This window comes from Budorcas taxicolor, chromosome 17 (assembly GCF_023091745.1).
Source record: "Budorcas taxicolor isolate Tak-1 chromosome 17, Takin1.1, whole genome shotgun sequence".
In the NCBI taxonomy this organism is placed as follows: domain Eukaryota; kingdom Metazoa; phylum Chordata; class Mammalia; order Artiodactyla; family Bovidae; genus Budorcas; species Budorcas taxicolor.
Window position 1 is genome coordinate 13900756 of NC_068926.1, and position 288358 is coordinate 14189113.

General features: G+C 39.9%; 1 protein-coding gene across 1 annotated transcript; it reads right to left on the minus strand.

Moving 5' to 3' along the window:
* Positions 1 to 55951: 55951 nt before the first annotated feature.
* Positions 55952 to 164871, minus strand: HHIP (hedgehog interacting protein). Its single transcript, XM_052654847.1, has 13 exons — positions 164590 to 164871; positions 158406 to 158598; positions 151328 to 151484; positions 150415 to 150616; positions 96757 to 96908; positions 96205 to 96378; positions 95469 to 95612; positions 87205 to 87326; positions 84347 to 84470; positions 82925 to 83055; positions 79538 to 79619; positions 59861 to 60009; positions 55952 to 56145 (listed from the first exon to the last, which is right to left on the minus strand). The coding sequence occupies exons 1-13, from the start codon at positions 164869 to 164871 to the stop codon at positions 55952 to 55954; spliced, it is 2106 nt and encodes a 701-aa protein (XP_052510807.1).
* Between the last annotated feature and the right edge of the window lie 123487 nt (positions 164872 to 288358).

Sequence of the window (288358 nt, forward strand, 5' to 3'; positions counted from 1 at the left end):
CGGGTCGTCATGATCTCCTATCGCCCCCTCATTTCAATTCTCCTTGTTCATTATTGCTTTCGAGAGATGTGTTCCTGAATTTCTAACCTTGGTGGGAATATTGTCAGATCCGTGAATGGACTCAGGGTGACTACCCAATTCTCCCAAGCCCTTTCTTGAGGTAAAGCTTCTGACGTACTTTCCAAGTGTCCCCACGTGGCAGTCCACCTCTGCCCAGGCCAGCCAGCTCGGACACAATCTCTGGTTATGGTCCCAGCTTTCCTGATGCCCTCTTATCCAGTCCTCCTCTGTCTGCCCTAGTTTGGATATTCAAAATCTTTAGCTTGGTAGATTACGTTAATGCATGTGTGTGACAGTTGCTCAGTGGTGGTCGACTCTTTGTGACCCCATGGACTGTAACCCTCCAGGCTCCTCTGTCCATGGGATTCTCCAGGCAAGAATCCTGGAGTGGGTTGCCATGCCCTTCTCCAGCGGATCTTCCTCAGCCAGGGATCAAACCTGGATCTCCTGCATTGCAGGCAGATTCTTTACCATCTGAGCCACCAGGGAAGCCCAGATTGAGTTAGTAAGTTCAGCCAGTGTTTACTCTCCCCCTCATCATCCTATGGGTGGAGAATCCCGCTGTGCCCTCCGGACTCTGAGCTTGGCCGTGAAGCTTAGGCTAGCGTGGTGTGGACAGAAGGGACAGTGTGCTAGCTCTGAGCCGAGGCTTCAGGAAACCTTGCACGTTCCTGCCATCCAGCCATAGAAGAGCGTCGCACAGGGAAGCCATCGCTCGTTCATCCTGGGTCCTGAAATGAAAGACCCAGGAAACACATGTGAATCAGCGAAGCCCAGCTCAGTTAAAACCAGCCCTCAGTTGACCCGCAGATGCATGAGTGAAAAATAAATGTTTGTGGTCGGAAGACACCAAGGTTTTGGAGGAAATGAATATTTGTTGTTATAAACCACAGAGATTTTGGATTGTTTATTACTGTGGTAAAACCTGCAGATATATCTGAATTTCTCAGAACCTCCTTCCTAATCTTCCAGTCTCCAGTCATACCTTCCGACCGTCTATCCTTCACTTTGGATTAAATAAAAATTCTTCAGTAGCTCTTATGTCCCACAGGATAAAACACCAAGATGGAATAAAAGACTTACCTGCTCAGCCTCCCCTCTCACTTTTTTCTGTCTTGCTTTTTAAACTCTAGCCATACCTCACACCCTTATGTTCCTATGATTCACATATTTGAATTATATTTGTCTATGTTCCCTTTTGCAAATGCTGTCAATTCTGAGTCCAATACGTCTGTCTGATCCCTCTCAATCCAGCACATTCACCTGCAAAATCCTGATAAGTTTTCAGCGCTGCCACATCTGAGCATCTTCCCCGGCTCTTTAAAGCTCTGAAAACAATTTGTACAATTCCAGGAGAGAACATTTTCTTTTGAAATAGATTATTTTTTTTTAATCTCTCTCTCTGTTAGATTGTGAACAATTTGCTGATACAAAGTTTCTCTTTGTGTTTTTACTCTCAGGACTTAACAATAAACGAAGCAATAAATGTTTAGTTGGTTTGGAAATTTAATCTGCATAATGTCTCTATCATCCAGTTGAATCACTTACACTGAATGTAAGTGGTTCTCACCAAGATGCTACTTCTCGAACTATGCTTGAATCCTCGAATGAACACTCTCAGGCACCCAATGATCAGGTTAAGAAATAAGGCATTTCTGGCCCCCTCCTTCTTCTCTTTCTGGTTACTACAACATTTTGGCAGAGAAAAGCACTGTTCTGACTTCTAACACCATAGATTTCTTTTGCCTATTTTAAAACAATACATGAATGGAATCACAGATGCACTTTTGTGTCTGGCTTCTTTTGTTCAGCATTATAGTTTGCAAAGATTCGTTCAAGTTGTTGTGAACAGCAGTAGTTCATTTCACTGCTGTATAGCACTCCATGGCATACATATAACACATTTTACTTATCCATTCCACCATCAATAGATATTTAGATTGTTTCCGGTTTTTGACTCTTATGAATAAAGGTATTATGAACATTTTAATCTGTGTCTTTTGGTGTGCATATACGAATTTCTACTGAGTATAAACCTAAGAGTGGAATTTTGGGGCCACAGGGTATGTATACATTCACTTTTGACAGATACTTCTAGACTCGTCTTCAAGGCAATTGTACCAATTTGTGTCCCCATCAGTGGTGTGTGAGAGTACTTATTTTGCATCCTCACCAATTCCTAATATTTTCAGTCTTTTTAATTTTCGTGATTCTGGTAGATGTGCTTTGGCTTTAATTTAGGCATAACTTTTTTTTTTGGCCTTGCCATGTGGCATGCAGGATCTTCCCCAACCAGGGATCGAGCTCATGCCCTTTGCATTGGGAGTATGGAGTCTTAACCATTGGACCACCAGGGAAATCCTGTTTTGTTTTTAATTTGCCTTTCCCCAATGACTAATGACATTGAACACTTAAATAATATGTTTATTTAATATCTAGATATCTTTTGTGAAATTCTTTTTTTTTCTATCAGATTACCTTTTCCTTATCTAATATTTTAAACTATGTTTTGCTTCTATCTTCCCAAGAGAGATTCGCTTATAATTTTCCTTTGTTATATTTTTATCAAGTTTTGAGTCATGGTTATTCTGGTCTCATAAAATGAGTTGAAAATGTTCTTTCTGTAGTCTCTGGAAAAGTTTATTTTTAATGTATTTTATGGAAGTATAGTTGATTTACAACGATGTGTTGTGTTAATTTCTGCTGAACAGTGAATTGAATCAGTTATATTCTTTTTCATATTCTTTTCCATTATGGTTTATCACAGGATACTGTGTTATATAGTAGGACTTTGCTGTTTATCAATTCTACATATATGGAAAAAATTAAATGTGAGAGTTGTATTATTTCTAATTTCTTCTCTAAAAGTCAATATGTATGCACGCTAAGTCGCTTTAGTTGTGCCCAACTCTTTGCCACCCTATGGACTGTAGCCCGCCAGGCTCCTCTGTCCATGGGGTCTCCCAAGTAAGAATACTAGAGTGGGCTGCCATATCCTCATACAGGGGATCTTACCGACCCAGGGATTGAACCCCCATCTCTTATGTCTCTTGGATTGCCAGGCAGGTTCTTTACCACTAGCACCGTATGCGCAGCCCAGGAGTCAGTATGAAAGTGAAAGTGAAAGTCATTCGGTCGTGTCTGATTCTTTGCAACCCCATGGACTATACAGTCCATGGAATTCTCCAGGCCAGAATACTGAAGTGGGTAGCCTTTCCTTTCTCCAGGGATCTTCCCAACCCAGGGATCAAACCCAGGTATCCTGCATTGTAGCTAGATTCTTTACCAACCGAGCCACAAGGGAAGCCCAAGAATACTGGAGTGGGTAGCCTATCCCTTCTCCAGGGGATCTTCCTGACCCAGGAATGGAATAGGGGTCTCCTGCATTGCAGGCAGATTGTTTACCAACTGAGCTATCAGGGAAGCCCAAGAGTCAGTATCAGTTCAGTTCAGTTCAGTTCAGTCACTCAGTCGTGTTCGACTCTTTGCGACCCCATGAATCACAGCACGCCAGGCCTCCCTGTCCATCACCATCTCCTGGAGTTTACTCAGACTCACGTCCATCGAGTTGGTAATGCCATCCAGCCATCTCATCCTCTGTCGTCCCCTTTTCCTCCTGCCCCCAATCCCTCCCAGCATCAGGGTATTTTCCGATGAGTCAACTCTTTGCATGAGGTGGCCAAAGTACTGGAGTTTCAACTTTAGCATCATTCCTTCCAAAGAACACCCAGGGCTGATCTCCTTTAGAATGGACTGGTTGGATCCCCTTGCAGTCCAAGGGACTCTCAAGAGTCTTCTCCAAGACCACAGTTCAAAAGCATCAATTCTTCAGTATATACAGTGCTTAAGCTTCTGGGCCTGGGAATCAGACTGCTGAGACTGAATCATGGTTTTCTGCATTCTTATCATGTTGACTTTGGAGAATTTATATAACCAATTTGCTCCTCAGCTTTCCCATCTGTAAAATGGGGGTAAAAATGTACCAACTTTATAAAATTATTGTCAAGACTTTAATAAGAGTTTTACATGTCAAATTTTTAGTAATGCGCTTGGCCCATAGTAGGAGTTTAATAATAATTAGCTATTATAATTATTTATTCATCAAATCAGTCCTTTGGTTACAATACAGTCTTTCATAGAAGCTGAAGCTGTATTTTCTTTATGGTGTTGGTTCAACAAGAAGCCTTACGTGGGTTGAGGATCTAAGTACAACCTTCTAAATGGTATGCCAAAAATCAAATTCTTCTTCACACTTGGCTTTTTCTCTGTTTTGTGAAATATGAGGCCAAAAACATCAGAAGCTTTCTGTAGAAACAGTACCCAGAGAAAGACATGGATCTTAGTCATGGTACCTTCAGCAGTGTTGTAGGTGGGTGTGGGTCCACACAGCAGATAATCCAGTGGTTGGAAAGGAGTCAGGACTTTTGATTTTTGCTGCCTGGGTAACTGACCTCAGAGATTCACAGTTTTCCTTTTTAACAAAAGGAAGCCCAGCCTTCCCAGGGTGTGGTTTGAATTCCTGATGTGGCTGTTGTTAGGGACTCTAAAAATGCTGTGGAGCTTTAAAGCGAAGATAGAATCATTACTATGCAAATCTTTTTTTTTTCTTCTTTCAGCCTTTGTGCCCCTAAAACACCACTTAAGTGGGATGTCTTTTTTCATCTGGCTTAGAGCCGAGATTTAAGACACATGGTTCTCTGATTAACTCTGAAACCATTAGCACCACATCTTCATCAGGAAAACCACAGAAATTAGGGTTAAATGGGTCCCCTTGTGACTTTTCTCTTTTTCCAGCTTTACTGGTTTCTCTCTGCTTCCACTGTGTCTTCTCTCTGTCTGCTTTTTATTTGGGAACAAATTATCTGTTCCAGATCTCCACGCATAGTCTTATTTTGCATCGTTCCTGACGTATAGTAAGTACTTCATGTAGGCAGTGTTCTTCTCAGTCATTTTCTTCTGAGCAACAAAAGACAGAAAGATAACAAAAACTGCAGTAGATTCCTATTGTTTACAGGTGTCTGGTCTCCTGAAGACAATTGTTCCCCTCTACGTGCTCAATACAGCTACAGAAATCTCTGCCATTTCAAAAAATAATTTTTATAATGTTGTGCTTTCACGTAACCTCATCTGTTACAGCACAGATCGTGTGTGCATGCTAAGTTGCTTCAGTCGTGTCTGATTCTGTGCGACCTTATGGACTGTGGCCTGCCAGGCTCCCCTGTCCATGGGATTATCCAGGCAAGAATACTGGAGTGGGTTGCCATGCCCTCCACCAGGGGATCTTCATGACCCAGGGATCGAACCCATGTTTCTTTCTTCTAACCTGCGTCGGTAGGCAGATCCTTTACCACTAGCACCATCTGGGAAGCCAATCGCATTTGTGATCATGTGTACTTAAAATAGATCATCCCCTTTGTGCAGCTCCTACCAAGCTAAGATTTTATTATGGATACTAATCTTTTTATTTTGTTCTACTGATATATAACCTTTTCCTTCTATGTGTGTGTCCTGCTGCTGCTGCTGCTGCTGCTGCTAAGGCGCTTCAGTCGTGTCCGACTCTGTGCGACCCATAGACGGCAGCCCACCAGGCTCCCCCGTCCCTGGGATTCTCCAGGCAAGAACACTGGAGTGGGTTCCCGTTTCCTTCTCCAATGCATGAAAGTCAAAAGTGAAAGTGAAGTCGCTGTCGTGTCCGACTCTTAGCGACCCCATGGACTGCAGCCCACCAGGCTCCTCCGTCCATGGGATTTTCCAGGCAAGAGTACTGGAGTGGGGTTCCATGGCTTTCTCCGTGTGTATGCCCTACCTACATTTTTAAAATATTTTGATTACATAAGTATTATATGAGTACAGTCTCTTTTTAAAAAACTTAAGACATTATGAAGAAAACTAAGATCCTCTGATCAACACTTTCAATTTGGAATGGATCTTTTTCAGGTTTTTAAAAATATTTCTTATAAATGGGAACTGGTGGTTGGTTTAGGTGGTTTAGCCACTAAGTCATGTCCGACTCTTGTGACTCCATGGACTGTAGCCCGCCAGGCTCCTTTGTCCATGGGATTCCAGGCTCCTTTGTCCATGGGATTCTCCAAGCAAGAATACTGGAGTGAGTTGCCATTTCCTCCTCCAGGGGATCTTCCCGACCCAGGAATTGAACGCAGGTCTCCTGCATTGCAGACAGATGCTTTAACCAACTGAGCTATGAGATCCCACAAACCAAAATAATAATAATACTTGTTATTAGTATTAAATAAAGTCAGTGTCTGACAACTGTGTCATGTTCATCAGTTTTCTGGTTTTGTCCATGGATTTTTTTCTCCTGGACGTACAGTGACATTTTCATGCCTCGTTGCCTGCCTGATGATTTTCTTATTGGATTCTGGACACTGGATCTTACACTGTTGAGGTCCTGATTTTGCTGTCTTCCCTTAGCGAGTGTTGTGATAGTCCCAGTAAGCGGTAAGACTATGCAGTGCATTTCACTCCTCTTGATTCTCTGAGCGTTGCTAGGGAAAGTTTGGAACAGTCCTCACTCCAGTGCTAATTTTGCCCTAGGATAAAGTCTGGCCTCCCTGAGGTCTTTACTAAATGCTCTTCATGTTATGAAGTTTCTTTGCTCTGAGTGTTGAACTATTCCTAGCCTCATTCTGGGAATGCCTCAGCCCACTGCTTTCCTACTTTCAGCCTCAAGGAGTTTTATTCCATGCATGTGGAGATTGGTACTCTGCCAAACACTCCAGAGAACTCCTTTGCAGATCTTTAAAACGGTCTCTCCAGTTTCCTCATCTCTGGTATTCTGTTCCATAAATGCTAGTCACCTGGGTGTCCCTGAACTATAATCTCTGTTCCTCTTAACCCTGTTAAGATACTGAAGATACCGGGGTGTGTATAATCCCTCCCTTGAGCTCCCTAGACACTGTCACCTGGCAGAGAGCCAAGAAGATCCTAGGACTTACGTTGTTTGCTTCCCTCTTTCCAAAGATCACAGGCTAGTTAGTGCTGCCCACTGCCCAATGTCTGAACAGAGTCACTTTATGTATTTTGTCCAGTTTCCTTGTTATTTTCAGTGGGAGGGAAATTCTGTTAGCCCTTCCATGATATTTTTGCTTTCTATTAACCATATTTAAAATTATTTTATTCTTTTACTTTTTGGTCTAGAAAATGTCCTGTTCTTCTAGCGGTCACCCTTGAATTTAGGTTTCTTCCAACGAGGATATTGGATCAGAGTTACCACACACACTGCACAGACTGTGTACTTAATGACTGTAGGGAAAATCACTTACATGTACTTGTGCAACATTACAGCTGGTATACATTATAATCTATACATAGTCAATCCTATTTTTATTTTTTCATTACTATTGAATGATAGTTTGTATGGATATAGTACTTTATGTTCAAAATTATTTATCTTTAGATATATAAAAATAACACTTCATTAAAAAGTAGTCACCTATGTTACTTTTGATATTTTGGATATAAATCTGATTCTCCTTGCATTTTAGGTGATCCATGTTTCTGGTAGCTTTTAGGATTTTCTCTTTATCCTTGATATACTAGATATTCAGTGCCAGTACTCAAAGTATAGATTTTAAAATGTTTTTTTTTTTTCTGCTTGGCAGTCTGTTTTTTTGTTTGTTTGTTTTTGAGGAATCATGATGTTCTTAAGTTCTGAGAAAATTTTGTTATTATTACTTTATTTATTGCTTGTCCTATAATGTCTCTGGGGCTTCCCTGGTGGCTCAGTGGTAAAGAATCTGCCTGCAGATGCAGGATACACGAGTTTGATCCCTGGGTTGGGAAGATTCCCTGGAGAAAGGTGTCACAACCTACTTCAGTATTCTTGCCTGGAGAATTCTATGGACAGAGGAGCCTGGCTGGTTACAGTCCATGGGGTTGCAAGAGAGTTGGACACAACCTAGCAACTAAACAATAATTACAATGACAACAACAATAATCTTTCCGTTTGAAAGTGCATTCCTGCTTAGTTGCTTCAGTCAGGTCTGACACTGCGACCCAATGGACTGTAGCCTGCCAGGCTTCTCTGTCCATGGGATTCTCCAGGCAAGAGTACTGGAGTGGGTTGCCATGCCTTCCTCCAGGGGATCTTCCCGACCCAGGGATTGAAGCCACATCTCTTATGTCTAAGCAAATGTTGGTACTTTTGTATCTATTCTTGTCATTCAAATTTTTTTCATTAAAAAAAAACAACTTTTACTTTTTTTCTGTGGGCTACGATTCTTCAGCCACATTTTCCAGTTCAGTAGTTCTTTAATTTTGTAGTAAAAGAATTACTTTAATTGATAATTACTCCATATATTAGATTTTAAAAAATATTTTTATTTTAAAATAATTTTAGGTTTAAAAATGTGTTGTAAAGTTAGAGTTCCCATATACTTTCACCCAGCTTCCCTTAATGTTAACATCTTATACAATCATAGTCCAATTATCAAAACTAATACTCTAACATTGGTACAGCAGTGTTAATTAAATATAGACCTTCCGTGAATATTACCAGTTTTTTCCATTGATGTTCTTTTTTGCGTTGTGTTTCAGGATCCAACACAAGATCTCACGTTGTATTCAGTTCGTCACATCTTATTTTTCCCAACCTGTGACAGGGCTTCAGTCTTTCACTAAAAAATAGCGAAAATAGCGTTGTTGAGGTAGAATTAATACTGTAAAGCGCACAGGTTTAAAAAGGATAATTTTATATTTTTGCATATGTATACACCTATGAAACCATCACCCCAATCCAAATAACGAGCCCACCCATTGTTCCTGAGTTCCAGAATGTCCTTGGGTCCCCTTGGAATCCTACTCCATTGCCTTCCTTCACCTCCTGTGACCTGGCAACCATGGAACTGCTGCCTCTCACTTTAGTTCTTTTTTTCACATTTTAATGCAATTTTTAAAGTTTATCATCCATTTATAGTTATTGCAGAATATTAGCTATATTCCTTGTGTTGTGCAACACATCCCCGAACATATCTTACACCCAACAGTTCATGACACCCACTCCCCCTGTCCCCACTGATAGCCAGTAGTTTATTCTCTGTATCTGTGAGTCTCCTTTCTTTGTTGTTATACTCACTAGCTTGTATTTTTCAGGTTCTACATATAAGCGATATCATACAGTATCATTCTCTGTCTGACTTATTTCACTTAGCATAATGCCCTTCAAGTCCATCCACGTTGCTGCAAATGGCAAAATTTCATTCTTTTTTATGGCTTAGTGGTATTCCACTGTATGTATACACTACATCTTTTTTATTCATTTATGTGCTGATGGATACTTAGGTTGCTTCCATATCTTTGCAGTTATAAATAACGCTGCTACGAACATTGGGGTGCATATATCTTCTCAAATCAGTGCTTTGGGGTTTCTTATATATATCCGAGTGGGATTGCTGGGTCATATAGTAATTCTATTTCTAGTTTTATGAGAAATCTCCATGCCATTTTCCACAGTGACTGCAACAATTTGCATTCCCACCAAGAGTGTGGAAGGGTTCCTTTTTCTCTCAACATTTATTATTTGTGGGTTTTTTTTGATGATAGCCATTCTGACAGGTATGAGATGATATCTTATTGTGGTTTTGATTTCCACTTCTCAGACAATTAGTGACATTGAGCATATTTTTGTGTGCCTCTTGGCCATCTGCCTTTCCTCTTTGGAAAACTATCTATTCATTTCTGCCCATTTTAAATCAAGTTGTTTCCTTTTTGATACTGAATTGTATGAGCTGTTTATGTAGGTTGGATATTAACCCCTTACTGGTCACATTATTTGCAAATATTTTCTCCCACTCAGTAGATTGTCTTTTCCTTGTTTCCTTTGCTATGCAAAAGCTTTTAAGTTTAGTTAAGTACTATTTGTTTTTGCTTTTATTTCCTTTACTTTAGGAGATGGATCCAAAAAATGTATTGCTATAATTTATGTTAAAGAGGCTTCTGCCTATGTTTTCCTCTAGATGTTTTATAGTAGCTAGTCTTACATTTAGGTCTTTAATCCATTTTGAGTTTATCATTGCTTGTAGTGTTAGAGAATATTTTAATTTTGTTTTTTTACATGTAGTTGTCCAGTTTTCTCTGGACCACTTTTGGGAGAGAGTTTCTTTTCTGTATTGTATATTCTTGCCTCCTTTGTTGTAGAGTATTTGGCCAGATTAATTAATAATTAAACATTAAAATTAGTTTTAATTTTATGGAAATTCATATAAATGAGAAATCCCTTCGTGATCCAGTGGTTAGGATGCCACGCTTTCACTGCCTAGGGCATGGATTCAGTTCTGGTGGGGGAGCTAAGATCCCACAAACTGTGTGGTGCGGCACGCCCGAAATTTATATAAATGAAGTAATACAGTATAGTATATGCTCTCTTTTTTTTTTTTTGGTCTAGCTTCTTCCTTTCAGAATAATTAACCATACAATGTGTGTGTGCTTAATCACGTCTGACTCTTTGCAACCCCATGGACTGTAGGCCACCAGACTCCTCTGTCCATGGAATTTTCCAGGCATGAATACTGGAGTGGGTTGCCATTTCCTACTCCAGGGATCTTCCCAACCCAGTAATTGAACCCAAGTCTCCTGTGTCTCCTGCATTGGCTGGTGGATTCTTTACCACTGAACCACCTGGGAAGCCCATCAGTAGTTCATAACTTTTCATAACTAAAGAGCATTTCATTGTATTGATTGATATACCATAGTTATATATTCACCTGTAGATGGACATTTGGGGTTGTTTCCCATTTTTGGTAATAACCAAAATAAGCATAAAAATTAATTTAAAATTAAAATTAAAAACAAATTTGGCATGGACATTCCTGTACAAATGTTTTGTATGGGCCTATACTTACGTCTAGTCAAGGTTATGGTTTTTCCAGTGGTCATGTATGGATGTGAGAGTTGAACTGTGAAGAAGGCTGAGCGCCGAAGAATTGATGCTTTTGAACTGTGGTGTTGGAGAAGACTCTTGAGAGTCCCTTGGACTGCAGGGAGATCCAACCAGTCCATTCTGAAGATCAGCCCTGGGATTTCTTTGGAAGGAATGATGCTAAAGCTGAAACTCCAGTACTTTGGCCACCTCATGTGAAGAGTTGACTCATTGGAAAAGACTCTGATGCTGGGAGGGATTGGGGGCAGCGGGAGAAGGTGATGACAGAGGATGAGATGGCTGGATGGCATCACCGACTCGACGGACGTGAGTCTGAGTGAACTCTGGGAGATGGTGATGGACAGGGAGGCCTGGCGTGCTGCGATTCATGGGATTGCAGAGAGTCGGGCATGACTGAGTGACTGAACTGAACTGAACTGATACCTACATTTCTACTGAGTCAGTGGGTAGGAGTGGAATATCTTGATTGTATGATAGAGGTATGTTTAACAATTTAAGAAAACTGTCAAACTATTTGTGAAGTGGCTGTATTATTTTATTTTATTTTTTTTGGCTGTATTTTTTTAGATTCCCTCCAGCAGTTTATGAGATGAGATTTCCCCTTTTGCCACATCTTCACCAACAATGGTGTCATCAGTCTTCTTACTTTTAGCCCGTATAACAGATGCATAGTAGTGTATTATTGTAGCTTTCATTTACATTTTCTAAATGACAAAGGATGTTGAGTTCTTTTAAAGGTGTTTAGTTGCCATCTGCATATCTTCTTTGGTAAAAGATCTGTTCAAATATTTTGTGCAATTTTTGTTGTTGCTGTGTTTGTGTTTCTATAATTGAGTTTTGTGAGCTCCTTATTTATTCTGTATTCAAGTTCATTGTTAGTTAAATATTTTGTAAATATTTGATCCTCGTCTCTGTCTTGTTGTTTCATTCCCTTAACAGCATCTTTCAGAGTCAGACATGACTTAGTGACTAGAGCACTAAGTTTAGTCCACCTCCGCTGCCTGTTAATCCTCAGGTGTAGCCCTTACTATTCCTCTTCCTTAAGGGAAAACAAGGCTTTGACTGTCTTCTCCCTGTGTTAAACATACATGCATACTTTGACTGCTCAGCGTACTTCTCAAAATAGCTGTATATTTATTTTGTTGAGAGCAGTATTTATTGCTATTGTCTTTATGAATTGATAAGGGCTACGAAATAACCTATGACAGACAACTACTTGTGTCTTATGCTTCTTGGGGTTAACAACTTTCTTTTTGGGGGCATGGAGGATTATTTGCTTAGTTTTCTAGGTATATGTCCAGCTCCAAACCCTGCCAACTGAGCATCTGCTGACGCTCAGACATAACAGGCACTTATGATAAAATTTCACATTTTTGAAGGAATTTCACGGACAGGTTGTCCTCTGTTACTGAAGAGAGGTCATTCTAGGATCCCCAGCAGCATCAGTTCAAAATTCCTTTTGGCCTGAATTTCCTGTTTTCAGAATCCTATGTATTACTCTTTCTTCATGCACTCCTTCAGTTTGGTGGAATATAGCCTCTAATAACTTCCTGAGAAAGGATCTGTGGGAGACAGATTTATGAGACCTTACATGTCTAAAATATTCTTTTCCTCTGCCTTCATACTTTATTGATAGTTTCTTTGGATACATATGCCTAGGTGGTAAATCCTTTCCTGGATAATTTTAAAAAACATTTCTCAATTGTCCTCTGGATTCCAGTGTTGCTTATAAAAACTTGGAAGACATTCTGATTCCTGAATTTGTATATTTTATCTGCTTTTACTCCTTGGAATCTATCAACAAACCTTCCTTAGGTTAGCACCATCCCCCTGCCTCTGTTTTCAGTGGTAACTTCTGCAGTAACTCACAGACTTCTTGAAGATTCTGTGGTCTTCACTAGATTAGGACTGGTTTTTCTCTACAGGTAGCTTAGGAGTTAGTCTTCTTGAGACACATTTAATTCAGGTCCAGTGGCTTTCCAGCTTCAGATATTTTATAGTGTCCTTTCCTATTCTCACCATTCTTGTGTATTGTTGCCTTAAAAAACTTTAACCATATTTCGAAATGAACCCCCCAAAATGTATGTGCTCAATTGGCCATGTTTACCCATGGGTAGCGCTTCCTTGGTGGCTCAGCTGGTAAAGAATCTGCCTACAATTCAAGAGACCCTGGGTTGGAAAGATTCCCCTGGAGGAGGGCATGGCAACCCACTCCAGGATTCTGGGGTCACAAAGATTTGGACACAGATTAAGCGACTAAGCACAGCACAGCAGCCATGGGTATCCTGTTTGTTTGTTTTTTTATCCCCCACCACACACCTTGCAGAATCCTGGTTCCCTGACTAGGGATCGAACCTGTGCCTCCTGCAGCAGAGGCATGGAATCCTAGCCACTGGATCACCAGGGAATTCACAGCATTTTTTTTAAAAAAAATGATGTATGAAATATATAAAGTGAGCAAAACACACTGATTTTAAGTTTACAGCTTGATGGATTTTTACATCTATCTACCTACCTACCTTAGTTATCTGTCTGTACATCTATCTTAATCATTAGATAGATTAGGAGATAGATTATTTCTAGCATCCCCAAAAGAAATTTTATGTTCCTTCTGTGTCAATACCAATTCCCTCTTGTGATCTCTTCTGACTTCTATCACCATCAAATAATTTTGCTTGTTCTTTTGATTAATAGGAAGGTAATTATTATGCAGTCTTTTGTTTTTGGCTGATTTCATTCAACATAGCCTCTGAGGGATTTGTCACTGTTGTTACACATATCAGTAAAGCAGCGCTGTGCTGAAGCTGACTCATTTCAGCTTGCAGTTGTGTGCCTGACTTTCTGATTCTGTATTTTATGACTTCATGCTGATAACATGACATTAGCTATATTGGAAGTATTTATTCCATAAAAGTTAGAAAACACTACCAACCAGGACTTTTTTCCTCCTTAAGGAGCCAGTTGTTAAATGTTTTTGAGCATCACTGCAGTGGTTTTTCTTTTCTTTATATTGCTGTGTAGTATTCCATTATATGACTATAATATGTTACTTATTCACTGTCTTGTTGATGGATATTTTTGTTATTTCTAGTTTTGCCTATTATGAATAAAGCTGCTTTAAGCATTCTTATTCATATCTTTTAAATAACCTATGTATTTGTTTCTTTTGGAAGTATTTACACTTGGAAGTATGATCGCTGGGTCATGAATTGGGTAGATATTTTGTTTTAGGAGATACTGCCAAACAGTTTTTTAAAGAAGTTTCACCAGTTTATACTTCCACCACCAATGCAGTTTTTCCACATTCTTATTAACTCTTGGTTTATCAGTCTTTTCAATTTTGCTGGAGGTGTGATGTCTCTCATCATGGTTTAAATTTGCTTGCTTTGATGACTAATGAATTGGGATCCCTTTCCTTACATTCAGAATCTTAGCCGCTGGGCCACCAGCGAAGTCCCCCAAGTCCTTTAAATTTCCATGTAAATTTTAGATTCATTTGTTAATTTCCAAAAAATAGAGAGAGAGAAGAGAAAAAGAAAGATCCTTGCTTGGGTTTGGTTTTGGATTTTATTGAATCTATAGATAAATTTGGAGAGAATTAAGATATTAATGATCTTGAATTCTGCCAATCTACTTACATGGTGTGTCTCTTAATTTATTTAGGTCTTTAATTTCTCTTTAATATTTTGCAGTTCTTAGCGTAGTGGTCATATACATCTTTTGATAGGTTCATTTCTAGTTATTTGATTTTTGAATAACATTTGTATAAAATTGTGTTTTTAAAAATTTCACTTACCAAAGTTAGGTCCTAAAAAACACAATTAATGTTTATATATCAATTTTGTTTTTAGCGGTACTTTAAATTTGCTTATTAATTCTCATAGTTTTCAGATTGCTTTTGATTTCCATGTATATAGTTGTGTTTTCTGCAAATAAGAGTAGAGCATTTTTCTTCTTTTCTAATCCTCATAACTTTTGCTTCCCTTTCTTTCCGATTGCACTTGAGTAGGGCCTCCAGAACAATGCTGAAAATATTTGATAACGGTGCACATTTTTGTCCTTAACAGAGTGGTGCTGGCATCTGGAAGGGAGAGGCTGGAGATGCTGCTAAACATCCTACAGTGCATGAGCCATACTCCCACAACAAAGGATTATTCAGTCACAGTGTCAACAACACTGATTTGGAAAACCCTGGCGTAAAGGAAAGTAGACTAACAGCTCATAAACCTTAGGGCATGGCTGCTAATATTTATAACCTTGACCTTGAATCATTCGGGAAACATTAGATTATGATCAGCACACTCCAAAATGTAATTCCGTCTAGAAAAATTTACGTGAAAATGGTTAAGATTTGCAATGATTTGGGGCTTAAAGATCTGTTTCAATTGTCTAAACAAATTAATTTTGTGGACGATCTCATTTGCAAATCATGTCAAATGCAAGACGTATTACAGAAAGGCAAGACCTCTCTCAATTTTTATATTGTTCAGCGATAATTTACAAAACATTTCTGGCTTGCTGGTTTGATATTTGCATAAAGAGAGTATTAAAAAAAAAAGTTCTAAAACAAACTGCGGTTTGGACATCAGGGCCCCAGTGAACATTCTTCCTGTCTATAGAGACTTACATAATCATGGACATGGACCTCAGCAGCATCTCGCTATCAGCTGGGAGCTCACTCAGAAGGGGCTTCTCCTGCAGACCCATCATCTGTTTCACTTTCAGGGCAGAGGCATTCTTAACTGGGGCATGGAAGAGCCAACTACATTTTGGTGTAATTGCAGCAGGTTTCTGGAATTCTTCTGGATGGGCTGGAGGAGCTGGCAGGGAAGGTGGTATGGAAGGGAATTATGCAGAAGTTCAGGGAAGGATAAACTGTGCTGAAAATAAAAAGAATATGCAACAACATCTGGAAATTGATTGAAAAAAGGCAACAAATAAGAATGCATCTGGTGAAGAGAAAACAAGACCCAGATTGCCACGAATCTGGAAAGATCTGGAGACTAGAGAAAGTTCTATTTGAAAAAAAGAAGAAGAAGAAGACCCTGTGGCTATGCACCAAGAAGCAAACAAAGTTGTTTGGCTTCCTGACCCAGAAATCTCTGTCTGTATCACAGCACGCTTTCTGTTGTGAAATCCGCACAGGAAGGAAGCCGGAAGAGCCATAAATTCCTGTGATAAGAAAAGTGGTACTGCTGTGGCAGGACACAAAAGGTGCAGAGCTGAATGAAGGCTGTCTCTGGAGCTAACAGGTCATCTGTTAGGCAGAAATAAGCAAATTTCATTGTCTCTTTGCTCACTGCATTCCACCCATCTCCTCAATGGAATATCTTCTTGAGTCCTAGATCACAGTATCACCCAATGGCTCAGACAACACTGGCTTGTGAAGGGGCCTATGTGTATTTTTCGGTGTGTTTTTATAACACAACAGTGCATCATAACCACTTCAGCCGCACCGGTTATAAATCACGCTATCGTCACAGTCTCCGATCACGCAGAGCCGATCACGGTCCTCCCTGTCCATCTGAAGAATAAAGAGAGCCTAGCATTTTCCAGTGGACCTCGGTATCCTCACTGGAGTCACGGAGGGATGACTGTGTAGTGCAGTCTTCAGTTACAAAGTGAATGTCATATCAGTCTCCAGGGACGATGAGGTGAAGACCACCAGAGCTGCTGGCTGGTGTTTCTCGTGGAGACTCCAAACTAGGACAAAACGCCCTTCTCTGTTAGGATTGCCGTAGGATTGTTTGTCAAGAACCTGGTCCTGTTTCTCAGGAAGCTCACAGATTTCTTCCTGCTGTAGTGTTTTCATCCTTTGTTAGCAAGCCCTTTCCCCCTTAGTTCTTTTGGGAGAGGAAGCTTGGCCCACTCTGTAACACTGAGCCTTAAATTTCAGAGACGGATGCCTTTTGTAGTCCCTGTTATATTTACTAATCTGTGGAGAGGAGGAAGGCACCAGGAAAATCTTCTATTTGGAAAGCATTTTGCCTCTGAAACAAGAATGACGCAGTACAGTAGACAACCACTATTATGGATTGAATCCCTCCACCCCAAATTTGTAACTCCCAGTGCCACGTGGTTTATTTGGAATAAGATATTGAAAGAAGTAATTAAGTTAAAATGAGGCCATTAAGGTGGGCCCTAATACAATATGGAGCTTCCCGGGTGGCTCAGTGGTAAAGAATCTGCCTGCAATGCAGGGAATGTGGTTTGATCCCTGGGTCAGGAAGATCCCCTGGAGAAGGAAATGGCAACCCACTCCAGTATTCTTGCCTAGAGAATCCCCATGGACAGAGGAGCCTGTCGGGCTACAGTCCATGGGGTTGCAAAGAGTTGGACATGACTGAAGTGACTAGACAATACAACATGACTGGTGTCTTTATAAAAAAAGATTAGGAGACAGAGGGGCAATCATGTGAAGATTACAGAGAAATGGCTATCTGCAAGTCAAGGAGCAAGACCTCAGAAAAAGCCATTGCTGCTGGCGCCTTGATCTTAGACAGCTAGCCTTCAGGACTGGGGAGTGAGCACATTTTCATTGCTTAAGCCATCCATTTGGTGGGCAGTTCATTATGACAGCCCTAGCAAACTAGGGCTACACCCATAGACAGCTTGATGTATTTTTCTGGATAAACTACAGGGGAATATAGAAGTGAAGGGCGTCCCTGGTAGCTCAGTCAGTAAAGACTCTGCCTGCAATGCAGGAGACCTGGGTTCAATCCCTGTGTTGGGAAGATCCCCTGGAAGAGGGCATGGCCACCCACTCCAGTATTCTGGCCTGGAGAATCCCCATGGACAGAGGAGCCTGGTGGGCTACAGTTCACGAGGTCACAAAGTGTTGGACACGATAGAGCAACTAAGCACAGCACAGCACATAGAAGTGAAACAGAAAACTTGGGTTAGGAAGCAGGCTACCATTGTAGGCACCTGGGGCTCGTTCCCACAGGAGAGTCCTGGGATGGGGTACAGAACAGACCTCAGAGGTGTTGCTCTTAAACCCATATATCTAAGAGTAAAATCGCTGGGTCCCTTTAGCTCTTTGTTGAACGGTTTGAGGGAGCGCCAAACCAAAATTCACAAAGGCTGCATCGATTTAAACACCCACTAGCAATGTTTGAAAGTTTTAATTCTCCACCTTGTTATCAATATTTGCTATTATCCATCTTTTGTTATAGTCATTCTAGTGGTTATAAAGTGATATCTTGTGATTTTTATTTGCATTTCTCTGATGAGTAATGATTGTTGAGCATCTTTTCATGTGCTATTTTCTTTGGAGAAGTATTTATTCAAATCCTCTGTTAAATTTTTAATGAGGTTATTTGCCTTTTACTGTTTAATTGTAAGAATTATGGTTTGGGTACCATTTGTTGAAAGACTATTCTTTTCTTTATTGAATGGTCTTGGTACTCTTTTCTAAATCAACTGATCATAGGTGTATGGGTTTATTTTTGGATCTTCAATTCCATATGGTTGATCTGCATGTCTGTCTTTATGCAAGCACCGCAGTCTTAATTACCGTGGCTTTAAAATAAATTTGAAATTAGAAAGCATAAAGCTTCCAGCTTTGTTTTTCTGTAAGATTATCCTGGCTATTTTGAGTTTCTTGGATTTCTATATGAACTTTAGGATCAGCTTGTTAATTTTGTCAAAGGGAAAACTTCCTTTGCACTTAGTTTTTTCCTCTAAATGTGCAAGGATTGGTTATTGATTTGAGATCTTTCTTTTTTCTTAACATAGGCATTTATAGCTATAAGCTTTCCTCCAACAACGTCTTTAAGTACTTCCATAAGTTTTGGTACGTTGTGTTTTAGAGGCATTCATTGGGAAGTATTTTCTAATTTCCCCATGATTTCCTCTTTGAAACACTGTTTTTTAAAGACTGTATTGTTTAATTTTCACATACCTGGGAATTTTCCCAATTTTCTTCTGTTGTTGATTTCCTATTTCATTCTATTGTGGTCAGAGAATATACTTTGTATGAATTCAAGTCTTGTAAATGTACTGCTACTTATTTTGTGTCCTAACATGTGATCTCACCTGGAGAATGCTTCACGTACGATTGAGGAGAATGTGCGCTCTTCTGTTGTTGGGTGGTGTTCTATAGATCTCTGCTAGGTGTAGTTGGTTTATAATGCTATGTTGGTCTTTGATTTAGTTGTTGACCTTTTATCTAGTTGCTCCATCTTTTATTGTAAGTAAAGTATTGGAGTCCCCAACCGCTGTTGAATTGTCTGTCTCCTTTCAATGTTGCCAGCACACCAAAACATGTATTTTGGTGTGCATGTTATTTGGTGCAGTTGTCTTTTGAATCAGATAGGAGGGAAAAAAGCAAGTTATAAACAGAAATTTATTTAATCCATCTTTTATTTTCACCTATGTTGTTACCTTTGGCCACTGCCTCTTCTTGATGAGGGTGGAAGAGGAGAGTGAAAAAACTGGCTTAAAACTCAACATTCAAAAAACTAAGATTATGGCATCCAGTCCCATCACTTCATGGCAAATAGTTGGGAAAACAGTGGACATAGTGACAGACTTTATTTTCTTGGGCTCCAAAATCACTGTGGACAGTGACTGCAGCCATGGAATTAAAAGATGCCTGCTCCTTGGAAGGAAAGCTGTGACAAAGATGTGCTGTGCTTAGTAACTCAGTCATCCCCAACTCTTTGGAACCCCATGGGCTGGAGCCTCAGACTCCTCTGTCCATGGGATTCTCCAGGCCAGAATACTGGAGTGGGTTGCCATGCCCTCCTCCAGAGGATCTTCCCATCCCAGGGATTGAACCCAGGTCTCCTGCCTTGCAGGCAGATTCTTTACCTTCTGAGCCACCAGGGAAGCCCATGACAAAGCTAGACAGCATATTAAAAAGCAGAAACATCACTTTACCAGCAAAGGTCTGTAAAGTCAAAGCTATGGTTTTTCCAGTAGTTTTGCATGGATGTGAAAGTTGGGGCATAAAGAAGGCTGAGCACCAAAGAGTTGATACTTTTGAGCTGTGGAGCTGGAGAAGACTCTTGAGAGTCCCTTGGACAGCTAGGAGATCAAAACAGTCAATCCTAAAGGAAATCAACCCTGAATATTCTTTGGAAGGACTGATGCTGAAGCTCCATTACTTTGTCCACATGATGCAAAAGCCTACTTGTTGAAAAAGACCCTGATGCTTGGAAAGACTGAGGGCAGGAGAAGAGGGTGGTAAAGATGAGATGGTTGGATGACTCAATGGACATGAGTTTGAACAAACTCCAGGAGATGGTGAAGGACAGGGAAGCCTGGCGTACTGCAGTTCCTGGGGTAGTAAAGAGTTGGACAGGACTTCGTAACTGAAGAATGTTGTTATCTTTACTGGCACCTATTTTCTATCATATAGATTTTAGTCTCTGTCTAATGTCCTTTAATTTCACTTTAGTAAATTTTCTTTAGTATTTCTTGTAGGGCAGGTCTTAAGTTTGCTTATGGTTTCTCATTTCCTTTTTTCAGAAAGAAGACCATGTAACCATTCGAGTGGCTATAAAATCATTAGAAATGACTGATAAAATGATAAAATAATAATAACTCTTTATTACAAAAATATTTCATGTTCTTTGGAAACATTGTAGTTATTTTACTTTAAACCAGTTTTAAAAGTTCTCGTTTTACAAACTAAAAAAAAAATCTTCTGTAAGAGTGATGGAAAAACCCTTCCTGAGTGTAGCAATACTAATAATTAAATTATGAAAAGCATTTCAGTTTAAATTATGAAATAAATTCTTTGTGAAATCAAATCTGATCTGTAAACAATGGTATTTGCTTTAAAAACTGAACAAATAATGGAAAGCTTAGATAAAGGCACAGAACATAATTCTTGAATATTGAGTGGTACGATTGACTTTCATAATTCCTTTCAAAGTGTTTTATACGTATTAATTTAAACCTCACAAGTGTTCACTGGTAGATCATTTATCCACAAGTGTTGGCCTGGAAATTATTTATCCTAGAGTTAGGAGATGGAACTGAAGATACAACTAATGGAGTCTGGGGTCACAATTTTCTTACCAGAAGCAAATGTTTTTTCCTCTGAATAGTTCTGGACTTTTAGAAAGAATAGTGGACATTTTCTTAATAACATTTGCATTTATTTTATTTTAATTTTTTAATTTTAATTGGAGGCTAGTTACTTTACAATATTGTATTGGTTTTGCCACACATCAACATGAATCCACCACGGGTGTACATGTGTTCCCCATCCTGAGCCCCCCTCCCTCCTCCCTCCCCATACCATCCCTCTGGGTCATCCCAGTGCACCAGCCCCAAGCATCCTGTATCCTGCATCGAACCTGGACTGGTGATTCATTTCTTATGTGATATTATACATGTTTCAATGCCATTCTTCCAAATCATCCCACCCTCACCCTCTCCCACAGAGTCCGAAAGACTGTTCTATATATCTGTGTCTTTTTTGCTGTCTCACATACAGGGTTATCGTTACCATCTTTCTAAATTCCATATATATGTGTTAGTATACTGTATTGGTGTTTTTCTTTCTGGCTGACTTCACTCTGTATAATAAGCTCCAGTTTCATCCACCTCATTTAATCATGGGTGAAGTAGAATCCAGTGTAGGCCTTGGCACGTGAAGAGAGGTATTCAGTGGCCTTACATCGTAGAAACACGTCCATTTGTAGTGTGCAGTATTCACACACTATTTCTTTTTTATTTTATTTTTGTGTTTGGTAGTGGTATTCTAGGATTCTAGTTCTCTCTGATTCTTTTATTTAATTTTTTAAATCATGCAAGTGTGATAATGCATTTACAAAAGACTTGGACAATACAGAATAAAGTTTCACTATATATTACAATTATTTTTTAAGTAGACAAATTAAGGTTTTTAGTTGGAATTTCAGTATCAAACTCTCATTAATTAACAGAATGAATAGACAGAAAAGTAGAAGGATAGAGTAGCCCTGAAAAACACCATGAACCAATTCAACATAATTAAGATTTATACAATTTTTACACAACAGTAGGCTACAAATTCTGTTCAAGTTCCCGTAGACTATAAACCAGGAGACACTGAAATATATCTAGGGACACAAACCATGGTGCAAAAATTTCATGGTCTAAAGGTATTGAAATCATACAGAATCTGTTCTCTTATCACTGTCCACACACTGTCTCTACTCTTGTTCATTGCAGACTCTCATGTTTCCTCAATCAGGTAGGCAAAGGGCCAAGTTCACTCCTTCAAGTCACTGAGGAATTGATTGCTGTCATAACACATCAGTTGCTATCACTGGAGCCAAGCACGCATTGTAGATCTTACTTGAGAATGGTACTTTGCTCAAAGCCTTTCTGGAGAGTTTCTTCTCAGCGTGACTCATCAGGAAATTTTCTCAGATATTTAGGGGCTATCTGGGAGGTCCAGCCACTAATGATCTACCTTCCTGTTCAGACAGGATATTTTCCCTTAGCCAACTAAAGAAATCCCTTTCATAAAGAGTTGTCCTGCTGAGCTTTTGCAGGATTAAGTGCCTAGTTGAGTGCCCTCTACCAGGGAAAGCTGGAATGGATTTGGTTTATTTCTTAGCTCTGTGGAATCCATTTTGAAAACTGTCAGCCAAAGCAGATTAACAGAGCGATTACCATAAGCTATTTTGTGGATTTCATCCAAGTTCTGAGGGCTTGAACTCAAGTCTTTCTTGTCTTGAATGTCATGCATTTGAACAGGAAGGAGTAAAATGACCCGTTTTGGTGCATCTTGGCACTTTATTAAAATCAGGTCTAAGGCTAACCCAGTATGATTTTTTTTTCCCCCAAAGGAAGTCTTATTGAGAGAGGAGTTACTTTTCCCAAGATTGCTCCATCTAGCAGGTTACTTGAGGTCTAGTTTATTTACTTCCTCCACTAAGTGGAAGGACTTTAAAGCAATGTTGCAGACATGTCCCAGAAAGTTCTCTTGAAACAGAGAAATTAGAATTGTCAGTATTTGAGGCAGGTCAAGGAGTTTAACTGGATTATGCCTCTGGGTTTCTGTGACTACCTTACTCTACACTTCTCCCTGGGATGGAGTTTACTTTTCCAGGCAGACAATGCATTAAGACTGTGTGTTGGGGGACCTCCCTGGTGGCTCTGTGGTAAAGAATCCACCTGCCAATGCAGGAGACATGGGTTCAATCCCTTATTGGAGAAAGCCCCACATGCCACAGACCAGCTAAGCCTGTGCATCCTAACTATTGAGCCTGTGCTCCAGACCCTGAGAACCACAACTCCTGAGCCCACCACCCTAGAGCCCATGTTCTGTAACAAGAGAACCCATCACAGTGAAAAGCCCGCACACTGGAGGGTAGTGCTTGCTCACCGCAACCAGGGGAAAATGGGCGTAGCGGTGAAGACCCAGCACAGCCAAAAATAAATAAGTATGCAATTTATAAAAAGAATGTGTCTTTGTTTTTGGCATCATGTCTCAGTTACAGAAGTGATTTGGTCACAGATCATCGGCTGAACCATCTGTGGTTTTTTGAGTTGGGGAAGAAAGGGAGATGCTCTTTGGACTTGGACATGATGGAGGATAGAGTCTTCCAATTCCATCTAACATGGCAAGGGAGGAGAATGCAGCGCTGGGGCTGGTGGAAGAAGGTTGGAGTGTTTGGGCCTGAATCAAATGAAAATGCATGAAAAGAAATAAAAGAAATAATATTAGGATGTGGCAAACACTATGGTTGTGAGGGAAAGTCCATTGCTTCTATGAATTAAGATCTTATGGAATATTGGGTTCAAATTATGTTTTGCTTCAATTTTTATCACTGAATAAGGGCCTTTTGAGTCCATGGTTCAATATAAGTGGCATTTGGGGGCGATCCTGGCTAATTAAGAAATTAGTCAAGATGCTTTAGAAATCATGTCATCAAATACAAGTAGAAAATATTTTCGCAGCTATCTGAAAAATAAACCAGTGAAAAATGAAAAGGTCAAGTTGCTATAAACCCTTTGGCTTTTGTTATGGGCAGTTGCAAATAACATCACTCATTCTCAGATAACTGGAGCTTGAGTTACATAAAATAAGCCTTCGGAATTAAGCTGATGGGTGGTCTTTAGCTTGTTACTCCAGCACTTGGGTACCAATACTTAATATTCATGATTAAATCCAAGGAGAAAAATTCTTGAAATTACAACCTCCTTTTGTGTTTGGAGAAGAATCTAGTTACAGCTAAAATTTTCATTTTACCAACATGTTTTAACCTCACTTAACAGAAAAGGGGTTAGACTTCCAAGTACTATTCAATGTTTACCTTTGGTTCACTTGCTAGAGAATGTGACAGGTTTGCAGATGTGTTTCTAATGCAAAGATAAGGAACCTGTTTCTTTCTCTTGCAACACAACACCTCACAAAAGGCTCTCTAGTGCAGATCCAGCTGTTGGGAGAGTTTAGGCACAAAATCTCTGCAAACACGTAGTCTGTTGTCTCCTTGGCGCACCTATGAATGTCTGGCTTTCACAGACAGGTGCCCTTATTTATAAACTCTTCCCGTGAAGACAGCCAGAGGTGTGAGCTGTGCCTGTCAGGGTGAATGATGGGTGCAAAAGAGTACAGAGGAGTAAACAGTGGGACTGTCCTGAGTTAAAGCCTGGACTCTTCCAGTCCCTTGGGGCAGGACACCTGGAGCTCGTCCTGCCAGGTCACCCTAACAGGTTTTGTCAGATATGGCCCGTGGTGAGAAGTAAATAAATAGAGTATGCGTACAGTAGGGGAGGGCTTCCCAGGTGGTGCCAGTGACAAAGAATTTGCCTGCCCTTGCAGGAGACATGAGAGAGGTAGATTCGATCCCTGGATTGGGAAGATCCCCTGGAGGAGGGCATGGCAACCCACTCCAGTGTTCTTGCCTGGAGTATCCCGTGAACAGAGCAGCCTGGCAGGCTACAGTCCGTAGAGTCACAAAGAGTCGGACACGACTGAAGCAACTCAGCACACACACACTTGGAAGGGGAATGGGATGAAGGATGTTTGGGGAATTTAATCCAACCAGTGAACTTCAAAATGCCTCTCACGACTGAAAACGGAGCTCTCGGGCAGGGGTGGTTCTTTGATTGTTCACACAGGTTCACCCCCACGCCACCAGACATGCCTGCAACCTACTACCCTGCCAGCCTAACTTCTCCTTTCTGCCCCTTTTGCCGCTTGAAATTCAGGGTTGAAACCAGGGTGAGGTGGGGAGATAACTTGGAAAGAACCATTGGGTGGCTTTTGACACATTGGTTGGATCTTTCACAACGGCGATTGATCACGCATTGGTTTTCATGCTTGTGAAATGTGAAATTCTCTTTTCTCTTTTATTTTGAATTTATGGGACTGCTCATCAAATTCGAGAATTAGTGCCTGCTGGTTTAAATAAACCATTATAATAACATGACTCTGTATGCAGTTTGTCTCTTAAGAAAGGAAGCTTAACTTAGACACCATTACTAAGTTAATCTTTTTTATTTTTCTTTTTTAAAAATTAAAAGATTTTAAACTTTTTGGAAAGATTTTTTGATATGACCCATTTTTTAAAAAGTCTTTATTGAGTTTGTTACAATGCTCCTTCTATTTTATTTATTTATTTTTTTGGCTATGAGGCATATGGAATCTTACATCCCCAACCACGGATCGAACCTGCGTCCCTTGCATTGGAAGTTAAAGTCTTAACCACTGGACCACCAGGGAAGTCCCTAAATTTTAATTAAAAAAAAAAAATTGAAGTATAGTTGATATACAGTGTTTCAGGTTTACAACAAAACAATTATATATTTGTATATAAATATGTTTTTTCAGATTCTTTTCTATTATAGGTTGTAACAAGATAGTAAATATAGTTCCCTGTGCTGTACAGGAGGTCCTTATAAGCCAGTCTTTTTAGGTGGCAAAGCACTGGGCAAACAAGCTCCCCTTGTTGTAGAGGAAAGGGTTTATAGTTAGATATGTCTGATTTAAATTTCTGTTCCAGCCTCTATTACATATAAATGACCTTGGACAAGTGGTTATACGCTGTGCCTTAGTGTTCTGCCTCTGTGAGATGGGGTATTACTGTTTCTCTTTAGTGCTGTGATAGTGAGTCCATGGACTGTACCTACGGAGCACTCATTCTGATGCAGAGGGTGCCTCCATGCACGTTAGCGCCTCCCTTCAACAATTCATTAGAACCTCTTTTAAAACCAGGATTATACCGAGGGGGAAGAGAAGACGGGATGAACTGGGAGACTGGGACCGACATATGCACTCGTGGTACCATGTATAAACTAGATAACTAATGAGAACGCCGGGAGTTTACTCAGTGCTCTGTGGTGACCTGAATGGGAAGGGAGTCCACAAGGGAGGGCATGTATGTGTGTGGCTGAATCACTTTGCTGGATAGCAGTAACTAAGACAATGTTCAAAGCAATTATACTCCAATAAAAATTAATTTTAAAAAAAGAAAAACAAGAAAAACAAGGATTATCCGTGTTGCAGTGTCTCCAAAAGGTTCTCTTCTTGGTTGCTTTTTAATCACTGTAGAAAAAATTTCTACAGAAATTTCTGCAGTTTTCTGCTGTTTTTCACTCTCTCCTGGAAGAGAAGCTGAGTACAGAAAGCAACAGTTAAAAACAATGTTTGGTGACTGGGAAATGGATATAAACATGAGAAGTATCCTTATCAGGAAGATTTTTTCCCCCTTGTTCTTGGAACTTTGGTTTTCCCTCATTAAACCCATCTCTAGGGGTATAAGCATGACTTTTCTCCACCAATGTGTCAGACATTTGTGATGATATTGATGCCTGTGTGATAGAAATCTAATTTTGGGGATAATAAAGTAAGAATATTAGAGCTGGAAGAAATTATTCCTGTTAGTAAAACAGGACACTGATGGGCCCAGGAGGAATTTGGGAACCTAGAGATGTCACATGGTGAGTTCATGGCAGAGAAAGGATTAAAATCCAGAATATTAGATTTTTAACCCAAAGCCCTTTATTTCAGAAAGGGTGTTTCATTATAAATGTTTGTTTTTCTCTCAGTTGCTGCTCTTGGTGAACTGGGAAGATGGAAGCCAATATTAAGAAGCTGGGCTTTTTTTACTGTCCTTCAAGAGGTCTTCTAAGTGATTTGAAAGAGCAGAGTCAGGTGGATTCGAGTTGGAAAAAGAATGGCCCTCCCAGATTGGAATCCCCACAACAGTTTCTGTTTGGGGCAAATATTGGAACATCACACCTTGAGTTTCTCACTTATTCTACTCATCAGCACACTCACTGATTTTAAGGAGCAAAAAATTAATATAATTTGGGGGAGATCAGAAGGAATACTTCCCAAAGCTGTGTGAGGAACAGTCTCTTAGATGGACTTGTTTTGATTGCTGTATGAAACGAAATCATAGTGAGATTTCTCAGGCTTTACAACTATGAATTAAAAATTAACAACCAGTCTCTGGCCAAAATCTGCTCCCTAAGCTGTGTTCTGCATCTTGTTCCAAGAGCAGCACAGTCTGCCAAGCATACCGGATGGCGCATCGGCAGCGAGAACTGGAAAGGAGAATTCTGCCCTGAGTTTGAAGGTGTTATTTTTCCCATGGTTTGATTTGCCTGGCATTCTTTGCCTGGCTTTTTTTTTTTTTTTCCCTTTTCCTTTGCAAGGAAAGGGAGAAATGAGCATTGCTGACGAAGTCGAGCGGGCGCTGAGGCTGGCTGGCTTTATTACTTTTGGCAGATGAATGGTGTGATGTGGTTTTACTTCCTATTTGCAGAGCCTTTCTAGAAACCTGGGCTCTGTTCTCTGGTGAGTCCTCCTTGTCAGTTTATATATATTTTAGAAAGAGAAAATGAAAATGCAAAAGGTGGAATGGGATTTTTAAAAGCAGATGGTTAAAGAGAACCAGAGGACCCCATGGGAAAGCAGGGGCATCAGAAGGGATGGAGCAGAAGATGATGGTCAGCATCCAAAAACTACTTTTCTTTTTAGCACAGAATTTGTAGAATTTGCATGTGTTCAGTCTCCCTTGGACTGCAAGGAGATCAAACCAGTCAATTCTAAAAGAAATCAACCCTGAATATTCATTGGAATATTAGAAGGACTGATGCTGACACTCCAATCCTTTGGTCACCTGATGTGAAGAGCTGACTCATTGGAAAAGACCCGACGCTCGGAAACATTGAAGGCAGAAGGAGAGGGGGGCAACAGAGGGTTAGATGGTTAGGTAGCATCATGGGGTCAATGAACATGAACTTGAGCAAACTCTGGGAGAGAGAAAAGGACAGGGGAACTTGGTATGCTGCAGTCCGTGGAGCTGCAGAGTTGGACATGACTTAGCGATTGAACAAGAAGTCTCTCTCAGAAGCTAATAATGGTACGAGCAAAAGCATTAGCTACAAATGACATGTGTGGTACGTCCCAGCTTATCAGCAGCTTTTGGCACACATTATTTCATTTAAAAAAGAAAGGAACACAAAGCAAACTTTTGAGGATTCACAGTGAAACCCCCAGAGCTTGGGCCCAGGATGTGCTGTAGTATGGAATAGCCGAGGAGACAGTGGACCCAGCCTCTGGTGAATGGTTTGGGCTCAGCTCACTCATTAAAGCCTGGGATAAAGCACAAGCCCCTAGGCCTGTTTTCCTCATTTTTAATGTGATAAAATTACATTAAAGTTCTCTAGGAATCCTCCCAGCACTAATATTCTAATTCTGTGATCAATTTCTCTGGATGGGGAGAAATTTTTCATCTTAAACAAGGCACACTTTGAATGTTGCAGGACTCACTCTGCTCTTTGAAGAAGTCCCTTCTTGCAGCCAACAGTCCTTCTGAAGGTTTACACTTGATTTACTAAACCATTATCTTTTCAAGCATGCAGCTAGCTAAAAAAATCAGAGCTTTCATCACCCTTGCTTCTATTCTGAAATGAAAATTTCTCCCTGAAAAGATTTAAATAGGAGTGTGTCCTGCACTTATCGTGTCGCTACCTGACAATGTCACAAGTCTGGAATCCATTATTGGATGCCATAAGCCAACTCTTTTTAAAAAAGAATCTTCATACATTTTTCGTTCAATTTTTATTCAAGTATCAGTTCAGTTCAGTTCAGTTCAGTCGCTCAGTCATGCCCGACTCTTTGTGACCCCATGAATCGCAGCATGCCAGGCCTCCCTGTCCATCACCAACTCCCGGAGTTCACTCAGACTCACGTCCATCAAGTCAGTGATGCCATCCAGCCATTTCATCCTGGTTTGTCACCTTCTCCTGCTGCCTCCAATCCCTCCCAGCATCAGAGTCTTTTCCAATGAGTCAACTCTTCGCATGAGGTGGCCAAAGTACTGGAGTTTCAGCTTTAGCATCATTCCTTCCAAAGAAGTCCCAGGGCTGATCTCCTTCAGAATGGACTGGTTGGATCTCCTTGCAGTCCAAGGGACTCTCAAGAGTCTTCTCCAACACCATAGTTCAAAAGCATCAATTCTTCAGCACTCAGCCTTCTTCACAGTCCAACTCTCACATCCATACATGACCACTGGAAAAACCACAGCCTTGACTAGACGGACCTTAGTCGGCAAAGTAATGTCTCTGCTTTTGAATATGTTATCTAGGTTAGTCAAAACTTGTCTTCCAAGGAGTAGTGTCCTTTAATTTCATGGCTGCAGTCACCATCTGCAGTGATTTTGGAGCTCAAAAAAATAAAGTCTGACACTGTTTCCACTGTTTCCCCATCTATTTCCCATGAAGTGATTGGACTGGATGCCACGATTGAGTTATAATAGTATGTTAGTTTCAGGTGTACAGCGAAGTGATTCAGTTATATAGATATCTATCCTTTTACAGATTCTTTTCCCTTATAGGTTATTACAAAATATTGAGTAGAGTTTACTGTGCTATACACAATATAGTCTTTGTTGTTTATCTATTTTATATATAGTAGTGTGTATATGTTCGGAGAAGGCAATGGCAACCCACTCCAGTACTCTTGTCTGGAAAATCCCATGGACGGAGGAGCCTGGTGGGCTGCAGTCCATGAGGTCGCACAGAGTCGGACATGACTGAAGCAACTTAGCAGCAGCAGTAGCAGCAGTGTGTATATGTTAACTCCAAGCTCCTAATTTATCCCTCCCCCACTCTTTCCCCTTTAAGCCAACTCCTCTCTTTCTCTCTCTCTCTGACTCTCTTTTTTTTTAAGCCAACATTTCTTGAATGTAATTCTAAGCCTGGAAGTCTTCGATCTGTACACATGGAGCCTTGTCGTGTTACTTAAAAAGAAGTTTTTGTACAGTTAGGAAAATGAAGAGCAAGTGTGCAGAGAAGGAAAGGAAAGGATGAGTCAGCTGTGTTTCAGCAATGCTCTGGGGTGTGAGTGTGTGTGTCTGACTCGGGGAAGATGGCAATGATTGAGAGGTTGAGTGTTGCAAAATCAGAGAGAGTAAACATTAAAAGATAGGAATCTTGCCTCTTTAACTTGGGACATATGATTCTGCACACTTGTTCTGTGTCCATATACCTTAAAAGGATATCTTAAAACCTTTAAGAGCACACTCACTGTAGCATGAGAAACAAGGGAAAATACAACAAGAATATTGTCTTTAGTGGAATACCAGTTTCTGGGTTTGGTGTGTCTAGATCTATTTCAGAATCCACCTGCAATGTGGGAGATCTGGGTTTGATCCCTGGTTTGGGAAGATCCCCTGAAAGAGGGCATGGGAACCCACTCCAGTATTCTTGCCTGCAGAATCCCCATGGACAGAAGAGCATGGCAGGCTGCAGTCCATAGGGTTGCAAAAGGTCAGACACAACTGAATGACAAGCACAACACATAAATCTGTTTCTCCTTAGTTTTCAGGAAAAAATACAGCTTGTCGTTGGGAGCTGTATTTTCCATGTCCACCTTGTTCATTTTCAAGAGTAGCTTTTTATTGTAACTTTGAAGGATTCTGTTTCATAAGCAACCATTTTTAAAGTTAGCCTCTTATTTTGGAGTAGTTTTATTAATAGAGTTATAGAAAAGTTGCTCAGGCAGTACAAAGATTTCTTAAATGTCACTCACTCTGTTTCTCTGGTGTTAATGTCTGCATAGCCATGCTACATGAGACAAAACCAAGAAATCAATTTTGATTTGAACTAAATCCATGAACTAAACTCCAGACTGTACAGATTTCATCTGTTTTCCACTTGTGTTCTTTTTCTGTTTCAGAATCCAATCCAGAGTCCCACATGGCATTCAGCTCACCATGTTTTACAGAGGTGAACAGAAAGGTCTGGGGAAGACCCACAGTGCCTTTAAGAGCTATTGCCTTTTATCCGGATTTTCCCTCTTCTTCTAGAGGTAGTATTGCACAGTGCTTAGCTAGATTCTGCTTTTTTTAAAAAAAAATTATTTTATTGATGTATAGTTGTGTTGTTAAAGTAATGTACTAGTTTCTGCTCTACAGCAAAATGATTCAGTTATATATATATATATATATATGTATATATATATATATATATATGAGAAGAAAATGGCAACCCACTCCAGTGTTCTTGCCTAGAGAATCCTGTGGACAGAGGAGCCTGGTGGGCTGTTGTCCATGGGGTCGCACAGAGTTGGACATGACTGAAGTGACTTAGCACGTATGCATGCATTGGAGAAGGAAATGGCAACCCACTCCAGTGTTGTTCTTGCCTGGAGAATCCCAGGGATGGGGGAGCCTGGTGGGCCGCCATCTATGGGGTCGCAGAGTCGGACACGACTGAAGCGACTTAGCAGCAGCAGCAGCAGCAGCAGTATATATATATATGTATATACTCTTTTTCCGTTATGGCTTATCACAGGATATTGAATATAATTCCCTGTGCTACACAGAAGGACCTTATCGTTTATCTATCCTATATATAACGGTTTGCACTGGCCAACCCCAACCTCCCACGCCACCTCTCCCTTGCCCCCCGCCCCTTTGGCAACCACAGTCTGTCTTCTTATGTCTGTGTAGAGGCTGCTTTCCTGACCAATCACTGATCCCCCAAGGTAGCTTTGGCTATTCATCCATGGTAGTGTCATTTGCAAAACTCTGTTATAACACTCATCAGGCTGGGCTGCAATCTCACTCACACATACTGGGAGTTGTTTGACATTAAAGCCACATCGGGGGCTGAGAGGAAATGCTGCCCATTCAGGCAATGTCGTTCGCTTCAGCTGGCTTTGGTGGCATTGAGGAAAGGAGTCTTGAGACCTTTGCTTATGGCTAGACCCTCAAACTATAAGCCCCATGAAGTGAGGGATTGTTTCTGTTTTGGTTACTACAGGCTTTCCAGGTCCAACTGGTGCCTGACCCAAAGGAGGCTCTTCATAAATATTTGCTGAATGAACAAACGCATGAGAAGGTGAGAAGCTGCAGAGCTGAAGGAACACCAGCAGAGACAGGGAACACCACAGCTGGCAAAGGAAGGGCGTTTGGCCCTCTCGGTCCCCACCCAGGTGGCCTTGGCAGTGAGAAGGAAGGAATCCTCCTCTCCCGTGGGGGGCAGCTCTGAGTTCTTCAGCTGTTCTGAGTTGGAAGGCTCCCCTCACTACATCACACCTGGCTATATTTCAAAGATTAATGAACAGCGTCTTGTCAGGTTTAATATATTGCACTCGGGGAGTTTACTTTGACGATGTAATCATAAATTCCCTGAGCTGCGAATTACACCTTAAGGACTTAAATGAAGTCCTGGTGAGACCCAAAGAAACAGGAATCACCGTAAAATGTAAAAAGTGCCAGTTTTGAGAGAAAACTGTAAATTTTCTAGGACATTAGGTTTCAAAAGAAGGATTACACACAGACTAAACAAAGTAGAAGTCATAAAAATTTAAAGACACCACAAAACATAACAAAAATAAGATCCTTTTTAGTTATGACAGAATTCTAAAAGGAAACTTACACCAAATTATGCCACCCAAGCAGAGCCATTAATTAACCTAATGAGAAAATATGTTCCATTTCCATGGCCAAAACATGTCAGGAAGCCTTTGACATTTTAAAATAGGAAAAAAGAAAGAGAGAGGTGGGGGGGGGGGGGGGGTGGGGGTGGAGGGAGGGAGGGAGGGAGGGAGAGAGGAAGAAAGAAAGAAAGAAAGAAAGAAAGAAAGAAAAAGGTAGTTGCACCATTCTAAAAAGGTTTAAACATTCACTTATCAGTTCAGGAAATCTAAGGTACTTTTCATAATATTCTCAATGACCCCTCTGAGAAATTCTTGCAATTGTTGCATAAATAGAATGTGGATTACAAAAACAGTATTGGGAAAAAGAATTTGAAGTCAAGGGAACCATCAGGAAACCAAGGATCAGTGTCTGAAGTGGAAGCTTAGCCACTGACCTTTGGGCAGAACTTCAGAAGATGAACTTAAGTAATGTGGACAGAGAGAAAACAATGACCTCCCTTCGACCCCCTCCCCACCAAACCTACACTGACCCGAGGAAAGACTCAAGCAAAGCTTGGAGATAGAAAAATATGTATTCTGAAACAAACCAATGACAGCGAAAATTCCCCACGTCAACTTCCCTTTCTGCTTCCCAGTAATTCTATTGGTTCTGTGACTCACGTTGCTTCCATTACAACCGAAGTCGTTTTCTCTCTGGAGGGCCGTATTCCACCCCCTTTCTTCCTGGGCCGTTCCTTGCCCCAAATCTCTCTACCAGCTCTCAGCCTTGAGCCTAGTTACGAGGTTTAGTCCTGGGGTAGTTCACTGATGATCTCTTTTTCCCTCCTGAGACACAGAGATAATACTATTTCCCATATATTTTTCAGAAGTTATTTTAAGGATTAGTGAGGTCATGTGGGTAGTGCTTTGAGGTCTTCAGATGAAAAGGGCCAGAGGAGGCCAACATATCATTAGTCAGCTTTATTCAATTGCTGTACATTCTTATACCAGTGTAGTTATAGTGGAGAAGGTATTAGGCAGGGGTTTATGTATTTCTCCCCAAGATTACTCTTAAAACTGAAATTGCAAAGTGGTCCCAGTTGTGAAAGTTGAAACCAGGGTAGGTAACGAAAGCTGTAGGCCTGATTCCCAGGCGTCCTGGACGGGGCTTTGTGGCCTGGACAGGCTCCAGGTTCTACCTTCTCTGGTGACCTGGGGGGCAACTTGCCCTTGTGCCCTTTCAGAGGTGATAGACAGTTAACAGAGTCCTGGCAGCTCTGGAAATATTGCCTCGAGGTCTGAGGTCAGAGATGTTTTTCCAGCTTATGCTGGGAAGGTAGTCTGATTCCTACCAGCCTATTGATGTTGCCAGTCATTTTAGGAAGGAGATTCTCCACTTGACTGACTCCATTTGAATAGAAGAAACGACTCTTGAGTCCACCCTTTTTCAGCCTGAGGTATCACTGAGTTACCCATCCATCTCCCTTCGGGGAGAACCCCAAGGCCACTAGAAATGTTCAAAGATGAGCCTATGCTATGCTGCGCTTAGTCGCTCAGTCATGTCTGACTCTCTGAAACCCCATGGACTGTAGCCCGCCTGGCTCCTCGGTCCATGGGGTTCTCCAGGCAAGAATACTGGAGCTGGTTGCCATGCCCTCCTCCAGGGGATCTTCCCAACCAGGGACTGAACCCAGGTCTTCTGCACTGCAGGCAATTCTTTACCATCTGAGCCACCAGGAAAGCCCAAAGATGTGCCTAGACTTCAGGAACTCCAGTGCTCCTTGGCCTGGTGTCCACACTGGGGTATTAAGAGCTTAACTTTGAGGATTCTGAACTTGTCCAAAGATCATATTATTGAACCAGAAGATCTTTAAATGAAGGTTGAGGGGATTCATCATTTTAAATGTGAAAAAAAAGCTGATGCTTTTTATATGGTAGTTACAGTCTGATGATGAGAGGGAAACCCATCATCATCATTTCAATTCAACTCATCATTTCAACTTGGAAATGAACTTAAACTCTAAACTCTAATTTGTGTTAAATACATCAGACGTATGGACTCAAGACTTGTTGATTCTGAGATCTAGATTTGGAGGCAGTGGCTAAAATTCTTTAGTTCACTTGAGTGAATCTTGAGACTCTCTTCCCTATCAGACTTCAGGATGAATTTCCTGGAGGAAATGAAGACATTTAGTGCTGAGCACCACCAGGGAAATGTCTGATCTGGTAGGTCTGAGGTAGGACCTGAGAATTTGCCTTTTTCACAAGTTCCCAGGTGATTCTGGATGCTGCTGGTCTGGGGTCATGCTTTGGGAACCATTAAACTAAAGGGTACAGGCGTGTAGAATCTGGAGTCTAAACTAGACTATACCACGTATGGTCCTGAACCAGGACATTGACATCACTTGGAAGCTGGTTAGAAATGCAGAGTCTCAGGCCCCAACTCCAGACATTTTGTATTTAAATCTGCCTTTCATAAGATGTCCAGGTAATTAATAGGATTTCCCTGATGGCTCAGACAGTCAAGAATCTGCCTGCAATGCAGGAGACAAGGGTTCAGTCTCTGTCGGGAAGATCCCCTGGAGAAGGGAATGGCAACCCATTCCAGTATTCTTGCCTGGAGAATCCCATGGACAGAGGAGCCTGGTGGGCTATGGTCCACAGAGTCAGAGTCAGACAGGACTGAGCGACTAACACTTTCACTTCCAGGTAATTAATATGGACGTGAAAGCTTGAGAAGCACCACTCTCAAGCTCCCTGTACTTGACTATCCAGTAACCTATAAACTGTTCTTAATTCTCAGGCGGAAAGCTCTCTGAGTGACATAACTTTCCATTCAAATACAGCCCTGATTGACAATAACCAAGGACTCCAGGAGAATCAGCGTAGCACAATAAAAAGAAAACTCATCTCTCACTCATGTCTCATCAAAGAATGAATTGGGACCTATAAAAATGGCCAATGAACAAATCCAAGATGACTTCAGTACACAGACAAGCTTGCTTGTGTCACAGGAACCAAAACCCCAGGAGAGAGTCTATACTTCTGAAATCACCTGTGGGGCAACTCCTTGTGAGCAAGAGTCCCCTGAACCAGGCGGGAGCTCTTGGGTGTTCACCTTTTAGCTCCGTTGTACAATTCTATAGAGCAGAAATGTCAACGCCTCTCTCAGCAGGGCCAGCCACAGCTCTCCCTGTGTGAAGGCAGGTGTTCAACATCAAATAACACTGCCCCGGACCTGAGCAACCCAGAGGAAAATGTAAATGAAACTAAACAGTTATGATAAGAACCAGTCGAGCACCCGGTCCACCCTGCCCCCAACTCATCCCACCCACCTCTCTTCTTTGCTCACACAGCTGAAAGGCCAGGAGTTGTCCTTAGAATTTCAAATACTGTTTGGGAAAAACAGATCCTACAAACGTCAGAAATCAGGGCAGATGAATTGACGGTCGTGGCCACAAAGGATTTTACCCACAAGAACCCACCAAGCTATCCAGTGAAGGAGACAGTGAGCAGCCTGAAGTTTACTACATGGGCAGATCTGTCTTCCCAAATAATTAGTGCATCTTTCATGGATTTGTTCTAGCAAGTCATTCATTCAATAAGTGTATATACCTAGTGGTAGGGTCTACAGGAAATACGAAATGAAACACCTTGTAGGGGGAATAAGTGTGAAGATAAAGTAGAATGCAAGGTTGAGAGTGTTCAGGAATCCCTGCAGAGAATCTCTGGGTGGATGGGAGAGAACCTTAGGGTACCAGTCTCTGAGATGAAGGAGATGGGGGCCACAGCAGTATGAGCAGAAACTGGTGACTGGAGTTTGGATGTACTTGTCTCTTGAGGTCACTCCGCTTTGATTTCCAATGGAAACCAGATTTCCAATGGAAACCAATTTTCCAGCCCCCGTGTAAGCAGTTTGACTACCCTGGGCCAATATGCTATGAAAAAGCTAAGACTAACCTCCATAGAGAGACCACAAGAGTACAGGAAGGAGAGTGCTATCTTGCCAAGCCTGTTGGGGCAGCTCCACTCACCTCCTGAGAGCAAGGTCATGAGAACTTCCAAGCAGAAGATACCCAACCAAGCCTCTCCTCAATTCCTGTCCTAAAGAAACTTTGAGATATAAGAGAATGATTGCTTTTGCTTTAAACCACTAAGTCTGGAGTGATGTGTTGCGTAGTCATTGATACATGGGCTTCCCAGGTGGCCCTAGTGGTAAAGAACCTGCCTGCCAATGCAGGAGACGTAAGAGACGGGGGTTCGATCCCTGGGTCAGGAAGATTCCCCCCCTCGCCCCGGAGGAAGGCATGGCAATCTACTCCAGTATTCTTGCCTAGAGAATCCCATGGATAGAGGAAGCTTGGGGGCTATAGTCTACAGGGTTGCAAATAGTCAGATATGACTAAAGTGACTTAGCATGCACACACGCATTGATACACAGAACAGATAAGAAGGAAATGAACAGGTTGATTGCATACAGAGTAACCAGGAATGAGAGCTACTTTAAATGGTGGGGGGGCGGGGGGGGGGGCGTGGGGAGAGGCATAGAAATCCCATCTCAGGAGGGAGAGGTGAAGAGTTTGGAAAAGGGCATCTCAGGCAGAAGAAAACACCAAAATATTAAGGGGGGAAAGGACTGATCCTTGTTATGGAGGCCAAATGAAGAATAAGGTTGGAGATACAGGCAAGAGAGTTATGCAAGTTCCTGGAGGGACTCCTGAAGAATTTGGTTTTCACTGGAGAACCCTGGGGTGACTTAAAGCCACCAGCTAACCCTAGTTCATGCCTATTACTCCAGCTGCCTTGGTTCCAAGGCTCTCCCCTCCAGAGGCCACCCCACTCCCTTTGTGTATGATATCAGTCCAAATCATGGGCTATCCAGTGGAACCTAAAACCTAGTGTTATCAAGAGACAGTACATCCACACCCCAATCACCAGTTTCCACTCTTCCTGCAGTGTCCCCTTTATCTCAGAGATTGGCACCCTCTTCTCTACGGGGCTTGGTTATTCTTGGACCACTGGCCCAAAGCGGGTGTGCAGTCATTCTTTAGCTGAATGTTGAATGAATGCCCAAATGTCAGGATAAATGGTTGGGTCAACTCAATTCTTTCACAAAACTAAAACATATCCTTTGTGAAATGGTCTTTCCCCTTTGACTCACCCACTTTCTAAAGGATATATTAATAGCTACACAGGGCAGCAAGACATCTCCCCTTACCCCTTTCTCCCTAAAAACTGACCTTTCTCCAGTGCCGTTTGGTTCTCAATGGAAAGACACGGACATTCTGAACGTTTCCTGTGTTCCCAACAGGTTCTGGGCTAGCCTTCAGTAACTATTCATCAGTGGATTGGGGCATTCTTATAAGTTATCGTTTATCCCTTACAGCACGAGCCTGGATATACAGTGTCTTCTGGTCCTAATGTCAGTTTTTATTGTGCAAATGAAAAGAGAAAGTATGTAAGAAGGAAAAGTCTCAGTTTGTCCCTCCTCCTTCCCTCCGTTTTCATTCTTTCATTTTTCTCTCATTATAGAAATGTAGAGGTGGGTTTGTTTTGTTTTTTCTCAAACTCGGGTAATCAAACTTCCCTTTCTCCCTTCATACTTGTAGTCAGTATGGCACATTGATATGAATCTTTTTTTGAAATCTAATTTTGTAGAGAGAACTCATTAGGGGAAATAAATCTCTATGAGTTCCTAAGTGAAAACAAGCAGAGGTGAAACACTAAAGCAAAATTCTAAGAGATAATCATTTCTCACAATGGAACAAGCGAATATATGAAGTAAGTCGTAAGTGAAGTTGCTCAGTCGTGTCTGACTCTTGGCGACCCCATAGACTGTAGCCTACCAAGCTCTTCCGTCCATGGGGTTTTCCAGGCAAGAGTACTGGAGTGGGTTGCCATTTAAAGAGAAAAACAAATATCATATATGGAGGCATACATGTTGAGTCTAGAAAGATGGTATAGATGATCTTATTTGCAAAGCAGAACTAGAGACAGACATAGAGAACAAACGCATGGACGGGGAGATTGGGATTGACATGTGCACACTAAAATGTATAAAAAAGATGACTAATGAGAATCGACTGCATAGCTCAGGGAACTCTACTCAGTGCGCTGTGGTGACATAAATGAGAAGGAAATCCAAAAAGGAGGGGTTATATGTATAGCTGATACACTTTGCTGCATAGCAGAAGCTAACACAACATTGTAAAGCAACTATTCTCCAATAAACGTTCATTTAAAAAAAGAGAAAAAGACAAGAGTATAGAGGCCAGTCTTCACATGCATCCATGATGAGGTAGGGGTGGAAAGTAGGTAATAAATACAAGTCCATGTCCAGAATGATGTTCCATTTGCATTGTGAGGGAAATGCATAGGCCCTCCACAATGGCTGTGTTGTAGTCAGCATGCCTTTGAAAAACCCTGTGAACTCTCTTTTTACCAAAGTTGGTAACGTCGTGAGTCCAGCTAGATAATGAGCAAACTTACCAACAAAACATGCTTTCACTGTAGTGTATGAAACTCATCATCAGAAATAAATGTTTGGAAATAAGATGAAAATAAATATTATTATTAACTTGGGAGTCACGTTGTGGGAGGCAACCCAAATACCTAGAAATCTGGAGTGATTAGGTCATTGTAATCTTAATCAGTTTTTTTTTTTTAAAGGATAGACAAGACTTTCCTGGCACTACAGTGGTTGAGACTTTGCTTCCCAATGTACGGAATGAGGTTTGATCCCTGGTCAGGGAGCTAAGATCCCACATGCCTGGCAGCCAAAACACCAAAACCTAAACCAGAAGCAATATTGTAACAAATTCAGTTGACTTTAAAAATGGTTCACATTTAAAAAAAAAATCTTAAAAAAAAAAAAAGAAATCTGGATAGGCAAATTGCAATAAACTCCAAGCCCTCTTTCCCCCTTTCTGTTTACTATTGAGACAATGACATGGTCTGTTATGCCAAAGAGATAGCTGGTCAGCCTGGTCTATTAGACTGCCAGTAAATTGATTTTGCATCCTTGAAACACCATTTTCACACATAGCACTTTCACTATGTCATCTCATTTGACGTTGGCAAAACTGTGGTAGTTATCGTTATCCTTGTGTCCATTTTATCAAATATGATCTACCTGCTGCTGCTGCTGCTAAGTCACTTCAGTCGTGTCCGACTCTGTGCGACCCCATAAACGGCAGCCCACCAGGCTCCTGTGTCCCTGGGATTCTCCAGGCAAGAACACTGAAGTGGGTTCCATTTCCTTCTCCAATGTATGAAAGTGAAAAGTGAAAGTGAAGTCGCTCAGTTGTGTCCGACCCTCAGCGACCCCATGGACTGCAGCCCACCAGGCACCTCCGTCCATGGGACTTTCCAGGCGAGAGTACTGGAGTGGGGTGCCATTGCCTTCTCCGATGATCTACATAGAGACGATGACTTCTTGCAAATGTTAGCCTTCTGGTGTCTGTTGAATGAAAGAACACTGGTCAGTGACTTCTGAGATTCAGACTCAGTTTTCACTGCTGGCCCTGCAACCCCATCACTGTGTCATTATCCAGTCCAAATTATCTTGGCCCTTGAACTATGAGTGCAGATTAATTTACATGCTGAGTTGCTAAATTGTGCAAAATTCTTTGCAACCCTGGGACAGTAGCCCACCAGACTCCTCTGTCCATGGGGTTCTCCAGGCCTGAGTACTGGAGTGGGTTTTCATGCCCTCCTCCAGAGGATCTTCCCAACTCAGGGACTGAACCCATGTCTCTTGCATCTCCTGCATTGGCTGCTGATTTCTTAGCACTAGTGCTACCTGGAAAGCCTGGTTAATTTACATAGTCATTGTTGATTCACAGATGTCCAGTTAGACTAGCATATGACCTTGAGTTACATTCTGAGGTCAAAGGGATATCAGAATGACTGTCTTGGCCCATCTGCCCCATATCCTATGGCCGAGGTTCTTCCTGAGAGAATGCTGTTGCTCTCTTTGAGGGCATCCTTCAAATTTACATATATTTCAACTTCAGTACCCACTTAGGGCTTTTCCTCTTACTCATGTCCACTAGAAAAAGAAGGCAACGTTTAGCTTAACCCTGTAATTCCTTAGTCTAACAGTTTGAGGTCCCTTCTGGAAGGAGTTGGACAGATAAATAAAATTTCCTAATAGTTAGAGAGCGATCTGTGGCAACATTGGAATGACCTGGGAGCTGATTAGCAGAGCAGACTGTCGGGCTCCACTTCATACTTAATGAACCACAAATTGATTTTCCCAAGATTCCCCAGACACCTGGTAAGAAAGGATATTAAGGTGTGAGAAGCACTGGCCTGAAAGACAGGGTACTCCTTAGACACAGCATCTGAGGTTGGAGAAATGAGCGCCTCCTTTTGGAGGTTTGATGTTCTGGTGGTTCGCCTTGGTGATGCCTGCTGTTCAAGGTTTTGGGCACTAGAGGGGGACATTGGGCTGCATGGCTAAGTGAGCAGGGTCTCTCTCCAGGAAGCAAAAGGGCATCTTGACATGATGCAAAAATTAAACCTTTTCTTTTTGAATCTCTTGTATGAAATTTAGTCCAGTTACCAAATAGTAACTGACACCTAGCATGAGCTATGTGCCAAGCATCGTGCTGGGGCACTTACATGAAGGCTTCTTTGAATCCTTAGAGGTACTATTCTTGATGTACTTTAAAGATGAAGAAATTGGAGCACTTCCCTGGTGGTCCACTGGTTAAGATTCTGTGCTGCAATACAAGCAGCGTGGGTTCAATCCCTGATCAGGGAATTAAGATCCCACATGCCATGCAGCTAAAGAAAAAAAAATTGAAGAAACTGGGGTTCGGGAGGTAGGGAAATACACTGATGCTCACACCACGGAGAAGCGACAGGAAGCGATAGAGCAGGGATCAGGCAAGGTCCTTCCGACCATGAGCCTGAGCTCTGACCCTGCACCCTGAACTGGCTCCTCCTTACTCTTCCCAGCAGCCCTTCAGGTCAGGCATCACAGCAACCAGTGGCGATCCCTTTAAACAATTAAAATAGAAGAGCAAGGGATTAAGGAAAATTCTCTACATTTTTAATGCACTTTTTGTGAGGCAGGAGAGCCCAAAGGTTATTGCACAGGCTTTATTCTGTCCAAAACAGAAGCCACTGGCTAGAGATGGTTAAGAGCCCTTGAAATGTGGCTGGTATGATGGAAAAAAATGGATATTTAATGTGTTTCATTCTAACTAGTTGACTTTTAAACTCTGATAGTTGATTATTGGAAAGCTTTAAACTGTTTGGAATAGCTTGGGGGTGTGACTCTACTTTTTCGATTGTCAAGTTTTTTCATTAAAATTTTTGGGTCTCTATATATAAAATGTATATGTAAGTATTAGGCATTTAGCCTGACTCTTTGCGACCCCATAGGCTGTAGCCTGCCAGGCTCCTCTGTCTATGGGATTTCGCAGGCAAGAATACTGGAGTGGGTTGCCATTTCCTTCTCCAGGGGATCTTCCCAACCCAGGGATTGAACTCGGTTCTCCCACATGTCAGGCAGATTCTTTACTGTCTGAGCCACAAACTGAATGATTTTGCTGTACACATGAAGCTAACACAATGTTGTTAATTAACTATTCTTCCAGTAAAAATAGAAAAAAGATTTAAAAATTCTGTGTCTGAATGAAGATGTGCCGTAAGTGTAGCATACACACTGGTTTTCAAGGACTCTATATAAAAAAAGGAATGTATTTATTAAAGTTTCATTAATAAACAACAATAATTCATATATCAGTTACATGTTGAAATGATCATATTCTGGGTATGTGGAACTACATAAAATATATTACTAAAATTATTTTCACCTGTTTCTTTTTACTTTTTTAATGTGGCCACTAGAACATTTTCGATGATGCATGTGGCTCACATAACCTTTCGGTTGGACCCTGCGGCTCCAGAGCCGTTTGTTGAGTTCAAATCCTTATTCTACCACTCAAAGCTGTGAGAACTCTGTAGGTTTCCATTTCGCTTGTAAAATGGTATAACAGTACCTACCTCACATGGTTTAGAAGGTTGATGAGTCAATATATGTTAAGTGCTCATTGGGTGACAAGTCTCCATAGGCCTTGTATGTTTCTGCACTTCTGATAAGCAGAATTTTGTTGTTTTGTAGACTAAGTTGTGTCAGACTCTTTGCGATCCCATGGACTGCAGCATGCCCAGCTTCCCTGTCCTTCACTATCTCCCAGAGTTTGCTCAAACTCATGTCCATTGAGTCGATGAGGCCATCCAATCATCTCATCCTCTGTCGCCCCCTTTTCCTCCTGCCTCAATCCTTCCCAGCATCAGGGTCTTTTCCAATGAGTCAGCTCTTCGCATCAAATGGCCAAAGTGTTGGAGCTTTAGCATCAGTCCTTCCAATGAATATTCGGATTTCCTTTAGGATTGACTAGTTTGATCTCTGCAGTCCTAGCAGAATGTTCTAAACTATCTTATCAAAGATGCTTGTATAGTAACAGCTAATCAACTACACTCCAATATGAAACCGAAATTTAAAACAAGAAATCTTGGACTCTTCACAGTTTGGGACAATATTTAGAAAGAGGCATCTGGAACACAGCCCTGTGTTAAGTGTTAGATATTATTACCGTTACCTGCCCCTCCCCCTACTTCCACTTAGTGCAGCTGAATCACTGCTAATTTCTGCCTTTTGTGTCCCCTTGTACTTAGGGAGAGAGCATTTCCTCACTCTCTCTGGACCTCTGGCACTCCCATTGGTTGCACCTTGTCACTTACCCCTCCTGGTGGTGTCTTGTTGCGGTCAAATTGTCAGAGCTGAATCTTATAGATCAGCTTGATGGATTTGATTTCCTCTCACCAAATATTGTTTCTTTTAGCTTATTCTCTTCCAGGAGAATTTTCTGGAACTAAATATTAAGGCACATGGTGGTTCTCTACGCCCCCAGTTCCTCCTGATTGTACCTTCTCTCATACAGAGGGCAGTTTGGCACATGAGAAGTGTCAACCAGCACTTCTCTCCACCAAAAATTCTATCTGTCTAGTGCTACTTCTTCACTTTTTTTTTTTTTTCCATTAAAAAAATTTGGGGCTGTACCACGCAGCATGCAGGATCTTAGTTCCCAGACTAGGGATCGAACCTGTGGCCCCTGCAGTGGAAGCACAGAGTTTTAACCACTCAACTACCAGGGAAATCTCACTGCTTCACTTGTTTACACTCAAGAGATGTGCATACACACAATCACAGAGGGTAGTTTCCACATATGCATGAGATTGATTCTGACTGTACTATATAACTCTACCTAGAGTTAAGAACTTTATTGGTTTTGGTCAAAGGACAGTGTAAAAAATTTCAGAGCAAAGAGTATATACAGTGTACTATTTGGAATAAGCTACAGGGTCAAAACAGAACAAAGCTAAAGGGAATGTGAAACATTTCAGTGTAAATTATGTATAAAGGATAATCACACAAACACATCACTGAAATGTTTTAACTGAACTCTCTGAATTGCCTTTAGCTCTGGTTTTTAAAGTAGCCAATATAAAAGGACACCTTACTTTTATAATGGCAACTGAAATTTAAATTTAATTAAAATTAAGACCCTGATGCTGGGCAAGATTGAAGGCAAAAGAAGGAGGTGGCAGAGGATGAGATGGTTAGATAGCATCACCAACTCAATGGACATGAGCTTGAGCAAACTCTGGCAGATGGTGAAGGACAGGGGAGCCTGGCGTGCTGCAGTCCATGGAATTGCAAAGAGTTGGACACATCTTAGAGACTCAACAGCAACAAATAAAATTAAACATTCATACCAGCCCCATTTCAAGTGCTTGAGGGCCAAATGTAGCTCATGACTACCATATTGGACAGTGCACATATGGTACATTTCTATCACAGGAAGTTCCATTGAGGAGCCTTGCTGTCAAATTACATAAATGTCTGAATCAGGCGGTAAGTATTATTCATTAGCAAACAGCATCAAAAGGTACATCCAAGGTATTTGGGACAGAATTCTAGACATGTTTGCAACTCTAAGCAATATGATTATATCTTGGCTTTAAGATACAGGTACAAAACATCAGCTATGAAAATTCAACACAACATAGAATTTGTTTTCTATTTTGTCAGTGGTTATACCTTCACTTAAATCTATCTGCTCACAGTGATATTTTCCTTTTTAAATGTTTTCTCTTGACAGAAATCGTCCACAGTTTTGTGATGACTGCATACCATCTTGGCATGATTGACAGAGCTTAAAACTAGCGTATACTTTATTTATGGTGCGTATTGCTTTTATAACCCAATTTATTTTGAACAGATTGATGAATTGCAAAGTACATAAAAATATTGTGCTTGTTTGTGTCATTATGATACTGTTGCTGAAAATCACATTGGCTATAGTAACAACAGCAACAATGGCTCTCGCATGACGGGGGATACCTGACTGCCAGGTACAAATGTGTACCCTGTGTTGTGTGTATATTCTACTCAACTAACTCAAGCCTGGAATAAAGATACAGGACATATGACTGTTTCCGTTTTGGTGACAGAAAGCCATTTTCCCACCAAGTTTTTGCATTATTACTATTCTGTCCTTGGAGAAGGAAATGGTAACCCACTCCAGTATTCTTGCCTGGTGAATCCCATGGACAGAGGAGCCTGGTGGGCTACAGCTCATGGGGTCGTTAAAAGTCGGAGATGAACAGCACATTCTGCCCTTGAAACCATCCTCTAGATCCTTGTGCTTCAAAATGTGGTCCAGGAACCAGCATTAGCATCACTTGGGAGTTTGTTAGAGGTACAGAATCTCAGGCACCCCCAGACTCTGTGTCCCCAGAAAACTAGAGGCACGCTAAAGTTTGTGAAACATTGCTTTAGACACCGAAGATAAGACATCAGTACTTCTGATGCCATTTCTGGGGCAAGGTGTTATAAACTGAATCATGTCTCCTTTCAAAATGCCTGTGCTGGAGTCCTAAGCTCCTATACTTCAGAAAGTATTCTTATTTGAAGTTAGGGCCTTTACAGAGGTAATCAAGTTAAAATGAGGTCATCAGAGTGAGTCCTAATCCAATAGGACTTGTGTGCTTATAAAAAAAAAGGGGGGGGAATTTGTATAAGACCCAAGGTGTCTGTCTACAAGCCAAGGAGAGGGAACAAAACCTTCCCTCCCAGCCCTCTCTGAGGAACCAGTACCTTGATTTCAGGCTTCTAGTCTCTAGAATTATGAGATAATAAAAACTTTTGGTGATTAAGCCACAAATTTGTAAGGGCAACCCTAGTAGACACTAAATGGTCACTCTTTCTTCTGTACCATGACTTGTCCACCTTTTAAGATGATGTTTCAGGCATTTATACTGTTGTATCTGCTCAGAATATGGTATCTATCAATCAGGTAGGGTGCCTACAGCAGTGCTCTTGGGAACACAGTTCCTGGAAGAGATCATTACGTTTCTAACAGGAGCAAAACTAGTCATCGAGGGCCCTGGAAGGAGTGGCAGCCTCCTTGTGACAGTGGGTTCTTCAGCAAGAAGAAAATGGTGGCCACATACCAGTGTGTGTGGCAGTCACTCAGTTGTGTCCGACTCTTTGCAGCCCCATGGACTGTAGCCCGCCAGACTCCTCTGTCCATGGGATTCTTCAGGCAAGAATACTGGAGTGGTTTGCCATTCCCTTCTCCAGGAGATCTTCCCAACCCAGGGATCGAACCTGGGTCTCCTACATCTCCTGCATTGGCAGGAGGGTTCTTTATCACTAGTGCCACCTGGAAAGCAGATCAGAGTGCTTTAGAAATCAGAAGAGAGAGAGCTGCAGGAGACATGAAAGGATTATTCAAGAGTAAATCATGCCAGGATGGGAGGAACAGGAAAAAGTGATTCAGAGAACCCAGCGAAAGCAACAAAGAACCATAGAGGGTAGAAGTGGCTGGAAGACTGGGAAAAAACTGAGTGTCTTTTCTAGTCATTTAGCTGCCACAAAATGCAGTGGAGTAGTTAATAAACTATCTAAGATGCGCAATTTCTAACCTGCAATTCACATGGATCCTGGGATTAGGAATGTCTAATGATAATCCCTGTTAGAGCTGATAGGAACTTGTCTATCAAGAGACAAGTTTTCCATAAGGAAACTGAGTCCTAAGGCAGTGAGTGACTTACCCAGCATTACTTGGCTGATTAGTTGGAAATACAAACCTGGGAACCCCATCTCACAGCCGAAGCCGGGAATTCCTGCCAGCACACCCAGCATACACTTTTGGAAGCTGTAGATCACAGAACAGTGTCTATGATAATCTAAATTGCTTTACATGAAGCACATGGATTTTGCATCAAGTAGTTTTAATTATAAGGCTATAAATATGTCAAAGATGTCATCAAATATCTGATGACGTCTTATTAAATTACAAAAGTGAGCTCAAGCAGTTTCTGATGTGGGCATAATCCCAAGAAGAATGAGTTTTATAGTCAAGTGCTACTCAGGCTTCTCTCCCCCTCTCCCAGTCCCCTACTTTCCCCCTTTTAAATTGTTTTAATCATAGAAACTATCATCGAGAAATCAAGCATAAATCAAATTATGAAAATATCAAAGAAATATTGTATCTAAATTATTCTTCTTCCTTTGATCCTTTCATTTCTTTAAATGCTGGTAGAATTTAATCTCCAGAGACCCTTTCAGACCTTCAAATAGGGGAAAAAATGTATTTTTTTTCTGATGAGATTGTGTAGTTGCTATTTTAAGCTATACTTCCATTGGAATTAATACATTAGTCTAAAATGAAATTCAAAAAAAGAAAAAACATGACTGTAAAGAAGCAAGTTCAGAGAACTCTCTCTCATATTAGTCGTCCAACTCCTGGACAAATTGGAAGCTGATAGGTTTAATAGTACAAAGGTGAGCTATGAGATCTCTTAGTGACAACTAGGGGAACAATGGCCTTTTCCATTTCCGCACATAACCCTGCAATTACTTAGGTGGTAAGTAAGGATCTCTTACTTTGAAGGTAGGATCCCTCTGATTGTATGTTGCTGTGATCATGCTGGGACTCTAGGCAATGGTTTCTTAAGGTATTCTCCTAAAGGAGATCGCATCATGTTCCTTTGTAATGCCACCTGTGATCTCTTTTCTCATCTGTGTCTAAGTCACTCTTACTAACATGTGTATCATGTATTTATTTTCCATCTTTTGGCCATGTTGCACAACATGTGGGACCTTAGTTCCCTGAGCAGGGATCAAACCTGAGTCCCCCTGCATTGGTAGCGCGAAGTCTTCACCACTGGATCAGGGTCTAAAAAAGGAAAACAGAAACTGCTCCTAGTATATTTATGACCAAGGGAATTTGATGCAGGGAATTAATGACACTGTTGATGGCAGAGGAGAAGGCAATCAAGGGACATGAAGAAACCCAGAGATATGGTTAGCATCAGGAAAAGAACCACTTCCATCTTTAGGCTGTTATGTACCTATTATTATTATCTTCCTCATGGCAAGTAGGCAGGAGCTGCTCTAGATCTGTCAGGGATTCTAAATAGAAGATATATCCTTGGGAGATTTATAATCTGGTTGGAGAGACCAGGCATGTGCAGAAAACAGATTATGATTAAGGGCTAAACCTCAGGGACAGAGTCTCAAAACTGGAAGGGCAGTGGCTAGAGGGAAAGAGACCTTCTGAGCTTCCTGGGCCATTGAGGGGGCTTCCCAGGTGGAGTTCGTGGTAAAGAACCGCCTGCCAATGCAGGAGACATAGAGATGCAGGTTCAAACCCCGGGTCGGGAAGATCCCCTGGAGGAGGGCATGGCAACCCACTCCAGTATTCTTGCCTGGGAAAGCCCATGGACAGAGGAGCCTGGTAGGCTACAGTCCGTGGGGTCACAAAGAGCTGGACACAATCAAAGTGACTTAGCATGCATGGGCCCCTGAGGAATGAGCTAAGGGATGCTTTTCATGGAGTTTCTTTGCCTAACTTCACACTTCTGGAGAGTAACCTGAGTTCGAGGACTCTGTCTGGGAATAAGCACCTGTAACACATTTTGTTCTCAGAACAATCTTCTCTTCTAGGGAAATAGCTTTACCTGCCAGTCAGGGATGTATTTGTTTAGGAAGAAAGGAGATCGAGATGAAAGCATTTTGCTCTTCTAAAGAATATTGGCAGATTTAAAATTCATGTTCAAAATAGCACAGCTGACCTTGTACAAATACTCTTGATACAACTGGCTGGAAACCAAATGGCCAGGTCAACGAGGTTTTACGGTATCTGCAATCGCCTTTTTTCCACATCTCTCCTCTTCTACGTGCTTCTTTCTCTCAGGACTCTTGACTGCTCTTTTGGATTCTTCACTTATTAATTTTTTACTTTTTTGAAAAGATCAGATCTAAGTCATTTACAACTTATAAATTTAAGTCAATATTTGTACCCAATGAAACTGACCCTTAACATTGCCATATATTTTGGGGAGTAAAATTTTGAAAATAGAACATGAAAAGTGAAAAAAAACAAGAATAGTTTGAACAAGTAGTTTGAGTATAGAATATTTAAAAATTAGTGTTTATGTACTCAATATGGATACTTAAGAAAAGCTTTAAAAATTCTAAAATAAAAAATAATTTTAAAATCGCACATGTACATTAGATCATAAGATAAAGTTTAATACATTTGATCATGTTAAAGGACACAAAACACAGCCAATCTAACCAAATTTCAGGCATGCATTTACATAAATATATTAAATTAAGAAAAGAAATTATACACTTAAACATCCTTTTCACCTAAAAATCATTAAATCCACAGATCAACAATAAAAACCAATTCTCTGCATTTATCACTTCAAGATACAATTGTTCTATTTTAAAGATAACACAAATACACTTGTTAGAATTTATATGCATTATACATATATTATATATTACATAGATAGTGTGTATACATATGTAGTGTTTGTACAGATAGATAAATATATATACATGGGTGTGTGCACACATACAGATACACACAGATGTATTTTAGGCCATCTGTACTATTACTGCTGGATTTTGATGTTGAACTGAATTAGAGCAGTTGGGTGCAATTACTGTCTTCTGCTTCAAATGCACCCATTGGGCTTACACTCTCCCATTATAGACATCCTTGCCTTTTCTATAGTACATAAACTGTGCTGGGCACTTCAATAAATCTTTGTTAAATTAATGAATGGATGGATGGCTGAATAATAGAAGATCAATCAAAAAGAACTAATAATAACTTGGTAAAGTTAAGTCAAATTAATGCAAATATAGAAGGATTATCTAAGCCGATGACTGTGCGTGTTACTTTTCCAAAGAACATTTATAGAAAACAACTAGTACATATATTAACTTGCTTTCTTAAATGTGTACCTGCTTTTGTTACTTGTTCCCACAGTCTTCTGCCTCTTATTAACAGAAATCCAGGCAAAGTATCTTCTGTGAGTAAGGTTATGGACAAATTGCCTTAATTGTCAAAAATCTAAAGGAAAATGAACAGCTAGGAAAGCCAAAACTTAGAACACTTTAGCCATTCTAAAGTTAAAAGATAAAGCTAACCATTCTTTAAAACTGGACAAAAGAATCACAGATAAAGCCAGGAAAGACATGGTTTCTTTACCAATTTCTTTTATGCTTATTAATTATAATGATTTGATAAATTTTTAAATTTTTTTTAGCTGGGTTTCTTTTAGATAGACTTCTTTAGCATGTCCTAGGGAATGAACTCCAAAAATCTCATAGAACCTCAGTATCATTTATCTTGTTACTCCATAGTTCTTGGTGAAATGCAAGTCCAAAAATGCCCTATGAATTGAATGAGATGTGGGAAATAGCTGATATAAGGTTGTCAGTTTGATTTCTCAATAATAGTATTATGAATGGAATGTATTAATGTGTTAATAGTATTAAGTTCTACTATACATAAACTCCTAATTTATTCTATGAAAATCATGTTTCTGATTTTAAAAACATAAGGTGAAGAAATACCCAACACACTTTTGGGCATAGACTGTACCAAATCTGATCACACATTGTTCATGTGAATGGAAACTCTTGGCTAGTTATTTTTTAGTGCAACGGGAAACATACAAGAGTTAGTTTCTAACTGTGAAGACAAAGCTTATTTTCTATTTAGCCATTATGATTTTCCTATCTCTGTTAATATTTTTTTTTTATCTTGTGTTAAAACTCTTTTTAAGTTAAAAATTTTTTAACTTGAAAGATTATAGTCAATTGAAATAACTGACCAAACATTTATATTAATTTGCTTGTGTATAAGTAATATAAAATCTATGTATGCAAAAAGATACCTTGACTAAAATGTGATGTTTGACTCTGTGATGTACATGAGAACTCATATTGAGTTGGCATCATTTTTTTTGTTGTTGTTAAAAGCAGTGACAAGTTTTAAGCTTAGGCTTTATGTTAATAGAAGGGATCATTATTTTTTATTGCTTTCAATCAACTTGTAGATGACCTATACAAAACAAGGAATGTATCTTTTTTTTGGGTGTATCTTGGGCTCACATTTAATGAAGAATCAAAAGAGCTCATCTGATAAATAAGTAAATCTCTTCATAGTCACTAGGGAAATAATCACTATGATTGAGAAGAAAATAGCACAATACTTTTTCATGCTCTCCTGATACACTGTACTCCCCAAAACAGTTATTTTAAGACAATTTTCAAAACTTATGAGTGGCTATTAAGAGGAAGAAGTGTTGCAACTGGTTAGGATTAATGTCCAGCAGGTTTTATGGTCATGTTTTTAATATTTTTAATATCAAAATGCTTCTATTATTAGATTTCTCACCTTCTCTGTATCATACTAATTATAAGAGGTATGACTAATTTGTGTTTGTGTGATAAAGAGAAAGAAGGTAAGATAGAATATATTTATCTAGGATATTCTAATGAGAAACTTTCTAGAGGTATTTTCTATAGTCATAACAGGCCCACTAATTTCTTGGAGATAATAAAGAAATGGGTACATTTTCAAGGCATGGAACTTTGGTCTGAGTTCTTTCCAAGTTCATGTTTCATTCCAAGGGTGGGGTCAAAAGATTCTGAAGTCTCCACTGAGGGACTATTTAATTTTTTCCTCATAGATTTGGGATAGTCTTGCTTAAGATTATTCAACCATCCATAGAGATGGTTGTTGTTTGAAAAGGAAATAGTCTCTATCTTTCCTTATTGTTAACTCACACTGTTGGACTGGGGACATTCTTTCTAGCATCTAAGATGGAACCCCCGCTGAGCTGGGGCATCTAGGCTGGGAGTCATGTACACTTTTTGTCACTTCTTTCAATGACTGCAATAGGTCAGTGTACTGTGTTTATAACTGTCTACTGTTCTTTATGATTTAGAGTTTGAACAAATGTGGTACTAGGAGAGGAATTTTTCAGGCAAAATCAATAGCAACCTGCTCTAAGATATCTTTGTTAGTGTCCTGAAGACATGTCTGTTTAGTCAAAACCAATAGAAACAGAGATGAGAGAGGTTAACAAGAAAAGGGATGTATGGCGGTGGGGGAAGAAAAAAGAGAGAGAAAGATATCATAGGTAACATTCTATAGAGATGCTCAGAAACTTTAATTTATTGAGCAGCCAAATATAAATGCCTATAATATACCTTATTTTTCCTCTTAAAAATTTAGTCTTAGTTTTTATGTTTCAAAACTAAAAGAAACTAATACAGTTTAAATTAACGTGTAATTTGAAAGACCCTAGATGCAGCATCCAACCTAAGATCCTAAACCTAGTAGATTTCTTTTTAGTTTATGATTTGGAGATAAAAACAATATTACGAAATTGTTAAAAATTGTTAGTACATTATTATGTAATTATTTTCAAATAAATAAATAGAGAAGTGCTTACTCTTAAATATACAAATGAAAAGGAGAATGGCTTTCTATTTAAGTAGTATGTGTAGGTTTCTTTGCTGTTCTTTAGGAGATAGTCATTAATCTGAGAAAACTTCTGAGTATTCTTTATGATAAAATAAAAGATATATTTTACAATAGTCATATTGAAGGGAAATTCCAAAAAGAAAGCTATAAATGGAAGCCCTTTTTATCATTATTCAAGTTTCTTAAATCTTCCTTTCTTTGCACTTTAATGATGTGTAAACTCATTTGTCTTCTTATTACCTCAAATAACTAGCAAGGAAACGAAGTTCTATCAACCAGAACGAGAGTTTGTTAGAAGCAGTGGCAGAAAATATTTGCCCCAACTCTTTATAACCACTATCATAGCACTTTACATTAAATTGATCCCCAAAGCTTAAGCTCTAGAATGGAAAAAAAGGAATAATAATTTACATTTTTATGTTTATTGTATCTTTATCGCCCATATCTATTTCATACAGAGGACATTTTCTTTCATTTTGATTATGTGCTTTTTTACTGAGTAGATATTGCCATTCATGTGATGAAACAATTATTTTTCCCTAGCTCATACTTTTTAACCAATTCCTACTTGCCTCTCATCACGAATTATTTAAGATCATTCTCAGTCACATATCTATTTAAAATCTACTTGAAAAGAAAGGTCAAAAGTGTTTTTTGAAATGATCACTTAGTTTAAAATATATAGGTCTTAATCTGCCTTTGCTATTTACTTCTTTCCTAGGAACAGAAAGAAATGATTCCAATGACTGTCTTTGCTGGGGTTTAATGTCAGTGGATCTGTTTTCTTTTTAGAAAATTTTGATCTTTTATTCTAATGACTCCCCATAGAAAAGGCAATGATACCTGGGGTACATACGTTTTTCTAAGTCATTTGAAACTCTTTCACTTGGGAAATGACTAAAAAAAAGCTGGGTCTGGTCAATTTAATCTAGATATTTTTCAATAGGAGAACTAACGGGCAATAGAACATCTCTTCTTTTATAAAGTTTCTTTCGGAAAAGACGGAAAGATTCAAGATGTCAGAAAAAATGCTGTTTTGTGTTTTTTTTTTTTTTTTAATTTGGCTGAATATATGGCAGTATCCTTATTGTTTTCAGTGAAACTATGAACAGGAGAATGTGTAATAAAACTGCACGATTTGACACGTTTAGACAGCTGGCTCCCTCACAAGAAGCTCACATTTTGTGAATGTCACCCACGTTGAATAAGAGATGAGGAGATGGTAGGGTCCATTTACAAAAATGGTTGTCAGGACATTTTTTTTTAATTGTAAAACTTTCTGTGATGGAATTCAGTAAAAGGGCTATGAAGAGAAAGCCACAGGGACAAAAGACTGCTATTAACCTACAGATGCGGGCTACGGCGGGGTTCACTCCGAGATTTGCCACACTGCTGGGCCAATGAAGTGTTCGTGTGACTAGAAGGGACCACCCCTTTTCTGGGGTAAGAGGGCAATTTGGTCTCCATGCTCATTTAATCCTGAGATGTCTTTGAATAGACTGTCCATTGAAATCTAAATTGTGCAAAATTATGCATGCACTTTTTAATGCAGGCTATTGTTCACTAAGCACTGAACCAAGACTTGTCAACCTATTTCCATTGGGCATGAGGTCACTTGAAACTTAAGCAATCATATATGGCAGACAAGAACAGGGTACTTAACCAAACTTTCTACTTGGTGGTTTCTCACTGTGCTTTCATTGCAAATCTCTCGCTTTCCAACAATAAACAAATATGAGTTGCAAGCTTTTGTTTATTTTTTAAATTGACACTCCTGTTCTTAAAGGTAAGGAGTAGGTTTGGGAAGTCAATCTGTGTTGTATAATCTGCCCTGCTCTACAATTTAGACTCTGGAGGAACAGATGTTAAAGAAGGGCAACTGAAAGTGGGGCCCATGTGTCATGAGTCGATGTTTCTTCAGTGGTGCAAAATGCCCTGATAATTCTTTATAATCCAAACATGGCAGGCTGACTTCAAAAACCACGAAGAGAAGCGTCTACCTGAGTTTCTGCAGTTTAAGTTAGAACATGGCATTTCTTGAAAAACCCCAAAGAACATTTACAGGATATTTATTCATACGTGAACCAGAGAGGATTTTCATTGAGTTCTGAAGGAATGTACACATTAAAAGTCATATTTGGCAAGAATGAACATATTAAAAATTCGTACAAGTGACAGCTTACATAGGCAAGATTTGTTCAAAACGAGTGAACTCTTTTTCCAGTGAGGTTTGACTCAGTGTGAAACCCACAACATTCTAATCACATATACTCTGACAGGCTTGCTATGGTGAAAAGCATTTTACGAATGTTTAATGCTGGAATTTTATAATGAGTGGCTGTTTTCTTGCTTTTTCATCCGTCGTTAATGATTACATGTTGGCACAAGGATACATTGCTAGATTAGATCCACAGCACATTAAAGACTGTTTGCTTTCTCACTCCCCTTCTTTCCAATTAAGTTGGTGAAAAATGTAACTTTAGTATTTTACAGGACAGGGTAAAGGTGTTTCATCTAGGTGATGTCTATATTATAAAAATAAAATAAAAAATATAAATATGTAACACAAACCCAGTGCCTATTGTTAAATAAACTATACAATAGAAGCAGACCTTTTAGGAAGATTGGTTTTAGAATATGCTGTTATGATTTAATTAGAACACACTTGAAAACTATCTTGAAATTAAGCTAGAGTAACCAGATTTCTCTGCCAATAAAAAGGTAAGTGCGTTAACATTCTATAATTGGATACATTGATAAAAATGCAGATTACAATTTTATACCATTGCCCACTTAGAAATTAATCAGGGCTGAAACATTCTCTCATATTACAGTCCTTTAATATTAATATAAAAATATGGCCTTTTAAAATTCAATCCATCAGATTGCACAGTAATGTTTTAAAACTCCATTGAAGTAGACTTCAGTGATTACAGACAGAAAATTCCTGGAAAGTCAAATAATCTCTTCTGGTGACATAAAAACGCCGTTACCAATTTACAATGGAATTTCCGGGGAAATTACTCCACACAAGGAAATACATATTTTTAAAACCCATCTGTTATGCAACCACATGCATAGGGGTTTTGAGTGTGTGTATATGTGCATATGTGAACAAACATGCCAATATACACACATGACCTGCACATTTCTGGAAATGACTTTTAAATTAATCAAAGAAAATGAAATCACAGGAGTGTATAGCAAGATAACAGTTGTTCTTTTTAATGACAGGATAAAAAAATAAATGCCCACTGGAAAGGAATAGTCAAACAGTCCCAGAAACTATACAATGTAACTTGTTAGATCCAGCAAATAAGATGTCATGTCAATGATCTGATCAAGAATACCTGCCCTGGTCACTCTGCGGAGGTTTCTGTCCACTTGTTCACACTGAGCACCAAGATATCCTTTTTTACAGAGGCACTTGTTGGGTCTAACACAGACACCACCGTGGCAACACGCTGGCTCACATTTTGCTGGAAGAAAAAAAAGAGCAATACAATCATTTTCCATTCTGTAGGTCAGAAACGGCACTGAATATGAGGCCAATAAATATTTGATGAGTAAGGGAAGGGAGGGAAAGAGAAGAGCAGTCCTAAAAATGACCCCAAAGCTAATAAATACAAAGAAAGAAGATTTTGGACTTCCAATTATTTGGGGGCCAGAATGCCGCATACAGTGGGAGATAATTCTAGAGAAGCGGATCACCCAGATCATGGGAAACAATTTCAATCCATTATAGAATTGACTTTATGTAAAACAAGGACCCTGACGCTGGGAAAGATTGAAGGCAGGAGGAGAAGGGAACAATAGAGGACGAGATGGTTGGATGGCATCACCGACTCGGTGGACATGAGTTTGACCAAGCTCTCGGAGACAGTAAAGGACAGGGAAGCCTGGAGTGAAGCAGTCCATGCAGGTCGCAAAGAGTTGGACATGACTTAGTGACTGAACAACAACATCGAAACAAGAATTTCAGTTCTTTAAAACTTCCGTTTCCCTAGGGCATCTCTAACAGAAAGTCTTCCAAGTACCTCTGGTTTCCATTCCTCCTGGCTAAGACCTCAAGGTGGGAAGGCCGTGGCCAGAGAGAAAGACCCAGAGGCTGGAACATCAACAGTGTAACAGCAAGAAATGGTTAGTTTTTTATTTTGGTTGGAGGGAGGATCCATTATGTGGATTCCCTTGGATTCTTCCCTTTCCTTGTTCCCAGGGGGTGCACGGTATACATCTCATTTCTGATTACACCTTGAAGCCCTTTCTTGGGGGTAGTAAGGTTGCCCAGTGAAAGATATTTTGAGCAGTCCTTTTCAGGGTACTCTCCAGCACAGGACTGCCTCAGAAAAGAATGTTTACCACTACAATATAGGTAGGGAATGTAAAGATTTACTGTTAAAATGAGGCGGAGACATAAAATTGAGCCTATAACTTAGTTTCTTACTGATAGGATGAATCTGGGGTGTGCAGCCACTGTAGATAGAATCAAATTCCTTGAATACATATTCTTATACTTCTCAGGGACAGTTCTTTTAACCTTTTCCAAGTGAAGTTGCTCAGTCGTGTCCGACTCTTTGCGACCCCATGGACTGTAGCCTATCAGGCTCCTCCGTCCATGGGATTTTCCAGGTGAGAGTGCTGGAGTGGACTGCCATTTCCTTCTCCAGACCTTTTCCAATGCATAATAAAAATCTGGGGGTCTGTGGCTGGTATATGGGAAAGAAACGACACGGAGAAAATAGACTACAATAGTCTTTTAAATTTGTGGGAGATGAGCAAACTATGTGAGTATATGAATAAAGTTCTTGGTTGGGTCAAAAATACCCAAAAATATATATTACTTTAATAAAATGATTCTGGTTTAATCTTATATATTCAAAGTATTTAAACTGATTTAATGAAAAGATGAAAAAATACTTTATGAAAATATAAATTTTCATTTATATCATATATTATCATATATCATATATTATTATTTCACTTATACATTATTATCATATATGATATATATGAAGCCACCTATATTCAAAATTATGTTTACCCTCAGCTTAACATACTGTTACTAGCAGGCACTCAAAAAATTTTTCTTATCCAATGACTTGAGGTGACCTAAGAATCAAATATAAGCAAAATATAAGTAAGGGATAAGACAGAATGGACATCAGGTAAAAGAAGTCGAGAGAAAAGATATTATCAAGCATCAGAGGAAGCAGGGGGAAGATATATCATCAGGAATTAGAATATTATTGCATTTAAACACTGATCCTCATTTTTTGGCCAACTAATGAAAAAATATAGAATATGAATATTTGTTTTAAATAATGTAATTATTTTATTTCTGTTGTTTCAATTATGATACCTTTTCCCTAGATATGTAACCATGGTATCAATCAGTCACATAATATTATTAGTGCTGAAGTAATTTAAGCTTAAAATGGATATTGTGACTTTAAATACTGTCTACTTTATTTTGACAATATATAAAGTAAGCAATGTATGGCTATAGTATTTTGAAACAAATACATGTTTAGAATAAAGAGAGATGGCCTTCATGAAAGATCGATACTTTTAAATATTAACATGGGACTTATAATTTTATCAGCAAGAGAGACTTTAATGTTTGAAATCTTTTGTAAATAACACGTATATCCTGGTTATTGAAAATGTTCTTTCAACATATGCGTCTTAAACTCTAGGTATCTAAATTAATCTAACTGTCTTCACAACAGGTAGAATTTAAAGACAACTGTGTGTATTTGTGGAAGTCACAAGTTAAAGGATAGAATAACCCTGGGATGAAACTCCTTTGCTCTCTGAGCGGCTGTACACCTAGCTGATGGTCGACAAGGGAGCGGCAAAAAGAATGAAGAAAATCTCATAAAATGACTCTAGACAACTGCATTTTCCCCTTTCCTATAAAAACACCAACTGAATCCCCTATTTTAGTGCACTGCAGCAGGAAGGCACGCAACAAATCGAGGGAGGGCCTATATGGAGTGTCTGAAAACTTCTGGTGCTCAGAAAGGGACTCTGCACACACAGGTCATTGGTGGTGGTGTTCAGTCGCTCAGCTGTGTCTGATTCTTTGCGACCCCATGGACTGCAGCACACAAGGCTTCCTGGTCCTTCACTAATCTCCAGGAGTCTGCTCAGACTCACGTCCATGGAGTCGATGATGCCATCCAACCATCTCATCCTCTGTCACCCTCTTATCCTCCTGTCTTCAATCTTTCCCAGCATCAAGGTCTTTTCCAGTGAGTCTACAGGTCTGAAATCTCAAATCCGGGACTGAAAGCCCCCAAGGATGATCCAGTTGGGCTGTTTTCACTTTTGATTTTGTGAGAGAAGTCTATTGTCTTTATAACTAACTTACATAAATGAATTATTTACATTAGGAAAATGGCAAAGTCTTCATGTATAAATTCAGAAACAAGCGGAGCATTACTGTTACTGTAAATGGCTACAGTTTTATCTTATTCACCTTTTTCCATGGGGGGACTGTATCTCTCGGTTTGTGGGATCTTAGTTCCTGGAGCAGGGATCGAACCTGGGCACCCAGGAAGCTTGCAGTCCTAAGCACTGGACCTCTGGGGAATTTCCCCTTTTCATGTTATAGCTGAAAAGTTCATACCCTCTTATCAGCCTCTCCCTATTTCCCCAACACTTTTCTGTTTTTATGAGTGTGACGTTTAAAAAAACAAATTCCACATATACGTGATATCATGTAGTATTTATCTACTGTCTGGCCTTTTCACTTAAGATACTGTACTCAAAGTCTATCTCCGTGTCGTCAAGAATGGCAAGATTTCCTACACGGCTGAATAACAGTCACATATGTATGTGTGTGTGTGTGTGTGTATGTGTATATATATATATATATATATATGTATATATAAAACATCTTCTTTATCCATTGACAGTCACTTACACTGTTTCCATATTTTGGCTACTGTGAATAATGTTGCTATAAACATGGGTGTGCAAGTAGAAATATCTCTTTGAAGTCCTTTTTTCACTTACTTTGGATAAATACTTAGAAATGGCATGTTGGATCATATGGTTGCTCTATTTTTCAGTAAATGGCTACAGCTTTGAACATTCGATCATTCTAGAAAAAATAACTAACGTTAAGGTCTTGAGTTCCTAGAGCTTGTCCCATGCCCTCTCTTTCCCAGGGACAACAGAAATACTAACCGATTCTGCAGAAGTCCCCTTCCCAGCCAGGACTGCAGCAGCACGTTCCAGTAGGAGTGCAGTAGCCATTCCGACAGAGCCGGGAGCACTCAGATGTTAGGGTCTGGGCGGGCTGGACCACGGCCCTGCATTCCTCAGGCATCAGAGGTCTGCATCAAAAGACAAAATCAAAAGTGCATTTTGGTTGAAAATCAGCACTGGAATAAAATCGACCAATTTTGTAGCTTACAAAGCATGTCTCTTCCTTTCTATGGAAATTTTACTTTTCAGTCACTCAGACAGAAAGGTCGTCGACTTTCTAAGAGAACATACATCCGTGAGAAAACAAAATAACCAGTTTTGAACCAAAGGGAACACATTAAACATGGTTAAGAAACTTTATCATGATCAAGATTCATTGATTAAAAATGTAATTACATTACACCAATATTTTGGTGAGGCTTCCCTGGTGGCTCAGCGGTAGAGAATCTGCCTGCAGTGCAGATGTGAGAGACACGGGATTGATCTCTGGGTGGGGAAGATGCCCTGGAGAAGGAAATGACAACCTACTCCAGTATTCTTGCCTGGAGAATCCCATGGACAGAGGAGCCTGGTGGGCTACAGCGCACGGGGTCACAAACAGCGGGACACGAATGAAGCGACTAAGCACACACACAATTTTTTGGCATCTAAGAATTTCTAGCAATTACAATTTAAAAAATGAAGATGTATGGATATGTTAAAGCTTTTTTTTTCTGCAGGACTCCAAAAGTTTTTAGGAATAGAAAAAATAGGAATATTTGGCAATATTAGGGGGCTGAAGGCAGTTATTAAAATGAGTGCTTGTAGCCTAAAAAGCTTTGAAATTGCTTTTTATTTCATTTTCATGTTTCTTTTGAGATACTTTTTCCCAGAATGACTGGTCTTGAAAGGACATAAATAATACATGTGTGTTTCTGGACTCACAGTTTAAACTCTCTATGCAATAAATGATCTAAATAGAGAGATTTTTATATATGTATGTGTAAATGTGTACATACATATTTTTATAATTTTATTTTATCCTGCTATAAAGAAAAAAGAATGCTAATAGTAGCAAACAAAAGTATCTTATCTGTCACGTAAAAAGTCACAGACTTTGTTTTAACTGCTCGACAACTGCCATCATTTAAAGAAGGACCAAGCTGCCTTCAGAAAATTGTCATAAGTCTTCATGTTTTTGAGTGAAAGGTTATCTTTCAAGGTGGTTCCCGCTAGAAGCATGACCCCAACTGCTCATTACCTCATCTTTGAGAAAAAATTTGCAATGGCCCTTTGCTATCAGTCACTGCTACCTGCACCTCAGTGTGGTGAGAAAGCTCTTTTCAGGGAAGGAATGTAAACAAATGCTTCATCACCAGTCAAATCACCACTGTGAAGAAGGCCAAGTCAGTTGGAGTCCTTAAGTACCATAACAAAGAAGGTGATAATTATGGGTCAGGACCACCATAGAGGTAAATGATACAGCTTTCTGAGAGAAGCAAATAATTAGGCCCTGAAGCCTCAGTTTTTTTGAGACAGGTTATCTTGTTATGCCCCATGGCAACGTGAACTGTGATAATAATTTGAGGTCTGATCTGAGACTGTTTCTACAATGACTCAAAACCATATTTAAAATATCCAGTGACTTCTTTAGCTCCTCTCTCCAATTAAAACCCACTCTCTGTTGAAAGTGTTGTTTGGGATGAACATGTACGCACTGCTATATATAAAACAGATATCTAATACGAACCTAATGGATAGCACAGGGAATTCTGCTCAATATTCTGCAATATTCTAAATGAGAAAAGAATTTGAAAGAGAATAGATACCTATATATGTACAACTGAATCCCTTTGCTGTATACCTGAAATTAACACAACATTGGTGCTCAACCATACTCCAATATAAAATAAAAAAATTTTTAAATAAATTACTGATTTTTGCAACTATTGTGACAATTCAGAAAACTCCCTTAAACTGACTCAACCTCTTATTTAAATCTAGAAGTGGTCCAGTTTATGTGAAGGTACTTGAGACATTCTACATTTTCACTCTGAACACACTACCTAATATTTCCCTTGTCTCTCCCCACCACCCCCTGCTCCAAGGAAGTCTTTCTGGGAGTAAGGGCAGAGGGTGATATGGTGGAGAAAACATTCAATGGCCAAGGAAAGTGAGGGAAAAATCTTTGCTTTCTTATTTTGAATAGCCCAAGTCTGCTCAATTTTTCCCTCACATAAAATTCTTGTTTGAGATACTATGGTGGCATTTTGACCATCAGAAGAGCAGTTCTCAGAAGTTGTTATGTTCTTCTGAATTACAGATCACCACATTTACTGAGTGATATTCAGTAAACAGGTATTGTTCACATTTTCCTGGTAACTGAGATTCTATTTATCTAGTTCTATTTAGGTTACCCACTCCAGTATTCTTGTGTTTCCCTTGTGGCTCAGCTAATAAAAAACCCACCTGCAATGTGGGAGACTTGGGTTCGATCCCTGGGTTGGGAAGATACCCTGGAGAAGGGAAAGGCTACCCACTCCACTATTCTGGCCTAGAGAATTCCATGGACTGTATAGTCCATAGGGTTGCAGAGTCAAACATGACTGAGTGATCTTCATTTTCACTTCATTTGTTACTAATGAACAAATGTTACATGTGAACTAATGATTTTCGTTTCACTTCATTTGTTCATGCTCTTTCCAATTTATTCAAGAAAAGAGACCCAGAAGTAGAGTGTGTCAGGAATATGTTACATGCGATGGAAAATGTTCAGTCAACATAGCTCACATGCTTCTTGATTATATGGTTTACACCTGAGCAGATGAATCTAAAGAGAAGACACCATGTGATCAAGAATGTAAGTGACTTTGATCAGGTACAACCAGAAGATGTTGCCTGTTTGAAGCAAAGTATAGGGTCATTGAGCCATATACACTGGGAACAGATAAGGCAGTCTGATGCACAGGGATTCACAAGTATGGTTTTTCGGGGCAGGATACCTGATCCTTTTTTCCTGGATGATCCTCCAATTAGACAGTTTGATTGATTTTCACCGAACATTTAAATGTGTGTAAACTCAGATTATGGAGGGAATTCTAATTTTTTTTTTTTAAATTTTGCTTAAGATAGAGCAGATGCTTATCTATCTGTAGATGTGACTGCTTCATGCTTGGGCTTGTTTATATAAAACTGTGTGGCTGTCATATATAAACATGATTCCCTTAAATTTTTATTTAATTACCTACAAAAATAACTTTATTCTTTTATGAAGTTGACCACTAACATTCCTCACTTAGCATGTTAAAATCCACCCCCTGCCTTTAAACTATTATTCTATTGGGAACCCTTGAACATGAAAGTGTACGTCAAACATAGCCCATCACTTATTGGACCTCACTTTCCTTAAGGAATGAGGAGTCCTATTTCTTCTTTCCCTTCCCCATTGAAATAAAAGTTTTCTGAATAAAAGTCTTCAAGCCTAGCCACTGACTGCCAGGGACTATACTTTTCATGGGGGGAAGACAAAAACAAAACAGTATCCTGATCCTCATGGAGACCACAGTGGGGAAGACAGATGGGCAAACACAAAAGTGTAAGGCAGTAGGATCTTTGTTATGATAGAGGGGAATATGAAGTTATTAGGAATACAGACAAGGGTGCAATTAATTTAGGGTTGAGGGATACTATGGAAAGATGATCTTTAAGCTACCAAAGCATTTTATCTCCTCAACTACTTATAGTCCTAGGAGGTAGGAAAGTACCATGGAATTTCAATATGTTTATTGAACTAAATGCATACAGTAGAAACTTTTTCAAATCTAGAATATAAATTCCACGAAGACCAATAATTCCCTCTCTTCTCTTATGTCTTTTCAGGACCCAGAAGAGTGCACAGCACATGTAAGATGCTTATTAAAAATCTGCTGAATGAATGAAATGAGTGTAATTTTAAAAGGGTGTTTGTAATTTTAAAAGGGTCTTTAAAATTCTATTGAGTGATGATATTAGGAACAGACAATTTAGGGGAGGCATATGATTAAAATTGAATCACTATACTTTTATATCATAAGCATAAAACTAAATTCACTGTATTTCTTTCTGTTGCCTAAATCAACTCAAGTCTTACAAAATTCTTCCAAGGCATAATTAAATGCACTTTAAATAAAGCATTTTTATACCAATTGTAATTGTAACAAATAAACAACAGGCTAAGAAGTAAGCAAGACATAAAGAGATATGATTGTTTTCTCCTCCAATTGGGAATTAAGTCAACACATCAAAATTCATTTTTCTAGTAATATATGTGACAAAGCCTGACAAAGATTGCTGGAGAGCTCAACCATTTCTTTTCTCTACACACACTCTTTGTCCTAGGGACATTTCTTCCTTCCATTGAAAGAAGTAAGTTTCCTTTACATGGAATAAATAAGAATTAAGAAAAGGAAATAGAAGAAGTAAATGTGAACTTTATTATTATTGTCACCTTGAAATAGACCATCTTGTATTTCAAAATTATTACATATACACACCTAGATGGGATCTAAACACAAATCTAGAGTATATTTCTACCTGTAATAGATAAACTCATTTTTCATTCTTAATTTTTATTGAACTGGGAATTTGGGCATTTTAATATAGGCCTAATAAGAACTGCTTAAATAGTATTTTCCTTTTAAACAGAGAAGTTTATTTTTTAAATAAAAGTTTTATTTTTTAAACTTTTAGAGCCTTACGTCTACTGAATGAAGTCTAAGATAGCTTTCAAAACAGGAAACTTACCTAAGAGGATATTTAGGTTTTTAATAAAGAATATATGGTATCCATTTGTTGAGTTATTCTCCATAATTCTCAGAAATTTAATTTAAATTTCCTAATTCGAAAAACACAATTCCTAACCCCTTTACACATGACAAATAATAAAACATTAAAGGGTTAGTGCAGAAATCTACCCAACATTTCCTAATCTATAAAGCACTGTTTTCAGAAGTGTAAGACATTTTCTTAGAAATCTACTTTGATTCATTTTGTTCAGTAGTACAAAGCTTTAGAAACTTTCTTGAAATAAAGGAGAAAATTGAGAAACTCAAGAAGTAATTTATAACACACATCATACCATGATGACTTTTTGTGACTAGCTAAGGCCAATGGTGACTGTCTCTGTGTAGTGGGTTAAAGAATGATTTTAATTTTAGGATCTTTAATTTAATAAGTGACTGACTCAATCAATGGGAAGTCTCTATCCATCTGTATGGATGCACAGGGATAAGTTCTGTCTTAGCAGGCCTGATCTTCAGAGTGAGTGCTGCAGAGACTGATCTACTGTGTCTTATATAAAGAGTAAAGTGTTCATTCTGAAATTTTTTTAAGGGGTTCAGATCTTAAATCCATGTTATTGTAAAACAAGGTACACTGATCGTGAGTAATACTCTTTTATAAGATTCTGAATTGTTGAAAGTTTCAGAAGATGAGCTTATTCTTCAGCTTCTCTTAGACAATGTTCTGCTTGAGGTGATTTAGGAGGTGATGTAAGAACCGTCTTACTTGTTTTGTTTTTTTTTTCTCGTGTGGAATCTTATTTCCCTGACCGGGGATCAAACTCAGGCCCTCAACAGTGAGAGAGCAGAGTCCTAACCACTAGACCACCAGGGAATTCCCTTATTCCTTTATCCACAGTCACGTTAGGACAGATGCAAAAGCGATCCCTCACAACTAAAACCTTTACAGGACTCTTTTCCTTTTTTTTGACAACTAGTCATCTTCATAATAGAAAGCAGAAAATTAAATTATGCAATTGTTGTTGTTTAGTCACTCAGTTATGTCTGACTCTTTGTGACTCCATGGACTGTAGCCTGCCAGGCTCCTCTGTCCATGGAATTTTCCAGGCAAGAATATAGGAGTAGGTTGCCATTCCTTCTCCAGGGATCTTCCTGATCTAGGGATCAAACCTGTATCTTCTGAATTGGTAGGAGGGTTCTTTACCACTGAACCCCAAAAATTATAAAATGGGGAATAATAAAAGGATCCTAATGGAAATTCTAAGGAGGAATAGAGAAAATATTTCTAGTCTACTATTTGCAATTGGAGAATTGTAGTATGTGTGACTTCAGCATTATTTACATAGTCCAAACTGAGCTTCTGATATCCACACCTCAATCTTGGCCCTCAGACTTCCCAGGTGGTGCTGATGGTAAACAGCCCACCTGCTAATGCAGGTGACATAAGAGATTCAGGTTTGATTCCTGGGTCAGAAAGATCCCCTGGAGGAGGGCGTGGCAATCCATCCAGTATTCTTGCCTGGAGAATCCCATGGACAGAGGACCCTAGAAGGCTACAGTTGATAGGGCTGCAAAGAGTCAGACACGACTAAAGTGACTTGGCATGCACACAATCCTGATCCTTCTACAAGAAGGGAGGAGCTTCTCTGTTTTAGTTAATGGCAGCTCCCTTTTTTTTTTTTTTGCAAGACTATTTTCATGTTTTTGCCAGTTCTCATGAGGTAGGCAAAACTGTTAAGTCCAAATTCTCATTACTCAGTGTGACACAGAACAGCAGGCCTAGCACCACCTAGGAGTTTGTTAGAAATGTAGAATCTCAGGCCCCTCCCCAGACACATAGAATCAGAGCCTGCACTTCACTCAGTTTATCAAGAGATTCACGTGCACAGTCAAGTTACAGAGGGACTTTTCTAATTTAGGGCCATTCTCAGCCAATGGTGATTAATGGGGGGCCATAAATTAATGTGGTCAGCAGCTCCCAGGACAGAATATTCTGGAATCTTTGACTAGACGGAATATGACCTCTGCACAAGGAGGCAGCCTTCCTGCACCACCAGATTTGATGGCTTAATGGATCGCCTCACTCTGGAAGCATTTGGATACGTAGGTGATAATCCATAAACATGCATTGGTTCTAAAATCCTGACTCAGCCCTTTCGCCTCAAAAAAAAATTAAGAAAATGGAAAACTTCTCATGACTGGTGAGATTTTTCCTATTTTCCCATTTGTATAGCTTGAGGCATGGGAATGAGCACTAGTATATCAATACTGTGTCATCTTTTAAATACTCATTTTAGGGTCTTTCTCCAAGGTCAACATACAAAGGAATTTTTGTTTATTTTCAGTCTGGATAATTTTTTTTGGTTTGAGTGGTCACTAAATTCTTCTTATTCATGTTGACATTTCTCTTTTCTAGGTTTCAGTTTACCCATGAGGAGTAGAAGTTTGGATTCCGACTACATATAACCATTTTGTAGCACCTGTTAAAATGATAATACACCATACAAATTCAATTTGGCTGTGAGGAATCTTATATATTCATAATACGATCCTATTCCAGGTCAGAGAACAGAGACTATGGAATCTGTTTCTGTGTAATCATGCAAAACTGGTTTCACAGGACTTCATGGCTATATAGATGGCAATATACATTTCCTAACAATATTTTTCAAGTACCGTTTGAGATCTATCAAAAAATTGAATGTTTTAAGAGCTACTTGCTTTCATTTCATTCTTAAGGAATGCCTTCTTTGATATTATATCACATGTAGGCCACTTAGAAAAATCTTTTTATGTATGTCCTCCGTAACCCTGATATTGGGATGAAGGAAAAGAAAACAAATTCAAGAATACCTCTGAAGTTATGTACATTATTGATCATATTAAACATTATTAATTTGTACTGTATATTTCTATAATTCAGGTTTAGAATGGGGAAAGCAGTGCTCTACCTTATTTCTCAAACCACTGCATTTTTCCGTTCTGAAAGGCACTGAAGAGTGGGGCTAGGCTTGGGCATTTTTCTCTGGGTCCAAGGTTGACTTTGTTCTAAGGTCTGTGACTTAACTGCTGAGCACGTGATCACTCAGACACAGGAGTGTCCATAGTGTGTCCAAACATTTGTTCCCCCATAGTGTCCACGCATTTGTTATCTATGTCTGTGTCACTATTACTGCTTGGCAGATAAGATCATCTATACCATTTTTCCAGATTCCACATATATGCATTAATATAACAATATTTGTTGGACTGCCTAGTGCTATTGTTGTTCAGTTACTCAGTCGTGTCTGACTCTTTGCAACCCCCTGGACTGCAGCACCCCAGTCTTCCCTGTCCTTCACCATCTCCATCTTCACCTTTGCTCAAACTCATGTCTGTTGAATCAGTGATGCCATTGAACCATCTCATCCTTTGTCATCCCCTTCTCCTCCTGCCTTCAGTCTTTCCCAGCATCAGGGTCTTTCCCAATGAGTTGGACCTTCACATCGGGTGGCCAAAGTATTGGAGCTTCAGCATTAGTCCTTCCAATGAATATTCAGGGTTGATTCCCTTTAGGATTGACTGGTTGGATCTCCTTGCTGTCCAAGGGACTCTCAATGGTCTTCTCCAGCACCACAGTTCAAAGGCATCAATTCTTCAGCACTCAGCCTTTTTTATTGTCCAGCTCTCATATCCATACATCAGTTCAGTGCAGAAGCTCAGTGTCTCTGACTCTTTGTGACCCCATGGATTATAGCACGCCAGGCTATCCTGTCCATCACCAACTCCCAGAGCTTACTCAAACTCATGTCCATAGAGTTGGTAATGCCATCGAACCATCTCATCTTCTGTCATCCCCTTCTCCTCCTGCCTTCAATCTTTCCCAGTATCAGGGTCTTTTCCAATGAGTCAGTTCTTCGCATCAGGTGGCCAAAGTATTGGAGTTTTGGCTTCAGCATCAGTCCTTCCAATGAATATTCAGGACTGATTTCCTCTAGGATAGACTGGTTGGATCTCCTTGCAGTCCAAGGGACTCTCAAGAGTCTTCTCCAATAACACAGTTCAAAAGCAGCAATTCTTCAGTTTTCTTTATAGTCCAACTCTCACATCCATACCTGACTACTGGAAAAAATCATAGCTTTGACTAGATGGGCCTTTGTTGGTGAAGTAATGTCTCTGCTTTTTAATATGCTGTCTAGGTTGTTCATAGCTTTTCTTCCAAGGAGCAAGCATCTTTTAATTTCATGGCTGTAGTGATTTTGGAGCCTCCCAAAATAAAGTCTCTCACTGTTTCCATTGTTTTCCCATCTATTTGCCATGAAGTGATGGGACCGGGTGCCATGATCTTAGTTTTCTGAATGTTGAGTTTTAAGCCAACTTTTTCACTCTCCTCTTTCACTTTCATTAAGAGGTTCTTTAGTTCTTCTTCACTCTCTGCCATAAGTGTGGTGTCATCTGCATATCTGAGGTTATTGATATTTCTCCCAGCAATCTTGATTCCAGCTTGTGCTTTATCCAGCCTGGCATTTCACATGATGTACTCTGCACATAATAAGTTAAATAAGCAGAGTGACTATATACAGCCTTGACATACTGCTTTCCCAATTCTGAACCAGTCTGTTGTTCCATGTCCAGTTCTAACTGTGGCTTCTTGACCTGCATGCAGGTTTTGCAGGAGGCAGGTGAGGTGGTCTGGTATTCCCATCTCTTTAAGAATTTTCCACAGTTTGTTGTGATCTACACTGTCAAAAGGCTTTAGCACAGTCACTGAAGCAGAAGTAGATGTGTTTCTGGAATTCTCTAGCTTTTTCTGTGATCCAACAGATGTTGGCAATTTGATCTCTAGTTCCTCTGCCTTTTCTAAATCCAGCTTGTACATCTGGAAGTTCTCAAGTTCACACACTGTTGAAGCCTAGCTTGAAGGATTTTGAGCATTGCTTTGCTAGCATGTGAAAAGAGTGCAGTTGTGCGGTAGTGTTAATGAGATTATTAGAAAGTTCACAAATACCTGCTCAGTTTTGTTCAATAGTTAAAGATGCAACCCGAATAAAAGCAGATACCGAAGCCACTTACACCTTCCGGTAATTTCATATTCAACTTTATCCTCTGAGATAGGGCTGACCTTGTTACTCCCAATTTAGAAGATTAGAACATGGATGAAAATATGAAATGACTCTCACACAGCCTAATTCAAGATAATCTGGAATTCTTTTCTAGCATAGATTTTTACTCAACTGGTCCTCTTCAGGAACAAAGGGAGCTAGGCACTGTATTTCAGGCCCTTTATTAACCTCCCTATCCAAACACCACCACCAAGATACACAAGTATCTAAAAGGGTGTGTGAATTGCCTTCATTCAACTTTATCAGCTTAACTCAATGCATTTATTTCCAGGGGAAAATAAGGAAATGAAAAGGTATATATTTCCTTGAAAGGAGAACCTAGGAGAAATGACTAATGAAACTAGATAAGGTTGTTTGCTTTTAGGGAGAAACAAAGTCCAATTTTATTAAATTGCCTTAGGTGTTTCTTGTACTATTTTTGTTATGTCCTTAATTCAGAAACTGGTCTACTATAATTATTAGAAATATAGGCATTTCACTTTAGTTCAGTGGACTTGTTCCTGAAAAATCTTGTATTGTATAATAAAAATAAGGTTTATAGGAAAAATAGAGCTGAAGCAGACGCTTCAAGATCTATGCAACTCTGTACCTAAGGCACTAACAAAAGTAAAATGTGGTGTCATGGAGAGGGTATCCCGGGGATACCAGAGTCACCTGCAGGTGGAGGAGAGAGTCACTCAGGGACGATCAGAAGCACACAAAATATCGTATATTAATGCATAAATGTGGAATCTAGAAAATGGTATGCATGATATTATTTGCAAAGCGTAAGTAGAGACACAGATGTAGAGAACAAATATATGGATACCAAAGGGGAAAGGAGAGGGGCGGCAGGAATTGGGAGGCTGGGATTGACACACACACACAGTTGACACTATGTATAAAATAGATAGGGGCTTCCCAGGTGGCTCAGTGGTAAAGAATCCACCTGCCTAGGCAGGAGAGTCAGGAGACATGGGTTCAATCCCTGGGTTGGGAAGATCCCCTGGAGGAGGAAATGGCAACCCACACTGTTCAGTATTCTTGCCTGAAAAATCCCACGGACAGAGGAGCCTGGTGGGCCACTGTCCATGGGGTCACGCAGTCAGATACGGCTGAATGACAGCATGCAAGTATAAAACAGGTAACTAATGAGAACCTGGTGTGTACCACAGGGAACTCTACTTACTGCACTGAGGTGACCTGGGTGGGGAGGAAGTCCAAAGGGGAGGCATACATACATACGTGTGGCTGACTCACTGATGCACGGCAGAGGCTAACACAGCATTATAAAGCAACTGCTTCCCTGGTGGCTCAGTGGCAAAGAATCTGTCTGCAGTGCAGGAGACCCGGGTTTGATCCCTGGGTTGGGAAGATCTGGAGGAGAGCATGGCAACCCACTCTAGTACTCTTGCCTAGAGAATCCCATGGACAGAGGAGCTTGGCAGGCTGCAGTCCTTAGAGTCACATGGCTGAAGCAGCAGCATACTCCAATAAAAATTAATTAAAACACAAACACACACACACACACACACACACACACACACAAAACGAAAACCACAGAAGCGAGGCTTTGATCTCAGGGGGAAGTGAAACCTGCCATGCAATGGCCCTGGGGTTGGGTGGGGGAACTCAGTGCCATGCTTCTTTCTTGTTTTAACTCAACTGGGGAGGCTCCTTCTGCCTGGACAAGTCAGGCTGAGGCCTTGTTCCTCTTGTCATTCTGGCTTTAGCGGCTTGGAAAGCTATATAATTTCCATGTTATGCAACCATCCTTTTCTTTTATAAGTGAGTTAATTAGTCTGAAAGGAAATCACAGCATAGCAGAACAGACTGCTGTGAAGCCAAATTATGGTGAGGTTTACCCACCTTGGTACATATTGGCTTCTGGACCATTAATTTGGCAATTTATAATATACCATGTTTTGACATAATTTTGTTGTTCCAGAGTGGCAATATTTATCTCTGAGAACATTGCTAATGTTTTAGACAATGTGTGCAATCTCTTGATTTAAGATAAAAATAAGCTCCTTAGAGAAAAGGACCAAATCCTCATGTATATTCTCCTTTCATAACGCATAATGGAGGCTACCCACTCCAGTATATTCTTCGGCTTCCCTGGTGGCTCAGCTGGTAAAGAATCTGCCTGCAATGCAGGAGACCTGGGTTTGACCCCTGGATTGGGAATATCCCCTGGAGAAGGGAAAAGCTTTCCACTCCAGTATTCTGGCCTGGAGAATTCCACGGACTGTACAGATCATGGGGTCACAAAGAGTCGGACATGACTGAGCAACTTTCACTTCACTTTCATAATACATAATACAATACCTTGCACACAGGAGACAAGCCAAAGATACCTGCAGACTCATTAAATCTCATGATTTAATCTTGTATAACTAGACTTACTCTGATAGGAAAGAAAATAAAAACTGAAAAATTAGGGTTCAATAAAAAGTCAATGCAATTGCATCCTAATATAAAGAAGGAACCAAATTCTGTTCAGAATTTTATATCCAAAATAAAATTTTTTAATTTAAAAACTTAGTGATAAAAATATTAGACACTAAATAAGAAACACTGGTGACCAATGTTTTAAATGGGAAGTAAGATTTGAAACAAGTTTCTATCCTTTAAAATAGCACAAAAATGTCAGCTTAAATTCTCTTTGAAGACTATCAGGATGCCAATTTTTCAAATTTTGATGTTACACCTTTCGATTCACTTGTCAATATTGATAAAAACGAGGCATTTAAGCAAGAGTTTTTTAAATCAAGTAAAGTGAATTAGTTTAAAAAAAATGATGCTAGGGTACAATATGTGTCTTTAGAAAGTGCATCTTCCTCTAGCAAGCATTTTTTACAAATTTATGTGGCTGTTCCATGCAAGATTAAATCTGTCTTTATCTTAAGAACTGTAATATCTGATAATATACTGTCTTACAATAAAAGTATGATATTCAGAAGGTCTGGTAATAACAGATTTCCACCATTGTCCCAGGCAGGGAAGAAACGTGAATATTGAAAAGAAATGCTTTTAATTATCCTTCAATAAAAAATAAATTATTAACAAAATAAACAAAAAAGAAAAAAAAGAAATGCTTTTAAAAGTTTTTGATTCATCAAATGAGTCTCTTTTTGAAGAATATAATTTTAGCTATTTATATTCTCCATTTTCTGCCTTTCTAACAAATGCCACTTGTAAGTGACAATTAATCAAGTTTTCATAGCAATCTGTACAATTACTCTAGGAATTGATATACCAACATTCAAAACTGATAGTATAAGGACGACTATATAATTAATATAGGGGCTTCCCTGGTGGCTCAGATGGTAAAGCTTCTGCCTGCAATGCGGGAGACCTGGGTTCGATTCCTGGGTCGGGAAGATCCCCTGGAGAAGGAAATGGCAATCCACTCCAGCACTCTTGCCTGGAAAATCCCATGGACGGAGGAGCCTGATAGGCTACAGTCCATGGGGTCGCAAAGAGTCGGACACGACTGAGCGACTTCACTTTCACTTTCATATAATTAATATAAAGCAGAAAATTCCCTTGAATACTGTGGTCACATGTGACATCTTCAGAAAATAGGATCTAAATATAAGAAGTCTTATAGTATAGGCTTTTAAAATAACAGGATCATTTCAATAAAAATTTTAAATAAATTATGATATAATATTTTGTATGTACCTTGAAATTGGTGATGGTGCTACATAGACTTGTATGGACTATTTGAGTGTCTTTAAGTATGTCTGTGTACATATATACACATACAACAAGTCTTGGTAAAGAATGAATAAAATTCCAGTTATCCTTAGCCCATTACCATATATTATGTATGCATTCTCATCCATTCATTAAAAGTTTATCCTATCCCATTCTTTTGTAATATATCTTTAAATTTTCAGATGCTTCTGGAAATTTAGGAAGGATTTGTTAGCTAAAACTATTGCACACCACAACATAAGCTATAGCATATTAAGAATACAATGTAAGCAGGCACATAAGTGTATGCCATTTTTGGTGATTGGAAATGTAGAAAAACCATAGCAAAAATGTGGACCATGCTTCCCTTGTCTTTTTTACTTCAAATCCACCACACTGAATGGATTTTTATAAGGCATATACTTGTTCATGACCTCTAGTGTTAAGAAATTCTGTCATGTTTGAAAACGAGTCCCTCTTCGAGCCTGTGTCCCTGTTAATAGCTGAAAGGTCAATGGAGCTGCTAAACAGTTTGTATTACTGTCAGGGTGGCCATGAAAACACCGCCTGCAGCAAGAGGACCTGGCAGCTGGGTCAACAGGCACTGCGGGGATTTATCAGCCTAGGGAGGCCACTTGCATAAAACTCCGACTGATGAGTTGGGACTAGACTGGCTTATTGGGCTAAACCCTCTCCATTATGCATGGCTTTCTTTAGGATGGCAGAGCTGCCTGCCAGCTCCCTGAGACATATGCGAAGGATAAACAGAACCAATTTCCTCTCATGAAGTGATTTTTTTTGGTGGAAAAAGAAAACCACCACTCTTCAGCATCCAGCATACTAAGTAGTAGGATGAAGATATTAAGAAAAAAGTAAACAAAGAACAGTGGGGGGGGCGCATATTGGGGAGGATACAGAAGAGCAGGGTTTTTTTTAATATTAATACCATCATATTTATTAGTTTTCAGACGTCCAAATAACCCATACCTAAACAGAAGAACATTGCAAACTGTTGTTACTAGCAGCAACAGTCCTTAAACAGCAAGGGTTTAGGTGAATTAGGAGTGATTTCAAGATGAGATTAAAAGTCATAGTTTTTCTTTTAGCAGCTGGTATATGAACAGTAAAACCATAAATACATAGACACCCTGGTTTAGGCATGAGGGCAGTTTTTGATATTGGTCATACAGAAGTCTGGAGATAGGATGTTTCTGTAAAATAACCTCTGAAGCTGGGAATTTGCATTGTTAATTTACAGACTTCTTAAGGGAATGGGCTGTGTGATTTGAGTGGGTATAATAGATAAGCAAGGTGTTAAAATAGAAAAAGACTGGGTACATGGTAATTAACTCAGTATGTTTAAGAATGATGTTGTTTTACAAATTCCTGGAGAAATAACCCTGGAAATATTTCCAGGTCAAAAAAGGGCCTTTAGTTTCAGTTCATCTGATACAAAAATTAAAGAATCTTTTTCAATAGTGTGAAAAGATTTGCATTCTATAAAAATGAAGCTTGGTAAATTCATAACTCTGTTAGAATTCTTTCATTTCTGCTCCTCAGGAGCACTTGTGTGATTCTGAAAGGATTTAACGAAGAACAAGCCTCTAAGACATGACCTGAACAATTGAAAACTAGACTCAGAGTTCTTCCCCTGGTGACTCAGACAGTAAAGAACACGCCTATAATGCAGGAGACCTGGGTTCAATACCTGTGTGAGGAAAATCCCCTGGAGAAGGGAATGGCAACGCACTCCAGTATGCTTGCCTGGAGAATCCCATGGACAGAGGATCCTGGTGGGCTAAGGTCCATGGGGTTACAAAGAGTTCTTTAAAACTCTGTGGACATCTTGACCCCAATTTTGACCCTAAAACAACCTCAAAAGTTGTGAGATCAATCACCTGAAATAATCCTTGAGTGCATGGAATGAGCACCAATGATACTAAAGAACAGCATAGGCTTTAAATCCATTATATTATCTTCACAGCGCTCTGTGAGGCAGAAGCAGAATGCTCACCTGCACTTGATAGACAGGCAGAGGAGCAGTGTGGTGGCGTCCACATTCCAAGATTCAGAGACAAGACCATCTGACTACTGGGCTTGCCAGGATCAACTAACTTCTTGTCTGAACCAGCCTTGGGGGACACTATTAAATGAAACTAACATGATGGCCCAGTTCCCGTGCTCAGCATTGACCTGCTGGCTGAAGGAGTCCCAGACCACGGCACGCAGAACCCAATACTCGAGGCTTCAGGGGACCTAGTGAGGTGGGCCAGTAAACTGGGAGATTGGCATTGACTCAATTCTAACTCCACTCCACCATGAGACTTAATTTTTCTACCTCTGAAGGTATCCCCATGCTAAGATGGAGGCAATATTCGTCTCTTTTCTGCTTTTCCCTTAAAATCTCCTATGTCCTAGTTAAGCTGTAGAGAAAGCTGGTTGTATTCTCATGGAAGTTTTCTTTGATTACAATGGCATTTGTGTTTTTTATAATAGGCTATCAAACTATCCTTTCTGAGAAGGATGCCCACTGTAAAGGATTTTACATTTATGTCAATAGTTAAGTAACATATAGGCTGGGGGCTTCCCAGGTTGCTCAGTGGGTAAAGAATCTGCCTGCAATTTAGGAGACGTGGAAGATGTGGGTTTGATTCCTGGGTCGAGAAGATCCCCTGGAGGAGAAATTGGCAACCCACTCCAGTATTCTTGCCTGGAGAATTCCATGGACAGAGGAGCCTGGTGGCCTACAGTCCATGGGGTCACAGAGAGTCGGACACCGCTGAGCGGCCAAGAACTCAAACAATAGATAGCCTGAGACCAGACTGTCCTTACAGATGGAGGTGGTAATGCTGGGACCTCATCCGATCTTGTCAAAATGACCCAAGAATATGGCATATCATTTATAAATTCCCGCATCTTCTTTTTAAAAACTTATTTTTAACTGGAAGAAAGTTGCTTTACAATGTTGTGTTGGCTTCTGCAGTACAGCAAACGTGAATAGCTGTATGTATTCACATACCCCCTCCTTGGTGAGCCTCCTTCCCCTCCCACCCTTCTAGATCATGTCAGAGCACTGAGCTGAGCTCCCTGTGCTGCACAGCAGCTTCCCACGAGCTCTCTGTTTTACACACGGTACTACTCTCTCAGTTCATCCCACCTTCTCCTCTCCTTCCACTGCTGTGTCTACAAGCTTCACTTTGTTGTGTGTGTGTGTGCGTGTGTGTGTGCAGGAAAAAAGAGAGAAAACACAAATCTTACGGTGTGTAAGAATGGAACGTCTATGACAACAATGCAGAATATAAGATTTCTATGATTTATAGTTCTCCTCTTTTAGAGCCATGAGTCAACTGATACTTGAAATTTATTCTGAAAACATTATTTGAACAAGTCTGGGGTTCCTCCACAAGAATACAGTTAATCTAAGATTTTAATTGGAATGAGGTATTTGTTGTAACAAGAAATATCTGTGGATTATTATTATTATTATTTTTTGGTTGATGAGGCTCTTTCTTCAAATTCCCCCTTAAGTGTTTTAGAAAAGCAGTTGTGCCCTGAAGCAGACGTCCTATTAACATTGTGAGGGTAGTAATTTGCTCGTGTTTCCAAAATAGCCCCATTCACATATACTGAAGTGTCTGCTTATACAGACCTTCCACTCGTGTCGGGAGAGCTACTATAATAATAAACGTTGGCATCCAAATCGAAACAGCATGCGGCTCCCAACAAATGTTTATGAAAACATTTGTTTTCTTACAGTCAGTTTACTTTTGAAATGTATGCCTAGGCCTGTGTACAAGGATGGTGTCTCTGGGACTCTGTTAATCCCTCCCCCACCTCCTCAAAACCAAACACACCTCTTAACCCTGGCCCCACACGTGACAGGACTCACCAGAAACCAGGCACCACAGTGAAAAGTCAGGCCTTTGAGGTTATGTCACTCTGAGACCACCCTACGAGAGGAGGCCCCGAGATCGCAGAGCCAAGGCCCCTCACGGCAACCCTGGTAATTAGACACTAATAATGGACTGAAGGTGTAACATTCACCTCAACTCACCACCAACAGACTAAACAATCCATAGGAAGAGAGAAACCTTTAGAATGAGTAATACAGCAGAAAGCTTGCAAAAGCGTATCAACTTTGACAAACATAATGGAATAACAATGGCTATTTCAAAACGAATGGCATTAGATCCAAGTGAAACCCCAGAATGCATTCTGAATCGTTAGAAGGCTGCTAGTTTATGAATTAACATTGGTTTGATGTTTGTTCTTAATATCGCCCACTTCAATAATCACCAAGGTATCTGATTTCTGATTTTTTTTTCATTCGTTAGTTTGCTTCTCATGAAGGACACTCAAGGAGGAAAAGAACCCTTACAGCGTGTAGATGGGTACTTCTCTTATTGTGAAAGAAAATGCATACTGTTAAATAGAGACGGAAAGCTATCATCATCGCTATGTGACAGATGGGTATATATGATGTCCTCTATCACAGACCATTTAGCATTGATTATCCCTTTTTGTTCTGCAACACCAACGTCAACCTATATTTTTCTTACGAAAGACAATGAATGCTTTCTGGGGTGGAAAAAGGACAAGAATCTCCATTTGTTAGTCAGTGATTTTTTCAGAAAAACATACACAATTTATAACCTACAAATATTTTTAAAGGGGAATTAAATGAATGCTTTTAGTAAACTTTTTGGATTATTGGAATGTTTTTCTCCTAAAAGAGACTTGAAATTTGGGGATTTCAATTTGCACATGGGCTCGTGAGGTTAACTTAGCATAGAAAGAATTAGAAATTCACTCACATGGTGGTGTTTTAAGCATCCTTAAGAATAATACAGACAAATCTCACAGATAATGTTGGGCAAAAGAAACCAGAAACAAGTACATCTTATACGATTCCACTTATACAAAGTTCAAAAACGTGCTAGGTCAGTTAGTCGTATCCAACTCTGTGAGACACCATGGATTGTAGCCTACCGGGTTCCTCTGTCCATAGGATTTCCTAGGCAAGATTACTGGAGTGGGTTGCCATTTCCTCCTCCAGGGGATCATGCCCACCCATGTGAGATCGAACCTGAGTCACATGCATTGGCAGGTGGATTCCTTACCATTGTGCCACCTGGGAAGTTCAAAAATGGGAGAAGCTAATCTATGCTGTTAGAGGTCACGGGATGATTCCTCTTGGCAGGGGAGGTAACTAGAAACAGAAATGAGGGGTCTTCAGGCCACCCTTCTTCTGGGTGCTGGTTTCAGTGTGTGTCACTTATGAAAAACTGTCATACTGTATGCTTATGATTTGGGGCCTTTTCTGAATACATGCTTCAGTAAAAAGTTTGAAAAAAAAAGGATTAAAAATTCATAGCACTGTGAAGCTAGAGTCTGACCACAACTGGTTCCACAGTGGTCACATACGTGAGTATACTGAAGTCCTGCAGTAATTGTTTCTAAACTTACACCTAAAATCTATTTGACAGTATGTAATTTTAGTGGCTTCTGAGAGTTTTGACTTTATCCATGAAATTAACAACTAACTTGTGATGACCCAAGATAATTTGAAAGTTGAGTGTGTGCTGAAGTTGGGTTAGGTGGGTAGAGGGTAGCAGGGGAGGGATAATTATATTTTCTAAAGGATGAAACATTCACATCTTCCTTTTGCTGAAGTCAGTAACAAAATACTTCTGTAGTTTTCATTTGTTTGGTCAAAGAAGCTGTGAGCTTCCAGATAGCTGTCAAATGAGGCTTCGATATTGAATTGCCAAAAAAAACTTTCCTTGTGTGTGAGCATGCTCAGTTGATCAGTTGTGTCCAACTCTTTGCGACCCCAAGGACTGTAGCCAGCCGACCCTGTAGTCAGTGGCTCTCTGCTGACTACAAGGATGCTATGGCTATGTACATGATCAAAATAACGCTTTTGAAGGTCAGGGTATTGAAGTCTAAGTTTTAGAGCCTGGAGCTGAGGGAGTCTCAGGAGAGCACTCAGCAGATGGACAGGGCAGAAATGTTCATCTTTGAGTGCTAATTGCAATTCCATCACTAATTTGAATGTACTGGAATAACTTAAGAGAATATTACTTGACTTAATAGAATGTTAAAAAAAACCTCACCTTTTGGGATCGATAATTTTGTAGAGTTTTCCATTGTGAGTCTGGGTCATACTTTTACTACTCGACAGAATGTAAACTTCACCTATGGAGAGAGAAATACAGTAAGTTAGTTTACAGTATTGTACGGCTTTACCTCCTATTGACTGTGTGTGTATGCTCAGTTGCTGAAATTGTGTCTGACTCTTCGCGACCCCATGGACTGTAGCCCACTAGACTCCTCTGACAATGGGATTATCTCGGCAAGAATACTAGAGCAGGTTGCGATTTCCTCCTCCAGGGGATCTTCCTGACCCAGGGATCAAACTCAAGTCTCCTATGTCTTCTGGATTGGCAGGTGGATTTTTTTTTTAAAATCACTGATTCTTTACCACCTGGGAAGCCCCATGTGTATGTCTATATGTATATTGGGCTTCCCAGGTGGTGCCAGTGGTAAAGAATCTGCCTGCCAATGCAGGAGACACAGGAGATGCGGGTTCAATCCCTGGGTTGGAAAGATCCCCTGGAGGAGGGCATGGCAACCCACTCCAGCATTTTTGCCTGGAGAATCCCACAGACAGAGGAGCCTGGAAGGCTACAGTCCATGGGGTGGCAAAAGAGTCGGACGTGACTAAAGTGACTAAGCACACACAGTACATACATATATATTCATACATCCTCAGAAGATCACTGGCCTGAAGATCATGAGAGCTTCCCAAGTCTACCCTCAGTGACTCTGGTCACTTCTTCCCACATCCCCCCATGGCTCTGGCTTGAGCAGAGCGTAATCTCTCACCTTGATGATGGCCACAGCCTCCTAGCTGATCTCCCTGCTTACTCTTATTCTTCTAGGTTTACTCTCAGTATACCAGCTACAGAGATTCCTTACAAGGCAGGCGAGAGTGTATAAATTGGATTACCCTCTTCTGTATCAACACCCTCCAATGACTTCTGATTTCCCTCCAACGGCTTCTACTCTCTCCAAGCCCAGGCTAAGTCCTGACAGAGGTCTATGACAACGTGCCCCTTATTGCTCTGATGCCATCTGCAATGTTCCTAGCCTCACTGGCCTCCTGACTTTGGAAATGGGAGGCAAGTTCCTGGCCCAGCATCCTGTTTCAGGCCCCCACTGTCCTAGGCTGCTCCTGTCTTAGCATCTGTCCCAGGTCCTGTCTGTCAGTAGACCACCACTACGTACATTTCCCCCCTTTTATCTGTGCTTATGTCATCTTTCTTGACTGTACTGTTTATTTATTTTAATAGATCTTTTTGACTTGGACCATTTTTTAAGTCTTTATTAAATTTGTTACAATATTGCTTCTGTTTTATGTTTTGGCTTTTTTGGCTTTGAGGCATGTGGGACCTTGGCTCCCTGACCGGGGAGGGGACCCTCTGCACTGGAAGGAGAAGTCTTAACCACTGGACCACTCGGGAAGTCCCCTTATTGTGTTATTTAAAAGTACGCTTGTCCAGCTCCTAGTATACTTTGTGCCAACTCTTTCCTCTTAGAAGAGAACCACTCTCATTTATGACCATTCCTTCCATATAATCCAATACATAGACCTGATCATATGAATAGGGAATTAGAAGTTGTTTTTATGATTATATTTTTATGAGGCTTTAAAATTTGTGTTTGGTTCTCATTCATGAAATAGTCTTTGATTTAGTCTATATTTCTCTATTTTACTCTGTTATTATGTATTAAGCACACCCTACTGCTTTCTCACTTCTGGAAAGGATATTATGGGACTTATAATAAAAACATGACACAACAGAAAAAATGGCATTAAAAAACTAAGGAATGTAAGTAAAAAAAAATTCAAATTTGTTTCATCAACTACTTGATGTAGTTTACCACATTTAATCCTTAAAACAAACCCATTCTGATTTTATGGTTAAAAACATACACACACACACACACATCCAGAAAAAACTCATAAAAAAAATCTAACTCAATTTATTATATGGCTCTTAATTAAAAACCAAAGAGTTTACATTAAACAGTGACAGTACATTTACTCTAAATTATGAAATATACATGATATTTTTGGGTTTGGACAGTAAGAACTGTGTGTGCTTCATTTCTGGTTCTCCTCCCAACATTGTATTAAGTATGGACAGATATTTGGACATTTGAACCATGGTAGAAGGATAAATGATGGTGAGTTATTGGCAGTAAGGTCTGGGGCAACCAAAATGATTCATCAAAATGATTCTAAATACTTATCTCTAACTCTGTCACAAACAATTTGATCTTAATTTATACTTTAAAATCAGAGTTTGCCAATGACGTTTAAATTATATTACAGAAGATTGAAGTGAGAAAGGCTATATTTCTGGTTCATTTGAATGGGGTAGAAGAATTTCAAAGCAAACTTAAATGCAAGATGCTTGCAATGCTAAAACAAGCAAAAGACAGATTGGACTACTCTTCTTTGAATCCCTATATTCCTGCAGCTCTGAAATCTGTGTTTTGTGTTGCAGGAATCTAGTTTGAGTTCCTTGGCAACCTAAGTGAATGGCATGGAGCTATTTCTGATGAATTCTCTATTTGGTGGAGTTAAACCAAATCTGAACATTTAGTATAAATAATTATGATTTAGATGAAAACACAACTTCTCTTTTTTAATACCTAGAAATTCATGTTCAAGGCTAAAGGAGCATGGTAGCCATAGTTTGTTTGAATATTGCTCTTTAAAGGGAATCATTATGATAGCTACATTTATCTCCAAAATTTAAAACTGGTAGCATTTCACTGTTTGGTAATTCAATTCACTCTTTTCAATTCAATTCAATTCAATTCATTTCACTCTTTGGTATTCCAATTATCAACCTCGTTTTGCTTTTTAAACTGCATACGTTTTGATAATATATCAACAAATAAATTGCATGTTATACTGGAGATTATCAAGGAAAAGATAATTTTCATTCTGTTGGAAAGCAAATCTATAAACTCAGATTATTGCCAACAAATTTCATGCCCTGATGGGCAAAAAAGTAAAAAATTAGGAAATGAAGTGAGATTCAGACTGCAACATATTTTAAATTTATTTCAAGAGACATGGATAAATGGAAAGGTTTTCAGATAGAGAATATAAACAAATGACTTAACTGATTCAAAGATATCAGTAGCCATTTGAAATTTTCTCTCTCTCTAAGATTCAAAAATTCTCTTTTGTTTCCAACTCCCATCTTCCTGCTTTGTTCCTTTCATGTTTCTGGCGTAGAAATAAGACTTAAAGACCCCCAGAGAAAGTTTATTGTAAGTGAATATTGAACTGGTCATCTTTGCTGGAGGTTACATTTCCAACAAATGGAGGTTGAGATTATTTTGCTTGCTTTTCACAGTAGAACAGAGCCTCTTGGGCAAAGATCGAGAATGGAACTTAACAGAAATAGTTTGTACAGTACCTAATTCGTCTTCTCCAAATCCCAAAATGTGACCTGAAAAGTAGCCTCTACAGGAACCACCATTGCCAAGACAGAGTGGCTTTTCTTGCCATTGCTTGCTCACAGGACTTTGCTGGAGGGTTAAGAAATTCCTACAAGAAAAACATACCAGAAACCTGTGAGGAAAATGTGCTTTTGCCTAAAAGACACAATGACATATTTAAAATAAAGCTGATAATAAATAATTCCTGTGCCGTGGACCTGGCTTCTAAAGGGAAAAATAATATAGCCAAAAATGTGTGTGAATACTCTGAAAGTCCCATGTGAGGAAAAAGTACTTAAAGATGACATTTTGTTTGGAGGGGGTGGGTACTAAAAGTACCTGAGTATGAGAAATACCCTCCCCTTCATCTGGAGAATGATACTTCCTATCCAGGACTAGACATCATGCTGCGCTATTAATCAGAGAGAGGGACAGGGGAAGGGCACAAGGTCAGTTCACTTTTCTATTTCCTTTTAGTGACCAAGCATATCAGCTCTGCCATATGCCTGAATGACAGTGACTTGGGAAACAAGATCCTTATTTTGGGCTTCATTGCAGAGTTTCTTATAATTATCGACAGTGCGACCTCTAAGCTTTAGGCTAATATTTAATTTTGTAGTATTCCTATCAATAGAGAGAAATTAAGGTCTGTTGCCAAAAGTCCTGAAAGTTTGGCAAAAAAAAAAAAAAAAAAAAAAAATTCTTAGCCTTCCAATAATTTTTAAAATATTTATGTAACTCATGTAAAACTACATTTCTTCAATTTACTCATGATCATGTAAATTTATGTTAAGGATGAAAGGAAGAGTGTAAATAATATGAAATGTCCATCTGAAGACTTCTCTGCTCTTAAAAATTATTTTATGAATTTGATCAAGTCTGTTTCAAAACCATCTTTTAGGAAATTCTTTCATTTCCCCACCATACATGGTAGAACCAAAAGTAAATAATAGGACTTCCTTCGTGGTTCAGTGGTTAAGAATCTGCCTGCCAGTGCAAAGGACATGAGTTCAATCCCTAGTCCAGGGAGATTCCACATGCTGCGGAGCAACAAAGTCTGTGAGCTGCAAGTACTGAGGTCCACGCTCTAGAGCCCTTGAGCTGCAACAAGAGAAGCTATCACAATGAGAAGGCTGTGCACGGTAACAAGAGAGTAGCCACAACTCACGGCAACTAGAGAGAGCCCTTGTGCAGCAAGGAAGACCTAACACAGCCAAAAGGAAAAAGGAAAAGAAAGACTAACTGGTAGAATTGAAAAAAAAATTAATAAACAATAGTTTTTATGTGTCCCACACCTGACCTCCAAAGGGTGACATGCATTTGAATATTTTCTGATGATTTGCCCAATAATCAATGGATATGTCATTCGATCTATCAAACCATGGTGTCAGGAAGCCTACCCATTACGATCTCCAAACACGTAGCTTCCATAGAGTCTTTCTGACTGGCAGCCTCGGTAAACAAATCCACCAACCAAAGGACCATTACTGAATGGCTTGAATTCTAAAAGTGATGGCTCACTTTCTGGAAATAAATAGACATAACATTAGATCAAATGAAACATATTTTATAAAGGAAAACTAATGTAGGCCGGGGGCTTCCCAGGTGGCGCTAGTGGTAACCACCCTGCCAATGCAGGAGACGTAAGAGATGCAGGTTCAATCCCTGCATCAGGAAGATCCCTTGGCGGAGAGCATGGCAACCCACTCCAGTATTCCTGCCTGGAGAATCCCAATGACAGAGGAGCCTGGCAGGCTACATACAGTTCATGGGGTCACAAAGAGTCAGACATGACTGAAGCCACTTTGCACTCATGCACACACAACGTAGGCCATGCCACAGTCACTATGGTAATTTACTTTAACTCTGAAATGTGTTCCGTGATGCATAAGATGGATTCTTTCTATAGATCTTTAGTGGAAATAATTAACCCTTTTGCTTAAATATTATAAAATGTACAGGGCTTCCATGCATAGAAGAATGAAACAAAAATGCTCTACAAATGCTTATTGCTATTATAACTTCCAAGACATACCAAATTTTCAATGACAATCTCTCCGAACATTTTGGAAATCGTGGACTTTAGAACTAAAGTACTTAAATAATACTTAATTTTTTTAATATTGAATTTTTTGTAGAAATACTTCTGCATATACCTCCTAAACTGAGTCAAACCTCTGTCAAATTCTATAAAATGTTTAAAAGTTTACACTTTAATGAAAATAAAGGCATGGTACATAAAAGGTCTTCAAAACCACATTTGTTGCACATTTTACAACACTGTCACTTAGTCAAGTAATATTTCCATTTAAAATGTTTTGAGAGTTCTGTTTATAGGATCATGTGGTTAACAAAGTCTATTTCAGTCATTCCTTCAGAATTACACGTGAATAGTCATGTATCTCAATCTTTTCATGCATGTCATTATATTCTCAAATATAAAGATGCCAATTACAATGAAAAAGATACAAAGCTAGCTGGAAATTAATCTGAAAATTACTTATTACATACTTAAATAAGTCACTATCAACAGGAAGTCTTTTAGGCAAAAGCTTTTGTAGAAAGACAAAAGTTCTAAAGTTCTTCCCGCTTCCCACGTGATTATGGTGAATAGGTGAATGTGTGCTCAGACACTCAGTCATGCCCAACTCTTCGCAGCTCCATAGACTGTAGCCCTCCAGGCTCCTCTGTCCATGGGATTCTCCTGGCAAAAATCCTGGAGTGGGTTGCCATTTCCTTCTTAGGGGATCTTCCTGACCCAGCGATCGATCCCAGGTCTCTTGCATCTCCTGCACTGCAGGCTGATTCTTGACCGCTGAGCCACCAAGGGTGCCTGATGATGGTGAATACGATATTATAAAAAGTAGAGCAATCAAGTTTTAAATGAATTTAATTTAATCCTCTCCCAGGGTACTGAGAGGCAGCATAACTGAAAGTCTAAGGTCATGAACTCTGGAATCAGGCTACCTGGGTTCAAATCCAGACCCTGTCACTTTACGTGGTGTGACAAGTAACATTTCTGTGCTCAGTTTTCTCATCTGTGCAATGTGAACAGTAAGAGTACTTCTAGGATTTCTCTGTAAATGAAATGAGCGAAGTTTTTAAAGTACTAATTACGGGCCCTGGCATGGAGTAAATGCTGTGGATGTGGTTTTTTTTTTCTTTTTTTCTGATTTATTGATGTATAATTGACAAATAAAATTTGATATATATAAATAGTAAAAGAATTCTGCAGCTGTGTTTTCAATATATAAATGTAGGGCCATCCATATTGTAATCAGTTTCAGCTGAACCCAAATTAATGTGATTGTAGAATTTAGTTTAATCTACAAATATAGCTAAAATTCCCACAGGCTAGTGACTCATTAGATTTTTTTTTTTTTCTAACCACATTATTCTTTGGTTTGGCTTTTATAAGATGTACACACACATACATGAATACCTGAAAAAAAAAAAAAGTAAAGTAAAATAACAGAATACTATATGAACCAGCACAGCTGCTTCATTCCTGGTACTAAATAAATATCTGTATTGAATGAATAGAAGAAGCAATCAATTCAATAATCTTCATCTACTATGTTCCCTGAATCATAATCATATTTGATATACCATTTCCTCCAAAATGAGTAAATACAAAAATGTGGGAAAATATTAACTTTATATTTTAATATGTATCTCAAACATTCTAATAATCATGTCATTAGAAATAAGATCTAAACATTCCATCTTCATGACTTGGGTAAATAACATGTTTTTATAAGTCTATTACTTTGTTTTCTCTAAAATAAACACCTTTAAAAAATACATTCTTATTTGAAACACATAATTTTCCTAATTGCTAAGACTAGTATGTTGGGTATTGAGAAATTTCTTACTCTTAACACTTATTTTTTTCCTCTGTATATAAGATGTTAAGACAAGTTCTCTCTTATATATTAAATAAATAGAAGGTATTCATCTTGATTCTCAGATGAGCAAAATATAAACTGCTAACTTTTGAAGGCCCATTAAATTTTTGGACCTACAGAGCAGCATTCAATCCACGGGGAGGGTAATTACCCAAATGGAGCCCCTAGGGCTTGTAAGAATCATTGGACCTTTAAGAAGCCAGCAACTGATTCTGTTACCACTATTAGGCCAGTGTTCTGATGCTTTCCTAAATGCTCATTTTATAGAAATCTTTTTCTCTTCAATTAATACACTAAAATAAAACAAAGCCCGAATGAAAGCCCAAATCAACAAATTATGCTCTACTTACCATAATCTTTCCCCTTTATGATCTGTAGGATTCTGGCCGATGAGCTGTTCTTTCCATTGGAGTCTGAACAAAGTATTGTTAAATTGATGTTTATATCAGTGGGGTGTCGATCCACAGCGCATCTGTGACAAAAGTGGGGACGCTCATGAATTCCTACCAGGGTATGTCCCAAATTGAGAGACTCCTGACACAGGAACCCTTTGTGGGCTGGCAAGGATGCTAGGGAGGATTTGGTTTGGAATCTCTAGAAACTGCCGAAGGAAACATCCTGTTCGTTTACTCTGTTGAAGTTTAATGAGCTCTGGAGTGTATTTCTTAATTTCTTTTGGTACCTCCCTCCACTATGAACGTGCACGCTGACTTAAAACATGTGTTAGTCTGTTGTTAAGGGAAAACATGGATATGATACCTGGGTAACGTACAATAGTAAGGACAGTGGTGCCATCAACTCACATCTTCAACATGCTACAGGATACGTGGTCCCTGAGTTGTGATGACCCAGCATTATGATGCTGTGGCAGTATTTCATGGTCAGTAGAAACTGTACTTTGAGTTTTGACCTTCTCCCAGACTAATGACATGCGGTACATACTCTCTTGTGATGCTGGGCAGAGACAACTACAGTTCCCGGCAGCCCAAGCCATCACTAGAGGAATCAACGATGCATAGACAACCACTCTGTATCCCTACAACCATTCTGCTTTCTACTTTCAGTATAACATTTGATAAATATTGAAATATTGATAAATATCTCATGAAAACATGAGACATTCAAGTAAATGGCCTCCCTGGTGGCTCAGACGGTAAAGAATTGGCCTGCAATCAAGGAGACCCAGGTTCAATCCCTGGGTCGGGAAGATCCCCTAGAGAAGGGAATGGCTACCCACTCCAGTATTCTTGCCTGGGAAACCCCACTGACAGAGGAGCCTGGCAGGCTACAGTCCGTAGGGTCACAAAGAGTCAGATACTACCGAGCGACTAACACAGACACACATTCAATTAAACAGGCTCTGTGTAAATAGATTTCGCCTAGCTGTATCCTAACGTAAGTACTGTGAGCATGTTTAAAGTGCGCTAGACTAAGCTATGATGTTCGGTAGGTGAGGACCATTAGGTGCCTTTTCCACTTATGGTATTTTCAACTTACAATGGTTTCACTGGGATTTAACACTACTGTAAGACAAGGAAGGTATGTATTAGTTATAGTATTAATTTTGTGTTTCTTTTTTTAAAGATTTTTTTAAAACGTGGACCATTTTTTAAATGCCTTTATTGAATTTGTTATAATACTGCTACTGTTTTATTTTCTTGCTTTTAAGCTATGAGGCATTTGGGAATCTTAGCTCCCTGACCAGGGATTGAACTTGTACCCATTGCATTGAAAGGCAGTCTTAACCACTGGACCACAAGAGAAATCCTTTGTGTTTCTTAGATAGAATCAGTACATTCTAAAGTGTGGGTTGCCCTAACAAAGGGGAGCATGGACTCCAGTTTAAGGAATAAAATAAAGCTGCCCTCCACAACCACTAACGTCCTTCACGTGGACTCTGATTTCATGTTCACCCCCAATCTGTGGCCAGAATATTTCTGTGACTTAAGCCACTGACTGTAAACTCTATGAGGAAAGGAACTATTTTCAATCTCTTTATCACTGTTATTTCTGTTCCTTAGTTCAAATCCAAGAATATAAGGAGGGCTCAATATTTGTTGAATGTTTCAGCCAATGAGTGAACAGGTATGGGGAGTGTGGGTTGAGGGAAGAACAAAATTGGATAATATTTTTGAAATTTTCAAAAATTTGGAAAACAGTCCTGCACTGTTTTCAGATTTTTTAAGCTTGGCATTACTGACATTTGGTGCCAGAATGAAAGAGTGTGAAAAAGTTGGCTTAAAGCTCAACATTCAGAAAACGAAGATCATGGCATCCGGTCCCATCCCTTCACGGGAAATAGATGGGGAAACTGGACACAGTGTCAGGCTTTATTTTTCTGGGCTCCAAAATCACTGCAGATGGTGACTGCAACCATGAAATTAAAAGATGCTTACTCCTTGGAAGAAAAGTTAGGACCAACCTAGACAGCATATTGAAAAGCAGAGACATTACTTTCCCAACAAAGGTCCGTCTAGTCAAGGGTATGGTTTTTCCAGTGGTCATGTATGGATGTGAGAGTTGAACTGTGAAGAAAGCTGAGCGCCGCAGAATTGATGCTTTTGAACTGTGGTGTTGGAGAAGACTCTTGAGAGTCCCTTGGACTGCAAGGAGATCCAACCAGTCCATTTTGAAGGAGATCAGTCCTGGATGTTCACTGGAAGGACTGACGTTGAAGATGAAACTCCAATACTTTGACAACCTGATGTGAAGAGCTGACTCATTTGAAAAGACCCTGATGCTGGGAAAGATTGAGGGCGGGAAGAGAAGGGGACGACAGAGGATGAGATGGTTGGATGCCATCACTGACTCAATGGACATGGGTTTGGGTGAACTCTGGGAGTTGGTGATGGACAGGGAGGCCTGGAGTGCTGCGGTTCATGGGGTTGCAAAGGGTCAGACACGACTGAGCGACTGAATTGGATTGAAGCCTGATCTGCCAAAGGTGGGTAGCTGTTGTGTAGCCATAGTCCCAGTCTTGTCCTCATTAATTCAATGATTCCCAGAATACAACGTTTGGCAGGGATCGTGATATATACCTGCTGTGACTTAAGGTGGAACTCAGTCCATATAGGGTGAAAATTTTTCCTGTATTGCTTTTTTTTTGAAGATGGAGAAACTCTGACCAAGAAAATAGTTTGACCTGTTTCTAACAAGAAAGAGGAAATCTGGAGGAAAAGTGAGGTCTCCCAAATCTGGAGGCCATGAGGTCTAGCTCTGGCTGAGTACCAAATTCACTAAGGTCCACTTGGCCCTTTTAACCTTTTTTCAGTTCAGTTTAATCTCTCAGTCATGTCCCACTCTTTGCGACCCCATGGACTGCAGCATGCCAGGCCTCCCTGTCCATCACCAACTTCTGGAGTTTACTCAAACTCATGTCCATCATGTCAGTGATGCCATCCAACCATTTCATCCTCTGTTGTCCTCTTCTCCTCTTGCCCTCAATCTTTCCCAGCATCAGGGTCTTTTCGAATGAGCCAGTTCTTCACATGAGGTGGCCAAAGTATTGGAGTTTCATCTTCAACATCAGTCCTTTCAATAAATATTCGGGACTGATTATCTTTAGGATGGACTGGTTGGATCTCCTTGCAGTCCAAGGGACTCTCAAGAATCTTCTCCAATCTTTTTGGTTTCTTATGTAAAAAGAACCCAGACAGTGAAACTTCTCTATATGATACTATTGTTGTTATTTAGTTGCTAAGTTTTGTCCAATTCTTTGTGATTCCATGGACTGTAGCCTGCCAGGCTCCTGTGTCAATGGAATTCTCTAGGCAAGAATATTGGAGTGGGTTTCCATTTCCTTCACCAGGGGATCTTTCTGACCTAGTGATTTAGCCCACGTTTCCTGCATTGTAGGTGGATCTTTACCACTGAGCCACCTAAGAAGCCCATATGATACTATACTCATGTCAATAAATATGTATCCAACCCATAGGATGTACACAACACTAAGTGAAGTGAAAGTGTTGGCCACTTAGTTGTGTCTGACTCTTTGCGACCCCATGGACTCTAGCCCACCAGGCTCCTCTGTCCCTGGAATTCTTCAGGCAAGAATACTAGAGTGGGTTGCCATTCCCATCCCCAGGGGATCTTCCTGACCCAGGGATTGAATCTGGGTCTCCTGCATTGCAGACAGATTCTTTCAGTTCAGTGAAGTCGCTCAGTCGTGTCTGACTCTGTGACCCCATGAATCACAGCACGCCAGGCCTCCCTGTCCATCACCAACTCATGGAGTTCACTCAGACTCACGTCCACCGAGTCAGTGATGCCATCTCATCCTCTGTCGTCCCCTTCTCCTCCTGCCCCCAATCGCTCCCAGCATCAGAGTCTTTTCCAATGAGTCAACTCTTTGCATGAGGTAGCCAAAGTACTGGAGTTTCAGCTTTAGCATCATTCCTTCCAAAGAACACGCAAGGCTTATCTCCTTTAGAATGGACTGGCTGGATCTCCTTGCACTCCAAGGGACTCTCAAGAGTCTTCTCCAACACCACAGTTCAAAACCATCAATTCTTTGGCGTTCCGCTTTCTTCATAGTCCAACTCTCACATCCGTATATGACCACTGGAGAAACCATAGCCTTGACTAGATGGACCTTTGTTGGCAAAGCAATGTTTCTGCTTTTCAACATGCTATCTAGGTTGGTCATAACTTTTCTTCCAAGGAGTAAGTGTCTTTTAATTTCATGGCTGCAGTCACCATCTGCAGTGATTTTGGAGCCCAGAAAAATAAAGTCTGACACTGTTTCCACTCTTTCCCCATCTATTTCCCATGAAGGGATGGGACTGGATGCCATGATCTTCGTTTTCTGAATGTTGAGCTTTAAGCCAACTTTTTCACTCTCCTCTTTCATTTTCATCAAGAGGCTTTTTAGTTCCTCTTCACTTTCTGCCATAAGGGTGGTGTCATCTGCATATCTGAGGTTATTGCTATTTCTCCCGGCAATCTTGATTCCAGCTTGTATTTCTGCCAGCCCAGCGTTTCTCATGATGTACTCTGCATATAAGTTAAATAAGCAGGGTGACAATATACAGCCTTGAGGTACTCCTTTTCCTATTTGGAACCAGTCTGTTGTTCCATGTCTAGTTCTAACTGTTGCTTCCTGACCTGCATATAGGTTTCTCAAGAGGCAGGTCAGGTGGTCTGGTATCCCCATCTCTTTCAGAATTTCCCACATTTTGTTGTGATCCACACAGTCAAAGGCTTTGGCATAGTCAATAAAGCAGAAATAGATGTTTTTCTGGAACTCTCTTGCTTTTTCCATGATCCAGTGGATGTTGGCAATTTGATCTCTGGTTCCTCTGCCTTTTCTAAAACCGACTTGAACATCTGGAAGTTCATGGTTCTCGTATTGCTGAAGCCTGGCTTGGAGAATTTTGAGCATTACTTTACTAGCATGTGAGATGAGTGCAACTGTGCGGTAGTTTGAGCATTCTTTGGCATTGCCTTTCTTTGGGATTGGAATGAAAACCGACCTTTTCCAGTCCTGTGGCCACTGCTGAGTTTTCCATATTTGCTGGCATATTGAGTGCAGCACTTTCACAGCATCATCTTTGAGGATTTGAAATAGCTCAACTTGTATTCCATCACCTCCACTAGCTTAGTTCGTAGTGATGCTTTCTAAGGCCCACTTGACTTCACATTCCAGGATGTCTGGCTCGAGGTAAGTGGTCACACCATTGTGATTATATTGGTTGTGAAGATCTTTTTTGTACAGTTCTTCTGTGTATTCTTGCCACCTCTTCTTAACATCTTCTGCTTCTGTTAGGTCCAGACCATTTCTTTCCTTTATCAAGCCCATCTTTGCATGAAATATTCCCTTGGTATCTCTAATTTTCTTGAAGAGATCTCTAGTCTTTCCTATTCTGTTGTTTTCCGCTATTTCTTTGCATTGATCGCTGAGGAAGGCTTTCTTATCTCTCCTTGCTATTCTTTGGAACTCTGCATTCAGATGCTTATATCTTTCCTTTTCTCCTTTGCTTTTCGCGTCTCTTCTTTTACAGCTATTTGTAAGGCCTCCTCAGACAGCCACTTTGCTTTTTTGCATTTCTTTTCTATGGGGATAGTCTTGAATCCTGTCTCCTGTACAATGTCACAAACCTCCGTCCACAGTTCATCAGGCACTCTGTCTATCAGATCTAGTCCCTTAAATCTATTTCTCACTTCTACTGTGCAGTCATAAGGGATTTGATTATGACATTAGACCTGAATGGTCTAGTGATTTTCCCTACTTTCTTTAATTTAATTCTGATTCTTTACCCTAATGTAAACTATGGTCTTTGCGTGGTAAGGATGTGTCAGTGTAGGTTTCTCAATTGTAACAAATGAGCACTTGGGTGGGGCACGTTGATAGTGGGGGTGGCAGTGCTCGTGTAGGGGTTGTATGGGAAAATCTCTGTGCTTTCTGTTGAATTTTGCTGTGAACTTCAAACTAACCTAAGAATTAAAATGTCTTTTAGAAAGAGGAGAGGAGGCACCTGATGCCAGCTACCTGAAAGTGCTGGCTGACAGTTATCAGTAAGAGGACAAGCACAAGATTCTTGGCCTGTTGCTCTGCACCAAGGTGCTTAATAAAAGTCAGCTTTGCTCTGTAGCCAATAATTTTGGATTTTAGTTTCCTTTCTGCTTTATTAAATCCTCCTCTGCTTGAAATACTTTTGGAGGGAGGCAAATTGTTCAGCCCTCTACCGCCGGAGGATGTAAGCCTCCACAGCACAGGCACTCTGCCACATGTACGGTCTATAAAGCACTCCGCCGTGTGTTTTTACGCTGAGGGCCAGGACTCCCCGGGAGGGGTGCGTGAAGGGTCCGGTGGGACTGTGGTGACTCAGGCTGCTCTGACTTCAAAGTGCTGCTTTGTGGTGGTGTCTGTGCATTCTGAGCTCCAGGAATGGAATGTGACAGTTTCCTCCACATCCTGAACCCACCTTAAGTATTCCCTGTCACCCAGATTTTAAGATCTGCTGAGATGCCAAAAAGGAAATGAACTGTAGACTCGCACTTTGATGGAGGGGAAATGAAGGGCAGGAGGGATTATAAAAAGAAAAAGTTCGAGAAATACTCACCTTGCACATAATGAACACTCAATAAACATTAAATAGCAATAATAGCTTAACGAGTAAATGAATAAATGTGGCCAGATATCCCTTAGTATGAGTCACAGACCACAGACTGAATGAAGCCTTCATCAAAGAAATGCTATACAGTATTATACTTCCTTGCATTTTTCAAGTATATCCAAATTTCTCACTCTACATACTTCTTTTGTTTTGGCTGGTGCCGAGTGGCATATGGGATCTTAGTTCCCCAAGCAGGGATTGAACCCACATCCCCCGCACTGGAAGTATGGGGTCCTGACCACTGGAGTGACAGGGAAGGCCCTCTAGTTAGTGGTCGTTTCTTTATGATTCACTGTAGCAAACAGTCAATCTGAATTCCTTTACCATTTATAATCTTTTTCAAGTTAAAAAGTTAACATTCAACTCAACTCCTTCCAAATGCCACTGGGTCATCTTATATTAAGTGAAGCTATGATAATAAGCGGAGAAGGCAATGGCACCCCACTCCAGTACTCTGCCTGGAGGAGGAAAAGGAGGAGCCTGGTAGGCTGCAGTCCATGGGGTCGCTAAGGGTCAGACACGACTGAGTGACTTCACTTTCACTTTGCACTTTCACACACTGGAGAAGGAAATGGGAACCCACTCCAGTGTTCTTGCTTGGAGAATCCCAGGGACCGGGGAGCCTGGTGGGCTGCTGTCTATGGGGTCGCACAGAGTCGGACACGACTGAAGCGACTTAGCAGCAGCATGATAATAAGAACCATAATTTATTTAAAATCTATCAGGTGTGTCAGACACGTTAGTGCTTCACTTACAAGATTTGTATTTAATCAGTACAGCATCCTTGCAAGGTAGATATTACCATCCTTATTTACTGTATAAGGAAATTAACATTTAGAAGTGTTTAAGACCTGGGTTCAACCCCTGGATTGGGAAGATCCCCTGGAGGAGGCATGGCAACCCACTTCAGTATTCTTACAGGGAGAATCCCCACGGACAGAGGAGCCTGGCGGCTACAGTCCAGGGGGTTGCAAAGAGTCGAGCATGACTAAACAACCAAGCAAGCATAAAAGGACAGCAGAGGATGAGACGGTTAGACAGCATTACTGACTCAATGGGCAGGAAAGTGAGCAAACTCTGGGAGATCCTGAAGGACAGGGGAGCCTGGCGTGCTACAGTCTATGGGGTTGCAAAGAGTCAGATACAACTCAGCGACTGAACAAGAAGAGACAAAGGTTTATTAGTTGTCTGAAGTGTTCAGTTTGAAGTCTTAATCAGGACACCAGCCCATCAGTGTTTATCTAACAAGAACCTCCAAAATGTTAAGGTGATTTTTCTCTGTGAATTTGTCCTTTGCCTTGTCTAGTCTGCCTTCTCAATCTGCTTCACACACTAATAGAAGAAAAGAGGACAAAATACTGGGTGACAACGAACCAGTGTGACTTTAGCGGCACAGCGTTGGCTGAGACTCTGCTCCGTGCCTGCAAACTCTCTTTCCCCCTCTTTGTGAATCCCTGCTCTGCGGTAAGGCAGGAGAGAGAAGAGGCTTGTATTCTCACCTGCCTGGATCATGGAGGCCGTGAGCAAACACTTCAGGGGGCTGGTTGGTGCTGTTGAAGTGCGGGTTGCTCCTGGGTATGGAGTACGGTGCGTGGCACATGTCAGTATCCACGTCCAGCCGGAGCACAGAACCTGTGAAGTCGCTGAGGAATCAGAGGACCGCGTAAGGGCTTTCTGTTCTTGTTACATATTTCACCTACACTAAATGCAGGGAGGCTGCTCTATGGCTAAAAAAATAAAAATAAAAACTACCTCTCCTCATTTGAGAAAAAATGATTAACGTTCCAAATTTCACACTGTGGGACATGAAACCAGAGACTGTTTTGTTTCAGAGCAGCACCGAGACACACACAGCTCGACAGTGATGGAAGGGTGTGGCATCGGTGGGGTACTGTCTTTGGCATCCATCCTCTAAAATGTTTTTTTTTTTTTTTCCAATCCACGTGTTTAACGTCCTCTGAGAGGTTCCACTGAACGACGTCAGTCCAGTAGGTAGTGTGGAAGGTAGCTGCTGTACAACCCCCACGGGAGGAACTGGTGTTAGGACATCTCAGAAGAGCGACTTTCAGAAATACTACATCAGCAGATTTATTGAATTCCTCTTCATGTTAGAAATAAATGCAGATACTGATAATAACAGTTAAAGAAGTTAACCAAGGTGATCTAATTCAGTTTTTAATTCACTTAAAACACTGTACCATCAAGGGACACCTGTTTTTCTGTTTTGTGTTTTACCTTAATCCATCCATTTCTTCCATATCATCCAATGTGATCATCCCATCACCGAGGATGATGTACAGAAAGCCGTCAGGCCCGAAGAGCAGCTGTCCTCCCAGGTGCTTTCTGTGGAGTTCAGCGACTTCAAGAAATACTCTGGCTGTTCGTAAATCAACTTGATGGGGGTTTTTCCTACGTGGTGGGGATGAAACAAATCATGACTGTGAAACTTGTCAGGTGAACCCACAGAAAGTAAACAGGATACAAGTAGGGAAGCACACACGTGGCATGTAAATAAGCAAACATACTGAAGGTGAAGCTAATAAAAATTACTGAAAAATTACGTTAGTTTCTAGGTTTCCCAAGTGGCATTTGAAAGGAAAGAGAATTGTGGAAAATGCCAAAGCTACCATTTTCTGCAATTTTCCTTAAAGACACTATCGGGATGTTCAGCCAGATGGAGACTGAGGTTTAATTATTGCCACCTGATGGTAAATTAGTTGTAACTTCTAAACAAAACATTACAAAGACACAGTGAGATAAATAATATCAACCATCTTTTAATGATACCTGGATACTGTGTATTCCACAACTCTAAGAATATGATCATGAGGCCCCATAGCCCACCGTTCTTGGTTGGTGGTATAAGACACATATAGCTTTCCATTTTTCTTGTAATTGGGATGGAATGCAAGGCTTAGCAGTCCTCTTTCATCTCCTCCCTGCAGTCAAATGAAAAACACAAAGAACTGTGAAGTTAATTATGTTCTTTATTGTGTTTAAACTGGAACCCCCAAAAGAGTCCCTTTCTTCTTCCTGGATAATCTTTGTCCAAACTCTTTTCTTTCCTTCCTTGCCTACTGCACACACAAAAAAAGATTATAAAACATTTCACTTTGCAGAACTCTTTAAGGGTTAGAAACAAGACAATTGTCTTGTGTGGTTATCTACGCACAAGACCCTTACACGACTTTAGTCAAGTGATTTGTGTATGTAATCTGGGGAAGCTAGGAAGACAAGTTTAAGTGCTGTGAAGAATTCTTTGCTGGGTTACTAGGTTGCTTGTAGTTCACAGAAGACAAATAAAAAGGTTCATAATCAGCAGTCACTTCTAATCCAAGTCTCCCAAACCTAAAACACAGTGCGGGCTGCCAACTCCCACTGTCTTGGCAATCTATTTAGAAAACAGTTAAATTGCTTGTGTAATAGGTAAACCTTTGTTTCACCCTGGAGGCATCTACATCAGTTGTCACAACCACGGTGGTCTGTTCGTCATAGCTAGGTAATAAGCAGCCTTGGCCTAGAAATGAGGTATTTTTACATAGATCCTTTCGCTGCCTTGAGTTTTTTCTTTATAAAAAGATGGAGAAATGAGAGGAGAGCTAAAAGCCGGGGCTGAGGTGGGGGTGGGAAAAATCCTAGAAAGGAAAGGGGACACTAGGAAATAAAAGAAAAATCCCAAACAACTTTCTTTTGTTATTATATGTATGTCAAGAATTGTATACGTTAGGCATGCCAAATGCTGTAACAATTAAAACATCATCGTGTGCTTAAATAGAAAGGCATTTTATCTTTATTTTCTGCTAATTCAGCTTGATGAAACTCAATATGGTCTCAGCATTTGCTTTATCCCAAAAGTAGTCTAGGAATTTCTATAATGAAATCAAAGTGTCTAAAATTATCGAGTTCAGATACTTGAAGTTCACATCCTGGTAAGCCAGTGAGCACTTTGTCTGTAGTCTGCCAAGTTATGTACAATGGCGAAAAATGTGACCGAAACTGCCCTTGGGACATCACCTTATCCATGCTATTTCATTAAACAGCACATCTCTTAGGGTGAAAAGCTGTATGTTACTCCTTAGATGTGTCAGAGAAGCAAAACCAGTCTCTAATACTGCAGTTTCTTCACTGGGTTATACTCATCATTCTCCTGCCTTTGTTCCCCAGAATAGCTTGTGTTACTAGAAATATATGATACTGTTTGTAGTTTGTAAGCTACATGGATTTGTGAATTTCAAGATCTAGGCATAAAAGTTTACTTTTAATGAACATTGTTTATTTCCTGGATTAGAGAAAAACTGCTTTCATATGTATGCCATCCAAAACGGAAACATCCAAACTTTAAGTGTGTGTAAGTAATACAGTGGGTGCAAATATCCCAGAACTACCAAGTTATTATTCAAATGTCCAAAAAGCCAGCCTCTTCATTTGCATATCACAATATGATTAATTTTAACAACGAGAACTATCTCACTGAAGGGTAAGTCTTTATGACTTTATGAATGAGCCTGTTTTTTTGGATTATCTTATTATGATGATTTTAATATTGACTCATCTTTCTTCTTACATCTTGATTAAACAGATAGCTGTTGCCTTTCATATGATATGTTGAAAACAGGGATGTGTAACTAATATTTAATTATAGAAAAACCACTGCACATCTAAACCTCCCTGATGGCTGTAAAAGGAGGCCTAGGGGTGGGATGTAGTTTGTAATTAATTCCTCTTCCAGATACATCCCCCTCTAAAGCAGTGAATGCAGGTTAAGTACTGCATGCCCACTTCACAAATGTTTGTGTTCCACTAGAAGAAGGTTTTGTTGAAAGTAGTTCTTTTGTAGTTTTTAATCAAATCATCTGAAAGACAATTTGAACTGGCTAGCAACATGGTTTAAAACTGTGTTGGTTGCTTTTTGGGAATTAGGTGTAGAATTCATGCACTGTAGAGAGACAGATGGGAAAAGAGATTTAAATAAATCCACAAGTGATAGAAAACAGTTGTTTACCTTAGAGATTGACGTATCTCACGAATGAATTTGGAGTTGGGGGGACATCACTGACTTTTATTAAAGGGCCAAATATGGAGACAGAATGAGACATCTGAATGACGAGTAAATAAATCAAGAAAGTCATTTCGAAAATGTCCTCAATTTTTCTGGTTATAGGATTTACATTTGTTTAGGTGGTGCTAGTGGTAAAGAACTCTCCCGCCAATGCAGGAAACAGAAGAGATGCAGGTTTGATCCCTGGGTCAGGAAGATCCCTGCACAAGGGCATGGCAACCCACTCCAGTATTCTTGCCTGGAGAATGCCATGGGCAGAGGAGTCTGGCGGGCTACAGTCCATAGGGTCGCATAGATTTGGACAAGACTGAAGCGACTTAGCATTAGCACACACACAATAATTACACATGATTTCACTTTTCTAAAGTCAGTTTCCAGGTGCAAAGTAGTGTTCTGGGTGGTTTACAAACAGGACTAATCAATCATTTCAGAGAAATACTCACTTTCATAATAATAGTGATGAAAAAATTTAGTATACTATGTAAATATCCTAGGGTGTCTCTCAAAACTAGCTTTTAAAATTATATCATATAACACAATTCAAAGATTGGGAAGGAAGGATATTTGACTCCTGTTGGGATTTTGAAGTATTGGTAGGCTCACATTTAGCTTGAATTAGCCTGCAGAGGTATGCTGTCCATTTAAAGCATGTTACAAATCATAAGAATGGAGAAGTATGTCGATTGGGCACTGAAGTTTTAACTTTGGACCAGGGTCAGAGGCTATAATGCCAGAACCACCATCAGATTTTTGAGGCTTCCAGACCTTCTGTGGTTGCTTCCACCAGTCTTCATCAGCGCATTGCCTCCTGAGAGCCTGAGTGTTGGCCCCTGGCGCCAGGATCAAAAAAATGGCCCAGCTCTCGCAGGCTCATCAAAAAGCCCTTATGTCAATGTCTTTTTACTCTTTCGCATTCTTTCTCTTCATTATGTGTAGTTTTATGGAATGAAAATCAAGCACTCTTCCCAGAAATATCAAATTATTACACTGTTCCTATTGAGCATTTGGGGCGAATGAACCTCTAGGGATTAATTAGTTCAATCAAGTTGCCTTAAAAGGAAGACAAACACAGTCCTAGATGGCAAATGGAAGCTCCGCGGTACAGAGAGCCACACCTTTCCAAATGACACTGACTTCTAACATCATACTTGTGAAAACTGTTAACCTAATGTCCAAAATGTTTACCATAAGTGATGTGAGAAAGAGTAATGTGTCCAAATATTCACATTATACTTTGTACTTTATTACTAATACCAAATGCTTTGTGTGTGTGTCTGCTGCTGGGAGTGACCATCACTGCCTGAACTAAACTGGCAAAAAGTAGTTTACAACAACACTTAAGAGTTTCCTCTATTTGGATAATGCTTTTTTTTCTCCCCCAAGTTTACTGACTGAAGCTTCAACAGAATATTATTATAGGCTACCATGAGCCCCTTTCTTCCCTGTGCTCAGGCCTCTCAATACCCCATCAACTTCTGGACAGCCTCTCACCAAGCACCAAGGGCCCCTCAAAATCAGGTACTTGCATGATTTGAATATAATGTCCCTATACATTTTGAAACCTTGAGATCAACCCATGTTTCAGGGTGCATCATAAAACCCTCTTTAGGAGCTTTTGTTAAGAAGTTAACCACCATTATAATCATCGTCCAGCTCTCAGGAACAATTTCACAGAGTCAGCAGAAAAGAGACAAAGCCCGTAAGCAAAGCGTATTGATGACTTTCATGTAAGTACGAGATGAGATCTAGTCCTACAGTTTTGAGATAAACTCTTACCCGGTGAACACATCAAAGTTCTAACCAAATAACTACAAACATTTCTCTTTGAAGAAAATGAAGCAGCTGTTGAAAAAGACAGGGAATCATGAGATGATTCTAACAGGAAGCATATTTTACTTTTTTTACTAGAAATTGTGGGGCATGGCCTTTCATTGTGATATTTTAAAGAAAACATTCGAATGTTTTCATATTTCAATGTGGCTAATGTTAACTTTTCTCTGATTTCTGCCTACTTTAAAATTGGCCTTAATATTTTCTATTTGGCAATTGACTTGCGTATTTTAGGAAATAGGGCTGGGCTGCACTGAGGTGGAAGCATCATTTCTCATTTTGCATAGTTTCCTTAGTGACCCTTTGGCAAGTGACTGGCTTCAAGGTCAGTGATCCATAGAACAGTCCTACGGTATAGAGAAAGCAAAGAAATGTAAAGTAAATAAGGCACTCCCTGTTACTATCTTGTCAAACAAAAGCGCATTTAACACTCACCCAGCAAATATTTATTGAATATCTACTGCGTGTTAGGCATTATATTTGGCACCAGGGGTAAGATAATCAACAAGAACCAATTCCTGTCTTCCAGGTGCTTATCCAAGGAAGCAGGTAACAAAGTTTTCGGTTGTTATTTCCCCTATAACATCTTTATGATGCTAATTTGCGATGCAGGGCAGTAATGCTACACTATTAGAAATATGCATGACCCCAAACCAACCATTAAAGAGAGTAAATAGCTATTCTGGGTAACTTCTGACATGAAGTTTAATCAGCATATTTTCACTGAGGTTTCTCCACTCTCAAACATGGTAAAAAAAAAAAAAAGAAAAAACCTTGGTTTTATGACAGATAAATTACATGAAGATTAGGCAGAGTGTCTACAAATAGTAAAACATCTTCTAAATTTATCTTACATCTGTTACCCAGAAAAACATGTATGAATGAAGACCTCTGGTAGAACTTTTGTTCTCTTAGTAATGAAGGAGTTTCTAGGAATTAACATAAGAATAGACTGGTGGCACTTGGAATTCTCTATAAAATATATACTTTTATTAAAAGTCAAGTCACACATTTCCTTTATTAATTGCCATTAATGTCTATGTTTTAAAGGCACATTATCAGGAAAGGAACAAAAGAATTTGGAGACCAATGTGAGCCCCTCCCCGTGCAAGCCTGTGCTTCTTAGATTGGAACCTTTTGCTATTCAGAAATGACAAACAGGTTTACTTGAGAATTGTTCATTCAAATACAATACCAGGTTTCTATTACTGCTGTAAAAAGTCAGCATAAACTTAGCGGCTCAAAACAATACAAATGTATTATCTTAAAATTAGTAAGTTAGAATCCAACCCAGGTCTCACTGGGCTAAAGAATTGTGTTTTCAGAACCATGGTCCTTTCTAGAAGCTCTTAGAGGAGAATTCATTTCCTGTTCCAATTTCTAGAAGCCCCCTGGCATTCCTTGGATGATGCTGCCTTCCTCCCATCTTCAAAGTCAATAACAGCAGGGTTGAATTCTCATATCTCACCACTCTGACCTCCTCTGTTGCCCTCTCTACTTTTAAGAATTTGTGATGACACTGAACCCACCAGATAACTCAGTATAATCTTAATTCCACCACAACCTCAATTCCCCTTTGCCAATTAGGATGAGGAAATCTTTGGGGGTAAGCTTCCCCGGTGGTTCAGAGGATAAAGAAACGGCCTGCAATGCAGGAGCCCCAGGTCTGATCCCCAGTTTGGGAAGATCTCCTGGAGAAGGGAATGGCTACCCACTCCAGTATTCTTGCCTGGAGAATTCCATGGACAGAGGAACCTGGTGGGCTGTAGTCCATGGCGTTGCAAAGAGTCAGACATAACCGAGTGACTTTCACTCACTAACATCTGTTGGGGAAGGGCATTTTCTGCCTAATACGTGGCTATTTTAATCTATTTTTAAAAAAGGATCTTCAGCACTGATAACTTGAGCCATCTTGGCTGTGCCCTGAAAGATAGGACTAATGAAGCTCACCAATACATTCATATCGAAATATCCAAGGAGATTCCTGGTGCTGGAGAAGACTCTTGAGAGTCCCTTGGACAACAAGGAGATCAAACCAGTGGATCATAAAGGAAATCAACCCTGAATACTCATTGGAAGGACTGATGCTGAAACGGAAACTCCAGTACTTTAGCCACCTGATGTGAAGACCCACCTCACTGGGAAAGACCCTGACGCAGGGAAAGATTGAAGGCAGGAGGACAAAGGGATGACAGAGGATGAGATGGCTACATAGCATACCAATTCAGTGGACATGAACTTGGGCAATCTCCGGGAGATAGCAAGAGACTGAGAGCCTGGCATGCTGCAGTTCACAGGTTTGCAAAAGTTAAGACGTGACTTAGGGGCTGAACAAAAACAACAGCAACGACCTAAGGAGAGCACTTTCACAGCAAGCACTCTCTCTGAGCTGTCAGTATCACAAGAACAACCAACACCCTTCAAAGTGAAGTGAAAGCACTTTTCAGAATGAAGGAGAAAGTGGAGACCACCTATATGTGGGCATAGATGAACTCAGTCAAGAGCAGAACTCCTGTGTTAACCACAGGATGCAAAGAAGGCAAAATCAACGTAGGCAAACCATTTCCAAGCACTAGACAACCTCAATCTCACTAAAACTTTATTTTGGCTTGTTGGTAAGTTTTGAAAAGCTCTGTATTCATTTCTCTACAACACCTGGAAAAGATGAGAAGCATTGCTTTTCAATAGTTCCCAAAGTCTAATTTGGTCTCAGAAGAGGAGTCAATCTCCTGAAGAACCCAGAGGGTTTATGGGAGGGGCTGCATGATGTTATAGAACAGCATGATGTGGGCCGTTGTATAATACAATGGAAAATATACTTGAGTTTTTGGCCCTGTTTCTTGGCACAGAGTTCTTAAAACCAGTGGAATTTCCCACGTGATAGGAGCATCTTTTATTCTTCATCAGCCTTACCTGAGTTTATGCTAACAAAGTGACTTTTGGTATTTCCCCTAGCCCCCATAGGTTCAGGGCTTCCCTGGTGACTCAGAAATAAAGAATCCACCTGCAATGCAGGAGACGTGGGTTCGATCCCTGGGTCAGGAAAATCCCCTGGAGAAGGAAATGGCAACCCACTCCAGTTTTCTTGGCTGGGAAATCTCATGGACAGAGGAGCCGGACAGGCTACAGTCCATGGGGTTGCAAAGAGTCAGACACAACTGAACAACTACACAGCAATCACAACAATAGATAGCTTCAGGATGGAGACTGGTAGCCAGAGGAGCCAAAAGGTGTAATTGGGGGATTAGAACTTTCAGTCCCACCCACCAACCTCCCGGGAGGGCAGAGGGACTGGTGGTTGAGTTCAATCACCAACTGTCATGATTTCATCAATCAATGAAGCCTCCATAAACCCTTAAGTGGTGGAGTCTGGAGAGCTCCCAGGTGGGTCAACATATTGAGGTACTAGAGGGTGGTGCCCCTGGAGAAGGCATGGGAGCTCTATGTCCCCCTAACTTCTATACCTTATCCTACGCTCCCTTGTAACTAACTGCTCTGAGTTACAGCTTTTATAACAAACTTGTGGTGAAAAGTTAAAGTATTAGTCACTCAGTCGTGTCTGACTGTTTTCCACTCTGTGGGTCTTATAGCCTGCCAGGCTCCTCTGTTCATGGAATTCTCCAGGCTGGAATACTAGAGTGGGTAGTCATTTCCTTCTCCAGGGGATCTTCCCAACCCAGGGATCAAACTCAGGCCTCCCACACTGCAGGCAGATTCTTTACCATCTGAGCCACCGGGGAAGTCCAACAAACCTGTAATAATAAGTAAAGCCATTTCCTGAGTTCTATAAGTTGCTCTATGAGTTACTGAGCCTGGAGAGGGCGGGGCTCACGGGAACCCCCGAATATGTAGTCAGCTGGGCAGAAATGTGGGTAGTGTGGGGACCCATGTACAGCTGGTATCTGTAGGGGAGGCAGTCTTATAGGATTGAACCCTCAATCTGTGGGGTCTGGGTGCATTCTGGATAGTTAGTGTCAGAAATGAATTGTTGAACACCCAGTGAGTGCTGGAGAATTGGTTGATGTGAGAAAAAACACCCCCAAACCAAAAAAAAAACAACAACAAACAAACCTCTGTCATTTGGTGTCAGAAAACATTCCAGAAAAAACCTGAGAGTTTCTTTAGCTCTGGGATCTAATGCCTGATAATCTGAGGTGGAGCTGATGTAATAAAAATAGAAATAAAGTGCACAATAAATGTAACGAACTTGAATTATCCAGAAACCATCCGCCCACCCTGTCCATGGAAAAACTGTCTTCCAGGAAACCAGTCCCTGGCACCCAGAAGGTTGGGGACCACTCATCCTCTTTCTAGGAAGGAGTTCATGGTCAACTCTATCGAAGAAGTCTAAGTTATACTTGGAATGATTTGGTAGTCTTCCTGTTGTACAAATTTTATTTTGGAAGTCGACCTTTTTATAAAATATCTTGTGCCATTTTATTACTCACTCTTCTGGCCCTTCTCACTTTCACTGTTCTCTGGGCATGAAACCACAATATACTGGGGATCTGTCACTTAGAATACTAATTCGCCCCTTTTCTTTAAAATTGCCTCTATTTTTCCAGATTTGGCTTTTCTTTTAAATAAGTCTGTCTGTAACTTACTCCCTCTGAGTTTCCTGATAATGAATGCACTTCGCGGCACTGTCTTGTCTCCTTAAGGCCTCTGCTATGCTTAATTGTATTTACCCTCTGTTTCAGCGCTTTAAAAAAGTATTTACAGTTTTCAAATGCTGGCAGGACCCATGCTTGCCTAGACCACACTCTGACAAAGAGGTCTGTCCTGCTTCATATGAAGTTGGAGAACTGCTAGGAGATACCCCAGTAAGTCAGAGCTTTGAGGAAGTGTTTTATGGGGTATATAATTTCTGGTATGTAGCAATTGGGCCATGTCAAATGTACATTTAAGGTTGTACATTTTATCTTCTGATGGTAGCAAATGCAAAAACAGATGAGAAAAGCACAAATGAGAGGATAAAAGATATTTGAGATGGAGACTAGCTACCTCAAAGTCACAGTACCCTCTTCAACGATTCTCTTCCCCACTCTTTTCAAGCATAAACAAAATAAATCAGTCACACTGGGTTTAAGTAATGACCTGCATGGAGGCAAGATACCAGAAGTGGTTATTTTCTAGAATTTACAGCTTTCCAGCTGCTTCTTATTCCATGTCCTAATATTCTTTTGACATCTTATGCTGATGGGGAAGAAAGTATACACATATTCAGTTATATAGGTAAAAACTGTTATGATCACAATAACTTACATCTGGGTGTACATGATTTATTTTATACTTTATTTTAAACTTTATAAGTTTATTTTAAACTTTAAATTGTGAATGGAACCAACTTCCCACCTGAACTGTGATATCTGATACAGGATGGCACATTAGAGAGTGGATTGACTTGTTCCTTTTATGCTATCCAGGCAGCAATTAGTTGCTGCAGAACCTTTAATATATGCTGCCCAAGGAATCTAATATCGTATCAGGGAATGGCTTGGATACTAAGGACTATTTGGCTCAATATGGGTCAAGTACTATTAATAATAATATCTGTCATACTCCAGAGTTCAGTTCTCCAAAATATCTTCTGTAAAAGAAAAAAAGAATGCTTCAATAAAACTAAATGGTGTGGAACATCTATTTGAAATAATGACAAAATACTAAAGCTACAAAAAGTATAAACTCTTTTTAAAAACAGAATCCTAGCATTAAGCACTTTTCTGAAGAAGGAAATGTATAGCGATGTTGGCAGCACTTTTAGAGAAAGCTCTTATGTTTTGTTTAGGGTACCCGAAAATAAATTAACAAAAGTTTTGATAAAAACTACAAGGACAATCATGGAATTACAAATGAATAGGGAATTCCCTAATTGTCCAGTGGTTAGAACTCTGCACTTTCACTGCCGGAGTCCCAGGTTCATATCTGGTAGAGAACTAAGATCCCACAAGCAGAGAGGTGTGGCCAGAACAAAACCAAAACCAAACAAAATGAATAAAAATGATACATCAGAAAAGACTGTAGCTACATTAAACTCTTCTATTATAACCTACAGGTTTAATACTTGTTGGGCCTTAAATTTTTAGAAGTACACATTTCCTGTATAACATAGGATATTCAAATGTATAATATATACATTAACATATAACTGAATCACTTTGCTGTATACGTGAAACTAACATAATATTGTGAATCAACTACACTTCAAATAAATAAATAATAAAAATTAAAAAGACAAATTTCTAGATTGAATTGAAAATGAGTAAAATATTGGGCAGCTACATTTTTGGACATAGCAAAATATCAGATATGTAAATTAGGAACTAGACCAATTCTCCACTAGACTGTAAGGTTCTTAAAGGGAGGGGCCTGATCTTGGTATTTCTAGTATCTTACAGTGGAAGCCTTGTCATAAATGGTAGCATGCACTGAGCACTCACTGTGCGCCAGAGACCATGCTAAGTAATTTGTAAGCATTATCTTGTTAAAGCTTTATATGAACTCTAAAGTTTAACACTATTTTATTATTGTCTTTACTTTATGGATAGAGACACAGAGACATAGAGGATTTGAATAACTTGGTCCACATGTACAACTATAAGAGGCAAAAGAGAGATTACCTGGCTGGAGGAGAAATAATGTAAACTGTTATGCTCCACCACCTCACCAAAAATTCCCTAAATAAGACAGGAACAAACACAAAATAGATTGCATTCTCTCATCAGCATCTACTGTTCATGGACTGAGGCAGTATTGAAATAGTCTTAATTAAGTTTACAAAGCTTGGCAGGAGAATGAAATGAAGCTTATACGTCAGTTATTTGAAAACAAAGGTTAACCTAGGCTTTAGGGCAATGAACTGATAAACTGACTATCTGGGAAAAAAAAATTCTGAATTTGTGTATATTTCTGTGGTGTAAATACCCTCACCATGGCCCATTTTAAACTGGTAACTTGATGTCTCTGACTGTGGTGTATGAAGAGGTGAGCACAGTTAGCTCTGGCAAACCCAGGACCACCACTGTAGAATATTTCTATTCTTTAAGACTCAGTTAATAACATTCTTTCTCTCCACTAGTATTGTGCTCTTATCTTTCATCCCCTGCTTTACAGTTTTATCAAAGTTGTTCTTTTCAAAGAGAAGTACCCAAATCATTTTGTAAATTGAACAGGGGTTCAAAATACTAAGTGAAACATTAATTAAAGATGATATTTTTAGATGAAACGATACATAAAAACTAGTCTGGTCCAGTGGCTAAGACTCCTTGCTTCCAATGCAGGGACAGAGGGTTTAATCCTTGCTTGAGGAACTAAGATTCAACACATGGCCTGGTGCAGCCAAAAAACAAACTAAAACCAAAAAACTAGTCAACAGTGAAAAAATAAAGTAGAAAGCTCAACAATCCTTTCAAGGAGTTTATTTGGTTATTTAATGGGCAAGAAAGGCAAATTAAAACTCCTTGGCAAAGATCTCTCCTCCTTCTCATCAAGTTGCTCAGATAATCAAAGAAGACAATGAATGAAAAATCATTTTTATAAATTCCAAAGTGCAATTTGCATGGAAGATATAGCTATTACAATGGACAGTGAGGTAAGAGCCATCCTCAAACTCAATCAATCCACAAAACACTAAGATTTTGGAAGTGAATATGATTTTGAAGCAGAGAATGTGTAGCCCTACATTTGAATCAGATGAGGAATGCATTTAAATTGTGTAGCGGAAGTATTGTCTTGCCGGCTACCATCTGAAGAACTTTTGGACTTCAGAAAATTGCAGGCATGGAAAGGCACATTGATACTTATATTTAGCACCAGGCTTACCACACACTTATGATAAAGATCTGTCTATATTTCTTCAGAAGATATAGATGGCATGTGTTAACAGTGGCTTATTAATGAAAGATTTGCCAAACTTGAGGTAATCTGAATTTTTATCCTAGCACTGAAACGTACATACTGGCTACTGCTATTGCAGGAATTTTTTTTTTCAGTTAAATATATATATACACACATATATATACACATATATATACACATATATATACACACACACACATACTCAAATATATATATATATACACAAACACTATATATATATATATATTCTTTATCGTATTCTCTAAATTTAAAGTGATTTCTGTAGTAAACAAAGAAGAATGGGAGAAAAAACATTTTAACCCCAACATTTGTGTTTACTAATAATATACATGGCAAGTAACAATATTTTCTCCCCTCTAAAAACAGACTCTATGTAAAAATACACTTCCCGGATTTATGATAGAAAAATCTGCATTCTTGGTATTGGCAAACAGCTGGGAAAATTACCTCAGAGCAGTATTGACTGACATAACAGATACTTAAATAAATTTTTAAAAGACACTGAAATTTAGATTCAAATTTGAATATCTGGTTATGAACTAAGAAAGAATTTTAAATTATTCAGTGTGTGAGTGTATGTACATCCATTAAAATATACATCTCCCCAAAGATTAGATGATGCTATGGAATAAAGGAAATATTTGTTTATGATGGGGAGTTTCAATTTTTACTTCCCTTACTCTCTCAAATATTTCCTTTTCAGGATTCTTTTTTAGGATCATTCTTAAAATGTAAATATTTTTAAAAAATTATTAAATTGATAAATATTTGGCAAACCTTGTTAGAAGAGCAAATAATTCCTTTGGAAGATGATTTAGAAAATAGCTTAACACTTTCAAACCACAAGACTGTATCTTATTTGATGGGCAAGAAGTGTTCTATTGTTTGGCAGCTTGGAAATCTCTTTCTTAGAATGTCTTGGTCTGTCATAAAGAAAAGTAATTCTTCACAATTTATTAATAAAGGCCTAACAGAATTAAGGATTATTTACTTTTATAATAAAAGTAAAAATTTTAATGAAATTATTAGAAATATTAAATTTTTATATTGAAAGCTAAAGAAATAAAATACTCATATGATTTCATTTACCATCTTTAAAGCTAATATTTTTGTGGCATAAAATCTGACCATTTTATTTTAGACATTAAATCCAAGGATATAAAGCAAGTTTCCTTGATATTTTCCTCTGCTTTATACCTTTTTATCTGAAAAATCTTTTTCCTCCTGTCAGAAAATGGAAGATTCAGGGTCTTTTCAATGAAAGAAAAAAAAAAAATCACAATATTAAGTATTAATGCTTCACTCCAGCTAAGGGTACAAAATATTAAGTGAATTTGACCTCTTGCTTTTATAAAGTTTGTTTTTTATGACGTGTGGCTAATATGGTGGTCATGCAGCTAAAGCATTATCCTCACATCATTATATCGAAACACAACACTACGACACTTGAGTTTCCTAGTCATGTTTCACTGCTCTTTGCCATTATATATTTCCTATTGGTACTCTAAAGAAGAACTCAAATTGACTCATATGAGAACAAACATTAAACAATTAAGTAAGATTACTGCTTTGAAAAGAATTCTTGAAAAAAACTCCAACAGTTTAGACCACCAAGGAACACTCATAAATTTAAGAAAATATGAAGTTTTCTCTATGTGACTTCTCTTGAAAAGTTATGCAACAGATTGCTTCAACTTCAAGGTCATATAAAAGTTATGGTACTTTTGAAGTTATTTTCTGAGAAGAGTTTGTATTTAAAAGATTTAGATGTCAATTAAACTTGAAATTTACCAAGATAGCAAAATGAAATTCTATTTTCATTAATCACTATTTTACAAAATGATCAAATGTAGAATTCTAACAATACAGCAACATTAAAAAGCGATCGGTCCAAATCTTCATTTTTACATCAAAAAAATCATTCTTACTCCAAAATACCGTCAGTTACAAATCAGCATTTAATAAACAAACATTAGCTATGCCTCAGATATCCAAATTAAGCAACAATTTTTGAAATTTAATATGCCTATACTAATTCTGAATGATAGTAATTAATATACATTATTTCTGGAAAATGCATCTTGAATATTAAATTATATAACAATTTAAAATGCAAAATTTGCCACTCCATGTTTTCTATAGTTAGCAAAGCATGATACTACGGCATTAAGACAGAATAAATGGGGACTGTGTATTATACATATCTGAAAATATGAAGTCCAGATTAAAGATAAGTAAGTAATTATAAAATCAGAATAGGATTTATGAAGACTAAAAGGAGGGCTTGAATTTCTTAAGTTCAAAAAAGAAAGCAATCTGAGTGCACATAACTTGCTTCAAATACATGAAAATTTATTTTAAGGAGGACAGTGTTTGGCTCCTCACCTTTTCCATGTAAGTTTCACCAGTAGGACAGTTTTCAGTGCAAAAGAAACTATTCCTTTTGGACCAAAAGGCAGAATTTGAGGAAACTTCTAACATTCATACTGCCCGAGATTGCGTTCTTAGTGAACTGAGGGAAGGACAGGAACAGAGTTTTCTAATGTGTTTATAATTCAACATTTGGAGCAATGGGGGACAGAACCGATGGCACATTCACCATCCCATTTTCATTCACAGACTCACCATGCAGAGACAAGTTCCCGATTCTCAATCACAGGGCAAAGGAAGTGTTTATAAAGGCTGCACTCCCCGACCAGCCCCCACCTCCTCCTCATTTATAACGCGGTCCCCATTTATCCTTACTTAATGCACAGCTCTGCTCTGATGCCAGCACTCCATTCAGTCATTGCGGGGGCAAATATGGTGAGCCAGTTGCTCCCAGGTCATTAGGCATCAAATCCCTGTTCATTCGTGTCAAGAGGATGGGCTCAGAGCTTTAGACTGTCTAGATTTGCAACTTGTTTGCTTTTGACAGGAGAAAGTGACTTAGCTTCTCTTGTCTTTGTTGAATCACCTTTGAAACAGGAACCTTTCCTAGCTCAAAGGTTCCTGCGAGCTAGATAACGAAAAGAGCAAACAGTGGACCCTGACCCAGGGCTGATGTTCAACAGAAGTCAGTCACTGTTACTATGCACCACGGCCGGGCTATTGTATTCTAGTTGGGGAAAGAGGCTTAAACAAGTAAGCATACAAACAAATGCATAATTAAAAACTAGAGGGAACTAAAAAGAAAAGAATAGGGTGTTATGGGAATGCATATCATGGGGAATCCAATTTAGACTAGGGGATCAGGGAAGGCCTCCCTGAAGACAAACATTCAAGCTGAGACTCCAGGAACCAATGAAGGGGAAGAAAATTCCAAAGAAAAAAAGAATTGCATCTCCCAGAGAGACACTTTATTAATATTGGAAATTCTTGGGAAAGAGAAATTTAAGGAAAAAGCACAAAAGTACACACACTCTCCCATTCTTGCTCTCTGATTACAGAGAGTTTGAGGCTTTTGAGGGCATAGATGAATCATTCAGTTGCTCAGTCGTGTCCGACTCTTTGCGACCCCATGATTGCAGCATGCCAGGCCTCCGTGTCCATCACCAACTCCCAGAGTTCACTCAGACGCACGTCCATCGAGTCAGTGATGCCATCCAGCCATCTCATCCTCGGTCGTCCCCTTCTCCTGACCCCAATCCCTCCCAGCATCAGTTTTTACCAATGAGTCAACTCTTCGCATGAGGTGGCCAAACTACTGGAGTTTCAGCTTTAGCATCATTCCTTTCAAAGAAATCCCAGGGCTGATCTCCTTCAGAATGGACTGGTTGGATCTCCTTGCAGTCCAAGGGACTCTCAAGAGTCTTCTCCAACACCACAGTTCAAAAGCATCAATTCTTCGGTGCTCAGCTTTCTTCACAGTCCAACTCTCACATCCATACATGACCACAGGAAAAACCATAGCCTTGACTAGATGGACCTTAGTCGGCAAAGTAATGTCTCTGCTTTTGAATATACTATCTATGTGGTCATAACTTTTCTTCCAAGGAGTAAGCGTCTTTTAATTTCATGGCTGCAATCACCATCTGCAGTGATTTTGGAGCCCAGAAAAATAAAGTCTGACACTGTTTCCACTCTTTCCCCATCTATTTCCCATGAAGGGATGGGACCGGATGCCATGATCTTCGTTTTCTGAATGTTGAGCTTTAAGCCAACTTTTTCACTCTCCACTTTCACTTTCATCAAGAGGCTTTTTAGTTCCTCTTCACTTTCTGCCATAAGGGTGGTGTCATCTGCATATCTGAGGTTATTGATATTTCTTCCCTCAATCTTGACTCCAGCTTGTGCTTCTTCCAGCCCAGCATTTCTCATGATGTACTCTGCATGTAAGCTAAATAAGCAGGGTGACAATATTCAGCCTTGATGTACTCCTTTTCCTATTTGGAACCAGTCTGTTGTTCCATGTCCAGTTCTAACTGTTGCTTCCTGGCCTGCATACAGATTTCTCAAGAGGCAGGTCAGGTGCTCTGGTATTCCCATCTGTTTCAGAATTTTTCACAGTTGATTGTGATCCACACAGTCAAAGGCTTTGGCATAGTCAATAAAGCAGAAATAGATGTTTTTCTGGAACTCTCTTGCTTTTTCCATGATCCAGCGGATGTTGGCAATTTGATCTCTGGTTCCTCTGCCTTTTCTAAAACCAGCTTGAACATCAGGAAGTTCACGGTTCACGTATTGCTGAAGCCTGGCTTGGAGAATTTTGAGCATTACTTTACTAGCATGTGAGATGAGTGCAACTGTGCGGTAGTTGGAGCATTCTTTGGCATCGGAATGAAAACTGGCCTTTTCCAGTCCTGTGGCCACTGCTGAGTTTTCCATATTTGCTGGCATATTGAGTGCAGCACTTTCACAGCATCATCGTTCAGGATTTGAAACAGCTCAACTGGAATTCCATCACCTCCACTAGCTTTGTTCGTAGTGATGCTTTCAAAGGCCCACTTGACTTCACATTCCAGGATGTCTGGCTCTAGATTAGTGGTCACAGCATCATGATTATCTGGGTCGTGAAGATCTTTTTTGTACAGTTCTTCTGTGTATTCTTGCCACCTCTTCTTAATATCTTCTGCTTCTGTTAGGGCCAGACCATTTCTGTCCTTTATCGAGCCCATCTTTGCATGAAATGTTCCCTTGGTATCTCTAATTTTCTTGAAGAGATCTCTAGTCTTTCCCATTCTGTTCTTTTTCTCTATTTCTTTGCATTGATCGCTGAAGACTTTCTAATCTCTTCTTTCTATTCTCTGGAACTCTGCATTCAGACGCTTATATCTTTCCTTTTCTCCTTTGCTTTTCGCCTCTCTTCTTTTCACAGCTATTTGTAAGGCCTCCCCAGACAGCCATTTTGCTTTTTTGCATTTCTTTTCCATGGGGATGGTCTTGATCCCTGTCTCCTGTACAATGTCACGAACCTCATTCCATAGTTCATCAGGCACTCTATCTATCCGATCTAGGCCCTTAAATCTATTTCTTACTTCCACTGTATAATCATAAGGGACTTGATTTAGGTCATACCTGAATGGTCTAGTGGTTTTCCCTACTTTCTTCAATTTGAATCTGAATTTGGTAATGAGGAGTTCATGATCTGAGCCACAGTCAGCTCCCGGTCTTGTTTTTGTTGACTGTATAGAGCTTCTCCATCTTTGGCTGCAAAGAATATAATCAATCTGATTTTGGTGTTGACCATCTGGTGATGTCCATGTGTAGAGTCTTCTCTTGTGTTGTTGGAAGAGGTTGTTTGCTATGATCAGTGCACTTTCTTGGCAAAACTCTATTAGTCTTTGCCCTGCTTCATTCCACATTTCAAGGCCAAATTTGCCTGTTACTGCAGGTGTTTCTTGACTTCCTACTTTTGCATTCCAGTATCCTATAATGAAAAGGACACCTTTTTTGGGTGTTAGTTCCAAAAGGTCTTGTAGGTCTTCACAAAACCGTTCAGCTTCAGCTTCTTCAGCGTTACTGGTTGGGGCATAGGCTTGGATCACCGTGATATTGAATGGTTTGCCTTGGACATGAATAGAGATCATTCTGTCATTTTTGAGATTGCATCCAAGTACTGCATTTCGGACTCTTTTGTTGACCATGATGGCTACTCCATTTCTTCTGAGGGATTCCTGCCTACAGTAGTAGATATAATGGTCATCTGAGTTAAATTCACCCATTCCAGTCCATTTTAGTTCACTGATTCCTAGAATGTCGACGTTCACTCTTGCCATCTCTTGTTTGACCACTTCCAATTTGCCTTGATTCATGGACCTGACATTCCAGGTTCCTATGCAATATTCCTCTTTACAGCATTAGACCTTGCTTCTATCACCAGTCACATCCACAGCTGGGTATTGTTTTTGCTTTGGCTCCATCCCTTCATTCTTTCTGGAGTTATTTCTCCACTGATCTCCAGTAGCATATTGGGCACCTACTGACCTGGGGAGTTCCTCTTTCAGTATCCTATCATTTTGCCTTTTCATAGTGTTCATGGGGTTCTCAAGGCAAGCATAGATGAACAGAGAGAAATAAATGTGGGTCTTTAATATGAGAGCTGGGTTTGAATCCTGGCTTAGTGACTTGCAGGCTATTTGACTTTGCAGAAGTAATTTAACACATTTGAACATCAAGGTTTTTTAAAAAATGATGTATAAACTTTACTTCATTAGGTTTCTTTTTTAATGAAAAATACACACAGTAAAAACTGTGACACATAACTGATCCATATTAGCTGCTCACTAATCAGCTTTCTGTTCTCCCTCTTGGTGGAGGGCAGAGGGATGGGCTTGTAGTAGTTTATGTACCTGACAGTAGATGACAAGGATGTCTACTTAAGTGTAAGAAAGGATTAAGCATTCAGGATTATATCCTGGGATGAATAATCATTTATTCATTCATCAATTATTCTGACAGAACTATAACCTCAAACCAAAATGCCACTCTGAAATGTTTCAGATTATCTTAAATGATAATTCAATTACTCTTCTTAAGCACTTATAATTTTTTTCTTTCATTTTGATATACCTTTTCTTTCTTGATGTTTTCAAGTGAAAAACTGTAGTTGGATAAAGTGTTTATTTCTCATTTGATGGCATGCGTGACAAAGTGACTTTCAGGGTGAGGACCCAGAAAGGGCAATGCTGATGGCATTTGGTTTTCTTATGTGTGGCATTTGCAGTAAATCTGCTTGTTTTACTGTATGTTTGTAATTATGTGAAATCAAATAAAGGAATCAATTTTAAAAGATCATCTTAAATGAGAAATCTAAATATACATACTTATTTTTGTATTTATATATAAAGTATGAGTATAAAAATATAAACACAAACACATTAGCAAAAACTACACAGATACTGCAAGAATCATCATATGTTAAAAAAAACAAATTTCCAGAAGCAGCAGTTTATCAGATGAATTATGGACATAAATATCAGCAACATCCACAAACTGCCTTGTTCTACTTTCTTAAATACTTCCAGACACAAAACATACTGCCTTTTATGTTAGACCTATAAGTCTAGGTGAATCAGGAAATGTGAAAATAACAATCAAAATTAACATGCATAATATGAAAACTTCTAAGGTTTTTTTCCCTGACACGTATAGCCAAGATGTAAGGCCATGTTGATGTGAATATCAAAAATCCAGGTATCCAAAACCCACATTTTAACACTGTAAAAATGATAAGGGAAGTCATTTCTTTTTTTCAAGCTGGTAATCTTTTCATTGTGTGATAAAACGGAAAACTATCACAGATACACGTGAGATTGTCTAGAGAACTCTCAAATATACAAGGAGCATTATTTTGTATAATGCACACATATGATCCTAGAAGAAGTGTAGAAGGTGGGGCCAGCCTAAGACAGAACTGCCCTTACTGATGCTAGAGTGACTTTGGCATCCACCCCTTGCTGTTGAGCTGGTGAAAACACAGCTCAAGCTAAATTTCCTTTGAATCGATTAATTTCCTGATACAAATCTAAACAGAGGTAAGAAAACCATGGACAGCAATCAAGGACACCTTGTTTTTCCTCTTTGGCTATGAGAGATTGTTGTTTCTGTTGACCGTGTCTACTGATAAGAAGAGTCTTCCCCCACTTCCTGGGCTTCCTGGGTGGCACAGTGGTGAAGAACCCGCCTGCCAATGCAGCAGACTTGGGTTTGATTCCTGGGTCAGGAAGATACCCTGGAGAAGGAGATGGCAACCCAATCTTGCCTGGGAAATTCCATGGACAGAGAAGCCTGGCAGGCTACAGTCCATGGGGTTGCAAGAGAGTTAGACACCACTTAGCGACTAAACAACAACTCTGCTTCCTACACACAAGCTTGTCAAAAACTCAGCAGATCATTTAACTTTGCTTCCTTGCAACAATAACAAAACAAAACTTTCTATCATTATCTAAAAAGTAAGTTCAAGGGATTTGACAGCAAATACAAGACCCTTCAACAGATAGCCCTAGCCTCTTTTTTCCAGCTTCAGCTTCTGCCATGTATCTGGATGCTTGCTATGTTTTCACATCCTGATGACTTTGCACTTGGCTATTTCCTCTGCTTGTAAGACCATCCCCATCTAGTTGCTGGGAAAGAACTTACTGATCTTTTAAGACCCAGCTCCAGCTCTTCTGGGGTCTTCTCTGATTCCAAAGAATGCCTGTCTCCTTTTTTCCTAGCACTTTCTACAAATTGCTATGACACCATCTCACTATGTTATTATGTTGTATTGATTGTACCTACAGCTCTACCTGGGTCAGATGTTTAAGAATCTGCCTGCAGTGTGTGAGACCCAAGTTTGATCCCCATGTTGGGAAGATCCCTGGAGAAGGGAATGGCAATCCACTCCAGTATTCTTGCCTGGAGAATCCCATGGACAGAGGAGCCTGGCAGGCTACCGTCCATGGAGTCACAAAGAGTCAGACACAACTGAGTTGATAAACACTTTCTCTTTTCATCACTTTTCCTACCCATCAAGAAGAATCTTGAATAGAAATCAAGTCTGATTATTTCTGACTGTTTCCCAGGACAAAGTCCAATGGGCTGACATCTAACGGGCACTCACATAGTTGGCTGCATGAGTAACCGACTTTTAGCTCGATCTCACATATTATATATATCTTTGCCCCATGCTCTTCTAAGGCTCAATTTATCAAATAAGTCATTTAAAAGGATTTATGTAGAGAAAGAACTAGAGTAAAGCCTCAGGAAAAATAGAAAGTTAACAACTTCCACTTGGTATTAGTAAAAGAAAGGAGTATATTGCTAAAATTTACATTGGATGGTTATGAAAAACCTTTTTTTGATCGCAACAAGTAATGGTCTATAAAATATTACTCTGAAATTGTTCTTTGACTTGTAGACTAATCAAAGCACTAGTTCAGACAAAAATACAAGGTAATTCTTTCCCATTAAGAAATTGTGTGCTTTATTATCCTGTTGTTTTTCATGATGAATGTGTAAAAGAGAACTGATGCTAATATAGTGGTCCTAGAATTACTTCCTAGGATTAATGTCACTAGAAAACATCAGGTAAAGTATTAAGGGATAACACTAGACAATTTGTTTTTCTTTATAACTACTGGTCTAGAGCTTTAGAACTTCAGAGCAAAAACACTAATAAAAGTCAGTCATCATCATGATGTCATTCTCATGATTTCCTTAGAAATAAACCAGCAAGTACAAAAAATATTTATAATGTACGACATCATCTATGTGCCTTTCCATTGCTTAAACTTTGAGTTATATTTAGTGAGGTTTCCTGTTTGTTATAAAGAACACCTTCTAGATGAAATAAAATACATTAATAAAAGCCCTCTGAAGTTAAACTATCTTTGTGAATTGCACGTGTGTAGGAATAGCTTAAATGCTAGGGACTGAGCCAACTCTATGATCTAGTACAAGTAATACAAACATTTTTAAAAAGAAATTTTTGTGACCCTAACTCTTTGGAAGATATTTATCTGTCATGGAAGTGGTTTAAATATCTAAAAGCAGCTCCCAAATGATATCTGCCTACTGGTATGGCATGGGCCCTAGATGACATTTGTAACCCACCAAACTTGGAGAAATAAGTGTGCCAGTGACATTTGTAGTTTCTGGTGCCTTTACTTTAAACCCATAAATGTCTATGGCCTTTAACCACATCCAATTTTCAAGTCAGGATGACTTATACAGAATAGGAGACACAGGAGAATTGAGAAGTTTTAGGTATACAAGAAAGAATTCTCAATTCTTCCACTTGTGCATATAACTTCTTAGATGATGCATTTCCTCATTTTTCCCACTCTGCAAACTGTTTCATTTGGCAGAGTCAATTCGTATCTCCGGGCCTGACACAGTCTCTTTGACATTGAACATACTCTCCATGACATGCGTCCTTCAGGGTGTGAAATGGACTTGGAGAAACAAAAGAACCAAGAATCCTCAGGTTTCTTGAAATATGTCAGAGGGGCATAATCCTGCTCCACAAGTTCTGGTATTTAGAGTCCTCAATTTGTTTTGGCAGAAAAATCAAACTTCCTATTCATCTGAGATAAGAAAGCCTTATCTCACCACAGGTGTGCCTTTTCCCCAAGATTTGCATGAATAATGCATTTTCATCTGCTGGCTGCATGGGACTTCAAAAAAAAACAAAAATCCTCCAGTGAATTCTACAGAAGGACATTCTGTCAACCAATATCAAACTGGGGCTCTTTTAGCAAGCCACATTTAACTTCCTTCATAATCATACTGTTCCAGGCCAAATCAAGCTTAGCTTCTTTTTCTGCTTCAACAAGCTGTTCCAGGGTCGACCCATACTTGGGAACAGAGGCTGGGGGAAGCAGGAATATGATCTGAGTTTAGCTTTGGGTTAGTTTATTATGGAATGCTTATTAGAGAGAGCAGAGTTGGAAATCAGTGCTGATTCTGGAGCAAAATGTCTTCAAAATATTCACTGGTTGGTTTTTGGATGGTTATTATACAATTCCCTGGGTTGGGAAGATCCCCTGGAGTAGGAAATGGCAGTCCACTCCAATACACTTGCCTGGAAAATCCCATGGATGGAGGAGCCTGGCAGGCTACTGTTCATGGGGTCGCAAAGAGCTGGACATGACTAAAAGACTTCTCTTTCACTTTCAGTGTACAACTACTAGAGTCAGACAGACAGAAATTTAAATCTCAGTTCTTCCAGTTGGTAGAAATAACTGTATATCTTTACTTAACTTTTCTGAACATGAGTTTATCCATAAAATAATTTCTTATCAATAAAATAGGAATAAAAATATCCAAATTGTAGGACTATTAATAATGCCAGAATTAAAGGTGGTATATCTTAAAAATTCTCTGAAATAGAATGAAACTTCAAAATGGTACATCCCTTTCTCTGTTAAATTAAAAGGTGTATGTCAATAGAGTGTAAGGTATCAAATTTAACTTTGATAATGCTGAAGTTGACTATAGGCCATTAGCAAAAAGACTACAAAAAGTTATTAGGCACTTCTGGAACACCAAAAGCATTCACTAGATCACATGATTTTTATAGTACTATGGAGGGGCAGTAATGCATTGCGTGAAGAGGGAAGACCTCAAAGCATCAGTTTAATCTAGGGCTATCGCACATCTGGAACCAAAGAATTAGAGGATGGTGGCTTCCCCTTACCCATGTATAGCTCACTGATTCTTAAGCATATTTAATACATTTCCTACTTGTAGGAGACTGAAATATCCTCCATGAGGTTGGAAGGAATTAAGCGTTAAGTTTATACTAGTTTATAGTCAATGCATTAATGTCTAAACCAAGTGAAAGTGAAAGTTGTTCAGTTGCGTCTGACTCTATGCGATCCCATGGCCAGAATACTGGAGCGGGTAGCCTTTCTCTTCTTCAGGGTATCTTCTCAACCCAGGGATTGAACCCAGGTCTCCTGCATTGCAGGTGGATTCTTTACCAGCTGAGCCACAAAGGAAACTCACTCTAAACCAAAGCAAGGTAGGAAACGGGTTGCATAAGAAATAGATTTGCCAGGTAACACATTCAGTCCCTTGATTTGTTTGACCAGTGCTTTCCAGGTGGCGCTAGTGGTAAAGAACCCGCCTGCCAATACAGGAGATGTAAGAGACGTGGGTTACATCCCTGGGTTGGAAAGATCCCTTGGAGAATTCCACAGACAGGAGTCTGGCACACTATAGTCCATCCATAGGGTTTCACAGAGTCAGACATGACTGAAGTGGGGACTTGTGGGGTCATACTTTAAGGTGAGTGGCAGCCCTTCTCCTCCACCCCAAAGGACTCTACTTGGATAAAAGCTCTCTTTATTGCAACATAGCTTTCCTGGGCAGGACACATGAAGGGAATACTATTAGAATATCCAAGGACTTACTGCATGAATGGCTGATGCTAGACAAGACAGACCCAAGCAGGACTGCCTGCTGTATTATTCAGTCAAAACCAATGAATGATAAGAGGACTGGTTGGATATAATAATTCCTAGAGTGACAAAGCTGTGGTATATTACCAAAGAATAAGTCACCCTTGTCCTGAAGATATGGTTGCTTCTCTTAAGCCAATCAATCATGGAGTCTAAGAGAAACAGAGTGATGCTATGAACAGGAATGATTTGGAAAGAAATCCAGGCTAAGTATCTTTCTCTTCAGTGTTTATGCTTTCACACATTTTCTGAGAAACTTTTGGTCCTTGTTCCTTTTGTTGAGGCCAGACTAAGATCTTCCTTGGAAGTTCTGACAACTAATGCATGCTGCTTTGCTGAGTGCCATGGCCTTAGGGTGAGCCAGTAAATAGCCAAATAGCTTCAACTCCCATTTCTTTGTCCCCTTCTTTCCACCCAGAAAGTCATTCATGTCTTTAATAACCTTTTAATAGTCTATACAAAGTCATTACCTTAACAGTTCAAGTTATTATTAAAAAATTTATTTCTGAATACAATTTAAGATGGATAAGCAGAGAGCAAGTTTTCCCGATAATTACTTTCAGGAACATTTTCTATTTTCTCCTTGTTTTCAACATTTCCAACACATATTTAATCCTCCATTTCTTCACCCCTTTTAACTCTGATAGCCTCTTTAATCTCCCCAAACACCTCTCTTTTGAAAGATAATGACTTAATATACTCAGATTCACAAGATAACAAAATACTGTATCTTAATCAGCCCTTTTCCCGAATAAGTTTTATGGTGTTTCTACTGATTCTTTTCTTTTTGACTTCACAGCATTTCCCCAAAGACTCATTTCCTGGCTCTGGAAAAATTCCTTTTCTTTAAGCTCAGTGTCATAATAGTACTTCTCAGAGCCTCCAGGGAGGATACCGAACTTAATTATATTACGGCTGCTGTAATTTGGTGGCTTAGCCACACTTATTCCTTAACCAATTCATATGCTACTGAAGGCGAAACCAAGAGTAACCTCTCTTTATGCTTCAGCAACAAGCTGTTCCAAGAAAACCGTTGTTTATAGTATTGAGAAACTGTTCCTCCAAGCCACATCCCAGTGTAATGTTCAGTTGGCAAAAAAGAAGGTTGTATGTTGTTTGACAGGGAAATCTGCCTCATTCGACCACCCAAGAGGGCAGCAAAAATAAGTTACCTAGTAAAGGTGGTCTTTTATACAGAGGTCAGACAGAACTTTACTGGAAACTTGGGTGGACTGGAAAGTCCTGGCTTAATATAGTGAACTGCATAATTTACCATGTGCTCAAATGTTACTGTATAAGTAAAGCTTATTGTAAGATCAATGCATGCTCCGTTATGCTCTTTTTAAAAAAGTGATTAAAAAGAAATAAAAATGAATCAAAATGGCTTGTGCAAGATATTGCTTCCAAATCCTGGACACAATCCTTCATCAGCCCCCTTTTTACTCCTGGATTTGTTTTTAATATTTTTATTTTTTAACTGAAGGATAATTGCTTTACAGAATTTTGTTGTTTTCTGTCAAACCTCAACATGAATCAGCTATAGGTATACATACATCCTCTCCCTTTTGAACCTCCCTCCCATCTCCCTCCCCACCCACCCCTCTACGTTGATATAGAGCCCCTGTTTGAGTTTCCTGAGACATACGGCAAATTCCCATTGGCTATCTATTTTACATATAGTAACGTAAGTTTCCAAGTTACTCTTTCCATACATCTCACCCTCTCCTCCCCTCTCCCCACGTCCGTAAGTTTATTCTCTATGTCTGTTTCTCCATGGATTACTTCATTTTTTTCTCTTCTTTTGTTGGCCACTGTCTAGAGTGACAGTTATTTGCTTTTCTTGATGATTGAAAGGAAAAGAAGCCACTATGAAAGCAGGGGTGAAAAGGAAGAAGGCTTGGTCGTCGTGTTGCTTAAATCAGGTACAAAATATCAAGTTCAAGTTAACTGAAATTCCCTCAATTAAAAAAAAATTTTTAGTTATTTTGTTGTCATCAAAAAGGTCATTTAAACGTCTATTTTATGATAATGAGCCAGCTAATGATCAGACATAGTATAATTAAGGAGATTTGGTAGTTTTAAAATGGATAAAACTTAGGGCAACCATATAGCCTGGACATAGTTCTGGTCTATGTTCTAATAAAACTCTCCTTTCACTCACAAAGGTATCCCAGCTTGAATGATACATTAAATGGTCATGCTTAATTTAATACATACTTCAAATATGGAGCATGTGCAGAGGAGGAAAATTTTGAAAGTATACTTTTAGAGGAAAATACCAGCTTTGTACCACAAATGGTGCTAAAGTCTGGCATGTGGGAAAATGACGTTAGTATAGTTCCTGTCGCTCAGGAGAGAATATGTCAGTGTAACGCAGGTACCGCTGCAGTGAAGGATGTAACTCATGAAAAGTGTTCTCAGTCTATTCTGGACAGTGCAGAAGGCTGCAGTTATATCCAGGCATACCTTAGAGCAATTGTGGGTTTGATTCCAGACCACCATAATAAAGCAAAAATTACAAGAAAGCCAGTTACACAAATTTTTTGGTTTCCCAGTACATATAAAAGGTATGTTTACACTATGAAAAAGTGAAAGTGTTAGTCACTCAGTTGTGTCTGACTCTTTGTGACCCCGTGGACTGTAACCCACCAGGCTCCTCTGTCCATGAAATTCTCCAGGCATGGATACTGGAATGGGTAGCCATTCCCTTCTCCAGGAGATCTTCCTGACCCAGGGATTGAACCCAGGTCTCCCGCATTGCAGGCAGATTCTTTACCATCTAAACCACTGGAGTCTATTAAATATGCAATAGCATTCTGTCTAAAAAAAATAAGGTACATACCTTAATGTTAAAATATTTTATTGCTAAAGAATGCTAACCATCATCTGACCTTCAGCGAACAATAGTAATCACATCAAAGATCACCGATCACAGATCACTATAACAGATATAATCACAATAAAAAAGTGGGAAACATTTTGAGAATTACCGAATGTGACAGAAGAGGAAGTGAGCAAATCTGTTGGGAAAATGGGGCTGAGAGACCTGTTCCAAGTAGGGGTGCCATAAACCTTCAATGTGTAAAACGCACAGTGTCTGTGAAACACAATAACGTGAAGTGCATAAAATGAGGTGTGCCTGTATAGGCAAGGTAACACTGTTACTGGTAGAAAGCAGTATATCCAGGGAGTCAAGCCCATGGGTTGGGATTTGAGTATATACACCAGACCGAGGTGTGCCAAAGACTAATGGAAATCCTACCTAAGTCATTTAGAGTAGAAAAGACACAGAATGCAATCAAAAGCACCTATACTACCTTTTTCCCCCGGTAGTTCTAAAATACAGAACTGTCAAAAATAGCTTGTTGTAATGATCTCTTAAAAAAAGAAAAAAATCAAAACCCTGGAAATATAAACTACAGAAAAAAATTAGGATTCTATGAGTACTGAATTTTGCAACAACTTGGATGAATCAAAGAAGAAATCTCAAAAAGTTATGTATTGGATGCTATAACATTTCAAAAAAGCAAAGTCACACTGTTGGGAACAGATCAGTGAGTGACAGGATCTAGGGGCGGTGGTGAGCAGGTGGGGAGGATGTGCATTCAGGGAGATAGAATGAGGAGGTTTTTGGGGAGTTGATGGAACTGTTCTGTATCATGATTCTGGTGCCAGTTACATGAATTTGTACATATGTTATAGTATATAAAATTTGACTATAAATTGATTTTAAATTAAAATCAGAAAAAAAATCTCAAAAATTAAAATTTGAGATAACACTAAAATGTGCATTTAGAGAGACTTCTTTGGTGGCCCAGTGGTCAAGACTCTGTGCTTCCAATACAGGGGCCACAGGTTTGATCCCTGGTTGGGGAACTCCCACAAGCATGGTCAAATTTAAAAAAAAAAAACAAACGGTGCATTTAGAGAAACATGCTAACTTTTTCAAGATATCCCTCATTTTGTTAAAACATCGTTGTGTAAATGAGTTTAGTACCTTCAAAGATGAAAAGCAACCGGACTTCTAACAGAGGAGTATGTTGAGAATAATTAATTGACCACCTAAATCTGGGGTCAGCCAACTTTTTCTTAATGGTCAGATAGTAAATATTTAAACCTTTGAGGGCTATATAGTCTCTTTATGGCAATTATTCATCTGTTGTTGTAGCACAAAGGTAGCCACGGATAATATGTAAAGAAATGGTTTGGCTATGGTCCCATAAAACTTTATTTATAAAAACAGGCAGAGGGCCAGATTTGGTCTGTAGTTTGCCAACCTCTAATTTAAGTTATTACCACATAGTGTGTCTTAAGAATACTTTACTCTGGCTCACCACCTATATCATATCCAAATATGCAGAAGTAGTTGGTATAATTTTTTTACATGTTTTAAATTCAATTATTTAAGTATAATCCTCTTTTTTTTTTTTTTTAATTTTTGGCTGCACCCAGAGGCATGTGCAACCTTCCCTACCAGGGACTGAACCTATCAGCCCCCTGCACTGGAAGGTGGAGTCTTAACCTCTAGGCTGCCAGAGAAATCCCCTTAAGCTTAAAATTCAGTTTCCAAGAACAAATCATTATAACCACAGTGGCCTTTTATTAGTTCTTTTACGTTAATAAAACAAAAAGAAAATGATGTAATTCAGTTCAGTTCAGTTGCCCAGTTGTGTCCGACTCATTGTGACCCCATGAATTGCAGCACGCCAGGCCTCCCTGTCCATCACCAACTCCCGGAGTTAACCCAAACTCATGTCCATCGAGTCGGTGATGCCATCCAGCCATCTCATCCTCTGTTGTCCCCTTCTTCTCCGGCCCCCAATCCCTCCCAGCATCAAGGTCTTTTCCAATGAGTCAGCTCTTTGCATGAGGTGGCCAAAGTATTGGAGTTTCAGCTTCAACATCAGTCCTTCCAAAGAACACCCACGGCTGATCTCCTTCAGAATGGACTGGTTGGATCTCCTTGCAGTCCAAGGGACTCTCGAGAGTCTTCTCCAACACCACAGTTCAAAAGCATCAATTCTTCGGTGCTCAGCTTTCTTCACAGTCCAACTCTCACATCCATACATGACCACAGGAAAAACCATAGCCTTGACTAGACGGACCTTTGTTGGCAAAGTAATGTCTCTGCTTTTGAATATGCTATCTAGGTTGGTCATAACTTTTCTTCCAAGGAGTAAATGTCTTTTAATTTCATGGCTGCAATCACCATCTGCAGTGATTGTGGAGCCCCAAAAATGATGTAATCCTGTTTTTGAACTATGGATCAACTTTTATACTCAAATGCCTTGTAAATATATCATCCTTATTCATTCTTTATTTCTTCTACAAAAATGAAGAATCGGGTAAATAGCACTTGTTCTCATCACTTACAGTGAGGATCAAGATTGAGAAAATACTTTATTTCTGTTCCATCTGATCCGAGGTTCTTTATTTTAAAAAAGTTAGTGAGAAATATTGGATTGCATATCAATAGTCCAAGATATTTCAAAATTCTTGGACAGGAACATAAAATCCTACAATCTGACAATGGCACTTGATTCTGGAAGTTACTACTCTAATGTGGGCCATATTATAAGACCAGAGATTTGTTTTCGGTGTCTAAACTCGCTCAGGTTCTGCCTTTCGTTTTCTCTCTCTAAAACTATCTATTCCTTCTTCTCTGAACCCAAAGATTCTCAAGTTTTCTCACTACCAAAATGTGCATTTAAAGAGCTTAAATTTGTTCCTACTAAATCTAAAAGAACAGTAAGGATAAGAGTCAGCTTTCTCAGAGATACCAGAATTTTAACAAAAATCAAGCTGGTAAAAATGTGATTGATAACCTTTAAAAAATATTTCACACATCCTTACTTTCAGAAATACAATTGTAATATTTTCTTATTATCTAAGTGTTATCTTTTTAAAAAATGATCTCTATATTTTGTTTTGCATATTGAGATTGTTTTCCTCAAGATAACTCTAATTATCAGCAACACAAATGTTGCCTTTCCATGTCTCTCTTCCCTTACGAAATTCCATTTAACTCAAATATCACTGACTTTTTTCTGGTTTTGGCCCACAGTTCCACTGCATGCAGAGCTTCCCTGACCAGGGATCAAACCTGCACCTCCTGCAGTGGCAGCATGGAGTCTTAAGCACAGGGACTACCAATGAAGCCAATACCACTGAGAAGAGAATACAATTCTCTTTCTATACTTTGATATTGAGGGATGTTTCAAAAGCGATAAACCTAATCCCAGGTGAACAGGTTGACAACAAGGAGTGCCACGTAGAACGTCATTTTGTGTTCACAGAGGAACACTGTGTTTCCTCTAAGAGAACCCCAGAACAAGACACAGGTATCGTCACCCTGACAAGAAGTCCAGCCTTCAGGGAGTGTATGAAGTCATTTTTGGGGAAGGAAATGGCAACCCACTCCAGCATACTTGCCTGGAAAATCCCATGCACAGAGAAGCCTGCTGGGTTAGTCCATGGGTTTGCAAGAGTCGGACATGACTTAGCAGCTAAACAGCAACAAAAGTCTTTTCTGTCCTGCAAATATGCTGCTCTCCTACCCTGCTCTCAGTCTCCACTTCTTGGTAAATCAGCCTCTAGGGTGCCCTGTGTGCCCTCCATGTTTCTAATCCACTGTTCACTGTCACTCAGAAACTTGAACGTTCTGAGAACTAACATCAACACATCAGCTCTATTAACTAATGAAAATTAACTTTATATATAATTCAATGTCAGGGTACCTCCTTGTGGCTAACCAACCTCAAACAAATGATTTCGTTTCTCCATTCTCATTTCCTCAACCATGGAATGGAAGAGCTGGATTGAATGAATCTAAAGCTTCCTTCAACTGGTAAAAGTTTTACGGGAGCAGCACATGGCACTCAGTGACAACTATTTTCATGGAACCTTATAAGACATTTCTGCTTATTTTTGCTTTCCCAGCTCTGTTGAACTCACTACCAGACAAACGAGATACTAAACACAGTGGTGTGATCTAAGGAGTCCGGGATTTCTTCTCTCCTAGGCAATTCTGAAATCCAAAAAGCTTGGATAAGCAAGAGGTTTTTTTATAAGTTTAGTGTAAAATTTATTTGCCAGCAAAACTAGATCTGAACTATTGGGAAGAAATTTATATTCTCTCTTTATTCCACTCGTTTGAATATTCAGATTTTTTTCTGCATATACGTTAATGTATATTTTACCAGTGCTATCTCAGATCCAACCAGGGATGTTAGATAGGTTTTAGAAAAGGCAGAGAAACCAGAGAACAAATTGCCAACATCTACTGGATCATTGAAAAAGCATGAGAGCTCCAGAAAAACATCTATTTCTGCTTTATTGACTATGCCAAAGCCTTTGACTGTGTGGATCACAATAAACTGTGGAAATAAACCTGCCTCTTGAGAAATCTGTATGCAGGTTAGGAAACAACAGTTAGAACTGGACATGGAACAACAGACTGGTTCCAAATAGGAAGGAGTGTGTCAAGACTGTATATTGTCACCCCGCTTATTTAACTTACATGCAGAATACATCATGAGAAACGCTGGGCTGGAGGAAGCACAAGCTGGAATCAGGATTGCAGGGAGAAATATCAATAACCTCAGATATGCAGATGACACCACCCTTATGGCAGAAAGTGAAAGGGCCTCTTGATGAAGTGAAAGAGGAGAGTGAAAAGGCTGGCTTAAAGTTCAACATGCATAAAACTAAGATCATGGCATCCGGTCCCATCACTTCATGGGAAATAGATGGGGAAACAGTGGAAACAGTGGCTGACTTTATTTTTCTGGGCTCCAAAATCACTGCAGATGGAGACTGCAGCCATGAAATTAAAAGACACTTACTCCTTGGAAGGAAAGTTATGACCAACTTAGACAGCATATTAAAAAGCAGAGACATTACTTTGCCAACAAAGGTCCGTCTAGTCAAGGCTACGGTTTTTCCAGTGGTCACGTATGGATGTGAGAGCTGGACTATAAAGAAAGCTGAGCACCGAAGAATTGGTGCTTTTGAACTGTGGTATTGGAGAAGACTCTTGAGAGTCCCTTGGACTGCAAGGTGATGCAACTTGTCCATCCTAAAGGAGATCAGTCCTGGGTGTTCATTGGAAGGACTGATGCTGAAGCTGAAACTTCAATACTTTGGCCACCTGATGTGAAGAGCTGACTCATTGGAAAAGACCCTGATGCTGGGAAAGATTGATGGCAGGAGAAGGGGACGACAGAGGATGAGATGGTTGGATGGCATTACCGACACAATGGACATGGGTTTGGGTGGACTCTGGGAGTTGGTGATGGACAGGGAGGCCTGGCATGCTGCAGTTCATGGGGTCACACAGAGTCAGACATGACTGAGAGACTGAACTGAACTGAATATGTGACTAATACTGACTTAGTATAAATCTGGAAATTTCTGAATTATGAAACTTATCTAGTTTCAAGGGTTTCATGTAGATGGTGATGAGGGATGATGAGCCTGATATATTTCTAATGATGACCTGAAATCTACAATATTTCAAATTTGCATCTAAGAATAAATGGTGCTTGGCATTATTTACATGTTTTTTGCACTATGTTTATGTACATTCTTTGAACATGGTAATTTTCAACACATCTCTTTAAATTACTAATCAAAATAGTCAGCTAAGAAACTAACACAACACTGTAAATTAACTATACTTCAATAAAATATTCAATTAATATGTCCTCACTTTGTTACAGATAAAAATTTTACACATTTTAGTATTTTTCAGGTCAATATTGGGAATAAGGAGACATTCTCATATAAAATAAGTGAACAAATAAATGGGGAGATATTTGAACCTGCTTCAAAGTCATCCCGAAATGCAAATCCAAAGGCCTTCAATTACTCCATCTTTCTTCTAACATTATAAATCTCTATCTGCATGTTTACAGTCAATTCATTATATTCTATCAACATACAGAGACAAAACTTCTGAACTTCCCCCAGGATCTCTGGCTCAAATAGAAAAAGTCCAATATACATTAGCTTGATGAATGAGTTGGTCAATGAATGGGTGGATGGCACACAGACAGCCATCTCCCTTGCGTGGAGCAGAGACATTTTATTTTTGCAGTTCCATAAAACACAGGGAAGACATTCAGGAAGTCCCTACACAGAGAACTTCAGAAAACAGATTATTCCTCTGAGCTGGTCAGAGGAATTCCACAACCTGGTCACCTTCTGGATCAAACAATAAGTAGCTTTATTATTATCTTTGGTTAAGAGTCCTCGAGCTGGATCCTAATTGAAGTTTCCATGGATGAAAAGTCAGTTTCAAAGAAAAACACCTTTCATCATTTGACATTATCAAGTGGCGGAACAAAAAGTCTGACAAGGGGTCAGGGTGATGAAATAAAGCAGAGGGTCGAGCCACTGAAACTTTCTCCACAAGCAAGTGAAACATTGCTTTTGGAAAAAATGGATACTACAGGCAATGGTATAATAGACACTAAGGAAAACAAGTTAACTATTTTGGTGAGAGATAGTGAACACACAGGCATGTTTTTAGACAGAGAGAATGAAAAAGAAAGTCTGTCATATAGTTATGTAATATTGTACTATTCCTATTTAAAACTTAGATACATGACATGAACTAGTTTTTTTTTCATTAAAAAGAAATGAACTTTTAATTTTTGAATGTTTATTGCATGTAGTTTGCATTAATTTGAAGAACATGAGTAAACGTGATAAAGGCTTTCAATTAAAACACAAATAACTAAAGGTTTTCCTAATGTTAGAGATAAAAGTACACACATTCTTAGGTAGTCAGAATTTGTGCTTTTCAAACTTTCTCTTACTTTCATTTAAGTGAGTAAACAAGGACAGATTTTAACATGCTTATTAACTACCTAGCAAAGGCATACTAACAGTCATGAGAATATTCAAAAAAGTATGAAAAAATGGCAATATTATTCATTTAGTAGTCTACAGCACATTAATCATATCATTATGACTAAAAAGACAAATTAAAACATGTCATCTTTGTTTACCAAAATTAATTCAACTGCACAAAATGAGCTCAACATCATTAGAAAGAAAATGTGAACTTTAGAGACACATGGTGCAAAAATATTCCAAAATTACACAGTGCAAAAATACAAAATGTTATCATCTAATGTTTCACATTCTGTATTAAAGCATTTTGAAGGCAGTTCTCTATACACTTCTGGAATTCTTGGAGGCAAACTCTATAGTGACTCACTAATAAACATGATTAACAGATGAGACTGAAATAGAAATTTCTTGAAAGCCTTTCAAAATAAGGACAGGACTGTGGCTTGTGTAGATGTATTTCTTATGGGGCCTCAGCTACCTTGTTTTGGAGACAGGACATTATCTGCAATTTAAGCTATTAAGTCAGTCTTTTTGACCCCTTTGTTTCTAGTGATTTAGTAATGCTTCCTGATGCATCATTTATTGGTACATCAAACATCAAATCAAGGTATCTTGATTTCCATGTCTTAAAAATAAACATAGGCATAAGTAAGAAACTAGAACTATGTGAACGAAAATAAAATACCACCCAATTAGGCATACTGTACCCATGGAAAGCTCCAATTGGGCTGCTTTACAACCTTTGAACGTCCCTGCCACATGACCCAGAGGAAAACCCAGTAATCAGAAGCATGGGAAGGAAGGCTGTCAGGATTGAATATGCAGAGCCTGGACTCTCTGATTTAAGAGTAGCCTTTTTCCCCTGGTGGCTCAGATGGTAAAGCGTCTTGCTTACAATGTGGGAGACCTGGGTTTGATCCCTGGGTCGGGAAGATCCTCTGGAGAAGGAAATGGCAACCCACTCCAGTACTCTTGCCTGGAAAATCCCATGGACAGAGGAGCATGGTGGGCTACATACAGTCCACTGGGTCGCAAAGAGTCAGACACGTCTGAGCGACTTCACTTCTTTGCCCAGAGAGAAGTATGTATCTGTTGTTTCGGCTGCCCGGAATCCACTCCTGCCTCCTCTGCTAACAACACTCCGATTTCCCTTTGGGGTATCACCTCTTCCATGCTTAGAGGGTAGTGCTTTGGCCTCTGCTGATCTCTGCCCCTGGTCCAGGGAAGGGGACATGACCCAAGACAGGCCAATCACGGTAGCACATGACTGGCCCCGGGTGGATGCGGGGCCTGAGACAGGAGCATCATTTAGGGAACTTCTGTTGGAACTCTTATGGGCAAGCAGCTCTTGTTCCTCCTGGAACTGCCACAGAAACCTGGCGAAGAATGAAGCTAGCATGGAGGAAAGTAAAGCCAAGGGTGGAGGGGGTGGGGTGAGGTGAGGGGTCAGGGTGTGGCTATGCTTTGATTAAGCACATTTGATGAAGCCCCTTTGAACTGAGTTTGTGTCCCCTAGGGTCTTCTTTCTCCCTTTGGATTCATTTTTCAATTCTTCCTAGATTCAGATCTTAAGCTGCCTTGCCCCCTAGATAAGGAGAAGCTCCGAGATGCCTTACAAGGGGAAAGATGGCAGTCACAGCAGCGAGAAGGCAGCTGGCTACACGGGAGCCTGCTATATCACCGGGGAGTGGCTGGAACTGTCTTTGCTGTCTATTCTAGGAAGAAACTCAGAATCCCTAACTGCATCTGGGGATTGTCTCTGGCCTCAATTTACATGTCCAGCCCCATCTCAATCCTTTCATGATGTTTCCTGTATGAAAGGCTCATCCCCCTTTTCTTCCCATTCCCTCTAACAGTCATTCCCCACGTGAGGTGCCATCATCCTCAGAGGGATGGCGTTCCCTGTTCCTTCCCCCAGGATCTCCCAGACTTGGCCCAGACTTTGGTTATACATGTGCGTGCCTGCTCGGTCCATGGAATTTTCCAGGCAAGAATACTGGAGTGGGTTCACTTCCTATTTCAGGTTGTAGCATCTACTATGTCATTTATTCTATTTCCTCTCCCTCCTTGAGTTTCTCAGATCTCTGTTGTTTTTCCTGCCCACCATCAGAACACTCTGATGGTTTGATCAGAACACTCTGATTTTCCTTTGGGGAACTACCTGCCACACTCTCGGTCTTATGTTTGGGGTTGGGATCCAGAAATGACTCCCAAGATGGGCATCTCTGCTGAGTACCTAACACATATGAATGTGTCTCCTGGTCTATGTTCAACGGTAATCGAACAGCAATAATATAGCATAGCAGGCTGTTGTGGTTGAAACCATCCAGATACTCGCATGCAGAATTTTTGACAGAAGGAAAAAACAGACACACACACACACACACAACAAAGAAAAAAACACTTAGACATAGCTTAGTAGGAGCATACATGATGGCAAACAAATGCTTTTGGTAGGATTAAAACAAACAGTCTCAGATCATGTGAGTCAGTGTTGTAACGTGTCATTTACTGTATTCTAATGTGTCATTTACTGTATTCTAACTATTGCTTCCAAATTCGTTTCAAATTTGTAAGTTTGATGGCCATTTTCTCTGATAAACTCTTCTTAGGGTTATCAGCAAATTACATCCACATCCTGCTTGATTGTTACTTTGCTGTGGCTACACCTCCTACCTGTAAAGAGAAACCACGGGGGTGGGGTGGGGGGAAGATGACTTTCACTACCGAAGTTTTTGGAAGCTATTGCCCCTGTGTTTCTAACGTATTGTCAGCAATTTAGTATTTTCTTCAGCATTTAAAGACTGCTCTCTGTCTGTTGACAACTTCTTTACCACTGAGTTTTTCTCCTGGGTGGCATTAAACTATATTTAAAACTTACATCTTGTTTATATATGCTCTTGAGCCAGAACCTTTGGTTTACAGGAAAGAATTTGCTGATCTCTTTCCTTCCCCACTAAAAAACTACTGAAGTTACACTAATTGCTTCTACAACTGCATACTGCTGGACTCCTCAAAGGGCTGATACCACAGGCAAAGCTTAGACCACTTGGCTTTGCTTATGTTACAATCTGACATATAAATCAGAGAGATTATAGAAATATTCTACATTTAGTCTATGAATTTACATATCTAAACATTGTCTGATTAAAAATTAGGTGTGTAATTTTGGAGGGAAAGCTTATCGTTAGCAATATTTCATTCAGCCACACAGGTTTCTATTATATATGGGTGTATATATTAATATAGACATTAATACTTATATGTATATATAATACACTTATAAACAATAAAATTGAGCACTAAAATTACTTTTCTTTAGGAAAGAGTTAAAAATACTGGCCCCTTCAATGTCATCTAAAACTAATGGGAAAAGAAAAATTAGACATTCATAGAACTAAAACCTAGACATCTGGGTCTACCTAACTTATGCCCTGATCATTAATAAGAAATTAATGATCACTTTATATCCTATAAAAGAGCATTACTTTCCAATGTTTTCAGTTTAACAAAGCCAAATAAGGATATATATATATATATATATATAATCCAAAACTGAGTCTAAATTCCTACAGTCAATAATTTTGATGTAATTATCCCCTCAAAGCTCAATAAAAGCTTTTTCATAATGGAGACAACACAGAAACTGACAAGACTTGTTTTCAATAATTAAATATTTTCTGAATAAAATGTATTCTGATGCAATATGTTCATTCATCTTTAATGGCTTGTATAAATTTTCAAGTGCCATTAATACATTCAAATTAGCAAAATTATAGGGATTAACTTTTCTACAGTGTTCCCCCAATGTCACCCAGGACAGTCATAATTTAACTATGAATCCATTTTGAACGCATATATATCTCAACTCATTAAATGTTTGGTATTTAAAAGTAAATTACAGACATAAAAAAGCTTACTGGCATGCTTCATTGGGGAGTTAAGCAACAAATGTGTGGTTAACACTATCTTATGAGCACAGGAGAGGTCTCTCTTTTACTATGATACTCAACAACATGACTAAATGCCTCCCAGAAATTCTGAATTAGAAATGCAAAGGTTAGATAAAGTTAAAGGTCATCCCCCTACAGTCAAGAGGGGGCCAGCTCCCTACCAAGTTCCTAGCAGACTTGCTTCCCTAGGGCACATCATAAAAGTAATTTACTGACAACTCACCTTACCAGGGGTCATTTGGGGCCTCGAGTCTTCTGGAATTCACTTTTAAGAAGCATGATTAAGTGGGGACAACTATTGGCCCTAAAGTATTTATGCTGAGAACAAATGTCTGTCAGAATTAAATCCTGTGTGTGTGGTGGTTTCAGACTTAAAAAAGATGTGTGCCCTGATGAAAAGCACATATATTCTATTCACCAAATTAAATCTTAGAATGAATATGGTTAATTGATTTATGAGGTTTAAAACAAATACTCCAGAAATCCAAATAGACAACACAGCCTAATAAAATGGAGAATGCATTTACCAGGTTAGTTAAATTCTTTTTCAATGTCCTCTAGTCCAGTTTTGTCTCACGCTGGAGGAAAAATGAATTCACATCGTTTCAAAGAAAAATGAAGATGCTGTGGAAACCAAGCCAGGAAAGTTGACTTATTTCAAAATTTTTGCAAGAAAGAGCTATTTCCTGATTAAAACAAATCTCCTGCTTTGAGTGCTTTTGATAATTTTGACGTGAAGTATTTGGTTTAATATTAGGTAGAGAAGGCTTTTCCACATTAAAAAAAATTACGAAAGGGTAAAATATGTGTGCCTTGCACAAAATTAAAACAGATTATCTGACTCTGTGTGTGGGATACAGTTCTAATCTATACAGTGCGTGGAAATGAAGCTGGTACTTTGAATTGCCCAGCACACATCTCAGTAATAACAGAGGATGAGGCATACAATTTCAAGGAACACCCACAATGAAAATTATTCTTTCCAAACAGAGAATTGTTTTGGAATATGTTAGGTTAATTGGCGCAGTGGGATTTCTCTCAAGGAAACACAGAGCACTGAAATCCTGACATGTGCAAGTAAAATGATCAAGCCTACTCTCTTCCCCTTTTCAATTTTTCACATCTAGTCTACTCTAAGGAACTAAGTAAGTGCTAGCTGCTCAGACTCTTTGTGACCCCGTGGACTGTAGCCTGCCAGGCTTCTCTGTCCATGGGATTCTCCAGGCAAGAATACTGGAGTGGGTAGCCATTCCCTTCTCAAGGGGATCTTCCCCACCCAGAACTCAGGTTTCCTGCCCTGCAGGCAGATTCTTTAGACTCTGAGCCACCAGAGAAAGCCCTCTACGCACTGTCAAATTCACTTTTGTAGATTCACATGCAGATAGAAAAGGAGACAGTTTTTTGTTTTGTTTGTTTGTTTTTGCCAGTTTAATTTACAGCAACAAAAACTGATTAGTTAAATGAGGTTCCACTGGCAAAAAGAAAGAAGAAACTCACTGAAGATATCTGTGACTATTCTACTTTGGAGGGTGAACTGCAGGTAATTTAGAAGTAAGGCAATCATTTCTTTATTTTATGCTTTCAGTCATTATTTTACAACTTAAATAGTTAGAAATTCCCTACAACATTGGCATATCTTCCCTATTAGAAGGCCATAGTTATTCCATCATTATTTTAATCTTCTCTGACTTAAGAATGGGTTTCCCTGAAAGCTCAGTTGGTAAAGAATCCACCTGCAATGCAGGAGACCCCAGTTTGATTCCTGGGTCGGGAAGATCTGCTGGAGAAGGGACAGGCTACCCACTCCAGTATTCTTGGGCTTCCCTTGTGGCTCAGCTGGTAAAGAATCTGCAATGCGGAAGACCTGGGTTCGATGCCTGGGTTGGAAAGATCCCTGGAGAAGGGAAAGGCTTCCCACTCCAGTATTCTGGCCTAGAGAATTCCATGGACTGTATAGTCCATGGGGTCTCAAAGAGTCAGACATGATTGAGCGCCTTTCACTTTCTGACTTAAGAATACCTTGATTTGGCCTGTTACATTCTAAAATCCAATTATAATTATCCTTTTAAAAAATAATCACCTGACTCCCTTACTCTATTTAAATACGCATCTTTCCCAAGGAGGAACATGTGTGTGAATACACAGTCTCTAAGCTGTGGTTACCATTTTTATGAATTATCATTTACGACTGGTATAGAATGAGCCCTCTTCATATTGCCACAATTGATAGCTTCCTGTAATTTGCAACTTTTCACTGGAACCAATTAAATGTCCCATGTTGTTAATGTACTGAGGTTTTAAAAATCTATACTTCAAAACTATGAGAAAGAATGTATACATTCAGTAAACACCATGTGTAAAAATACTTACATTTAATAGGGTAAATTCTAAATATTCTTCCCAATATTGACGTGCTGAAAGTTGGAAATGAAAAGAACCTCAGTGATTATTGATCCTCTCATGTTACAGAGGAAAATTTGAGGCTCAGGTGGTCAATGACCTGGCCATGGGCACAAAGTGCTCAGAGCAGCTCTGGTACCAGGAGTCAATCTTCTTCCCTGTGACCTCCTTCTACTCCTGCCCCACCTCACCGGCTATCTCTACATGGCTGCTATCACACTTGTTTAAAAAAGCTTAGGTCAGACTTTGTCACTCTCCTGTTCAAAATCCTCCAGTGATTACCCCCTTTCATTCACAGTAAAAGTCAAAGACCTTAGGAGAACACGTAAGACTCTATGTTATCTGAGGCACACCTTCCACCCCACCAACACCACACGGATGCTCTGCGATCGTATCTGATTACTCTCATCACTCAGTTCCACACTCTGTCCTCCCCAGCACACCAACTGCCTGCTTCAAGGTCATGATTTATCTTTACCATTGAACCCAGGTTTGCAAACTTAGCCCCTGTTAGCCCTACACATTAAAGACATAATACTTTCATTAACTGAAACCCAAAGTCTCACTTCATGCTGAGTTATGCAGCTTTTCAAAATTTAACTGGAGTGATAGTGACCTTATGAAGGTGAGTGCACCTATTTGTCAGCATGGTAGGGTGTCCAATGGGCTCTGCAATTTGGGAGACACTACTTGCATTTGTGTATCAGTACACAGGAAAAAATCAGAATAAAGTAGAGTAAACCCCATGCTCTCTGAGCCTGGGCAAGGATGGAGTTCCCAGTGCCCGAGTAATACTGACCACTTTTCTTTACCGTCATTTTCTTGGAAAGTGTTGGAGACTTGCACTGCTTTCTGTTTCACTGACTTTTAGAGCTAGAAAAGACCTATGGTATTATTTAGCCTGGTCCTCTGATTTCAAAGATGAGGATGTAGAGATACCAGAAGGTTAAGCAGATTGCTCCCAGTCATACACCCACTGGGGCTTCCTAGGTGACTCAGTGGTGAAGGATCCGCGTGCCAAGGAAGAAGATGGAAGAGATGCAGGTCCGATCCCTGGGTTAGGAAGATCCCGTGGAGAATGAAAGGGCAATCCACTCCAGCATTCCTGCTTGGAGAATCCCCATGGACAGAGGAGCCTGGCAGGCTACAGTCCATGGAGTCGAGAAGAGTCAGGCATGACTCTGACTAAGCACACAGACACACACAACCACTGGCAAATTCCGTGGACAAGAGTGCCATAGCCACTCGGAGATCAGTTCTCAAGACAAAGCGGGAACCACAGACGGTGACGATTTGATGCTGTCACCCAAAGTTTTAATAATTACTTATAAGGGAAGAAGTGTACCTAGTTAGTCATGCCCATAATACATTTTTTGATTGTTTTTCTTTCTTTCCTCTCTTTTTTTCCTTTTATGCAGAAGTTTTGTATGTACTGACATTTAATCAAAGTCAAATCGTAAAATACATACACACACACACACAACCTTCCTTGGACAAGGAGACATTGTCTTTAGGTTGCAATTAAGGAACTTAAGCAATTAAGGAACTATGCCAACTATTGGGTAAATCTTTTCTGGAGCTAGCTATTAATACATTGCTGCAAGTCACAAAATCCTAACGAAGATCAGCCCCAGGGTGGTGTGTGTGGAAAACCTAGGCGTAAATACATTATTAATGTCATGGGGTCAACCTGATCTTCCAAACCCCTGGAGATTTAAACAGAAGCTTTAAGAGTGATACAGGGTAAAACCACAGACTGGGTAAGAGACAGAATGAGCTTTTGCAACCTCAGGTCACAGGCTTGAGCCCAGTCTTGGCTAGTAATTGATAACTTATGACAGATGTTTGGTGACCTGTGTGTGGAAGGAGTCAGTTTAAGTTTTGTTTCCCTTTTCCTGAACAGGTGTGTTCACATCTACCCACGGAGATGTTTGCACTGTGAAAATCTCATTCCCAAATCTTTCTCAGAAAGGCTAAGAATTTAATGGGAATTAAATCCAGCTATCTTTTTATCCTCTTAAGGGTTAGCTCTTTTCTCATTTTTTAAAAACTTAAGCAACTTCCCTTCACTCCAAGTCTTATCTTTAAGGAATTCTTCCGAACAGTTTCAAAGTGTTGGCTAAAGGAAATAGCCTGAGGACAGATGTCATTTTATTCAAGTATGTGATCCATTTGGATCAAAGGTACTTTAGGATAAGAGACTGGTTTAGGAACAGCTTATTAGAATTTTTTAAAAAGAAGAGAATTTAGTTACTCTTAAAGAGAAAGATAGAATATTCAATATTTGAATTATTTGTATGGAACATTTTTCCTCACGAATTCTGTGGCCATATGTAAACCTTCAAGATCCTTTGTCATCATGTTTTATTTTTATATTAGCCTCAATTTATTGGGTTTTATAAGCAGGCTAAATATAATTTCAACTACAAGCAATCATGGAATTAGATCAAATTCATTGATGTTCTCCTTTCCTCTTCTTGTGCTACCATATATATGTATGATAGGGTAGCTAGCACATATTTTTTGTCTTAATAATAATATTTTATAGATTTTCTGTGATTTGCAGTTTAGGCCTGTGGAATTACACAACTTTTTTTAAAATATAAATTTATTTATTTTAATTGGAGGCTAATTACTTTACAATATTGTATTGGTTTTGCCATACATCAACATGAATCCGCCACGGGTGTACAGTGAATGGAAGAGTTTAAAATTAGTTGTATACAGCATGCCTAGAAAGAGTAAAATGAAAATTCACGAGAAAAAGGAGTCAAATTTTACCTCCTTTTGGATGGTAATTCTCACAAGCCACTGTGACCGTATGCATTGTCATCTAGTATCACAAAGCCAAGCTAGGGTAGAAAATGACATGATTTAGAAAAAGATTCTCTCAACTTTTTCTCCTTGTAACACATCACACAATGGGCTCAATAAATAGCATCTCCAAAGATGAATTTAATTTCTAGACAGTGACCCAGTTTTCAAAATGTCCTCAGTTTTGGCCACTTTGATATTACGATAATTCAACATAACTGCATATTTTCAGATTTTTTAAAAAAAACCATTAAACTAAATCTCAATTGGTGATGAATATAAACAAATACATTAAAATGAATTATAGTAGTTGATTAAAATATTTATTGTACATAAATATTACATATTATATAAATAGATCTCTCTCTATATTTACTATATAAATGTAAAGATGAAAGAAGTCTGTTAAAAGCCAAGTGCTACATAAACAAACTCCCCAAATTGGTCTTAGGTAGGAAGACACAAATCAAAGAGCAAACATGCTTACAGATTTAGGAAGCTTTCTGTAAAATATTAAGGTGATGAGATAGGACAAGGGCTTCCCTCAGCCTGGGATGTGACCAGGAGGTAGCTGTGATCATTCCATTTATATATTCTTGCACGTGACCTTCAGCACATTTTGTGATAAATTAACAGATGTTTGTTGCGTTGTTCAACTTTGAAAACTTCCTTTAAACTTTCCTCTTCACTGACCTCATATTTTACCCACCTGTCTCTCTTAGAAAAATATTTTGTTGAGTAATACACTCTTTGTATCATGACATTACATGTTAATTTCAGAGCAACTTTGCCCAACTACTCCCCTACCAAATCCTGAGATTCTAAATCTGGTGGGGAAAAATATGTGCCTTCTTAGTTTTCAGTCTCAGTATATTTCCTTTGCAAATCCTACAATTTATTAACTCTATGGCAGAGTGACACAAACCACGTTCCAAAATAAACACACAAAAAGACCTACCTTACTGTAATATCCAGGTTGAGAAAAACTACTCTGAAAGCAGGGAAATGCTGATGAAAGCTTGCTGCCATATTCAGGGCTCAGCTGCTTTGTGCTTAATCATCATTAGGCATGTGCTCTGAGGAACCCCAGGCCTGGGAGTTTTTGCCTAATGAGGTAGGTAGCAAGGCCTTATACCTAATGCCAGAAGGTGATGATGTAAAAAAGAAGACGCTCTCTTCCTCTAGCTATACATTTTAATAACATTCTGGGTTTATCTTTTCGAATGGGAGAAAACACACAACAATATAACTCTTGCCATAGGGGTGCTGTATAATTTTGCTGCAAGCACTAACACTATCATAGAACTTCCATGAAGTGCCATCCAGTCCCACACTAAGGGGGGCTGTGAAATACCACAGAATGTAGTTAACTGTGGCCACTGGAGCTTCTGGGTCATTCTGAGGGCTAGGCACCTTTTCCTTACTCTTTTCATGTGAGTATAATAGTTAATATAATAGTATTATAGTTTCATATTAGTAGATGCTGGTAACAGTGAATGCTTACAAGTATTGATACTTCAGAGTCCCGTGAGATTGAGCACATAAAGAGGGAGGTGCAACCTTTTAGCATCCCTATTCTACAGATAAAGAAACCAAGCCTAGAGGTTAAACAAACTGCCCAGAGTCAAAGCACCAGCATATGGTATGAACGCAGTGACTAGAACCCAAGTCTGTATGCTTGCCATCAGATCTAGGTCCTCAGCCTCCCTGCTGTTGTGCAGCCAGGACAAGCAGCACCGCGCATGTCTACACCTACTGTCATCCATCTCTGCTTCTTAAATGTGCTCCCCAATCTTTCCCTCTATGCAGTGGCCGCTGCTCAAAAGCAGAGGAGCAGAGCACCATGGTTGAGAGCATGGCGGCCAACAACTGCCTGGAAAATTTGGTTCTGCTACTGGCTAGCAGTGATCTCACGGGCAGTTTGTTTAACTTCTGGGCCTCAATCGCCTCATCTCTGAAATGGGATAATCATCCCTGCCTCAAGGGGTTACCAGGATTACAGAGGTGCTCTATGTAATGGATTAGCAGAGTAAGTGCTTAAAAGAATAGTGGTCATGATTAGTAAAATATAAGACTAGAGTGGGCTTCCCAGGTGGCGTTAGTGGTCAAGAACCTGCCTGCCAATGCAGGAGATGTAACAGATACGGGTTCGATCCCTGGGTCAGGAATATCCCCTGGGGGAGTGCATGGCAACCCACTCTAGTATCCTTGCCTGGAGAATCCCATGGACAGAGGAGCCTGCCAGACTGCAGTTCATAGGTTTGCAAAAAGTCAGACACAACTGAAGCGACTTAGCACACGCACGCACATCCTACATCCTTGCTAAAAACACGGCCAGCTTGAAGACTATAATACTGGGAAAGTTTTGGGATGCTTGTGATTTCGTTTTCATTAGATGACAGAGCCTCTGTAAAGTCACGCCAACTGATAACTGCCAACAGTCCTCTTTTTTCTCCTACTCAGATACAGAGAGCTGGTGGCTGCCGCATACAGATAGATACTTTTGAAAGAAAGCAGTGACCTTCTCGAGGGTTCAGATTTCTGCTTCTCACTTGTTTTAAATGATTACCACAGGACCTTTGAGACTGATGGGCTCTATTTCCTTTGCCCTTCAAGTCTTAGATAAATATAAAGACATTCATGTAAAAGCTTTCCTCACCTCAGCTGTGAATCACGGGACCTAAAATGTAGCGGAAGGCAGGTCTGTCTCTGCTTAGCTGCAGGGACCCTGTACTCTGAAGTTTCAGCTTCAGCAAAAAAATATGATATATGCTAGAGAGAACTTTATAGATTAAACCAGCTAACACTGGCACACACCGTATCTATATCCATTTATATTTATTCAAATGTTTTAAATAGAATTGCGAATGCCAAGATAAAAAAGTAAGAACACCAGAAATGAAATTAACTGAAACAAACAGAAAATTACATTGAGATTATTTTACATGATCAGCAAATTAAAAAAAAAGATTTCTCTGTTGGACATTTGTAATAGACTTAAAATGAGATTAGACATTTACAAATTGAAAACATTTATCACAGAGTGCAGGGCATTTTGATGTAGGATCAGTAACAGTAAAATAAAGATAGTTGGGTTTAATACCATATCATTACTATCTTGATATAAAAAAATTATGGTAGTAAAAATTTTTACTTGCAGATCTACATTTTAATGGTTTGGAACCAGAATTTTAAATTACCCCCAAAAGAAGGTACTTATAAATGTATATCTGAGGGAAGACTCTTCAATGAACTTTCTACCACTTTTAGAATGAATTTATTTCTAGCACTACATTAATTCTCTTTTAGATGGAATTCAGTAATTCCTAATCCAGTAGTTTGATAGGTCAAAAACTTAAAAAATATCACATATACAAAAAATCCCAGAATGGCAACTCTTCTATTGCAATATTTATCAAATATATTAAATATATTTTGCTGCTTTCTTTCAACTAAACATACACTTTCTTTCAACCTAAAACATGCTTAAAAGCAGAGCTCTAACAATTTTACTGAGGAGGCATCCGATAGGGGACCCAGTCAGCGCCGTATACGTGTGCGTGTGCATGAGTGTGCATGTGTGTTCATACTTTGTTTCTGATACCAGTTTTGAACAGGAAACTGCTTCTCACTGATGCTCTGACTCATTTCACTCAGGAAAAAAAACACTAGGATTGCATGCGTTCCCATAAGATCACCAGTTAAAGACAGAGGAAAATGTGAAAGGAAGGGTCTCTGACCAACTCTGGAGAAGTAGGACATCCATCCCAATGGGCTGATGTGCAACGGATTTCACTAAACCTTCGCTGTTCACGATCATGCGTGTGACTTACAAGCATGTGAGATCAGAGGCTGCCTGGCCGGGCCTTGCCCCGGGGCACCCTACCTCCTCTTCCACAATGCTCCTGTGGCTCCCGGGGACCTGGGCCACTGTCTCTCAAGAGACCCAATGTCAATGGGTTCGGTCACCCAGACAATCAGCAGCTTTCAACCGCATGTCCTCTCCTCTCTTGGTAAAAGGACGGCTTTGAAAAGCATCTTTTGAAATGAGGATCTGAGTAGATAGGGAGGGACAGGAGCCCAGGCATACTTGTTCCAATGATCGACAAGTCATTAGCTCTGTTTGCTGTGTGATGTTTGGGTGAGGCCTCTTGGGCTTCTGACCAACCCTGAGAACTGGGTGGGGGAGTTTGGTGCAGAGAATGGTGTGTGTTAGTCTCCCTGGGTTGGGGGGACACCCTGTAGGTAACAGGTGCAGGCTTGTCTTCACTGTCATATACACACAAAGCTACGGCTGATCCTTGGTGGTCAGGGCAAGTTTGTTTAGATTAGACTAGAGTAACTTCCGGGGTACTTGTCATTATTTTAACAAGGGTTTTCAGATACAAATAGCAAATTACATTTTATGAAAAGGAATGAGAACATTTTTCCCAACTAGCTGAATACCAAATTCCCAGTGGAACAAAAACAGGAAAATGTAGTAGGTGAAGCGACTGTCCAACTCAAATGAATTGTTGAAAAAAATTAATGTCATTTTCTAAGACTTTCTATCAAGAATCTCACATGCTGCCAGAGTTAACTAATCTTCTCATTCAAAGTGGACAAATAAAAAAAATTAAAAAATTAAAAAAAAAACAAAGTGGACAAATAATATGTGAAGGTCAAATAAGTGACAGAAGGTACAGGACAATGGGGGCTTCCCTAGGGGCTCAGCGGTAAAGAATTGCCTGAGAAGCAGGAGACACAGATTCGATCCCTAGTTAGGGAAGATCCCCTGGAGGAGCGCCTGGCAACCCACTTTGGTATTCTTGCATGAAAAATCCCAAGGACAGAGCAGCCTGGTGGGCTACAGTCCATAGGGTCACAAAGAGTCAGACATGAATGAAGTGACTGAGCGTGTACATGGACACACACAACAATGACAACTAGTGTACAACCATTTGCTCCCAGCAGTTACTTCAGAAATATAACTTGGCCATAGGTGGGCAGAGAAAATGTGTCTCACTCCTTATTCAACTGATCCAGGGGTTTGGCTCAGTCTAGACTAGTGCTTTTCAAATTGGCCCCATGTTGAAATCACCTGGAAAATCTTTAAAAGGGTACCAACTGAGTCCTAACTCCAGATATTCTGATTTAATTTGGGCAGTAGAATGTTCTAACGTTCGCAGTCATCTCTACTGTGCAGCTATTCTTAAGAACCAGTGGTCTATTACCCTCGAGAACTTCAAATAGATGAGGCTGGGTCTAGCACATCCAGAAGTTCTGACTATGGATTCAGACATAAGATTAATTTAAAGATTTCAGATCACTGTGATCTTGGAATTTCCCTCTTTGGGATAAAGCAACATCAACAACAAAGTATATGCTCCTTCCCACTCCCACACTCAACACACAAAATGAAGATTTTAAAATCTGCTCATCAGTTGGTCATTTGAGCCATTTTCCATGGCATCCACATGAATGGTCAGCTTGTACAATGCACTAATGCTAAAAATCTAGCAAACCGCTATCTAGTTTTAAAACTATTTTTTACCTATTCTTGGTAATTTTACGAAGCTCAGTCCTCTAGGATTTGAGCTGTTGTGACTGGAATCACCTCTTCCTAAATGAAATAGCAGTTTAAATTCATATGGCATAGAATTTACTCTATTAATCCAACTCCACAATTTCCTAGAGCAAAAAGAAGTCAATGCTTTAGTTGGTGCTTTGCAGTTTTGCACATAACTTTTGCTCAGTGAAACTTGGTTATGTTCTCTCTCTTGGTTATTAAAATCTCCTATAATATAGGCAGCACAATCTGGGTGTTAGATACTGGGTTAGCAAAAAGTTCGTTTGTGTTTTTTCACAATGGCTTATCAAAAAATTTATACAAATGTTTTGGCCAAACCAGTAAAAACCAGACGCCATATTTTTAGCTTTAGTCAAGGCCCATTTAGGGAGGTGTTCTCTAAGTTCCCCAAATGAGGGGTTCTTTGTTGGTGGTATAAGAATAAGGGCTGGTAGATATTAAAGGACATCAATTGTCCAGCTCTTTGCCACAAAAAGGCCAGTCCTTAACGAGGTGACAAAAATCCCTGTCAATTCTGAATTGAACATTAGCAGAAAAGGAACTCCAAATTCCCTTATACCCAGCACTAGCTTTTAGAAACTCTTATAATCAAGAATTCCTCTTTATGTCTGATTTAATATACTCATATTGGTCGTTAATTAATACCATGGGGGGAATCAGCACTGTGGCTTGTCCTGCATTTATTTCAAACCTACCAAGATTGGGTTTAGTATATAGAATTATTATTAATGCTGTGATTAGAATATTTCCGTCAATACTTTGATCTGTTGAAACAGCTTTATTCCCTCTTTTAGGACGTTTAAAACTGAAAGAATAGGGAAGTGATATGCATAATAATTTATGAATATTCCTATCTACATCATTAACACAAAATAATCATTGAGAAACTCAGAAGACTACCATGAACACACTAATTTTTCACACATCAAGAAGCCTGAAAATTACCATGAAATGATTGTGATACTGTTTTCATTTCAAAAGTATCCAAGGGGCATACCACAAAAACTAGCAGTCTAGTCAACTCATGAATGTGTTGGCATCTATTCCATTAAACCAACAGTAGTCACTTCTAAGCGGAGAAGGCAATGGCACCCCACTGCAGTACTCTTGCCTGGAAAATCCATGGACAGAGGAGTCTGGTAGGCTGCAGTCCATGGGGTCGCTAAAGAATTGGACACGACTGAGCGACTTTACTTTCACTTTTTACTTTCATGCATTGGAGAAGGAAATGGCAACCCACTCCAGTGTTCTTGCCTGGAGAATCCCTGGGACAGGGAAGCCTGGTGGGCTGCCGTCTACGGGGTCGCACAGAGTCAGACACGACTGAAGTGACTTAGCAGCAGCGGCAGCAGCAGTCACTTCTAAGACTTCCAATCCGTGACTTGTGACAGGGGTTCCTTGGAGACCGAGATAAAGGCATGCTGCTGCCTGATCTACTTGGGGGTCGACTTGAGGACAAGGATGTGGTCTTAGTACTGACTATACAGCACACACTCAAATTTCCATGTGATAGGTTCCTATCTCACTGATATTACTAGTGCCAAATACTAAAGGGGCCCAAAATATGCACTTTGAAATATGTCATTTTACGTAACTCTACACATGTATTCTACATATTTCTACATAATGGGTAGAAGAATGGATTTTGAAGTGTATTTTAACCCCGAGAAACCCTGCAGCTCTCCTAGGAAAGAATGCCCAACAGGGTTCTGCAGAATCCTAGAAGCCTACAGAACATACATACTGCAGAATCACGGCACTGTCACAATCTGGCTTGTATTATTTTATTGCATGATGACACGTCTCAATACCAGAGAAGATCCCAATGAATGGGTGTGAATGAAAAGAGAGTCTTAAGTGACTCTAACCAGAAGAAGGGGATTCTTTAGGTAGCTAAATTGAAGTAGAAACAAGAACATCAGTGTTTTCCTTCCTGTAACAAAATTTTCCAGTATTCTGAGTCCATTTCTTTCACCTATATTTTATCATACATGAACTTTTAATACCAACATTTTAAGTAAAACAGTATTTGAAAACTATTCTCTCAAATAGCTGAAGATATATTTTAGAGTTAATTGGCAATGTGTATCATGGTGTATGTCCCTCAACTCAGTAATGTTCTATCAGTGAATTTTAAAAAAATCATCCATAATCATGTTAAATAATATATACAGGAATGATAAACATTATTTACAGTGATAAAAAGAAAATACTAGAGTAATCCTAAATATCTCTTAATGAGGAAATTCCATGCTCAAAAGACATAAAAAAAACTAAGTTTCTGAGAAAAGTTTCCAAATCTGGTAACATTCTCATGACATAGTATTAGGTAAAAAATGAAGGCTAAAAAGATTTTATAAAAGCTTATTTTTATTTTAAAGTTTCCTAGGAAAAAACTATTAGGGAACATATTTTTCTGTGTTTCCAGTTATTAAAACAGACTTGTGTTACTTTTGCAATCAGGAAAAATTAATTTAATATAAAAACTGGAAGAAAGTATATCAAAATATTAATACTGATATTCTTTAATTGATAGGATTATAGGTGATGATTGTTAGAACACTTTCCCCAATGTTTTATTTTATAGAGAGAATGTTTAACTTTTCAAAGTCAGAAAAAACTTTCAAGGTCAGAAAAAAAAACCTCACTTGTAGTGAGTAATGCATTTGCTGCAGTATCTTTATTCCTTCCTCATAAGTCAGTGCATTATCAGAATACATTTCAGAATGTATTTATTGAACTCCGATGTGCAAAACAGCAATGGTTCATTTTAAGAGACTTTGGATTATGTGCTACGAAATGTAATGAAAAATTTTACTGGGAGAAAGTTGAAACTACTGATTTAAACAACTTTTCCAAATGATCTGTGTTGTGGTGCCAAAGCTCTTTTCTTTAAAGGACCAGAAGTACTAAGTCTTCTTTTGCGCAGTTATGTCCTGGTCAGTCCTGAGCGTTCATTGGAAGGACTGATGTTGAAGCTGAAACTCCAATACTCTGGCCATCTGATGAGAAGAACTGACTCATTAGAAAAGACTCTCATGCTGGGAAAGACTGAAGATGGGAGGAGAAGGGGACGACAGAGGATGAGATGGTTGGATGTAATCACCGACTCAATGGACATGAGTTTGGGTAAACTGCGAGAGTTGGTGATGGACAGGGAGGCCTGGCGTGCTGCAGTCCATGGGGTTGCAAGGAGTTGGACACTACTGAGACTGAACTGAACTGAACTGATGATGCCACAATGTGACCTTGAGGCTAAGTGGTCCCAACAACAGGCATTCTCTGTACTCTGAGTCATCTTAACTATTTCACATGGTAGATACTGAATAGATAGGTATCAGGAATATATTTATATTTTTTCTTATTGGTTTCTTCTGGTTTTGATGTTCTTACCTTTGAATAGAGCTCAACAAAACAAGAAGGGGCTTATTTATACCATATGAGTAGAAGAGTATATATCCTCCTTCAATTTTTTCCAGTTTAAAATGAAAAAGAGAACTGGTTCTCCTCAAATCATGCTTAATTCGTTTCATTCTAAGACATTCATGAACTGTTAAATGTCTTAATTTTAGAATGCCACAATTTGCTTATACCTTAGTACTACTAATATTGTATCATCTTACTTTCTTGTGATCAAAGGTCTTGCCAACAAAGGTCCATCTAGTCAAAGCTATGGTTTTTTCTGTTCTCATGTATGGATGAGAGTTGGACTATAAGAGAGCTGAGTGCCAAAGAATTGATGCTTTTGAACTGTGGTGTTGGAGAAGACTCTTGAGAGTCCTTTGGACTGCAAGGAGTTCCAACCAGTCCATCCTAAAGGATATCAGTCCTGAATATTCACTGGAAGGACTGATACAGAAGCTGACATTCCAATACTTTGGCCACCTGATGTGTAGAAGTGACTCATTGGAAAAGACCCTGATGCTGGGAAAGATTGAAGACGGGAAGAGAAGGGGACGACAGAGGATGAGATGGTTGGATGGCATCACTGACTCAACGGACATGAGTTTGAATAAGTTCCAGGAGTTGGTGATGGACAGGGAAGCCTGGCATGCTGCAGTCCATGGGGTCACAAAGAGTCAAACATGACTGAGCAACTGAACTGAACTGAACTCTCTTGTGAAGAAAATGTGAGAGTATTTGTTTACACACCTATTAGATTATTGAACATGAGAATTCAAATTGAAGAAGCAAGAAAGGAGGCAATAGATGCACTTATATGTTATAAAGGTGGCTAGTTATAGAAAAAATATTTGACTTACCTGTAAAAATATTGTACAAGGAAATCACAGTATAAATAGCGTATCTTATGACACAGAGTCAAACAAAGATGTAGTGAAAGAATGATTTGCAATTGCCAAAATAACCCAAAGCCCTCTTTGTTTCTGCTGGCAGATGCTGATATACAATTCTAATGCCTGTTAAACAGTTTTTAAGCAAATATTTTATAAAACCAAGAATCATTTTAAGTATGTCAGTTACATAGGGAAACCAAGTCAAAACACCAATCTGATTGCACTGCTTAATCATCACCAAATAACATGAAAAATGTAACGTCTTTGTCCTGATTTAGTGGCCATAATTATTGTTCCCCTGTGTTGTCTCCTTATTTTCTCCTATATTCTTTCCTTTATTGCAAAGAAACATCTTTAGTGAGGATAACACTAAAATAAAATTAACATAGCCAGAGCAAAGATAAATAAAATTTAAAAAGCCAACCTTTATTCCACTCTGAACAAGTTTGTGAATGTCCAAATAAGGCTCCTTGAAAATTTCTCCTTCGGGGGTAAGTATCTTCACGTAACCTTCTTTTTCCAGAATGAAGAGGCGGTGGGAGCCATCCCCACTATGTAGGGCGCTGACAGGCTGGCGCAGCCCACTCACAACCTCCTGGATACAGAAGCAGTTGTGTTTGTGCTTTCTAAACAAATTAAAGAAAACCAGTAAGCTTTTCCTGAGATGAAGGAGGTAAGAAATGTATGTAGCATCCTTTTCAAAATATATTTCCTTTAGAAATCAACGAAGGGCTGGTAACCCAAGGTCCCAATTTGATTCTCTAAAATTCTTTTCAATGGGGAAAAAAAAAACCCTCAAAAGGCTTTCAATCAGAAAGCAAAGGAGAGAATCCAAAAACAAAGGTATTTTAAATTTTTCACAAGCTCACTATCTCATCTTTCAGTGACTCCAATTAAAATCAGCATTACTCACAATAATTAAACTCACAATAATTAAATAATTAAATTAAATAATTACAGAAAGGTACTCAGAGAGAAAGTTCTAAGATCTATTTATAAAAGTCTGTTTAGCTAATAATAATTGTGCTCAATGTTTCTACTGTGCCATAAGCTAACAACAATCATACAATTCAAGCTTAAAACTATACTCATAAAATTCCCATGAATCACAGAGAAGCTAAGCTCAATAGAAGATTAGTAGTCTCAGCATTAAAGATATTTAAGCGAATATCATTTTAGAGAAGCAAACTGCCAAAAAGAAAAAAACAAACATCTGGAGGATATAACTGCTGGACATGAATGAGCATACACAGATGACTCATTGTTAAAACTACAAAGCTTGTCAGGTTTTGTGTTTTTTTTTTTTTTAAGATTAAATAACATTTATCTTTATGAACCTGCTGATCTCTTCCACTTTGTCATATTCTTCCATCTGGTCCAAGTAGTTAGAGGCTGGTCCTCTGATTTGTTTTCTTGGAAAATCAGGAAAGCACAGGCCACCATCTTTTCTTGCATAGTAAAAGCAAAACTCATCAGCAGTAGTTTGAAGTAAACCTTTAAAAAATGTAAAAAGATGCCTTAGAAATATTTAGTGTTATGGTACAAACACCACATTTGAAAGACAAAATACAGGTCACGAATTTTCAGGAATATTCTAGGAAAATATATAGACAAAAAAAATAAAAGGAAAGAACACTGTATTTTGGTTTGGGATTTCCATTTCTTTTTAAATCAAACATTTAAAGTTGCAGTACAAGTGAAACGATATTGTATTAGATGTCTTAAAAGGCTCATATGAAATAGAGCTAGTATGAACCCAGCATTAATTGCATTGACTCTATTTTCAAACCTTCCCAGTTTCCAAGTGTCACACTTTCACACTCATCTGATTTCTGTTCAGCACTTTTCCCCTACCATATTAATAACTTCCTAAGAAGAACAAATTGCAGGCAAGAAAGAGACAGACCATCAAGAGCCAGTTTGGGTCATTTTAAAATTCTTACTCTATTGTCACTCATACATGATTAAATGATAAATCTAGTTACTATCCCAAGGTCATACATTATATGCCACAGTAAATGACTGACTCCCTGCAATGATCAAGCAATGAATTGATGCCAGTAACAGAGCCTCTATATTCAGATGTGTTGGTGCCTTTTTCTTGCTCACTTACAGAAGATTATTTTGTAACACAAACATAATCTTTAAAATATTATTTCAATCTTCTCAAACAGAAGAGCTGACATACTACTCCTCACTGAAAAAAAGTTAATTAATATGAGCCAAAACAAAAATGCAGAGTAGACTTAAAGGGATCTGAATGAAAGGACTTATTTTTTCATTTCTTACATAGTAAGAATTTTTATCAAATAAAAAGTTGAATAAGAAAGACCTTATCACAAAAAAGAATTTTGACATTACTTTTACAATTTGAGTTAATAAGGTAGGTCCTTTTTTTTTGCAGGGAGGGTATAATGGCTAAGATTCACTTCCATATCTGACAATTCTGTTATTAAAATATGATACTGCTATCAGAATTGACTCTCAGCTCAGTTCAGTTCAGTCGCTCAGTCGTGTCCGACTCTTTGCGACCCCAAGAATTGCAGCATGCCAGGCCTCCCTGTCTGTCACCAACTCCTGGAGTTGACTCAAACTCACGTCCATCGAGTCGGTGATGCCATCCAGCCAGCTCATTCTCTGTCGTTCCCTTCTCCTCCTGCCCCCAATCCTTCCCAGCATCAGAGTCTTTTCCAGTGAGTCAACTCTTCTGCTGTCTCAAATTCCTGCTTCTGATTTCATACCTTCAGTTAAACTCAACCCCTTGATTTTTACCTGACAAATCAAACTATTGTACTCCCAGGTAATCAGGTAATGTAGCTGAGGTTTAGAAGTTGTATAATGGATGCAAGTGTGCAAGTATTTGTAAGAGAAAGAACTTAGAATTTGGGGACAACCAAGTGAGGCCCATCAGTGGAATATGAAAGACACTAAAAAGTTCATTTTCTGTGAGCTTAACCCAAGTCCCCTCCAACCTAAGACTAACTAACCTTGGAATCTGAGGGCCCCACAGGATTAAAACGTAATGTGTATTTTGACCTAACATGTGGGTGAAGTGTATCATCCCTTAATTTCTGAGACAGATTCTTCAATGCCAATATCTGACTAACCCATTGGGAAACAAGGCTTCCCTGGTAGCTCAGCTGGTAAAGAATCCACCTGCAATGCAGGAGACCTGGGTTTGATCGCTAGGTTGGGAAGATTCCCTGGAGGAGGGCATGGCAACCCACTCCAGTATTATTGCCTGGAGAATCCCATGGACAGAGGAGCCTGGCAGGTTGCAGTCCATGGGGATGCAAAGAGTCAGACATGACTGAGCAACGAAGCACAGAATCGGGAGACTTCTTATCTTTGGGAAGCAGGAGAGTAAGAGCAGATGTCATTGTGTGTGTGTGTGTGAGTGTGTGCGCGTGTGTGCGCGTGTGTGCGTGCATGTGTCTGTGTATGTGTGTGTTGTGGGGATGGGCAGAATAAGGAGCCATGGTAGCTGGGAAGGGTGCTCTCTGGAAGTGTGTGTGTGTGTGTGTGTGTGTGTGTGTGTGTGTGTGTGTGTGTGTGTGTGTGTGTGTGTGTGTGTGGTGGGGGATGGGCAGAATAAGGAGCCATGGCAGCTGGGCAGGGTGCTCCCTGGGAGGGCTAAGGCAGCTGGAAGGAGGTTATCTTTCTTTGAAAAATCCAGGGATTAGAAATTGAGGAGAGGAATGAAGGCTGCAACAGCATTTACTCATCTTCAGCAGTTTACTGTTTGCAATAAATAAGTTTTCTCTTCCATTCTTTAATGGCTAAGCATCAGAGGACTGCACAGTGGTGTTAAATAATTCTGTCTGAGGTAAAAAGAAGGGAAGGAAAACTGAGTTGCTAAATCAAACTCTTTCCAGTTTTGGCCCAGATGTTTTGGGGAGCTAGATGCTCTCTATATGAACACAGATATAGATCTGTAGATAAAGATATATATTCACCTTTAGGCAGGAAGTTCTCTATGCCAATATGGTGCACGCAGGAAGACTGCTATACTATGGATATATTTATAACTGAATATGTGAAGGAGAAATTTTGTTTTAACTTTGTTTTACCTGCAGGGGTCACACATAAATTCCACAGTGCAACTCAGAGAACATTTTGAGTTCATTTTTAAAAAATAATCTGTTTTTCAACATTATAGTCTGCAAACCCATACCATTTTAAGGGGAAATAAATGAATAATTCCAGTGGCTGATTGCATTTTGTAAAGAATTATTAGCTGGGGACAAATATGAGGAAATGAGAAATGGTTTTCAAATGAAACATCTGAAGATCAATGAGTGCAGATTCATAAACTCGGACACTCCAGAGATATTATGCTCTCTTAGCAAATTAAACAAAACTAGAATGCCACCAATTAATTATTCTGAGGTTTTTACAGTACTTTCAAGGCAAACTGAACAATCTAAGTGGGAAGAAGGGAGCCAACTTAGAGGACTTTTACACAAAAATATGGGCATTTTCTGACAATTATGATAATATGAATGGAAACATCTAAACTTTTATTAGTACTTTATCTTAAGTGATCTGATTTTATAGACAGTGATGAATAAGATATATTTTCTGTGAACAGCTAAAAGAGGATCTGGTTTGGGGACACTGGGCTAACATTTATTTCCTGGGAAGATGCAACTTAGCAAATGGTACCCTTCTGTTTAAAAGGAGACCCTGAAGAGCATTTTACTGAAGGCGTGCAGCTCACCCTGATTATCATCATATGATCAGGTCCACCAGCGATGGGAGCACACTGATGATTCCAGCAGCTGTAATGGTCTTATAACTCCTGATAATTTATCAAATGTTTTGGAACTGTAACTCTTCTCCCGTCTTACTATACCACAAAGCACCCTGTAAAATACTGGACATGTAAATAAATATTCTCTATGCAGTTTTCTAAGCTCTAGCTTTTCCCTAAGCAAGTATGCTAGAGAAAAGCTCCTTTTCCTCATTCTCTCTGCTTATATTGATGAGGAAAAAATGGAAAACCCCCGCCATCTGTAAGGCTTGGACTGGAAAGCATTTTTGAGCAGGAGGTAGATCTGGGTGTACCAATCCATCCATTCTGGCTTGCTCTCCGGGGCACTAATGAGACACAATGTAAGATATCTGACTCGGGGTCAGGAGTGGCTGTGGACCTGAGAAACTCAGTGGAATCAAATCCACGACCTTGGCCTCTTTAGCGTTGGGATTAAGCCAGTTGAACTAATCGTGTACAGACAGTTCACACAACCCTCATCTATGGCTGAGAGATGATAGTCCGAGAGTGATAAAAGTCATCATGGTAATGAGTGTAAAGTTAAAGAAAGAAGCAAAACTCCAGAGGGACCCTTTCAGATCCTCTCCACAGAGTGCACTTATTAGCTCATCATTTAGTGAGCAGCAGAGCACCTCTTCTGTTCATCGTAATTCAGCCAGAAGAAGAGACCCATGGTACTGAGAAAGGAGTTCCTATCGTTTTTTGTTTTTGTTTTAATGAAATTTGGGGATTTTTTAGAAGCTTTAAGAGTTTATCGCCCTCACTTAATTCACAGCTGGAGAATACTATGATCAATAAAGCTCCAGTGTATCTTTACTGCAGTGATTTTTAACTTTTTCATTTTTTGTGGAAATAAGCAGACCATGAATTTTTCTGAATTAAGGTTTCTAGAAAATTGCTAGATGTGCAGAGTGAATGGCACTTTCTTAAAGCTGTGAGGGTAAAGCAAAGGGATAGATCATTTATGTGTTTGATTCTTCATGTATTGGGCCATGGGGGAAGAAATGAAGATGTCTCTGGAATTATTTTCTCTCTTTCAACCCTTCTCAGCAATCTAAGGTCCCTTCCTCTACATGTTTTTGATTTGCAAAAAGATGAGGCTGATGAGGACAGGTTAAAAAAAAAAAAAACAGAATCACAAAGTAGCTATTTTTCACAATGTTGAATTTCAGAGAAGAGCAAACCATGACATTAAATAGACTTAAGAAGGTGAAAATATTACAAAGTCACTTTTTGAGCAATTTCTGGAAAAGGAGTGCTCTAGAATTCTAAAGAGCCTTCTGTGCCGGGGGCCAGGGCCAAGGGGAGGACTGTCATCTGATTTATCATACTTTAGGAAACGGTAACTTGTGTGCCAAGGATCAGCCTGGCTAACAAATTGATGGACACAAACAGTGTGTTATTACAGCTCACTTTGGGGACATGTATTTAGAGCGATTATTAGCATTTGATGGATGCAGAGGAATCCCCTCTGTTTCGCTGCTAACGCCTGCTGGTCCAGCCCTGAAAATCACCCTGGCCGCTCCACCTTCCACTGGAGTGGAGCTTTCATCTGGTTATCTTTGAAGGCAGCCTGGGTGGCCACCAAAAGCACTTGACATCTTGATGCACTTCAGCAGTTTTACATATATACAAACTTTGGAGAAAAATAAATTTGTCATTCGTCACCACATATGTTGACCTGGGGAGCAAGGTGCTTACAGTTTGGCTCCTGAGCTGTTTGCTGGGCTCTCTCTTTCAGTGGATATTGCTTTTTGTTGTTTGTTTTGGAAGCTAAAATAACTCCAAATAAAGGAAGCACCCCACAGATGAGTCTCTCAATTCAGCCTAGTGGCATTTATCTCAGGGAGATAAAAACACTGAGTGTCAGTATCGTTTTCAGTTTCGAGTGGTAAAGGCAAGCCTTCCAGACTGGAAATTTGCAGCAAACCTTGATGTGGACCTAATCTGTTATCACTTCTCGGCAGGCCATCTAGGCAACCGTGACCTATTCTACTTTGCTTTGGGGAATGTGATAAAGAGGAAGAAACAGCTGGTTTCAGGCAAACCTTAGAAACATGGCTGTAGTTTATAAAGTCAATAATAATATTTTCACATTGAATGGGTTTAGATACATGTTATGGTACACCAAAGGAAGCAAGCAACCCTAGTCAAAATGTTTTCTTAGGCTATTAAGCGCACTCTATTAAAAAAAAATACAAAAACTACACGTTTCTGGGTCAGAGAAAAAAGTAAAATGTGCATAGCAGTTAAAAAAAAAATTGTTCCAGTGCATCCTACAGTTCTTAGAGCTTGTCTTTTATTTCAATGCCATTGAGTTTTATAAACTGTTAGCATCAGTAGACTTCTTTGTTTGTTACACTAACTAAACAGAATCTGTCTTATTAAATTCTTTTCTACGTCTGTGTTGATTCTTCCAACTAAAGCAACAACCACCAGGGTTCACAAGCCTCAGATGATAAAATTAATCAGTGCCCAAGAACTTATACGTTTATTAGGGTCCAAAATATGACCATGTGTATCTGGGACATTATAAGCTTAAGAACTTAAACTTTTATCTCGCCTGTAAGTTTCTCATTGTATACAACCGGATTAAGGCATTTAACTTCTGAGGCTACCAGGTAGCTCAGTGGTAAAGAATCCACCTACCAATGTAGGAGACTCGGGTTTGACCTTTGGGTCGGGAGGATCCCCTGGAGAAGGAAATGGCAATCCACTCCAGTATTCTTGCCTAGACAATCCCATGGACAGAGGAGCCTGGCGGGCCACAGTCCATAAGGTTGCAAAGAATCGGACATGACTGAGCGCGTGCGCGCACACACAGACACACACACACACACACACACACACACACACACGAGGCTCAATTTTCCTCATCTGTCAAAGAGACACAACTAGAACTTTCCTATCTCCCTCACAGGCTTTATGAGAGGCCATCAGTCATTATATGTAAAAGTACTTTCTAAGGTGTTACACGTTGAGGGGGGGCTTTCAAATTATATTTTATTTAAGGAAATACCTTATAAGTCAGTAGACAAACTGTGCTTTACATATCAACTGTGTGGAAGGGGAGGTTGTCTTGATAGCGACAATGATAAGTAAAGACACCAGTGAGAAATCTGTATCAATAATCCAGCATGTGTAAAGATTACCAATTGTATTATCAGTTTAACAAGAAATGTAAAACACTTCAACAAAACAATGTACTGTTTGTAGGGTGAAATGACAGTTATCCTTTTAGCAGCAATACAAGGTCATAAGTTTTTAACAGTTAATTACGAGGTAAAAATAGATATTTTGAAAGGAAAGGCAAGATAAATTTTACACCCTTGTAAAGCAAGCATTTGGGCTTCCCTGGTGGCTCAGTGGTAAAGCATCTGCCTGCCAATACCTTGAGAGCTGGGTTTGATCCCTGGGTCAGGAAGATCCCCTGGAGAAGGAAATGGCAACCCACTCCAATATTCTTGCCTAGGAAACCCCACGGACAGAGAAACCTGGCGGGCTATAGTATAGGAGTCGCAAAGAGTCGGACTTGACTAAGCAACTTAAACAACACCAACGAAGCAAGTGTTCAGGAATAAGTATCTTGGAAAGCTATTCTGCAGTAGTTGATTTCACTTAATCATTTTTTTTTTTTTTACCTGGAATATGGCCTCGGCAAGTATAAAAGAATTCTTTGCAATAGTCTTTGCAGAGGAAGGGAAGTACCAGATCTCTTTCCAAGGCTTCTCTCTCAGGTGAGTAGAACAGGCTCTGAGAATGTGGAGAACAAACGGCACACTTGATTTCCTCCAGTAACTTCCCGCATTCTGTGTTGTTGGTAACAGAAAATATCTGAAAGCCAGAAATTAGGAAAAGACTTCTGTTTAGTTCTACAAAGTTAGGTTTAGTCATTTTTTTTTGGTGTGTGGGGGGGGGGGGGGCGGGTCAACATAGAAAGAGAAAAGTTCATTGAGCCAATGCTGTAGTCTGCAAAGAATCACCGAGTCATAACACCGAATACCTTTATAAGGACATAAGCACAGTCTCTTCCCAGGTGGCTCTGGTGGCAAAGAACCTGCTTGCCAATGCAGGTAAGAGACGCGGGTAAGAGCAACGGGTTTGATCCCTGGGTCAGGAAGGTACCCTGAAGGAGGGCATGGCAACCCACTCCAGTATTCTTGTCTGGAAAATCCCCTGGACAGAGGAGCCCGGTGGGCTACAGTCCACAGGGTTGCAAAGAGTTGGACATGACTGAAGTGACTTAGGCAATCTCTTGGGTTGGGATGGGAGGGCAAAGGGTAAGGATGTACAGTCGGGCTTCTTACTCATGTAAATCAGTCTGTTTGTCCTTCAGGTGTGAAAAGTTAAATGACAATTATATTTTGGAGAAGGCAATGGCACCCCACTCCAGTACTCTTGCCTGGAAAATCCCATGGATGGAGAAGCCTGGTAGGCTGACATTTAATTTGAAAACTCCAAATATCTTTATCCAACTCTATGTAAAGCAACTTTTTAACACGTGGTTTTTTTGTATCTTGGGTAAAAATCTCTTTCATTCCTGGAATGCCTAATGAGATTCTTAAAGATGTTATTTAAACAATATTGTTCTCATTTGAATTAATTTACAATCTACAGATTGCCTAGGCAAAGTTTTCTAAAGTGCGGGAAATATCTTCTTTTCGTGTTCTACAAAATTAATACCTGAAGCTGAGTAAAAGAGGTTTGAGACCAACTTTTATTATTCTTTATATCTTAGCCAGGAAAAATTTTCTAACTAGCTCCTCAGGTATATGTACGAATAAACACAAGACTTTAGTAAAACTGTTTTTGTATAGTATTTAATGAGTTTTAATGAAAAAGGGGCATACAGTATTATTATGTCTTTTATATCAATAAGACTAATTTGACTGCTACTGATTCATTGAGGTTAGCAATTTGTAGGTAAAATAGATCTCACTGTCTAAAAGTAACTTTAAAAAACTGATTTCAGGACCTCCTCTAAAAAACAGAATATCAGCACAATATTTGATACATGAAATATAGTACTGTCAAATTAAACATTGATTTTTCATATTAAAAACACCATAATGAGGTAGAATTTCATACAAAAATTTCAAGTTTCCCAGTTTATATGACTATGTTTACACTTATTTCTTTAGAACTATGAACTGAATTTAACATTTTAAACTCTAGATCACTGCTTAAAGCAAGTATTTCATCGCAAGTTGAAGTTCTAATTTGAGTAAACTGAGTGACTCATATGGCTTCTGTGTTTTTAGGATAAAGATATTCTAGGTGATCACAAAATTTGGATCTGAAAGAGCAAAGCAACTAAAAGAAAAAAAAGCTGCACACAAGGCGTGCTGAAATTTTAGCACGCAGTAATTAAAAGTCCAACAGAAGCTACCCTGTTCCAGAAAAAAAAAATGTGTGTACATATATGTATATGATGAGTTGTAACTATCTACAATATTCAGAAACTTTATTAATAATTACAATTATGCTTACATTTTTACCATTTTATTTAAATGACAATTGCTTAAATGGTTAAAGGTTTCTAAAAGGAAACATAGACCAGACACTTAGAATTTGCATTTCAAGAATGTTTTAAATGGCTTTTATTGTCCATACTCTGTCAGACCTCACCAGATCTATTCAATATTAATACTGTTCAAGTTTGTTCGGTTTGTTTATCACATGGCAGTCCAGTAAGAACAAAACAACGGCAGGATGCTGAGGCCACCTCTCTTGCTGGCTGACAAACTGGAATGTAATTACCTTTGGTTTTATGGAGAGTATGCAAGCTTAGATTGCTCATAGTTGAAACAAAATGATTCCCATGCACACTCCCAGCTGCTCTCCAGGAAGAGCTTGATTTTAGTGCCTAAAGAATTGTGTCTTTTACAATTTTTGGAATGTGTCCTGGCCACAAGGTCTCTCATCAAAAGTTTCAGAAATAGGATTCAATAAATTATCTGAAATCAAGTATAATATTATTCTTTGTAGAGTTTCAGGCTGTCCCAGCCCAGCAGGATGGTAACATTTTGCTCTGTGTGGGGTCTGCAGTGTAAATACCTATTTGAAGATAGATAGAGCCATCATTCTGGCTTTGGTTTCAATGAACCAATAGTCCTACTGAAGTCAATTAAACTGACTCAGCCCAAGCTGCAATGCTGTTTTAGACAGATGAGTGCTGGTGTGTGTAGGGTATTTTTTTTTTCTTTTTCTTCTTCTTTTTTTTTTTTCCGTCTATGTGTCTGTGTCTATACAGGGCCTTAACTTTATGTCTGACAATATCATCAATCTTAAGAAGAAATTTAAGCTAATTTCCTGTTTCAATTTTTAAAAGCCATATATGAAACCATCAAATTATAGCGGTTTAAACTAAATATACTTTGGAAATCATGTAAAACTTCGAAACATTATTACAGTGTGCCTAGTAATGACTGTGGCTGTTGCTGACTAATTTATAACATCTGGCAGGTCATCCTTTAATCTTTAGCCACATGAAAGTAAAAATCCATAGAAGGAAGGTAAGATAAATGCTGGAATACACAGTGAAGCGTGGCCTACAGCTACAGCTTATCAACAAATAGTAAAATGGGTGACAGAGACCTTCTGTATTTCTCTTTATTTATCAAGTAACAGAACAAAGAGGATAAAAAGCCACACACATGGGTTCGATGAGGGGACAAAAGGGGAAAATACAGGACAGTATATTAAGATGATGCTTTAAGATCACTTGGTACACAGAAAGTTATTTCTAAAAATCATATGCCTACAAGGTTGTTCAGCTGTTGGATAGAACACATGCGTCTCTGGACTGTAGTGCTGGATTATGTCATTAAAGAGTTCAGTTTCAATTTTAGGCTAATATGTAAATAGATCATTGTACTAAGGCAGCTGTTAAAGGGACCCCAGGATGAGTTATTTGTTTAGTTGGATGTGTTCAACAATAGCCTTTGTCCCTGAAAGAGCCAGAGCAAACAAATGATTGTAAAAGGGCACACTTGAAAACAATTACTTTTCACCCATTCCTTGACAGCTTTGGCTGTGAAACCACCCAAGGTAGAGAGAGCTTCTATGCCTCTGTGGCTACAAGTTAAGTTTTAGAAATGGGGGTATTTCAGTTGGTTGCAGATTCAATTTGGCTAATGGGAATTAGATCTTTTTAGCATCTTGTATTTAGAAGCTGCAAAAATATTGCTAAGACAACATAACTTTCTAGATTTTGGCAGTACTTATTTGTAACAGTAGTTAACCATCTCGTTACAGTTCACAAAACTACTAAAACATACAAAAAAAGGAAAATACAAGATAACTTATGAGAATAATACTGTGGCTAACAATTGAACTCAATTACATTCAATAGTTCCTTACATATTAAAGAAAATGGGTTAGCCTGGAAACTGGACTTAATTGCCCAGCTAAGCATGATCAATATTCTATCTAATTTGCTACTATTTATCTATGAAGTTTCTTCCTTTAGGAAAATGCTACTCCTGTAGTTTCATGAAAATTTGCAGAAATCTTTCTGGGGAAAAAATTTTTTTTTTCATAAACAAAAAAGGGCCCTTTCAAATAGCCATCATCTCTCCTGTACACACATTATGAAATAAGACCCTAACATACATTATAAGCCAGGAAGGCTTAAGGGAAAAAAGGGAAACACAGAAGTTTATTATAAAATAACATGTTTTAAAAACTATTAAAACTTGAGAACGAACATGGGTCGAGAATGCATATGCAGAACCATGTTACATCTCTGATTTGAACAATTTAAGTATTGTTGATTTATAAGCCACTTGTAATGGAACCAGCCAAAGTCTAGTGTACCAACTTTAATTCAGACACATTTTCCACATGAGTAGGGGTTTGTTGGAGATTAGAAGCACGTAAAACAGAAGGAATGTGGATCGCTAACGTGGCAGAATCCTTCCTAAAGAATGATTTCTTTAAAAAAAATTTATATAACTTCTCTTAAGGGTTATAACTCTACTCAGACCCAACCCCCCATCCCTTCCCCAGCTCCCCATTACATTTGGTCAAGAAAAAGTTGTCATTCCTCCTGCACCTGGCTGAGTTCAGTATTGTAGGGGTCTGCGAATCATTGGTTACTCATACATATATCGCACATGGGGAGGCTTCATGGCAAACATTTTGAAATCTTTATCTGAATCTCCTGGTTCTGTCCAGCTCCTGGTAAAAACCCTGGAGCGGCTGTGAATGGAGTGATTTTTGTACTTTAATTCAGTTAAAACCCAGGAGCTTAATGACATTGTTTTGAATAAAATGCTGCAATATCTGTTCCCTGCATCTCAGACTACTGCTGCATATGGTAAGAATAAAGAGAGAGTTGGAGCTGAAAACCCGCAGCAAGACAGTTCTCACTCAGCTGGGAATAGAGGGAGTTGGACAAATGCTCCCTCAAAAGGCATGAACATTTGGACAGAGCTGGGGACTGAAAGCGAATGATGTTCTCTAGTTTCACCCATTAGTGAACCAACTAACCAACACAATGGTGTTGTTGTTATTCTTTCGCCATAAGCAACAGGGCTCTGTGTGTGGGCAGCACTTTAGTGGGGAGGAGGATAAGTCGACCCCTTTTTGTCCTATTGATTTTTTCCTATTTGCATGACTTGAGCAAATTAAATGATGCAATATGGCTTTTTGTTACAAAACAAAGTGAGAGATACCACCCAGACACATATGTTGATTCGTAGGAGCTGTTTACATGAGAATAGAGTGAAATCTACCGTGAACTGAGCATAAAAATTAGATTCAGCCTGGTTTTTTTTTTTTTAATGCCTGGGCCAGCAAGACTAAAGCACAAGTTTTCCAAGAGTCTCTCAGACCTTGACAACTGCAGTGTTGTAACAGAGGAATTCTTAATTAAACCTAAAAAGGGAAAGGGAGGGGGAGCAAAGACACCTGATTGTTTATTTCACGGGCAGGGATTGTTAATGACCCAACCCCTCAGTCTTTCCTTGGAGTACAGTAGAGAACACACATTACTGCAACCCAGGGCAAGAAAGATGTGGCAGAACTCAGATAAGCATATCTTTACACCCAGCCAACACTATATTCATATTCGTTTCAACTTAAAAACATCGGGAAAGTGTAAATGCCACTACCCCCAAAACAAGTTCCTGGAGAAGACGTTCCTACACAAGTACCACTGAAAGCCCGATTTTATAACGTTACAAAACGTGACAGGAGGAGAATCGCCACGGTTTTCTGCGCTAAACACGCTCCAGCCAAATCTTTCTCCAATTCTGGGGTTCTAAACTGGACTACCAGGAGTTCCTTTTTGCTGTTTAACTATTGTAACGCAGGACACCTCCCCCGCCTTCTGACCGACCGGGCTGGGGATCTTACACCAACCGGGCTTCAACATCCTTTACGATTCAATTCTCTCTCTCACCGAGCACGTGGAGAAAACTGCACAAATCTTTTTACTCTAGAAAAACCGGAAACCACAGCCACCTTCATTTACAGTTTCACCGCAGCCAATGCCCGATTCGATCCAAAACACACTGTTCCTCGCGATTCTTTTAAAGTATTTACCCAGCCCAGAATGCGGGTACCACAGAGGCTTCTCTCTTCAGAGACAAGCAATGTTGCACGGCATCCCGCCCGCGGACTCCTGGGGGCTGGATAGGTGTCTGCGCACCCCAGAGGAACACACAAACGAATCACGCTAGCGCTTTAGAAAGTTATCAAGAAGGACTCCCCGAGACAAGTTTGGCCCCTCTACAGCCACCAGCATCGCCGGAGCCTCAGGGAACCCCACCCAGTCACTATGCCAGTCTCGCAGCAGCTGCGAGGCGGGCGCATGCCTACCTTGCTGTCCAGGCGCCCCAGCCCGGGGCTGTCACTCCGCAAGCAGCAGGACAGTCGAGGGTAGAAGCCGCCACACAGCATCTCTCCCCCACTCAGCAGTTCCGGCTGGGACATCATCCGCCTATCTTTCTTTTTCAGGCGCTTCGGGGGGTTCCCGTTCAGGCACCTTCTCCTCCTCACTCCGCTCCCTTCGCTTCTTTCCCCAAACTTAGCATCTCCTTCAAAGAAGCCCAGAGCCACGGCCAACAGCAGCAGCTTAAAGGACAGCATCTTCAGCATCATCTGCCCCGCGCGGTAGGGGCTGGGCGCGGGAGGCGGAGGCGGGGGCGGAGAAGGTCACTGCCCAGCAGGGGCACTAGGGCGCCCCGGCAGGGGGCTGCGGGGCGGCAGGACACCCGAGAGGCGGAGAGAGGTGGCGGCGGAGAGAGGGTGCAGAGCGTTGCAACTTTGCAAAAAATGCAAGACAAGGCGATGGGCCCGGCGCCTCAGGGGAGCCGGAGGCGCCAGATAAAGTTGAGCGGTTGACGCCGCTTGCAGTGGTGCCAATGTCAGTCTGGTGGGGGGCTTCCTGATGCGGCTGAGAAGTGGGAGGAGGAGAAGGAGGTGGAAGAGGAGGAAGAAGAGAAGGAGAAGACGGCCACAGAGGTTCCCTGGTCCGTGTAACGGGAGTCGTGTAGGTGAGACAGTACCAGGAACAGACACGGCGGCGGCGGCGGCGGCGGGGCAGGCGGAGGCAGGGCCAGCGCTGGGCTCCAGAGGATGCTGAGGTCTCCTCTGCCGGCGGCTGCAGCTTCTCACACAGCCTCTCATGTTTCGCTCCCTCTTTTCTTCTTCTTTTTAACTAGCGCGCGGGGAGGTGCTGCCACCGCGCGCCCCTTGACGTCACCGCTGCTCGCGCGCCCCCGCCCGGGCTGGGGGAGGGGAGGGGGCGGCCCCGGCGCGAGCGCGTCCCCCGGCCCCGGCGGCCTCTAGGGCGCGGCGGGGAGGGGCCGCGGCGGCGGGCGGAGGGCGAGGGCCCGCCGGAGCCCTCGCAGCCAGCCTCGAGGGCGCGGGTGTCCGGCCGCCGCCTGGCCGCGCCGCCCGGCTCGGGTCGGGGGCGGTGGGGTGGGGGCCGTGCACGGCTCTGGTCCCCCCCAGCCCGTCCCCCTCCGGACCGGGGCGCGCGGCCGGAGGCTCTCCGTCCGTTGCTCGCCCCTCACGCAGCCCCGCCGCACGACCCCGCGCGGAGGCGCCGAGAGAAAGTGAGGAAGAGCAGGCTGCGGGAAGTGAGAAGGGAGGGGACCCTTCCAGGGCCTCCCCTACCCCGGCTCCGACCCGCCCCTTGCCCCGGAGGGAGGGTGAGCCGAGTGGGCTGGAGTTGTGGTGGGGGAGCGTTTCGGCCCCTTTCCCCCCCAACCCTGGCCCGCGCGACTCCTCCATCCCCTGGCGATGTCCAGTGTGACGCTCACGCCGGTACAGATCCTCCTGGGGTCACATTGAGAGGCGGGGATACAGCCCAGATGCTGCAAGCCGCTGAGAACGTGCAGATGAAGTCGGTGCCGAGAAGATGTACCTCTCCTTGCCTTAGTCCTGCGCGCGCCTGAAGTGGCATAAGCGCCTGTGCGTGGGGTGGGGTGTGGACGCCTCTTGGGGGAACTGCTCCCACCTGGGTCCTGGGCGGACTGGGCCCGGACGCCCCTTTCCCTGGCCCCACCTGTGCCCTAGAGCGTAGCTGGGCCCCGCTGGCGCTTTCTGCAGAACAGAGGAATATCCCAGGTTGAGGAGCAGAGGAGAAGCGGGCATTGGAATCAGCGTTCGTTTTAAATGGAAAAGAAAAAGTCCTGGGGAGATTTCCACCGGGGTGTAAACACAGAGGCCCTGGAGAAAGAATTAGTAGTAGGTTTGCGCGCGTCAAGGGGCTGGATGCGCTACTTTTCCAGTGTCCCTAAATAGAGTAGCCCCTTCCCTCCCCCCCAGCTAGGCAAAGTCTAAAGTGATCTGTGCCTTATCGAGCGCGGTGATGTGACATTAACTGGACCCCCCCCCCCCGCCCCCCCCCAAGTCGGCATCGGAAGGAATCTCTACGAAGTTGCATCACAAAATGTGCTTTCTGTCCACTTGAGTGTTTAACAAGGGGAGCTCATTTTCTGGTACAGGGGTTCTGAAGAGGAGATGAGGCAGTTGTCTCATTTTGGCAGTGGAGGCACGTTCGCCATATTTGGATTTGCTTCACTTTTCCAACACAGACTTGGTCAAGCTAATGTGAATGTTCCGTGACAATGGGAACTGATTAATTATTGTTAAAGTGGTCGCAGTGGCTAGATAAGGCTTCTGCCCCTTTCTCTTCCAGGGCCTGGATTTGCTAGTGGAACTAGATTTTTCCCAAAAGAGGTGACAGAATAACTGAGAAGAATCTGCTGGGCTGTGGAATCCAGTCCTGAGCTCACTGTAAGTGCCCCTATGACGTACTTAACATTTCTCCCAGGGGCTGTTGTATACACAAGACTTCTGTATACTTGTGATCCCAAATGCTCCTTGTGATCCCACAGACTACTTTATCTGACATTCTCCCTGCCCCGTTGAAGACTTTTTAATATAAAATAAATCATAGAGCTATAAAGACTTTAAGACTTTAAACTCTTATTTAATAAACAAATCTAGAAAGGAATCCTGTGGAGATTAAGTCATTTGCACAATCTCCTCTAATTAGGTGTTTAAAAATCAGAGACCCAGTCTAGGTTGCTTTCCACTATCTAAGGTTTTACTCCCAAATACCAGTGTTATGTTGGTTTTCCAAAATAAAAAATCCTTTAAAAATTCTGTTTCAGTGGTTTGAGCTTCCACCCTAAGTGATGAATTTTTGGAACAGGCCTTACTTATGGTTTGTGTTTAAAGACTAAGGACATTTAAAAGTAAATTAATTTTGGTTTTAAGAAAATTATGCAGATATCATAAACTGAGACCCTAAGTTAAAGATAGTTTATACATGATTACTGAAACGAGACACAGTTGTTCCTTCTTGATCCATGGGAGCTAGAATTTATCCCATCTGCTGTTAGTCACGACAATCCATAATTTGGGTCACTGATGAGTTAGTCGCATTTATTTTCAGTGCCACTGATAGAATTTCTGAATAGTCACCAAACAGTGTTATACAAGTGAACTAACTTCTGATTCATTTTTTGCAGAGGGAAATAGCGAACTCATCTATAACCAGATCTTCAGCATATTTTTTTTTAAGACTCAAGAATCAACATTGAGCTGTTTTCTGAAAGAAAACCATTGAAGCCCTCCTGGAGGCTGCCCAACCGTCTGCAAACTTGAACCTGAGAAATGGACTTGTTTTTCATCAGGATGATCGCCTTCTTCAGCTGAATCATCAGAAGTGGTGAGAAGAAAAGACCCCTACCCAACCAAACTGCTTCAGACAAATTCAATCAGTCTGTCAAGGAATGGAGCTGTACAATGTGGCCAGATCACCATCTGCTTGCACCACCACTGAGCTGTCTCTCTAGGACTGCCACCTACATGTAGGTTGCACCCAGTCCAGGGCATTCGGCTGAGGCAGGGATTGGGAGCTGAAATCCTGCTCCATTCACCAAGCCAAGTTTGTTGGTGCCTGGCCAAATGATGTGGCTTTTTTTTCTAATTTGCACCAATGCACCCTGTACAGTCTAGTGGCATGTCTGACCATCCCAATCCCATACCCCAGTCCTATCTGAGCTTCTATTCCTTAACTCAGATGGATTCAAGATTTTCATGAGCAAATTAGGTGTCTTGCACAAGATGAAATGTTTGACCCGAATTGAAATTAATTTCATAGATGAAGCATAAAATATTATCATATGTAGGAATTATATATATTTATACATGTATATATATACAGTTAAGTAGATACCATTGTCTATCAGAAGTTAGCACAGTTTAAATGGGTAAATGTTTAAAATAAAACTATTTGGGGTATTTGCATCGGTTTTATATATGGATTTCTGGACTTCACAGAAATATGTGCTATTTAATTCTATTTTAACAAATATAAAGTGCCAAGCACTATACTAAACAATATGTATCCAGTAATGAAAAATAATACAAACATTCTGCTTTGAGTAGTTAATAATCTAGAGCCAGAGATTGAACCCATATCTTATGTCTCCTGCATTGGCAGATGGGTTCCTTTCTACTTGCACCACCTCAGAAGCCCCAGTCATCTAGTAAGGAAGAGAAATGATAAGGTCACAAATAAACTTGTGACTAAATAATTACAGTCAGTTCAGTTCAGTTCAGTCACTCAGTCGTGTCCGACTCTTTGTGACCCCATGAATCGTGGCACGCCAGGCCTCCCTGTCCATCACCAACTCCCAGAGTACACTGAGACTCACATCCATCAAGTCAGTGATGCCATCCAGCCATCTCATCCTCTGTCGTCCCCTTCTACTCCTGCCCCCAATCCCTCCCAGCATCAGAGTCTTTCCCAATGAGTCAACTCTTCGCATGAGGTGGCCAAAGTACTGGAGTTTCAGCTTCACCATCAGTCCTTCCAAAGAAATCCCAGGGCTGATCTCCTTCAGAATGGACTGGTTGGATCTCCTTGCAGTCCAAGGGACTCTCAAGAGTCTTCTCCAACACCACAGTTCAAAAGCATCAATTCTTCGGCACTCAGCCTTCTTCACAGTCCAACTCTCACATCCATACATGACCACAGGAAAAACCATAGCCTTGACTAGACGGACCTTAGTCGGCAAAGTAATGTCTCTGCTTTTGAATATGCAATCTAGGTTGCTTATAACTTTTCTTCCAAGAATAAGCGTCTTTTAATTTCATGGCTGCAGTCACCATCTGCAGTGATTTTGGAGCCCCCAAAAATAAAGTCTGACACTGTTTCCACAGTTTCCCCATCTATTTGCCATGAAGTGATGGGACCAGATGCCATGATCTTCATTTTCTGAATGTTGAGCTTTAAGCCAACTTTTTCACTCTCCACTTTCACTTTCATCAAGAGGCTTTTTAGTTCCTCCTCACTTTCTGCCATAAGGGTGGTGTCATCTGCATATCTGAGGTTATTGCTATTTCTCCCAGCAATCTTGATTCCAGCTTGTGTTTCTTCCAGTCCAGCATTTCTCATGATGTCCTCTGCATATAAGTTAAATAAGCAGGGTGACATATTCAGCCTTGACGTACTCCTTTTCCTATTTGGAACCAGTCTGTTGTTCCATGTCCAGTTCTAACTGTTGCTTCCTGACCTGCATATAGGTTTCTCAAGGCTATGAAAGAAATGCTAAGATGGAGAATAACAAGCCACATTTATTTCAGATTAAGTGGCTGGAAGGAGCCTTTCTGTGAAAACGGCATTTCAGCTGGGACCCGAGGATGAATTGGAAGGAGTGTGTTAAGTGAGTCCTCCTTGCCATTTAAAGTACAGGAAAAAGAATGAAACATTGCCATCTGCAGCAGCTTGAATTGATCTAGAGATTATCATACTAAGTGAAGTAAGTCAGAGAGAGAAAGACAAATGTCATATCACTTGTATGTAGAATCTAAAAAATGATGCAAATGAACTTGTTTACAAAACAGAAATAGACTCACAAACATAGAAGACAAATTTATGGTTGCCAAAGAGGACAAGGGGGCAGGGATAAATTAGGAATTTGGGATTAACAGATACACACTTCTATATATGAAATAAATGACAAAGACCCACTGTGTAGCACAAGGTGCATGCATGCTAAGTTGCTTCAGTCATGTCTGACTCTTTGTGACCCTAAGGACTGTAGCCCGCCAGGTTCCTCTGTCCATTGGATTCTCCAGGCGCAAATACTGGAATGGGTTGCCATGCTCTCCTCCAAGGGAAATTCCCAACCCAGGGATCGAACCTGTGTCACTTACGTCTCCTGATTGCAGGCAGACTGTTTACCACTAGTGCCACCTGGGAAGCACCCCACCCCTAAGCTATATTCAGTATCTTGTAATAACCTCTATTGGAAAAGAATATGAAAATGTATATACACATATATATTTACGTATAACTAAATCACTTTGCTGTGTCACTTTTCTGAAACTAGCACAGCAAACATTGTAGATCCACTATATTTCAATGAAAAAAAAGAAAACCTTTGAATTCAGAATAGAATATGATACATTTAAGGGAAAGCAGAATAAATAGCAAAATAAAGTAGAAAGCTAAGATAGGAGAGGCGACAGGCCAAACTCAAAGTGTAGTTTATAGACTCCAGGAAACTAGTGAGGTTTTATTCATGTATTTGTCATTTCCTTTTACAAGTACCTTATCCTTGTTGAACTTTTTCTCTTTCTTTAAATTCTGGCTTTTCACTCAACTTCCCTGGTGGCTCAGAGGGTAAAGCATCTGCCTACAATGCAGGAAACCCAGGTTCAATCCCTGGGTTGGGAAGATCTCCTGGAGAAGGAAATGGCAACCCACACCAGCATTCTTGCCTGGAAAATTCCATGGACAGAGGAGCCTGGTAGGTTACAGTCCATGGGGTCTCAAAGAGTCGGACACGACTGAGTGACTTCACTTTCCACTTTCTTTCTAGGAATTTTAGTTCTAAGGGCACTTCAGCCATTGCTGCTTCTCTAATCAGCACTTATTTTCTTTGTTTTCTTTTGTGCACTGTTACTTCTTCGAGGTTTTTTTCATAGGCGGAAATTGAATGTCCATGTGACTGTAAACTCCATGAGGGCAAAAATTGCATTTCCTTCTTAATCACTCCAGCACAGTCTTGTACAGGCTCACAGTACAGTGGGTGCTGACCTCTAGATAAATGCTGCTGATTGTCCAATCTTGTTCGACTCCATGCTTTTTAAAGGTTTTAAATAGAGAAAATATTTGCATTATAAAAATGTTGAATTGTTAAAACAGGAGAGAAGACACAACTTAAAGTGCACCCTTGCCAAGGAATTTCAGGAGACATTGTCACTAAAATGTGAGTCCCCTGAGGAAGGATGGTGAATAAATACAGATCCTTTAAACATTAAAGACCAATTATAGTTCAAGTACTGGAGAAGGAAATGGCAACCCACTCCAGGATTCTTGCCTGGAGAATCCCATGGACAGAGAAGCCTGGTGGGCTACAGTCCATGGGGTCGCAAAGAGTCGGACATGACTGAGCAACTTCACTCACTCACTCATCAAGTGCACTGATGACAGTCACGGACAGGGCTGTTGGTAGGGGGTTTTCTATAGTCTTTCAGTTGTTTTCAAAAGTTGGCACCTGCCACATGCCAGATCCTGCTCTGGACACTGGGGACAAAGCAGTGAGCAAAGCTCCTCTCATGGTGCTCTGTTCCATTGCAGGAGGCAGATAACAAGTAGCTACAGAATGTGCCAGAAAATGCTGAGTTCTGTAGAGGAAGAGGGTCGTGGGAAAAGAGTACAGGGGCTGAGAAAAATGACAATTTTATTTAGTGAGACTCTACATACGAACGATTCCCCTTCCAAGAGTGCATTCGTAATTCCAATTTAAGTCAAACAAAGTGAGCCTAGGTACCCAACTAACACAATTGGCTATGTAGTACTGTACTGTAATAGATGTATAATACTTTTCACACAAATAATACATAAAAACAAACACAAAAGATAAGAGAACATTTTTGGTCTTTGATCTTAAGAAAACAGTTTGATCTTACATTACCTTGGAAAGTACAATAGTACAATACAATGGCTGTCATGCCAGGGCTGGCATCAAGTGAATAGGCAAGAAGAGTTCCTGGAGGAGGGAGAAGGGGTGGGAGATGGTAGAGCTGAAGGGTCATCAGCAGTAGGTGACCAAGGGCAAGCTGCCATTTCACTCACACCTGATGCTGATGGAATGCACATTCATATCTTTGAAACTTCACAGCTTGAAGGTTCGTATGTAGGGGACTTACTGCTCACAGTCAGTCCTCTATATCCGCAAGTTCTGCATCTGGGGGTTCAATTAACTGCCGTTGAAAATACTAAAAAAGATTCCATGAAGTTCCAAAAAGCAAAGCTTGAATTAGCGTGCACTGATGACTATTTACATAGCGTTTACATTGTGTAAGTATAATGAGTAATCTAGAGATGATTTGATGTATATATGGGAGGATGTGTATGCATTCTATGCAAATACTATGCCATTTTGTATAAGGGACTTGAGCATGTGGATTCTGACAGCGAAGGTTCTAGAACCAATCCCCTAGGGATACCACAGGTGACGGTATGTTGTCCGGAAAGGTGTCTCCTGAGGTACAGGCAGAGACCAGGGAATAGATATTAGAGCAGAGTGGGCTGCATGCATGCGGATGTCTGCAAGTATAGGGGACAGCAAGTCAAAGGCCATGAAGCAAGCATGCTTGGTATGTTTACGGATTAGCGGAGAGACCAGTGCGGCTGGAGCAGAATGGGTGACAGAGGAAATGAGAAGAAATGAGGGCAGGCAATATGGGGGCAGCCCAGAGCCCTGCATTGCATGGCATTTTACAAACTGTGTTATAGACTTTGGCTTTTCCTCTGAATGAAACGGTTATCACTCTGTGGTCTTGGAAATAAACTCTATATGTTAATTTATTATTAAATAAATAGTAGCTATTTCCTATTACAGAGCAAATTAAATATAAGGAAGTAGTTAAGTAAGTGTTGGGAAACTGAAAAAAGAAAGATTATTTAGGTAAAATAGTGACTGCAGGAAGCTCCTCCCATCCTTAGGTACTGGGGAACAAGAGAAGTTGGAACTACCAAAACCTGGAAGCAGACAAAGGAACCCTGGGGTGGGTACCTCCAGGATGGGGACATGAAATTGATTGTGGGCATTCTTGGAAAAAGCAAGACTGGAACTAACTGTCCCTGACAGGGTACATTTGTTTTCTAGGCTGCCATAGCAAAGTACCACAATCTATGTGGCTTAGAGCAATGCAGAAATGTATTTGCTCACAATCTGAAATCAGAGGGAGGGCAGAGTTTGTTCCTTCTGTTCTGGGGCTCTCTCCTAGTTCTGACAGGCTCAGGCCAGTACCTTTGTTTGGTTTGTAGGTGGCATTCTTCTTGTTTCTTCACATCGTATTCCCTCCAAGCATGTCTGTCTCTGAGTCCAGAGTTCCCCCTTTTATAAGGACACCAGTCATGCTGGATTAAAGTCTACTTCATCTTAACTCATGCATCTGCCAACACCTTCTTTTCAATTAAGGCCAACTTCAGAGGTACTGGGGGTTAGGTTTTTAACATCTTTGGGGGGAGCACAATTGAATTCTTAACCCAAGATGAGGGATCATCACTGGGGTGATCCAGACAGGAACAGCAAGGAAGGAGGAAGGAGCAAGTCTCTTCTCTTGTCATTTTGCCTTCCAGCCTCCCTCCCATGCCCTGTCTTAGGTCAGGTTTCCAATAAACAGAGCTCAAGATGTGGATCCATGGCAAGTGATTACTGAAGGAGAACTGTTAGGAAAGGATAGTGAGGGCAGCTGGATAAGGCAGGAGAACAAAGCTAGGGAAGGATGAAGCTGAAGATGCAAACTGGAACCTAGCTTCATTCTGATCCTACTAAAGCGTGAATTGCACCACAGAATTGGTTTCAACTTGAGGCAAGGGTGAGGTGGCATGATTTTCTTTATTCCTTGTGTTGGTTATTATTTGCTGGTTGCCTTCTATTGGGACATAAGCCCCCAGGTACATAGGTGCCATTCTGCCTTAACAATGCTCTGGAGAAGGGGCAGCTGTGAACTCTAGTAGCCCATGTTTTTCAAGGGATTTGTCCATTTTATCTGTTGACATGCAGTTGTCCATAATATTGCCTTGTTATGTTTTATTCTATAGAACCTGTGGTAGTGTCACTTGTCTCATTCCTAATATTGACAATTTGTGTCATCTTTTTTCCTAATCAGTGTGGCTGGAGGTTTATCAATTTTATCAAATAACTAGTTTTTGCTTTCATTAAATTTCTCAATTGTTTTTCTGTTTTTTGTTTTTTTTTAAAAATTATTTAGTTGGTTTCCCTTCTGATCTTTAGTGTTTACTCTCTTCTGCTTACTTTGGGTTTAATTTGCTCTGATTTAGCTAGTTTCTTATGATGGAGCCAGAAGTCATTAATTTGGGACCTTCATCTTTTTCTAATGTATGCAATTAGCAATATACATTTCCCCATAATACTGGTTTTAGTCACATCCCACAGATTTGAAATGTGCTTTCAATTTCATTCAGTTTGAAGTACTTTCTAATTTTCCTGTTGAGTTCTTCTTGACCAGCAGTTTATTTAGAAGTGTCCAAATACTTGGGGATTTTTTTTTTTAAGGCTTTATGTTATTGATTCAAATTCAGTTCTGTTGTAGTCAGAGAGCATCATCTGTGTGAATGGATTCTTTTAACAACTTTTTGAGACTTTTTTATGGATGGGAAAATTGTCTAACTTGATACACATTCTGTGCACAGTGGAAGAAAATATATATTTTGCTGTTTTGGGGCAGAGTGTTCTATAAATGTTAAGTTGTTTGGTTAGTGTTGTTCAGTTTTCTGTTTTTGATTGATTTTTCAGTCACTTGTTCTATCACTTACTGAGATAGCTCTGAATGTATAAGGTATTTTTCTGTTTCTTCTTGGATTTCTATCAGTCTTTGTTTCACACATTTTGAAACTCTGTTAATTGAGCATATATGCATTTGCTAAGTCGCTTTAGTCGTGTCCGACTCTGTGTGACCCCACAGACGGCAGCCCACCAGGCTCCTCCGTCCATGGGATTTTCCAGGCAAGAACACTGGAGTGGGGTGCCATTGCCTTTAGGACAGTTATGTTTTGCTCATGAATTTTTCCTCTTGTCATTATGAAATATCTTCTTTTATCCTTGGTGATAATCTTTGCTACAAAATTTGTTATTTCTATAGCCATTCTTTTTTGGTTAGTGTTAACAGACTTTCTTCCTATCCTTTTACTTTGGGTTTATTTCTGTCTTTATATTTGAGATGCATGTATTGTAGGAAGTGTATAGTTGAGTTTTGTTTGTGTCTGTCACAGTGGTGGCCTTTGACTTTTCGCTGAGGTGTTTGGACCCTTTCCATTTGATGTGATCACTGACTCAGTTGGGCTTAAGATTTGTCACGAGTCTGTTTCTTTATTTGTCCCCTCTTATCTTTTGGTTCTTTTAAAATTCTTTTGGATTGGATATTTTTATTTATTCCATTTTTCTCTGTAATTGGCTTATTAGTTACACCTTTTACTTTTTTTCGGTGGTTACTTGAGAGTTTGGAGTATTTTTTGCTTATCATGGTGTATCTTTAGTTAATGTGATACCATGTCATGGATAGTATAAAAGCCTTAGCAGTATACTTGTACTTTCCTCTCCTAGACTTTGTACATATTCTCCACGTATGTTATAAACCTTGGTGTGTATTGCTGTTTAGGCTTTTTTTTTTTCAGATTTAAAAATAGGGATAAAAGACTTTCATATTTACTCACATAATTATAATTTCTGATGTTCTTCATCCCTTAGTACAGATCCATATTTCTCTGTGCTATGATTTTCCTTTTGACAGAAGAATATGTGTTGACAGTTCTCATAGGTAGAGTCTGAACGTGGCGACTCAGCTTTGGTCCGACAAAGTCTTTATTTTGCCTTTGTTTTCTCAGAGACGTTTGTGCTGGGTATAGAACTTTAAGTTGACAGGGTTGTTGTCTTTTCCCTAAGCCCTTTAAAGATGTTGCTCTATTGCCTTAACTATATTTTTCCAAAGAGAACTTGTTATCATTCTTATTTTATTTTTTTTTGTTTATAATCTGTTTTAATTCTCTGTTTTTCTGCTTATCAGTGAGTATAATCCTCTTAATACTGTTACACCTTTGTATAATTTTCTTTATGTTTCCTGTGCTTGGGACTTGTTGAGCTTCTTGGATTTGTGAGTTTACAGATTTCATCAAATGTGAAACGTTTCCGGTCATTATGTCTTTAGTATCTCCTCTCCTCTGGGGACTGTAAAAATATATCTTATCAGGCATCTTGAAAGTGTCCCATGGCCCAGTGACACTCTCTTAATTTTTCTTTTCTCTTTTTTTAGTCTCTACTTTCTGTATATTTCATTTTGGTTTCTACATCCTCAAGTTCACTAATCTTTAATTCTGCAGTATCTAATCTGCTGCTTTCTTATCTTTGGTATTTTCTAGCTCAGTCACCCCATTTTTCATCTTGAAAAGTTTGATTTGGGTCTTTAGAAAAATCTTTCAAATCTGCACTTTACTTTGTTAATCTTTCCCCTATATTCTTGAACATAAGGAATATAATTATATTAACCGTTTTAATGTCCTAATCTGACAATTCTGTCATCCATGCAAATTCTGGAACTGTGTTTATTCATTGTTTTTTCTCCTTCTTATGGCTTATATTATCCTACTTCTTTGTACACCTGGTAATTTTTTTGTTGTTAAATACCAAACCTTGTGATTTTTACCTTGTTAGATGCTTAGTACTACATCCTTATAAAAATTCTTGAGCTTTGCTCTGAAGTTTTGTTAAGTCACTTGGTAACAATTTGGTCTTTTCAAGCCTCCTGTTAAATCTTGTTTGGTGAAACTAGAACCACCTTTAATCTAAGGCTAATTTCTTCCACTACTGAGGTAATACGATTGTAAATACCCTGCCTGGTTTTCCTTGAGTTATGATGTTTTCCCTCTGGCTGCTTGGAACATGCACTATTCTTGGACCTGTCTGAGTTCTGAGTATCAGTTTCTTTTAAGTGGTTCTTTCCTTTTCCTCAGGTAACTTCTCCATAGGCATATACTACTAAATATGAAAACTAAATATGAAAACTCTACCCACCCCTGTGGATCTCCATAGCTGTTTCTCTGTGCAACTGTCTTCTCCCCAGGACTCTGCTTTTTGAACTCCAGCTCCTGGCCTCTCCAGACTCCATGTGTCTTTCCTCAGTTCAAGGTTACTCCTGGCTCTGTTTGGATTCTCCTTTGCACCGCAGCCTGGAAAATCTGTCTGGGCAGTAAGCTGGAACTGTTATGGGGCTCATATTATTTGTTTTCCCTCTCTCAGGGACCAGTGTCCCCTGCTTAGTAAGTTGATATATGCAGTGCCTGAAAACTTTTGTCTATTTTTTTTGGTCCTCATTGTTATAGTAATATAATATTAATTGTTAAGCTGTTTCAGGAAAGGTGTTCTAAATGGTCTCTCCTACTCCATCTTAGTTAGAAGATCTAGAAGAAGTCTTATCTTTTTTTTTTTTTTTTTTTTTGGTGAGATTGTTGGTAACCAATTCAATTTCTTTATAACCTATACTTCGTGACTGTTTTTATTTCGTTTCAGTTTCTTGTGGTCAGCCAATGACCATGTTGCTCTGTCTCCCTAGACCTACTGCTTCCTGTAATCTATACCCTTACAAAGTAACTGGCAGGTGTTTATTTCAGGTTTTTTTTTTTTTTTTTTCCATCTTTGCCCTTCGTTGTGAGTAGTGATGTGAATGAATTACATTCATGTTCCCTCTTATATCAAGCTCTTTCAGCTCTGTCCACCACCTTCTGTTTCAAGAGCCGTACCCAGGCCTTCTTCCCTCCTCTGCTATTACTCTGGGGAATCCTGACTCTCAGAATGTTTTTCTCCTTGTACTCCAACAGCAACAGTTACTTCTTTTGTTTACACTAGACAGTGTGCTAAATTTATTTAGAAAACACACAGCAAACCCTTTCTCCTACTTTTTTTAGCCTAGAGGGTAGCACCTGGCTGCTGGGTATTCTGAATATAAGGATGGGGAAGTCAGCAGCAGGCTTTTAATAAGTGCTCCTGTTTTCAGCTCTGTGTTGTACCCTCCTGCCTATCACACCTGTCATCCTGAGTCTATAACCCTCCCTCCACTGAGAGGCAGAATGGTTCCCTCCTTGGCTACAACCCCTCCATATTTATTCTGGGCTGTGTCTTTTCCTAGCTCATTTATTGAGCTCCACTCCTCCTCTCACTTCCCACCCCCTAGAACTGTGTTGAGAGAGGTCATTCATTGATAAACTTCCTCCTGTTCTTTTCACTGCTGTTTACCCTTCCCATTTAAATTGGTATATTCTTCTTTTAATAGGATCCAAGAAACAAAAGATAAAATCATACACTCAGTTTGTAATCTTAACCTGGCACCAGTTGCTGTTTAGTGCTAAAGCTAAAGATTATTTTTTTCTAAAACTTACAATTTAATTCTTTTTTGTTTTTTTTGGCAGGGGTACCTGTCTTGGGAGAACCAAAGGATTGGTTGCAGGATTTTTTAAATGTTATTTGCGTATTTATTGTTGGCTGTGCTGGGTCTCTGTTGCTGCATATGGATTTTCTCTGGTTGCAGAGAGTGGGGGCGACTCTCAAGTCACAGTCTGTGGGCTTCTCACTGCCATGGCTTCTCTTGTTCCAGAGCGTGGGCTCAAGGGCATTTAGGCTTCAGTAGTTGCAGACACGGGCTTAGTTGCCCTGCAGCATGTGGAATCTTCCTGGACAGGGATCAAGCCTGTGTCTCCTGCATTGGCAGGTGAATTCTTAACCACTGGACCACCAGAGGAGTCATTTAATTCTTTAATTCACACTACTGACCAATCCCTTTTCTAACACTGTGTCTTTTCTTGTTTCAGTTATTCCAGCCTCAACTGCTTTTCCCCTTATTTATCTGGATATTACTCCCGAGTCTTCACTTTCTCTCTCTGTCTCTTTGCATGGTTTCATACTCCAGATTATATCCTTGAGCTTCTTCTCTGCTTACTGTACCTACTGAACATTTGCATGTGGATATTCACCTTTATCTCAGTATACTCCAAACCAAACTTGCTTTCTTTATTCCTGTATCTCTTCCACCCACCTGTACCTCCTGCCTTGATAAACAGAACTTCCCTAAACTCACATTTAGATCTAGAAGCTTCATTAGAATCTTTGTAAGAATGATCCACAGATGGCTCCTATGTTACCATATTGGGGGACATACAATATATGGTTGTTCCTCTTTTTGTAATGATAAGATTTTTCAGTGGCTTAGTGTGTTATAATACAAATTATCCATTAACAAATTCCTATAACCTCTCACCTAGTGGTTTTGATAGTCAGTGAGCTATTGACAGTTATTGCCTAGGTCCAGTATTATAGACTTATATTTCTTACCATCTTTACTGCATCAACTTCTTAAGGTTTCCACGCCTTTAGTTTTTTTCCCTTCACTTGACCCTTCTATATGCACTACCACTAAATAGATTTTTGTGTACCACAAATCATTTTATGTGATTTTCCTGCTTAAAATTCTTTGGTAGATTCTTACAATTCAGAATACAATCCAAATTTTAGAGCAAAGATATACAAGAACCTTTATCACCTGGTCCATGCTTTACCTGATTGTTATTTACTTTCTATTTTAGCTCAGTTGGTGAAGAATCCACCTGCAATGGAGGAGACCCTGGTTCAATTCCTGGGTTGGGAAGATCTGCTGGAGAAGTGATAGGCTACCCACCCCAGTATTCTTGGGCTTCCCTTTTGGCTCAGCTGGTGAAGAATTCACTTGCAATTCAGGAGACCCGGGTTCAGTCCCTGAGCTGGGAAGATCCCCCTGGAGAAGGGAAAGGCTACCTACTCCAGTATTCTGGCCTAGAGAATTCCATGGACTGTATAGTCCATAGGGTTGTAAAGAGTCAGACACGACTGAGTGACTTTCACTTTCACTTTATAAATGCTTGAAACTTTCTAAAATAGAATTCATCTTGAGGTAGACAAAGTTATAAGATGTTGGTTTAACACTTATGGGAAATGAGGGACAAGCTGCTGATATAGAGGCAGATGGCAGGATTATTTTCATGGTAATAACACCCAAGCTTTTAAGAAACAGACCATCTTAACATTTCACAATATATGTAAATCAAATCATTACACTGTATACCTTAAACTTATACAGTGTTCTCCGTCAATTATATCTCAATAAAACTGGCAGACTATTCATAAATAAAGAAAAATCCCCGTGTCTTTGATCACATCAACAGTGGCAACGTGGCATCTCAAGGCCATGCCCAAGAATATTGACTTTAGGGCAAGAAACCCAGGGAAGGAATATAGGATAAGGGGGCAGTGACTTTTGGAAGACAGAAAAGTTACATTTTTTCCCCCAGCTTTATTGAAGTAGAAATTAACAAAAATTCTGTAGGTATTAAGGTGTGGCATAATAGTTTCATGTATATATTAATATATGTGCACTGTGAAGTGATTGCTACAATAAAGTTAACACATTCATCTCCTCACATGGTTATTTTTTTGTGGCCTTTTATTTTTTTGGTATGGTGAAAAAAGTTACATTTTAAAATGTATTGTTTATTAATTTGCCAAACAAGTATATTGTTTGCCTTGGTTGTGTTGCCATTTCAAGCTTCCTTCCCATAATATTTTTCTTCAAATTATTATGTATATGTAAATAGCTATGATTTAATTCATTAACTCATATGAAACTGAATTATAATTTTATAACTAATTTTTTATTCTCTTCTATATGTTTTATTTAGGTTCATGTTTAATAAAAATCTACCAAGAAATATATATTGTAACATCTTAATAAGCTTACTCATCATAATAAATTTACTAGCATCTTAAGTGAAACATTTTACTTTTTAAAGAGAAGAAATATCCATACAACTTTTTAAATAAAGCAATATGGAAAGGCTAATAAGAACACAAAGCGCTTCCACCCATACTTCCTGTTCTGATTTGCTCTTCTCAGTCAACCTTTTGCAGTTTCAATTCCTCTTATGATTATAATTACTTGGAATTCTATTCCATTTATATTTGATTTATTCATAATTCATTATGATTATTTAGCTAAATATAATTCATTATAAAATAACTTTTAAAGACTAAATCTTAATTATACCATATTCATTATATTTTACATTTTTATATTTACTTATTCAATTCAACTGAATCAGATTTTATTGCTAGATAGAAATTTCCTAAATGCAGCAGCATCAATCTAGCTGGTGGCATTTACATGAGTTTCCATACAGATAGTTGGTCTTTACTAAATATCTACAACTGGTCCTTAATCATATCTGAGTCATAAATGGAGTGATGGAATCATGTCTAGATGCAGGGGCTATGACTAGCTGCCATCACCTAGCCAGCCCCGTCTCTCACATGGAGCACATTGAGCATCCCCTACACTGATTTGCAAGCTGCGTAATGACTGGGGTCTCTGTCAGCGAGAGGGCTGAACTGAGGTGGATATCCCCAGGGTGCCTGCAGCAGGAATCACTTGTGTTCATTTCTCACGATGCTGGGGGTTCTGTCCCATGAAACTGAATCTCATCAATTCAGATTTATTCTTAAAAAAAAAAAAGCCTTGTTTAATGGTGGTCACTTAAACTGTTATTTTTATAGTTCATGCTAGGTTTTTTTTCATTAGTAAATGTCAATTTCTTCTAATACCTGAATCAGCTGCCATGGTGTAGTTTGCTGATATATTTTCTTTCGATGGAATTGGAAGGGTGAGCTAATGGGACCAAAGGGTGTACAGAAATGGTGCTTAATTATAAAATAATGGAAAACAGTCTGCATCATGAAATTACCTCATAAACAGAATGATCACAACTGAGATGATTCAGTAATTAATGATTACATCAAGTAAATTAACTTGTTTGTATATCAACCCTACATAAATGATGTGAGAAAGTATAATACCTTAACTATGTAAACAATTAATAAAATATGGAAGACATTATAAATTCACAGAATTGAAAGCCCACACAGCTATAGAATTAATTACTTTTGTGTGTGTTAGGTGTTTTGGAAACTAAGAATTAATTTTCTGGCTTTGCCTCAAATCAAGACCACCCTGTAGGAAAGTTTAATTCCTCAGTGAGTACCTATTTATCATTTAGCGGAATGTTTGGCAACTAAGCCACCAAAACAACATATGCAAATGGAGGTTTACTAATGATTGAATGAAACCATGCTCTATTTCTGAATGTGCTTAATTTGAGTAATGTAAAAATACAAGGACTTATTTATTCAAAACAGGCTACCTTAATCAAGATGCAGAATTAATCTTCAAAGATACTAAGCTGTTTACAATTTTGGCAATTTTACAATCTGGCAAACATTTCTTTGAAAATGTGAGAGATGAGAACAATATGAGTTTAGTTAGATCAAACCTAAATGTATGATTATTTAAACATTTTCAAATAAACATTTGAAACTGTGTCTTATAAATAATTGTCCTGGAGAAAATACTACATTATAAAACCTTTATCGTGTAGTTTAAAATGTGAATTTGGAGTAGTCTTATGGTCCGGAAGGGGACTGATATTTGTAAAAGAATGTTCTGACACACTAAAATAAAACCTTAGCATTTAAATTTTAGGGCCAGCCAAAGAAATCATTACATCTAAGGCAACAATATATCTGATTTGATAGAATGTGAAATAGTTAAAAAATTATTTGTGTGGTGTGGTTTGAGACCACAAATTCTGCATTATTCAAAATTCCATGAATTGCATGTATCCTTTTATTTTCAAAATGGGTGGCTTACTTGTAAGGAAATTCTTCAGTTCTTTATTAGAAATACATCTAAATTTTATGCCCTGCTCAAGGGCATGGAATTCTGCAAACATTTTCATTTATTAATAGTTGTAAACACCTGGGCATTTATAGACATTACAGATATTTTTACATGTATAAATTTAGAACGTTGGATATAAGACAAAGATTTCTAATTTTAAAATCTATTTGTATTTCATAAGATTTTAGTTTCCAAAAGAGTTCTGCTGTTTTGGTTTGTTTACCTTAAATAAAATATGATTTTTCTATTTAAAATATCTGCAAAGTATATTCTCAAATATCAACTAGTTCTTGAAATATATCTGGGTAGTTACCAGTGTAAATGAACTCCAATGTCAGGATTCCATATCCTTTAAAATAGATGATTTTTTTCTTTTTTTTTTTCCTTTTTGGTAAAGGGGCGGAGAATTGTGGGTTTATTCTTGGAAACATGAATCCAAACATATTAAGCCAGACCTTATTTTCCCTTGAAAAATAATTCTGTCCTAATTACCACATGTGCATTGTTTATTGCTTTTAAAGAATGACTTAACATGATTAATAAGCAAGCACCTAAGAAAGAATGTCTTATTTTCCTCCAGAAAAAGTGAGAGGCTCGGCGGGTGAGACCAACCCAAAGGCCAGCGCCACACCGGGTGATAGTCCTAAAATAAAGTCTTCACTCACAGTTAGGAAAAGAAACTTTCAAAAACGTTCTGATCTTGTGAGGCATGGACATTGATTTAGTGTCTCCTCGGGGAGGGAGCGGGGAGGGATGAGATCATATTTCTGAAATTCAGTGTTACGTCCTAAAAGTTTGTAATTCAGCCTTCTCTCATTTCTTTTAAAACTAGGATTTTCCTCTTTCTTCATCTCTGCTGGAACATAGTGGATTTCTCAGTCCCTTTGGTGCTCTTTTATTATATAGATGAATGGCTATTTTTATTTTTTTGTATAAATTCTTCTAAGAACTTCCTCTCTTTGATTGCCTATGTGACATTTCTGTCCAGTCTTTGAATCCATTTGATCAATTATTTTTGGGAAACGGAAGTTTCTTCTGTGAAACACAGGAAAGAGCTATATTTGAGCCCGCCCTTTATGCTAGGGGCAATGATCAGTGTTTTGCATCTATCATCTCACTTCAGCATCCTAGCAACTCTACAATGAATACAGTGAGGTGAATAAAATTTCTCCTGGCCTTGTAGAAGATCAACCACAGAGCTGTGGTCCAAACACAGATGTATCTAAAAATGATGCTCACTCAGTTCACAGTGATGATTCCAGAAGAGCTGGGCTGTGATGATTGTCATATCTTAAACACGGATGTCTGAGTGCTATGCTCATCTTCTGAGACTGAATCTTTCTGTATACACACTGCTAAGAGTTCTCAATGGGCTTTCCTGGTGGTTCAGTGGTAAAGAACCCTCCTGCCAATGCAGGAGACTCAGGTTCGATCCAAAGTCGGGAAGGATCGGGAAGATCCCCTGGAGAAGCAAACGGCAACCCACTCCAGTATTCTTGCCTGGAAAATCCCACGGACAAAGGAGTCTGGTGGGCTACAGTGCACAGGGTTGCAAAAGAGTTGGACATGACTTAGCGACTAAACAACAGCAACAGAGAGGTCCCAGTATCTGCTATTATCATGTTTCTTTAAAGTCTGAAGTTCAACACATGTGTCCTTGTGGAAGAGAAAACACAACCCATTTCTCTAAATTGTTCTTCTTTCCACTGACCCCTTCCTTCAGGTCACCCTTGTCACCTCCTCCTAAGATAACTCCTTGTGCTTGTCATCACTTCTGGTTTGATGTTCTGTCACCACATCCTTTCTATTAATTATACATGCTTTGTAACGGTATCATCACAAACTGGGCAGCTTAAAACACACTTATGTGTTGTATGGTTTCTACGAGTTAGGAATGCAGGCTCAGCTTCACAGTCTTTCAGCACCACTATCAAGGTGTGCTGGCCAGGGCTCCAGTCCCAACTAAGGCAAAGCTGGGGAAGGAGCCACTTTGTGGCACATATAGTTGCTGGCAACTCTAAGTTTCTTACAGGCAATTGGAGTGAAAGCCTCAGTTTCTTGTTGACTGCTGGCCAGAGGTCCTCTTTGGTTGTTTATCACACTGCCCTTTGGCATAGGTCAGCTCACAACAAGGCAGCCATTTCTTCAAAGCCAGCAAGGGAGAGAGAATGTCCTCCCCAGATGACCATTACAGTCTTGTGTATTGTAATCATGTACATGCAATCAGGTGCATCCCATCACCTTTGCTGTACTCTACTATTTGGGAGCCAGCCGCAGGTCCTGCCTACACTCAGGGAAGAGAATCACTTAGAAGATATGCACACCAAGAGGTGGGCATCTTGGGGACCACCCCAATGTCTGTCACCTCGTCCTATCTGGGCCGTGACTATTCTTCCACCTCATTTGATCTCCAGGCCACTGACCTCTTTTCTTTGTCCTGATCTATCTGTCTCCAGCTATTTTCACACCCCTCACCATCCTGCTTAGATTAGAATCCATCCTCCCATATTTCGATTACTATCATGCTAATATCCTGATCCCTTGACCTTTTGCCTATTGGCTGCATTTACCTGGAAAGCCGCCAACTCTAGATAAGCCTCGTGATTCTTCTTCCCTGAATCTAAACTCAAATGGTACAATGGTAAATTCATGTTCACACATTCCACTTGGCTCTCCACAGTGCTCAGCAATCTTGCCACGTTTCCCCACTCAATTTGTTTCCCTATTTCCCACAAGAGCTATTCTAAACTTTCTTCACTGCCCTTAAATCTTCAAGCCCTTCCTCCTCCACCTCTTTATTATCAGCATGTGAACTTAACCCCTGTTATTATAACGTATAAAGAGAAACCATCATATAGGGTTTCCATCAACTTCAACCCAGTTTACAAATCTTCCTGCATCTACGTCTGTCCTTTCCTTTCTCTCCTCACCTGTCACCAGATGAAACATTTGACTCCTATGAAATATCATATCCTCCACCTGAATTTCATCCCTCCTTTATTTAACTTGTAGTTTCAACATCTTCATCTTTACCAGCTCCTTCTTATCAATATTTAAGTATGCAAATGTTTAACCTATTCTTTAGCCCCATGTTCCCCTGTGTAGTCACAAGCCTATCTTTCTCTTCCTTTTTACAGCCTGACTTCTTGAAAGAACTGAACACACTAGATGTCACTTTGGCCTTACCTATACTGGCTTTTCAACCCTCGTTCTGCCTGCCAGTTTCATTGCTCTTTGGTAGTTCTGCTCATCTCACCAATGGTCTTTCCTTAGCAACATTCAATAGAGTTGACCCGTCTTTTCTTAAAATATTATTTTTCCAGGGAACCCTCCTATATGGGAATGTAAACTGGAGAACAGTATGGAGGTTCATTGTTGTTGCTTACTCGCTAAGTTGTGTCCCACTCTTTTGCAACCCCATGGACTGTAGCCCGCCAACCTCCCTCTGTCCACTGGATTTCTGGGACAAGAATACTGGAGTGGGTTGCCATTTCCTTCTCCAATGGAGGCTCATTATAAAACTAAAAGTAGAGTTACCATTGCCTTCCCTGGTGGCTCAGATGGTAAAGAATCTGCCTGCAATGTGGCAGACCTGGGCTTAATCCTTGGGTTGGGAAGATCCCCTGGAAGGCATGGCAACCCACTCCAGTATTCTTGCCTGGAGAATCCCCATGGACAGAGGAGCCTGGGGAGCTACAGTCCCTGGGCTCGCAAAGAATTGGACATGACTGAGCAACTAAGCACAGCACAATTACCATATGATCCAACAACCCCCCACTCCCGGACGTATATCTGGAGAATATACTAATCTAAAAACATACATGCAACCCAGTGTTCATTCAGTTCAGTTCAGTTGCTCTGTCATGTCTGAGTCTTTGTGACCCCATGAACTGCAGCACACCAGGCCTCCCTGTCCATCACCAGCTCCCAGAATCCACCCATACCCATGTCCATTGAGTCAGTGATGCCATCCAACCATCTCATCCTCTGTCGTCCCCTTCTCCTCCTGCCCTCAATCTTTCCCAGCATCATGGTCTTTTCAAATGAGTCAGCTCTTCGCATCAGGTGGCCAAAGTATTGGAGTTTCAGCTTCAACATCAGTCCTTGCAATGAACACCAAGGACTGATCTCCTTTAGGATGGACTGGTTGGATCTCTTTGCAGTCCAAGGGACTCTCAAGAGTCTTCTCCAACACCACAGTTCAAAAGCATCAATCCTTCTGCACTCAGTTTTCTTTATAGTCCAACTCTCACATCCACACATGCTGCTGCTGCTGCTAAGTTGCTTCTTTCGTGTCTGACTCTGTGCGACCCTACAGAGGGCAGCCCACCAGGCTCCCCCATCCCTGGGATTTTCCAGGCAAGAACACTGGAGTGGGTTGCCATTTCCTTCTCCAACGCATGAAAGTGAAAAGTGAAAGTCCATTCTTTCAGTCGTGTCCAACTCTTAGCGACCCATACACTGTAGCCTACCAGGCTCCTCCATCCCTGTGATTTTCCAGGCAAGAGTACTGGAGTGGTGTGCCATTGCCTTCTCCCCACATCCATATGTGAACACTGGAAAAACCATAGCCTTGACTAGACGGACCTTTGTTGGCAAAATAATGTCTCTGCTTTTTACTATGCCGTCTAGGTTGGTCATAACTTTCCTTCCAATGAGTAAGCATCTTTTAATTTCATGGCTAGAATCACCATCTGCAGTGATTTTGGAGCCCAGAAAAATAAAGTCTGACAGTGTTTCCACATGTATTTGCCATGAAGTGATGGGACTGGATGCCATGATCTTAGTTTTCTGAATGTTGAGCTTTACGCCAACTTTTTCACTCTCCTTTTTCACTTTCATCAAGAGGCTCTTTAGCCATGCCTTCTGGGAAGCAAACTCACTCAGAAGGACAATGCAGATAGCGGAGTGCAGTTTATTACACCGGCGGGCCCAAGGCAGAGTCTTTTCTTAGCCAAGGACCCTGACCAGTTTTTCTGAAAATCTTATATACCCTAAGTGTACGTGCCCAAACTCACCTCCCCAAATTCCCTGAAACTAGTCTGAACAAAGGAAAAGAAAGATACAAACTTAACCTGTGATTCATATGCCTTAAGCCTAGGCAGTTAACAGTGGACAATTATCAATAGGCCTGTGGTCATACCCCGATAAGCATAATAGAATTTATGATTCTATTCGGTTACACAGATAATTAGGGTATTCTTTGAGGCAACAGAGAGTCTAGGTATGAGCCCTGGGGCTCTTCCATCCTTCCAAAAGCAGGGGGCCTGCTTTTCCAGCTGGTATGTTGTTTCCATAGATACTGGGCATATAGCTCAAAGTCCACGTCCGGCCCAAGATGGAGTCCTGCTTTCAAGATGGAGCCTGTTTTGTCTGTTTCCTTCTTCATCCCCCCCTCTTGATGCTCTTAACTCATAGGATGAGCATCATTGGTAGGGACATATTGCACCCTGACTCTCTGACCTCCAATTTGGGAGAACGTCATCAACCTTTGGGTTACAAAGTTCATAATACATTGTGAAATAAAGGGTCCACAAAGCAGAACTCTCAAGGCAACTATAACAATGGTAAATATGGCTTTCCATCAATCACATTTCACCCAAGATAGACCGAAGTCCAAAACGGAAGATCATCAGACATAACTTTTACCTGACCTTTCATGTCATCTAGGGTGGCTGATATACAGCCAGATAAATCAGGAATATATACCCAACATTCAACTTTAATTATAGCACAGGTCCCTCTTTGTACTGAAACTATGGTTAGTCTCAAGATGATACCAGCATGTCCTTGTAGCAGCAGTTGATTGTAGAGCTTCATCTCTGTTTCTTCTTTAAGATGACCTTGGTTTCACGGGGACCTTGGTTTCCATCAGTGGGGTCCTGCTGTGTAGTCCACTCGGCGTCCTCCAGGTCTGTGTGGTTTGGTGTGCTCTCTTCACCCTCATGTGGAGGACGCAGGGAGTGACAGCTGCAACTTTAACTGCAGTAGGGCTGGTTAGAACAACAGTATACGGACCCTTCCAATGTGGGGCCAAGGAGTCGTGTTTCCAGTCCTTGACTACACCTGATCCCTGGGCACAAATTCGTGAATCTGTTCCCCAAGGGGGAATGGCACCCTTTCTTGGCTGCTGTGTTCTAAATGTCATCAGAGACCCATAGTCTATTTTTACTCTCCTATCCCCATAGAGCTTCCTTTACTCACATTCCACAAGTATCTTAGCAACTGACCATCCTCCACACAGCAGAAAGTGATGGAAAGAAAACTGAGGTCATGTACTTTCCCTCTAAGGGCCAAACCCTGATACATTATTCTATTCATATTTCATTTGCCATAAATTAGACATTTGACTTCATTTAGCTGTAAAGAAAGCAAGGAATCTTTATTCCAAGTTTCTGTGTATCCAAGTAAATTATATTACATGGAATAAAAAAAATTAATATTGGAATACAATTGCCATTCAATTCAGTTCAGTTCAGTCACTCAGTCGTGTCCGACTCTTTGCGACCCCATGAATCGCAGCACACCAGACCTCCCTGTCCATCACCAACTCCTGGAGTTCACTCAAACTCATGCCCACCCAGTTGGTGATGCCATTCAGCCATCTCATCCTCTGTCATCCCCTTCTCCTCCTGCCCCCAATCCCTCCCAGCATAGTTTTTTCCAATGAGTCAGCTCTTTGCATTAGGTGGCCAAAGTACTGGAGTTTCAGCTTTAGCATCAGTCCTTCCAATGAACACCCAGGACTGATCTCCTTTAGGATGGACTGGTTGGATCTCCTTGCAGTCCAAGGGACTCTCAAGAGTCTTCTCCAACACCACAGTTCAAAACCATCAATTCTTCAGTGCTCAGCTTTCTTCACAGTCCAACTCTCACATCCATACATGACCATTGGAAAAACTATAGCCTTGACTCAATGGTCCTTTGTTGGCAAAGTAATATCTCTGCTTTTCAATATGCTATCTAGGTTGGTCATAACTTTCCTTCCAAGGAGTAAGCGTCTTTTAATTTCATGGCTGCAATCACCATCTGCAGTGACTTTGGAGCCCCCCCAAAAATAAAGTCTAACACTGCTTCCACTGTTTCCCCATCTATTTCCCATGAAGTGATGGGACCAGATGCCGTGGTCTTAGTTTTCTGAATATTGAGCTTTAAGCCAATTTTTTCACTCTCCTCTTTCACTTTCATCAAGAGGCTTTTTAGTTCCTCTTCACTTTCTGCCATAAGGATGGTGTCATCTGCATATCTGAGGTTATTGAGATTTCTCCCTGCAATCTTGATTCCAGCTTGTGCTTCTTCCAGCCCAGCATTTCTCATGATGTACTCTGCATATAAGTTAAATAAACAGAGTGACAATATACAGGCTTGACGTACTCCTTATCCTATTTGGAACCAGTCTGTTGTTCCATGTCCAGTTCTAACTGTTACTTTGCTAGCATGTTAGATGAGTGTAAGTGTGTGGTAGTTTGAGCATCCTTTGGCACTGTCTTTCTTTAGGATTGGAATGAAAACTGACCATTCCAGTCCTGTGGCCACTCCTGAGTGCTCCAAATTTGCTGGCATATTCAAGAGAATAGAGAGGTTTTAAATGTATATTCAGCAAAATAAAGCAAAAGCATTATCAAATAATTTTTGTAAGAATATATGAAGTAGAGATAACCTCTAAACTGCAAAGTAAATCTATACAAATCCAGTTTCTACATCTTTTGAAAGCAATTTCATAACAGTAACAGATCTTAGAAATTAAAAGCAAATTCTTAACATTATAGACATTCTCAATAAAATAGACATTCTCAATAAAAGTGATTAATGTACCACTCATTCAGTTATAAATTTCTTCAATACTTAAAAATTATTTTTAGGTTTTCTTTTAAAAAAAATGTATTCTTATTTGAGGAACAGAGAGACATGAATCTATATCTTCCTTTTGGTTATACCTACAAAATAGTTATATAATAATGATAAACTATTTTTAAAATATATGAACTGAAAAAGAGCAGTATTTTAGATCCCCTGATAAAGAGTCAGAGAGGGGAGAACATAAAAATACAGTTTTTTAAAAAAATTATTCTATTGACATATTTTTGTTCATTTACAATGTTTTGTTAATTTATGCTGTACAGCAAAGTTATACATATATAGTATATATATATAGTATATATATAGTATTTGTATATAGTATAATATATATATATTATAGTATATACTTTGTATATAATATATATAATATATACATATTCAGTTAAATGTTCTTTTCCATTATGGCTTATCGCATGATATTGAAAATAGTTCCCTGTAGTATACAGTAGGACTTTGCTGTTTCTCCATTCTATACATAATTGTTTTTATCTGCTAATCCCAAGCTCCCAACCACCCTTCCCCTCCCACACTTGCCCACTGCAAGTCTGTTTTCTAAGTTTGTGAGTCTTTCTGTTTTGTAGATAAGTTCTTTTGTGTCATGTTTTAGATTCCATGTACAAGTGGTATCATATGGTATTTGTCTTTCTCTTTCTGACTTACTTCACTTAGCACAATAATCTCTAGGTCTATCGATGTAGCTGCAAATGGCATTATTTCATTTTTATTTATGACTGAGTAGTATTCTATTGTATATATGCACCACATCTTCTTTATCCGTTCTTTTGTCAGTGGACATTTAGGCTGCTTCCATGTCTTGGCTATTGTAAATAGTGTTGCTATGAACATAAAGGTGCATATATTCAATAGTTTTTTTGAATTATAGTTTTGTCTGGGTATATGCCCAGGAGTGGGATTGATGGATTATATGGCAACTCTATTTTTAGTTTTTTGAGGAAGTGCCATACTGTTTTCCATATGGTTACACCAATTTACCCCAATTTAGGAAGTAGTTTGGCTTCCCTAGCGGCTTAGTCAGCAAAGTATCTCCACCAACATAGGAGAGAAGGGTGGCGCAAGAGGCAAGGGCAGGCTCCAACCCTGGTTCAGGAAGATCCCCTGGAGAAGGGCATGGAAACCCGCTCCAGTATTATTGCCTGGGAAATCCCATGGACAGAGGAGCCTGGCAGAATATAGTCCATGGGGTTGCATGAGTCAGACATGACTCAGCAAGTAAACCACCACCAACAGTGTAGGAGGATTCCTTTTTCTCCACACTCTCTCCAGCAAAAAAAATACAGTTTTTAATATATGTTGCAGCAGTTTCCTATTACCTGTTGCCTTGCTGTTCAGCTGGCTCCAGTGTGGTCATATGTAACATGGTCTGCCTGGCAGAGTCCTTTTAAGTCCAAAGACAGGACACCCCATAAGGCAGAGAGGCAGGTTGAGGATGTGGGAGATAGTTATAAGCCCTTAGAATGTTAACACGCTTTCTGGTAATCCCTTCACAAACAGATTGGTCTGAACTTAGTAACTGTACAACCTCTCAGGACCAAGTGGGGCATTTTCTTTTTCTGTTTTGGCCTGGAGGGTGAGACAGGGCTGTTCTCATAAGCTGTGACCACAAGGTGGTTCTGCTCTCAGTGTGCGTGTAACTCACCCAGAGAAGCACAAGGCTTCTAGCAGGAGGCTTGGGTAGATCCTTTGGCCTTTTTCCTCCTAGTGACTAGGAAATTGATTCTAAAACCAACGATGCTGTGAATTTTCAAAAAATGAAAACATTAGAACCTTGAGCACTCCAACTAAGGCAAAGGAATAATTTCTAGGAATTCTGTCTTCTTTACTATTATAAATGCTTTTGTAAGAAAATGGTACCACAGTGGATATATATTTCTTATATTTTCCTCAAATATTTGCATACAGATATTTACATCTAGATTGGAAAAGACTCTGATGCTGGGAGGGATTGGGGGCAGGAGGAGAAGGGGACGACCGAGGATGAGATGGCTGGATGGCATCACTGACTCGATGGACGTGAGTCTGAGTGAACTCCGGGAGATGGTGATGGACAGGGGGGCCTGGTGTGCTGCGATTCATGGGGTCGCAAAGAGTCGGACACGACTGAGTGACTGAACTGAACTGAACAATATCTGTGAATAGAAATCTAGTAAAGTGAGATGAACTTGTGAGCTTGACATTTTCACATAATTAAAGATGCTCCTGGCTGCTGATACTTTCTTAACTGATACCACCTCCCACTTGCTGTTTTGTGATACTTTCTTAACTGATACCACCTCCCGCTTGCTGTTTTGATGGAGGTTGATGTCCTTTACAGAACAAAAATAAAATGGAAGGGACTTTCCTGGTGGTCCAGAGGTTAAAATGTTGCCCTCCAGCACAGAAGGTGGGGTTCAAACCCTGGTTGGGGAACTAAGAGCCCAAATGCCTCATGGTCAAAAAAACAAAATGTAATACAGAAACAATATTGCAACAAACTCATAGAAAATGGTCACATCAAAGGAAAAAATCTTTACAAATAGAAGTGAGTTATTCTTCAAAAATATGATCAAGTAAAGTTCAGTGGTGGTAGCAGTGGTTTAGTCACTAAGCCGTGTCTGACTCTTGCATTGCCAGGGACTGTAGCCCGCCAGGCTCTTCTATCCTTGGGATTTCCCAGGCAAGAATGCTGAAGTATGTTGCCATTTCCTCCTCCAGGAGATCTTCCCAACCCAGGGATTGTATCAGTGTTTCTTACGTTTCCTACAGTGTTAAGCAAGCTCTTTACCAGTAGTGCCACCAAATCTCAGTAGCTATTGTCTAATCAAGAATCACATGGGAAAATATGTGTTTTGCTTCTTCACTAAATTAATATTTATTGGCAGAATCAGATTTTCATGTCTAGCCTAGTTTTCTACTGATAATACAATATATGTTAGAGGGCAAAAAATTAATCACATATTTAAAGAAATAGTGCTCATTGACTCCCTAATTATAGTTCCCTATGGAGCTGGAGGAAAACTCGGAAAATCAGAAGGATCTAACTTTTAAATTTCATTCATCAATATAGGACAGTCAAATCAGATTTCATATTATTACCTGAACCAGCAGAGCAAATGTCAAGAGGAATAAAGAGGAAAGTCCTCAAGGCAGCGAAAAAGTTGGATTTGTAATCACATTACAAACATATAGAATTTTTTTTTTTAAACGGGTACTCATTTGAAAAGAACTTTAAAAAGCAACAACAAAGCAAAAGCTTGCTCATGTCCCAAGTTGGACAAATAATATTACTCTGAATGAGAAAAGTAAATGGGTAGATTAAAACTTTCTATTTTCTCGAATGCTTTGTGTTATGAAAACCCCCTGCATGGTTTTTTTTCTAAATGAAGTTCTCTTCAATTTAAACCCATGGGCATCTTAAGGGAAATTTAATAAACAAGCACTTTCCTGGCCAAAAAGAATTCTGTGCTATGCAAACGATGAAGAGAATTGTGACACAAGATGCTGAGTCCTGCTGGGCCTGTTTTAATTCCATTCCCTGGATAGCTTGTTCACGTACAGAACACTTTGGAAGTCAATGAGGGGAAATTAGTGTGCTACCCAGAGCAGAGAAAATTGAAATATGCTGAATTAATGTTTTGAATCATGAAAGTTACTCAAAGAAAATTCTTTCAATAGGGTGCCAACCAGAGTCTGGTTTTATAATTTTTATAGAAACCTAATTTGTTCCTTCTGAAAGGAGATTTTGGTTTTTCTCAGAAAGAATGATGGTATTGCTTTATAGTCCAGAATACAATGTGAATAAGCTTATTTCAGAAACCACTCTTAATTTTTTTCTGATTATGAAAGGCCTACTCAATTTTGAAAATGCGTACAGTACATAAAGTAACAAAGGAAACAGAAATCACAATAATTTCACTGTATCTTATACCCCAAGATAAAAGTTGATAACCTTTTGGTATATGTTTTAAAATTATATTGCTTTAAAGCTGTTAAACTTGGTAACTTTTAGTACTGAAAAACTGGAATATATTCTATATGAAGAGCGGGTATGTATAACTTTTAAATAGAAAAATCATTATTTTAAACAGATACTTCAAAACTTATGAAAATAAGCTGGCTAATAGTTATCTTGGAAAACTAGACAGTTTCTCTATTGATGTGTCCTTTGCTTACAGAATTTAAAGTCACTTTCCAGTAATTTACCTTAGATACAGTTTATGAGGCCCAAGCAAAAATCATCTTGTAATTTTATAACCTAAATCTTGTTGTTTAGTCGCTTATTCGTGTTTGATTCTTTGTGACCCCTTTTTGGACTGTAGCCTGCCAGACTCCTCTGTCCATGGGATTTCTCAGGCAACAATAATGGAGTGGGTTGCCATTTCCTTCTCCAGGGGATCTTCCTGACCAAAGGATTGAACCCAACGCTCCTGCATTGGCTGGTGTGTTCTTTACTGCTGAGCCAATAGGCTTTAAAAAGTTTTTTTGGTCATATTTATCTGAAGAAACAAAGCAGAACTACTTATGGATCAGTTGTGGGAAACAATTGTCTTTGAGTAAACTATAGTGGTATTTATTAGGGTATGTAAGGTAGATTCAACCTCACATATTTCTGCTACCATAAAGTAACATCTTCCATATATACCACAAAATTTCATATTAGTCATTGGTTTCAAACTGTGTAGAACTGGACATGGAACAACAGACTGGTTCCAAATAGGAAAAGGAGTACATCGAGGCAGTATATTGTCACCCTGCTTATTTAACTTCTATGCAGAGGACATCATGAGAAATGCTGGACTGGAAGAATCACAAGCTGGAATCAAGATTGCCAGGAGAAATATCAATAACCTCAGATATGCAGATGACACCACCCTTATGGCAGAAAGGAAGAGGAACTAAAAAGCCTCTTGATGAAAGTGAAAGAGGAGAGTGAAAAAGTTGGCTTAAAGCTCAACATTCAGAAAATGAAGATCATGGCATCTGGTCCCATCACTTCATGGGAAGTAGATGGGGAAACAGTAGAAATAACATCAGACTTAATTTTTTGGGGGGCTCCAAAGTCACTGCAGATGGTGACTGCAGCCATGAAATTAAAAGACACTTACTCCTTGGAAGAAAAGTTATGACCAACCTAGATAGCATATTCAAAAGCAGAGACGTTGCTTTGCCGACTAAGGTCCGCCTAGTCAAGGCTATGGTTTTTCCAGTGGTCATGTATGGATGTGAGAGTTGGACTGTGAAGAAGGCTGAGCACCGAAGAATTGATGCTTTTGAACTGTGGTGTTGGAGAAGACTCTTGAGAGTCTCTTGGACTGCAAGGAGATCCAACCAGTCCATTCTGAAGGAGATCAGCCCTGGGATTTCTTTGGAAGGAATGATGCTAAAGCTGAAACTCCATTACTTTGACCACCTCATGCACAGAGTTGACTCATTGAAAAAGACTCTGATGCTGGGAGGGATTTGGGGCAGGAGGAGAAGGGAACAACCAAGGATGAGATGGCTGGATGGCATTACTGACTCGATGGATGTGAGTCTGAGTGAACTCCGGGAGTTGGTGATGGACAGGGAGGCCTGGCGTGCTGCAATTCACGGGGTCGCAAAGAGTCAGACATGAGCGACTGAACTGAACTGAACTTCAAACTGTGTAGTATATTTGCTCCTGACATATTTGTTAAAGAGCAACCCAGCAGTTACAACACTGACAAATTTAACATTGAGTTTTCAGTGATGTATTGATGGAGGCAAACCTTTATGTTCTTTTCTCCTTTAAAGATTAGTCTTTTCAAGCACAGAAGTTGCAAGACTTCTTGAAAATACTGAGGACTCAGGGGCCTGCATTAGCATGTATTAGTTGAAAACTATGAATGGCATATAACTGTGGCTGTGAAGTAAAGACTTGATGTGTGCAAGTGAGTTGTAGAATGTCTCCATTTATAATCAAATACCAAAGAATGCTCAAACTACTGCACAATTGCACTCATCTCACATGCTAGTAAAGTAATGCTCAAAATTCTCCAGGCCAAGCTTCAGCAGTATGTGAACCCTGAACTTCCAGATGTTCAAGCTGGTTTTAGAAAAGGCAGAGGAACCAGAGATCAAATTGCCAACATCTGCTGGATGTCTGAATCTTAGCACGCCAGGAATCCCTGTCCATCACCTACAACTGGAGTTTACCCAAACTCATGTCCATCAAGTTGGTGATGCCATCCAATCATCTCATCCTCTATCGTCCCCTTCTCCTCCTGCCCCCAATCTTTTGGATGATCTGCTGGATCATCGATAAAGCAAGAGAGTTCCAGAAAGACATCTATTTCTGCTTTATTGACTATGCCAAAGCCTTTGACTGTGTGGATCACAATAGACTGTGGAAAATTCTGAAAGAGATGGGAATACCAGACCACCTGACCTGCCTCTTCAGAAACCTCTATGCAGGTCAGGAAGCAACAGTTAGAACTGGACATGGAACAACAGACTGGTTCCAAATAGGAAAAGGAGGACGTCAAGGCTGTATATTGTCACCCTGCTTATTTAACTTATGTGCAGAGTACATCATGAGAAATGCTGGGCTGGAAGAAGCACGAGCTGGAATCAAGATTGCCGGGAGAGATATCAATAACCTCAGATATGCAGATGACACTACCCTTATGGCAGCAAGTGAAGAAGAACTAAAGAGCCTCTTGATGAAAGTGAAAGAAAACTAATGCTTTCTCAACATTCAGAAAACTAAGATCATGGCATCTGGTCCCATCACTTCATGGCAAATGGAGGAAACAGTGGCTGACTTGATTTTTTTTTTTTTGGCTCCAAAATCACTGCAGATGGTGACTGCAGCCATGAAATAAAAAGACGCTTACTCTTTAGAAGAAAAACTATGACCAACCTACACAGCATATTAACAAGCAGAGACATTACTTTGCCAACAAAGGCCCGTCTAGTGAAGGCTATCGTTTTTCCAGTGGTCATGGATGGATGTGAGTGTTGGACTAAAAGAAAGCTGAGCACTGAAGAATTGATGCTTTTGAACTGTGGTGTTGGAGAAAACTCTTGAGAGTCCCTTGGGCTGAAAGGAGATCCAACCAGTCCAACCTAAGGAAGATCAGTCCTAAGTGTTCATTGGAAGGACTGATGTTGAAGCTGAAACTCCTATACTTTGACCACTTAATGCGAAGAGCTGACTCATTTGAAAAGACCCTGATGCTGGGAAAGATTGGGGGCGGAGGAGAAGGGGATGATAGAGGATGAGATGATTGGATGGCATCACCAACTTGATGGACATGAGTGTGGGTAAACTCCAGTTGTAGGTGATGGACGGGGATTCCTGGCGTGCTGCAGTCCATGGGGTCGCAAAGATTCAGACACGACTGAGCAACTGCACTGAACTGAAGTGAACTGATTTATGATCACACTGTATACTAAATGACCAATGGATGTGGTGGCTGGGCGGTGGGGAGGTTTCAACTCTGAAGTCTTCTCCTAATGGAGGAGAGAGTACTAGAGACACAAAAGAGACTCAGAGCACCTTGAATACAGGGGCCACGAGAAAAGTCGGCACTCAACACTTCTGACTAGGGCCTTCTTGAAATACGCTGCCTTCTTGGGTATTTATGGGTTTATGATGCTTAAATTATTTTCTTCTCTTATGACATCCACATAGATTTTGTTTTACAGGTCAAGGATTCTCTACTGATTTTCCTGAGGAGTGCTAACTCACTAGTTATGTCCCTACCTCACGAAAAGCACTGCCACCTCTTGTTCCTCTTCTGTGTTCACTTGGGTGTGGCAGCACCAAGATTAGTGATGGTAAACAGCAGAAGCCTGAGAACTGATATTCCTACTTTGTCACTGGTTAGCCTACCTGGCAGTGAGGAAATGACTGCCTCCCCTGAGAAAACTACTTCAACCACCCCACGGTTTATAACAGAGACAGAGATTTCACTTTGAGAATAGTAGGTAGATTTGGCTAAGATCCAGCTTCACTTGGCCTTCCCAGGTGGCACAACTGGTAAAGAACCTGCCTACCACTGCAGGAGCCACAAGAGACACTGGTTCAATCCCTGGGTAGGGAAGGTCCCCTGGAGAAGGGCATGGTAACCCACTCCAGTGTTCTTGCCTGGAGAATCCCATGGACAGGGGAGCGTGGTGGGCTATACAGTCCATGGGGTCACAAAAAGTCAGACGCAACTTAGCACATGCACCATTACTTAATTCTCCCACCTTTACCACCATGAATGATGGAGGGGCACAGGTGTGAATCCACGATTCCTTTGTTCTCTATGATTCCACTCACAGAGAAGGAACATATTTAGGTGGGTTGCTGAAGGCTGAGATTGGGGAAGGGTTAAAAAAAGAGGGGGGCAGAACAAGCAAAACCAAGAATAGCATGAGCTGAGATGGTAAGGCTTATAAAATGTTGATTTCTTGGTCTGGTTGGCTGTGTCCCATTCTACACTGGACCAGCCACTTTGTGTTGGGTATAGTCTACACCAGCTATCAGGTGTCTCCTTCTTCCTTGATGAATAAGATCAAGACAGTGAGTACCAGAGGAGAAAAAGTTCCTATTCCTGAGGGCCAGAAGATAGTTCTGGGTTCTAGTCTGGGGACCTTTTTCTTTTTCAGTTGCTTAACTTGGGCAATGCCCTTACCTATCAAGGACTTCCCTGGAGGCTCAGACGGTAAAGCGTCTGCCTACAATGTGGGAGACCCAGGTTCAATCCCTGGGTCGGGAAGATCTCCTGGAGAAGGAAATGGCAACCCACTCTAGTAATCTTGACTGGAAAATTCCATGGACAGAGAAGCCTGGTAGTCTACAGTCCATGGGGTTGCAAAGAGTCAGACATGACTGAGCGACTTCACTTTCCTTACCTATCAAGGGAGGACAGGTCAACTCATCGCCTTATCTGGTCTTCAGTATTAGCATCTGGTTTCCAGTATCTTACCTGTATCTAAACGTAACATGATAACCTCATAAGAGCACACATATTGGGGAGGTTGCCTCATTACTGAGAAAGTGACATTGGAACTTGCTGAGCTGTTGGACACTCTTGTGTAGAACAGAGCTACTAAGACTAGTGTCTCAAATTAATTGTCAGGATTAAATGAGCTAATAAGCAAAAATTCTGTATACTGATGTATCATATTGTGGGGGGAGAGGAAATTAGCCAAGATGGCATGGTCAGGCTCTCTCACCCCACGTTTTGTAAATAATGACTAAGTAACAGCTGAGATCATTTATAGCCCCTCCCAGGCTCCTCACGAGGTGCTCGCTTGGTCACAGGCTACTTTGTGCCGATCGCCTGTATGAGCTCCGCCTAAAGAAGAGTTACATTATGTTACATCACTGCTGCGTCACGGCTGTCCATTGGGTCAGCCATGAGAGGAGCGAATACAGCGTGCCTACTGCTATGGCCGCTGTGTCAGCCAGGAGAGAGGTTGTGTTGTGTTAGGTTATGCTGTGGTTGCTGCTCCGGCTGCTGCGTCAGCCAGGAGAGAAGAAACGTGTCTGCAGTTGCTACAGCTCCTCCTCGAATTTTTGTCCAGCTTCCCCGAGTGCATCTTGTCTACCAGCAAACAGTGCAAACAGCGAGCTACCGCAAGACAAACATGAATTGAAATCTCTATTGTCCTTCCAATAAATTCTTTCCTTACCTTCTACCGGTGAACCTAACCAAGGCTTTTTTGTTTCTTTCTTTCTAATTTTTATATGTCTATAGCTTGTCTTGGGAACTGGCTTGTCAGTGTCTTGAAGATAGGAACATATTTTATAACCCCATGCTGTGTATCACATACTGTAAACACTTGGTACACAGCTGTCCATTGATTTTCTCTGTGTAACCTTGCTATCGCTATTAAGAAAGGGCCTGCACTTCTAATTTATTACCCTTGCTACTTTAACTCTGCTGTGGCATCTGGAGAAATGATAATCAGCTGCAGCTTTTTTCCCGTCTTGACTCTATGACTCAATACTGTGTCGTCATCATTCCCATTAGTAGCCATTCCACATGACTCAAGGGGAAGGATGGAAATGAGTCTCACCCAAGACGACATAAAAGCAAAGCTAATACAATAAATTAAGACTTCAGCTAAAACTACAAAAGAAAAATGGTGATTCTGAGAAACATAAATGTTCAATTTTTCACAGTTTGTTTCAACTACCCCCTCGCCCCCATCACTCATTCTTTTTTTCCTTCCAGGGGCTATTTTCTGAATGAAAGGGTGGAGGTACAGGATGGCCTTGGTGAGTGATGGCTGTGGAGCCTGTTATGATAATGTCACTACTCTGTGTGTGTCTTCTGGACTCTCCTTTGGAAATTATGATGCTGTTAGCTAAGAATCTCCTCGCCATGCAAGAATGTCATGTGCAAAGTAGGTCATCTTGTTTAAATTAGCAACACCCTGACAAAACTAAATTACTTTATGAACGAAATGATTGCCAAGCACGAGTATTTCTGGTTAATTTGCACTTAACTCATTCAAAAGACGTATCCTTAAACTTCTTGGTTAAATGAATCAAAAATCATCTACCAATTTAAAATGGGAATGCATACTAAGACTCATGTGCTTTACAGTGCTGAGTCTTAATTGTTTTCTCTTCCACAGGGCTCTTTAGTATGCAAAGAGAAAATTCAATCTTGTAGTCAGAAGTCACATTCCAAAGGAGTCGTTTTAATTATGTTTAATTTTGCTTCTTTGAACATTTTTATATTTTATCCAAAAAATACCAGCAACTGCTGCTTTTGCTGCTTTCTAAGGATAATGGCTTTTTAAACTAAAAGTGTTAGCATGATTTGGTACTTTCCTCTTTTGTGCTGTCATGCTTCCCACCATGATCGTGCTTCTTACACTGTTTTGCAATTGTTTTTGCAACTGTTTTTGTTCTTGTCCCTTCTACTAATGAAGGGGCGTGCCCATGTTTTATTCCTTTTGTATACTCACTGGCTGGTTTAGTTCCTGTCTCTTTTTACCTGAAATTTTCTCTATAAGATAAAGGAAAGGGAAGTAGCTCCAGCGTTCTTCAGTGCCAGAACTTAAGGCAAGAGATTCAGGATACATACAATGAAAACATAGCTATAATATGCGCAAGGTAGAACTAAGGTTTTGGAATAAGGAACTATGGAAATCCTAACTCAGGACTTGAAATCAAGTCCTATGATAAGGCCTTCAGAGAGCTCATGGGGAAAGAGTTCAAAGGACCACAGACTCCCACAGGTGTGGGGGGAGGATGAAGGAAAACTGAAGAATTGTACAGCTTCATGGCTCAGTGAGTAAAGAACCCACCTGCAATGCAGGAGACTCGGGAAACTTGGGTTCAATTCCTGAGTCAGGAAGATCCCCTGGAGGAGGAAAATGGCAACCCACTCCAGTATTCTTGACTGGGAAATCCCATGGACAGAGGAGCCTGGCGGGCTATAGTCCATGGTGTCACAAAGAGTTGGACAAAACTGAACGACTAAGCACAAAAGCACAATAGTGCTAATCCCTTGAAAGTCAACACCATCACACCCCCCCGCCCCCCCTCCATCCCCTCCCTCCCCCCTCCCCGCCAGAAGTGTGCTGCCATCCTCCTCAAGTCAGCCAGGCTGGATTGGGACACAGTGGATTGGAAGGGAAAGTGCAGAGAAGGGAAGGAAGAGGAATACACCTAGCCCAAGCTGGACCACTTCCATTCTCTATCACAGAAATCTGACTCTAGGTTTCAGACACATTGTGATAGTCTCTGCAGTGGCTGAAAGTGAGATGATGTAAACCAGGAAGTTCAGGGCAACCATCTTTGCAGACTAAGAAGTAGGGACAGGTTGGGGGCTCGGAGGAAAAAATAATACGGATATGAAGAGAGTTGAGAGAGTGAGATAACACTTCTTGGCTTTTGAACGCTTTCTAGTTACTGGTTTTAGCCCATTAAGAGGCCTTGTTTCCATAAGATATGTCTGACTCATTTCAATACAATTTCTCTTACAGATGAAGCTATTTTGTGTTAATACCTTGACTGAAAAAGGGGGAGAATTCAAGGCCCCAAAACTAACTCGGCAGATCTAAAGGGCAGGGGCCAAATCCTTTCTTATATTTCATGTTTTCTTTTGGTTCTGTATTCCTTTAGCATTTTTATAGTCAATTCAGAGCATGCCACTTTTACATTTATCCTAAGTCTTCCCCGATGGCTCAGGTGGTGAAGAATCTGCCTGCAAAGCAGGAGACCGGGGTTCAATCCCCGGGTCAGGAAGATCCCTGGAGAAGGGAATGGCTGCCCACTCCAGTATTCTCGCCTGGAGAATTCTATGGACAGAGGACTCTGGCTGACAACTGTTTTCAAATTATGTTCTGTTTCAGTAGCATTTTCTAGAATACTGAATGTATAGTGCATTACTCAAGTTCTTGGAATGTTTTACAAGTTCATTAACTACCCCCAGGGGCTGAAGTCTACTTGTGTGTTACTCAGAGGTCCCCTGTTGTCTATAGAAAGCTCAGGCTTGTGAATGGTGAAGCAAAGATGAGTTTGGAATCTTGTCCCAAACCTATCTCTTTCTCTAGAAAGACCAGAAGTTAGGGACAGTCCTTGGCAGGACTAAATTCCAAATTTGTCTGTAAATTGAACAGTAAAAAGTAATTGATGATTACTTTTCTATAACAATAAGTGAAAATAATCAGATCCTACAGATTGCTATTGGGATAACTTATTGACATTTTTTTCCTCTTAATGATCTGGAGAAGGAAATGGCAACTCACTCCAGTACTCTTGCCTAGAGAATCCTGTGGACAGAGGAGCCTGGTGGGCTGCTGTCCATAGGGTCGTATAGAGTCGGACACAAGTGAAGCAACTTAGCATGCATGCATACGTTGGAGAAAGAAATGGCAACCCACTCCAGTGTTCTTGCCTGGAGAATCCCAGGGACGGAGAAGCCTGGTGGGCTGCCATCTATGGGATCACACAGACTCGGACACGACTGAAGCGACTTAGCTGTAGCTATAGCTGATCTGGAAGAAAAATAAATGACTGATGAGATCTCCAAGTTTGCAGATCACACAAAATTCTTCCAGAGAAGTGGTATGTTAGAACATCAAAAAATTCAGGTCTATAGGTGTAGCAATAGATTTGGGAAAAATATGTTTCACAATTTGAAGGCTCTGTGCTCTCAGTTACAGCTCAGAAGAGAGATCTGGAAATGTCTTGTCCCAGATGGAACTCAGCACTCTTCTAAATTAGGGTTCAGATTTTCTCATTTTTTTATGTTTGTAGCTAATATGCATTTTTAGTCTAAGTCAGACAGTATGCTATATGCCTTCAGTACATAATCCCATTTAATTCATGCAACCATCCAGTAAATCAAGTGCAACTATCCCCATTTCTTTCATAAAGGCAATTCACTTGTGTGAGTTCCTCATATGTGTTGAGAGACATGAAGAGTTAAGCTAATGGATGAAACTACATTCATTTATTCATCTTTTAGTACATTTGTGTGCTCCCTAGGTAGCAGAAATAGCCTAGAGGCTTGAAGTACGCTGATGGACAAAGCAAAACAGAAAAGGTCCATGTCCTTATGTAGCTTATATTGTAATGAGAGGACACAGAAAGCTAACAATACATACAGTAAAATAATAAATTATCTGGCACGTTAGGAAGTGACAAATTTCAATGGGAAAAGGAGAAAAAAAAACATAGCAGGTAAAGAGGAACAATACTGTGAGGCTGGTGGGAAAGTGAGTAGTGATTAAGTTGTGTAGTCATAGAGTAGGTCTCAACAAAAAAAGAACATTTGCTCAAAGATTTACAGAAGTGGGGGTTGCCTACATAGATGTCTGGGGAACAGCATTTCAGGCATGAGTGAAAATAGTGCCAAGCCTATAAGGCAAGAAGGTGCCTTGTGTGTTCAAGGAAATGCAAAAATGTCAGTGGGATGGGGCTGGAATGAAGCCAGAGAGGTGGAGTTTGCATAGACGCAGATCATGGTGCTTCCTGAAGGCTGTTGTAAGATTTTTGAGTTATACAAAGCCTGACAACTATGCTTTTCTGCTTCAGCCATTTTCTTCCTTCTTCTGATATTCTGGTGATGTAAGCAGGGAGGAAAAAGTATTAGTTGCTTAGTCGCGTCTGACTCTTTGTGACCCCATGGACTGTAGTCCACCAGGTTCCTCTGTCCATGGAATTCTCCAGGCAAGAATACTGGAGTGGGTTTACATGTCCTCCAGGGGATCTCCCTGACCCAGAGATCAAACACTGGAATCCTGCATTGCAGGCAGATTCTTTACCATGTGAGCCACGAGGGACGCTTCAGGTTACAAGAAAGACTATGACACAGCTTTAGAATTTGCCTTCCAACCTTCACCCACCCCTATGCCTCTACCGTGGAAACATTTTTTTTCCCCTCACAGTTTTCAACAATTAGAAGTTTATTTGGGTTTATAAATTGTCTTGATATGCAAATACTCTCTTGTCATTATTGCTGCTGGTGTCTTTTTTTTGGTGGGGGGGGGGGAATCACTTCACATACATAATAAAGTTGATACCTTTTCAATATCTGAGATATACTCTTAAAAAAAAAATCTCATCCTTCACCATCAGTGAATCTATTATAGGGATGATATGTCCTTGAAGAACAATATTTTATTTATTTTCTGGAAATACAGATGCTCACGATTACAAAAACTCTATTCTTATATAATTAATCTTAAAAATATATCCACAATCCTCTGTTTTATGATAGCTGTAACTATTGAGGCTGTAATACGTTTTAAAGGGCACTATAAGAGTCTTCATAGTAGGGAAAATGTAGCAACTCAATAAATATTTCACTACTTCTTTCCCTACTGATTGGTTGGTTGGTTTAGTCGCTAAGTTGTGTCCAACTATGGTGACTTGAAAGGCTGTAGCCCGCCAGGCTCCTGTGTCCATGGGATTCTCCAGGCAAGAATACCGAGGTCGGTTGCCATGCCCTCCACAGGGGATCTTCCCGATCCAAGCATGGAACCCGCGCCTCTTACCTCTCCTGTATTGGCAGGCCGGCTCTTTACCACTAGCGCCACCTACAGGCTCACGGCCCTTTATAAAAGATTGGGATTCTCTTCTCTCTGGTAACACACCTAGTGTATCTGTTAGTGTCAGTTTACTCTGTGGAAACCCGGGCTTGCGTGCGCGCTAAGTCGCTTCGGTCGTGTCGGACTCTTTGCGACCCGATGTACTGTAGCCCACCAGGTTCCTCTGTCCGTGGGACTCTCTAGGCTAGAATACTGGAGTGGGTTGCTGTGATCGGGAACTTAAAAAAACCGCTGATATTCCTGCTACTGTTATGGTTGTAACACCTGTCCTTGTTTCTGATCCAGGAGGGTCATGTCTGTGCTAGCAGCCATGGCAGGATAATTTGTTAGCTTGTAACTTGAGTAGAGTCTCAAATCCTTCACTGTTCTTGATATTGATTTTCCATGCAGATTATAACAGCATAAACCTTACTTCCTTTCTAATGCATTGTGTTATATTACGTGCTTCCTTTATTATATCCTTAAAACAAGGCCAAAATATCTCCCTATGAGGGTAGGCAGTTTCTTTTTTAGACGAGTTGCTCCCTTGTATCAGATGAATTAGTTGCAACTTTTGGTTTTAAGTGGCAGAAGCTAACTTTTTTTCCTTTTTTAAAAAATTATTATTTAATATTAAAGTGTAGTTGATTAAAATCTAACTTAAAAATATTTATTTATGTATATATCTAGGGAAACTATTGAGATAACTCCTGTAGGAACCAGCAGTTGAAGGATAAGAACTGAATGTTTAGCATGTGTCTCTTCTTTGTTTTACTCTGGTTCTGGTTCTGTGTCTGTGCATTCTCTCTTCATTTCCATGGCAGAAGGAACATTTTCAATGGCAACCTTAGCTTAGCAACTTGAAAAAAATGAGAATGTGTTTGCCCATATTGATTTCTTGGACACATTGTAATGTACATTCCTATGAAGCTCCACCACTTTGGCCATCTGATGCCAAGAGCTGACTCATTGGAAAAGACCCTGATGCTGGGAAAGATTGAGGGCAGGAGGAGAGGCGGCAACAGAGGATGAGATGGTTGGATGGCATCACCGGCTCAATGGACTTGAGTTTGAGCAAACTCCAGGAGATAGTGGAGGACAGGGAAGCCTGGCATGCTGCAGCCCATGGGGTCCCAAAGAGTCAGACATGACTGAGCGACTCAACAACAACCAAAAATAGCCATTCAACGTGGAATAGAGGTTCACTGAAGGAGGAGAGGCTGAGCAGATGAAATAATTTATGTCCAATATAAGAGTGAGGAGTTTACACCAGATGAGTTAGTGGCAACTGAACTTTGCCTGGAAAGTTTGTCTATATAGAACCTAACAGCCCTATATAGGAGCAATTGCAAGTCACTTAAGGATGATAAAAGATCTCGGGGCACTGGAATTTTGCATATAGCATTCATATAGTCATTTACTGTGCAAAAAGTCTTATTTTAGCTTTCAAAGTATATAGTGTCTAGCTATTTAGCAGCTTCACAAGGGCAGCAGAAGAATATTACTATGTTTATTTTATTTGGGGATCAGTTATCTGCATTATGAAGAATTTAGTAACCTAGAAAAATAACACAAAGAAAAGCAAAGGATGAGTGTACATAATTTCCTGTTTCTGATGCTGTACTTGTGCAATTAGGCCAGATAGCTTTGGCTTTAGAATGCTGAAGCTTAAGAATAGAGTGTCAGACAAGTGTATACCACTTCTTGTTTCCTGGAATGGTAATTTATTAATGTTATTATTAATGATAGTAGTAGTAAATGATGAACATAATAAAAGCAAGAATCCAATTATTTCATATATCATTTTGCATGCAAAAGAGATGACTATAAAATTCTTTCAACTATATGAAAGTGATGATGAATGAACTTTTGAATTTTGTGCCTATATTTACAGAATTTTGTTGTTATTATTCTGTGATGCATTTGCATTTATACATGCTAGTAGTGGCTGAAATACTGTAAATTAATCTTCCCATGTATCTTGAAATGCCAGTGTGAGAATTGACACTTAAGACAATTCAGATTGCTATGGCATATTTTTAATTTTCAGCTGTGCATTTGACTTGGCTTTTTTTGCAATTTGGATTTGTGCAAATATTGAAATCTCAATGATACTTGAGATTTCATACTTCATAGTTGAGACAAAAAGAAAAAGCTGATTAAGTTACTATGCAACATATCTTAAAAATATGGGAACATAGAGAAGAACTCTGGTGTTTTGGAGCCAGTGCTTATTGACTCATGAAACCAACCTTAGTATCTCCTCCAGTACTGACTGAATAATGGATTACCAAGAATGTTCATGTCCTAGTCCCTGGAACCTGTCAATATGTTACCTTATGCAGTAATAAGCAAAAGAAATTTTGCAGATGCTGTTAAAGTAAAAGATGTTGAGATGGAAAAATTATCTTGGATTATCCAGTGGGTTCAATCTAATCACATGAATTCTTAGAAGTGGAGACTCTTCCCTTGTTGAGCGCCAGAGTGATGATGGAATGAAGGTCAGAGAGATGTAATGTGAAAAAGACTTGACTCTTCACTGCTGGCTTTGAAGATAGAGGAAGGGTGCCATGGCCCAAAGAAAGTCAGAAGCCTCTAGAAGCTGGAAAGGGCAAAGGAATGGTTTCTCCCCTAGAAATTCCAGAGAAGAATGAAACCCTGCCAACACTCTGATTTTAACCTAATGAGCCATAGGCCAGACTCTCAACCTACAGAACTGTAAGGCAATAAACTTGTGTTGTTTTGAGCCACTAAGCTTGTGCTCATGTTTTAATGGCAGCAATGGAAAACAAATGACAGCAATTCCCAACTGTATATTCAGAGACATCATGCTGGTGTCTTGAAATCAGCCCTGGTGATATTATTTACATTGCTGAATTACTATAAAATAGGAATTAATTTTTTTCTGAGAGCTAGTTCAACATTTTACAGCACACCACTGGAAAGAATCCCTCTTCATTAAGGTTACTCAAGCCAAGTAGATTGACTAAAACAAAATTCTAACTCAATCACTTTAGAAAATCAATCTGCAATTTGAAGAAGAAATCACTGTTTATTAATACAACAATACACAACAGTGTGAATGCTGGCCCCTTGTAGGCTAGGGGAAGGGAGGTGGGTAAGGGAGTGGTGATGGGTCAGAAAAGGGATACTAACTAAAAATTCCACTTCATTTTACTCCTGTTAACATAGCTTGAAAATCTGCACTCATTTTCATGAATTTATTAATAACTTGTACAGAACTGGGAGGAAAAATAGTATTGGAAAGGTCAAGATAATGTGGGACTGACCAGTAGGCAGATTTCCCTGGAAGATGCTCTGGTCATTTTACACATTGGATGTTTGGGTTTCTCACCACACAGCTTCCTATCCTTTACTTGAAAACTTTGAGTGTATAGAAATCAAAGTTGTTTTACAGTCATCTTCTTCATCTTTGAAAAGCTGTCATTAGTGGATAGTTTTGTTTATTTGTTGTTCAGTTGCTAAGTTGTGTCCGACTCTGCAACCTTATGAACTGCAGCACTCCAGACTTCCTGTCCCTCACCATCTCCTGGAGTTTACTCAAATTTATGTCTGAGTCAGTAATGCCATCCAACCATATCATCCTCGGTCACCCCCTTGTCTTCTTGCCCTCAATCTTTCCCTGTATCAGGGTCTTTTCTGATGAGTCAGCTTTTCACATCAGGTGGCCAAAATATTAGAGCTTCAGCTTTAGCATCAGTCCTTCCGAAGACTATTTAGGGTTGATTTTCTTTAGGATTGACTGGTTTGATCTCCTTGCTGTCCAAGGGGCTCTCAAGAGTCTTTTTCAGCACCACAAGTCAAAAGCATCAGTTCTTTGGTGCTCAGCCTTCTTTCAGTCCAACTCTCACATCCATACAAGAGTAACAGAAAAACCATAGCTTTGACTATATGGGCCTCTGTTGGCAAAGTGATGTCTCTGCTTTTTAATGCACTGTCTAGGTTTGTCATAGCTTTCCTTCCAAAGAGCAAGCATCTTTTAATTTTATGGCTGCAGTTACCATCTGAAGTGATTTTGGAGCCCAAGCAAATACTAAACTATAATCTGATTCACTTTAACTTCAGCAATATTCCCTAGTCTTGTCCTCTGAAACTATATATATCCAATCTATTGATAAATCCAGTCCACAGATGCAGAATATAGTAGAATGATGTTGTTCAGTACAACATACTACAGTTAAAGAAGATCCAGTTTCAAAGAGTTTTTCTTGGAATGTTCCATTACACTATCAACTTTAACAAGGCAGCTAGAAAAAGTACAAGATAAGGCATCATGGGGAATCAAAGGAATCAGTCACAATTTTATCTAGTCACCTAAGATAATTTGATAACCAGTATACACTGGGTGTCAACTATAGGGCAAGTACTAATCCCAGCTCTTAAATAGCTTATTCTGATTGGACAGAGACTGACAGTAAGGAGAAAGCCTAATAAATTATGTGCTTTGAAGGTAATAGAGCCCTGGAACAGAAGCAAAATTAAAAGAGGCTAAAGGGTGATTTAGAGTCCTGAGAGGGAGGGTGCTTTGAGTGGCAATCTGAAATAGGGAAGTCCAAGCAGGTTTCACTGAGATGATGACATCTGAGTGATAATATGAAGAAGGTGAAGCACTCAGTCCTGTAGATAGGTGTGAGAAAGCGCTCCAGGGGGAGGGGCCATTCAGTGCCCAGGTGCTAAGGTGGGAGTGTTCCTAGTCCATTAAAACTTCTTATGTTTTGAATATATAGAGCTTGCCAATGTATCATTACTTCTGGGGCTTCCTAGGTGGTGCAATGGTAAAGAATCTGCCTGCCAATGTAGGAGTTGCAAGAGACACCGGTTTGATCACTGGGTTGGGACGATCCCCTGGAGAAGGAAATGGCAACCCACTTCAGTATTCTTTCCTGGAAAATTCCTTGCAAAGAATTGGACACGACTGAGTGAATGAGCACACACACAAACATCACTATATTTAAAGGCATTTTTAAAAAAATAGATAGCTTACAGTTGGGTCTCATTTTTGTTATCTAATCTGGCAATCTATGCATTACATTTTAAATGGAGTTTTAAGATTATTTATATATAATATAGTTTATATACTATTTATATTTAATATAATTAAAAGTTAAGATTATTTATAGTTAATATAATTATCAGTATGATTGAATTTAAATCTAAATATCATCCTTTTATTTGCTCCTCGCATCTTTCTTTTTTTTTTCTTTCATTTGCTGAAATCTTTTGGTATTTGAGTATTTTAAAGTATACTATTTTATATTTGCTAATAACTTATCTTCACTACCTTCTACTTTTATTATAGTTGCTAGTGTTTACCATATGGATTTTATCTTATCACAGTTTCCATTAAAATGATATCATACCACTTCATGTATAATATAAAAACTTTTCAATATTTTACTTCCACATGTGTTATAAACTGTAGAATACATTATTTTTATTTTAAACAGTCAATTTTTAAGTAATTTTAAAATGAGAGGAATTGTTTTGCATTTCCCTGTACTGTTATACATTTGGTATTCTTCATTCCTCTGTGCAGATACAAGTTTCCATCAACACAGTTTTGCAAAGTATCAAACAAAAGCTATAACATGTATCCTTCCCCTGTATTTGATCATTCTAAATGATTATCTATATTAAAAAAATGTATTAGGGACCTTATAATTTAGAGTATTTTAGTAAATGTGCCCCCAAATCTTGTCTTTGCCATTCTGGAAAAATTCAGATAATGGTACCATAATTACTATTACAAAAACACTATCTCAAAATTAAGGATTATATATATTTTAGGGCTGTATGTGTGTGCTGAGTCACCTCAGTCATGTCCGAATCTTTGCAACCGTATTAACTGTAGCCTACCAGGCTCCTTTGTCCATGGGATTCTCTAGACAAGAATACTGGAGTGGGTTGCCATACCCTCTTCGAGGGGATCTTCCTGACCCAGGGATTGAACCTGTATCTCCTGCATCTCCTGCATTGCAAGCAGATTCTTTACCACTGAATCAGGAAGCCTTTAGGACTATAAACTATATAGTGTATAAAAAGTGTATACTATAAAAAGTATATTTAGTAGGAGAGTGAAAGCTGGGCTTCCATAAGGCTTTAACCTGAAAAGCAGTTTCTGTCAAAGGTTGACAGTTCAACTCGGTGAAAAAAAATTCATCTGTAAAGATCATTTGTCTGCACTAAGTTTTTTAATTCAATTTAAAAAATATTTCAGGAGACCTTGGTAGCCCTATCAGACTAGATCTAGGGAGAGAGAATATTTTTTAAAAAATATTTTATGGTCAAAACAATGAATATTTTGAAAATAACTTTATTTTTGAAAAAATTTAAAGCAGACAGGTCAAAGAATTGTCTGGGTTTTCACAAGCTTCATCTTTCAACTCTGTGGGTAGAAAAGGAAGGCTATATGACCATAATCAAAAAAGGCCACTGGCCAGTTAACTTTAAGGTTTCACGCACAATAAAACTGCAGTTCTGCCGTCTTCATGCTGCTTTGCAATTTTCTGGTTTGAGTATTGGGTGCCTGTGAACCTCTGACAGGATAACTCTTTTGCTTCCACCTGCTCACATGAAGTGTTTACTCAACTGTCACTTCTCCACAGGAGGATTTTGATATTTTTTTTCCTGTGAGAAATTGTTTCCAAAAGTACCTCAAAAAATACTTCCTTAGTTAAGAATGTCAACTTTACAACTGTTAGATGAATCTTCCTATGGTGCATGCACATTTCCTTTTAGAAAACAGTGGACTGCTGATGGACATCTAGGTTGCTTCCATGTCCTGGCTATTATAAACAGTGCGGCGATGAACATTGGGGTACACGTGTCTCTTTCAATTCTGTTTTCCTCGGTGTGTATGCCCAGCAGTGGGATTGCTGGGTCATAATGCAGTTCTAGTTCTAGTCTTTTAAGGAATCTTCACACTGTTCTCCATAGTGGCTGTACTAGTTTGCATTCCTACCAACAGTGTAAGAGCGTTCCCTTTTCTCCACACCCTCTCCAGCATTTATTGCTTGTAGACTTTTGGGTCACAGCCATTCTAACTGGTGTGAAGTGGTACCTCATTGTGGTCTTGATTTGCATTTCTCTGATAATGAGTGATGTTGAGCATCTTTTCATGTGTTTGTTAGCCATCTGTAGGTCTTCTTTGGAGAAATGTCTGTTTAGTTCTTTGGCCCATTTTTTTAATTGGGTCGTTTATTTTTCTGGAATTGAGCTTCCAGAGTTGCTTGTATATTTTTTAGATTAATTCTTTGTCAGTTGCTTCATTTGCTATTATTTTCTCCCCTTCAGAAGGCTGTCTTTTCACCTTGCTAGTTTCCTTTGTTGTGCAGAAGCTTTTAATTTTTATTAGGTCCCATTTGTTTATTTTTTGTTTTATTTCCAGTATTCTGGGAGGTGGGTCATAGAGGATCCTGCTGTGATTTATGTCGGAGAGTGTTTTGCCTATGTTCTCTTCTAGGAGTTTTATAGTTTCTGGTCTTACATTTAGATCTTTAATCCATTTTGAGTTTATTTTTGTGTATGGTGTTAGAAAGTGTTCTAGTTTCATTCTTTTACAAGTGGTTGACCAGTTTTCCCAGCACCACTTGTTAAAGAGATTGTCTTTAATCCATTGTATATTCTTGCCTCCTTTGTCAAAGATAAGATGTCCATAGGTGTGTGGTTTATCTCTGGGCTATTCTGTTCCATTGATCTATATTTCTGTCTTTGTGCCAGTACCATACTGTCTTGATGACTGTGGCTTTGTAGTAGAGCCTGAAGTCAGGCAGGTTGATTCCTCCAGTTCCATTCTTCTTTCTCAAGATTGCTTTGGCTATTTGAGGTTTTGTGTATTTCCATACAAATTGTGAAATTATTTGTTCCTGCTCTGTGAAAAATACCGCTGGTAGCTTGATAGGGATTGCATTGAATCTGTAGATTGCTTTGGGTAGTATACTCATTTTCACTATATTGATTCTTCCGATCCATGAACATGATATATTTCTTCATCTATTAGTGTCCTCTTTGAGTTCTTTCACCAGTGTTTTATAGTTTTCTATATAGAAAACCCCATGGATGGAGGAACCTGATAGGCTGCAGTCCATGGGGTCACTAGAGTCAGACATGACTGAGTGACTTCACTTTCACTTTTTACTTTCATGCATTGTGGAAGGAAATGGCAACCCACTCCAGTGTTCTTGCCTGGAGAATCCCAGGGATGGTGGAGCCTGATAGGCTGCCGTCTATGGGGTCGCACAGAGTTGGACATGACTGAAGCGACTTTGCAGCATATATAGGTCTCTAATTTCTTTAGGTAGATATATTTCTAAGTATTTTATTCTTTTCATTGCAGTGGTAAATGGAATTGTTTCCTTAATTTCTTTTTCTACTTTTTCATTATTAGTGTATAGGAATCCAAGGGATTTCTGTGTGTTGATTTTACATACTGCAACTTTACTATATTCATTAATTAGCTCTAGTAATTTTCTGGTGGAGTCTTTAGGGTTTTCTATGTAGAGGATCATGTCATCTGCAAACAGTGAGAGTTTTACTTCTTCTTTTCCAATTTAGATTCCTTTTATTTCTTTTTCTGCTGTGATTGCTCCATTCTGTATAAGAAAGCTGTGGTACATATACACAATGGAGTATTACTCAGCCATTAAAAAGAATACATTTGAATCAGTTCTAATGAGGTGGATGAAACTGGAGCCAATTATACAGAGTGAAGTAAGCCAGAAAGAAAAACACCAATACAGTATACTAACACATAGTATACTAACACATATATATGGAATTTAGACAGATGATAATGATAACCCTGTATGCAAGACAGCAAAAGAGACACAGATGTATAGAACAGACTTTTGGACTCTGTGGGAGAGAGAGAGGGTGGGATGATTTGGGAGAATGGCATTGAAATGTGTATAATATCATGTAAGAAACGAATCGCCAGTTTAGGTTTGATGCAGGATACAGGATGCTTGGGGCTGGTGCACTGTGATGATCCAGAGAGATGGAATAGGGAGGGAGGTGGGAGGGGGGTTCAGGATTGGGAACTCATGTACACCTGTGGCGGATTCATGTTGATGTATGGCAAAAGCAATACAGTATTGTAAAGTAAAATAAAGTAAAATTTAAAAAAAAAGTAGTAAGCAATCCAAAAAAAAAAAAAAAAAATAGCAGACTGAAGAGCTTGGGAGACTCTTAAACAAATGTAGAGTGATTCCAATGGCTCTATTCCAGTGTGGCCGTCTGTTCTCATCTCCCAACATTTGGTTTCCTGGCAAGGACGTTGTTGTGGGGAGTGGTGAGAGTTTTCAAATTAAAGAAAAAGATCATTAAGATAAACATAAAGTGGAAAATAGGTAAGTGAGGCCATCTTGCTCTTAGGAGTGGGGACCAGAATTTAGCAACAAATGAAGAACAAAGTACAGATGACCACGAGATAAAGTTTCCTCAAAAGGCACGAGGTATGTATCAACTTGAAACACGTTTTAGGGCCATTCCTTTCAGATGGTAAAGAATCTGCTGCAGTGCAAGAAACCCAGGTTCAATCCCTGGGTCAGAAGGATCCCCTGGAGAAGAGAATAGCAATCCACTCTAGTATCCTTGCCTGGAGAATTCCATGGACAGAGGAGTCTGGTGGGCTAGTCCCTGGGGTTGCAAAGAGTGAGACACACTAAGTGACTAACACATACTTTCCTACCCCAAAGTTCCAGCCTTTGCCAGGACCCTGCCCTCGATTTTCCACTCCTTCCCCTTACCTCTAGAAGGTAGTGGAGAGTTGAGGGGGGATGTACAGTTAGCAAGACACAGTGCAAAGGTCGTTGTTTTGAGTGTCCCAACATGGGGATTCTGATACCAGCTAACTCTGGGCTCGTTCTGAAATAAAGCTGAAGCCATTTCAGTTCTCTGAGCCTTGTTTTCACCACGTGTCAGATGAGATCTAGATGGCTTCCATGGTTTCTCTTAGTTTAGGAGTTTGTGACTCTGTGTCCTACTTCCTCACTATGCAGTCAGTTCTGGCAACTATTAGGGCTTAGCTCTGTTCTCTTTTCCCTAGATTATTTCCCTCTGCATGTTCTGTCCAGCCTTGGCATCACCAGTGGCTTCTTCCTGCATAGATGTCACTATATGGCAGAGATACCATCAATGAAGGTAGTTATATTCTGGACCAAGAATCACTGGGAGGGACCTCAAAAAGTTCCCCTAAGTATTATCAGAGGAAAGGGAAGACAAACTACCAGGTTTCATCTCCTCTTCTCTCTCTTTTAAAAAAATATTTATTTTCATTTATTTATTTATTTGGCAGCATGAGAACTCTTAGTTGCAGCATGTGGAATCTAATTCCCTGACTAGGGATCAAACCCACTTTCCCTGCATTGAGAGCACAGATTCTTAGCCACTGGACCACCAGGGAAGTCCCTATCCTCTCTCTTTTCTCTGTTAACTTGAAGATTTAGGAAAAGTCTTGACCCATTTCAGTCTTAATTTTCCCATCCATAAAATGGAATAGTCATTCTCCACATCTTCACAGTATGATTTTACATTGCATAATTAAGACTTATGGGCACTAAGGTTTTGATGAGCGAACCATAAAAGTGTAACGTATCATTACAAATAATTACAGAGCATCTGGATATAAAATATACTCAAAATGACAATATCCTTACCTGGAGACAGAGAAAGAGGAGTGTGGAGACTGATAGAAAATGAACAAGGAAGAAGAAATACAGGAAAAAGAAACAGTGAATAAGTGTTAAAAACAGAGTGGAGTAGCACAAAGGAAGACAATTTTAAAAGTCAAGTAGAGTACTTCCCTGGTGGTCCTGTGGCTAAGAATCTGCCTTCCAATGCAGGGGATGTGGGTTTGATCCCTTGTTGGTGAACCAAGATCTCACACACTGCAGGGCAACTAAGCTCTTCTGCCACAACTACCCAGCCCATGCACTCTGGAGCCCGCACATTATGATTAGAGAGGAGCCTACGTATCGCATGAAGAGCCCACACACCACAACAAAAGATCCTGCATGCCGCAACTAAGAGTCAGTGCTGACCAAAAAAAAGTCAAGGAGAAGAAAAAAGATGAGCAGAGTATCTTTGGAGAATAACTAAAGGGGCAATTTGTTCAGAATTTAATAGGATTTATAATAGCTATGATGGTTGTTACAAACAAAAATAAACATAGCAAATTATAATGGTATGTGCATCATGTATAATTCTATGATGTCCCCCCACTGCCATGATCTCTGCCTCCTAGTGTTATTGCTGTGATTATATTATCATATGTGGCAAAAGGATTTTGGAGATGTAATTAAGGTTACTGATCAGTTGATATTATGGTAGTGAGATTTTCTGAGTGGGGCCTAACCTATTCACTGGAGCTCTTTAAGAGAAAAGGATTTTCTCTGACTGGAAGGAAAAGGGAGAGTCCTAGAGATGTTCACTGGCTGGCCAGGAAGAAAACAAAAGTCATGTGAACTGCCTATAGGGACTACATGGAAAGCCTCCGAAAACGGACTGTGGCCAGTAGCCAGTGAGTAAATGGGGATGTCAGTCCTACAACAGCGAGGACTGAATTCTACCCACTTAAAATATGAGCTCAGAAGTGGATTTTTCTTGGAATTTCCAAATTCAGGTGGCTGATAACTTGATTGCAGCCTGGTGATACCCTGAGCAGAGAACACTATCACACCATACTGGATTTCTGACTTACAGATCTGTGAACCAGTAAGTGGGCACTGTTTTAAGCTACTAATAGAATACCAGAATAGCATCCATGGTAATATAAAATAGAAAAAACTATATTATAGCATGGCTCTATCAGCTAGGAGTCTTAGGATTGGCTTCCTGGGTCTCAGGTAAGGTTAAAATTTAAGTCACAGTAGTAAAATTGTGGGTGTTCTTACATTGATCACAATATTCAAGTAAACATTAAGATAAATGAAATCTTAACATAAACCCAACTGAGATCTTATTTGGTCCAGTTTTAACATATAAAGTGAGAAAAATGTTGCTATACACATGCAGGTAACATTTTTTTGATGTGTATTTGTAAATTAAACCATCAGTCAGTCAGTCAGTTCAGTTGCTCAGTCGTGTCCGACTCTTTGTGACCCCATGAATCGCAGCATGAGAAGAGCTTTTGGGCCAACTGTTTTGAAAGGAAAAAGTCTTTTTGCTTAGTTGTATGACCTGTGCAAAGTTATTTTTGTGAATTTCAGTTTTTTAAATTAAGTTTCTTTATAGAAAGTCCCTCATGTAGTGAAAACTTTTGTTGACAAGTAGCAAAATGGGCTTATTTGAATTATACTCTCCCTGTGTGTTTTATTCTATCCTCTAATGGAGCAATTGCCAAACAATGAAGGGATTGAAGAGAGAAAGTCAAAGACAGATTGGAAAGGCAGAAAAGTTAATTAGCATGTTTCTTCTCTTGCACTGATTTTTCCTGTTTTGTTGTCTCATCTTGTGCTAAATATCAAGATTCTGATTAAGAACAGTTGTAAGAAGTAAGTAGCAAACCCTTGCCTTTTCTCCTACCAGCTAACCAACTCTTTCTGTTGTCCATTCTAATGTGAATAATGCCACCATGTATCCAGTTTCTAAGACTTCAAAGCTCTGAGTCATCTTTCACCCCACCCTCTCCCTGATTCCTCACATCCTACAATTTATTGTCAAACACCTATAAAATTCTTCTCCTTCTTCTTTCTCTCTCCCTCTGTCCCTCTTCTTTTCCTCCTTCATTTTGTCTTCCTCTTTCTTCTTCATTATTCTCCTCCTCCTTTTTCTTCCCCTTCTTTTATCTTTAGCTCCAATGCCACTAACTTGAAATTCAAATCCTTTCTATGATTTCTCAAATTATTGCCATCACCTGTTAGGTCATTCAGTTGTCAGACTTTGTTATCATATTAGATAATTCATTCTACAAATCATGGACAGTATATTGTGTCTAAAATACACTTCTAATCCTGGCTTCTGTTTTTTAACTCAAAGATTTTCAGTATCTCCTTTCACCCACAGAATAAAATCCAAATTCCTTATTTGGATATTAAATTCTTCCACTGCTGCTGCTGCTGCCAAGTCGCTTCAGTTGTGTCCGACTCTATGCGACCCCATAGATGGCAGCCCACCAGGCTCCCCCGTCCCTGGGATTCTCCACGCAAGAACACTGGAGTGGGTTGCCATTTCCTTCTCCAATGCATCAAAGTGAAAAGTGAAAGTGAAGTCGCTCAGTTGTGTCTGACTCTTAGCGACCCCATGGACTGCAGCCCACCAGACTCCTCCATCCATGGGATTTTCCAGGCAAGAGTACTAGAGTGGGGTGCCATCGCCTTTTCCGAATTCTTCCACAATACAGATCCAATTACTTTCTATGTTTTTCAGTGCCCTTTATACATGTGCCCCATTCTTTAGCTACATTAGATTCCTGTGTCCCTTGAAATCTGAATTCTGCAATCACATGGATCTGCAGTTAAATCTTGATTCCACCACCTACCAGCTAGCTATGTGAACTTGGACAGTCTTTAAATCTCTATCAGCCTCAATTTGGCATCTGAAAAGTGGGGTAATAATATCCCTTACAAAACAGTCATTGTGAGAATTAAATATGATGGTGTATGTAAATTTCCAGGCATAGTATCTGGCACATAGTTCCTAAGAAATGATGCTTTTCATTATTATTTTTCTTACTCTTCTTCCCTTCATCCTCTTACTGTATCTTCTGTATCTTATTCACATTCATATTCTTATTCTCATACCAAATATTTTCTGACTCTTCGCTGTTGTTTGTGATGTTTTCTCTGCAAGGAATGCCAAGTCCTCCATTTCTGCCTGTTTCATTGCATGCTATCCTTTGTGATGACTCCCCCAAGTCTTTTCCACTGCAGAGGATGGGCAGTCTAATCCAACCCTGGGAATTTCCGGACCTTCACAGGGATTGGTTGAGGACACCTTGAATGGCCAATGTGAGGTAAAGGGAATCTGCTGGTAAAGTCGTTATCTTTCCAATGAAGGAGGCCATTTCTCCTCTTCATTTGAGTATAGATGTATCTCAATGTGATGTTTGAATTAGTATCATCCCACTAGAGATGAAAGTGAAGATGAAGGATGAAAGATAGACGAGGAGACAGAGAAACCTTGGCTGATATCATGAAGTTACTCATGCTGAGCCCAGAGCCCTCTCTACTTCTGGTCTTCTTGTTAAGAGAAACAAAAATCTTTCTTTATTGAAGTCAGTCTGAGTTGTAGCTTTCTTTCTGCAATCAAAAAGATTAAAAAAAATTGTAACTATACATGGGGACGGATGTTAACTAGACTTACTGTGGTTATCATTTCACAATTTATTCACATATCAAGTCATTATATTGTACAGCTGAAACAAATATAATGTCATAAGTCAATTAGACCTCAATTTAAAAAAATGTCTTTGGTTGTTGGCATGCTCCACTACATGATTCAGGAATGCATTCTGTCATAAACAGCAGAAAATCTGACTGTTGTGGCTTAAATGAAGATTTATTTTTTAAAAAAGTGACACCAAAATATTCATGATCCTTCAGGTTAAGTTCCAATGCCACTTTCTTAGTTAAACTCTCCATGTTTCCTCTGGCAGAAGTAAATACGTTCTCTCTCCTCTGTACTCCTATTTTGTACACTACTGTATCTCTCCCCTGCACCTGTCACATGCTGCCATGTCTGCAAGCATCTTTGTCACACTGGAGAGGTGTTTTGTTGAGGTAGTCACTGTATCTTTATCGGGGTGTTCCATGATGCTTGTATAGGCCATGGTGATTTGCTCCATCACACTTGTTCAAATAGGCTTTTTGCTCCTTGTTGGACCTTCGTATATTGATTTTTATAGCCTGAATATCATCCAGTGATTAAAAGAAAAGACAGTGGTATTGGTACATGGGTGTGTAGATCCCTTCCAAATTGTCTTGTACAAGAGTATTTTTTAGAAGATTTTTTGATGTGGGTCGTTTTTTAAAGTCTTTATTGAATTTGTCACAATATTGTTTCTGTTTCATGGTTTTGGTTTTTTGGCTGTGAGGCACGTGGGATCTTAGCCCCCTGACCAGGGATTGAACCTGCACTTCCTGCATTGGAAGGCACAGTTTTGACCACTGGAGTGCCAGAGAAGTCCCTATGAGGTATATTTTTTAATCAGTTCATTAGAGGAGAAACTCAAAATGTTTACTGTAACCAATAGCTCTTTGATAGAAGAGAACCTGAGAGATTAAGAGCTTAGGAAAAGAACAGAGATGAAATCTGGTACTCTGCTTAATGGCACCTGTTAGCAAGGTCAGTGGACATCACTGGGCAAACCTCTGGAAGGGATCTCCACACCATCTCTTTAGTTTGTTCTCAGTCTCCAAGAACTGATATGTTGACCTTCACATGCAAGGACACAAAATATTTAGATTTTGACTTTACCGCCATTTAGCATTAATTTCTTAATATAAGCCTCTGATAAGTTTTAAACTTTAAATGTTATTGAATAGCGCTAATCAAAGACCGTGTCCTGGTCTTCCTTGAGATGAGAAATAAATCCTGTCCCTCCCCCACAGTCAATAACTTGAGTTGTTATGAAAGATCATGGAATTTCTGCCGGCTGGGCTTAAAATAATATAAGTGGTAGATTCTTCTCTTCCAAAGTTTGTTTAAATGTGTCTGAGTCTGCAAGTGGGAAAGATGTGATTCAAATTGCCTCTTCCTGTATCGTTAGCCTCTGATTTTATGATTGACGTGTGTGTCATGCCAAGGGTTCCAGAGGAGACTAGATGTGATTGGAGTTTGAGAAAACCTTGCAATGCAGCACAGAGAAGCTCTGGAGTGCCTCTGAGAGGGGGTTTGCTTATGTAGACTCTTCTCTGATGTTGTTGTTCAATTGATCCATTGTGTCCAACTCTTTGCAACCAGGCTTCCCTGTCCTTCACCATCTCCCAAAGTTTGTTTAAACTCATGTCCATTGAGTTGGTGATACCATCCAATCACCTCATCTTCTGTTGCCCCCTTCTCCTGCCTTTAATCTTTCCCAGATCAGAGTCTTTTCAGCTTTCCCAGATCAGATTCAGCTTTTCACATCAAGTGGCCAAAGTATTGGAACTTCAGCTTCAGCATCAGTCCTTCCAATGAATATTCAGTTTGTCCTGAATCTCCTTTACAATGGATTGTTTTGATCTCCTTGCAGTCCAAGGGACTCTCAAGAGTCTTCTCCAATACCACAGTTCGAAAGTACCAATTCTTTGGTGCTCTCTGGTGTAAGGCTGAACATATAGGATTATGCTCTGAAGGAGCCATGCAGAGTCTCCCGTTGCTCTCGTCAGGCTGGGTGGATTCACGTACCTTGACCCAAAGGGAGAGCCCAACAGGCTGGGAGAGAGAGAGGGGGAGAGAGAGAGAGAGAGAGAGAGAGAGAGAGAGAGAGGGAGAAAAGAGTGTGAACTGGAGCTGGGAGGAAGGCACATTTATATCTGCACATGACTGTTCCTTATGACTGCCTCTCAGCAGTTGCTTTGCTCTTTAGTGATTACTTCTTATTTCCCCACTGGCAAGCATCCCAGAATGTGGGCTTTCTTCCCTCTGTGTCTTCTGGTAGAGCGATGCTGTTGGTGAGCCACATGACCGACTAATGGCTCCCAAATTTAGTGGGCTGAGCAAAATGGTAGAAGCTGGAGAGCTCTGAATGTCAATGTCACTAGGTTTCTCTGTAGTTTTTAAGCTCTTGATCTTGTGTGCCATATTGGTCTCCTCTGATCTAACACTTTGATAATTAGCTACTTCCTTTTGTTTTGTTAATGAATCATTTTAATTGTTCCAGCAAATGTTTTTTTGAGCATCTTTTCCATGCCAGGCACTTTTGTCCACACACGGGAACACAGTGCCATGGTGAACTAGAAAACAATAATCTCCATAGTTAGTGAATTTATGACCCAAAGTAGGAGGCAGAAAATTGAAGAATGCATTAAAGCATAGCTCCAGCCTTTGGGTCATTGCTTGAGGGGCTCCTCCAGGTTGGGATGCTCTCACCTCAGAGTTTTACCTGTCAGGCTTCTATATACTTTTCCCATCTCAGTTCCAACATCACCTCCCAAGAGATGCCTTCTCACATTACCCAATCTTAAGTCCTTTTCTCCTCCCAAGCCTCTATCCTTCCCATCCTCCTCATCCACAGTTTCAGATCCAAACACCTCTGAAAGCTAAAAGAATTTCCCTCCTAACTTGAGTGAAAGTTTATTAATGCTATAAACTTTACTCCATTTATTCTGTTATATATTTTATTGTGGTGACATTCATGTATTTGATTTATGGGAAGCTGATTCAGACCATGTTGGTTTAACAAATAGTATGAGCACTGTATTACCTTACTAAATTAAAAAGTCCTGAATTTTGAAGTACTTGTAGTCCCAGTAGTATTGTTATTTGTTATTGATTTTTATGGGAGTATAGTTGCTTTACAATGTTATATTGGTTTCTACTGTACAGCAAAGTAAATTAGCTGTATGTATAATCCTTTTTGGATTTCCTTCCAGTAGTTTTGGATAAAGGATTATGAACGTGTCCTACCTAAATTTCTCCTGTGTACTAATTAGCTAAGTTTCTTATTTTCTTTTTTCCCTAACTAGAATGATTGCAGAGACCTTGTCTCTCTGGTTTACCCTATTCAAAATATAGAGTGGTACCTGGGTACTTAATAAATATTTGTTAAGTGAGTGAGTGATGGCTTTTACAGGTTAAGTACCTAATGTTCTTGTGTAGATTTGGCTGGGGAGGGGAAAGGCAATGTCAGAGAAAGCTTGCTGGAAGAACTGATGTCAAATCTAAGACAAATAATTACATAAGCAAAGTTCAGGATGGGGAGTGGGGAGAGAATGAGTGTTTGCAAAGGAGAGTGGTAAGTTTAAAGGATGGGAAAGAAGTTCAATGTGACTGATACACAGACTTTAAGGGTGGAGTGGCAAAGGATGAGACTGGAGGGCAACCAAAGGGGTTTTAAACCTTATTAAGGATTTAGACTTTTATTCTTTGGACAAGCAGGGTGATAATAGCATGAAGGTATCCACTCATTTAATCCTGCCAACAGCCTGGAAAGCAAGTACTATTCTTCCATTTCACACATGAGAAGGTTGAGAGTCAGGGAAGTTTATGGGATTTGCATAATTTGTGGCAGAGCTGTGACTAATTCAGGTTGTCTGGTTCTGGCCTCCATGCTTCCTTTTAGAAACATGGTGAAAACTCTGTGGGAAGTGGAAGATCTTGACGATGAGAGTCACCACCACCAGCACAGAGTAACAACTCCCAAGTGTCCTGGTGGCTGGAACACTAAGCTGACAATTCCAGCACCATAGGCTTGGTCTCCGAGTGTGCTAGTTAGGCTTGATGGGTGCCACAGTGTGCTTAGCAGTGGGTAATGAGCACAGATGCACTGATGGCAGAAGGGGCGGCTGGGTGAGGCAGAGCAGATAAACATAGGTCAGGCATCACTGCATTAGCTGCAAATCAGAACCACAATGAGATGTCACCTCACACCTGTCAGAATGGCAATCATCAAAAAGAACAAATAACAAATGTTGGTGAGGATGTAGGAAAAAGAGAATTCTCGTACACTGTTGGTGGTAATATAAATTGGTGTAGCCACTGTGGAAAACAGTATAGAGGCTTCTCAAAAATCTACAAATAGAACTGCCATATGACCCAGCAGTTCTACCTCTGGGTATATGTCACAAAAAAGCAAAAACACTAATTCCAAAAGATACATGCATCCCAGTGTTCACAGCAGCACTGTTCACAATAGCCAAGACACAAAAGCAACCTAAGTGTCTATCAACAGGTGAGTGGATAAAGAAGATGTGGTATGTATGTATGTATGTATCTATGTATATGTGTGTATATGTGTGTGTGTGTGTGTGTGTGTGTGTGTGTATAAATATAATGGAATATGACTCAGCCATAAAAAAGAATGAAAGCTTGCCATCTGGAACACATACATGGACCTGGAGGATACTATGCTAAGTGAAATAGGTCAGACAGAGAAAGATGAATACTGCATGGTATTGCTTATATGTGGAATCTAAAAAATACAACAAACTAGTGAATATAACAAAAAAGAAGAAAACTCATAGACATAGAGAACACACTAATGGTTACTAGTGGGGAAAGGGCAGAATGGGGAAAGATAGGGGCAGGGGATTATGAGGTACAAACTCTTTATGTACAGGATAAGCTACAAGGATATATTGTACAACACAGGGAATATAGCCAATATTTTATGATAAATATGAATGGACTATAGCCTTTAAAAGTTCTAGTTACTTCATTGTACACCTGTATTGAAAAGCAGAGACATTACTTTGCCAACAAAGATCCGTCTAGTCAAGGCTATGGTTTTTCCAGTGGTCATGTATGGGTGCGAGAGTTGGACTGTGAAGAAGGCTGAGCGCCGAAGAATTGAAGCTTTTGAACTGTGGTGTTGGAGAAGACTCTTGAGAGTCCCTTGGACTGCAAGGAGATCCAACCAGTCCATTCTGAAGGGGATCAGCCCTGGGATTTCTTTGGAAGGAATGATGCTGAAGCTGAAACTCCAGTACTTTGGCCACCTCATGATAAGAGTTGACTCATTGGAAAAGACTCTGATGCTGGGAGGGATTAGGGGCAGGAGGAGAAGGGGACGACAGAGGATGAGATGGCTGGATGGCATCACTGACTCGATGGACATGAGTCTGAGTGAACTCTGGGAGCTGGTGATGGACAGGGAGGCCTGGCATGCTGCAATTCAGGGGGTCTCAAAGAGTCGGACACAACTGAGCAACTGAACTGAGCTGAACTGAATATTGTACAGCAACTTTACTTCAAAAACAGAAAGGATCACTGTCTTAGAAAAAGCAGCACAGAAGCCTGACCTACTGTGTCAGCAGCGCCATTCAAGGTCATAGAGGACAGTGCATGTTAACTACCATGCTCAGGAACAGTGAAAGATTTATGAACTTGGTCACTCCCTGGAGGTGCTGTGAACTGGAAAACCATTACAAGGGCTTAAAAATAATATTCGGACCCTTATATTCCTTCTTCTTTATCAGAATCTATTGGCCTTGACTTTGAAACTTTTCAGACTCCATCCTGAAGAACAACATGTTTAAGATCCACACTTTGGAAGCAGGGAAATGTGTTATTTCAAAATGCCACATGGCTAAGGCATGTATATTTATCACAGTTTATTATGTCTATCGTTGCTAGGAACTTAAAATATTCAGATCAGCTTCTATGAGTAGCGTAGTCCATGGACCACATTAGCTCTGACAAAGGCCCAAACTTGGACTTTATAGTTGATTGGTTCAGCAGATTTAGCAACCTCCCAAAAGAAGGAAACCTACCCCGCAAACTGGTAATGGCTCATCTCTGTAATGTTTTCTAAGACATCTGATATGCCTTTAAATTTTCCGTTTCTTTTTGCTCTCCCAGGGAGCCTTTCCTTCAGAGCAAAAAAGAAAGGACATATTTTGACATGGGTTAAAGGTCCTTGTAAAGATCTAGAAAAGAAATATCTGCCAATTAGGCACCAAGAATGTGGTGTAGTAGAAACGCTATTGGTTTTGGAGTCAGAAGACCTTTGCCTGGTTACCAGTCTTAACAGGTTATCTAATTGCTCTGAGCCTCAGTTTTCCCATCTGTGAAATGAGATAATAACATCCACCCAGTAGGGATGTTGTGAGAATTAAATGAGATTAAACATGTAAAATGTGCATTATAAATGTGCAAATGTCTACTATTCATATTATTAATACTGGAGGGAGTAGAAAAACTGAAAGCCCTTTAAATATCAGAGTAAATTCAGATTTGCTTGGATTTTTTTTTGTGGAAAATGATTAAGTGGTTTCTCTGGAATGAGAGAGAAATTTCATTTGTACAGCTTTTATGAAAGTTGTAAGAAATATGGCTGAATTCATTAGGAATTTGAACAAAAGCTAAAGTGTTTTAGAAGAAAACCCCTCGAGCAACACTATGGTTAACATTCAGCATGTCGAGTAACATGTTTGAAATAGTTTAGTGATGTATTGGAGTGAGTTTTGTAACTGTCAGGCCTGCTGTAATGCAAGAGGTAATGACACTGCTACATGCCAGGCCACAGGAATCAGCAGAGGACCTGATTTCAGCACAGAAATCTTACATAGTTAAGGAGGGGCAGAAGCAAGTTCCCTTATCCTGGGGATCAATAGTCTCCATTTTTTTTTTTTAATGTAGGTAGAAGGCTAGCAAAAACAAAACAAAACAAAAAGAATGCTGGCAGCTATGGTGCCTTAAACTCTGAAGGATCATCATGAAAGCTTTGATAATAATGTAAATAAAAAGGTTTATCCATAAGGGAGGCTCCTTGGCAGAGCAGCTACTAATACAGGTTTTGGATTCAGTAAAATCTGTACTCATACTTCTTCTATGTTGCGTTCTCATTTGACACCTTCATCAAATGGAGATGTGCGTGTGTGCTAAGTCACTTCAGTTGTGTCCGACACTTTGCAACCCCATGGACTGTAGCCCGCCAGGCTCCTCTGACCATGGGATTCTCTAGGCAAGAATACTGGATTGGGTTGCCATTTCCTTCTCCAGGGGACTTTTCTGACCCAGGGATCAAACCTGCATCTCTTATGTATGCTGAATTGGCAGGGGGAGTTCTTTACCACTAGTGCCACCTGGGACCCCCAGAGATAAATAGTAATACCCTCATAACATTATTGAATTCATTAACCAAGGCAGTGGATATGAGACTTCCCTGATGGTCCAATGGCTGGGACCCTGTGCTCCCAGTGCAGGGGGCCCAGGTTTGATCCCTTGTCAGGGAACTAGATCCCACAGGATGCAACTAAGACCTGGTGCAGCCAAATAAATAAACATAAAAAAGTGTTTAAAAGGGGAGTGAATGTAAGCCAGCAGCCCAGTGCCCAAAGTAAGCACTCAATAAAAGATTACTATATTTATAGATTATTTCAGAAACTTAAAAAAATGATCTTTCAATCTATTTCTGCAACATCTTTTCCCCCTGAAATACAATGAACCAACCAGGAGCAAAATCTAATGCTGTCATTTTGATTCAATGTTCATTTCTTTCCTAATGAAAGAGTCAATAAAAAGAAAGGACTTAGATATGCCATCTCTGAGTTAACTGTGTCCACAGCCTGGTGAGAACTCAGGCAGGTGACGGGGCTTATGTGCCTGAGGTTTTGCAAGTGCTTGTACTCAAAATGAAATTTAACAAAATACCCTGATGTTGTCTGCCATCCAGTAGCACTTGTGGTCGAGTGCTTTTTGGAGAGAGCTCCTAGGTGGGGAAAAGAAATATGAAAGCAATGGAGCTCTACCAAACCTGTGAGAGCGTAGAGGAAATCCTTTATTTGTTGAAGGAACGACGCTCTTACTTTGGCAGAAACGGGCCAGGGGCCAGAGGGAAAGAAGAAGAAACAAACCAGGTGAGATACGGCGTGATAATAAGCAGAGCCTGACGCCAGCCAAGCACAGGAAGCTGCTCGCCACCTGCAGCGAGAAGCCAAAGCAACCACCGGAACTTTCCGGTCACAATCAACCTACTTAAGGCCTCGAGGGCCCAGCCGGAGGCAACTGCAGTGTTGACTGAGCAGAGAGACGCCTCAGTGGGGCCTGTGAAAGGGAAGAAATCCAGAAGGATTCCGGGATGGGGGATGTTGGCCTTAGAAGGACAGTAAAACACTTATGTTCAGAGATGGATCGACTCTAGTTCTAGGCTCTGTTCCCTAGGGAGGCCCGGAGGAGAGACCACAGGCTTAGCTGCTGTGGGGAGGCCACCTTCTCTCCCCACCCCCCACTCCCTCACTTGGCTCTGGACATGAGCAAGGTTTATGGATGGGCAGAAAGAGAACACCCGTTTTGTGCTTTCTGGCTCAGCTCTGCAATGCCCCTGTGGTCCAAAAGAGACACATGCTCCCTCTAGAGATGAATGGGTGTGAAACTGTCAAGGTAAATAGGACTGGCCTTACCCTTTTCTATTTCCAATACTCAATTGAAAAACAATCTTATAAAAAGAGCTTTATTGTATCACAACATGGAAAAAAAAGTTGAGTGCCTCTGGGGATCAAGTATACACAGACATTATTTGGATGGACCTGTGAGCCATCCTGTTATAAAGCATCTAGAGAATAAACAACTTTTCTCTAAGCGTGGTTAATCAAAGGGCTCAAAGCAGCAGTGGCAATGCAGAGGTGGATAAAAATGATATGGCATTTGGATCTTTAGGAACTCTAGGCTGGTTGAAAAGCAATTTTGAAATGGGTGAAAAAGGTGGCATGATGTTGGGAGTCTGGGTTTTGAAATTATGGGGGCAACGACTATTGGAGCTCGTGTTGAAAAAGCTACCAGCTGCAAGTGGGGTGTCTGGAAAGTTGGGGGGATGGATGGACAAAGGAGCTGGGGGTCAGGTGCAGGAGATATGAAGGAACCGACTCTCTTCCCGTCCACCATCACCCACACTTTAGTTTGTGTCTCCACTTTTAGGCTTTCCTGGTGGCTCAGTGCTAAAGAACCCACCTACCAATGCAGGAGACTCAGGAGACATGGGTTCAATCTCTGGGGCAGGAAGATGCCCTGGAAGAGGCAATGGCAGCCCACTCCAGTGTTCTTGTCTGGGAAATCCCATGGACAAAAGAGCCTGGTGGGCTATAGTCCGTGGGGTTACAAAAGACCTGGACACGACTTCGTGGCTAAACAGCAACGACTTTACCTTTAGATATGCTACACAGCGTTTCCTAGAGACAGAGGCTTGGAGCCAGGAGCAGGAGGAAAACGAAGGTCAGATGGAGGAGGGAGAAGAGACGTCACGGAAATCTTTCCAAATGCAGAGGTGTAGCAACGTTCAAGGATCCGCTGGGTTGTTCTTCCTCTCCTCACCCACTTCAAGCTCTGGTACTGCTGTCCTCTGTTGCAACTTCAGGTCGTGTGACAGCTTTGAGAGTGAATGATTGACCACCTCGGTTCGTACCCAACTACCGTGCACAGCAGTGGCCACCCGAGTGGGTTTCCAGTTAGTCTTCAAGCACCATTTTCTTTCTTTTTCCTCTTCCCTTCATCTTCCTCTTCTTCCCTCTCCTCTCCCTGTCTCTGCCTCTGTCTTTCTTTTGTTGGTGTTGGTTTTCCATTTAAGTTTACTTTTACCCACCACCCAGGGTGGCAGTTATTTATTTTCAAAATTGTTACATAAGAAGTGGGGGGGTGGTGAAGTGGGCACTCTGGCTTCTAATGGAATGGAGCAGCAACTCAGGGGCAGAGAACTTACCTGATCTAACCCCTGGACCGCGTGTTCCGTAGCCTCGATGAAAGTGAAGGCATCATTTAACACACAGTTGTGAGAAACATGAGGCCAAATACTAAACGCTTTGGCAAATGCTGTACTCAGGAACAACACCATTTTTCTTCACTTACCGTCATGACAGCTAAAGAAAGGAATACAGGGTGCTTGAATTGCAGGATGCCGGGGAAAGGAAGACAGTTAAGCAAATATTAGTTCATACGTGGTGATCCTCTTCTTTGTGTACACTTTGAACTAAAACAACAGCCTCTTAGCAGAGTGGTTGAAGTTAAAGTGTTCAGACACACATTAAAAAAAGAAGAAGAAGATTTTAAACAGCAGCCTACCTCTGTGCTATACAAAGCCTCTCAGCAGTTCAGTAGGATGAAATTAATGTGCTCTTAAGATGTCTGCTTCTTCCACTGGTACAGAAGTAAGTAGAATATAATTAGTTATTCCGTGACATTGGAATGCTAAAGGTGATAAAAGAGAAGGAAATATTCTGAAGTTAGAGTGCCCTGTTTGACTACTGCCAGGGAGTTAATACATTAACGAGGAAATTCTGGACCTAAATGGACTAAATTCATTATTTTTTCTGCTGCTAAAATTTTGTTTGGATAACTGCAAAAGATGAAGTGGAAAAAGGAGACATTCACGTCTCATATGGAAGGAAAGGCCTGGTTGTGTCTGATATTGGAGAACCAAATTTTTCTAGGACTATTCATTCTAGTGAAAATATTACCTTTGTGTCTCTGCCAATGGTAGCATTTTAATTTGTGATTCAGGATTATTTATCCTGTTGTGGTTGTTTCATTCTCCTTTAAAATTCTTCCCTTTCTCTTTACTACTTGTTTTGCTTTCAAACTCCAGCTAATGTACATGACTGAGTAGTCTTCCAGAAGGTGAGGCTGAGATCCCCGTTGGCTTTCAGCTATGGGATCATTGAAATTATTTCAAAATTACCTACCACCTCCCATTTGGAAAGAGATTTGTGCATCTCTAACTCAGAAATTAGGCGGTGAGTTAATAAGGTCTCTTTCTTGGAGTGGAGTCACCATCCGAAGTCTTTTGTTTTAATCACACTGAGGCATGAAAATGACATCTAGCAATACAGAGATATTTTGCTCCTGACTAATCAGTGGGGCTGCCCCAGAGTCTGAAAGTCAGAGCATGGACCACTGGATTCTCTGTGTAGTGGGTCTAAATGGCTCAGCTCCATGTCATTTATGGAATCTCTCTGGAGATTCTAGGAAGCACAGCTACACTGGGGCTTTGTTTTGACCTTGGCCTTCTCTTCCAAACGAACATCTACTCCAGGTGTTTTGAAATGCACAGGAGAAAATACAGTTGGTTGTAGTCATTTAGAGAGTCATTCAGAGGTTCTTTACCATCAGAGCCACCATGGAAGCTGTAATTTAGTTACATGCAATTCTGGAAAGTACTCACCCTGCTCACATGAGTTCCTATGTCTTTAGGAATTCTACCCTCTGAGGTGGTTACAAAGCAGAATGAATTTCTGAAAACTTTTCTGGTCCAAAGTTACATTGTCCAGAGATACTCCAATTTCTCAGTGCCTCAGTTCACCAATGTACTAAAAAAGCTGAGCATTTATTTGGTTCACACCCATCTGGGTCTGGCTTTTGGCTCTTATTCAGGGTTCCTCGATATATTCCCATCATTCCACCTGCTCTAAGATCTTTATTTGGAGGCAATAGTGATTCCAAGAGCTAAAGGTGATTTATATCTGGGAAGAAAAGCTGTGTTACCAAAGTAGCTTTTCCGTAAATAATAAACCTTTCACTTCTTATTCTCCTAGAAGGTAACATGACTCAGTGATCTCACTCTTGTAATCAAACCAAATCCTGTGTTTATGGGTCTACACTGCATATGTGCTAAGTCACTTCAGTCGTGTCCGACTCTCTGTGACCCCAGAGACGGCAGCCCACCAGGCTCCCCCGTCCCTGGGATTCTCCAGGCAAGAACACCGGAGTGGGTTGCCATTTCCTTCTTCAATGCATGAAAGTGAAAAGTGAAAGTGAAGTCACTCAGTCGTGTCCGACTCTTAGCGAACCCATGGACTGCAACTTACCTGGCTCCTCCGCCCATGGGATTTTCCAGGCAAGAGTACTGGAATGGGGTGCCATTGCCTTCTATTTCCCTTGATAATAACCTGTAAATTCACTCATTTAAGACTCTTGATACAGATCTGACATCTGAAGTGAAAAATTCCTGTTTCTTTGATTCACATGAAGTGTGAAGACTATTACTGCTATTGAAGTGAAGTGAAAGGAAAGTCTGTCAATCATGTCTAACTTTTGGTGACCCCATGGACTATACAGCCCATGAGATTCTCCAGGCCAGAATACTGGAGTGGATTCCATGTCCTCCTCCAGGGGATCTTCCCAACCCAGGGATTGAACCCAGGTCTCCTGCGTTGCAGGCAGATTCTACCAGCTGAGCCACAAAGGAAGCATTACTGCTATTATGCTTCTCTAATATGTGGTTTTGAATTTCTATATTAAATAGCTATGGTATTATAATTTATAAAAAAATATATTTGGTCATTCAGATGAACAAAATATATTTCTCATATATATTTGCTGTTTGTCCACAATAAGGTGACTTTCAGAAAGCTCCTAGGGATGTTGGCTAGTTGCCTGGAGAATCAGCCATAGTGATTAGAGGTTTGGAGATTTTGGACACCCCCCTCCTCCAACCTCCAGGGAGGGCAGAGGGGCTGAAGTTTGAATTCATCACCAATTGATTTAATCAATCAGTTGCTAATGATTTGATTAAACATGCCTATGTAGTGGGCTTCCCTGGTGGCTCAGACAGTAAAGAATCTGCCTGCAATGTGGGAGACCTGGGTTCCATCTCTGGGTCAGGAAGAACCCCTGGAGGAGGGCATGGCAACCCACTCTAGTATTCTTGCTTGGAGCATCCCCATGGAGAGAGGAGCCTGGTGGGCTACAGCTCATGGGATCACAGAGTCGGACGCTACTGAGCCTATGTCGTGATGCCTCAATAAAGACGCCAAAGGACAGGTTTCGGAGAGCTTCTGGGTTGGTGAGCACATGGAGATTAGGGGAGAGTGAGGCACTGCCAGAGAACACAGAAGCCCCACACTCTTCCCCATACTTTGCCTTCTGCCTCTCTTCCATTGGCTGTTCCTGAGTTCTACTGCCTTTCATAAGAAACTGGCGTCTAGAAAGTAGAGTGTTTCTCTGAGATCTGTGAGCTACTCTAGCGAATTAATTGAACTCATGGGGGGTCTTGGGAACTTCCAATCTGTAGTGGGTCAGAGTCACAAATAACAACCTGGACTTGTGACTGGCATCTGAAGTAGGGGTGAAGGAGTACCCTTGTAGGACGGAGCCCTTAACCTGTGGAATCTGATACTTTCTCTGGGTAGATAGAGTCAGAATAGATTTGAATTATAAGACATACAACTGGTCTCTAAAGAAGTAGTTACTGGTATGAGGAACACCTCTTACCCTCACACTGGAATTGATACCAGAACCTATCTTATAGACTTCTATATTCCTATAGAATATTTGAATATTGTAGGAGATTTGAAAAACTATGTAAGGTTTGGTTGTAGAAACACAAATAATTCATGATCAGATTCATGGATGCTTTTTTGCTGGTGAGTTTGAAAATTCAGTGTCTACAGGAGGGCAAGTCACATATTTCTGAATTAGATAAGTGTAATGGAACCAGTGTCATGGTGGAGAGGTCTGACAGAATGTGGTCCACTGGAGAAGGGAATGGCAAACCACTTCAGTATTCTTGCCTTGAGAACCCCATGAACAGTATGAAAAGGCAAAATGATAGGATACTGAAAGAGGAACTCCCCAGGTCGGTAGGTACCCAATATGCTACTGGAGATCAGTGGAGAAATAACTGCAGAAAGAATGAAGGGATGGAGCCAAAGCAAAAAAACAAACAACAACAACAACAAAAAAACCCCCAGTTGTGGATGTGACTGGTGATAGAAGCAAGATCCAATGCTGTAAAGAGCAATATTGCATAGGAACCTGGAATGTCAGGTCCATGAATCAAGGCAAATTGGAAGTGGTCAAACAGGAGATGGCAAGAGTGAACATCGACATTCTAGGAATCAGCGAACTAAAATGGACTGGAAGGGTGAATTTAACTCAGATGACCATTATATCTACTACTGTGGGCAGGAATCCCTTAGAAGAAATAGAGTAGCCATCATGGTCAACAGAAGAGTCTGAAATGCAGTACTTGGATGCAATCTCAAAAATGACAGAATGATCCCTGTTCATTTCCAAGGCAAACCATTCAATCACAGTAATCCAAGCCTATGCCCCAACCAGTAACGCTGAAATTGAATGGTTCTATGAAGACCTACAAGACCTTTTAGAACTAACACCCCCAAAAGATGTCCTTTTCATTCTAGGGGACTGGAATGCAAAAGTAGGAAGTCAAGAAACACCTGCAGTAACAGGCAAATTTGGTCTTGGAAAGCAGAATGAAGCAGGGCAAAGACTAATAGAGTTTTGCCAAGAAAATGCACTGGTCATAGCAAACACCCTCTTCCAACAACACAGGAGAAGACTACACATGGACATCACCAGATGGTCAACACCGAAATCAGATTGATTATATTCTCTGCAGCCAAAGATGGAGAAGCTCTATACAGTCAACAAAAACAAGACCGGGAGCTGACTGTGGCTCAGATCATGAACTCCTTATTGCCAAATTCAGACTTAAACTGAAAAAAGTAGGGAAAACCGCTAGACCATTCAGGTATGACCTAGATCAAATCCCTTATGATTATGCAGTGGAAGTGAGAAATAGATTTAAGGGCCTAGATCGGATAGATAGAGTGCCTGATGAATTATGGACGGAGGTTCGTGACATTGTACAGGAGACAGGGATCAAGAACATCCCCATGGAAAGAAATGCAAAAAAGCAAAATGGCTGTCTGGGGAGGCCTTACAAATAGCTGTGAAAGAAGAAAAGCGAAAAGCAAAGGAGAAAAGGAAAGATACAAGCATCTGAATGCAGTTCCAGAGAATAGCAGGAAGAGATAAGAAAGCCTTCCTCAGCGATCAATGCAAAGAAATAGAGGCAAACAACAGAATGGGAAAGACTAGAGATCTCTTCAAGAAAATTAGAGATACCCAGGGAACATTTCATGCAAAGATGGGCTCGATAAAGGACAGAAATGGTATGGACCTAACAGAAGCAGAAGATATTAAGAAGAGGTGGCAGAAATACACAGAAGAACTGCACAAAAAAGATCTTCATGACCAAGATGATCATGATGGTGTGATCACTCACCTAGAGCCAGACATCCTGGAATGTGAAGTCAAGTGGGCCTTAGAAAGCATCACTACGAACAAAGCTAGTGGAGGTGATGGAATTCCAGTGGAGCTGTTTCAAATCCTGAAAGATGATGCTGTGAAAGTGCTGCACTCAATATGCCAGCAAATTTGGAACTCAGCAGTGGCCACAGGACTGGAAAAGGTCAGTTTTCATTCCAATCCCAAAGAAAGGCAATGCCAAAAATGCTCAAACTACCGCACAATCGCACTTATTTCACACGCTAATAAAGTTATGCTCAAAATTCTCCAAGCCGCGCTTCAGCTTTGCTTTTGCCTTCTCTTCTTTTCACAACTATTTGTAAGGCCTCCTCAGACAGCCACTTTGCTTTTTTGCCTTTCTTTTCCTTGGGGATGGTCTTGATCCCTGTCTCCCGTACAATGTCATGAACCTCCGTCCATAGTTCTTCAGGCATTCTGGGTATCAGTTCTAGTCCCTTATATCTATTTCTCATTTTCACGGTATAATCATAAGGGATTTGATTTCGGTCATACCTTTGGTTGGTTGTCTATTTGACATCCATTTTCCCAACCATCTCTCTTTCTGAAAGGTGCACAAGCAGAGTCATTTGCAAATATTTGGTGATTCTGTCTCAGAACTATTTCTCAAACTGGCCTCCTGGGCTGGTTCTTAATTTAGTGCTCCAGGACTGTTCCAAAAGTCCATTAGTCTCTGAATCACTGTCCTCTCCCATCTCCAGTCTACCCCCTACACTGTTTACATGTGTCCAGTGAGTAACACAAAGGCCTTTGATGTGCCAAACACTGGACTGAAGCTAAGTAGTGAATTTGTCTTTGGAAGTGCCAGAGGCTGGAGCCGACAAGCTGGGGTGTGTCAGGCTAACCTCCATCTCCCCAAATCTCCATCTGCCACTTGATGTGGATGAAGGCTTTGTTGCTGGAGGCACAGGGCAGGGATTTTATGTATAAGAATTTTGAGGATAGTCAGGGAGATGTCATGGTGTTTGGATCCCACCATATCCCCTGAAATAAATTTGAGCACCCGTCATTAAGTGGGAAGCAATTAAAAGAATTGTTTTTATAAAATCTGACTTTGGCACCGTTGGGCACAAGCAATTGTTTTAGAGCCCAGGAAACAAGAGTTAGTTGTGAGTCCTTCTAAGTCCCTCTACAAAGTATCTTGGAGCTCTCTAGAGTTTTGCAGACCAGTGGCTCCTTTTCTGCATAGGTGGGTCAGCATTATTGTTAATGAGCTTTCTATAAGGAGCTCCTTGGACAGTGGACAAGGACTATGAGAAGGCAGAGCAGAGGAGAACATGGCTGATGCCACTTGATAGGGACTATAGTTGACAATATGGTTTTCAGTGTGGGGACTCTAAACAGCTAGAGAGGCTTTGAGGTGTGTACACATGTGGAGAACAGAAGCATCGAAATAGTGAAGTAGGGGCTTTGGGGTCATAGTAATTTGGCTATGCACATGTATATATATCTACACATGAGTATGTATATCTATGGAGAAGGCAGTGGCACCCCACTCTAGCACTCTTGCCTGGAAAATCTCATGGACGGCGGAGCCTGGAAGGCTGCAGTCCATGGGGTCGCTGAGGGTAGGACACGACTGAGCGGCTTCACTTTCACTTTTCACTTTCATGCATTGGAGAAGGAAATGGCAACCCACTCCAGTGTTCCTGCCTGGAGAATCCCAGGGACAGGGGAGCCTGGTGGGATTGCACGACTGAAGTGACTTAGCAGCATGTATATCTATTTAAATATTTAGTAAATATATTTAAATAAATATAAATACTATTAAATATTAAAATACTTACATATTTATACCACCTTATGGGGTCTGATTGACGTGCAAAATCAGTACTTATTTAATGTATGCAATTAGATGAGTTTGGAGATAAGTATACACCTGTGAAGGGTTCCCCTGGTGGCTCAGTGGTAAAGAAACTGCCAGCAAATGCAGGAGACATGGGTTTGATCCCTGGGTCAGGAAGATCCCCTGGAGAAGGAAATGGCAACCCACTCCAGTCTTCTTGCCTGGAGAATCCCATAGAAAGAGGAGCCTAGCGGGATTCAGTCCATGGGGTCGCAGAGTTGAACAAGACTTAGCAACTAAACAACAATCATAATATAACTTGAAATCAGGAAGTATGATGCTTCCAGCTTTGTTCTTGCTCAAAATTGCCTTGGTTTCCTGGGATCTTTTATAGTTCCATATGAATTTTAGGACTGTTGTTCTATTTCTGCAAAAAATGCCATTGAGATTTTGACTGGAGTTGCATCGAATCTGTACATAACTTTAGAGAAAATATTTACAGACAATACATCTATATAAATTTAAATAATTGTTTGGCCATCTAATCTGCATACTCAAACTTATTATTAAGTAGCAAACGCATGAAGTGAGAGACTTTTCGAATGATCACGTCTCTGATTAGAAGTGAAAGTGGCAGCATGGAAAGTATAGGGTAGAGTATGACTTATCAAAAAGGGGTTTAGACTAGGTGTACAGAGACCTGGATTCTAGTCTCTAATTAGTCACAACTGTTCCATGTGATCAGGCCTTAGTTTCCTATTCTCAGATGTTATAGGAGAGAAAGATTCATAACGCCCTGTTTTCGTTAGAATCATTTGTGTTGGAAGGACCAAAAACCCAACTCAACTTAGCTTAAAGCAGAAGGGGTTCTCTGATTTATACAGATGAGGCTTATGATGATAATATGTAAATGTATGCAATATGATTTTCAAAGGAGGCATTTGAGATTCATCCCTTTTTTTTCCTTTAAAGCAGGACTATAATATTAGCCTCTCTGGGCTTATTCCGCCCCTTCCACCAAAATTACTGAGACTAATTATAGGAATATTGTAGTAAGATTACAATTCTGGGTAGAAAATGTTTAGTTCTATAATATCTGATGCAGACAGAGTATTATCTGTTATATCGATAATAATGTGTTTAAGATGAAACACGTCTTTAAGAATTTATATAAAGTGCTTCAGAATTTACTATGTAGTCAACTTTAATCAAATGTTAACAGGCATGCAAAGTCACGTTTTCAAAGGACAATAGAGGGGCTTAGACATATAAATATATATATATTTATAATAAACATATATATTGATCATACATAATTATATATGATACGTTTGACTATAAAACATAACATAGCAATTTTGCATTTTCTCTAGGGTTGATGCATTTCATTTATATTACATTATTTAGCAATATTACTGTACACTGGCCAGTGATCTGACGAAGTCTGCATGGTAAGCCATGCTTCCCATAATTAGCTCTGTTAAGTGTCTCAGAGTCTAAATAAACTCCCCACAATGGTTTGGGAGCCAGTATGAGGCAAAGTTTATCATTCTGGGTTCCTTGTGAAGAATCAGTGAGAACATTCTGTTTACTTGTGCAAAGAAGTGCTTTTCGTGGGTCTGGGTTCCTGAAGGCAGTGAGGAGACCCAACTGCTTAATATTAAGAGATTGTGAATGTCCTCCTCTTCCTTATGCTTTGTTTCTAAGAATCTACTCCTTCCTCTTCTTCACCTCTCCCTGAACAACAGCTGCACACACATCCCTTCCCCTGACACTGGGAGATCAGACAAGTAGCCTTTTCTTCGGTCATGAATGCCACGCAGTGAACCTGCCACTAGGTCATGCTCATGTGCAGTGCAATCTGTTTCCTCCTCCTGGGCTCCAGCCTCACCGCCCTTAAAACTGGAGCCCGAGTGTCCCTCGGGGAGTCTGTTGTTCTATTCTAGGGCTTTTGGCGGCTGGTAAACATAAAGCCATTATTTTCCAAGTTAGCAGGTTATGTAAACACGACATTTCCAAGTTGGAAAATATTCTCAGCTAGGATCAAATTCAATCGAAATTAACTTCTCTAATCTTTATAAGAGAATATTTAATGATGGAAAATATCTTGATGGGTTTTTTATTTTGTTCATATAGAATACAATCCTTTTAAGAACACCTCCACCACGTACAATCCTTCTCTTCCACGTTTTCTTAGGGAAAACCCATGCTCTCTTCCCAGGCTCTTTTGAGAGCATATTACGATAATCCCAAAGTCGATATCATGAGAGAGAAGATGGAGAAACTTGAAGATAAAGATTAGGAAGCATTGCTGATATAAAATAAATCATAGCAGAAAATGAACCAGCTCTAAAATTATTTTGTTAAGTTACTGAGAATATAGTAAGAACTGTATACTGAATCTTAGCAGATTTCACATTTGAAAAGTAGGCTGTATCTTGCTATGCTGTGCTCAGTCACTCAGTCATTTCCGACTCTTCGCAACCCCGTGGACTGTAGCCCGCCAGGCTCCTCTGTCCATGGGGATTCTCCAGGCAAGAGTACTGGAGTGGGTTAGGTTGCATCTTCCCACTCCAAAAAAATTATAATCTGGTGTTATTTCTTCAAGTGTTCCAAAACCCATATCCATAGTCCAAATGTTCTACCTCTCAAAATGTACATGGGTTAAATTTAGACAGGACACAGGTCAGATTTGTGGTTTATCACGTTTACTATGCCACACACAGCAGGTAAAGGCTTCTCTTTTTAAAGCATGCTTGTCTCCCATAAATTCAACTGAAAAAAAAAGCTGAAAGTACCTAACCCAAGCATTTCTTTCTGCTCTTAGATGTCAATCATGAATTTACTTTTCAGTGCCTCGCACAGTGCCTGGGACTTAGTGGGGCCTCAGTAACTATATGTTGCAAAGATGAAGAAATGGATGAACGGCTCCCTCTTTGAATGTGCTGTATTTCATCCTGCTCTGCCTCTGGAGGAAGGAGATTTCACTGGTGCTACTATGGATCAGACTACTTGACCTTGGGTTTTCCTTTTTTAAAATTTCAAGGAGTGTCTCCTAGGTTTAGTATGTGTAGACAAGTCCATGTTGCCAAAAGATGCTGGCAACTGAGAATGTATGCTCTGGAGTCAGACAGGCCCACCTTAGGGTCCCAGCTGTGTGATCTTAAGTTCAGAGACCCACTTGATCCTTGGAATATGGTTGGGACAATACTTCCCTCATAGGCTGGTTTGGAGGACCGAATGGAATAACATATTGAAAGAATTTAACATACTGCCTGGCTCACAGTAAACACATAGGACATTTATTATTACTGTTTTAATTTTGCATCTGTGAGAAAGAATCTTGCTTTCTAAAGTTTATTTTCACAAGCTTCTCAATCCCCAAGATCTTCCCTTTTCCCTTTCTTCCTAGAGGGTCAGTGATCATTAGTACTGCATATAGTATTCCAGGAATTGTTCTATCTTGTTCAAATGACATTTTCACCTTTGATATCTTCGGTATTTTATTGCTCCTTTTGTGCAGAGCAATATATTGGGATCTTATATTCAGGAAGCAGCAAATAGTGATTTCCAGAACACTTTCTTAATTTTAATTGATGGCTCAGAGTCCTTCGCTTATAAATATTACTCAGATATTTATTTCCCAATGCAGTTCTTCCCATATGGCTAAGCTACAGCTCACCCAACAACAGAATGTTCTGTGAGCTCAATATTTAGCTAACCATTCCAGCTTTACATTTCAAAACTGCCTTCTCTCTGGAAACGTTGAGTGGCATTTTCAGTGCTGAAGATTGTAAGAAAATATTAACTCTGACCAGCACCAGTACTGGCTACAGGAAGAAACATTAGTAGCATGGCCCCAGTGAGCTCCCTTTTCTGTTTGTGGTCTTTAAATTAGCTCCCTATCACAGTGGTTAGGGTTCACTTTGTTGGTTTTTTTGAATAAATTTGTATATAATAAAAAAACACATTGATTCTGTTGTCATATTTATAGCCAGATTTTAAAAGCTTGTTTGATTCTGTTTATACATTTTTGAGGGCTTCTCAGGGAAACCACCTTCAACGCAGGAGATAGAAGAGATGAGGATTGGATCCCTGGGCTGGGAAGGTCCCCTGGAGGAGGGCCTGGGAACCCACTCCAGTGTTCTTGCCTGGAGAATCCCATGGATGGAGGGGACTGCCGGGCTACAGTCCATAGAGTCACAAAGAATCGGACATGACTGAAGGCAACTTAGCAGGCACGTATAAGTTCTGTGTTTTTATTTAATTAACTCTAGTATTTTTTTCTTCTGTGATTTTTTTCTGCAGCTGTTAAACTTAGAAGTTCTGAGTACTGAATTCAGATAAAAATTCACCAGAGTTTCTTCTTGATATTAATGATTGCCTTTAAAAATTTTGTCACATCGAATTTATCATTCTATCTACCATTTCTTTGGCATATGTGTGAGTCAAGAACTTGACTTAAAAAAAGGTAACAAATTTTCTTAGCTCCATTTATTGAATAAATCTTCTCTACAGATTTGATTTGTAAAGGCAAGCTTATCATCTACTCAATTTAAAAAGCACATTCTAGTATCCGTTAACAAATTGGTAATAGGGAAAGAATGAAACTTTTTAAAGACAGTGTTTTTTGTGTGTGTGTGAAGAGGGAGTGGGGTATGTTCCCAGTGTCTAGAGTAGTTGCTGGCATATAAGTGCTCAGTTTTTCTGAATGAAAGAATCTGGGAATTTGAGTTAATTCTTTGATAAAATAAAATATTCTTTTCCCACCACTTCTCCAAGAATTGCTGCTCTTTTCAGGCCTATTTCTTAAGATAAATGATATTTTTCTACACTATTTACTGTGGAAATAGCACTGAATACTAAGATTTAAATTTTTATTGCTATAGTGTTTTCCGCAATCTAAAAATATTTTAAAGATTAAAATAATTCATCCCCGTATGTTCCTATATCTCCTTTTTCACATAAAATTTATTATTCCATTTAATTTTTCCTTGGTTAAACTTTTATAGTTTTTTCTATTTATTTTTTCTTTTTTGCTTCTTAGTTTTCTTTCTATTTTTAAGTAATTAGAAATGGAAATGATACATAGTTCTAAAAATTTGCTCTTTTAAAATAGTATTACATTTTCCTAATATTTTGTGTGATTTTTAAATTAATTGCTTTATTTTTTAATTGAAGAATAAGTGATTTACAATGTTGTTTGTTTGTTGGACCTACAACGCGATATTAGTTCCTGGCGTACAACAGAGTGATACAGTATTTCTATAGATGTTAAAATGATCTCCACAATAAGTCTAATTATGATCTGTCACAATACAAAGCATTACATTATTATTGACTATATTCCCCATATTGTACATTTCATCCCTGTGTCTTATTTTGTAACTGTTGTACCTCTTAATTTCCCTCAGCTCTTTCACGCTTCTTCTTTTAATAATATTGTAATTATTCTGTAACTTCCTATCCAGTTAGATCCAACATTTATTCAGACTGTCCTAGCAGTAGCAGGAGTATATTACACATGTTGATTCAAATGTATTCATTATATTATTTCAATATTTCATGAAATCTATTTCTTGAAAACCTAAGATGACAAAGGCTGAGAAAGTGAAAGTCACTCTGTTTTGTCCAGCTATTTGTGACCCCATGGACTTTAGCCCAGCAGGCTCCTCTGTCCATGGAATTCTCCAGGCAAGAATACTGAAATGGGTTGCCATTCCCTTCTCCAGGGGATCTTCTAGACCCAGGGATCGAACCCAAGTCTCCTGCACTGCAGGCAGATTCTTTACTATCTGAGCCACCAAGGAGGGGCATACTAAATTCAGGGTAAGGAGGGAGAAGTAGGCAGGGGCCAGAACACACATGCAGGTCTCCTTAAGACACAAAGCATTCAGAGTTCTGTTCCAAGAGCAGTGGGTGGCAACTGGAGAATTTTTCAATGATACCATGTTTTATGGTTGTTGGGTGAAGAATCTATCAAAGGGGGCTAAGACAAAAGTTAGGGAGGCCAATCAGGAAGTTCTAGAAGCCATCAGAGGTGGAAAGAATGATAGATACTTGGACTGAGGATGTAACAGTGGAAATAAACACATTGGATGAAGAAGGAACATGTTGAAAATAAAGTAGATGGAACTTCTGTTAGACTAAATATGGATTGTGAAGGAAAGGAAATAATGAACATAATTTCTAGGTTTTTGGCTTGAGTATTGGATGAACAATGAGGCCACTTAGGGAAAAGGTGAGAGCTGGGAAGATAATGTTTTGGGGAGAAAGAAAGAGTGAGATTTTAGCCACATTCATTTGAACTGTGTATCACACATATAAGGGATTTTACTACCCACTCCTGCTAGTTTTTAAGTTTAAAAGATCTTATATTGTAAGTTCAGGCTTTTGTACCCAGTTTCTAGTTATGTAACCTAGGGCAATTTACTGAACTTCTCAATGCCTCAATTTTCTCATCTCGAAAATAAGGATAATGTGCCCCTCTTGTAAGTTTTGGAGAAGGACATGGCAACCCACTGCAGCATTCTTGCCTGGAAAATTCCATAGACAGAGGAGCCTGGTGGGCTACAATCCATGAGGTCGCAAAGGGTCAGACACAACTGTGTGACTAAATTTCGCTTCGTTTGTAAGTTTTATTGTTGAGATTAAATGAGTTTTCACAGTTAGAGTATCTAGCACATACTAACAATCAACAGAATTTATTATTATTACAGTTAGCGCAGATGTTTGATCTTTGAAATTTGCTTGAGAAATTTAATTTCATTTTTCTACTTATTTGTACTATTGCTTAGACAACTGTGTTTCATAGGTTTCAGGGTGTTCTACCATAACTCTTTGAAAGCATTTTTTCTTGAAGAATGATTTATGTGTAGCATTCCAATAGTTTCAGGTGTACAACATATGATTTAACATTTGTCTGCCTTGTGAAATGATCACCAGAATAAGGCTAGCTTATATGGGGGCCATCTGTCACCATACAAAGCTTTTTTAAGTTACAAAATTTTTTTTCTTGTGATGAGAGCAGCTTTCTAACTTGCAATATGACATTACTGACTATAGTACCTTAACATACATTACAGCTCCATGACTTATTTTTTTACAAATGAAAGTTTGTACTTCTTGATCCCCTCTACCCATTTCATCTACCTGCTACCATCCTCCTCGCTGGTAATCACCAATCTGTTCTCTATGAGTTTTGTTTTGTGGTTGCTTTTATATTTCCATGTGTAAATGAGATCATATGGTATTTGCCTTTCTTTGTCTGACTTATTTCACTTAGCATAACACTCTCAGTTCACACAACTCAACTCAAAATATATACATATACTAATATTTCACTGTATATATATTTGCACCTCAGTTCGGTTCAGTCACACAGTCATGTCTCTCTTCCTGACCCCATGGACTGCAGCATGCCAGGCTTCCCTGTCCGTCACCAACTCCGGGAGCTTACTCAAACTCATGTCCATAGAGATGGTGATACCATCCAACCATCTCATCCTCTGTCATCCCCTTCTCCTCCCACCTTCAATCTTTCCCAGCATCAGAGTCTTTTCAAATAAGTCAGTTCTTTCCATCAGGTGGCCAAAGTATTGGAGTTTCAGCTTCAGCATCAGTCCTTCCAATGAATATTCAGGACTGATTTCCTTTAGATGAACTGCTTGGATTTCCTTGCAGGCCAAGGGACTCTCAAGAGTCTTCTCCAATACCCCAGTTCAAAAGCATCAATTCTTTGGTGCTCAGCTTTCTTAGTAGTCCAACTCATATCCATACATGATTTCTGGAAAAACCATAGCTTTGACTAGATGAACTTTTTTCTCTGCTTTTTAATATGCTGTCTATGTTGGTCATAACTTTTCTTCCAAGGAGTAAGTGTCTTTTAATTTCATGGCTGCAGTCACCATCTGCAGTGATTTTGGAGCCACCCCCCCCGCCCCCGGCCCCAAATAAAGTCTGACGTTATTTCTACTGTTTCCCCATCTACTTCCCATGAAGTGACGGGATCAGATGCCATGATCTTCATTTTCTGAATGTTGAGCTTTAAGCCAACTTTTTCACTCTCCTCTTTCACTTTCATCAAGAGACTTTTTAGTTCCTCTTCACTTTCTGCCATAAGGGTGGTGTCATCTGTATATCTGAAGTTATTGATATTTCTCCTGGCAATCTTGATTCCAGCTTGTGCTTCATCCAGCCCAGAATTTCGCATGATGTGCTCTGCATATGAGATAAATAGGCAGGGTGACGATATACAGCCTTGATGTACTCCTTTCCCGATTTAGAACCAGTCTGTAGTTTCATGTTCAGTTCTAACTGTTTGTTGCTTCTTGACCTTCAGTTGCCTCACTCATGTCTAATTCTGTGAGACCCTATGGACTGTAGCCCATCAGGCTCCTCTGTCCATGGGATTCTCTAGGCAACAATACTGGAGTGAAGCCATGAAGTACTGGAAGCCATGCCTTCCTCCAAGGGATCTTTCCGACCTAGGGATTGAACCCACATCTCCTGTATCTTCTGTGTTGCAGGTGGATTCTTCACTGCTGGGCCACCAAGGAAGCCCATATATATATATATATATATATATATATATATATATATAGTTATATTTATATAATATATAATATATATACACATATATAAATACTAGTGTTGCATTATATACATATACATATATATCATATTTTCTGTATCCATTCATTTGTCAATGGACGCTTAGGTTGTTTCCATATGTTGGTTATTGTGAATAATGCTGCACTGACTATTGTTGTTGTTCAGTTGCTCAGTCGTGTCCGACTCTTTGCAACCCATAGACTGTAGCACACCAGGCTTCCCTGTCCTTCATCCTCTCCCAGAGTTTGCTCAAACTCATGTCCATTGAGTCAGTGATGCCATCCAAGCATCTTATCCTCCCTCTGTCATCCCCTTCTCCTTCCTTCAGTCTTTCCCAGCATCAGGGTCTTTTCCAACTGGCCAACTGGCTGTTCACATCAGGTGACCAAAGTATTGGAGCTTTAGCCTCACCATCAGTCCCTCCAATGAATATTCAGGATTGATTTCCTTTAGGACTGACTGGCTTGATCTTGCTATCCAAGAGACTCTCAAGAGTCTTATTCAACAGTTTGAAGGCATCAGTTCTTCAGTGCTCAGCCTTCTTTATGATCCAACTCTGACATCTATACATGACTACTGGAAAAACTGTAGCTTTGACTATACAGACCCTTGTCAGCAAATAAGTCTCTGCTTTTTAATACACTTTCTAGGTTTGTCATAGTTTTTCTTCCAGGGAACAAGTGTCTCTTAATGTCATGGCTGCAGTTACCATTGGCAGTGATTTTGGAGACCAAGAAAATAAAGTCTGTGGACAGAACAGATTTCCACAAACAGTGGAAATATACAGCCTTCAAATACACCTTTCCCAATCTGGAACCAGTCTGTTGTTCCATGTCCAGTTCTAACTGTTACTTCTTGACCTGCATACAGGTTTCTTAGGAAACAGGAAAGAAGTTCTGATATTCCTATCTCTTTAAGAATTTTCCACAGTTTGTTGTGATCCACACAGTCAGAGGCTTTAGCATTGTCAATGAAGCAGATATATATGTTTTTCTGGAACTCTCTTGCTTTTTCTATGATCCAGCAGATGTTGGCTATTTGATCTCTGGTTCCTCTCCCTTTTCTAAATCTAGTTTGAGCGTCTGGAAGTTCTCAGTTCACATACTGTTGAAGCCTAGCTTGGAGAATTTTGACCATTACTTTGCTAACATGTGAAATGAGTGTACCTGTGTGGTAGTTTGAGCATTCTTTGGCATTGCCTTTCTCTGGGATTGAAATAGACCTGATGTATGAAGAGATATTCTGTTGCCTTCTCACACTGGAAGCATCTCAGCTGGGATATCAAACTTTTAGTTCACAGCCTCTTTCCTGAAAAACTGTCTTCTGACCTTTCTTATTTTGAAAAAAAAAAAAAATGCCACTGGATTTCAGCCTTCTTATATTGATTAGAGGGGTGCATATATCCCTCCAAATTAGTGTTTTATCTTCTTTGTATAAGTACCCAGAAGCCGAATTGTTGGATCACATGGTGGTTGCACTTGTAGTTTTTGAGGCCCCTCCATACTGGTTTCCATGGTGACTGCAGCAGTTTACATCCCACCAACAGTACACAAGGGTTCCCTTTCCTCCACATCCTCACCAACACTTGCCTTTGCTTCTCCTTTTGATAATAGCCATTCTGACAGATTGAGGTGATATCTCATTGTGGTTCTACTTAGTATTCTTTTAGAGACTACTTTCAAACACTTAGGGTTTTACTTCTGAAATAAATCTTGGCCACTATGCCTTCTAATGTTTTCTAGAAGGACATGTGACTTTTGTTTGTTTGTTTGTTTTGACCTTACATACGAAGAAATATTCTGTTGCCTTCTCTCACTGGATGCGTCTTAGCTGGGAGATCAAACTTTTAGTTCACAAACTCTTTCCTGAAAAACTGTGTGTGGCTATGGTTTTATTATCTTCTCAACTTTCTTGTTTTGAAAAAAAAAAAGCCAACTGGATTTCAGCTTTCTTGTAGCTAACCAATATTTTCTATCTAGGTATTAAAGGATGTTTTCTCTTTGTCCTTTTATTTCAACACTTTATTAGCACATGTCTAATCTAATGTCACTTAATTAGCACATGTGTAGATCTTCTTTCATTAATTTTCTCTCAGCAGCAAGAGTCCTTGAAGGGCAGCTAAGCTAGTGAAAACTTTCACATTCCTACACCCTGATACAGTTTCTTTATCCGATAGACTTATGGCATTCAGGAAACCATACCTTCTGCCATTGGCTTTTCCCTACCTCTGTTTACCCAGGAAGCAATGTACAATCGCCAGCACACCTTTATTGCCCTTTATTTTCTGGAATATACAGCCTCAAAATGAATATGAAAAATGTACTTGTATACTGGTCTCAGAAGGCACGATTTGTCCAGGAGAAAGGAAATGGCTTCTTTTCTAATTAATCTGAGACACTGACCTGCATGTCCATAGAAGGGTCTTCTACCCTGTCTTGGCTTGAGAACCCCATGGACAGTATGAAAAGGCAAAAAATGTGACACTGAAAGATGGACTCCCCATGTTGGTAGGTGCCCAATATACTACTGGAGAAGAGCAGAGAAATAGCTCCAGAAAGAATGAAGAGGCTGAGCCAAAGCGAAAACAACACCCAGCTGTGGATGTGACTGGTGATGGAAGTAATCCAATGTTGTAAAGAACAGTATTGCATAGGAACCTGGAATGTTAGGTGCATGAATCAAGATGAGTTGAAAGTGGTCAAACAGGAGATGGCAAGAGTGAACATGGACATTTTAAGTATCAGTGAATTAAAATGGACTGGAATGGACAAATTTAATCAGGTACCATTATATTTACTACTGTGGTCAAGAATCCCTTAGAAGAAATGGAGTAGCCCTCATAGTCAACAAGAGTCCAAAATGCAGTAATTGGATGCAGTCTCAGAAACAAAGGAATGATCTCTGTTTGTTTTGAAGGTAAACCATTCATTATCACAGTAATTCAAGTCTATGCTCCAACCACTAATGCCGAAGGTTCTATGAAGACCTACAAGACCTTCTAGAACTAACACCCCAAAAAGGTGTCCTTTTTATCAGAGGGGACTGGAGTGCAAAAGTAGGAAGTCAAGAGATACCTGGAGTAACGGGTATGGCCAAACGCCTACAAGTTTGGCCGTGGAGTACAAAATGAAGGAGGGCAAAGGCTAACAGAGTTTTGCCAAGAAAATGGACTGATCATAGCAAACACCCTCTTCCAATGACACAAGAGACAACTCTATATGTGGACATCACTAGGTTGTCAATACTGAAATCAAACTGACTATATTCTGGCAGTCAAAGATGGAGAAGCTCTATATAGTCAGCAAAAACAAGACTGGGAGCTGATTGTGGCTCAGATTGTGAATTCCTTAGTGCAAAATTCAGACTTAAATTGAAGAAAGCAGAGAATACCACTAAATCATTCAAGTATGACCTAAATAAAATCCCTTATGATTAAACAGTGGAAGTGACAAATAGATTCAAGGGATTAGATCTGATAGACAAGAGTATCTGAAGAACTATGGATGGAGGTTTGTAACATTGTACAGGAGGCAGGGATCAAAATTGTCCCCAAGGAAAAGAAATGCAAAAAGGCAAAATTGTTGCCTGAGGAGGCTTTACACATAGCTGAGGAAAGAAGAGAAGCAAAAGGCAAAGGAGAAAAGGAAAGCTATATCCCTCTGAATGCAGAGTTCCAAAGAATAGCAAAGAGAAATAGAAGACCTTCCTAAGTGATCAATGCAAAGAAATAGAGGAAAAAAAAAAAAAAAAAAAGACTGGCAAAGACTAAAGATCTCTTCAAGAAAATGAGAGATACCAAGGAAACATTTCATGCAAAGATGGGCACAATAAAGGACAGAAATGGTATGGACTTAACAGAAGCAGAAGATATTAAGAAGAGGTGACAAGAATACCCAGAACTATACAAAAAATATCTTAATTATCCAGATAACCACGATGGTGTGATCACTCACTTAGAGACAGATATCCTGGAGTGTGAAGTCAAGTGGGCCTTAGGAAACATCACAATGAAAAAAACTAGTGGAGGTAATGGAATTCCAGCTGAGCTACTTCAAATCCTAAAAGATGATGCTGTTACAAAGTGCTGCACTCAATATGCCAGCAAATTTGGAAAACTCAGCAGTGGCCACAGGACTGAAAAATGTCAGTTTTCATTCAAACTCCAAAGAATGTTCAAAGTGAAAGTGAAAGTCTCTCAGTTGTGTGTGTGTCTCTTTGGGACCCCATGGACTGTATAGTCCATGGAATTCTCTAGGCCAGAATACTGGAGTGGGTAGCCTTGCTCTTCTCCAGAGGATCTTCCCAACCCAGGCATCAAACCCAGGTCTCCTGCACTTCAGGCAGATTCTTTACCAGCTGAGCCACAAGAGAAACCAAGAATACTGGAGTGGGTAGCCTTTCCCTTCTCCAGGGGATCTTCCCAACCCAGGGATTGAACCCAGGTCTCCCGAATTGTAGGCAAACTCTTTACCAGCTGAGCCACAAAGGGAAGCCCAAACTACTGCATAATTTCACTCATCTCACACACTAGTAAAGTAATGCTCAAAATTCTCCAAGCCAGGCTTCAATAGTACATGAACCATGAACTTCCAGATGTTCAAGCTGGATTTAGAAAAGGCAGAGGAACCAGAGGTCAAATTGCCAATATCCTTTGGATCATCAAGAAAGTAAGAGAATTCCAGAAAAACATCTATTTCTGCTTTATTGACTATGCTAAAGCCTTTGAGTGGATCACAACAAACTGTGAAAAATTCTTAAAGAGATGGGCATACCAGACCACCTTTCCTTCCTCCTGAGAAATCTGCATGCAGGTCAAGAAGCAACAATTAGAACTGCACATGGAACAACAGACTGGTTCCAAATCGGGAAAGGAGTACATCAAGGCTGTATATCGTTACCCTGCTTATTTAACTTATATGCAGAGTACATCATGTGAAAATCTGGGCTGGATGAAGCACAGGCTGGGATCAAGATTGCCAGGAGAAATATCAATAACCTCAGATATGCAGATGACACCACCCTTATGGTAGAGAGTAAAGAGGAACTAAAGAGCCTCTTGATGAAAGTGAAAGAGCAGAGTGAAAAAGCTGGCTTAAAACTCAGCATCTGAAAAACTAAGATCATGGCATCTGGCTCCATCATTTCATGGCAAATAGAAGGGGAAACAATGGAAAAAGTGTCAGACTTTATTTTCTTGGGCTCCAAAATCACTGCAGATGGTGATTGCAGCCATGAAATTAAAAGAAGCTTCCTCCTTGGAAGAAAAGCTATGACCAACCTAGACAGCATATTAAAAAGCATATAATCAAAGCTGTGGTTTTTCCAGTTGTCATGTATAGATGTCAGAGTTGGACCATAAAGAAAGCTGAGTACTGAAGAATTGATGCTTTTGAACTGTGGTGTTGGAGAAGACTCTTGAGAGTCCCTTGGGCTGCAAGGAGATCCAACCATCCTAAAAAACCCAGTCCTGAATATTCATTGGAAGGACTGATCCTGAAGGTGATCCTCCAGTACTTTGGCCACCTGATACAACAAGCTGACTCATTAGAAAAGAGTCTGATGCTGGGGAAGATTTAAGGCAAAAGGAAAAGGGGATGATAGAGGATGAGATGGTTGGATGGCATCACTGACTGGATGGACGTGAGTTTTATCTAGCTCTGGGAGTTGGTGATGGACAGGGAAGCCTGGCATGCTATAGTTCATGGGATTGCAAAGAGTCGGACACGATTGAGAGACTGAACTGAACTGATGGGAATTGAGTGGGAGCTTGGGACAAGCCATTAGGAGTGGTTTACTTGACACACCACTTTAAACTACAAAGTCTCTTTGATTTGAATTTATAGGTCAGTGTTTCCATATTGTCCAGTCTCAGAAAAACACTTCTCAGAATTTGCATGCCATTTTAGGTCTCTATATTTTTTAGACTAAACATGTTTCCTGTAATTTTTTAGGCCTGAAACTGCAATTTACATTATCTGAATTGTTTGCCTACTTAGATCACATTCTCTAGACAGTGCTCAAGTCTTTACTAGGCTGCAGATAAATAGGCTTATACACAAAAATCTTCTATTTATACAATCTCTCTTTGGGATAATAGTATGCTTTTTGCAATTCATATATCTCTTCTAGCTTTGACTGCCTAACTTTGAATATTTTAAATTACAAATTAGGTGAATATTCCCCTAAAGGTTGCATATTCACCTAATATGCAACCTGTGCATTGGACACAGTGTATATATGTATATATATTACAGAAAGTGCTTCCCAGAAGGTGCTAGTGGCAAAGAACCCGCCTGCCAATGCAGGAGACATAAGAGATGCAGGTTCGATCCCTGGGTCGGGAAGATCCACTGGAGAAGGAAATGGCAACCCACTCTAGTATTCTTGCCTGGAGAATTCCATGGACTGAGGAGCCTGGCTGGCTCCAGTTGAGGTTGCAAAGAGTGGGACATGACTGAAGCTACTTAGCACAGCACATTAGATAGTAATTTTTATTTTTATTTGTCTTGTTTAAAAGAAATTTGCTCTCATAAGTCTGCAAATTTAATGTCAGGTCTGTGAATCCTTCTGATTGTTCATTTCATCTCTGTGTCCATTTCTCTAGCTGTGTTAAAAAGAGAGAAGGGAAATGTTTTCTTTCAACCCATAGAATTCAAAGTAGGCAAATGTGGTGCACTCAAGTTTTGAATCTTTTACAAAAAACTAAGGTTTTCCATTAGCAAAAGGCTAATAAAATAAGAGAAAGCCCAGAGCAGAAGGTCTAAAGTGAAGAAGGAGTACCCTAGTGAGGAATTTCTGTTAAATTTGAGCATAGATTCTAGGGCAGTGCAGACTCAGCTGTCTTTTCCCTGTTACCACCACACTTCAGGTCTCCATCTGATTAAAAACATGTGCAGCCATACTGTTTGATGGACAGGACACTTCCATTCAGACTGGGTCCAACCAGAGAAGCCTCGTTACCTAATACTGATTGGGCGCTGCTGTCAGAACAAGGGGGACTGGAGCTCGGTAGATAACCGCCACATTTCCTCTTCTGGGCTCCCATCAGGCTTCACGTAGCATTTATCACTTCATGTTGTGAACAACTGAATGTACGTGTGTGTGTTTCCAGCATCTTCAGTTCCCGCTTTTGAATTTCCCTGCCACTTAGTATGTATGGAATACATATTTATTAAATGAATGAATATTGTGATGAAAAAATATGCATTGCTCGCTTCTCAAAAAGGGAGCTTATTTAGAAAGCATACATATAAGGTCAAGAGATTATTTTTCTTCTCTTTTCAAAATTCTGTCCCCAAAGTACCTTTATTTATTTTTTTGATGCCTTTTAAAGCATATATATGTAATTTATTTTAAAAGTATAATGTATATAATTTTTTAAATGTCAATATTTTGGCATTGTTATGTCAGTTTCGGCTTCCTATCACTCATTTATTTTTTCTTGCAATGAACGCGTGTCAATTATCTGTAAGTTCTAAATGTGACCTTGACCCTGAAAGTTCTGCAGCAACTGAGGTATCAATATGGAGCTCAAGAGGGCTTTACATTTTTAAATGGAAGACAAACACGTACTGAATCAGTATAATGATCTATACATAAAATGTTATAAGAAATATAACTGAACTGTAGACATAGATACTGGGTACTGTGGAACACAAGGAAAGATGGTCAACCATATTAGAATGAGGGCTAAAGACATTTTTGAAATGTTGTAAGAGAACCCAGACCCCAGAAGGAGTTTTTTACATCACAGTGCTTTTATGAATGGGTGTGAGTGTTAAATTTTAGCGATTCCACGCTTAGGAAAAATAGCTTGAACGCTTCTCATACTGATTACCGAAGAAGAAGGTATACTCAGCTTATAATATTCCCAGTGCAAATGCTGAGATTCATGCCTGCCCCCTCAGCATGTTTTTAGTGCTTCAGGGGAACACACTAAATAGTTGAGATTCTCAAAAAGCTGAGCTATCAAGTTGATCCATATTTTTCTATAAATATTACAAAACACAAAAGACGGTGTCTATTTTAAAGACCCAGGAAAGCATGTCATCTTGTGCAGCTCCAGGGATACAAGTGGGAGCTTCCCTCATGGCTTAGCGGGTAAAGAACCTGCTTGCAATGCAGAGACACAGGAGACGCAGGTTCGATCCCTGGATTGGGAAGATCTTCTGGAGGAAGAAAATGGCAACCCACTCCAGGATTCTTGCCTGAAAAATCCCATGGACAGAGGAGCCCGGCAGGCTACAGTTCCAAGGGGTTGCAGAGAGTCAAGACACGACTAAGTGACTATGTATGCACACCTGCAAGAGGATTTAGATAGCTCTGAGCTGCATAGAATATATTTCCCTTTCTTCATCAAAAAAGACAATCTAAACATATTGAGAAGCCCTGAAAAGTAAAAATTTCTCTTTTGGATAATTTTTTATTAGGTTAAAAAAACACCACCACCCATCCTTTCAACTTTGTTGAAAATTTCCCCTGAATACATACCCTTGAACACCGATTACATTCTTGTCACACTGGAAAATAACGGGATGTCACTCCCTCTGCCCCATGGGGTGCCAGTGCAGAAGCAGAATTAGTCTGTGGCCCACCACCGCGGGGAGAAAATGGCTTCTTTAGCATGGCACGATGCAGACCTTAGTCACTGCAGCTCACCCTTGCTAAAGTATAGCTCAGGAGCTAGGCGGAGTTGCTGCTAAATGGGAAACACTATTTTCCACAGAGAGCTTGTGGGACACCCAAGTAGGCCACCAGGGTGTTGGGGAGAACCAGAAAAACAAAGGTATGAGGCCTCTTCTCCCACTCCACCCTCCAATTGCAGGGTAATCAAAGCAGCTCCCTGAACAGGCCAGTGGCTGAAGGCTTTGGGGTTTGGATTAGAGAAGGAACAGGAGGGAGGGAAGTAACATTACAGAAAACGGAGCCAATTAAATACCCAAAGCAAGTTCAAGACGTTTCAAAAATCTCCTGGTTGGGGTGGGGGGGCGGGACCGGGCGGGAAATCCTGTTTTGCTTTCCATGAAAAATTCATGAGACAAAACCTAGGAATTTCTCACAGTACACGCAGGGGGATGGGTGTTTCCACTTCAGAGCCAGCTTAATGAGAGACAAGTGATGTGGAATACTGTTGCTGTGAAGAGGAATAGAGGATATGTATGCCTAGATGCTCAGGAATGCTTTGTGTCAAGACCTTTTTGTAACATGTAGCAAGCTCTCCTGAGGCGAGGACAATTCTCAGAAACTCAACCTGGAAATGGGAGAGAGTCTGTCAAGGACTAGATTAAAATTTTGCCTTATCTGTAAGCAGAGCATCTGGCTGGTGATCTCACTGGTCAGAAAAAAAAATCATTTTTGTTTAATAAACATATTTGGCTGGAGAACTTGCTTGAAGGAGTTCCCTGAGCATTCCCCGGTATCCATCTCCATGAGATGGAGCCGCTTCCTTAGGTCGCAGGAGCCTGCATCCTCTTGTGGTGGCCAGTCTGTCCACCAGGATCCCTGCAGGAGACTAAGTCTATCATTTCAAACACACCAGAAAGAACCCCCAGTAGAGCGTGTTGTAGTTGTTGGTTTCGTGGGGGCTGATGCGAAGTGTGCAGATGGGAAATCAGAAATTGCACAAAAAGGATGATTCCAAAACCTCCAGACTGGCTCCAAGCCCTTTCATTCCTTGCCCAGGCTCCCCTCTAAGTGTAAGTGAGCACAGGCAACTTCCCAGAGCTTTTCAGATAATCAAGACACCACTGGTAGGAACAAAAAGTTATGAAAACAGTTTCTGCCTTTCATGTTCCGGCCTGTCTGATTCTTCTCATTCTTAAGTTAAGGGTCATTCTGCACTTTTTTTCCCTTCCCTTTTGTGCTTCTCTGCCCAACCACTTTTCACCCATTCAACTTCCTGTTCCTCTCTTGCATCCAGTTCTTTGTATGACTTGGCACCTTGGGCCTTCACATGTCCAGAGTACTTCCTGAGCAAATATTTTATTGAACTTCCTAAAAATACACAGGTAGAATGAAAATAGGACCATGTAAATAAAGACAGTGGAGTGTTTATATTTACTAGAAAATGTGCAGAAATATGCTGGTGTAGGATTCTTTGATTCTGTCTCCACTGTGGCTCTTTCCTGTGTTAAAAATGCCATTAGACAGAAATAAACTCATAGCCATTTCTGCTTGACTTTCTGAACACCAACTTCCATAGTAATATATTCTGTGAAGTTCAGAACAGTCTGTTCCTCCATAAAGTGATGGTCACATTCCTCAAAAATTCCCTGTTATCAAAAAAGAAAAAACTCACATGAAAGAATTGCTTCAGTGGAAAAGATATGGTTCAGTTTATATAGTTCATTTTTCTAGTGGTAATGTATTGAATAAATAAATGGGTGCATGCTTTAAAATACCTATATGATGCTTAGATATGCAATCTAAAATTTATTTGGCAAGTCAGCATTCGATTACATCTAATTTTTCCTGTTCCCACCAATGCTGTCCTTAACCCAGCATCTTCATGCATGTAATCATTATTACTTTTGTCATTTATCAGTAGGATAAATCAAGTGAAAAGCCATGAGCTAAAGTATCTGTGTCCTTAGGGCAATGGCTTTCTTCTTACCCAGGTGCTAATTCATGTTCACAAGTGTCCTATTACTTAAAACAGTCTAGTATAAGCAAATCATTAGTCATTTGAGTCAATTTCATTATATCGCCTTGATTTTATGGAAAGGTGGACTCCATTTGTGGATGCAAAATGCAATGAGTTAAAATTAAATATAAGTTGATTTTGAATTACAACAAGCAGGCTTTTTGAAGTTGAAATATTATCTACCTGTTGATACTCACTGAGGATCTTTTATTCCTTTGCATGCTATAAACCATTGAGACAAGAGCCAAAAATGGTCTTTTCTAAAGAACACTCCATCTTTCTCCTGGGACATTTATTTCTGTTTTATTTTCATCTTTTATTTTTAATGAGATTCAAAGGCTAAATTTGTATATGCTTATTTATAATTGTTTAGAACAGCACATTAAAAAATACTGGCACTTAATAATTTTAATTGAAATAGTTGATTTACAACATTGTGTTAATTTCTACTGTACTGCAAAGTGATTCAGCTATACATCTATATAATTGTAAATAGATGGAAATAATTATATGGAAATAATTTTCCATATTCTGTCCCATTATGGTTTATCCCACATATCAGATTCTGGATGGTTATACTTTTTAAGTCTATTTGCAAGTAAGTTTGTAGTGCCATGAAGAAGCTGCACAGATTTAATGATGGTGAACCAGGCATTACTAAACAACTTTTCTAAAGAAAGGAACTCTAACTTAAAAGCAAGCAAGCAAAATTCCTTTTTCCCCCTCCTAACTAAAGAGACAAGTTAACTTGCCAACTGAAAACTCTTAAGTCCCAAGAAATACCCTAAACACAGAAAAAAAAGCACCAGATGAATGCCTCCCCTTTTTCCTCGTTGGTCTGAGGCCGACTGACAGCACCAGGTGGCAGCCCTCGGGAGCCGCCCGCTACAGATGCCATAGCTGACAGCCCAAAGCTGGCAGGAATTAAGCAGAAGCACGTGCTTCCTGTGCAGGGCAACGATCGGCAGGTGGGATCGGCAGGCAGACGGCGATCCGAGCCCGTCCTCCTGTGTGGTCATTGGGGCCGCCGGCCTCGTGGGCACCAAGGGCCCGGAACAGGACGTTTGCTCAGTGCTCTGTTGGAAGCTGTTCAAATGCAATTATGCTGTATGTCATGGCGGAATAGATGACTTAGAGGTTCCACACAAATTGAATTTGAGGCCAGCTTGAAATTACATTAGATCTGGGGGCTTTGACCAAAGCCTGTCTGAATCCCCCCTGCATTCCCCTTAAGGTCATCTTTCTTTAATCATTCACTAATGTTTTTCCTGTTAGGTCACTGATGAATGGGTGACGTAAATCTCCTTCCCCACCCCCACCTCCTCTTTTGAATATTACACTGTAATATTTTATTAATTTGTCCTTTGGGGCTGCTATCAAAACAGCAAATATGAAACTAAGTACCAAATCTCAAGAAACTGACTTTTCTCATTCCACTTGGTACTGTAAGTCTCAAAGGCAAAGATCAATGACCAGGATGTGATACAAGAAAAGGTGCTCTGATGCTCTGCTGTTGTCTGTAAGGACACTTTTTTACCAACTGAGAGACACCAAGGGAATGAAACAGATTCAACTCGTGAGAAAAATAAGGACTTGCCCCTCAGGGTGAGAAGCATGAATGCCCATTCTCAGATTAATAGCATCCTGTGTCTCTGATAATTACTTCATTTTTCTCAATATCCTTTTCAAGCAATAAACCATGAATCTCAGGAAATTGTTAAAGGTATAGCAAAGCTAGAACGCCTCCTTCATCTTTACTCTGTCTCTGCAAACTTTAGCAGGTTGGGTAAGTATGCAACCAATGTGTTTGTTAAGTGGTAAAATTTCTCTGATAAATTTAGAATTAGCTAAACTATGCACAATAACTTTTTTTTCTTCGTTCAATCGAGAATCTGTTAGGAAACTTTCACAAGGAATACACAGCTCATGATGTCTTCTAGGTTCTCTCATCAGCAGAGCTAAGTTAATAGTATTCTAAAGCCAGGAAAGGTGACGAATGGTTTGGGAGAAATTTGGGGGGAAGAACTCAGAAGATACTTGACAAAAATTCTGGGTAGACCACTTGACAAAATGGATATTTCAGCAAATTTGGCATCAAAATATATTTCTATAAAATACAAAGTAAAATGTATGTCACTCCCCATTAGTTCATTTATTAGCTTCTTTTTTTATTTAAAAAATTGTTAAATTAGAGTTGATTTACAGGATTTCAGGTGTACAACAAAGTGATTCAGTTATACATACATACATACATATATATATAAATGCACACACATATCTATATATACACATATATTCTTTTTCATAGTTTTTCTGTTATAAGTTATTAACCCATTAGTTGTATATTGTATTCATTCAAGAAACATTTATTAAAAGCCTAGCATGTACCAGGCTCTGTGCTGGACACTGAAGAGAGACTGATAAATAAGACACAGTCTCTGGCCATAGGCCGATCTATGGCTAAGTAGTGGAGACAGAAAGAAGGAGCAGAGGGCAGCAGAGGATGAGATGTTTGGATGGCATCACTGACTCAACGGACATGAGTTTGAGCAAACTCCAGGAGATGGTGATGGACAGGCAAACCTGATGTGCTCTGGTTCATGGGGTCACAAAGAGTCAGATACGGCTTAGCGACTGAACAGCAGCAAAGGAAAGACAGACACATACACGAGTGATTTCAATGCATCGTGTGAGGTACCACACTATAGAGTTAACTGGTAGCATAAAGAAGGGCATTCTCAGCAGTGCCCGGGAAGTAGCTCTTTTAAAGATCCTGATTCCATGGCAACAGTTAAAACAATCAAGACTCATACTGGAATTGAAGTAGTTTTGAAGTTTAACATACACACATTCTGTGCATACGTATAAACGAATGTGTGCTTATTGGCAAATTTTCACTCAGTGAACACTTATGTAATCTGTCTCCAACTCCACAAGCAGAGCGTGAGAAGATTCTGGAAGTCCCCTTGTTTCCTCCCCCATTGCCACTCCACCCAAAGACGATGACTCTTCTAACACCGCTATTTACTCTTGCCTGCTTTTGCATTTTATGTAAATAGAATCATTCCGTAGGCTTCTTTTACATTTGGCTACTTTTCTCAGTTTTATATTAGTGAGGTTCATTTCTGTAGTGAAACAGCCTTCTCTGTGATACATTGCATTCTACTTTATGAATATGGCACAATTTATTTACCCACACGTGTGTGATGGAATTTAGGTTGTTTCCTGTTTGGGTTGTTATAAATATTGTCTCTGGGAACACTTCTGCACATGTCTTTTGGTGAACATATGTATTCATTTCTCTTGAGTGAGTATATATCTAGGAGTGGAATTTCTGGATCATAAGGAATGCATATGTTCAACTCTTGTAGATACTGCCAGCAAGTATTCCAAAGTGGTTTTCAGCAGTTTACATGACCACCGTCTGTATCCTCCAGTTCCGTTCGCTCCACACCCTCCTCAGGGCTTGGCATTGTCAGTTTTTTCCACTTTAGCCATTCTTTTGGATATAGAGTGGTCTTTCATTGTGGTTTTATTTATGAAACCTAGGAGTTTTAAAATGATAAAAATCAGAGATGTGTTCCCACAGATAACTGCTCTGAATAGAGAGCTGGAAAATTTTTGGAAATGAAGAGGTTCAGTGATTTAATCCGCTGTCTGTGGGATTTGGAGAGCTGTGGTGTTGTTGCAGTACTCAGAATTACAAAGCATCTCCTCAACTCATGCCTCTTCCATAGTTTCTTTCATTCCAGCCTTCTGCTTTTTACCTCCCCACTGGCTTCCTCAAGCTCTAAAGTTAAGAGTGATGGTAGTAGCTGATACATGTCTATGGGCTACTGTCTGCAAGGTCTTATTCCCAAGCAGTTTTGAGGTATATATTCTGTTAACCCTCATGACGAGTCTATGAGTTAGATGGTGCTATTCACTCTATTTTACAGGTGAGAGGAATAAGGCACAGAGAGGGTGAGTAATTCATCCAGGTTTCGCAGGGAGTCTTGGAGCCTGGCATTGAACCCAGGTGGAGAGTCTCTGAATCTAAGCTCTTGATCCTTATATTACTTTATGCTGGTGGAGAATGAAGCTTGCCTCTTTTCTTTCCAGTATATATTTGTATTTTTCAAAGAGAATCATAGCTTCTTGACATTCTCACCTAAAACACATATTCCATCAGTTACAAGGGACTTATTGACTCTGTGTCCTGAGCTATTGATAGACATGATGATGCATGTAAGTTGAGGGGGTTAATAAGATTCTGCTCTTGCATAGAATCCATAAACTTCCAAGTTCTTTGCCATCCGTCATCTCACTTGATCTTCATGAAAGTCAACTGAGGAGAGAATTTAGGACTGAGAAGTTGAGTGAGTTGCCAAAGGTCAAATGGTGCATGAATGCCAGAAGCAGGCTCTGAACCTCGATTTATATCTTGGGTTTTCCTGATGAACCTTAGATTGTGATGTGCAGAGACCTATTTGAATATCAATTCTGTGTAATCTACACCAAAATCCCTCCAGATTTTACATGTGAATCAATTAACTTTTCAGTGAAATTCATCCATGTTGATTTTAATTTGCATATTTTAATTTTTTTTCCTCCCTCATTTCTTGTCTGTTTTTTGGAGGGTAGGGATTGTATTTTTAGTCATGCTATGCTTAGTCACTCAGTTGTGTCTGACTATTTGTGACCACATGAACTGTAGCCTGCCAGGCTCCTCTGCCCGTGGGGATTCTTCAGGCAAGAATACTGGAATGGGTTGCCATGCCTTCCCCCAGGGGAATCTTGTGAACCCAGGTCTCCTGCACTGCAGGCAGATTCTTTACCATCTGAGCCACCAGGAAAGCCCTTTTTTTTTTTTTTTTTAAGTAGTAGTAGTGATATCTAAATGGCTTCATAAGGACCAAATTCAGTGCTTGCACTACTAATGAAAGTTTGACTCAATACTGGCTAATAACCAACAGGGCTTCCCTGATGGTTCAGTGGTAAAGAATCCTTCTCTCAATGCAGGAGACATGGGTTCCATCCCTGGGTAGGTAAGATCCCCCAAAGAAGGAAATGGCAACCTACTTCAGTATTCTTGCCTGGGAAATTCCAGGGACAGAGGAGCCTCGTGGGCTACAGTCTATGGGGTCGCAAAAGAGTCAGATCCAACATAGTGACTAAACACCACCAATGACCAAAAATAGTACAATCCTTTTGTGTTTTTGGTCATAAATGTCTACTCTTTTAGATTAATTGCCGCAGAAATCTAAAGAAGAATCTGTTATTAGTGACTTTTATGCCATCCAGTGGACAACACTGTAATTTTCCTAACACTTATTCACTAAAGAAAACAAACTTAATTTCCCTGTGCCACCATGTTAATAAATGTTGACTCTAAAAAGGACATTAAATATTTCAGTGCCACCCAGCATGTAAACACCTATGTCATATGTTACTTCTAAACTTACATCTGTAATGTTGACGGAGAAGGCAGGGTCAAAATGAAAATGTGAAACTTGCGGACTCTACCACAATGATATTCCCTGTTTCTTTGCAAGGACTTCTCTGAAACCAGAAAAACAAGTCTTCCCATCCTTTCCCCACATTTTCCAAATACAGAATTTTGTTGGAATTCGATAGGAGTCCTTCTTCTCAACTGCATATATTTTGCTTCCATGGAACCCCAGGAATCACCCACTTCTTTTTCATATTTGAGACATTTCTAGCACATTAATGAAATCATTTAGGGGTGGTGTAACTAGCACTTAAAACTAAAATGGAGTAGAATAGAATAGAAAGGAAATATATTGCATCCCATTGCTACTGAAGCTTGTTTCAGTTGGATGTGCATGAAAGTGATGTAATACTGAGTCTTGATGTGAATATATTTCTTACCATGGTTTGTCTGCACTAGTTATTTATCTTTTGTCTTTCAACTCCACATCCACCCTCTCCACACTGCTTTCTGATGTTGACATTGAATTCTTTCGTGCAGGGTGGTTCTATCAAGTTCTGCAACTAGGAAGTGCTGGAGGGCGAGGAGAATGTGGGAGGAGGGAAGAAGGGGCTTCCTTTCTGTTTTTCTGTTTCCATCAGCATTGATCCAGCAACAGCATCAGCTCCAGCTTCAGACTTTTCTCAGCTTCTTTCAGATCTCCAGCAGCAGAGGTACCAGGCAAAATGAGATGGTGCAACTCCTCAAATGTATGAATGTCAGCTCTTCAGAATCTTCCCTTCAAGCTCCTGGTTCTAACTAGTCCTTCTCTTATTCTCTGTTCCCCTTCCCAAGACTAGGGCTAATTGCTGCAGTTATTACCTCTAGATATGGTTTTCAATCCAATTCAGGGAAATCAACCCTGAATATTCTAGAAGGACTAATGCTGAAGCTAAAGCTCCAATACTTTGGCCACCTGATGCAAAGAGACAACTCATTAGAAAAGACTGGGAAAGATTGAGGGCAGAAGAAGGGGATGACAGAGGATGAGATGGTTGAATGACATCACCGACTTGATGGACTAGAGTCTGAGTAAACTCCGGGAGACAGTGAAGGACAGGGAAGCCTGGCATGCTGCAGTCCATGGGGTTGCAAAGAGTTGGACAGGACTAAGCGACTGAACAATAACGATTATTTTAGTGTTCCCTTTCTATAGAGGCAGTCTGATTGTGGATTGGAAAAGAATTTGCAGATATGAGGCAGAACGAGAGGAGAATAGAGTTTATCAGAGTAGGTGATGCTGTTAGAACAGTGGGCCAACTCAAGGGAGAGCCAACCCCTTTCATGGGCTTGTGGCCATTATTTATAGTCTCAATGCAAAGAAAATTCCTATGGGAAGGGGTGATGTTAAGTCATTGGTCGGGGGTCTTCTGGTGCCTGATAGAGATATGGGTGCTGTGACAACTGGATGGCATAGCTCATGACAAAAAGGATGGCTCGTGACATTAGTTGCCATGGAGCTTGGCTAATCCTGGAAATATGGCCCTATGATCCCAACATGGGGCTCCACTTTTTCTGACTTTCAACATGGCAAACCAATTCCTTGTTCTAAATCCCTCTCTTTGAAATCCATGCAGTGATTTTCATTTTTTTGACTAAACCCTGAATGATATAGAGTCAAGAAAAGAAGTCAAAAAGCCGTTGCTTTGGGCGTTGACTCTTCACTCGATGTCACTCATGTAGTGTGTATCGCGGCATCTTGAACACCTTGGTGACTACTATACAACATCAATCACTGATGCTAGAAGGATGCTTGGCTTTCTCTGCTTTTTTCTGAAAGGAAAAAATAAGAAACAAGGCATGAAAAAAGTGTTCAATGTAGTTCATTTAATTTTAGAGTTGAAAGCGTCACAGCATTTATCTTGTATTATGATGTGGGATATAATATTATATCTTGTTGCTTAGTCACTAGGTTGTATCCAACTCTTTGTGACCCTGTGGACTGTGGCCAACCAGGCTCCTCTGTCCATGGGATTCTCCAGGCAAGAATACTGGAGTGGGTTGCCATGCCCTCTTCCAGGGGATCTTCCTGACCCAGGGATTGAACCCAGGTCTCCTGCATTGGCAGGTGGGTTCTTTACCAGTAAGTCACCAGGGAAGCAAGATTATATCTAGGAAGGGGCTAAAGAACTGGTACCAGCTTTCCTGACACTTAGGTTATGCTAGCTGCAAGATGTGGTGCTGTGCTGGAAAGTGTTGGTGTCTGTAAGTGTATTACTTCCCACCTCCACACACAAATTAAGTGATGAATCATTTACATCTACCCTGGGCAGTGACTAGTATTTGGTTATACAAATTGAGAACACCAAGAGAAGGCTACCATCTTTCAGTTAGGAAGAGGAACTGAGAGATTCAGAGAACCAGTCACAAACTGGTAGCCTATGGGTTTCATCTGGCTAGCAAATACATTTTTTTGGCCCACAGAGTGTTTTTTTTTAAAATGTGAATTAGTTGCCAAGATGTGAAAAAGATCTTATTTCCACAATCTCCAGGAGCTCAAGGAATACTGGGCCCTTGTTCCCACAGGCTACCAATTATTTCCTGGGGAACGTTTTGTCTGGTTTCCCATAATCCCTGCTAGTCCTTTATACTTGGACTTAATTTTTTCCTTTATGTTGTCTGGCTGGTTCCTATGGATGCATGTGGGTTTTTTTTTAATTTTTAATTGGAGGATAATTGCTTTACAATATTGTGTTGGTTTCTGCCATACAACAATGTGAATCAGCCACAAATAGACATGCATTCTCTCCTTCTTGATTCTCTGTCCTAGCCTCCTCCTACCAACCACCCTCCCTGATCTTCTCACCACACTAGGTCGTCACAGAGCACTGGGCTGAGCTCCCTGTTCTGTACAGCAGCTTGCCGCTAGATATCTGTTCCACACGAGGGAGTGTACATGTCAATGCTACTCTCTCAATTCGTCCCCCCTTCTCAAACCAATTCTCTATACCTGCGTCTCTATTCCTGCCTGGCAAACAGATCCATCAGTACCATTTTTCTAGTACTATGTATATAAACATACACCTATGATATTTGTTTTGACTCTTGACCTAGAAGAAGAAGGGGCTTTCCAGGTGGTCCTAGTGGTTAAAGAACTCGCTTGCCAATGCAGGAGACGTAAGAGACATGGGTTTGATCCCTGGGTCAGGAAGATCCCCTGGAGGAGGGCATGGCAACCCACTCCAGTATTCTTATCTAGAGAAACCCTTGGATAGAGGAGCCTGGTGGGCTACAGTCCGTGGGTTTGCAGAGTTGAACATGACTGAAGCAACTTAAGCACACACACACTAGAAGAAGCAAGCTAGACTGATACAGGCTGGTGGCAATGTGGCTCCAGGAGGGAAGGATAAAATAAAAGCAGACTTCTCGGACAAATGAGTTAGTAGGTATCAGACATCTGTCAAGGGCACTTGGGAATGTGTGAAGGAGAGCAAATGTGTTGTTTATGAAGCTGTGCTGTGTGACCTATCCCTACTTCCATCTTCCCACGAGAATATCAGTACAACCACCTTACTGGAGTTGTGTTTCTGTGTGCGTGTGTGTATCTGTGTTGCTTTCTTATGTGGCCAGATCATAGCCAGTGGACTAAGACTGACACAGACACAGGTGGAACCAGAGAAGAAATGGCTCAGGAAAGCTCAGACATAGGCCAGTTACATATTTTCTGAGTGATTAAAAAAAAGGATGCTTGGAAGTCCATAGATATGGCTATCTAAACGTTTGGTAATAGACAGTTTTTTGTTGTTGTTGAAATATAACTGCTTTACAATGTTGTGTTTGCTTTTGCTGTACAATGAAGTGAAATAGCTACATGTATCCATCTCTCCCCTACCTCCTGAGGCTCCCTCCCTCCCACTGCCCCCATCCTATCTCTCTGGGTCATCACAGAGCACCGAGCTAAGCTTCCTGTGCTTTCCAGCGGTTCTCACTGGCTATCTGTCTTACACATGACAGTGTATATATGTCAGTCATATAATTTGCCCCACCCTCCCTGTCCCCTCCTCTGTGTACACATATCTATTCTTTATGTCTGCCTCTCTATTCCTGCCCTACAAATAGGTTTATCTGTATCATTTTTCTAGGTTCCACATATATGCATTAATAGACGGTATTTGTTTTTCTCTTTCTGACTTACTTCACTCTGTATGACAGACTGTATGTCATCTACAAGTGATCCTATTTCTTTCCTTTTAGTGGCTGAGCAATATTCCATTGTATATATGGACAATTAATCTTACTGGATGAGACCCATTAACTTTAATCAATCAAAAATACTTCTGCAAAAACAGCACTTCTTAACTTTTGCTTGATGGTGTCATTTCTTTTTCACTTAACTCTCCTATGGTTTTATGTATTATTTATTTATTTTTTATGTTTATTTTATTTTTTGACTGCTCTAGGTCTTTGTTGCTTAGTGCAGACTGTCTCTAGCTGCAGCAAGCAGAGGCTACTCTTGTTGCAATGTGTTGGCTTCTTACTGTGGTGGATTCTTTTGTTGCAGAACACAGGCTCTAAAGTATGCTAGCTTTAACTGTCGTGGCACGCAGGCTCTAAAGCACAGGCTTAGCAGTTCTGGCATATAGTATTAGTTGCTCAGTGGTATGTGGAATCCTCCAGGACCAAGGATCAAACTCACGTCCCCTGCATTGCAAGGTGGATTCCTATCCACTGTGCCAGAAGGGAGGTCCTCTCCCATGGTTTAAAATACTAATTAGAACCATTCACCACTAGGTGTCAAACTTTTAAATGTATATTAATTTATGAATAAATGAACTGTATGTATAAACTACTTATCTACATATAAACATAAAACTTAGCAGTGTAGCTTTGAAATGCATGTATCCACTTACATGAGATACTTTTCCATAGTGAATACTATAGTACCACACAATCCATAGTTAGTTGAATTTGCAGCTATGGAGAAACTGCAGATATAGGAGTCTGACTATCAATTATATTAACCCTGAATTGTTCAAGGGTCAACTGTGTATAGGAAGTTATGAAACTATATGCATAAAACAATATAGAGCTTTATATAATTATGTAAGAGAACGTCCAGATGTACCAGCTGGATTTAGAAAAAGCAGAGGAACCAGAGATCAAATTGCCAACATCCATTGGATCATAGAAAAAGCAAGAGAATTCCAGAAAAACATCTACTTCTGCTTCATTGACTATGCTAAAACCTTTGACTGCGTGAATTACAACAAGCTGAAAAATTCTTAAAAAGATGGGAATACCTACCTTCCTCCTGAGAAACCTGTATGCAGGTCAAGAAGTAACAGTTAAAACCAGACATGGAAAAACAGACTGGTTCAAAATTGGGAAAAGAATACATAAAAGCTGTATATTGTCACCCAGTTTATTTAACTAATATACAGAGTACATTATGCAAAATGCTGGACTGGATGAAGCACAAGCTGGAATCAAGATTGCCGGGAGAAATATTAATAACCTCAGATATGCAGGTGATACTACCCTAATGGCAGAAAGCAAAGAGGAACTAAAGAACCTCTTGATGAAGGTAAAAGAGGAGAGTGAAAAAGCTGGCTTAAAACTCAACATTCAAAAAGCAAAGACCATGGCATCCAGTCCCATCATTTCATAGCAAATGAAAAAATTGGGGAAAAAAATGAAAATAGTGACAGACTTCATTTTCTTGGGCTCCAAAATCACTGCAGATGGTGACTGCAACCATGAAATTAAAAGAAGCTTCCTCCTTGGAAGAAAAGCTATGATAAACCTATACAGTGTATTAAAAAGCAGAGACAATGCTTTGCCAACAAAGGTCCATATAGTCAAAGATATGGTTTTTCCAGTAGTCATATACAGTTGTAAGATTTGGACCATAAAGAAGGCTGAGCACTGAAGAATTGATGCTTTTGAACCATGATATTGGAGAAGACTCTTGAGAGTCCATTGGACTGCAAGGAGATCAAACCAGTCAATCCTAAAGGAAATCAACCCTGAATATTCATTGGAAGGACTGATGCTGAAGCTGAAACTGTGATATTTTGGCCACCTGCTGTGAAGAACCAGCTCATCTGAAAAGACTCTGATGCTGGGAAAGATTGAGGGCAGGAGGAGGAGGGGATGACAGAGGATGAGATGGTTGAATGGCATCACCGACTCAATGGACATGAGTTTGAGCAAGCTCTGGGAGATGGTGAAGGACAGAGAAGCCTGGCATGCTGCAGTCCATGGGGTCACAAAGAGTTGGACATGACTGAGCAACTGAACAACAAATATGCTTTGTAATAAACCAGTAATCTGGTGAATAAATTGGTTTCCTGAGATCTGTGAGCTGTTCTAACAAGTTATTATAATAGAACCTAAGGAGGAGATCATGGAAACCTCCAAAATGTAACTAGTGGTCAGAAACACAGGTAACTAGTAGCTCGACTTGTAACTGGCAAGTATCCCAGTCTTGGGATATTGAGCCCTTAACTGTGGGACCTAATGCTATCTCTGGAGAGTATTGGAATTGAGTTGAATTGTGAGGCATCCAGCTGGTGTCAGAGAATTACTTTTTGTGGGAAAAAAGCCCACGTATTGGATTTGATGTCAGAATCACATATCCAAGGGAAATGACATCAGTATCTGGAAGAGATATCTGCACTCGTGTTCACTGTAGCATTATTCACAATAGCCAAGCTTATGGAAGCAGTCTAAATATTTGTTCAATTTCTTATTATAAAGAAATTGTGGAGGGTTGAGGGGATAAGAGATGTTTTATTTATTTATTTTTGGTTACAGAAATTGGTTCAGGGTTGGGAAACAGGAAACAAGTCGATCCCTAGGTTGGGAAGAACCTCTGGAGGAGGGCATGACAACCCACTCCAGTGTTCTTGCCTGGAGAATCCCATGGACAGAAGAGCCTGGTGGGCTATAGTCCATAGGGTCACAAAGAGTTGGAGATGACTGAAGTGACTTAGCAAGAGTGCACAGAGAAAGAAGCTAGGTCATGGCACAGTGTTGGAATACGGGGTCAAGCCTTGTCTGAAGCCACTTCTATCCTTGAATTCTCAGTTGTGTGATCCGTCATCCCCATCCTACTCAAGGCAGATGGCTTTAATTTTTCATTTTTATATTTATAACTTGAGTCCTTTGACATAATATCTCAGGTAATATTATACCAGGAATAATTTCTGATGCCATTAAATAGTCCTTCAGTTCAGTTCAGTTCAGTTCGATTGCTCAGTCGTGTCCAGTTCTTTGCGACCCCATGAATTTCAGCACTCCAGGCCTCCCTGTCCATCATCGACTCCCGGAGTTCACTCAAACTCACGTCCATCGAGTCAGTAAAGCATGACTTTAAAAGTGTATGATATTGCACAGAAGGGATGTACCATCTTTTATTGAAATAGTTTCTACTGTTGAATATTTAGGTGGCCTCATAAGCTTTCAAGTATTTATATCAATTTCCTCAGTCTCTGTCTACAATTCTACTTCATTCTGTTGTTCAAAATGGCCTTCTTCTTGTTTCTGTCTTCTTTTATGAGGCTTATGGTTTTTCATAGGCAACACGATAAATCTATCATGTTCTATTCATCAAGAAATCCTTCCTGTTTGCTTAAAATTTTATGTGTCACTTTTTGCAAGAAGCTTAACCTTAAAAATAGGGCTCAAACCCACTCATTACAATATCACTGACAAATGGTCAGTCTGCCAAATTATCCAAAGAAAAATATTTCTTGCTTAAAAGGAAGAAAAGTACAAGTGTCAGGTGAAAACATTCCGCTGTTTCCTCATTTCCTCACAGTGCTAGTACCTAGTAGGTATTCCATCAATACACTGAAAAAGTAAAAGTGAAAATCATTCAGTCGTGTCCCCTGGCTGTGTTTCACTAAGAGGTAAGATTTGTGAGGGCAGAGCCCTTGCTAATTGCTTCCTGTGGGATCCCAGTACTTAGCAGAGTGTCAGTAAATATTTTGAAAGATTGAATGAATGATCACAATAGTAATAATAGCAGCAGCATCAATGGGTGTATGAGTTTTAGTTTCTATCAGTTCAGTTCAGTCGCTCAGTCATGTCCGACTCTTTGAAACCTCATGAATCGCAGCACGCCAGGCCTCCATGTCCATCACCAACTCCCCAAGTTCACCCAAACTCATGTCCATTGAGTCAGTGATGCCATCCAGCCATCTCATCCTCTGTCGTCCCCTTCTCCTGCCCCCAATCCCTCCCAGCATCAGAGTCTTTTCCAAAAAAGAGTCAACTATTCGCATGAGGTGGCCAAAGTATTGGAGTTTCAGCTTTAGCATCAGTCCTTCCAAAGAACACCCAGGGCTGATCTCCTTTAGAATGGACTGGTTGGATCTCCTTGCAGTCCAAGGGACTCTCGAGAGTCTTCTCCAACACTACAGTCCAAAAGCATCAATTCTTCGGTGCTCAGCCTTCTTCACACTCCAACTCTCACATCCATACATGACCACAGGAAAAACCATAGCCTTGACTAGACGGACCTTTGTTGGCAAAGTAATGTCTCTGCTTTTGAATATACTATCTAGGTTGGTCATAACTTTTCTTCCAAGGAGTAAGCATCTTTTAATTTCATGGCTGCAATCACCATCTGCAGTGATTTTGGAGCCCCCCAAAATAAAGTCTGCCACTGTTTCTCCATCTATTTCCCATGAAGTGATGGGACTAGATGCCATGATCTTCATTATCTGAATGTTGAGCTTTAAGCCAACTTTTTCACTCTCCTCTTTCACTTTCATCAAGAGGCTTTTAAGTTCCTCTTCACTTCCTGCCATAAGGGTGGTGTCATGTGCATATCTGAGGTTATTGATATTTCTCCCAGCAATCTTGACTCTAGCTTGTGCTTCTTCCAGCCCAGCGTTTCTCATGATGTACTCTGCATAGAAGTTAAATAAGCAGGGAGACAATATACAGCCTTGACGTACTCCTTTTCCTATTTGGAACCAGTCTGTTATTCCATGTCCAGTTCTAACTGTTGCTTCCTGACCTGCATAGAGGTTTCTCAAGAGGCAGGTCAGGTGGTCTGGGATTCCCATCTCTTTCAGAATTTTCCACAGTCTACTGTGATCCACACAGTCAAAAGCTTTGGCACAGTCAATAAAGCAGAAATAGATGTTTAGTTTTCTATAGGAAAAGAAAATGGCAACCCACTCCAGTACTCTTGCCTGGAAAATCCCATGGATGGAGGAGCCTGGTGGGCTGCCATCTATGGGGTTGCACAGAGTCGGACACGACTGAAGTGACTTAGCAGCAGCATCAGCATAGGTGCTGTAACAAATTACTCCAACTCAACCATTTAAAACTGTATACATTTATTATCTTATAGTTCTTTAGATCAGAAATCCAAAGGGGGATCAGGTCCTGGGGAAGAGTCTGTTTCCTTGCTCAACCAAGTTGTCAGTAGAATTCTATCTCTTGCATTTATAGCAGCAATCCCTAACCTTGTTGGCACCAGGGACCAGTTTTGTGAAAGAGTATTTTTCCTAGGACTGGTGCAGGGATGGTTTCAGGATGATTCAAGCGCATTACATTTATGCTGCTGCTGACCTGACTTTAGGTGGAACTCATGTGGTAATGCGAGTGATGGGGAGTGGCTTTAAATACAGATGAAGCTTTGCTCGCTTGTCCACCCACCACTCAGCTCCTGCTGTGCAGCCCAGTTCTTAATGGGCCACGTACTTGTACCATGGGAGTCCCTGATTTATAGGGCTGAGGTCAGTGCGTCTTTGCTGGCTTTTGGCTGAGGAAAGTTCTCAGCTTCTAGAGGCTGTCTGCAATTTTTGGCTCGTGGTCCCTTTCTCCCTTTTCAACCAGTATTGGATCTTTGAGTCTATCTCAGGTTGCATATCTCTTTCTCTGTTTCTTTTATTCCTTTCCCATCACTGTATTTCTCCTTCTGACCTCCTGCCTTCCTCTTCTAGTCAGGGCTCATGTGGTTACATTGGGCCCATCCAGATAACCCAAGACAATATTCTTGCCCTAAAGTCAGCCATTTAGTCACATTGATTCCCTCTGCAACTTTAACTGCTTTCTGTCTGTGACACGACATATTCACATATTCTGGGGCTATCTTTGGGGATCATTATTCTTCCTACCACGGTGGATTAGGAACTTTTTCAAGTATCCATTTAATATTCATAACTAAATTTTGATGAAAATTATTATTATTTTTACTGTTAGATGATAAAATAGAGGCCTGTGCATGGATGCACAGTCGTGTCCCACTCTTTGCGATCCCATGGACTGTAGCCCTCCAGGCTCCTCTGTCCATGGGATTTTCCAGGCAAGAATACTGGAGTGGGTTGCCATTTCTTCTTCCAGGGGATCTTTCTGACCCAGGGATCCAACCTGAATCACTTGCATCTCCTGCACTGGCAGGTGGATTTTTTTTTTTTTACTACCATGCCATCTATCTGGGAAGCCTAAAAACTCTCTTACTATTAGTTATAAATATATAGAGAAATAAAAAATACAGTAGAACTAATATTTCTTTAGTACAATATAATTTAAAGCATTAGAATTAAAGTTATACCTTTGCAAAAAAATTTTTAAAAAGCTCAGAGTCTTGAGTCAGGAACACCTCTCTTCTTGTCCTGACAGCCATTTACTAGTTTAGTGACATTGATGCTGCTGCTGCTAAGTCGCTTCAGTCGTGTTCGACTCTGTGCGACATTATGTCTCAATTAAACACCTTTAACTTCTGTTTTAAAATCAGAATGAGACATTTAGAATAGCACTTCGGTTTAAGAGCAAGAAAAAGCAGTGTTGTTTACTTCTTGAAACATTTTTGTGTAAGACCATAGGGTTCTTTAAAAAATATTTTGTTTAATGTATTTATTTTTTGGCTGTGCTGGATCTTCATCGCTGTGCATGAGCTTTCTCTGGTTAGCGTGAGCAGAGGCTACTGTCTAGTTACAATGCACAGGTTTCTCATTGCAGTGGCTTCTCCTGTTGCAGAGCACAGGCTCTGGAACATGTGGGCTTCAGTACTTGAGGCACATGGGCTTAGTTGCCCATGGCTTGTGAATCTTGCTGTGAATCTTGCTGTGAATCTTGACCAAAGATCAAACCTGTGTCCCTTTGCCTTGGCAGGCAGACTCTCAAACACTGGACCATCAGGGAAGTCCAAGGCTGTAAGATTAAGACAAGAGGCATTTTTCTCTTCAGCACTTCTAAGTTGCTAAATATATATGTGTTCATTCCTTCTTTTAACTCTGTCCGCTTTTGTGTCTATATCTAGAAGTTACGTAGTAAGATCTATGCACATTTAAGATTGTTTTAATCTCTTGTTCAGTTGACCTCAATAATTATGAAATGCCTCTCTTTTTCCGTAGTAATACATCTTGTCTCAAAGCCTATTGGGTCATAAAATAGCATAGCTACCCCAGTTTTATTTGTGCTGGATTTTTCATGGCATATCTTTTTCCATATCTTTCTACGTGCAGACTTTCTGTATCCTTAGTATAAAAGTGTGCCTTCTGTTATGAATCGTGTATGACTGGGGCTTATCCTCTTTATACAGTCTTCTGTGTTTAGTTCATTACCCAGTTAATGTGATTATTAACAAAATAGAGTACAAGTTCTCACTTTACTATTCGTTTTGTTGGTCCCATCTCTTCTTTATTCTTTCATCCCTCCTTTCTTCCCCACTTTTGACTTAATGAAATTTTTCTTTATTTCACTTTTAGTTTTCTATTGTCCATTTAGTTAGATTTTTTAAAAGTTTTTTCTATGGTTAGCCTAAATATTAAAATGCACATTCTTGATTTATTACAGTCTGCATTAGATTAGTAACTTCATCACTTTCTGAAAGATCTAAGTTTATTTCCATACTTTGACGCCATTTACTCCCTTCTTGTCCACTTTGTTTTCACATATTTTACTTTTATCATATGTTTCAGCCTGTATGGGACATTATTATTACTTTTATTTTAAACTGTCATTGTTTATTTGTACACACAGACATACACATACACACATATATATATTAGAAATACTCATATATTCTTTCCAGGGTTCTTTATTCTTTCCTGATATCCTGTGTTTCAGCTGAAATAATTTTCCTCCAATTGGGAAAACTTCCTTTAGTATTTTTTCTAATGAAGGTTTGCTGAAAATACATTCTCTCAACTTCTGTTTATCTAAAAACATCTTTATTATATCTTCATTTTTGAAGGATATTTTCACTGGCTATAGACTTCAAGGTTGGTAGCTAATTTTCTTTTCCTTTCAGCAGCTTCAAGATGTCATTCTCTTTTCTTCTATGTTTCCTGGTTTCTGTTGAAAAGTCAGCTGTCAGTTTTATTGTCATTGTTTTAAAGGTTGTATGTTTTTTTCTTCTTCAGCTGATTTTAAATTTCTCTTCTTGTTGTTGATTTTCAGCAGTGTGACCGTGCTGTGTCTCGGTGTGGTTTTTTTTTGTATTTAGTCTGCTTGAGGTTTGATAAAACTCTTGAATCTGTGAGTCGATATTTTTACCAACTTAGAAAAATTGTTGGATATTATCTTTTCAAATATTGTTTCTGTTCCATTTTTTCTTTCTCCATTTTTGTCTCCTTCTAGGACTCCAATTCGGAAAAGGCAATGGCACCCCACTCCAGTACTCTTGCCTGGAAAATCCCATGGATGGAGGAGCCTGGCGGGCTGCAGTCCATGGGGTTGCTGAGGGGCGGGCACGACTGAGTAACTTCACTTTCACTTTTCACTTTCCTGCATTGGAGAAGGAAATGGCAACCCACTCCAGTGTTCTTGCCTGGAGAATCCCAGGGATGGGGGAGCCTGGTGGGCTGCCGTCTATGGGGTGGCACAGAGTCGAACATGACTGAAGCAACTTAGCAGTAGTAGTAGCAGGATTCCAATTACATATAAATTCAACATTTTTACAAATACCACATTTCTTTTTATGCTCAGCTCTATTTCTTGTAATCTTTTTTTCCCCTATGTTTCAGTTTGAGTGTCTTCAATTAATTTATTTTTTTAATGTAAATTTATTTATTTTAATTGGAAGCTAATTACTTTATAATATTGTATTGGTTTTGCCATACATCAACATGAATCCACCACGGGTGTACATGTGTTCCCCATCCTGAACCCCCCTCCCACTTTCCTCCCCATACCATGCCTCTGAGTCATCCCAGTGCACCAGCCCAGAGCACCCTGTATCCTGCATCGAACCTGGACTGGTGATTCATTTCTTATATGATATTATACATGTTTCAATGCCATTCTCCCAAATCATCCCACCCTCTCCCTCTCCCACAGAGTCCAAAAGACTGTTCTATACATCTGTGTCTCTTTTGCTCTCTCACATACAGGGTTATCGTTACCATCTTTCTAAATTCCATACATATGCGTTATTATACTGTATTAGTGTTTTTCTTTCTGGCTTACTTCACTCTGTATAATCAGCTCCAGTTTCATCCACCTCATTAGAACTGATTCAACTGTATTCTTTTTAATGGCTGAGTAGTACTCCATTGTGTATATGTCCCACAGCTTTCTTATCCATTCATCTGCTAATGGACATCTAGGTTGCTTCCATGTCCTGCCTATTATAAACAGTGCTGCAATGAACATTGGGGTACACGTGTCTCTTTCAATTCTGGTTTCCTCGGTGTGTACACCCAGCAGTGGGATTGCTGGGTCATATGGCAGTTCTATTTACAATTTTTTAAGGAATCTCCACACTGTTCTCCATAGTGGCTGAACTAGTTTGCATTCCCACCAACAGTGGAAGAGGGTTCCCTTTTCTCCACACCCTCTCCAGCATTTATTGCTTGTAGACTTTTGGATTGCAGCCATTCTGACTGGTGTGAAATGATACCTCATTGTGGTTTTGATTTGCATTTCTCTGATAATGAGTGATGTTGAGCATCTTTTCATGTGTTTGTTAGCCATCTGTATATCTTCTTTGGAGAAATGTCTGTTTGGTTCTTTGGCCCATTTTTTAATTGGGTCATTTATTTTTCTGGAATTGAGCTGCCAGTGTTGCTTGTATATTTTTTAGATAATTCTTTGTCAGTTGCTTCATTTGCTTTTATTTTCTCCCATTCTGAAGGCTGTCTTTTCACCTTGATAGAGTTTCCTTTGTTGTGTAGAAGCTTTTAATTTTAATTAGGTCCCATTTGTTTATTTTTGCTTTTATTTCCAATATTCTAGCAGGTGGGTCATAGAGGATCCTGCTGTGATTTATGTCGGAGAATGTTTTGCCTATGTTCTCCTCTAGGAGTTTTACAGTTTCTGGTCTTATGTTTAGATCTTTAATCCATTTTGAGTTTATTTTTGTGTATGGTATTAGGAAGTGTTCTAGTTTCATTCTTTTACAAGTGGTTGACCAGTTTTCCCAGTACCACTTGTTAAAGAGATTGTCTTTTCTTCATTGTATATTCTTGCCTCCTTTGTCAAAGATAAGGTGTCCATAGGTGCATGGATTTATCTCTGGGCTTTCTATTTTGTTCCATTGATCTGTATTTCTGTCTTTGTGCCTGTACCAGGCTGTCTTGATGACTGTGGCTTTGTAGTAGAATCTGTAGTCAGGCAGGTTGATTCTTCCAGTTCCATTCTTCTTTCTCAAGATTGCTTTGGCTATTCAAGGGTTTTTGTATTTCCATACAGATTGTGAAATTATTTGTTCTAGCTCTGTGAAAAATACCGTTGGTCGTTTCATAGGGATTGCATTGAATCTATAGACTGCTTTGGGTAGTATACTCATTTTCACTATATTGATTCTTCCCGATCCATGAACATGGTATATTTCTCCATCTATTAGTGTCCTCTTTGATTTCTTTCACCAGTGTTTTATAGTTTTCTATATATAGGTCTTTAGTTTCTTTATGTAGATATATTCCTAAGTATTTTAAAGGAATCCAAATTGGAAAAGAAGAAGTAAAACTCACTGTTTGCAGATGACATGATCCTCTACATAAAAAACCCTAAAGACTCCACCAGAAAATTACTAGAGCTAATCAGTGAATATAGTAAATTTGCAGAATATAAAATCAACACATAGAAATCCCTAGCATTCCTATACATTAATGAGAAAATAGAAAGAGAAATTAAGGAAACAATTCCATTCACCAATGCAGTGAAAAGAATAAAATACTTAGGAATATATCTACCTAAAGAAATTAAAGACCTATATATTGATTTATCTTTTAATGCAATTATGCTATTTTCTGTAGGTCAACCTACTATTATTCAATAACTTTTTATTTTCACATATTATATTTTATAGTTCTAGAGCAATTGATTCTTTGTAAGAAATCCCAGTTTTCTTTTGGAATTCTACATCTTTTCGTCACTCCCCCCCCCCCCCCCCCCTTTAATTTGGTATATTAGAACCGGCTATTTCAAAGCCATTGTGTGCTTATTCCAATAACTCAATCATTTAAAGATCTCTTACTGTGATATTTTATTTCCTTGATTATTAACCACATTTACCAAGTTCTCTACAAATCAAGTAAATTTTAATAGTGTGACAAACACTGGTCTAATTCCGGCTGATAACTCCTGTCAGTGAGCTTTCCATGTTAGGAACATAGTGTTAGGGACTGCTCATCTTATTCCAGCCTGCCTTACACTGAGTTGGGACTGGGTTGCAGGTTAATATGACTCAGTTTGAACCAGTTCACCTCTGTTTCACAGGCCTGACTTTCCACGTCTTTTTGTGGAAAGTCTGCCTGGCAGGTTTCTACCATCTTAACCGTGAAAGACTGTGGAAGGCTCAGTCTGCCCTACAGAGGCTTGGAACTTGGTGCGGTCTTTTGCCTCCTGCTTCCCCCTGCTTCCAACTTTGGCAAATGTGTTTAGGAGTCCAGCTGGGTGTTGGAGACAGGTCCAATCCTCAAGTGAGACTTTGTCTTTTATACACCCTGGTACTAAAAGAGATTTCAGTTTGCTTTATAAAAGCTTCCTACTTTCAGAATTTAACAGATATGCTGTGGGAAAACCCAACCATGGGTTAGAATGACTGAAGTTTCCAATTGTCCCGCCAACCCACAGGACCGCTAAAAGCTTCGCAGATTTCTCATTCTCCCAGTGAAGCTCTTTTGTGTGGGCCAAACCCAATCATTAGCCCATGTCTAGAACTGGCAAATCTTCCACAGAAAGTTGTCTGAAACAGACTGCTCATCTCAGAGGGCTTTCCCTCCTATGAATGTTGACTTCTCTTGATTCGTTAACTTTCTAAGGTGTTTTAAAATAAAACTTTATGCTTTGCAATGTAACTTTTTAAAAAAAGTGATGGTAGTAGAAATAGTATAAATATTATCACCTACTATTTCCTACTTGGAAACAAAATACTAAATAAATATATTTGAATGAATGAATAAATTTCTCAAAAGGTTGCCGTGAGAATGCAATGCATATAAATTGTGTAGCACAATAACTTTTATTGATACTTTAAATTTATGTAAGTTATTGTTGCAACTGACTTACGGTCTTCACCTTCCACTCTGTTGGTCCTAGATTTCACTTTGAGTTTAGCCGTATTTCCCTCCTTAGGCTTTTCTATCAGTCTATAGTTGCTCAGTCATGTTCAGCTATTTGTGACACCATGGACTGTAACTCACCAGGCTCCTCTGTCCATGGGATTCTCCAGGCGAGAATACCAGAGTGGGTTGCCATGACCTCCTCCTGGGGATCTTCCCAACCCAGCTATGGCAAGGTGGATACTTTACTGTCTGAGCCACCAGGGAAGCCATCTTAGGCCTTTAAGAACATCTAACTCTGCTTGTATCTCATTCTTTCATGGCTGAGTAATTTTGTCCCCTAGCTTAAACTTTGCATAATTTGGAAGTGTCTTGCTTCCTTAAATGTTCTTCTTCCTGCTCTTTGTGTCTTGCCATAGAGTTAAGATCATATCTGCCATGCTGTGGTCACCACACAAGATGGTGGGTCATGTGTCACAGTGATTGTGGCAATGTTTTCTGCCTGGTAATGTTCAGCAAAGTTGGTAAATGAAAGGATCTGTCATGTAGCTCTATTCATTTATTAGGAGTAAACATACTCTGGAAACATTGAGACTATTACAGTGCTAGATGCAGTTTGAAAGAACAGAAGTGGCGACTTATGGGACACAGTGAAACCTGGAATGCAAAGTAACAGAAGCTGACGTCAGTATTCACACAGCACTAAAATATTCTAGGTGTACTATCAATACTAACTATCTTTTGGTTCTATAATAAGCTTGCCATAGAAGGTTTCTTCATGGGTAGCTATCATTAATAACTCTCCCCCAACCAACCACTAAAAAGACACAAACAAACAAAAGCCATGAGATCAATAACTCTATTACTCCCACTCTCAGTTGACCTAGTTGCTCCATTTCCAAGCAGTTTTCTGCAGCATGGAGAAGCCATAGGTAGCTGTAGGAGGAAGTAACTCTCTAGGATAATTCTTTCAAGTTATTTACTGTTTGGTTATGATTCTTCCCCCTTGGCTCATCCACAAGGTAGAGCAGTGACATTAAGAAAGTGACTAGGGCTTGCTTTCTATTATCTTTAACCTTGGGTGTATATGAAAATTTCACTGCACTTTAATTTCCTTCTACATGAAAGTGGCTTAATATGGCCTCCCTACTCTGTAACATGTCATTATATTTATGAGCATTTGCCTAGAACACTGTACTTTAAATGTACTTTATAACTCACGATTCAGCTATTCAACACACAGCCCTGTGAACTAGGTCAGCTGAATTATCTCCACCTTATAGGTGTGCAAACAGAGAGATTAAGTGAATTAGAGAGGGTATACAGTAAGTCAGAATAGAGAAGCATGTCAGAACTCATGAGTTCTTCACGCTCAGTACTTGCATGACCCTAAACACACTCAGTTCAGTTCAGTTTAGCTCAGTCACTCAGTCGTGTCCAACTCTTTGCGACCCCATAAATCACAGCACGCCATGTGCATCACCATCCCCCGGAATTCACTCAGACTCACTTCCATCAAGTTGGTGATGCAATCCAGCCATCTCATCCTCTGTCGTCCCCTTCTCCTCCTGCCCCCAATCCCTCCCAGCATCAGAGTCTTTTCCAGTGAGTCAACTCTTCACATGAGGTGGCCAAAGTACTGCAGTTTCAGCTTTAGCATCAGTCCTTCCAATGAACACCCAGGACTGGTCTCCTTTAGAATGGACTGCTTGGATCTCCTTGCAGTCCAAGGGACTCTCAAGAGTCTTCTCCAACACCACAGTTCAAAAGCATCAATTCTTCGGCACTCAGCCTTCTTCACAGTCCAACTCTCACATCCATACGTGACTACTGGAAAAACCATAGTCTTGACTAGACGGACCTTTGTTGGGAAAGTAATGTCTCTGCTTTTGAATATGCTATCTAGGTTGGTCATAATTTTTCTTCCAAGGATGGGAATACCAGACCACCTGACCTGCCTCTTCAGAAACCTCTATGCAAGTCAGGAAGCAACAGTTAGAACCGGACATGGAACAACAGATTGGTTCCAAATAGGAAAAGGAGTACCTCAAGGCTGTATATTGTCACCCTGCTTATTTAACTTATATGCAGAGTACATCATGAGAAATGCTGGGCTGGAGGAAGCACAAGCTGGAATCAAGATTGCCAGGAGAAATATCTATAACCTCAGATATGCACATGACACCACCCTTATGACAGAAAGTGAAGAGGAACTAAAAGGCCTCTTGATGAAAGTGAAAGAGGAGAGTGAAAAAGTTGGCTTAAAGCTCAACATTCAGAAAACGAAGATCATGGCATCTGGTCCCATCACTTCATGGGAAATAGTTGGGGAAACAATGGAAACAGTGTCAGACTTTATCTTTCTGGGCTCCAAAATCACTGCAGATGGTTACTGCAGCCATGAAATTCAAAGACGCTTACTCCTTGGAAGAAAAGTTATGGCCAACCTAGACACATTACGTACGTTTTAAGATTCTGAAACACAAATAATTTCTTACTGATGTGATGCCAGAGCAATGCCAGAAAGTTGAGAGGTGGTGGGATCTTACTTGCACTTGGATTTTTAATCTACCTGCACGTGAAGGCAAATGCAATCTATAAGTTTTATTAAAATATTATTTTGAGAAATTCCATTATTTTTAAAATGTGTGTTGAGCTGCTTCTGAATTTTCACATCACCATCAGCAAGTCACAATAGCCCAGTCGGGAAGGAGAAAAGAGACGCTCACAATTTCAAGTTCAGTGGTAAGTTGTAGAACTCCAACTCCAACTCTCACTTTGATTTGCTCACAATAAAGCCTATCATTGCTGTGGTCAGCCCTTCAAGAGAAAAGCCAAAAGCCTATTCTCTCATTAATAAATGTGCCAAGGCCAGTGGTGGATCCTAGGGAAACATTTTTAAATACAGTTAAAAACAAAGTAAGGTTCAAAGTGTTTCCAACAATCCATGTTGTGTAAGCACATTAGCTTCTTGGCCTCCAATCAGTGGTTTCCTTCCCTGTTGCATGTGCCATGCCCATTCTGGCCTCAATGTGGCCAAGAATCCTGTGATTAACTGGCTACAGGAAAGGCAGCAACAGCAACCAACCTAATTTTAAACCCTTGAAATGGCAGCTCCACACTTAAGCACAACAAATATGGACAGATCAGAGGCTTTTTCATTAACCACACTTGATGGGAGGAAATGGTAATTCTCAAGAAAGAATAGAAATAATGGCTTTGGGCCTCAAGCAGTGATCTGCTGTAGATCTCCAGGCCGGGAGGGGTGACCACACAGGAGGAGGACAAGCAAATTCGAAAAGGGCCTCTGTGGAAGTGAATCATGCTCAGAGTAACAAGTTTTTTTTTTTTTCCCTGAGTTATTGGTTGTGTGCTCTTGAGCCAAATAGCAGAGGGGAATGAGGGGGCAAAGAGACTGGGGTGGGGAGTCGAGGCAGTTGTTCACGACGGTGCCAGTGGGGAATTTCAGAAAGGGTCGTGCTGTGGCTAGTTTTTCCAACTAACTGCCTCAACTCAATTTTGCTAAGAGACATCATTGGCAATCCTGCACTTGCCTCCAGAAGAATGTGACAAACAACTAAAAAACAAGTCAGTTGTCCCACTTCCTTTCCTTTTGTGCTTAATAATAGTTTTCTATCTTTTGATGTGCTGATTAAAAAAAAATTTTTTTAATAACATTTTGCTACTGGCAGCAGTTGATTGCTTGAAATACCAGATCCATTCAGATACACACACATGCATATGGGCTCAAATGCAGAAATTTTGAAACATTTGGTCATTCTAATATTAATTTTTCCAATTATGGAGAATTTTACCTACTTTTTCTCAACCAAACTCAACACTCAAATGGTTTCTCTTATGTCTTAAATAATCTGTAAGGAAATACAGTTTAGAGAATTGGGTGAATAGGATTAACCTGTTTCTTGCTACCTTATGCTATTTACTTCCTGTGCCGAAACTAACTTCCCAGGTGGTGCTAGTGGTAGAGAACCCACCTGCCAATGCAGGAGACATAAGAGATGCAGTTTCAGTCTCTGAGTCAGTAAGATCCCCTGGAAGAGGGCACAGCAACCCATCCCAGTATTCTTGCCTGGAGTATCCCATGGACAGAGGAGCCTGATGGGCTACAGTCCATGGGGCTGCAAAGTCGGACACAACTGATTAACACAACACTGAGACTTTTACATCAGCCCAGAGGTTTGCACTAAATATCTAATGACCTACAGGTTTCTTCATTTCTTTTAGAAACCCAGAAGAAAAAAAAAAAGAGAAGATAAAAGGCCAAATAATCTTCATGCTGTTAGCTTGAGCTGACCTATGCTCTTAGGCAGAGCTATTAAACACTTTATAATGTCTTATGTCTTAAGGTCTTAGGGCAGAGCTATTAAACACTTTCTTCCCCATTTTTAGAGGAAGAAGGAGAGTAGTAATGGGAGAACTAAGCCTCCCATTTGGTCCTCTTCTCCAGGAGTCTTCCTGTAGAAACAGGACATTTATATGCTGTGGAGCCAACTAGCTGTAGCCTACTAGTTCATCTTACCCTCTTCTTCTTTGCCTTATTAAGATCAAGTATCCAACGCTCATCATTTTCTACTTGACTGTTGAAGTAGTGACACCGTCTGGCCAACCCCTTCCTCTATCATGTACTTGGAATAAGGATCCCTGACATTTGTGTGAAAGCTGCAGTAGGTTATTATAGCCGTGTTTTGACTTTCTCTCTAATGGATGGCGTCACAACCATAAACTAGAATGCACTGTAAATGTTAAACATCTGCAACATAATTATACTTATCAGCATAAGAGAGCTTCATGGTATGTTAAATGGAAAAGGCAGATTACAAAACACTGTACTGTGTGGATCACAATTAACTGTGGAAAATTCTGAAAAAGATGGGAATAGCAGAGCACCTGTCCTGCCTCCTGAGAAATCTATATGCAGGTCAGGAAGCAACAGTTAGAACTGGACATGGAATAACAGACTGGTTCCAAATCAGGAAAGGAGTACGTCAAGGCTGTATATTGTCACCCTGCTTATTTAACTTATATGCAGTGTACATCATGAGAAACGCTGGGCTGGAGGAAGCACAAGCTGGAATCAAGATTGCCGGGAGAAATATCGATAACCTCAGATATGCAGATGACACCACCCTTATGGCAGAAAGCGAAGAACTAAAGAGCCTCTTGATGAAAGTGAAAGAAGAGAGTGAAAAAGTTGGCTTAAAGCTCAACATTCAGAAAACAAAGATCATGGCATCTGGTCCCATCACTTCATGGGAAATAGATGGGGAAACAGTGGCAGACTTTATTTTTGGGGGCTCCCAAATCACTGCAGATGGTGACTGCAACCATGAAATTAAAAGATGCTTACTCCTTGGAAGGAAAGTTATGACCAACCTAGATAGCATATTCAAAAGCAGAGACATTACTTTGCCAACAAAGGTCCGTCTAGTCAAGGCTACAGTTTTTCCTGTGGTCATGTATGGATGTGAGAGTTGGACTGTGAAGAAAGCTGAGCACCGAAGAATTGATGCTTTTGAACTGTGGTGTTGGAGAAGACTCTTGAGAGTCCCTTGGACTGCAAGGAGATCCAACCAGTCCATCCTAAAGGAGATCAGTCCTGGGTGTTGTTTGGAAGGACTGATGGTGAAGCTGAAACTCCAATACTTTGGCCATCTGATGCGAAGAGATGACTCATTTGAAAGGACCCTGATGCTGGGGAAGATTGAGGGTGGGAAGAAAAGGAGATGCTAGAGGATGAGATGGTCTGATGGCATCACTGACTCAGTGGACATGAGTATGGGTAAACTTCGGGAGTTAGTGATGGACAGGGAGGCCTGGCGTGCTGCGGTTCATGGGATCACAAAGTCAGACATGACTGAGTGACTGAACTGAACTGAACTGATATGCAGTATAGAGCTGCTTCCCTGGTGGTGTCAATGATAAAGGACCTGCCTGCCAATGCTGTCGATTTAAGAGATGTAGGTTTGATTCCTGGTTTGGGAAGATCCCCTGGAGAAGGGCATGGCATAAGTCCAGTATTCTTGCCCTGAGAATCATCCCATGGACAGAGGAGGCTGGTGGGCTACAATCCATGTGGTTGCAAAGAGTCTGACATGATTGAAGCTATTTAACACACATGCATACACTGTATAAAATTTGATTTCATTTTATAACTATATATGCATTTTTAGAAACCCGAAGGCATATGTAACAATGTTTCAGTGAAAAACCTTTGAAGAATCAGTGGTGTTTTCCTTTTTTCTCTTATCACTATTTCTAAAATGTTTTTTAATCCTTATATATAATAGTGCAGTAAAATTACTTCAATCTTTAAATTTTTTCAAATTTAAAGGTGATAAACAAAGAAAGACATTTATCAAGAAAGTGTATGTTCTTTTGTAGCCTAGAGGAAAATGTGTTGTCTATGTAACATTTTTTTCAGATGAATGAAAATAGTAATAATAAATAGTACTATCCTGAGTGCTCTATTAATATTATCATAGCCTTCACAGTAATTGGGCAAAATAGATATTACTCTTATTATCTCCCCCATTTTACAGAAAACTGAGGGTTCCTAGAGTCTATCTAATTTGTTCAAGTTATAGTGCTTCAGCTCTTTTGCATAGTTTATTTCACCCTCTCTTGCAGTAAACTGGGATATATTATATATATATTATATATATATATATATATAATGCAAGGCTGACTTATCTACATTTGATAAATGAGAAAAAATGAAACTGAAGGAAGTAATGTGAATGACCCAAGTGTTCATGTGGTAGATGTAACTAATACCTGGGTTTTAAGATTCTTTACTCTGAAAAAAAAAAAAAAGATTCTTTACTCTGGTGTTCTTTCTACCACACCTTTATTTTTACAATAACCTTGAAAAGTGGAATATTCATGGTTTGGAGAAGGAAATGGCAACCCACTCCAGTGTTCTTGCCTGGAGAATCCCAGGGAGGGGGGAGCCTGGTGGGCTTCCGTCTATGGGGTCGCACAGAGTCGGACACGACTGAAGTGACTTAGCAGCAGCAGCATGGTTATACAAGTAACTGCAAAAGAATAGCTGGACACTAGAAATGGTGCTTTCCAGAAACTAAGTTTTCCTTTTCTTATGATGATTTAAGAGATGAGTTTTCTCCTCTTTGTGGCAGTTTAAGTTTGCCTCAGTGTTTTATTTTTGGAATAAGAGTAAGGAATCCCAGAAAATTTCCAGAATTTTTCTTAATAAACAGAATTTTTAAGGGCCTTCTTGTTGGTCTTTCAACATGTTGGGTGGTGAGTATTGGTGATGCATTCATTTCATTTATTTTATTCATTCTAACATGTCCTTTTTTCTCTAATATTTCTTTAAAGCTGGCCCTGCACCAAGCTCTGAGTTAGGAGTTAAGATGCCAGTTTGTACAGGAGGGACCCTCCTGCTATCATGAAACAAATTTGGGAATGACTAAACATGCTACCCATGTGGAGCCATTAACATCTGAACAGTTAGAGAAACTCAATTCTTATGGACTAGAACATTTAGCTCATGGAAATGATAAATGTGTTATGGGAGGTACCTGGGAAGACTCTTGGGCAAAGTGTTCCTCTGTTAGAAGGTGATCATTTGTAGATTTCTTAATAAGCTTTGTTTAGTAAGTGAAGGGAAAGATAAACATTAATTGAGTACCTACCAAGTACTGCTAACACACTCAGTCCCTATGAAAATGCCAGGGAATAGGTATCACCGTCTCTATACACAGGAAGAAAAGGGGGGTTTGCTTTTGTCTTAGTCACTAAGTTGTGTCCTCCTCTTCACAACCCCATGGACTGTAGCCTGCCAAGTTCTCCTTTCCATGGGATTTCCCAGGCAAGAATACTGGAATGGGTTGCTATTTCCTTCTCCGGGGGACCTTCCCAACCCAAGGATCGAACCCACATCTCTTAAGTCTCCTACGTTGGCAGGCAGATTATTTACCACTGTGCCACCTAATGGTTAGCATTTTTTAGTAATAATACATTTTTATTGTGTACATACCTCATTTTTAGATTAAGGTATGTATTTTGATACTGATATTTATTTTATTGGAACTAAGCCTGAAATATCTCTGAGGTATGCCTGTATTTCAAAAATAATACTATGGATTTGAAACATCATTAGAAATATAGATCTCATTATATTCTGTTCCCTCTGCCTAAGTATTGATAATACTTTTCATTTTGCTCCCCCTTTTGCCTAAGTTGGGGCTTCCCAGGTGGCTCAGTGGTAAAGAATCTGCCTGCAGTGCAGGAGACACGGATTCAATCCCTGAATTGGGAAGATCCCCTAGAAAAGGAAATGGCTACCCACTCCAGTATTCTTGCCTGGGAAATCCCATGGACAGAGGAGCCTGGTAGGCTAGAGTCCATGGGGTCAGCAGAAGAGTTGGACACAACTTAATAACTAAACAGCAGCAACAACATGTCTTAAAGCTGTTTACCTGATCTTTCTAGACATAGGTAAGCATGGTGGTTCATGTACTGCTTAGATATAAAAATGTCTCTGGAATTAAATGGTTAGGTGATACAGGTTTGCTGAAATTTATGAGAACAAATGCTAGAGCCCCTAAGTATTTTTAAAATTGTAAATAAAACCTCATTAAAAACAAAACAAAACAAAACAAAAACAAGTGACAACTGAACTCACCCCTCACACTGTTATAAACACCAGTTTCTCTACTGTATATAGTGCAGCACTTAAGTGTTTCTGACTTGGGTTGGCGTCAGTGGCAAGAGTCACTTTATCAGAAACAAGAAAGAAGGATTGATTTCAGAATAAAATAAACATTTACAAGGAAGAAAGCCTCTTTACTCAGAGTAGTAGCTAGTAGAATTAAAACTATCTTTTTCCTCCCCATCTACCATGGGTTGGAGACTTCAGGAAATTATAGTTCTGACTTCTTTATGATTCTGTCTTCCATAGAGTCACTATCTTATTTCTCTTGGATATGATTCATCCAAGTAGCCTGACCGCCCTGTCACAGGGGGAAGTGGTTCCCAGCAGTACTGCCCTGCGTTCCATAAATACTCTGCTGACCCCACCTGAATATGTACACAAAGGTTATCCATGAATGTTAAGTGTAGGGAATGCCTCTGTAATTGGTGATATTTAAATACATGTTATGGATACTCCTGGGCGTTCTCTCTCCCTCTCTGTCAAGTAGACACACACACACACACACACACACACACACATACACCCCTGCTTCTTAAATTCTTAAGACTTCTTTCAAAATTGAAATAAGAAAGAATATATTTTCTAAGTAAAACTTTACATATTTTTAATTGATGAATCTTTCACTATTCATTATTGATGCATTTTAGTTTTTCATCAGCATTCTTAAATATATAAGGCAACTCTAAAATTAAAAATGCCAAGAGCAGAGTTATTTCCTGTTATTTATACATACAATTAAAATATAAGTTGTCGTGAAAAATGTTCTTGACTCAATTTTGAATGTGTTATTTGTCTGAAGTGTTAGATTTTTGGGTTGTCTTGGAAAGTGTTTTTAAAAGACAGTGTTTGTTTATTTTTTAATTAGAACTATTAAAAATGAACAACTTGACTCATTATTATTTAGAATTCTTCAAGAGAAATATATGGAACTTGTATATTAAGCAGATTGGCTAAAAGTCTAAGAGTCTGATGTTTTTAGCTAACAAGATTTAAACAGCCCAAAGGTTAATTTCAAATTAAACGGTATCTCCCTAAACAAAGTACAGCCACATAAGGTGAGCTATGTAGCCTCAAAAAAAAAAAAAGTATCTAAAACCAATCATTTAACTGCAAGATGGTAAATGTCATCCTCTAG

What these genes read in the sequence shown, in the direction of transcription:
- HHIP (XM_052654847.1), bottom strand. Translation starts at nt 164,871, where the DNA reads ATGATGCTGAAGATGCTGTCCTTTAAGCTGCTGCTGTTGGCCGTGGCT. An exon ending in TTGCCGAGGCCATATTCCAG is followed by an intron (nt 151,485 to 158,405) that starts GTAAAAAAAAAA and finishes CATTTTTTAAAG; the next exon opens with GTTTACTTCAAACTACTGCT. An exon ending in AAAGTGGAAGAGATCAGCAG is followed by an intron (nt 150,617 to 151,327) that starts GTTCATAAAGAT and finishes TAATTTGTTTAG; the next exon opens with AAAGCACAAACACAACTGCT.